At 37.7% G+C, this 251,876-nt stretch overlaps 1 pseudogene; it reads left to right on the forward strand.

Moving 5' to 3' along the window:
• Window positions 1-26,517: 26,517 nt before the first annotated feature.
• Window positions 26,518-159,106, forward strand: LOC114054429 (annotated as a pseudogene).
• The last annotated feature ends 92,770 nt before the right edge of the window (window positions 159,107-251,876 follow it).

Here is a 251,876-nt window from a genome sequence, read left to right on the forward strand (position 1 = left end):
TAATGATAGTGACTCCCTCTGTCACCCTCATTCTTCCACAGGTCTAAATGAGCCTCCCAATATGCCAAGGGAAATTAACTCTTGTAAAAATAAAGGGATACTTAAACATTCTCAAAAATGGAAATGTTCCACTCTTTTGGTTGATATAATTCATGGCAAGGATTCTGGCCATAATTATTCTAAGCAATAAAAAATCTATAAGGTAAAGAAGGCAGATTTTTAACCCAGTCATGAAGGTATTCTGATTGGTGTTCTAATTCGATGGTTCCATGATAATTATCTATGGAAAGGAAGAGATTTCAGACAAATGAAAATACTCGTCCCCTAACATCATGAGTTTATCAGTTATGTATATGCCCACTGTCGTCGATTCTAGACCAAACTTTCATAAAGCAACATCTGCCCTCAATCTTGGAGACTGGCAATGGAAATGTATTCCATGTGGTGCACAACTTGCCACAATGCAGTCCAGCTGTTTGGAAAATATGGTCTGATGAGAGCAGTAAGCCCAGGAGAATAGTAAGAAAGCAGGACCTAATTCTACAGCAAAGTTCTGGAATGATATCTGGGGATGAATGTGACACTCCAGGATTAGACTGTTGTCACATCAAAAAAGTCATCCATGAGATCACTGGCTCAGGTCACACTCATCTGATAGTTCAGCTGTCCAAGTATATTCATGGGATGTCTGAGAGAAGATTTTAAACTGGGAGTGGGTTTATTCTTATAACCATGTTCCAGGACAAGGAAAGAATGTGAATACTTCCTGTGGTTCATTGTAACAGGATTTGACCCTTCTTGCCTTGCAAGTCTCCTGGTCTGTGATAACTTCATCATGGAAAGAGTACTGTATTGGGAGACCAAGAACCTAGGTTCAAATCTAGCCTCTACTTTTACCATCTGCATGACCTTGGCCAAACTACTTGACTTGTCTGGGCTTCGTTTTCCTCATCTATAAAAGCAGGAAGGTGGACTAAATAACCTGTAAAGTACCTTCCAACTCTACAATCTTTCTTTTCCTCTAGTGAATATTCAGGTGTTTATTCAAATTACTGCAGTATAGACAGGGCACATAATAATTAATATTAATCTAGAATTTTAAGCTTCAGAGATTTCCTCAGAGTCCCCCTGTTACGAAATGGATCATTTTACAGATTAAGAAAATGAAACTAAGGCAAGCCCTGTGCATCCAGGGTCACACACCTAGTAACTGTCAGACTAGCCACAGCTAAACAAATTCAGTTATTAGGAGTTGGGGGCTAAGAAGAAGGGGCCAATGATAATAAAGAGGACAGTCTGACCAGAGGATACAGTCATGGGGAGATGGGGAGCAGCCTATGATCTAAAGAGTAGGCATGCATCTTCACAAGAGAAAGATGGCCCTTAGAAAGGGATGTCACAATGACAAGACCCTGGGGGTGGCAGCCTAGGGGCAGTCCAGGTCCTGGGTTGTGGTGCATCTAGTAGACAACTGCAAGTCAAGGTCCCTAACCCCCCCCACCAAATAGGAAAAGTCGCTAGAGAAGCACACCTTCATGTCAGCACATCTAAGGCAAAGCTATTGTTCTGTATTAGGTATAGTTATAGTGCCAGAGTCAGAATCAAGACCCAAGTTTCTCCAGACTCTATGGCTAACATATTTTCTGCTAAATCAAGATATTGTTATTCATCCTTTTTTTTTTCTTTTTTTTTTTTTTTTGGAGAGGCAATTGGGATTAAGTGTCTTGCCCAGGATCACACAGCTAGTAAGTGTCAAATGTCTGGTCTGAGACCATATTTGAACTCAGATCCTCCTGATTCCAGAGCCGGTCCTCTATCCACTGCAACACCTAGAGGCCCCCTCATCCTTCATTTTCTAAGAAGACCAATGATATCATGGGTGATGTCTTAACTTGCACATGAATTGGATTTAAGTGAGTCAGAGTTGCACAAAACCATCAGCTTCACTCTCTTCCAGAGTCATTGAAGTCCAGTGGCAAGATAAAAAAACAGGATGACTGGCAATGGCCCAAGGACTGACCTTGGTGTCTTTGAAGTCTGACCAAGTTCCAAACACTCCACAGTGCCAGCTTCAGGCCCCTTTGTGGACATTGGAACAAATTGTTCTCATCCATCCTGTCCTTTCCAACAGGGGAAGTCTTCACAAGCTTAAGGTACACATCCCCCTAATTTACTGACAGTTCGAAGCCTATCGGTGACTCAACCTGGTTAAGCCTGTCTGCCAAAACAGTTTTGCCAAGATATGATTGCTTGTCATGCTACAGCTTCTTAGAGACACAGGTAAGAACTGGGTGAGAGGTGGACAGCAAACGTGGAGAGCAGTCCTGACAAGGACTTTGCAAACCTTCACAGCAGAGGTGCTAGTTCTCCCTAAACACCCCATACAACCCATTAAGCTGTAGTGGTGCTCCTAATGCTAAGCTGTAGTGGTGCTCTTTCAAAACTTCCTGCAGTACAGCCTCAACAAGATTATGGGGCTCATTACTCAGTGATTTACTTTCCCTTTCAATAGAATGAAAATTCCTTAAAGATAGGGACTCTCCCTCATTTCCTTCCTTCCTTGCTTCTTTCTTTCTTCCTCTTCTTTACTTGTTTGCTTCTTTCCTTTTTCCTTCCTCCTTCCGTCTTTCTGTCCTTTGTTCCTTTCTTTTTTTGTCCTTGTTTTTGTATTCCCAGGCCCAGCATTGTACCCAGAACATAGCAAGTGGTGAATAAATGTTTATCTAATTGAAATAGACAAATAATAAAGTCAATGAGTAAAAATCTAAGGAAGAAATGCCTTCTAAAGTACCTGAGTCCTAAGAAACCAAGACAACCTTGGTCCCAAAAGAAAATAAAAGCCAGATTGTTAACTAGGGGAAGCAATGACGTACAAAAATCTGAATTGCAAAATGCTTGGAGAACATCACCCTCTTACCCAAGGGAAGAGAGTGTTTATTTTTATCCCTAAGCAGAAAAAGGTGAAACTGTAGTCACCAAACACTTGGGAAGGCAGTTATAAACTCTCAAAGTCATGAACATTATTTGACAAGTATTACCCTGAAGGGCCCTAAGGGAAAAAGACAAGCAAATGAGGAATACAATCACCACTGTATTTCTTCATTACATCTTTATAGGAATAATGAATATAAAGAGAATCCCTTTAAGGACAATGCATCTCATTGAGGAAAACTAATGGCAGGTTTGGCCATTGGAAAGATCAGAGATCAACTATTAGGAACTGGAGTAGACCCAAGAGGCCATTTCAGTCCAACTCCACACACAAAGAGGTTAAGTGACTTGTCCAGGGTCACACAGCTAATGAATATATGAGGATTTTAACATGAGTTTTCCTGACTCCAAGTCGAGCTCTCTATCCTCTAAGCCAGGTCTGCACAACCTGTGGACAGCAGGCACGCCAAAGGATTTCCAGCGATCATCAAAAATGAAGAGGATGTTATCTGCCCAAAATCTTTTGGCGGGCCAAAGGTTGTATAGGCCTGCTCTAAGCCTTACGACTACTAGATACAAACCTAAGAGGTGTCTTACAGATCAATCAATTCAATTATCTCATTTTACAGATAGAAAGATTGAGGCTCAGATAGAGAGTGTCCTGCCCAAACTGCTGTAGCTATTTAATGTAAAAGCTGTGACTAGAATGTCTTTGAACAGATTGAAAGTATTGATGGGGGGGTTGGGGTGCTCCTAGATGCACAGAGGCACCCCAAGATCGCAGGAGGTTTTGGGGTGCTGGGAAAAGCCCCAAATCGTGTTGTGAATCTGCCTGAAGGAATTCAACCCAAATCTTCTTCCAGCCAGAGAAATAGTTTTTTAAAGATAAAGCATATAGGCCAGACTCCCAAGGAACCCAAACATCAGTGATCTAAATGGGGGCTAGGGTGGATAGGCCAGGTGACAACCATGAGGACGAGCGGGCATGAGATTCTCAGCCTCTAGGCTTGAGAACAGCTCAGTCTCAGAATGGGGGTGGGGGCTAAGGTGGTCAGGCCAGGTGACGCTTGTAAGGAGGAATGGGCTTGTAAGGAGGAGTGGGCATGAGGCAGTCTCAGCCTTTTGGGCATGAGGAAAGCTCAGCTTCTAAATGGGGGCTGGGGGCTAAGGAGGCCAGGTGAATCCCAAGCCAGGTGACCCCCATAAAGATGGACAGGCGAGAGTCTCAACCTCTAGGGGCATGAGAAATTCCCAGCATCAGAATGGGGCAAAGGTGAATCTCAAGTACAGAAAGACTGTGGGAGGGATTTAGGAGTAGCCAAGCAGTTTGGAGTGATGGGAGGCAGGGCCTAGGGAGATCTGGATGGGAGTGGCTAGTAAGCTGGGTGAACAGAACTCCTGGGTCCTGGACCCCGTGGCCTAGCTAGGATTAAGGGTAAGAAATGACCAAGGGCCACAGGAAAGTAAAACAATGGGAAAGGCCAGTTGAAGGGGGGAGATGGTTGAGAAAAGAAGGTCCAGGTGTTTGGAAGGTCTGAGAGATTTGAACAGACAATGAGAATAGATAATGAAGGGAGCTGGAAGGGGGAAGTTTGCTTTCAAATGGAGCTAAAGAGAGACACAGAGGAGCCAGGTTCTTTTTGGGGCCAGGGAGGAAAAGTGCATTTGAATAAGCTTTCAAAGAGAGAATCTGAAAGTTTTAAGATTTTTCTGGGAATTGTAAACAAAGGAGCCAAATTCCTTTTGAAAAGGGACAAAAGGGAAAAAGGGCAAAGGTAAACCCCTTCGGTATAAGCCTACTTCCTAGACTTTAATATTTGGTAAGCTAATTTAACATAACCTTTAAGAACTGCATAATTATTTCATTCGGAGACCTTCTATAAGAAACCAACATATTAAAGGAAATTATCCCTCTCTGCCCTAAGACTTCAGTATTTTTTAATGTTTTCCCCAGAAATTGATGACAATTACAAGTGCCTGCATACTGCTGTTTCCCTGTAAGGGCCAGCCACAGCTAATACTCCTTAGAAGAGACTTTTAGACAGTGCCAAGAAGTCTTAAAACAACATAGGTCTCTCCTGTTCTCCCACTCCACGCAGTCTGTCCCAAGACCTGGGAATATATTACATTCCCAGATCCCACTTGGTAGATGCCCCTGGTCCACCTTTTTTTCTCAGCATTTTCCAAGTATGTTCTCCTCCCCTAAGTTCTATGGACCAATTCCTGTAGTAAGAGCTTGACTTACACTTAGAGAATGAACCCATTCAGCATGTGTTCCTCCCCCTCCCCACCTCCTGCCTTTCCCCTTCCCTCTACCATTCATGATCAACCTTGAGACCTTAGTCTCTCTCAGTGCTCCCTCCCTCCCCACCCCCCACATGGCAGTAGCCAGGCTATATCTGGGAAAGACCTTAATTTAAAAAAGCCAAGATCACTCGCTGCATCCTAGGCCATCACCAGTCATCTTTATTTGTGCCTTGCCACTAAACTCCTTGATGACTTTGGCTGTGAGAGTGAGGCCGACAACTTTGTACAGCTCTGCTTCATATATCCAATTCCTATGTAAGTCAAGACATCATCCTCTGGAGGTCATTGGTCCTCTTTAAGAATGAAGGACAAACAATGACAATAACATTTGTAATATCAACTACATGGAAAAGAGAAAAAGAAATCTCAAGTATATTATTTAAATACTCAAACTCTCTGGAAAACAATCATTTAATCTAGAAAAAAATAAGTGAAATATTACTATTTCAGATTGTTTTGACCTGAATCATGCAGAGACCTTCGATAAAGTGTAATCACACCTTGACTGATGGTTGGTCTCCAACTTACAAATGAGTTTCTTTAGTAAAAATTAAGCTTTCAAGTCATTAGTGTGGAATTTAGGATATTTTTTCTCATGTAAAAATAAGGTAGGTAAGTAGGTAGGTAGAGAGAGAGAGAGAAAGAAAGAGAGGCAGAGAGAGAGATACAGATGCAGATAGATACTGGTCTGAGCACACCTCTGGTTGGAAGAGACCTTAGAATTCATCTACTATAGGGATTTTTAATTTTTGTGTGTGCCTGTAATGGACCCTTTGGCAGAGTAGTGAAGCCTTAAGGTTAATGAAAATAAAGATGTATTTTTCCCCATCCAAGTTATGGACTTCAGGTAAAGAAGCCATGATTTGGTCTAATCCTCTCATTTTTTAGGTCTGCAAAGTTCTGTTTCAGAAAAGGGGACTCATGCCCTGCAGGACATTAAAGGAAGTGAAGGGAGGCGGTTTTCTCTCCCCTTTCCTGGATGAAGGACTAGCTTTTAGGGAAAAACATAAATCCCTTCCAAACTATTTTGTATATATTTGTATTAATCACTTTATGCTGTTTATTTCTCTATGCACTTGCCCTCTCCATTAGAATGTAAGCTTCTTGCAAGTAGAAATGATTTCATTCTTTGTACTTGCATCTCAGAGCCTAGCAGTGTCTGGCACAAAGCAGGTACTTAATGAATAATTGCTGATCGATCGATTTGTTTTACATAATAGGGTAACCCTTGGGGATCAGGGGAAGGAGGAAGACTTGGGACAGCCTTTTCAAAGCAGACGTCATTTCTAAGTTTGGCGCTTAAGTTGAACTGCTTCTGCAGCAAGAAATGAATATTTATTCTATTGGCTGATGATCATCAATTAACACTGGTGATCCAGAAAACCAAATTCATTTACTGATGTCAAATCATAGACACCTTTTTAGTGGAGTGCCCCCAGGAATCTGTTCTTGGCAACATGCTGTCCACTTTTTTATCAGTGACTCAGCCGATAATGTAGATTGCACGTTTATCAAATTTATAGACAAGATAAAACTGAGACAGTTAGTGAACCACACCCAATGACAGTAGGAAAGACCAAAGGTCTCAAAAAGGCCAAAGGTCTCAAGGAGTGAGATCAATTGGTCAAGCCTAACAAGAAATGCTAACAGGGATAAAATTAAAAGCCCACATGTTATATGTTTAAATTAATTTAATTGCGTGTGGTTACTAAGAACATTTTATTCATAGGGCTACAGATCTAGAGGTGTTAGGGATCTTGAAGGCCCTCTTGTTCAACCTTCTTATTTTACATACAACTAGGGAGGTTAAGTTACTTAATACAGATAAAGTGAGATTTGAACCCAGGTGCTGTGACTCCTGAGTCCATGGTCTTGCCTTTCTACCACATTGCTTCCTTGCCTAAATGTGGATTCAATAATAATAATAATCCTATTAATCAATGGTAAAAATATAAGAGGCATGGCTAGATAACAATTCATAGAAAAAGGATTAGAGGTTTTTATGACTGCAAGCTCAGTATAAGTAAACAATGGAGATGGCAGATAAAAAGACTAGCCTGATTTTAGGCAGCAAAATAGAAAGCATTTATCAGAAAGAAATTATTGCCCAGAATGAAGAAGAAAGTCCCAATATATTCTGCCATGGCCAGACCATATGTGGATGATCATTTTCATTTCTAGGTACTACATTTTCAGAAGAACATGGATAAGCAAGAGGTTGTTCAAAGGACTGTGTCCAGGATGCTTTGGAATCCATGTCAGACTAAAGTAGGTCAAAGGAATTAAGATGTATAACCCAGAGAAGAGAAGACAGTGGGTATATGAGAAGCGCCTATAAATATCTATAGATAAGAGAACTGTAATTGTTCTGTTTGATCTCAGAGGACAGGACTAGGAACAACAACTTCTCTTTAAGTTTCAGAGAGTCAAATTTAGACCTGGTGTAAAGGAAAACTTGCTAGCTACTAGAGTTATTTAAAATTAGACTGGGCTTCTTTGAGGGTAGTCAGTTCCCCCAACCATTTCAAGTGGAAGTAGAGTACCATTTGGGGAAATGTGGTTGAGAATATTCATGTTCATTGATAGGTTGAGTCTCATCTCTGAGATTCTGTGATCCTATAAAGTGCAAATGATTAATATGATTATCTTTGGCATATGAGACCATACTTCCTTTTTAGACAATCTGGTCATTTTAACTCAGTTACAATGCATCCCATGCTTATATGTTGCATCATGTTTTGCCTATTATGTCATCATTATTACCATTTTTACAACAGCAGCCTCGCTATGCCGATCGGGGGAGATATACTCTTTTCATCTCATCAGATCAAGTCCAATAGCCTTATAGCTAATGATAAGGTTTGCAAAGTGCTTTACAAAATATTATTTCATTTGATCCTTATAATAACCCTGGGAGGTAAGTGTTATCACTATACTCATTTTATAGAAGAGGAAACTGAGGCAAAGAGAGGTTAAGTAACTTTCCCAGGGTCACAAAGCTGGATTTGAGCACAGGTTTTGCTGACCCAAGATTCAGAACTCTATCCACTATGCCAACCAGAATTTATTAAGTGCCTACTATGTTCTAGGCATTTTGCAAAATGCTAGGGATTCAAGGAAAGGCAAAAAATAATTCCTTTTCTCAAGAAGTTTACAGTCTAATGGGGGAGACAAATGCAAACAAAAATGTACAAACAAGATATTTATAAGATAAATTGAGGATTGTCTCAGAGGGAAGACTCTAGCTTTTTTTGTGTGTAATGCATTTTTTAAATGTATCATTTATTTTTAACATTTTCTTTTTAAAATTTGAGTTCTAAATTCTCTCCTTCCCTCTCACCCCCTCTCCCACCACTGAGAAGACAAGTAATGCGATACCAATTACACATGTGAAATCATGCCAAACATTTACATATTAACAATATTGCAAAAGAAAGCAAGAAAAATAAAGGAAGTGAGAAAAGTATATTTCAATTTGTACCCAGAATTCATCAGTTCTCTCTCTGGAGTTGGATAACATTTTTTTCTTTATGAGTTCTTTGGAATTGTCTTAGGTCATTGTATTGATTAGGGTAGCTGAGTATTTCACAGTTGATCAAAATTACAACACTTCTATTACTATGCATGATCTCTGGATTCTCACTTTACATCAGTTCATATAGGTTTATCATATTTTTCTGAAACTACCCCCCCTTGTCATTTCTTATAACACAATAGTACTCATATGCCACAACTTGTTCAGTCATTCCCCAATTGATGAGCATTCCCTCACTTTCTAATTCTTTGCCACCACAAAAAGAGCTGTTATAAAAGTTTTTATACCTGTGGATCTTTTCTTCTTTCTCTGATCACTTTGGGGTACAGATCTAGTAGTAGTATTACTCAGTCAAAGAGTATGCATAGTTTTATTGCCCTTTGGGCATAGTTACAAATTTTTCTGCAGAATGATTGGACCAGTTCACAACTCCACCAACAGTTTATTAGTATACCTATTTTCCTTCATCCCTTCCAGCATTTGTCATTTCTGATAAATATGAGGTAGTACCTCAGAATTGTTTTAATTTGCCTTTCTCTGATGTAGAACCTTTTTCATATGACTATAGTTAGTTTTTTATTTCTTCTTCTGAAAACTGTTTATATCCTTTAACCATTTATCAGTTCATACCCTTTAACCATTTATCAGCTCTCATTTTTATGAATTTGACTGAGTTCTCTAAATATTTGAGAAATCAGGCTTTTATCAGAGAAACTTCTGTTAAAAAAATTAACAGTACTTCATTGTCTATATGGTACCTTTCAGCAAAATGTAGTTTCCCTGATTACGGCTTTTAATTAGGTCTATTTTTGCTTTTAGGGCAAGTAGGTGACGTAGTGGATAAGGTACCTGGCCTGGAGTCTGGAAGACTCATCTTCCTGAGTTCAAATCTGGCCTCAGACACTTACTAGCTGTGTGACCCTGAGCAAATCACTTTCTCCTGTTTGCCCAAGTTTCCTAATATGTAAAATGAGTTGGCAAACCACTCCAGTGACTTTGCAAAAAAAAAAAAAAAAAGGTCACAAAGAGTTGAACACAATGGGACAACAACAATAACATTTTTGCTTTTGCTTTGTCTGAGATCATGATTGCTTCCATGGGCTTTTTTACATCAACTGAAGCATATTAGATTTTGTTCCAGCCCTTTATTTTAACTCTGTTTGTGTTTCTCTGTTTCAGGTTTGTTTCTTGTAAATAACATGCTGTTGGAGTCTGGTTTCTAATCCACTTTGCTCTTCCATTTTATGGGTGAGTTCATACCATTCACGTGGAAAGGCTGTAGCTTTAAGAGGAATCAGGAAAGGCTTTTTGTTGGCAGGATTTTATCTGGGAAGTATAGCCTCTTTGCAGTGCAAGGAGGGTTGATTCAAGGAGTTATTGATCAATTTGCAAAGTCCTCCCAATCAATTTGATGAGATTCTAGGAGTTGGACCTTTGTCAAAAGGGCACCTTCCCTGGAAGTAAACATGAGGACTTAGCCCTTTGCTCTCACGACACAAAGAACTCCCATGATTGGTTCCCAGTGACTATGGTTGTCTCAAAGATGACTGACAACTGAGAGTTAAAAGGATGGACTTGGGAGGTGAATCTCCCTTTCCCTGAAGTCTATAAAAGTGATCTATGAAACCATTTGGCCATTATTTCTTTTTCCCATGCTTTATCTCCCTTGGACTTTTAGACTGATATATAAGGAAATAAGAGCAGAAAATGGTGGCTGGCAGGAGAATCACCCAGTGAGTGGTTGATGCTTTACCCAAGTAGCCTGCAAGTGGAAAGTAGAGTCCATAGACCCCGAATTTCAAGCCTGCCCTCTGTCTTTGTTTCTTGTTTCTTTTTCCTAGACATAAGTCAGAGACTAACTTTCCTGAAAATGGAGTTTCCAAGCAAGATTGAGAGTTTCAAAGACCCAAATTTGAAATTCAAGTACCAGATTCCTGGGAGGAGATTTCTCTAACAGATGGTCCTCACCAGAGAGAATTATCTTGCACCTCAAGAACTAAATCCATGCCACGTGGGAGATGGGGAGGCAACACAAGAGTTCTGAATTTATTGCCATAAATTTCTTAAAGGCAGGTACAGGTCTACAGTAAATGAGGGGTAGTTGTTCAGCAATCCACCAAAGTGTATTTAATTTCAATGGGTGGGGATCCAAAGTGCTATTTGAATTCTTTACAATTCCCCATTTTATTATGATCCTCTGTGAATCCGTTGTATTTTCTAGAGTGGGAGAAATAAAAGCTGTCCCATACCCAATACTCCTCTTGTCCATGCAGTGCCCATGTGGGCATTTGGAACCTTGCTACCAATTTGGGGGAAAATGCAGACACGTATGGCATACCAAGGATCCGGTGGTAAGAACCATCTGCCTGGGTCCAGGGAATTAGGATGTACATTGTCTGTAGAGAATTTAAAACCAATAAAATAAACTAAAAGTTGGTCTGCTTTTCATTATCACTATGACCTAAGCAATTCTAAAAGAGTGATAAATGAATTCTCTCCCCAAAAAAATCTTTTTTTTTTTTGGTCTAAATTCTCTAAGCAATTGTTGAGTGATCACAGTTGACCCCAATACACTCAGACTATATCATTAACTATATTTATATATTAACTACACCATTAACATCATCAACTTTGAGTTGAGCTCACTCTTGCACAATCCATGTCTCTAATCCTTATCATCTTCCATATTCCTATTTTTAAACAGTAGGTTCTAAATGAACAATGACAAGAGAATAATAGTAAAAATAAAGACAAAGAATTTGAGTTAGTTCAGTTCTATGTGATCACTTGGAGTTTTTCTTTGGGTTTAAAATTTGAAACAATGACACAGTATATGAACTATTTGTGTTTGCTAAGTATAAATTTGAGTTCAAGTGGAAACTATCTTACTGAATTTGAACACCTTTAAAATTGAAATTTGTTCTTTTTTAAATTGCTGGTTATTTTGAAACTAAAGAACAAATCAAGAAAATAAAACATCATATTAATGACAAAATATAGTAGCAGTCTAAATTGTACTTTGGCCAGATGTTTTGGTTTTACTAAAATTCACTTGTGAAAAAGGATTTTTATGAATCTCTACCAAACACAGCCTTATGTTTAAGGCTTTTTCTAACTATTTGCATATCTGTCGCTTCATGTGAAAGAAACTTTTCAAAATAAAAATTAATAGTGTTCTTTGATCTATTATGACTGAAATCTGACTACACTGTCTACTGAACATGAATTTGCAATTAAGATCATTGTTGGCAAAGTTATTTTCAAATTTGCAGAAGTCTAAAAAACAGAAAGAATATTATTTATTACTATAACAGACTAATAAGTATACATTTTTCCTTTTTCAAAAGAATTAATGTAGCTAAAAATTTACATTAATTTATTTAATAAAAATAAATTATTAATAACAATATTGATTAAAGTTAATTAAATTAATAAAACTTTTAAAATAAAAATTAAACTATTATTTTTCCTTTTTTGCTTTATTTTAATTATTATAAGTTTTTATTCCATACATATGTGTGTATATACTCAATAAAAGACAATTTTCACTGTTTTGTCTGGCCCTTATTAATTTCATTTCATGGTTATTGTTGAAATTAATTTTATCATACATAGGAGTGGGGAAGTAAAAATTATCTACTCTGGGTATCAAATACACTAGGTAGGCCACTGCTAAACACTCACCACACCTATGATTTATTCAGGAGTTTCCAGAATGAGGGGGGCCAGAACTGGAGCAGAGAAACATACCCATTGGGACCTACTCCCAGTCAATGTGAGCCCCTAGTCCTTGGGAGGTCCTGGGCCACAGGTGATAATTGCTACCTGCTTTTTACTTCATAGAGAAGTATTGAACTCAAGACCTCTCCATGAGAATAGCATCATCAATCATAAAGAAGCATTCAGGCCATAGTTCCAAGATCACTGGGAATTTTTCTTCATCAGAGTTTATTTTTGCTTGATGATGATATGAAGGCCCAAAGCAGAAGAGGCTCACTCATAAAGCCCAGACCTATTATAGCACAATCCCGAGTTCCACTCAACCACTCCTAAGCAAACAGAATTAACTCAGAGGCTGGATCACAAGGGAAGGGAGGGACCCAGCTCCATCCTTGCACTGTGGTACAATGGAAAGAGTTCTATACTTAGAATCAGAAGTCCTGTTTCTGACGCCAAATTGCTGCTATGTGACAATGGGCAAGTCCACACCTCTGAGCCTCAGTTTCCTCATCTCTAAATGGAGGAAATGAGACTTACACTATCTATAGACCTCACAGGAGTGTCAGGAAGAAAGCATTTTGTAAAGTATAAAGCAACATCACCTGAAATCTCATCAACATGCTGATTGACTCAGTTTTTGATACTCAGCACCTTCTCAACTCCCTCAATTGCCTCTCCCCTCTGAATGTGAAGGACTAGGGGGTGGAAGATGCAGCAGTAACTTCTTTCAAAACCTTCCTTTAGGGGCAGCGAGGTGCTGCAGTGGATACAGCACTGGCCCTGGAGTCAGGAGGACCTGAGTTCAAATCTAGCCTCAGATACTTGACACTTACTAGCTGTGTGACCCTGGGCAAGTCACTTGACCTCATTGCCTAGCCAAAAGGGGGGGGGGGGAACCTTCCCTTATAAAAGGCTCAAAACTTTCATGGTAACTTCATTCTTCAGCAGCAGTTCTACTTGGTTTTGACCCCATGGAACATCACATCCCTTCCCAACTCCCCTTTTTGCCTTCCTATGTGTATTGTCTTCCCTCATTAGATTATAAATTCCTTGAGGGCAGGAATTGTCTTTCTTATTTGTATCACCAACTCTTAGCAGAGTGCCTGGCTCATAGTAGGTATTTAATAAATGTTTATTGAATTGAATTATCTAAAAGTAAGATTATACCTATGTATTATCCCTCCTGCTCTCTCCCCCAATGTACCTAGTAGAGTGCTATGCATACAGCAGATGCCGAATGTTTATTCAAAAATTGATTTCAGGTGTGACCTCTACTTGTCCTCAGGTCATCCTGGGCATGATATTGGAAAACTGCCTAAACCAAATGGCTGTGTGTTGCATTCTACGAGTTCCCCAAGGAGAATGACTCCACCAATTCTTTGACATAGCATTTAATTATCAATAAGATTTCACTATTTCAGTCTGAGTCATCTGATCTTGATCACCAAAAACAATATTTGGCAAAAGTTTAGAATCCACTAGAATATATCTCAGGATAAACAAAATGCTTCAATCAAACATCACTAATCATAATAGCCATTTTATTTTTGGTATGTTCTGTATTCCATGCATCTAGTATTAATTAAATATGTAGTGCAAAGGAAAAAAAACACTCTTTGAAGGCAGAGACAGTATTACTTCTAAGTTTTTCTCTCCAGTGCCTGACAGAGTACCTGACATATACTGGGCACTTAGTAAGTATTTGCTGATTGATTGACTGAATTGATTGAACAAATAATAGAATAATAATGGACTGAATAAATACTATAATAAATAACAAATCCTATAATAAACTTTTACAGTGTTTTAAAGTTTACAAAGTGCTTTCATGTAACCTTCCCTATTACTGTAGAGGGCAACACCATCCTCCTAGGCCTTCAGGCTGGAAATCTAGGAATCATCCTGGACTCCTCACTGTCTCCCAGCCTCCCACATTCAATCTGTGGTCAAGGCTTGTTGATTTCACCTTTGTAACATCTCTTGAATATACCTCCCTTCTCTCCTCTGACACTGCCACCCACCTTGTGTTGGAACCTCATCACCTCCCCTCTGGACTTTTGCTGCTGGTGGTTCTGCCTGCCTCAAGTCTCTCCCCACTCTAATCCATCCTTCTTTCATCCACTAAAGTGATTTTCCTAACGAGCAGGTCCAATCATGTCACCCCACTACTCAATATACTCCACCTTCCAGAATCAAACATAAAATCACTTATTTGGCATTCAAAGTCCTTCATAACACAGCCCCTTCCTACTTTCTCTCTAGCCAAAATAGACTATTTTCTGCTCCCAAAACATAACTTACACTCTCATGCCTCCATACCTATGCTCACACAGTTCTCCATACCTGGAATATATTCCCTTTCCCTCTCCATGCATTGTTTAGAGCTCAACACAAATGTCAGCCCCACTTTCAGGCTTCCCTAATCCTCTCTTTTTCTCTTTTCTATTCTTCAGTTCCCCCTCAGATCTCACATAATAGCATAATAATAGCTAGCATTCATGTTCTGCTTTAAAGTTTGCAAAGGACTATATGACTACTATTTCATTTTACCTTTATAACATTCCTGGGAGGTTGGTGCTCTTATTGTCCCCATTTTATAAATGAGGAAACTGAGGCAGACAGTGATTGAGTGACTTACCTAGGGTCATTAATCAGTGTCTGAGGCCAGACTTAAGCTCAGGTCTCCCTGATTCCAAGTCTAGTGCTCTAGCTGCCAAAACACCTAGCTGCCCCATAGTTCTTTGACTTGAACTTCCTGAGGTGCTAATTTTTATATTATAAATGTTTATGACTTATCCTACTAAATTGTATGCTCCCTGAGAGCACAATGTAATACATATACTGTGTACCTCCCCAAATTCCCAGCACAGTATCTACAGAATAAATTTATTCATTTATTTTTTTCTTGGTTTGCTTGTTTGTTCTCCCAACAAAGCTCTGTAATAAGCACAAATTATTCTCTGCTTTTTATTAATAAGAAAATTGCAGCTCCAGAAGGCTAAAGACTAACCCAATGCCACACAGCTAGTTAGTGGCAAGTGTGGCACTCAAACCTACATCTCAAAACCAATGGCATGAACACTGGCTTGGATCGAGGAGACCTCTGACACTTATTGCCTACGTGACCACAGACAGGTCACTCATCCTCTCTTGGCTTCAGTTTCCTTATCTGTAAAATAAGAGGCTGGGCCAACTGGCTTCTGAAGTTCCTTCAGATCTATGGACTCTAAGGCCACATTCCCTCCCCATTATCCCACTGTCACTCACATTATGTGCTGAACCACTTACCATATGCAGTAGGAGGTATACAAGTGGGAATCATTACATGATTGTGTGAAAATGAGTGGTATCTGATGAATGCTATACTATTTCAAAGAAGAGAGAATGCATTCGGAAGGGGAGTAATCCGGGAAGACTTCATGGAGGGAAGTTGTGATTTCAGCAGGTACTGGGATGATAGATAGGCTTTGGAGAGTTGGAGAGGAGAGAGAACATTCCAGTCCCAGGCAGATAGAGACATTGAAATGTGAGGGATCAATGAAATGGCTTGCCTGGCCGTAGCATAGGATTGTTGATCATTGAGAGGTTTTGTTTTGTTTTAATGAAATTTTATTGCTATGTTTTGTTTACATATCACCATTTCCCACTCTATTCTCCTTCACACCTCCTGGTGGACCTATATAATCATTTTAAAATAATAAAGAAAAAAAAAAGTTCAGCAAAATTAATCAATATATTTTTTTAAATGCTGCAGTTATATGTTCCACAACCAGGGTACTTCACCTCTGTAATGAAATGAGGAGAGTTCTCTTCTCATGTCTCTTCTTTGAGGCATCTTGGTCATTTTAATTTTGCAGCATTCAGTTTCTATTGTTTTGTTGTTCATCTTCTTTACATTTAAATTGGTGTAGTCATTGCAAATATTATTTTCTTAGTTTTGTTTACTTCACTTTGCATCAGTTTGTATGTCTTCCCATGCTTCTCTGTAATCAACATGTTCATCATTTTTATAAACACGATAATATTCCATTTCATTCATGTACTACAATTGGTTTAGCCATTCCCAATTCAACAAGCATCAATTTTGTTTCTAGATTATTGCTTCTACAAAAAGTGTTGCTGTAAATATTTTATTATGCATGGGACCTTTCTTTTGATTATCTACCTCCCTGAGGAATATGCCCAGTAGAGAAATATTTGGATCAAAGAGTATAAATGTTTTAATCACTTTCTTCACAAAATCCCAAAATAAATTCTAAAATGACTGACCAATTCACAGTTCTACAAACAGAATACCTATGCCTGTCTTTCTACACCCACCAACACTGACTATTCCTACCCCAATGATTGTCATCTTTGCCAATTTACTGGGTGTGAGGTGAAACCTACAGGTTGTTTTCAGTTGTATGTATCTCATTATTATCTGGAATATTTTTCCACATGATTGTTAATAGTTGCAATTATTCTTGTGAGAATTCTGTTTTTTTATATCATTTGACCACTTACATATTGGAGAATAGATTTTGGTCATATATGTATATTAGTTGTCTCTGTATCTTGGAAATCACAACCTTATCAGAGGTATTTGAAACCAAGAATTTTTCTTACTCAATCACTTCTTTTCCTATCCTAGTCACATTTATTTTCTTTGCACAGAAGCTTTTTCAATTTTATGTAATCAATATTGTCTATTTTATCTTTTATAATTGCCCTTTCTCTCATTAAGAATTCACCCACTAGCTGTAACTGTGAAAGATTTGCTTCTCTCCTAATATTTTTTAGAATTTTAAAATCAATATTTTGTTACTGTGATTAGTTTAGATTAATCTGTTTTGATGTAACCCTATCCTACTGGCTCTCTTCCTCCCCTCACACTTCAATCTCATCTGTATAAACCTTCCCTAGCGTAACCTGGGCTTCTCTGAGCATTCCCAGTTCACCTAAGATCAAGGTATCCTTGAGGGGCCTTTGGAGCATGTCCAGTTGCCTAACACAAAGGCCTGTGCTCCCTATTACATAAGTGAAGGTAGCCTCCTTTGATTGGTTGCCTGCATATTTAAGACTGCTTTAATCCTGCCAAATATGAATTATAATTGGGTAGCTTAAGTGGTGCAGTGAACAGAGCATGGAGTCAAAATGACCTGAGTTTAAATTCGACCTCATATACTTACCATGTGACCCCAGGCAAGTCACTTAACCCTGTTTGCCTCAGTTTCCTCATCTGGAAAATGAGATGGAGAAGGAAATGGCTGTATCTGCCAAGAAAACCCCAAATGGGGTCATGAAGAGTCAGACACAACTGAACAAGAATGAATGAAGACTGAGCCCATTACTTCTTTTCAGTTGCTCTTTTTCTCCACACTTTCTGCTGCTCTTTTCAGCAACTCTTATCTTCTGTGTTCAGGGAGTGAATATAATAGTTCATCCACAAAGTGGGCAGCGTGAACTGTGAAAGGGGAATGACTTTCCCTCTTTGTTCCCTCTCTTTTATCCCTGCTACAAGAAATGTCATAGGGGTGTTTGTTTCTGTTCTGTGTTGTTTGTCCTCGGTTTCGGGTGCAGGAAGTGGTCCCCACCTGGACAAGAATCAGAAACACGGGGACTACGGAGCCAGGATTGCAAGCAGAGTGGTACAGCCAACCAGCCCAACAGGGAATCTCTGAGGAGCCAGGGTGCCTAGGACCCAAACCCTGAGAGAGAGGAATGTGGGGATCGGGATAGGGGTTAGACTTGGACCTTGGACTTCAAGCTAAGTTATGAATCTAAACTCCTTTCCCTTCTAGGACTGAGGTGGTGCAAGAGGAAGGTAGATTTTTGCCTCTCTCTCTATTTGGGAGTTTATACGTTTATGATTATACCTTCTGAAGTAAATATTTCTGTGTAAAAGCTAATCTGACCATTAGTGGCAAATGTAATCATTAGTCATTATCAGGGGGACTATATCCTTACACTTAAGGCAATAACATTGGTGGAGGACGGAGTCAATGGCAGACAGTCTAGATACCCTCAGATATCCTTAAGGTACCAGGGAATCCCGAGAGAAGAGGGGAAATGTCATACAGCTGATGATGAGACAGCAGAGACCAGGGTGTCCTATGTTATACTAGTTTAGAGGTTTAGTTCAATTATTGGTTTATTTTCCTTTCATTTATTCAATTATGTATTTCTTCTCTCTCTTTTTTTTTGGTAGGTTCTTAGATAAGCAGGATAAGCTCAGAGTGTGATGATCCTTGAATGCTAAGATGGAGCCTTTGAACTTTATATTCTATAAACCATAGGGAACCATTAAGGATTTTAGAGCAAGACTGTGATATAATGAAAGCATCTTTTTAAAAACAGCTTTAAGCACTGAAATAGATACAGTGCATACTATGAAACATTTCTAGCCGGCTGGAGTGTATAGAGAACTTTGGCCAAAATTTTATTTTAAAGAAAATTCCCTTCTCTCATGACCTGACGACACAGTCCTATCCAAATTCAACATTAATAGAGACATTTAAAGGGCCAGGAGGTCAATAATACACCTGTAAAGAAGTGGAAGAACCCATAGAAAGTAGCACCTACTTATACATAAATCAGGGGGTATAAAGTGATGTGAAGTTGGGAACTGGTGACAAAAATATCATGAAATGTTCATAAATATTCATGTCTTAGAAAGAAAACCCAAAAGTGTGAGAGCAATTAGATAAACTATTTTAAGTGACGGTGTTCACACTCGTAGGAAATGGGTAATGGTTGAAGTTCAGAGAATTCATAGCTTTGTAGAAGTGGAAAAGGCAGCTGGCTATAATGGAGAGAGAGCCCTGGACCTCAAATATAAGACTTTGCTTAAAATCCCACCGCCACCACTCACTACCTATATGACTTTGCCTAGTTCCTTAACCTCTGTGAGTTGCTCTTACTTTGTGAAAAGTATCATGTAAAATAGTTAAGTAAAACTAATAATACAGTTTCCTCATCTGAAAGTGGGTATAACATTTCACACCCCTGTAGTCCCTCACCTTTTTATTTTTTTAAAAAGTTCAATTAATCGATATTTATTATGCACCTGCTACGTGCCAGGCACCAGTGCTAAGAGAGGGAAGCAAATTTTTTAAAAATACAGTTCTTGCCCTCAAGGAGCTTGCAATCTAACAGAGGAAGATAATACACAAAAGGAAGTTGAAAAGCTGGGGGTGGGGGTGAGGGTGAGGTGGGGGAGGGACACCAGGAGGTACCCAGCCCAGGAGTATGATGTTCATATAGCTGAAACCAAGCTGGGCCACTGATGGAAAATGAATTGTTACAAGTTCCGAGCCTTCTATAATGGAAGACCTGGGAGGAGTTCACTGCTCTATACTCTAGCCCTCTAATCTAAGGGGAGAGGCAAGTGAGGGTGCAGAGTAGGTGTTGAGTATCAAAAGCTGATTCAATCTGCATGGTAATGAGATTTCAGGTGAGGGGCTTGCTCAGGGGACAGTGATTTTCATGAACTAGAATCCAAGCAGAACAGTAGATGGAAAATGAAATAACCTGGACAGTTAACCGGAACTCCTACTCTCCTTCCCACTCCACCCCACCCTTACCTTACCAGAAAACAAAGGAAAACATATTTCTGTAACAAATATGCAAAGTCAAGCAAAACAAATTCCCCCAATGACTGGACACAAAACTGTCTGCATCTCAGTCTGCCCCCTGATTCCATCACCTCTCTGCCATGGCTGACATGTTTCATCATTGGTCCTCTGGAATCATGACTGCTCAATGTATTGATCATAGTTATAGCTTTCAAAGGTGTTTGTCTTTACAATGTTATTGTTATACTTGTATAAGTTCTCTTGGTTCTGCTCATTTCATTCTTCACCAGTGTATAAAAGTCTTCAAAATTGTTCATCTCTATAACAGTATAAATAACTTCTGGCTTTGCTCACTTTTCTCTGCCTCAGTCCATATGTCTTTCCATGTCTCTTCATCTCTTTTATCTTTTTCCTCATTTCTTACAGCATAATATGTTTTCAACCATTCTTCAGTGTATGTGCATCTACTGCTATACAGAGAGGTTTAAATTGTAACACCTATTTACCAGTGTTGTAAAGCAAATGAAATAATGCATATGAAAGTACCTTGTAAATTGGAACTGATATACATGTGAGGCAGCTGTGGCATAATGGTAAGAGAGCTGACCTAAAAGGTGAGAAAAAATAATCATCAACACAACAAACATTTATTAAATGCCTACACTATGCCACACATTGTGCTAAGAGCTAGAAGATCTGAATTTAAGCCCTGTCTCTGATGCTTACTGGCTGTGTGATCCTTAGCAAGGTCACACAGCAAGATTAACCTCTTGAGGCTCAGGGCAGCTCTCTAAGATTATAACTTACAAAGTGTTAATATGCACTAGTATATACTGCCTTCTCCTTGTTGAAAAGAAAATAATGTAATTCCAAGGAGAAAAGTATGTTAAATAATGGAGATATTTTTAAGCATAATTTAATCTTAAAGTCATCTCAATGAGGCAACATGGTATAATGGATAGAGCCAAGCTGGCCCTACCACATACTGGCTATGTGAATGAACTCAGCAAGTTACTTAACTTCTCCATACTAGTCTAGAAGACAACACTAGAAGACTATAAATTATTAAAAAGGTGCCAATATGCATTGACAGAAGGAGTTTTCTCACCTGGGAGTTCCCAATACCAATACCAATAAAATCACAGGTCTAACCCCTATTCCTGTATATTTGTAAGCCATTTTTGTGATGTAAAAGAACAAAATCAACTGGCTCATTAAGAGACTAAATCTGTGATTTTGTCCTCCTGACTATATTCTCACCAATGCCATCAGTGTTTCTGGTATCTGGGGCAGCACCACTCTCCTCATATGTACCTATGCCCAACACCCAATAGAGTCTACACACATAACAGCAGCTGGAGCAAAGTTACTCACATGTATGCCTTTTTCTCAAGCTTCTGAACACCAAGTAAATCAAGAATTCTCATAAGCCCACTACTTCCTTCTTCTTTTGCTTGATATCTTAGCCATTTTTAATTACTTGAAGAAGGTCTCTGACAGCATAGCATGGCAGAAAGAGTGTTGGATTTGAACTTAGGAGGCCTGAATCCTAGGTCTGCCTCATCTACTGAGTTGGGTATTTCTGTGCAATAATAATAGGTAGCATTTACGTAGTACTTTGAGGTTACCTAAGTACTTTATACACATGAGAGTTATTTGAGCTCCAAAAACAACCTCAAGGCATAGTTATACTGGGATTGTTAACCCTAGCACAGTTTTCTGGCCCCTAGTAACCACTCAAATAATGCTTGCAGTTGGATTTATTGATTTCCCATGCCAGGTACAGTATTCATTCTGCTGCACCACCCTGGCTCTCTCCACTCCAGTTACTTCACCTTTGAAAGCATTGGAATACGTCCCCAAGGTTGCTTCAATCTCTTTTCTGATTTTTTTCACCTAACTGTACCAAGAGTAGAGATTCCCAAATCTAATTATTTATATTTGTTACAGCAGCCACCTCCATTCTAATCAGTAGCTTTTAGTCAGCCAAAAAGGCTGTGCCACTTATTAGAAATTCCTGCTGGGATATGAACTAAGGTGACTTGATTTTGTCAGCAGATGTGACATTTCTGCTCTTCACAACCTTCTCCGATTCCCTGGGGAAGAAAACTGCTAAACCAAAGACTCCAGAGAAGCTAAAACTGACCTGAAGGAAACGAGTGTGATTATCTCTCAAAGGAAAATCACCCACTATTCCACACAAATCGGCTCAGCAAACTTTCCTGCCATCATTACAGCAGCAAGGCTAATTAGGCAGACTGAATTTCCTTCTCATTCCAATATTACAATAAACTTTGTGATCTAGAGGAAGCAGAATTTAAAAATCACAACGCTGGAATGAATCTGTGGGTCCTCAAATCCAGCCTTTTGGTTCCAGGCCAGACTGTACCTATTGCATTCTATGATGATGCCAATTGGCTTTTAAGGACTCCAAGAGGAAATTGACAGCTTCATTTAGTAACCTGCCCCCAGTAGTCATCTGCTGGAAAGTTCTTTTTCACATCCAAGTTAAACCAGAACTTAAAGTTGTTTCCTCTTGTTCTGGGACTGCCCATTCATTTAAACTAACTTTAATGAAAAAAGAAAAGATACCTCCACTAAAATCAGCCATAAATAGGAGCCTGAGAGCCAAGGATCCAGTGTTTGAATCCCAACTATTCTCATCTTATTTAGAACTTGAAACCCAAAGAGATCTCACTGGAATGCAGATTCAAAATCTCTTTTCTGGTTCTCTGGAATGAGAAGGTCATTGTCTAGGATTGTCATCTTTTTCTAAGGTGAGGTTGCTGGCATAGGGGGCAAATGGTTTTGAAATCCTTTTTATGGTTGCAGGCAGTATCCAAATTATCAAGAGCAGACTTAAAATGATCTGTACATGCAAACAGCCAATAGTAAGTGATTTTCCCCTCCTCCATCCTAACTAGGGCCCCTCCCCCATGCAGCATCCCAGACCTAGCATCTCTTGACTCCCTTTATTCAGCCTTAAAGGTATCACAAATATCACAGGCTCTCCTACTTTTGTCTCTTTCACTGCTCAGGTAAATGTCTACCTCATAGGGTGGGACTCTATCAACTTAAAAGGCTCAAATGAAATAATATATTTAAAGCGTTTTTTGCAAACTTTAAAATAACAAATATGCATATATATGTACATAAATACATATATGCCTGAGTACATACATACACATATGTACATATATGCCAGCTAATATTATTAATTCCATCTTAGGAAACCTCTTTTTCACATGTACACACATTATACAAATCCTCTTTGACCCTCTTCCTCTTCCTATTCTAACTCTTGTTCTATTACCTCATCTAGATCTGTTTTTCTCCATCCCTTTTGTCTTGTCTGTATCTCTCCGTGTCTCTCTTCCTCTCTCTCCTCCCTTTCTCCTTTCCCCTCATTTCTCCTTCCTCCCCTCTCTGGTCTGTTTGTCTCTCTCTCTGTTTTTCTCTATCTCTCCTTCTTCTTTTCCCTCTCCCTTTAAGTAGTACTAGTAATACATAGATACTAAGAAAAAGAAAGCCCATAATTTGAAAGTGAAATTAATTATAATAAAGAAACAGTATCACAATGTCTAAAATCTTTGAAAATATCTAGAAGTTTCTTTCAGGGTCTCTACAGAAGTCCCCATGTACTACCTCGACTTCCACTAATAAATCTGCTTTTCCTCAAGCACCAGCATTCAAGATTAAAAATAAACTTCCTATGAATGTATTTCTGTTTCATTTAATTATTAGTATTGTAACAGTTTGATATTTTCTTATTTGTTGTTTTTCATTGCAAGTGAAATACCCCGCTGGTTAAATGGTCTTCTGTGGGTTAGCCTGGGAATGCTGTTGTCTGCCCTGCTTAGAGATGGCCATTTCCTCCAAACATATGCTGCCCAAGGGAGCAGGGAACAGTCCAGTTGAATATCATTCAGGGGAAGCAGGAAGACAAAGTCAGCCTCACAAGCCCAGACATAAAAACTGACGGGCGCCCACAGGAAACTGATGTTGCAACTATCTTAGATTATGTGTTTGGCTGCAACCCAATCTCTTTTCCCATTGCTGGGCCTTTCTGTCTGAGACTACATCTTTATACCTTCTTCCCAACATGTTAATTCTGGAAACTACTAGAACTTCTGATTTGGATGTTCACTTAAACATTATGTCTCCCAAAAATGACCCCCAGTAGAATGTAAAGTCCTTGAGGGCAAATTTTATTTTGTTTTTGTTTTTGTTTTGTTTTCTGTTCTTTTTATCCCTAGTGCCTAGCCAAGCACCTTGAATTTAGAAGTCACTTAGTATAAAGACTTGTTCAAGTAAACTCCTAACTACTTTTGAGACAGGTCTCTCTTTGATCAGGAATAGGGCTCTTCCCCACATCCCTAACTCAGAAAGTTTCAGTCCAAGTCATGGAAGACCCGTAGTCACATCCAATGCTCATTCCTACCCCCTGGCTCCAGGCATGGTAAGAAGTGACAGTACACCAGCACTACTAACCATAATAAATATTTTCCCAAGGGAAAATGTGAGGCACTGTCTGATGTTGGCAGCTACCAGGTTGGGTGCTGTGGCAAGAGTAGGGTAAGATCTGGGTATTTTGGAAGTCGAGGCAAGGGCTGTGGTAGGCAGAGTCGTGGTGAACTGGGATGGGCTGGATACGGAGAAGCCCTGAGGCAGTGGGCAGTGCTATGTGAGATAAGCTGGGTGCAAGGAAGTAGCCAGAGCTTGAGCTCCTGAGGCAAGGGGCGGTGCCACGTGGGAGTGGGACGGCAGAGGACTGAGTTCCCTTTGCTTGGTCCCCTCCCTATATGCGGCGTGATCCCCAGACGCCTCTTGTGACCTTCCTGACTTCCTGGGTCCCTTTGTGCAGCACTGACCCAGACCCCTCCTCCCAGTGTCTGAGTCTGACTTCCTAGGTCACGTACTCTGTCTATGCGCTAATCCCAGATGCCTCCTCCCTGTATCCGGTCCTAGCCTCCTACGTCACTTCCTCCCCCTTGGTGTGCTAAACTCAGACAGCCCCTTCTGGTGTCTGACCCTACAATCATTGGCTAGTAAGTGGGCTGGGGAGGAGGGGCTAGGTAGGTTTTTAGGAACAAGCGTGGTCAGATCACACGCGCTCTCTCCTTGCTCCTGCCCTGTTGCTCTGGCCTTGCTGCTTGGGCTTGCTATGATGGCTTGCTGTGATGGCCTCTGAATAAAGCTCTGGTGTTGGCGCCTCCCGATGGTTCGTCTCTGTGTGTTTATCCGGCTGAGGACCGAAGACTCGGAAGTGAGTATGACTCTGGTAGTGTTCTCCTTATAGGAGGAGAGGGTACCGGCGTGCGGCCGGCAGAAGGTCGGCGCGCGGCCAGTACAAGTGGCGCCCAACATGGGGCGGAGGAAATAGGCCAGAGGCCCCGTGGACCAGCTGGTCTGGTCGCGGGAAGAGAGACGAGACCCTTAGCCGATAGGGCGAAGGAAGGAGGATGGGACAATTGTTTGGTAAGGTCCCGGATCGGGAGGTGCAAGGGAAAGAAGTATATAAAAGAGTGAAAGAAGCAGAAATCAGTAGTGAGGAAGAGTCTAGGAGTGAGACAAACTCAGGAAGTCAGACTCAGACACTGGGAGGAGGGGTCTGGGTCAGTGCTGCACAAAGGGACCCAGGAAGTCAGGAAGGTCACAAGAGGCGTCTGGGGATCACGTTGCATATAGGGAGGGGACCAAGCAAAGGGAACTCAGTCCTCTGCCGTCCCACTCCCACGTGGCACCGCCCCTTGCCTCAGGAGCTCAAGCTCTGGCTACTTCCTTGCACCCAGCTTATCTCACATAGCACTGCCCACTGCCTCAGGGCTTCTCCGTATCCAGCCCATCCCAGTTCACCACGACTCTGCCTACCACAGCCCTTGCCTCGACTTCCAAAATACCCAGATCTTACCCTACTCTTGCCACAGCACCCAACCTGGTAGCTGCCAACATCAGACAGTCCCTCACAGGAAAATATGTTGTGAGTCCCAAACAATTCACCTGCAAAGCATTCTGAACCTACCTCGTTTGTAAGAGTGATTGCCTGATTCTGTCTCAAGGCTTGGCTATAGAGAAACCCCTTGACCTTCTATGACCCCACCTACCTAATCTGTAAAATGTGGGGAAGATCAATTTATTTCACAGTACTGATTTCTAGAGGCTTTGAGGGAATTGATTTTTTCATCAGGAGTTATTGGGTTGGTGTTTTGTTTTTTCTCTTTGGGCCGAAAATTAACTATTTATCCTTCAGATTTTATTAGAGTACAAAATATCCAATCATGCAACTGTTTGTTACTCCTTGTTCTAGAACACTCCACAGGATGCTTGCTCAGGCCTCTTTTGTCCAAGACGCCCCTGAATGCTTGTCCAATATACCTCTCAATGATGCAACACTCCTACCAAAAGAATTGGCAAAGGATGGACAGCAAGAGCTGTCCCACTGTGACTGGATGTTTCTGAAAGATTACCATGGGACAGGAGGAAGCAACAAGAGTAATTTGCAGTGGGGAAATGATGTTGGAAGTAGGGGGTAGCCAACAGGAATTCATCTCTTCAGAGGATGCCAAACCACAAGTGCTTAAAGGTACTTAAAGGCTGAGAGCCAAGGGCACACAGAAAAAGTGCTCTGGTAAGTGGCTTGCTCCCAGTTTGGGCAACCTGAGCCTGGAGAATCCTGAATCCTCTTTTCTATTCAACACTCACAGCCCCTCCTATATTCAATTTATGACTCAGTTGCCCTCTGGGCAATCCTGATTAAAAGATTGGCATCGCTTCCTGATGTTGATGGAAGTTTAAAGCCGGAGCCACTACTGGGACTAAGGGTGAGAAGAAATCCAACCTTGAACAAGAGAATAGGGTGATAAATGGGAAAGAGAGAAAGGGCAGTGACTGCAAAAGTCTGGGAAAGGAAATATTCTTAGATGGAAGGTTATATTTTCACGCTACTTTTGCTAAGTTAGCAGACTGTGGGAGGAGCATATTACCACTTCTAGTCTCTTCCCACAGACAGACTTAAATGTTAAATGATTCAATTATAATGAAGTGTAATTCCCAGTTCAATGTGAGTTGATAAATAACAACACTTCCAGCATAAGGTTATCTTGCTTCTTTGTCAGAAATTTGAATCACAGTTGCTGATTTCCCCAAATAAAAATAACTTCTAAGCCTTCCATTGGGCTTGATTTTCCAGTTAAGCTGGATGTCATGGAGAGAGTTGTGAATTTAAAGTCATAGGACCTGGATGAGACTCAGTAACTTACTAGTTGTGTGGTGTTGGCCAATCCCCTTACCGTCTCTTGACCTCAGTTTCCTCATCTGAAAAATGAAGGGGTCAGGATGCATGATCTTTAAGCTCCCTTCCACTTTTGGGCCAATGATCCCATAACCCTGCACATCCCTAAATCTTGTATAGCATGGTTTAAAGTTTTCTTGACATTCTGTCCAACCTCCTCTTGTTCCAGTTTGTCTGGGTCCTTTCTAAAATATTTTGTCCTAAATGTGACTTTAAGGCATCATCGTCATCAACAACAACAACATATCATCATCATCAAAAAGATGTGTGAGTCACATCAATCCATTCATAGAAACAGGGAATTATGGTCACAATCCAGGTTTAGGTCATTAAAACAAGGAATTATCCAAGGGTTATTCATAAGGAACCCAGACTTATTGATCATTGCAGGTTATGGAAAGATAGAAAATGCAATATGTCGATGCAGATTGCAAAAATTTAGCATCTACAAAACACATAATAAGACCCGATCTAGTAGCTAGAATTATATACCAAAAGATCATTATCTTTCTTAAATGAACAAATAAGGGAGCAGTTAGGTGGTATAGTGTATAGAGCTGTGACCTTGGAGTCAGAAGGCTCTGAATTCAAATCTGGCCTCAGTCACTTAACACTTACTAGCTGTGTGACCCTGGGCAAGTCACTTAACCCCAGATTGCCTCACCAAAAAGTAAAAAAAAATAAAAATAAATAAAATTTAAAAAATAAATGAACAGATGACAAATCTCCATATTACAAATACAGATCTCAAAATATCCTTGAAAATTAAGCAAGTTAACTACACTGGAACAGGAACATTATCATAATCACTGGGACAGAATATTAATACATAACAATTTTAAAATGACCTTTTTAATAGATGTCACCATATCAAATAGTCCCATACCCAATAGTATGAAAAATAATATGGACTTCCTATAGGGAAAGCAACAAATTGCTTTGGCTCCATCTTATTGGGTAACTTCAGTCAGGTCATTTTAACCCTCTCAGTCTTAGTTTTCTCTAAGGCAAAACTATATCAAGTACTGGCATACCTCAGAGATACTGCAGGTTAAGTTCTAGATGACCACAATAAAGCAAATAACATAATAAAGGGAATCACAGATATTTTTTGGTTCCCCAGTACATATAAAATTATATTTACATTATGGTGTAATCTATTAAATGTGCAATAGCACTATATATAAAAAAAAAACCCAATACATGTACAATGTTGCTAAAAAATGCTAACCATCATCTGAGCCTTCAGAAATTCATGGTCTTTTTCCTGGTAGGGGGTTTTGCCTCAGTGTTGTTGGCTGCTAGCTAATCAAGGCGGTGGTTGCTGAAGGTTGTGGTGACTATGGTAATTTCTTAAAATAAGACAACAATGAAGTTTGCCACATCAAGAAAACTTTCTCTGCAGCATGCAATGCAGCTTGATAGCATTTTACTCACAATAGAACTTTTTTCAAAATTGGAGTCAATCCTCTCAAACCCTGCCACTGCTTTATCAACTAAGTATACATAATATTTTTCAATTTGTTGTGTTTCAGGGAATAGAGGAGCCCAAAGAAGAAGAAAGATGGGGAAAAGGCCAGGTGGGGAGAATAGTCAGAACACACACATTTATTGATTAAGTTCATCATCTTATAAATGTGGTTCGTGGTGCAACAAAATAACAATGCATCAAAGATCACTGATCACAAATCACCATAGAAGATGTAATAATAATGAAAAAGTTTGAGATATTATGAGAATTGCCAAAACGTGACAGAGACACAATGTACTATTGAAAAAAATGGCACCAATAGACTTGCAGAGTTGCTACAAACCTTCAATTTGTTAAAAAAAAAAACCTGCAAAGTGCAATAAATAGAGGTATGCCTGTATATAGCACCTTCTAATAGAAAAGACCCATTTTATAATATTCTTTTATGTAACTTTTGGAAGTTATAGTTTGCATAAATAAATATATATGTCAAATATACGGATATAGATGTTTAAATTGATACTGGCTAAGATGTTTCATTAACTTTATCCAAAATAATCAATTTTATTATTTGATTCATATGTTAATACAGTGGAGAGACGGTGGGGTATAGTGAGTGGACATGGAGTTTGGAAGAGCTGAATCCAAATCCCATTCCATGTACTCCTACTGGGAGGCAGCCTGGTATAGCAGATAGAGTGTGGGATCTGGAGTCAGGAAGACCTGAAGAAAATCTCACCTTAGAAACTTATGTGCTCTGTGATGCTAGACAAGTCATTTTGCTTCCTTTGGCCTTTGTTTCTTCAACTATAAAATGAGGATAATAGTACCACCTATGTCACTGGTTATTGAAAGGATCAAGTGGGTCAATGTATAAAAAATACATTGCAAATCTTAAAGTGCTATATAAAAGTCAGCTCTTATTAGTATCAGCTGTGTGACTTCAGGCAAATCACTTAACTCCTCTAAGCCTCAGGGAACTCTCAAAGACCATCAGTTACGAATGCAGAATGGTCTACATAGGTTGAGGGAGCTCCCCCACCTATGAAATATGAAATCATTCAGAGTTCAAATCCTTCCCCAGACACCTACTCCCAAATGGGACAAAAAGTGTTCAAAATACAGGGAACCATTAGAAGAAATCATTAGATTATAAGCTTCTTGATGGCAGGGGCCGCCTTTCTTTTTTCATGTTTATAGTCCCAGCATTTAACCCAGTGCCTGGCACATAGTAGATAGTTAATAAATATTTATTGACTCTTACAGAAAACCAAATGGGAGGCCTGGTGTGGGGGCTTATGCTTATAGTCCTTGATACTTGGGAGACTGAGGCTGATGGTTTGCTTGAGTTTAGGAATTCTAAGCTCCAGTGGGTCTAAAGGAATTCAGGTTTCCACACCAAGTCCAGCATCAATATGGTGACATCCTTACCTCCCTACCCACAGAAGATCAAGTTAGAAACAGAACAGGTGAAAGCTTCTAGTCAATCAGCAATGGGGTCAGGCCTATTAGTAACCACTGTACTTCAGTTACTTAAACTGTACCAAAAATACTTCCAGTGAAGTTAAATAGATGGGATTACATCTCAATAATTTTATTCAATTAGAAAAACCAGTCATTTTATCCTTCCTCATTTTCTCTGGATTACTCATTTACCTTTCTTCCCTCACTCTTACCAAATGACCAGCCCATCTTCTCTCTCTAATACATAATTATTTGATGATATCTTTTATTCTTCCTCATTGGTTGTGTGTTGAAGCCGCTCATGCCCACCAAGTACTTTTCCATTGCCCTCTGTATAATATTAAATTTTAATATTTCAGAAATTATCCTATTACATGTCTCACTGCCATACAACACCAGTAAAATGCACCTCTGTTTTCATAGTAAGTTTGGGGTCATTAAAGGCATTCTGAAATTTTTGAAGTTTTGGGTTTTTATTATAAGCTTAATCATCAACAAATACACATCTCAACATACAAAAAAGGAATAAAAGATGTATAAGATTATGTATATTTTGCTTATTAAAGTATATGTTTATATGCATCTAGCTAGCTAGTTAAAAAATTTTTCCCAAAGACAATCCATCCCACTTAAATAAATGATCCTCCTATTCAACACTGGATTCAACTTGTCTGACTGTATTGTCTGTCTGAAACATGCAAACTGACGGTCCACATCTTTGACTTCATTCATGTCGTTAATTCTTCATGTCTCCTGAAAAACACTGTGGCATAATGGATAGAGGAGATGACCTCAAAACCAAGAAGACCTGGGTTCAAATCCTGCCTCTGTCATACACTTGCTGTTTGACCCTGGATATGTACCTTTACCTCTCCATGATCCCAGGTCCCCCCTCTAAGACTAAATGCTGCAAAGGGGGTGTTGATCTCCTTTGGTAAAAATTGCTCCCTCATCAGCAGCTCCTAACACCAACAAATTCACAGGTCTGATTTAAAACAACATCATTCCCTCTCTGTACCCTTGTAATGGTTTCAGAAGTTGCTGTATCCAGAAATGTCATCACCTGGTGGCCAACTTTTGGTAATGAGCTTTTCCAGATCTGTCTAGTGCAATTCTCACATCCCAGACTGCCATAATGGCCCTATAATGGAAGCCTTTCTGGCTCCCTAAAATATTCCAGATCATGAACTCCACTGGAATAACGTCAGAAAGCCCAAGGTCACCATATGCATCTCACAATGAGTCACTGGGAAAGACTTTAGTGGACAGCTTGGGTTTCATTAACTTACATCAATTCATCAAGGACCTGAATGAGTCTGCTTGGTTTCATCTCCACAGAACATGATACCCCACCGTATAAGTTGATTATCTGAAATCTCATCATCATACTATTTAACTCAGCCTTGGAAACTCAACACCTTCCCAACTCCCTCTCTCAACTCACGTCTCCTCTCCTCTCTGGAGGGCTAAGAGGTAGAGCACTAACTCTTCCCAAAGCCTTCCTTTATAGAGGACTGAGACCTGGACTTTCTAGCTCTCTCTCCACTTTCCATTTGCAGCTCTGGATTCAACTCCACAAAATATGATGCCCCTGTAGCAAGGTATCCCCTACTGGCCCTCTCCATACTCCCTTCCCAGCTTCCTTTTGTGTGTTTTCTTCCCCCATTAGATTTTAAACTCTGAGATGATTTTTTTTTCCTTATTTGTATCCTCAGGGCTGAGCACAGTGCCTGGCACATAGTAGGTGCTTAATAAATGTGTATTGCATTATATTGCGTATAGACCGTTTCCCAAATACAACTTACGGTCTTTGAACGTCGCCTGAGGCTCCGAGCAGTTTAGTGATTTGCTCAAAGACACACTGATGATGATAACAAGAGCTGACTTTTATATAACACTTTGAAAGTTTGCCAAGTATGTTTTATACATTGAGCTACTTGATCCTTGCAATAACCAGTGAAGTAGATGGCACTATAATCCATATCTTACTGTTGAAGAAACTAAGGCTGAAGGAAGTGAAATGAGTTCAGGTCCAGGGTCACAGAGCTCTTAAGTTTCTAAGGTGAGATCTGACCTCAAGTCTTCCTAACTACAGGTCCATATTCTGTCTGCTCTACCAGGCTACTTCCCAGCAGGAGCAAGTATCTGCAGCAGGATTTGAATTCAGCTCTTCCTAACTCCGTATCTACGGACTATCCTCCACTGTTTCTCCATTGTATTAACATATGAATTAAATAATGAAATTGATTAGCCATTTCAGATAAAGCTAGTGGAAAATATTGGCCAGTATCAGTTTAAACTTCTATATCAATATACCAGATTTAGATACACACATTTACACAAACTTTAACTTCCAAGAGTAACAGTTTAAGAATATTATAAAATGAGTTTTCTCTCTTAAAAGATGTACTACCTCTAATATAATTTCATCTATGAGAAAACTAAGACCCAGATGAGTAAAAATGACTTGACCAAGGTCACCCAATAAGCTGGAGACAAAGCAATTGGTTGCTTTCCCTACAAGATGTTATATCATTTTACATACTGAATATCAGGCTAAGTCTCTCTATAGACTGCTTTCCCCAACAACAAAAATGAAAAGTCAATAGGATCCTCTCTTTTCTCAGAAATTACTGTCCCAAGGTGAAATCCAAGATAGTAATCATAGGGGGGGAAAAGCAGTATAGGGTTCTTACACTATGGAATATGAGTAAACAACAGATCCCCATGTTAAAGAGTAAATAGCTCTGAAACCAAAACAGCACTGAATTATAAATATGCAAATTTACTAAAAAAAATTTTCTCTATGACTTAAAATTTTCCCTACAATTATGAAATTATAGTATGGCATAATGGATGGAACACTGAGCTTTGAGTCAGGAAGACCTGGGTTCAAGTTCTTCCTCTAACACATATCATTATCAGCTAGATAGTCCAGTGGATAGAGCATTAAGCTAGTCGAGTTTGGCTAAAAAGCAGAGACCATGAAGGGGAGTAATATGACATAAGGCAGAAAAGGCAACCAACATTTTTGTTTCCTCTTCATTTTTGAGAATTTTATTTTTTTTTAACAAACATTTATCAAGCCCCCGCCTCTGGCAAGGCTCTGCCTGACATCGGGGAGACAGAAAGATGACTAACCCACAGATCGATCCTCTCTGGAGCTTAGGATCTAGCAAGAAATCTCAGGTGTGAAACACAAACCTTGACAATATAAGGCAATGTATGCTAAATACAGAAGAGAGGTACAAAGTGCTAAAGAAGGGGGGAAAAGGCAGATTACAAGGGCTTAAGGGAGTTGTCACTGGAGCTGGACCTGGAGAATGAAAGTGGTTTGAGGGAGTAGTGAAAGCTGCCCAGTTGCCAATAATTGGGCATTCTTTGGGGAGTGACCAATCTAGGAGACAGTTAGGGACTGATTAATAGAATGTACCTTTCTTATGGGATGAAAAGATTAGGAGAGAAAAGCCCCAGAGAGAAGAAAATCCTTGATAGAGTTTGAGTTTTAAGTGACTCAAGCAATGGAAAAATTAAGGGGTGGAAGGGATACAAAATTCATCACTTACTGTATGTCCTGGTGTTTTCAATTGAGTCACAAATACTATAAATCTTTTTTTTGATATATTTTAACCGAAATCTGAAAATACACAGAAATAGATGTGGCAGCAGTCACAATGAAAAATAAAACTGAACTGAAAGCTCTCTCACACACCTTACCAGGTTAGGCCAGGGAGGGGAATAAGAAAAGGCAATGAATATTTATTAAGCACCTACTATGTGCCAGGCACTGTGCTAAGCACTTTACAAATATTTACAAGGCCAGTATCGAGAAGAAAAGGAGTTGCAGAGACAAGCGATGCCTTGTGCAAATATGCAGAGATAGGAGACAGAATGAAACCTAAAGTCCACAGAAACAGAGCAGAGTCTCTCAGAGATTAGACTCTCTTTCTCTGGAAAGTGCTCTTCCTCCAGCATGTGAACATCGAGGCTGTGAAAGATCTTATCATACCCTGAGCCAGAATAAAATCAGCACATCCAATATAGCCTCCTAATAACTAAACAAGCTAATGCCCAACTTAAAGAATGAAGTTGGTATGCCCTGAGAGCAACAGAGTTCACTCTATTTTTAAATCCACATTCTTATGTACAAGGCAATAGATTTTCCCAAAATGTTTTTCCAAACAAAAGCGCTATGACCGGCCATGAGCTAAGGAGTTTGTGGAGTAAGGTAATGATAGGACCAACACAAATCTGGTCTCATGATTTATATGAAGCATGCCATGTGTTTCCCACTACTGACATTGGCACTTACTTTCCCTAAAGAGGGAAAGATCTGGTGAGGTCTCTAAGAAATCCCTAGTCACTGGAACTGCTCAACAGTAGAATGGATTACCTTGAGAGATAGTGAGTTCCCCCTTCACTAAAAGTGGTCAAATAGATCCTAAGATAAAGAAGGCATTACTGGATGAGGTGAAAGCTAAGTAGTATAATCTTCACACTGGGGAAGGGAACAAGTCCAGAATGGAATTGACCTTTGTAGCATTGCATGGATTAAAAAGGAACCCATCTCATGTCTGGGCTTAAAAATTGAATATTGAATCTTAGAAATGGAGAGGACATTAGAGGTCATATAGATCAATCACAGTATGGTAGCATAGGTAGAGAGCTGGCCTCCAAATCTGAAAGAACTAGGTTTGAGTCAAGCCTTTGACAGACACTGGTTGTGTGACCAGAGGCACGTCATTCAATTCTGGGTACTTTGGTCAATTGCCTAAGTCTCTAGATTACAGAGAAGATGCTGACCTGCATTGGTAGAGGGAATTTCCTCACCTAAGAGTTTTTCCACAGCAGTGAAATCACATATCTAGTCCCTAGGCCTTGAGATAACAAATTAAATACTGGGAATGATGAGCTCATTCACAGCTTATTTGTTGACAGATTCCTAGATCAAGAGCAGCAGTACGATATAGAAAGTTTTTGAAAAACACCTTAGTGTAAATCCTGCCTTAGACACATTATCTGTATGGCCATGACCATGCTACCTAATCCCTCTGAACTTCAGTGTTCTCACCTGTAAATAGGGATAATAATATCAGACCTCACAGAATTGTCATGAAAATCAAGTGAAAATAGGGTTGGTAAGACAATTGACAAACCACAAAGGTCTACATAAATATCAAGTAGTAATAGTAGCAGCAGCAGCAGTAGTAGTAGAAATAGAAGTAGAAGTAGCAGTAGCAGTAGTAGCAGTAGTAGTAGTAGTTGTAGTAGTAGTAGTAGTAGTAGTTGTAGTGGTAGTAGTATAGGTATCTAGGTGGCAGGGCATGGAAGATAAGTAGATGGAAAGCTAACCTGGAAGTGACAAACACCTGAGTGTCCCTCTGATACATACTGGCTTCATGATCCTAAGCAAGGGGCCTAACTTATCTGCCCCAGATTACTCTCTAAGACAACAATTTTCTGAACATTGACTGATATGTATTGGTAGAAAGAGTTTCCTCGCCATCAGTTTCTAAATCACAAGAAAGTTGGCTCAAGTCCTCCTCCCTCTTGTTTTCCTCTGCCCATTTACCAAGGTGATGAGTCTAAAGCTCGAGTCTGATCATGTCACACACACCCCAAAGCTCCAACAGTTCCCGTTACCTCCAGGATCAAAGACAATTACCTCTGTCTTCTTGGCATTGAAAGCTCTTTACCCTTTTTACTTGTCCAACCTTTTTAAGCATCACTACACACTCCACAATCCAACTGTTTTGCCGTGCTTACAATTCCTCCAATTTAACACTCCATCTCCTGTCTTTGTGTTTTTGCTCTGGTTATTTCCCATGAATGGAATGCTCTCCCTCCACATCTCCATCCCTTAGTTTTCTCGGCTTCTTTTGAGACTCAGCTTAAATTCTACCTTCTCTGGAAACTTTCCTGGTCTCCCCCATCCTCAAATGTTAATGTCTTCTGCTTCCAGATTACCTGTATATATATTGTACATATATGCATCAATATATGTATATATACACATACATGTGATATATGTGTATATCATAATGTAATCTATGCATATAAGTGATATCTATCTACTAGATATATACATATGTATACAGGGGGCAACTAGATGGTACAGTGGATAGTGTACCAGGCCTGGAATCAAGGAGACTCATCTTTCTGAGTTCAAATCCAGCCTCAATACTTACTAGCTGTGTGATTCTGGGTAAATCATTTAACCCTGTTTGCCTCAGTTTCCTGATCTGGAAAATGAGCTGGAGAAGGAAATGGCAAACCACTCCAGTATTTTTGCAAGAAAACCCCAAATGAGATCCCAAAGAGTAGGACATGATTGAAACAACTGGACAACAAAAATATGTATATATTTGTATATTATATATTGTGTTACGTGTATTTTTATATCTTGTATTTGCCTAGATCAAGGGCGGGGAATTGGCGGCCTCAGGGCCCAAAAATCTTTGGAATTTGTTCTGTGAAGTTTGGATTCAAAGGGCCACACTTAAGGACCTAGAAGACCACGTGTGGCCTCAAGACTTAATGTTCCCCACCCCTGGCCTAGATATTTACATCTTGTCAATCCCATTGGAATGTAGACTCCCTGAAAACAGGGAGTATTTTTGGTTATTGTTTGATTTTTCTTTGTAGTCAAGTCCTGAGCACAGTGCCTGGAACAGGGTAAGCACTTAATAACTGCTTGCTGACTGATTAATTGAATAACTTTGGAGTTAGTAGAAAAGTGACATGTGGAAGTAAAAAGAAAAAAAGGTGAACAAATAATTAGACTCAAACCCTCACAACTACACAGCTAAACCCTCTAATGATACCCTCCAATATTTAGTCATTCAAAAGCTATTTTTTAAGAAGTCTAAATGAAATATATGTTAAATATTTTCTATTATATCTAGATATATTTAATACATCATTCCTGGTAAGGAAGGCAATCTCTATCCTAGCATTATTTTTATTAAACAATGCAATCCACATTACAACAATGCACTTAATAATACCATCTCTTAAAAGACACCATGGCAAAAGACAGAAACCACTCTGCAGCATATCACAGCCAGCTGACTTGATCAAGATGGGCACTCTCCCTGATTTTCTAATATTCACTTGAGGATAGATTTTAATTAAGATAACAGTTAACGTGACTGATCCCCATCTACTTGGTCACCATGTTTGTTCTGCCATACAAAGCTTTGGTATGCAAAATCCTTGCCACCAACTAATGTTTAGCAACGTTATCAACATACCCCTTGCTAGCCAAAAGGGGCTACTCACCATCGCCCACACCCCACATCCAATGGCCTGCCTCCCTGGGCGTGAAATGATGCTCCTCTTCCGCTCCACCTTTGGAATTCCTATGGCAATTCAAGGCTCAGCTTAAGCCACATTTCCTACACAACTCTAGAGCCATCTCTTACAAAAAGAGCCCTGCAATTCCTAACAATCCCGCCTCAATTACCTTGTATTTATTTTGTGTGTGTAACCCTGATTACCCTGGCTGCCACTGCCTGAAGGCCAAGTCAGCTATACTTCATTCCTCCCCCCGAGTTTTCTAGTATCTTTAACTGAATTGAGGGGTGCTTCAGCTCTCTGCAAAGGGCTCCAGCCCCCACTGATGGGGCTCCCTCCAATTTAGGGGTTTGCTCCTATGCCCTACTTCCCATTAGCCACTAATAGATTACTTCTTGCAAAAGTATAATCACAAATATATGATCTTACATCCCAAAATGTGAGGCTTAATCCTCTCCCCATACCACCTTGGTTTCTGGAAAGGCAAAAGGGATTAGGTTCACTCAGTTCTGTTCCTTTAGAGTATACTTCTATTTCCAAGTCCAAACCCTTACTGGAAGCTTTCCTGCCCGGTTGGTTAACTGCACCCCTATCCTTCGAATTTGATGACAAGGTCACCATTGTTTGAACTCCTACTTGGGTGGGGATCACTGTTGGCACCCAGAACTGAAGACAAATGACACAAAACCAAAAGAGGCCCAGGCCAAGAGAAATCTTGGAGCCAAGTTGTAAGAGGGAGAGCTGGGGAAGGAAGCAGGAAAGCAGGGTACCTCCATATCAGGTGATCTGGCAAGCAGGCAATCCTCCAATCAATCAATAAATACACACTTATTAAGCACCTAATACATTCCAGGTACTGTGCTAAGCACTGGGGATGCAAAAAAAGGCAAAAGAGAGTCCCTGCTCTCAAGGAATTAACAATCTAATGGATTGTAAGTCTCCTCATATGTGATTATGCATTTCCTTATCTGCGTGCACATTGTTCGATCCCCATCTCCATACACACAGTAGTGTGCAATCTCCTCGAGGACAGGAATAGTTTCCTTGTCTTTTTATTTCCTAGCATCTAGTACAGTGTCTGGTGCATAGTAAATACTTAACAAATGCTTGATGAATTAAATCTAAACTGCTATGTACCTCTTCTGAGCACGGCAAATATTCCAATATGTAAATGTAGCAGAAACAACTCTGCCAGACGTATCAGCAAGCATATCTCTGCATTTGTATTGTCCTGGACTGTCAAGAATGATTTATCACTCTTTAGTTCAAGGATATATAGAGCATCATTGAACCTAACTCACATGTGAGATATATATAGGTACATACGTGTTAGACTGCGTGCATTCACATACACATAAATTTCAAACTGAAAAGCTTTTAAAATCTTTGAACTTGAAAAGTCAGTCACAGATCTGAGTTCTACTATTTGCTATAAATAGCTCCCACTTCCCCTCAGCTCTTCTTTTCTAGATTTCGGAGCCTGGCTTCACCCTTTCTAAGGACAATGCTAAATTGTGTGTATTGCCTGAGCTGAAAACAGGGCCATTTCAAGAGATGGTGAACTTGGCTTCATGGGAGAATTACATAAATGCATCGTCTGTGTGCATCAGTCTATTGTACTACCATCCAGCATCAAAAGCAGATCCACACCAGCAATCTCAGGACAGGCACCACTCTGAACACACCTGAAGTCTGGCTCAGTCAGTGCATTCTAGGAAGAAGCCTTGACTCCCAGAGATCACAAAACCACAAATGACATTGTGATTGAAAGGCCAAGGCCAGAGAAATGGAATCAAAGTAAAGAGTATACAGGCTGCTCTGCCATGATGGAACTTCCTAGCATTCCAGCTAATAAAAGCTCCTTTGTCCAGCCACACTCCCTAATTCCTATATAATTATGTGCCTGGTGAACAAAAGTGAATTTTTTTTTGTTTCCCCAGAAATCACAAATGTACAAATCTCACTCTTTCTTTCCTTGGAAGGTAAACGAGAAAACATGAACACACACAGATGCATACGTCCAATGACACACGAAAGAAGGGAAATCAAGTGTGGCCCTTTGACTGAATCCAAACTCCACACAACAATTGGATTCAGTCAAAGGGCCAAACTTGAGGATCTAGAGGGCCACATGTAGCTTTGAGGCTGCAGGTTCCCTACCTGTTTAAGCCATCCTCCCATTTTACTGAAGGGCAAACTTCAATTTCTCATCCAAATCACAGGATTTTTTTTTTCTCAACAAGGCCAGGATGTGGCCATTTCTTCTACCTCCTACTCTAATCCTCTTTGCTCTACACTCCATGCTGCCTCTGCAGATTTGTGAGTTGTCATGGTCATCATGTCCATGCGACCTTCTGAAGAGAAGATGAGAGTCCCTAAGGAAGGTCTTATTGCATGAGTATTATAAATAGAGGAGAAGAAAGTGTGGCCTAGAATTGTGTGTGAGAATAGATTGTCAAAAATCTAAAAGCATTCCTACCATTTTCTTTTTCAAAAAGAGTCATGTCCAATCAATTCATGTGTCTATCCCTCTCCTACTTCCCCTAGGTATTAGTACTCTTTTCTTTAATTTTCTTGTATTGGTTTATCTGTGGACTTGTTATATTCTCTAATAGAATGAAAGCCCCACAAAGGCAGAGACAGTTTCATTTATGTCTTCGTTTCCCTAGCACCTCGCACGTAGTGCCTTGCACATTATAGGTGCTTAATAAATGTTTATTAAATCAAATTTTCCTTATTCTCCATCTATCCATCATGACATGCTGTCAACTTGCTTTGACTATACTGGAACTCATTCCTGTTGATGCATTCTGTCTCATGTTAAGCCACTGTTACGAGGTCATTTTTCATATTAATACCTCCAGAGCTTTGACCAATACCTGGCCCACCAAAGGTGATACTTAGCATATATTCATTGAATTTAATGAAGGTCTGGAAAGCATCAAAGTGGTTTGTTGCATTCAGAGGTATGCTGATAAATGTTTAACCAGTGGCTCGCAGGTAAAAATAAACATAAACACACACACACACACACACACACACACACACACACACACACACCACTTCTAAGTTAAATCTACAGTATTAACATTTTCTCTATTGCTTTCTTAATTCTAGACAATCAACAAAATAATAAACCAAGTCTTGATTTGTAGGGTTTGCTGACTTGCAAGGTATAAATGATCAGTATGAAATTTTAATAATCAGCTCTCTGAAGTTGGTTAGAGCTGACTCCATTATACCCCTTGGCCTACCAGACCAAGATCTTTTGGTTGTTGTTCAGTCATTTCAGTGGTGTCCAACTCTTCCTGACCCCATATGGGGTTTTCTTGGCAAAGATACTGGACTGATTTATCATTTCCTTCTCCAGTTCATTTTACAGATAAGGAAAGTGAGGCAAATGGTCAAATGACTTGCTTGGGGTCACACAGCTAGGAAATGTCTGAAGCCAGATTTGAACTCAGAAAGATGAGTTTTCCTGATTCCAGGCTCAGCACTCTATCCACTGAGCCACCTAGCTGCCCAACTACAACAGCAACAACCGAACAATATTCATCCATAGAGTAATGAGATCATTCATTGGGTCAGGAAAAATCCTTCCTGTAATAAGTGGGTATATTCTGTAGGGAGACCTATAGGAATCCTGCCTACCTTCTTACTTGGGCCTTTGTTTTCCCTTATCTTCACGAGTTTGCCTAAAGAACAAAGCAGTTGGAAAATACAGACTTATACCCCAAACTTACATGCAAGAAGGTGGGAAAGAGGGCAGGGGAACTTTTTCTTCCATTAAGCCACCTTCTGACCAGAAAGAAATCACCCCTAAGCTCCTGTCTGGGGTGACATTTTCCTTGACGTGGGGTTGTGTTTCTTCACCTGTCTAAACTAAGTAAAGAGGATCCAATATCCACTTCTCGCTGATCTTTTCAGCAGATACTCAAAGGATAAAGAAAGAATAATTTATTATTCTTCTGGATAATCCTGTAGAGTGGATTGTGAACTGTCTCTGCTGGCTTCCAAACAGGGAGGCTTTCTCCTGAGGAAGGAGCTGCTCAGATCGGTTTGGCACTACTCAAAATAACCAGGACAGGGGCTTGGCTTTGGCTCCAGGACACATTCCTTGCCACTCCCACCCCCACCCCCATCAGTAACTCACACACACAAATCTATGTTACCTCTTTAGAGAGGGAAAAACTGGTGAAAGTTGGACTACCACACCTACTCAAGAGTGCCAGTGACCACAGATTTGCCACTCAAATAGAATTTTCAAGGAAATTCTATTTCGATTCAATTCAACAAATTATTTTTTTAAAATTTTATTCTTAATTTTTCAAACCCCAAAAAACATTTCTGTGTATAAAGCAGAACAGAAAAAGGCTATATATAAAAACTGTGCATCTCTATTACGCGCGGCTTGCTTGTTTTCCAAAGTGTATAATAAATTCATCATGTTGCTTTCAAAATTGCCCTGTATCAACAAGCATTTATGAAGATTTTACTAGGTGCTAGGTATTGTCCCTGCCCTTGAGGAGCTGACATTCTACTGGGGGGAATATATCATGTACAAATATAACCAAAAACAAAATATATGCAAAGTATACAGAGAAAGGGGAATTCCCTAACAGCTAGTATGGGGTATCAGGAAAGGCCTTATGTAGAAGGCAGCACTTAAGAGTAGCTTTGAATGATGTTATGGATTCCAAGACACAGAGGTGAGGAGGTAGAGTATTGTAGGCATGGCGAACACTTGGTGCAAAGTCATGAAGGTAGGAAATGAGAGACAAAATATTGTGGGAGAGGGGAAGGAAGGAAGGAAGGAAGGAAGGAAGGAAGGAAGGAAGGAAGGAAGGAAGGAAGGAAGGAAGGAAGGAAGGGGCTATTTTAGAGTTTGGGGTTTTGTTTTTTTGGTTTCTTGGTTTTGGTTTGTTAGGGTTTTTTTTGGATCGTTGATATGGGGAACTCTTAGTGTGGAAAATCCCCTTCATGATACAAATCAGTAATTTATAATGAAGTCTTAGAAAGTTGTCTGAGCAACTTACCAAGATAAATTACTTGTCTATGGTTACTCAGCCAGTATATGTTCAATCACTTGAACCAAGGTCTTTCTGACTCTAGGGCCAAACTGTTAACCACTATGCTATGCTAATTATCAATTTTATTATAATTTAAAAAAAAAAGTTTTTGTCTTACAAAGGTTATAATGCCCATTTGCATCCCTATACCAGCAAAAGGTTTTTTTTTTCTTTTTTTTTTGTTTTTTTGGCTCTGAAGACATTCAAAATGGGATTACTGGGGATAATTTTTGAAGGCAACCACAGAGTTTGTTTGTTTTTTCAAGCTAAAATTAGTGCTACCCATCAATACAAATGGTCCACATACCTGAAATATATGTAGTATGCTACCCACAATACCCACATGGTGCCAGATAAGAGCATAAACTAGCAATTTGGAATTATTTCAACATGTGCCTGCCTGATTTCTTGTCTAAGGGCTTCATAGTAATTAAAGAGAACCAGGTCTCTTTAGTCATCTAGTAAGTGGTTAGTATCAAAATGGAGTTTCATAACGAGTCCTAAAATATACACACACAGAGAGTCATGTGTGTCTGTGTGTGTCTATGTATTCAGGGCCCTTAGGATGATATATTTCTTGCCTGAATCTTAGTCTAGTGCCTGGTAAGGTCGAGGGTAAGCAACATAAAAATTTTAAATTTTTTTAGTGGTTTAAAAGGAAAGAAGTTACCAATGCCATCATAAACCCTAGCTGGAAATATATGTGTACATATTATATACCTCTGTATTATTTTTGTTGATTATAAATTTACCAAAATTATAATACATACAATTTACCCAGCAGAGAGACAGCATGGGGCAGTTAAGGGAGAGTCAGCCCTAGAACGAAGATTTGTGTTCACACTCTACCTTTGGAGAGTTTGCCTGCATGACTCTAGGTAACTCATAAGTCACTTAACCTCTCAGGACTCTGGGCAATTCTCTGAGACTGTAAGTTGCAAAGACACTGAGTTGCTTTAGGAGGAATTTCCTCATCAAGGCAATTCCTTATACTGATAAGATCACAGATCCAGTCCCTACAATGTGTACAATGTGCACATTATAAGTACATAGATAAATATGTCATGCAAATAAGTGCATATTAATAAACTCACTATTGCTTCTTTGGATCAGTTTCCTTCAGCCAAAGGATTAGAGGCGAGATATACATAAAGACAGTTAGAAAGACTGAATATCCACAGTTCAGCTCCTGAGTCCAAAGGAATTCTATCAACCCTACAAAGATGTAGAACCGTTTCTGACCTATTTGTGATTGATGCATTCAGAGGTATCTAGTGTCTGATTTCCGTAGGACAGGAGTTTTTACAAAAGATTCCTGCTGCCTTTGTCTTCCTCAGTATAAAATCACAGATCCACAAAGTATCAAGGGATCTGGTGATTATTGTCTATATAGAGCTGCCATCTGAGATCTTGTACATGTATAGTAGTTTCATTTTCCTCGGTGAGACAAAGACAAAGATCGCAGTGGGTGGCTTCACAGCCAGGTGCAAATCCTTCTAAGAGTATATTCACCAACTTTATTTTGCATATTATCAATAAAATATTATAATTAGATCAATTTATATTGAGGCTCCCTCTGTGTACCTTGAAATTTCTAATTTGATTAACATAGTACCCTTATAGTTAATAAAAAGCAGAAAACCCCCAACATTCTCTCATATTGTTATTATTGTTGAGTCGTTTCAGTCATGTCTGACTCTTTATGACCCCATCTGAGGTTTTCCTGGCAAAGATATTAAAATAGTCTGCCATTTCCTTCTTCAGCTCATTTTCCAGATGAGAAAACTGAGGCAAACAGGGTTAAGTGATGTGCCGGGGCCACAAGCTAGTAAGGCCAGATTTGAACTTAGAAAAGTGAGTCTTGCTGACTCCAGGCCCAGCATTCTATCCACTGTGCCACCTAGCTGCCCTCTTTCACATATAATTGTCAACAATTGTTGCTGGATTTGATAGTGTTCCTATGGTTAGGCATCATAGGAATACCAGTGCTGACTAGAAACATTCCCCCAAAAAGTTCCTCTTTATTACAAATTTTAGATTATTTGCATACATTTTCAGACAACATAATTTCCACCAAAAACCCATGAGATGCCCAAAAAGCATGAAGTAATAACAAAAATGGGGGGGGAGGAGTAGACAGCGGAAATATAAGAAAGTTCCAAAAATAGGCCTTCTCTCCTAACTGGTGCAGGGTGTTCTAGAAGTCCTTCCTTACCCCAAGATCTGCATTTTTGATTCAGTGCTACCTTTGAACATGAATACTATATATCATGATAGCACAAACTGGTGCTGGTATTCAGGCCTACAGCTTAGAAGATTAGGTTAAGCTTAAAACGACCAGGCTACAAATAAATTAGAAATCTAAATCCTAGTTGTAGTGTTTTGCTTCAGCTAGCTACTGGTGCTCCTACAGTAATCCCTTCCTAGGCTACAGTTAGTGTGGCTGCGGAGGATTGAGAATCATTAAAAATATACTAGACTTTTCTTTTAATCTATGCAAACAGCATCTGTCCTTACATAAGGGTTAGGATCAATTAAGTCACAATCAATTAAATCACTCTACTTAAAGAATAAGATACTCTAGCTATAATAACTTTATCAGAGGAAAACATCTCCATGCAATCAATTAACCAATCAAAAGCATTAAACTAATGCACATACTGTCACACCATTTGGATCTTCAATAGAATAGCAAGCCATCAGTATCTGAGTATCTGAAAGGTTAGCAGAGAGAGCTATTCAGGAAAAGACCCTGAGAGGAAGTTGATTGATGATGGGGTAGAGGAGAAATAGACCTTCTTTTTCCTCCCCTATCCCTGAACCAGAAAAAGATTTTGTGAACTTCGAAAGTGGGAGGATATTGACTTCTCTTTGGCATGCCAACAGCATTTTCAGAACAATTGGAAGCTGATGTCTGGATCAGGAGCTGGGGACAAAGTAGATACACTGAGGAAAGCAACTTCTGATGGGTTACAATAAACCCATCAGAAAATTATATTACGCCTAAGGGGAACTTCATTAATATCCTATGAAGGGGAGAAGAGGACTTCTAAAAACCAGAAGGTGTATGTTATCTTTTTGCCACATTTGCTTTCTAAGCTCTAGCCCACTTTCCACTAAACTCTGCAAGTACTAGTAAGAGAACAGTTCTCATGCTTTTGAGATTTTTTTTTAATACCAATTGTCCTTAGTATATCTCTCAGTAAATAATTATTTCTAAAAGCTAATTAAGTCCAACTGACTAATTGATATCAACTAATTATGTAGTGAAACACATTGGTGGGAGCTCATGACATGTAGTACCAGAAAACCATCGCCCATACCTTACCGCTACCTTTAGAACCCTGAGGGGAGAATGTACCCTACCACACTCTAAAGACTTGGCCTGCCTGCTAAACCTAATGTAGGTTGGGAGCTCCAGGGCATGTGCTCTACTTACATCCCTCCCAAAAAGAAAAAAAGAAGTAATGTAATTGGTCTAACCACTACCAAAACATCCTACCTGAAGGAAAAAAGAAACTTTTGAAACATAGACTATCTCTATTAATGGGTAGTACCATGTGTTTCATAGTGAGAGACATACTTTATATACATAGGATATAAAAGGAAATAGTACCAGATTCTTGCCTTGTTGATCCCTGTGACTTTGCCCTCTAGTTCTCACCCTTCTACTCTCTCCTCCAATATGATGAGCTCCACTATGAAATGTTAACACATTTCAGAATCATAGAAGGTACAAATTGGGAAGGACCTTGAAAAGATGGAAGACACTCGACAGAAGAGACCAAATTTTGTCCATCCTAAACTTGAACAGGAATCTTCTATACACTTTCCCTGATAAGTCATCATCCAACCTCAACTTGATTTTGCCATCTCCCTCAAGAGTTCCACTTCCAAGGTTATGAGCTCTGGAATTCCCTTATCTGATCACAATCTACTGTTATTCCACGTATCCTTCTGCCTTGCATCCCTTATTCTTCTTTTTTGTCCTCACTGTGACCTCCAAGCCCTCCACCAAAGGGGGTGATTTTCTAGTGCTATATTTCATGAGCCCCCAGCAATGTTCTTTACCACATTGATTATCAGTTGACATCAATTAGTCAGCCAGACTTAATTAGTTCATTCCCAGGCCATTATCCCTACACTGGTTACCCTCTACTGCATTTCCCCTCTTGACCCCTTGGTGAGCCAGTTTAACCTTACACTGTCCTCTTTTCTCTAGTCCCTTGCCTCCTTATCCTATCACCAGTATTGCCCTACCAACCTCAGCCTTGGAGTATTTCCACCATCCATTGTCTTCCTACTCACATACTACTGAATGAAGTTGGAGAAAATTATAAAACCATGCTGACTGTAACCACTACATATTTATGTTACATAATCATAATTGGCCTTCACTGAAGCAAGGTCATTCTTTTACAACTCCCATAAGATTTATTATCCTACTCACCATGGCAGCTTTTCCAAATCTTAACATCCTTCCTTGAACTTTCCCTTGCCCTCTCTGCTTAGAACCTTGCCCTTTCACCAAAAAAAAAAAAATTGAGGTCAGGGGCAGGTGGGTGGCACAGTAGATAGAGCTCTGGCCTTGGAGTCAGGAGGACCTGAGTTCAAATCTGAGTTCAATCAAAACTTACTAGCTGTGTGACCATGGGCAAGTCACTTAACCCCAATTGCCTCACCAAAAAGAAAAAAAAATTGAGGTCATCCTCAGAAAGCTCCCTCTTCTCCCCTCCTCCTCATCTCACATCATTCAAATACTGATCACTATTATCTCCTCCTTCACTTCTGTCTCACATGAAGAAGTGGTCTTTATCCTTGCCAAGTCAAACCCCTCTACATGCAAATGATCTCATTCCATCCCATCCCAACTCTCCTTTGTGGCTTCAAGAAGCTATAGCATGTACAGCAGCCACACCTTGATAAATCCAGAGGTTGAGGATAACCAACAGGCCTCAAACCTGTCAGTAAGTTAGGGGGATGTCTACCCCGAGCATGTGAAGAGTTCATCTGGCAGAAGCCACATAGGCTGCTGAAGCAGGAACTGTGAAGTGCTTAGAGTTTGGTCAGACATTGAAGACACCAAGGTCATCCACTGCATCCTGGGCCACCATCAGTCATCTTGACTTTTGTCTTGTCACTGGACTTCAATAACTCTGGAAGAGAGAGTAAGGCTGAAGACTTTATGCAACTCTGCCTCACTTAAATCCAATTCATGCTCAAGTAAATACATCACTGTGATGTCACTGGTCCACTTCCAAAATGAAGTACAAACAACAACTACCTGCAAACATGCCGGTGTCTCCCCCATCCTCAAAAAGCCATCATTTGATCCTACCATCCCTGAAAGCAATCGGACTCTTCTCTCCTCCTTTCCATGGCTAAACTCCCTAAAAAGGTCATTATAATATATGCTTCTGCTTCCTTTCCTCTCACTCTCTTCTGAACTTTGTAGAACTCAACTGCTTTCTCCAAGTTATCATTGATATCTTAATCGTCAAATGGGCTTTTCTCAATCCTCATCCTACTTGATTTGTCTGCCTTGGCCACTGTCAGTTGATAACCCTCTTTTTTACCACCATCCCTTCACCACTCCTTCTCTCTTGGTTTTTGAGAAGCTGCTCTCTTCTACTACCTCTACTACCTGTCTAACCCACTCCTTCTGTCTCCTTCGGTGGATCTTCGTCCAGGGCTGGAGCCAGCTCAAACTGGCTCATGGAACACTTTGTAAAATTTTCATTTTGAGCACAGACATCTTGGAAATGAACAAATGTTACAAATCAGATCTTGATTTATTGTTTTGTTGACTGTTAGACTTAAGAAAGTGAAAGAGAAAATGCCAATTCAGATTAAACTTAGAAATGTGTTGAGCCACTTTTTTTCAGATACCTGAATGTTAAACATTTACCAGCATACCCTTGGTATTCTCCAAGGATATATCCTGGGCCCTCTTCTCTTCAGCCTCTAAAGTCACCTTCTTGGTGACCTCAACAGCTCCCATGGAGTCAACTATCATTTCTATGCAGATGCTTCAAATTATCTAGTCCTAACTTCTCTCCTGACTTCCAGCTTTCAATTTTCTAATGAACATCTCTAATTGGATGTTCCATAGATATCTTAAACTCAACATGTCTGAATCTTAATTTTGCCTTAGTAATATCTCTTTTATGCTCCCTTTTCTCCTCTGATACTGCCTCCACCCTCCAGTAGGTTCTCATTATCTCATGCCTGAACTATTGCCATAATGCTCTGGTTGGTCTCTCCCCACTACAATCCACCCTGCACTCAGCTGTCAAATTGATTTTCCTAAAGCACAGGTTTGACCATGTCATTTCTGCCCCATTCAATAAACTCCAGTGCTTTCTTTTACCTCCAGGATCAAATATAAAATCTTGTTTGGTGTTTAATGATTTTTGTAATTTGGCCTCTTTCTGGCTTTCCTTTCTTCTTATACCTTAGTCTCAACTACATCTTCTGATTAACTAACACTGGCATCCTTGCCATTCCTCAGAAATGGCACTCAATCTCCCAGTTCTGTGAATTTTTCACTGACTGTCCCCCACACCTGAAACTTTCTTCTTCCTCGTCTCTACTTCCTAGCTTCCCTGGATTCTTTCAAGTCTAAGCTAAAGTCCCAGCTTCAGCAAGAATCCTTTCCCAGTCTTCTTTAATGCCTTCCCTTTGAGAGTATTTCCAATTTATCCTTATTATGTATATTGTTTGCATGTAGTGATTTGCATACTGTCTCTCCCATTAGACTGTGAAATCATTGAGAACAGGGACTTGGTTTTTTGCCTTTCATTGTAACCCTAGTGCTTAATACATAAGTAGGTGCTCAAACAGCTTGTTGATTTGTCTTGATTTGAAGGCCTTCCATGATTGGGAACCCACTGCTTCCAAGAGCAGTCCATTCCACTTTAGTATAGCTCTAACTGATATAACGGTTTTGTTTTGTTTTTTTTACAACAATGCTAAATGTGTCTCTCTTCAACTTCTACCCCTTTCTCCCAATTCTATCCTCTGGGCCTAAGCAAAATAAATCTAAACACCCTTCAACTTTTTAAATAGTTGAAGACATCTGTTACGATCCTGCTAAGTTTTCTCTTTTCATAGTTTCACATCCACAGTTCTTTCAAGCAATCACCCTATGGCACAGTCTCTAGTTCTCTTACCATATTGGTTGCCCTCAACTTGACACACTCTAACTTATCAATGTACTTTCCAAAATGTAACATGCAAAATTGGATACAATTTTCCAGATGTTATATAACCAGGGTAGACCTCATTCTAGCTATCACATTCCCCATTCTAAAGGCCATGATTCGATAATTACAGAGAAATATCTTATTAATATCTTTCTACTGCCAAGTCTGACATTGTTAACACATACTGACTTTGTGATTCATTAAATGTCTCAGATTTTTATCCGCAAGAACTATTGTTCAATCATGCCTCTCCTGTCCTATATTTGTACAGTAGTTTGGTGAGTGTGTGTGTGTGTGTGTGTTAATTCAAATATAGGACTTTATATTTATGTACCCCTTAAAGGATTTTGGGTCAAAGTGAGGCTGGTGAGGAAGGGACCAAAGGACCTAAAGAAGTAAAGAAGAAAACATAGTTCTGTCATATTGTAAGTATTCTGAAATAATTTCATCAAAAAGGGAAGTCAGTTCTGTAAATTATTCAATTCAAATATCCCCCTTTCAGCTCAGTGGATTGCTAGCTATCAGTCCTCTGGAGCATGGGAAGTAGATAGCTCTATAAATCTCTCCAGTATGCATGTCATTTCAACCATTATTTGTTAAGCGTTTAGCTATGATCAGAACAATATGACATATGCTGAGGGAAACACAAATTTTAAATGAGAAATTGTCTCCATCTTCATTAAGCTTGCAGTTGAGTGGGGAAGATGTCATATACAGTAGTACCTATAATACACAATATTACTACTGCTTATACTGAGGATGAGTGCATTAGAACTATTCAAAACAGTGCTATGTGAATTCCAAAAGCGGTCCAGATTAATCCATAAGTGCTCAACCTAGCCACTTCTTTACAGCCTCCTGAGACTGATTCCAAGATTTTTGATGGGATTCACATAAATATGTGCACCTACACACAATACAATGAAGTTTCACACTTCTCAAGCAAGACTTTTCTTATTGCCTCTCTCAACTACCTCACACCTCATGTAAGACAGTGTTTTAAATATGGCATCCTCTCATCTAACATTGTTATTGGTTAGTAAACAGCCATTCTTCTCTCATACAGATTTATGAAAACCACATCCTAGAGGGAGATGCAGGACAAAGATCCCAATTTCTCTTTTGAGATGAACATCACTATATCTCTGTGAGGACACTAGGTAATCAATATAACAGAACTGGATCATAGACTCTTATCCATACCCCATCTATATTCTATGCTAAATGAAAGAATACAGGAAAGCACTGCCATTTCTATGCCAGGTGAAGGAGTTGTTATAATCTCTTCCTCACCATTTATGTTTCTTAAAAAATGAAGAAGGACATACAGGAACTTTTAGATGCTTTTAAACTAATCCATTGTTTCTATGCCCAGGAAAATCATAGATTCATAGAGTTAGGGCTGAAAGTGACCTTAGAGTTAAACCCTTCATTTTACAGATGAGGAAACTGATGATCAGAGAAGTTAAATAACGTGCCTGGGATCACAGAGCTATTAAGAGACAGTGTTTGAACCCAATTATTCTTGGCTTCAAGTCCAGTACTTTATCCATTATTCCATGCAGAAAATGAGGCTCATCAAATTCTGCCAAATCCAATATATCTCTGGCCAATTCATCTGTGCCACTTCAAGACACAAAATATTAAAAGATATGGTGAGGTCTTATGGACCTAGGATTGACTGCCACATGTTATAGCCAAAATTTACACAGAAACCTTATGCCCAAAGCTAATAAAACTCATGCCACCAAAAGCAAGGCAAAACACAATGGCATCTAGAGCAGCAGCCAGCAGATTATCAGCCTAGCCTCTTAAGCAGCAATCCTGCACCAGAGCCAGAGAAGAAGCTAGAGAGGAAACGGGCTGAGGAGCTAGCTACACAGGCCCTGGGCCCGCTCCTTACCCCTGTTGCTTCTCTTGGTATCTGGGCCCCACAAATAGGAGCACTAGCTTCAAATGTGTGTGTGTGGGTGTGTGTGTGGGTGTGTGTGTGTGTGTGTGTGAGAGAGAGAGAGAGAGAGAGAGAGAGAGAGAGAGAGAGAGAGAGAGAGAAAGACCGAGAGAGACAGAGACAGAGAGACAGAGACAGAAAGAGAGAGTGCAAAGGGCAAAATTAGAAGTCATTAGACTCATGGCAGTTTCCTTGTGCAGTAATAGCTGAGGTTAAAGAAATTTAGGATTTTTCCTTTGAAAGAGAGAAACTTCCCCAAAGAGAACCTGGAATCTGGATGCTTGCTTCCCAAAGCAATCCTGTCTCTCAGGAAGAAATGGGAGTTTGGGGAGTGGGGAGTAAAAGAACCATGATTTTACAATAACGCTAAGGGGAAGCTGACATCAGACACTTTGGGAAAATCAGGCACATTTTTTTTTTGGCTAGGCAATGGGGTTAAGTGACTTGCCCAGGGTCACACAGCTAGTCAGAAGACCCGGGTACAAATTTCACTTCTGATGCTTACAAGCTGTATGGCCCTGGGGAAATCAGTTAAGTTCCCTGGGCCTCCATTTCTTTGTCTATATAATGAGGCATTTAGACTAGAGGAACTATCAGTGAGAGACCGATGTTATTGTCTTTAAAGAGTTTGAATTTTCAATGAGTTTTGTGCTCTAAAAATCACGAATATTGGATTATAATTTAGTAGAGAGTTTTTGATGTCTTTGGAGGTCCCTTCCAGTTTTAGTTCTATGAACCTGTGAACGTTCAATTTTTTAAATGTTGACTTTTAGGCACTGGGGAAAGGGAAGGGGGCAGCTAATATCCAAATGAAGATGTCCTATGACAGAAATAGGGGCTAGAGCTAACTGTACTTTCCCAGGGGCTGCAAAGTCAGTTCTCAGAGCTAAAACCATTCTGTTTCCTGCTCCCACTGCAAAATTAGCACTGCCTCCTTGGTTGGAGACTTGAAAGAGTTTGGAAGGACATTTGACCAGAGGAGCATGAGTGGTCCTCTTACAACTATGTTGATCCACAGATGGTGGAGTAGGAAGTAATTCAAGCCTGATAAAAATCCTTGGGGCAGTGCACTGAACTTTAGGAATAGGGGGATTGCCTGGATAATCAGAGAGACAAGGGCAGAGAAGAGCTTCTAGGAAGCCACAATGTCACTTGACTCAGGGAAGTATGTGAATATGGTATGAATGGGAGATGATGCTAAGATGGAAACAGAAAAGAGGAGAGGAGGAGAGGAAAAGACAGGATAAAAGAGGATGGGAAAGGAGAGGAGGGCATGGATCATAGAAATAGCCCACAGTAGTTCCTCTGGTCTACAGCCAGGCTTCAGCTTTTAGTGCTCCTACAATGTATACTTGATAAACCCTCAAAAGTCTGGAAAAAGCAGTGATGGCAATGCCTGATGACAATGTCCCAGCCTCTGTCCTTAATTCTCCCAAATCTTCTTTCCCACACTGTACAATATTGCTTTGCCTGAGTGCTCTGTTTTGAGCTGTCTACATTGTGGAGCATGCATCAAATAGCAGGTCAGTTTTACAAAGTTACTTCACCCTAGGAGGGCCATCCAGGATTTATAAATATCTGTATTAGCAGATTTTCTGTGTATTTAATTTACCTTTTATTTTTCCTTTAAATACAGGGATATCCAATGTGAAAGTAGGCAAAAAAAAATGGACTTCACTATGTTACTGAAACATAAAGATTTAGAGTTCAACCAGGGAAGTTATGGTCCACAGAGAAGTCATAACTCAACCACATTATGGGCCTGTATTAAGCCATAAATTTAGCAAGCTATCGTTAGGCTGTAATGAAGGACCACATATCACATTTTCAGAAACAATTCAATGGGTGCAAGAGTCAGCCAAATTGACTGCCTAGCATCACTCTGGAGATTTTGCTCCTTGTGAATTTTAATTCTCCCACTTAGTGAAGCATCCACCTGGAGATTTTAGAGAATGTATTGTAGCAAAATGACCAGGCGGATAAAGAACTGTCAGTGAGGAACAGATGCTATTGTCTTTAAAGAGGTCACATTTTCAATGAGTTGTACGTGCTGACAAATCATGAATACTGCATTATATCCTAGCCCAATGTATTATTAATGTTACACAATGGAAGTAGTCATACAACTCAATCATAGGCTGGACTGTACTCCTGTCAGAAGACTGAGGGTTAACTTTTGGCTCTGACTTGCCCATTTACTCAAAGAATGCAACCTTAATTTAACTTGGGGAAATGAAATGAAAAACCCATTTTTCTAGGTCATTCCTGTATCTCTTATTTACCAGTCCCCTTAGAATCCAACATCTTGCTTCCGTAAAGATTGGAAAGGTAGACATTTGATAAAATATTTATTTTCAAAAGGTTTCCATCAGGCAGGAGCCCGTGTTTATAGCTTATACTTAAAACACAAAGAGAAATTAACTAATCCAACTAAAATCCAGAAGTCAGTTATTTACCCAAAGTCAAAAACCCATTTACAGAAGGCAAAAGAGAGCACCATAGTCAGACTGCCCAGACAAAGTATTTCAAAAAAAGGTTCAGTAGCTGGAAGAGTCTTCCACCTTCTTAGCAAGTACTCAAAACGACCAAAGAGCCACATCAGTCTTGAGTTCCACATAGCTCATAGTGACTGTGCAAACTTCCACAATCACTTGGGTGTGAGTCAGTGAGCAACTCAAGACAGCTTAGAATTCACTTCGATCCCATGCAATTTAACAAGCATTTTCTGAATGCCTACAACATACAAGGCACTATGCTAGAGGAGGGATCTGAAAAGACCTCACATAAGAGGCGACATCTAAGCAGAGCATTAAGGAAATTAGCTTTTCTGAGGGGAATGTCAAGGGTCAGAGCATTCTGCACAGAGGGAGCTGTTTTACAAAGACATAGGGGTGGATATGGACTCAAGATGGCTGAAGGGGTGAACTGGCCTCCACAAAACTCCTCCAAAGAGATCTAGAAAATGCACCAGACTAAATCCTGAGGGGAAAAATTCAGAAAAAGTCAAAGTGAATCGTTTGTCCCCCCCAGGCCTAGAGAGGGAGATAACCTAGTCTACTTATTGTAGAGAATCCACCAGGGAACATCAAAAGTCTTACCTGGTTAATCTCTAAGCCTGTTGCTGCCAGTATGTGCTCTTCTTCACAATTAGGCCAGGATCTCAGTGAGAAGGGAAATGCAGCTGCAGCTGGTGGTTCTTTATTGTTGTGGATACCAAGGGCTTTACTTAGAACCTCCCTCTCCAATAACTTGACTCCCAACCCCAAGGCCCATCGTTCATTTCCTCAAGGTAAATAAAAATCAGCTTCTTGTCAGGAAAAGTTGAGGAAACCCTGACTTAGGAATACAGATGGAGCCCCAACTAGAGAGGTTTTATATTCTCTGGGAGAGATTCAGGTAGGCCTATTGTAGACTGAAGGGTTTGGGGTGGGGGCTTGTTCTCCTGTAGATAATGAAAACAGCCTGAATGCCAGGGTTTCATGGCTGGGAAAAAGAGAGAAGCTGGAGGGAGGGCAGCAAAGGCAGAGCACATGTCCCAGGAGTTTCTGCTTGTGAACAGAGACTGCTAGAAGACATACCCAGGCCCAACTACTCAACTCTGTAGCTTCACTCACTTCTTCCTTAGGCAAAGTTTGGAGAGATGGATGGGGTTTGGCAGAATTCACTGAATCAGCCTTATCAGAGCACTAAGCACAAACAAACATTTCATAAATTTTGTTGAAAGTTACGGAGAGTGAAGCGAGGAAGGAATTACTACCAGCTGGGAGACGTATCAATACAAATTGGACTTCTTTGGTCTCTGTCATGCTTTGTATCTCTGATCTTCCTTCTTCCGGCTTCCCTCTTACGACCCTTCCATCTCCAAAAGTCATTTGCATCAGATATTAAAGCATGTGACCTAAACATACCTGCTACCCAAGGATGTGCAAAGAAAGATCTAAGAAGGTTGAAATTAGAAAGGCCCACAATTTCTCCCATAAAGAGACCCACAATCCTATCTCCTGGGTATATATATTCAAATATGTTTGAAGGTCCTGGTATGGAGCAGCAGAAGAGCTACAAAATGTGTGTATGAAGGAAATACTTGGGAAGCTACCAAACCAGCCCACACAAACCATCTGTTTGCCTCCTTGATCCACTTTACTTGGTGATGTAGACAGACAATAGCAAATGGAGGGAACAAGTGTACTTGAATATTCATTTAACAAATACATATTGAGTTCTTTGTACCTATGAGTCACTGAGCTAAGCATTGGGGTAATACAGAGAAGTAAAAGATAGGGTCCTTGCCCTCCAGGGGTTCACAGTAACCAAGTTGGAAACAAGATGTAAAATGCGTGAAACATTTAAATAACAGAACAAGATTACCTTTGATTAAGTATGCTTAGCTGGCTTCTCTTCTCTCTAAACTTTGTCTCTTGGCAAGTCATATTCATTATTACCTCTAGACTGATGACTAACAAATTGATATTCTCGGTTTTAACCTCTGTCCCAGAGCTCCAGTCCCACATTTTCACATGGAAATGCCACTAGCAACTTGTCTGAAACTAAATGAATTCTATTTTCCCCTAAGCCTGTTCCTCATTTTGACATCATTCTTTCTTCCAGTAGCATTATCATTCACCCAATCCGCCACATTGTAAGGCTTTGGCTCCTTCCTTTCCCTCTGTTCTCATTTCTAATCAGTTACCAAGTCTTGTCTTTTCAACTTCTGTGATATTTCTCACATCTGTCCCCTCCTCTCTAATCTACTGTCCACATTCTGTAGGTCAGGCCTCCATTACAACTCACCTGGACTATTGCAATATTTACCAGTCTTCCCACCTTTACTTTCTTCTATTCCAATCTGATAGTGTGATGGGACCTGGACCCTGAATTTTCCCATATATTTCAGCAACTCATTCCCTGAATTTTCCCATATATTTCAGTAGCCCAGATCACTGCTGCCTCCACCCAAGGCATCTGGCCCACCTCAGCCCACTTTAATTAGCTTACTTGATACTCCTTAATGCAATCTAGACCCTTTCACTGTTACACCTGGGACCTCCAGCCTATTTACCACTCCTTAATCCCATCCAAATCTTTTCACAGTCTTTTTGTATATAAGTATCAGTCCCATACTCACCAAATTCACAAAAATATTAGGAATCTGCCAGCCATGATGGTGTTACAATAAACCTCTCTCCTCTGACTGAAAAGAAGGCTTGAGTGGTCAAATTCTTTCAAGGTAGACCCCCTGTACCCTTGCATTTCAGGGTTCCCAGGGTTCCCCAAACCACAACACAATCCATCTTTCAGTCTGCCGCCAGTGTAATTTTCCTTTTACATCTATCTAGTTGTCACTCCTCAGCTCAAAAATCTTCGATGGCTTCTAATTGCCTAGGAAGGAAAATTCAAAATACTTTGCTTATCATTCAAAGCCCCACCCCCCATAATCCAGTTCTAAATATTTTATCTTGGAATTATATACTCTGCTCCAACCAAACTGGGTTACTTTCTGTCACCTAAACCGAATCCATACTTTACCACCTCCATACCTTTGCTCAAATTGTTCCTTAACTCTTAAATGTTCTCCTTCACATTTTTACCTTTGCAATTCCTACTCATATCTTTAAAGTCCAATTCTAACTTCCTCCAGGAAGTATTCTCTGGTTCCTCTAGTCAGCAGCAATTTCCTTTCACCTCTAAGACCTTGTAACATTGTGCCATTCTAAGAGATACCTCGTATTATTTTGCCATTAATATGTACATGTTACATATCTCTATTAGATTTTAAGATCCATAAGAAAGGAAAGCAAATCTTAGTTATTTTTTTCTATCCCAGATGTTTTCACATATTAAGCACTTCATAATGATCATTAGATTGAATTGAACTAATTTTGTTGAATAAAACATTCACATAATAATAGGAGCTAGTATATGATTAAGCATCAAAAGAAGTGGTAAGTATTATAAAAGCTCAGAGAAAGGAGAAGTTATTTTGGACTGAAATGGATGGGGAAGGCTTCAAAGAGAACGTGGGACTTGAGTATGACATCGAAGGATGGATACAATTTGTATGGGTGACAAAGAAGAGAAAGATCTTTTTTTTTTTAAAGATACCATGAGAAATGGTGCATGAGTAGGAATGATAATAGTGTTCAGGAGAGATCAAGAAGACTAATCTGCCGAGAGGTGCAGGTTAATATTTGAGAGCTATCTGAAATTGTGAGAACTATATTCAGAGAGCTAGAAGAAACCTTGTAGGTCATCTAGGCCACACCTTCATTTCATAGGGAAAGAAATTCAAACAACACAAGGTCAAACAATTCAAATCAGGAATAAAAGTGGGCCATGCCTAAAGAGACTAATGCAGCTCCAGGAGGAACTCACCAACCAAGTTAAATTTTTAAAAGACATCTATGGAAGATGGTGCAGGGGCAAGTAATAGAGAACAAACATGAATAAGTTCCATGGGTTTTATAAGAAAAATGTAAAGGGTGTAAAGCTCAGAATGAACTAAAATAAAGGAAAAATACAAAGGATTGTTTGTAAAGTTATTTTCTTTTTAGCTCTATTAGGGGCAAGAGGAATGTCAAAGAAGGGATAGGAGCCTTACAAAGAGTGTATGAATGAATGAATGATTACAAAAAGAAGGCTGAAATAACTAACTATTATTTTGCTTCTGGGTAGTTGTTATTCTTGTTTTTCCCCAGCCAAGGAGGATGGTATTTGGTTTTATTCTTCTACCTAATGTATTTTATTTTTTCCAATTACATGCCAATATAGTTTTCAAAATTCACTTTTACAAGATTTTGAGTTCCAAATTTTTTCTCCCTCCTCCCCCATCTCCATGACGGAATGCAATCTGATACAGGCTATACACTTACAATCATATTAAACATATTGTCACATTAGTCATGTTGTGAAAGAAAAATCAGAACAAAAAGGAAAAACCATGAGAAAAAAAAATAGTATGCTACAATCTGCATTAAGACTCCATAGTTCTTTCTAGGCACGTAGACAGCATTTTCTGTCATGAGTCCCTTGAAATTGTCTTAGATCATTGCATTACTAAGAAGAGCTAAGTTTGTCAAAGCTGATCATCACAATGTTATTGTTACAGTGTACAATGTTCTCCTGGTTCTGCTTATTTCACTTTATGTCAGTTCATGTAAGTCTTAAGGAGGATGACATTTGAAATGGAAAGGATAGATAAAAATGGATGATTGAATTCAAACCCCAAATAAATTAGAATTTGCACTGGTCCAACCATTATAATGATTTGGAACTTTTCAAGAAAAGTCACTAAACTATTTGAACTCTTTGATCTATCTGTCTGTCTACTACAAGGCATATAACAAAATGAGGTCAAAGAGGGATTGAGGTGAAGGAGAACCCCATGTTACTAATGGTACTTTTTGTGGAAGAAACAGGAAATTTGAGTTACTCAGAAAAATAGGGAAGATTTGTATGAACTTATGTAGAGTGAAGAAAGCAGAATCAAGAGACAGTAAGTTTCCCTCCCTGAGTTAAAACCAATAAGCCTGGACTATATCCAAGATACTGAAAAAGTCATAGATTGAAAACTGGAAGGGACTTCAGATACCATTTAGTTCAACAGCCTCATTTTGTAGGTGAGGAAACTGAGGCTTAGCAAACTAAGTGACTTGTCCAGGGTCTCACAGAGAGTAAGCATCAGAGGCAGGATTTGAACACAGGTCCTATGACTTCAGAGTCGGTGTTCTATCCATTATACCACATGTAAAGATTGTAATTGCTGAGCCACTATTAGGGATCTTTGAACAATCAAGAACAATGGAAAGGTGACACAAGACTGGAAATAGGCATATATTGTCCCAAGATGCAAGTGCCTTTCAAGTATAGATTGCTTCTTTGCACTTGTATCTCCAATTCTGGTGCAGAATAAGTGCTTTATAGATTCTTGATTAATTGATTGTTTGATTAAAAAGAGAAGAGAGAAAAATCATCAAGTTATAGGCCAGTGATCTTGACTTCAGTTCTTAGTAAAAATCTCAAATGGAATATTAAGGGAATGTTTTGTGAGCCTCTGGAAAAGGAAGCAATAATCACTGAGGACTGATAGCAGTTTATTGAGACTAGGTCATGCAAAATGACTTGTCTTGGTAGGGTTCCTAGAATATGATACATAGAGTATACCTTGATTTTGGCAAAGCATTTCATGGAGTTACTAGCAGACAAGATAGATATATGAGCTACATGATAGCACAGTTAGATAGTTTTGAACTAGTTAAATGACCAGATTTGAAGAGGAGCAATTTATGGGTCTATGTCACCTTGGAAGGAAGACAATAGTAATGTATCCCCAGAACTAACCTTAGTTATAAGTTGTTTGGCATCTTTTATCAGTGACTGGGGTAAAAGTTTAGATGGCATGCTTGTCAAATTTGAAGATGACATGAAGCTGGAAGGAACATCTTACACACTGGATTAAAATAGAATTGCATGTAAAGTTCTATACTCAGATTTTTCAAATAAACTTTACAAGTATAGGAGATGGGAGGTGACCAATTTGTGTGAAAAAGATTCATGAGATTTGATGAACCACCAAATCAAAACAAGATGACAAGTGTGATATGTCAGCCAAAAAAGCTAATACTGTCCTAGACTCTTAGAAAAAGAAGAGTGTACGAAATGAGGGAGGCTATGCTCTCATTGTACTTATCTCTGATCATGCCACATTTGCAGTCTCATCTTTAATTCTGGGCACCACATTTTAAGGACATTGACAACTGAAAGTTCATCCAGCAGAGGGCAACCATAATAGTGAGTAAATGGGAGACTATGCCATGTAGAGATAAGTTGATCTTGGGATATTTAGCCTGGAGAAGAGAACACTTGGAATTGGAAGAAGGGAAGAGGGAGAGAAAGGAGAGGAAAAGCTGTATTCAAGTATCTAAAGTGCTTTCACATGGAAAAGAGATTAAACTTCATCTGGGTCCTAGAGGGCAGAACCAAAAGGTCAGAGAGAAGTGACAAAGCAAGTAGATTTCAATTTAATGTGAAAGGGGAAAAAAACTCCCTTATAATTAGTGATACAAAAAAAATTGCACTTTTTGTGATGGTTTAGGAAGAGTTAATGCAGCAGAGTGGAAAACCATGATTGGGCAGCAGAAAAACAAGAAATATATCTGTGTCATGCTCCTGTGGCAGATTAAAACCTGCAGTTCATTCTTCCCAGAGTTAAAGGTCAAATTTAGAACATTGATGTTTTAGAATGTGTAGGTTCTTGACTGAGGATACAGGGCTGTGGGTCTATATTCATGACTTCCAAAATCTTGGTAAGAGTGGAACAAAGGCCATAGAATGGATGTCCAACCACATCAGCTATGGTTCATCTATTAACCAAAACATCCTATTCTCTGAAGTGCAGAATACCCAGGAGTTACACTGTATTTATATTCTATTATGAGTTTTATGCATTGACTTGCTAATTGTGCAGTTATGTATATAGTTATGTAAGGTTGCCCATCAATGTCCACATGGGTTTGGCTAAATGTGGCTCACAGGGAGGCATCTCTGGAATCTCACTTAGCACTCTCCAAAGGAAACTTTGATTACTACAAGGAGGGGAGCAGGAGATTGAGGCCATAAGACTAATAACTCTGCTCTCCTCAAAGAGGGGTTACAAAACTAAAATTGTATTGTCTCTTCCTCTAAATATTATTTGTCAAGGAGAAATGATTTTGGGGTACAAGTTGCTTTCTTGATTGTTGTTCCTTAAAAGAGGAGTACTCCAAGCATCATGACAAATAGTGAAGTTAATAAATCCAGTTATCCAAGCACATATAGCAAAAAGAAGCCAGAGCAGTTATTCAAATTAGACTATACTGGGCAATATACAGAGTGCATGAGCTCTCCTGCTGGGACCAAGATATCTTAGCCCAACTAAGAAAGTTTCTGACCTCATGCAAGGGGAAATTCCCTAAAGTCTCTAAAAGAGCAAGGTATTGCGTACTCAGAGAATCCTAGAGAACTAACTAAGAATCTAGTTTAAATAATTAACAACTTCAGCAAATTTTCAGAATATAAAATGAACCCACATAAGTCATCAGCATTTCTATGTATTACCAACAAAATCCAGCAGGAAGAAATAGGAAGAGAAATTTCATTTAAAATAACTGCAAACAATATAAAGTAATTGGGAGTCCACCTGCCAAGACAAATCCAGGAACCATAGGAACACAATTACAAAACACTTTTCAAACAAATAAAGTCAGATGTAAACAATTGGAGAAATATTAATTGCTCATGGGTAGACTGAATCAATGTAATAAATTCTAATTTCTAATAAATAAAATTCTACCTAAATTAACTTGCTCATAATTACCATACCAATCAAATTACTAAAAATTATTTTATAGAGTTAGAAAAAATCATAGCAAAATTCATCTTGAATATGAAGGGAATCAAATGTGGAAAAAATGTGGAGAAAGGTAGCTTAGTGGTACCACATCTCAAACATCATCAAAGCAATCTGGAACTGGCTAAGAAATAGTGGTGAACTAGTGGTATAGATTTGATATACAATACACAGAAGCTAATGACCATAGTAATCTAGAGTTTGACAAACCCAAAGATCCAAGATTTTGGGGCAATAAATCACTATTTGATAAAAATTGCCAGGAAAACTGCAAAGTAGTTTGGCAGAAAATAGGTATAGACCAACATCTCACACCATATACTGAAATAGGGTCAAAATGGGTACATAAAGGGTAATACCCTAAACAAATTAGGGGAGTATGGAATATTTTGCCTGTCAAATTTATGGATAAGGGAAGAATTTAATGCCAAAGAAGAATTATGGGATACAAAATGGATAATTTTGATGACATCAAATTAAAACAGTTTTACACAAACAAAACCAACATAGCCAAAATTAGAAGGGAAGCAGAAAATTTGGGGGAAATTTATAGCAAGTTTCTCTGATAAAGGCCTCACTTCTCAAATTTATAGAGAACTGAATCAAATGTTTGAGAATACGAGTCATTCCCCAATTGAAAAAAGGTCAAAGGATATGAACAGGCAGTTTTCAGGGGGGAAAATCCATCCATAATGATATGAAAAATGCTCTAAATCACTGTTGATTAGAGAAATGCAAATTAAAACAATTCTGAGATACTACCTCATACCTATCAGATTGACTAATATGACAGAAAAGGAAAGTGACAAATGTTGGAGTGGATGTGGAAAAATTGGGACACTAATGCACTGTTGGTGGAGTTCTGAACTGATCCAGTCATTCTGGAGAGCAACTTGGAATTATGCCCAAAGGGCTACAAAGCTGTGCATACTCTTTGACCCAGCAATACCACTTCTAAATCTGCATCCCAAAGAGATATTAAAAAAGAAAAGGAAAGGGGAAAGACCAATATGAACAAAAATATTTATAGCAGCTCTTTTTGTGGTGGCCAAGAATTGTAAATTGAGGGGATGCCCATCAATTGGGGGTATGACTGAACAAGTTGTGGTATACAATTGTGATGGAATAATATTGTGCTATAAGAAATGACTGACAGAATGCTGTCAGAAAACCTGAGACGACTTACATGAACTGATACAAACTGAAGTGAGCAGACCCAGGAGAATATTGTACACAGTAACAGCAATATTGTGTGATGATCAACTGTGGATGACTTAGCTAATCTCAGCATAACAATGATCCAAAATGATAAATGCTATCCACCTTAGAGAGAGGACTGATCGCATATGAATGCAGACTGAAGCATAATTTCTTTTTCTTTCTGTACTATTTCTGGGTTTTTGGTCAATGTTTTGTTTTGCAACATGACTAATATGGAAATATGTTTTGCATGACTACACATATATGATCTATATCAAATTGCTTGCCTTTGGGGAGAGGGGAGGGAGAGAATTTGGAGCTCAAATTTTAAAAAAGAAATGTTAAAATTTTTTGTTTACTTGTAATGGAGAAAAAATAAAAACAAGTAAAAAAAAGAGGTGAGGGAGAAATCAGGAACAAGTTGAGGCGCAGGCTCCCCATACATCTGCCACTTCTCAAAGTCTTTTTCTCTTTTTTTCTATGAGTCTCTCCCTGAAGAAAACCTGTAATGATGTTCTCCCTCAAAACTGGAAACAAGATGATCTCTCCACTGCCAAGATCTCACCAACTCCACCTTCACACAGAAACACACTATTGAGTTATCATTCTCTCCATCAATAAGGAGAGCTTTATGAAAATGCATCAGTCTTGGACTTTGTATATGCATATATACATTTGTATACATACTTATGTGAATGTATGTGTATGTGTATGTGTGTATGAAACTGTGTCAAGTAATGATTCTCTCCTCCAGTGAGGAGTCTTATGCTAATGTACCAGCTCCTCCAATAAGGAGAGTCTTTTTCACAGATATACCAGTCTTGGACCCTAGGTATGTTTAGAGAGATAGATAGATAGAGAGGTAGATAGATAGAGGATGGATGGCGAGACAAATGCATATATACGTACATATACAAACATGCACAAATATATATATATACATATAATATAAATGTATATTCATTCAACAAACATTTTTAAAATGTGGATCATGTGCAAGGTAATGTATTAGGGACTAGGGATACAGAGAGGAAAAAAATGGGTCAATTCCTGGCCCCAAGAGCTTACACCCTATTTAAATCCATTATAATAGAAGAAACAGAAAAGACTTAACCCAATGACACAGGAGGCACTTCTGAAACAACATTATTAAAAGCCTTTTCCAGTCATGAGAATCTTCCAGAGGCAGCCAGATGACAAAAAGGACAGGACACTGGGCCTGGAGTCAAGAAGAGCTTAGTTCATATCCGGCCTCAGACATTTACTAGTTATGCAACCCCGGACAAGTCACTTAACCTCTGTTTGCCTCAGTCTCCTCAAATGTAAAATGGGGATATTCTAATAATACCTATCTCCCAGAGTTGCTGTGAGGATCAAATAAGCTAATATTTGTAAAAGCACTTAGCACAGTGCCTGGTACATAGTTGTTACCTAATAAATTCTTACTCTGTTCCCTTTCATTTTCAGTCAAGAACATGCAATATCTTCTTATAACCTAATAACCATTTATTTTTCCAGAGGAAATGAAAGAAAAAAATCCTCATCAAACCTAAACCTTCTGCTAGCCTATTTCATGAAAAAATATGTGACATATTAATTATACAGATAGAGGAACACTAATGACTGGGGACTGAGGTGGGGTTCTAATCCATTAGTATTCTTCACAGAATCATCCAAATCTCATATCTGGAAGAGTCCTCTGTGATCATCTAAGCCAACCTAGACTTGAACAAGAATTTCTTCTAGAGCATTCCCAATTGGTGGTCATCCAGCCTTTGTTTAAAGAACTCTAGTCATGGGAACCCACTTGAGCCTCCTGAGGAAGCCTATTCTACTTCAAGATAGCTTCAAGAAATTTCTCCTGACATCTAAACTAAAGTTGCCTCTCTTCAACTTTCACCCATAGCTCTTGGTCCTTTCCTCTGGGGCCAAGTAAAGTAATCCAAATCCTTGTTCCACATGAAATCCCATCAAGTACTTGAAAACAGCTGTTCTGTTCCTCTTATCTTCTTTTGTTCAAGCTAAACACCCCCTAGTCTTTGAAAACCTCTCCTATCTTCTTACCATCTCTGTCACCCTCCTCTAGATACTCTCTATCAATACCTTTCCCAAAATGTAGCAAGTAGAGCTGAACATAGTATTGCAGACTGGGCTTTCTCTATAACTATTCTCAGCCCTCTGTTTTCACCACATCCCTCACATCTTTCTTCTGAGACCAATTTCCTTCTGGGCCACAGGAAGGGAAATTCATTGTAATTCAACAACCCAATTATTGAACTTCTCTCTGCAAAGCAGAGACATAGGTAGGAATCCTGACACCTGGGGGAAGTTCAGCAAGTAAAATTTAGTGTAGGTGAAACTTAGGAGACAGTCCAGTGTGCCATGAAAAGGGGCTTGTCTCTCCCCTCCCTGACCTCTACCGGTCTGCAATCCTATTCCAATGCCCTCTCAAGGACTTGCCTTCCCCATTAATCCTTACAGGAACAATAGCCATCAGAGGACTGTAAGGCACAGAGATGACAGGCACTACATGTTGGCACCTGAAAGAAAGTCCTGGTTATTCAGCCCTAATTACAGCTCTGTTGCAAAGCTCTCTACCAAAGAAATGGAGGAATACAACAGGATCTCTGCTTTCATTGAATTTTGTTAGTAGAGCAGAGAGATGGCAGTTAGGAAGATAGAGTGTCACTTGGAAAACAGTTTGTGAGTAATACTAAAAACTCACATTTGTATAACACTTTAGTTTGCAAAATCTTTCTCTATCAGGTCAGTAGTTCAAACATTATTATCTTCATTTCACAAATGAGGACATTGAGGCTTTGTGAGGCTTGATAATCTGCCCACAGTCACTAGAATGTTATAGATCTGATTTTGTTGATCTCAAGACATTGTTGATCTCAAGAAGTTAAGTGGCTTGACCATGGTGACTCCCTCTAAGGTACAGGAAGAGAGGAAGAGAGATGAAAACTTCATCAGTCAATGGTCATTGAGCCAAGATTTATTGAGCACTTACAATGTGTAAGAAACATTCTGCTCATTTCCTACAAGAGCTAAGCATGTAGTTCTAGCAATCAGTATCAGTCTGCTGACTAGATTCTATACAAAATGTACCCATTTATGACACATAGTTTACTTTTCCATTCTTTTCTCTAAATAGGTTTTATCTATAGTGCCTCACCTGTACTTAATGTTTCTGCCACTTCCTCCCCAATACCATTGTAATTGATGTTTCAAATAGTTCTGGATCACTACTATACCTTAAAATAACTCAGGAATTCCTACAGGTCACACCTCATGGCTCCAGTGGACTGATAGATGTAGATATTTATTGAAAACACTTTGTCAGTATGACTTCTACCTGATATTCAAAGGAGTTGTTTTCCCTCCATTGCTTCTTGGAATTCACGACATCTCAGTGCTCTCTGACGCAAGCATCTGGAAAAACTTTCTCAATCTTGTATTACCATCAGCATTCTTTCCTTCTGCCTATCAGCAAACTGGACCTTTCAGAATTTGCTTTCACTTTCCCACCTTCCCTCATCAGGCCACCAGAACCAATTCTCCTATCTTTGGAGAGAATTCTTTAAGAAAAAAAAAATGTACATGTTAGAGGGAGATGGAAGGGGATTTGTAAGCTCTGTCAATCACTAAAAGGCTTCTTAAGTGCTGGTAGTACACTGGTCTTCTATTTCCCCAGTAAAAGAAAATGTAGGGTCTTTGGTCAGCAAAGTGATGATTCTCCACAATGTTGTATGCTCTCTTCTAAGGAGATATTATTACTATTATTATTATTAGTGTTATTGTTATTGATGTTGCTGTTAATAATAATATAATAGCTAGCATTTACATAGTACTTTAAGGTTTACAAAGCATCAGCTCACTTTATCCTCACAACAACCTTGAAAGGCAGGTACTAACATTATTACCATTTTATAGATGAGGAAACTAAGGCAGGCAGAGATTAAATGAAATGCTGAGTGTTATACAGTGCTCAATACACTGTGGCACCTAGTTCATCAACAGTAGTATATTTCTTCTTGGAGCAGCAACAGATTTAATTAAATTAGACTTTCTGAGTAAATTCTATTGATTCATAAGCATATGTAGATTTGAAAAATCTCTGGACATAGGACTATCAATTTAGACAGGGAAAGGACCTAAGAAGTCATCTGGTCCATCCCCTTATTTTTATAGCAGCTGAGGCCCAGAGAATGTAAGAAACTTATACAAGATAGTAAATGGCAGTAAGGATTCAAACAGTCTCACTCCAAATTCAGTATTATTCCAACTGAAACATACTGTGTCTTCTTCACTAGGGAGAATATTGTGGATAATCTACCTTATATTTAAGAACTTTAGGTATTTACTACAGAGAGAAATCTTTTTTTTTTAATGTATTGCTGTCTAGCCACATCTCCCTCATCTTCTACTTGCGAAGTTGATTTTTTTAGCCCAAGTGTAAGGCAATGAGGTGGTTCAGTAGACAGAGTGCTGGATCTAGAGTTAGGAAGACCCAAGTTCAAATCCAGCTGCCACTACTTACTAGCTGTGTGAGCCTGGGCAAGTCATTTAACCTTTGTCTGCCTGGGCTTCCCCATTTGTAAAATGGGGATAATAGTACTCATCTCCTAGGGTTGTGGTGAGGATCAAATAAGATAATATTTGTAAAGTACTTTGCAAACATTAAAGCTCTATATAAATGCAAGCAACATACAACTTTAGATTAACTCCTATAAAGTTTCTTCCCATTAGGAGAATAACCTGATGGACTAGCCTAGCAAGATCAATAAAAATCCTAACTGTATTCCAATGTTGTAGCTATTCCTCTCAGCTTTGTGTCGTCTGCAAATATTTTAAACTAATCTCAAAAAGATTATTAGAAGGAAATCTTCAGTTTTTGCTATTTGTGCTATAAAGGACAGAAATTTAACCTATTTACAAAACACCTTGCCACTGTTTAAATAATGCTGATGGCCACCATTGATTATCAAGTAGAGACAATTTCACAAAGTTATACCTAAAGACAGGGGTGGAATCTTAAATTTTATAAAATCAGTCTTTAAAATCCCTCTCTCCTCTACTCAAGCAACAACAGCAATAATAACACAGACAACAACAAAATTTCTCACTGTTTGCCAAAACCCCCACTCCATTTTGATCTTAGAGCCTAAGTCTTCCCACATGGGAATCAAACTATAACATCTGATAAATGCTAGAGACAGATTTTCCATTCTTGCTCCTGTTTTTCTCCTGGCTTGTCCTTTCTTTAGGTTTTTTTTTTCTTTAGGTTTGTTGTTCATTTTATTTTGTTTTATTTCGTCACACCACACACACACACAGACACACACACTGCTACCAATAAAACTAGACCAGAACAAGCTGGGAAGTACCTTCACTGGTGCCTTAAGACCTTCCATTTCCAAACTACTATTGAAACAAGACACTAAAGATCTTTTTTTGAGCAATGAAACACATCCTTTCAAATTCTTTCCCCTGTGCTGTCCTTCCTGGGACACTCTAGCTGACCACTATAGTGCATGGATTTTTCTCAAGCCTCTTTACAAATGTCCACCCTAGCCTGAAGCCATAGCAATAACCACCTAAGAATGCCATTTGCTTAAGCACCTGCCCCTTGTAGCATAATCAAAATCAGGCAGATTTAAGAAATCGTCTGTCCATTGTTTCTCTTTTTGCTTGTCAGTTCTGTTTAGTTTCCATAAAAGCCAGTGTTTATGGGAGAACATAGACAGACCCTTGGACTGCTCAGTTAAAAGTGTTTCTTAGGTCATTAAATCAATCAGTCACAAGCATTTATGGAGCACTATGTATCAGGTACTGATACAAAATGACTGTTGGATGAAGCTTCACAAATAGTTGAAGAAAGAAGGAAAGCAAAAGGGAAAAGAGAAGGGTGAAGATATGCCCAGTTGAATATGGAATTCCAGAGAACAGCAAGGAAACATAAGGTTTTCTTAAATGAGCAGTGCAAAGAAATAGAAGAAAACAACATAATAGGAAAGACAAGAGATCTCGTCAAGAAAATTATATGTATCAAGAGAATGATTTTTCATGAAAAAAAATGGGCAAAATAAAAGAAAAAATGGTAGGGACTTAATAGAAGCAGAAGAGATAAAGAAAAGATGGCAAGAATACACAAAAGAACTATACAGGAAAGATCTTAACATCACTGATAACCATATTGGTGTGGTTACTGATCAAAAGCCAGATATCCTGAAGAATGAAGTCAAAGGGGTCTTGGGAAGCATTGCTAACAATAAGGCTAGTGGAGGTGAAGGAATCACAGCTGAGCTATTTAAACCTCTACAAGATGATGCTGTTAAAGTACTGTATTCAATATGTCAGCAAATTTGGAAAACACAACACTGGCCACTGGATTGGAAAAGGTAGATTTATGTTCCAATCCTAAAGAAGGGAAATGACAAAGAATGTTCAAATTACTGAACAATTATGCTCATTTCACATGCCAGCAAAGTTATGCTTAAGATACTGCAAACTAGACTTCAGCAATATGTGAACCAAGAATTACCAGAAGACCAGGCTGACTTTCAAAGAGGCAGAGGAATTAAAGACCAAATTGCCAACATTTGCTGGATTTACTGTTGTTTGTCCTTCAATCTTGAAGAGGACTATGACATCAGGAAGGTGATGTCATAACTTGCAAATAAATTGGATTTAAGTGAGGGAGAATTGTGCAAAGTCACCCTCACTCTCTCTTCCAGAGTGGATCCAGTGGAAAGATATAGATCAAGATGACTGGAGATGGCCCCGCATTATGGACAAAGCAAGGAAAATCCAGAAAAAATCTACTTCTACTTTGTTGAGTACACTAGAGCCTTTGACTATGTGAATCACAACAAAATGTGGCAAGTCCTCAAAGAGATGGGAGTACTAGATCATCTTAATTGTATCCTGAGGAACCTGTATGTGGCCAAGAAGCAATAGTTAGAACAAAATACAGAACAACTGGTTTAAGATTGGAAAAGGAGTGTGACAAGGCTGTATATTGTCACCTTATTTATTTAACTTATATGCAGAATACATCATGTGAAATGCCAAGCTGGATGAATCAAAAGTCAGAATTAAGGTAGGGAGGAGAAATATCAACAATCTCAGAAATGCAGATGATACCACTCCAATGGCAGAAAGTGAAGAGGAATTAAGAAGTCTCTTAATGAAGAAGAAAAAGGAGGTGTAAAAGCTGACTTGAACCTTAATATAAAAAAAAACAGATCTTGGAAACTGATCCCATCACTTCCTCACAAATAGAGGGAGAAGAAATGGAAGCAGTGTCAGATTTTACATTCTTGGGCTCAAGGATCCCTGTAGACAGTGATGGCAGCCATGAAATTAAAAGATGCCTGCTCCTTGGAAGGAAAGTTATGGAAAATCTGGACAGCATACTAAAAAGTAGAGACATCACCTTGCCAACAAACATTCATATAGTCAAAGCTACAGTTTTTCCAGGAGCAATGTATGGCTATGAGAGTTGGACTATAAGAAAAGCTGACTGCTACAGAATTGATGCTTTTGAATTGTGATGCTGGAAAAGACATTTGAGTGTCACCTGGAAAACAAGGATATCAAATCAGTTAATTCTTAAATTAATTCAATCTTTTCATTAAAGGTCAACTAAAGCTGAAGCTTAAATACTTAGGCCACCTAATGAGAAAAATGGGACTGATTGGAAAAATATTTAGAAAAGATATTTAGAAAGACTGAAGACAAAAGGAAAAGGGGACGGCAGAGGATGAAATGGATAGATAGTGTCATGGAGACAGTGAACATGAACTTGGACAACTTTGAGAGATAGTGAAAGACAGAAGTGTTTAGCATGCTATGGCCCATAGGGTCACAAACAGTTGGACATGACTGAATGACTGAATAACATTAGGCACTGACAGTAGGGATATATAGACAAAAATGAAACAGTCCTTTCCATCAAGGACTTGACATTTTATTGGAGAAGACAGTGTGTACACACATAAACCTATTTAATATATATACAAAATAAATACAAGATCATTTTGGTGGGGAGGCAAACTATAGACTCATGAGCTCAATATGAATATCTAGAAATTTTCTAGACTAGATTATTGAACTCCTATGAGTGCTTTAAAAAGGAAAACAATGAGTATTAGAATACTGGGCTCATTTAAAACAAATTAAAGATAGTGGGGCAGCTAAATGGCTCAGTGGATAGAATGCTGGGCTTGGAGTTGGGAAGATCTGATTTCAAATCAGCCCTCTGACACTTACTAGCTGTGACCCTGGGTAAGTCACTTATCCCCTGGAGAAGTAAATGGCAAACCACTCCAGTATCTCTGCCAAGAAAACCTCATGGACAGTAGGATCCATGGGGGTCATGAAGAATTGGATATGACTGAACAATTAAACAGCAACAGCAAAAGATAGAGAACATCTAGAAAATAAAGTTATAATGATCTTGGTCTCTATCAAGTCTATATCATGACAAGCTAACCACATTTCCTTTTTTTACAGGCTAGCTAGTCAGATAAATTATAGGGGATACTTTAGTTCTAATCACCCCAAGTTTTACTAGAGAGCTTGACAAAGCTTGTCATGATATTTTTTGGAAAAGATGGAGAGATATGAGCTAAAGAATTATGAAATTAGGCAGGTTCAGAATTGATTGAATAACTGGACCAAAATCATCATCAGTTATCCAATGCCATCTTATGATAGGGTCTTGAGTGAATTTGATTGTCCCAGGGATTTTTGCTTGTGACTCTACTGTTTAACATTGCTATCAATGATTTAGATAAAGGCATAGATATCATCTTGATCAAATTGTGCACATAAAACTGGGAAGGATATTTAATATGCCCCATGAATAAATCCAGGAGACAAAAAGATCATTTGATAGAGAATGCTGGGCCACACCTAATAAAGTTTAATTGAAAAGGGATAAATGTTCAATCTTTACCCTTCAAAAAAGGGTTCAAAAATCAACTTCATATTTATAAGATGGGGGAGGGATTTGCCTAGAAAGCAGTTAATCTGAAAAAAGATTTTTGTGTTACTGTAGCATAATCAAGTAAGTGTTTTACTGAACTGCAAGTTAAATAAGAGCCAATAGTCTGATATGAAAGCAAAAAATATTGCAGGTTAAGATGTATTAAAAAGTATAGTGTTCAGAGAAAAGTTAGATGACAGTTCTACTGCGTTTTACACACCTCAAACAATATGAGTTCCGTTCTAGGTAGCACATATTGGGAGAAATGTCTAAAAGAGGAAAATTTGGGTGATAAGGGGACTCAAAATGATTAAATCACAGGGAGAACTACTGACAAATCTGAGTATGTTTAGCCTTAACCTGAGGGAAAGCATGAGAGCTGTCTTCAAGTATTTGAAAGGTTGTCATAGGGACAAGGTATAGGATTGAATCTATACCTCTCTGTAGGGCAGAACCATGACCATCAGTTGGAAGTTATATGAAGGCAGACTTTGATTCACTAGAAGGAAGAGATTGGTAATAATCACCACAAGGAAGGGAGATAAAATGAAAAGAGCAGTAGAAGGGGATGGGGGTGGGGGGAGGAACAAGCACTTATTAAGTGCCTACTACATACCAGGAACTATTCCAAGTGTTTTACAAACATCATCTCATTTGAGGATCACAAAATCACAGAACTGTATAATTTTTTTTTTTGCTTTTTGGTGAGGCAGTTAGGGTTGAGTGACTTCCCCAAGGTCACACAGCTAGTATGTGTCAAGTGTCTGAGGTCGGATTTGAACTCAGGTCCTCCCGACTCCAAAGTTGGAGCTCTACCCACTGCACCACCTAGCTGCCCCAGAACCGAGTAATCTTATGGTTAGAAGAAACATCAGAGGCCATCTAGTCCCACCCACTCGGGAGTCAGAAGACCTAGGTTCAAATATCTGCTTTCCCATTTATTGGATGATCGATTTAACCTCCCTTAGCTTCATTGACCTCACTTAAAAATGGGTAATAATAGTCCTTATGCTGCCTACTTCACAAAGTTATATGGAGCAAAAGAAATTATGTATGCAAAGCATTTTATAAGCTATAAAGTACCACATAAATACGTGCTATTAATATTAACAACTAAGCTCCCCCCAAATGTTATTGCTGGCTCGTGAGTTAGAGTGTTTCCTGTCACTGAAGGTAAAAGCCAATGGCACACAGTACATGCTTAACTAATGCTTGTTGACTGATTGGCCATTTTTCATTCTGGAGAAAAAATGATAAAATCACTTTCCTTCCTCTCAACAGAGGAGTAAGGGGATAAGGGAACACAATAGTACACACCTTTGTGAGACACTGTCACTTTATCAGTTTGTTTTGTTTAACAATTTTTCTTTTTTACAAGAGAGGAGTATAGGGAATATGTTGATAAATTATTGTAGTATGAAAACAAAGGCATAAAAAACCTTTAAAAAGAAATAAATGCAAGTCAAATTTTAAAAACATGGAAATTTTTCACCATCTTTAGGTCAAACAATTATATTTCTCAGTCTTTGCTCCACACTCACTAAAAGAAAATGCTAGGTCCATTAAAACTGCTATCAAAATGATAGGCTACATAATATAGGCATGTATACATACATAGAAATTTTTTTTCTCAAGGGAAAAATGTGTTCCAGAATGATCTAGGATATCTCCTTTCCTCAGATTCTGTCTAGCTTCTTAATATGTCAGAGTTAGAAATTACACCAACATCCTAGTTTAGAATATTCTATGGAAAGGATATATTTACATAGCTGGTCATTATGCTGATAAAAAGTTCAACACAGTAGTATTTCATAACATTTATAAACTATATTTGTTCATTCGTTCCCCAATTTATGGGCACCCTTTAAGCTTCCCATTCTTGGCTACTTCAAAAATAGTTATAAATATTTCTGTGCATCATTAGAGTTTGTTTTGCTTAGAATTAATCTCTTTCTTAAACAACCTTTTTTCTATTTAACCCTTTCCTCTTCTCCCCTTTCCGTTATTTCCTTGATGAGTGAAATGTATTTCTGTAATCAATGGTGTGTGTATCTTTCTTTTTTTTTTTTATCAGATCAGATGAGAGTGAGGTTCAAGTGTCAGCTAATCTCTCCACTCCCTCCTCCTGGTTTGTATAGATGTCTACTTGTACAGTCTGATTATGTGAAATAATTTTCCCTAACCTTTCTTTCCCTTCTCCCCTCCAATATATTCCTCTTTTTCTTTCTTTCCATTCTTTTCTTAAGATGAATAAGACATAACAAAATTACTCCCAAGCCTTGTCTAATTGGACTCTATGACTTCTGATGATGACAGGCTTCCTAAGGGATACATTTATTCTCTCTATATATCTGAATGTAAGTAATGTATCCTTATTCAGCCCTTTATCATTGTTCACTCGTGTTTACCTTTTTATGTTTCTCTTCATTCCTATGTTTGAACTTCAAAGTTTCTATGCAGCTCTGATCTTTTCATCAGGAATGCTTGGAAATACTATATTTCATTAAAGGTCCCTTTCCCCCTGTAACATTATACTCAGTTTTGCAGGGCAAGTTATTCTTGGCTGTAAACTTATATCCCTTGCCTTCTGGAATATTTTATTCCTAATTCTCTCCTCCTTTATAGTGTTGGGTGCTACCTCATGTATAAGCCTGACTGTGGCTCCTCAGTACTTGAATTCTTTATTTCTGGCTGGTTGCAGCATATTTCTTTGACTGAGAAACTAGATTCTGGCTATGATGTTCCTGGAAATTTTCATTTAGGTGTTTCTTTCAGGAGGAGAATTGACAGATTCTTTCAATATGCATTTTGTCCTCTATTTCTAAGGGATCTGGGCAGTTTTCCTTTTAATATTTCTTGAAGTATGATGTCTAGGCTCTTTTGGGGGTCATGGTGTTCAGATAGTCAGGTGCTTCTTAATTTTTTTTTCTCCTCAACCTGCTTTCCAGGTCAGTTTTTTTCAGTCTTTTGTTTTAATATTTCTTGGTACATTATGAACTTATTAGCTTCTGTTTGACCTATTCTATTTTCAGGGAGTTTACTGCTTGAGCAAGGTTGTGTACCTTTTATGCCAAGCTTTTAATTCTTTTTCCAATTCTTTTTTCAGCAATTCTCATTTCTTTTCAATTTTTCCTCAACCATTCCCTCTATTTATAAAATAAAAACAATATAAACACTTTAAAAAAAAACCCTCTTCCTTCATTTCTTCCAGGCATTCTACTTGAATTTTTGCCCAAGGTGTGTTTTTCTCTGAGGTATTGCTTCTAGATGTTTTGGAGTCATTCTTTTCTTCTGTGTTTGTGTTTTGAGTTTCTCTCCCACACTAATACTTTTTTATGACAAACTTCTCTTCTTTTTATTCTTCTTCTTCTTTAATTCTTCTAGCCTGCTTCCTAACTTCAGACTTAGTGTTAGGTCTAAGCTTGGTGGCACTTCTACAGGGAAGGTTTGGGCTGGTCCTGACACTGCTTTCTTGGGGTACTGAGTATTGTTTTGATTAAAAACCTCAGGGACAGTCCAAGCTGAGGACCTGAAAGCTTTCATGCTTCCCAGGTGGTCTGAACCATGGCACAGTCTGATTGCTGCCCCTGTATAGATTTGATCTGAATTCTGCTAGTTCTTGACCTATGTTTAAGTCTACACAAGAGTGAGCTACTGCTGGTTTTAGCCTCTATCAGACAGCTAGAAAGCTCTGTTGGTTCAGAGTGGTAGAACTTCAGGTTCCTCTTTAGTCTAGGACTCCTATCTGGGTTATTCTTCCACAAGCTGTGTCTAGTTACTGGAAATGATACCCTCCTCTGAGACCGGTGACTCAGCCTCACCATTACTGCTGCTACTGCTGCTTGCTTGCTTCTGAGCTGAACTTTCTATTTACTCTGTACACAGCCTATCCTACCCCAAAACCCCACTCTAGTGTGCTGATTGATCCTATGACTTAGAATTGGGTAATAGGAACAAAGCTGCCAGTTCTCATTTGTCCTCCTTGTAGTGCTTCGGAATGGAGCTGGTGGAGATCTGCTATGAGTCTGGGACCTCTTCTTGCCTTGGTGTGCAACCTACCCCTGAGCACTGAAGTGTTCCTGGTTCTCCTCATCCCCAGTGTCTGTAGATCTCCCTGTCTGTCTCTTTATGCCATGCTGGGCTAGGCAAATGACTCACTGGGAGCTTTTTAAATGTCTCCACCAGGATCTGGTCTGGTGCATGTTCTAGATCTATTTAGAAGAGATTTGAGGAGGGGAACCTAGTCTCACCAGGTCCTCCCACTTCACCATCTTGGCTCCTGAAATACATTAAACTCAGCAGGGAAACAAGCAAAGAGTGGGGGGGAGTAAAAGGGAGGCTGATACAAGGGAGGAAATAGTCACAAGCAAAGCAAACTTCCTTATTCTGAAGAAAGGCTTAAAATTGGGAAGGGGGCTAGGAGAAGAACTGGAATCTGAAGGGGTTCCTTAGCTTGCTTCTTAGACAATTAGGGGATGGCTAAACAAAGTATCGTACATGAATGTAAAGAAATATTAAAGCACCATACGCAATAAGGCATGATTTCAAAGAATCCTAAACTGACAAAAAGTAAAGACAGCTGAACCAGGAGACAAACCTATACAAAGACTGAAACATGAAGAAAAATCAACTCTGAAAGGCTTAAGAACTCTGACCAAAGCAATCATGAACCATGTCTCCAGGGAACTGATTATGAAGCATATTACTAGCTTCCTGAAAGAGAGGTAATGGGTACAAAAACATACTTTTGGGATATGACAACTGTGTGAATTAATTTTTACTTGACTGTGCTTATCCATTATAACAAATTTTTGTTTCCTTCCTTTTGGTTAATTGGGGTTAGGGTGTTCAGTAGGGTTAGCAACAATGATAGAGAGAAAAATTCATCATGACATCATAAAAATTCATAGAAGAGAACAGAAGGAAGTTCAGAAGGAAGCACAGACAGGCAGGACAGTTTTGAAAGTTATGTATAAAATTCACTATGTATAAACTCAGGGTTTTTTAATTATTATTTTAAATGTGAAACCATGTGGAATAGAGATTCATGGCTTCACATAGAATCTTCTTTTAGTGTTATTCCAGAATATGGAAATGTTCTTTTTGGTGTTTATGTTGAGGATTTGGATTGGATTGGATTGGATTGGATGACATAACATACATATTTGCAGTTCCCAAGTACAGTCTTTATATAGTAAAAGAAAAAAAAAAAAAAGAAACTCACAGACACCTGCAAGTTAACCAATATTTGCCAAGCCATTAGTCTACCCAGAGCTCAGAGACAAAAATCCATGGTAAAGTCATCTACTCCAGACAGACCACGTTTGTAATGGACATGCCGAAAGAGCCTTGAGGTTGGTAGCCCTGGTGTGTATCTGAAACAGGAAATCTCATCATATTTCTTCAATATTTCCTTCAGTCCTTTACTCCAAAGCATACTGCATCTCAACCATATGAAAATCAAATCTGCAAAGTAGTTGGGTCTGTTTTGAATTTTGAAAATGTAATTGGAAAAATGAATTGCACCAGTTTGAAATAGATTCTTTTAGAGTTTATTCCCATTTGTTCTAACATTTTATAGCAGATATTGCATTTGGTGAACTAAAGGAGCATTGGTTTCATTCTCCCCATGGGTATATATCATTTATAATCTTCATTTGTCAAATAAAAATGATTGGTAGAGCTTGCTTTGTTTTAGTGATTGGTAATATTTAAATTCTGGCAATTCAGTTACTTCTTTAACTGGAATTAGAATAGATGGAAACCATTTAAATGTAGTTTAACACATGCTAGAATACACATTGGACATTCGTGCAGTGATTAAATGAGTAATTCCAACATTTTGCTTTCATTTGTCTGGTATATATATATCCTACTTGTGAACTTTTGGGTACTCTTTTATATACATTTTGGAGCCATTTAAGAGCCAAAAGAGCAAAAAGGAATAAAAATGCCTCTTTTGGCAATTCCACAGCTGTAAGTCATGCACATTTATTCATATATGGGTGTGTGTATGTGCACATATGTAAGAATATATATTTTTCACATATAATAAACATATATGCAAATCATTATAACAACTATGTAACTTAAACATGATCTTAAGTACATTTAACATAAGAAATTAATTTTTAAAAACCCTTTGAATCTCATTGAACCTTAAAAGGAAATAAAGGTGTTAATTTTTTGCAAGGTAGCAAAAGCTTATATGTATCACTGGAATACCTCAGTAATTCAACACATCAAGTTATGATTTGAGCAGTGTGGGAGCACATAGATCTCATAGATTTTCAGATTGAAGGGGCCTTGGACATGAGTTAGTCTAGCCACCTCATTTTACAAATGAGAAAACTAAGGCCAAGTTGGAAGTGACTTGCCCAAAGTAGTACGGAGAATACAAGAGGTAGTATTTAAACTCAGGTCTTTGGAGTCCAAATCTAGCACTCTACCTACACCTTTACAGATTATAAGGCTCACAGAGGTCCGTTGTCATACAGATAATAAGTGCCAGAGGCAGGATTTGAATCCACGTTTAGAATTTCTCTTCCCAATTCCAAGTGCAGCATTCTAACCATTACACTATGCTGCCTGCCACCTCAGTTGTAGTAGTTCACTGTAACTCAACACTTTATACCTTACAAAATACTTTCCCCACAGCAAACCTATGAGGTAAATAATGTGGCTTTCATTGCCCCCATTTTTACAGATGAAGAAACAGATCCAAACACTCGTCCAGAGTCAGACAGCTATGTGATTGTAGGGCTGAAACTTAAATTCAGACTTAAGTTCAGACTTAAACTCTGGCTTTCCAGTCCTTTGCCCTTTACCCACAGAGTTGCCATTTATGTCACTGCTATCTGAGCCCAAAAACTGAAATAAAGTAAAAAAATAATTATATGTGTTCCAAAATTATTGGTGCAGAACGAAATATGTAGCCCATTATTGAGGTTTTCGTTTGTTTGTTTTTAACAGAAGGCTCAATGTTTGGTCATAAGCCTAAGGCTGATTGAGGCATTCCTACAATTTAATACCCTTTCATCCTTGTTAGTGTCATGCTGTAAGTGTTGACAATTTTTCTTCATCCAAATCTTTTTCAAGTTGTGCTCCTAGCTCCTGGGTCATTTCAGCTACAGGGTAAAGCCTAGAAATTTTAGTAGGAAAGCTTGAGTCATTCTAATCCAGACCCTAAATGTGATAAGTAAATGATGAGAGGTGTCTTTTAATCACCAATAGTCAATTCATTTTCAATTTGCAACCTTTTCTAGTAAGAACCTAGTCTCTGCTAAACTCTGGTTATTAAAAGCACATGTGGTCACTATTGTGGTTCAGAAACAATCAGAAGTTCTTTTGTTTCCCATTTCAAAGACCCAAACAGTAGCTTACATTTTTTTATATATAACCAATTGTTGAAAAACATCTGGAGAGCTATACCTTTCTTCCTTTATAGACAAATTCTTTCTTTAAAGGAAAATGGGAAAATCTTATGAAGTCTCTTTCCTATGAATCCAAAACTTTCCACTACTGTGGTATAATTCCTTTGCCTGTATTACTCACTCTTTCCATATTATTAATCGACAGATATACATGGGTAATATAAAAATCTTAGCAAATACAAAATAGTTTCTCCTCAACTGCCATGTTTTTTAATCCCCACTCTACACTTCTATGATGACTGAGCACCACACTCACACTAGGATGGCACAGAGCATAAATCAAGTCTCCTGGAAGCAATATGGGTCTATCCATCAGCCATGTGCACTGAACATTCCTCACATTAGAAAAAAAGAAGAAGAAGAAAAAAAAAGAATGTCACACCAGACATATTTACTCTATTATGGAAAAGTGTTTCCCAGAGAGATGGCAAGACTATAACAACCTACATTTTTAAATCCACTTGAGTGCTATAAATTGTAAGACATGTTACCTATGGCTCTGCTATACCAACAGATGCAATCTTCCATAAGTTTGCTATTGATTTCCCAAGTCTCACCCTTCAATAAATGAAACTTTTTGGGGGCAACAAAGAAATGTGCTATATGACCCAAATCTAACGTAGAGATTATATTACTAGAATTTTTTTAATGTTAAGAGCTGAGAGAGATATTAGAGATCATCCCAGATAAGGAAACTAAGGAAAATTAACTTATCCTATATCATGTATCTCGGTAAGGGCAGAGCCAGAACCAAAACTGTGTCTCTTGCCTCATAGGTCAGCATTTTTATACTCTGCACTGCCATTGAATCTAAAGATGTTCTATATTGCATTATTTCTCACTTTTAAATATATTTTATTTCATTTAAAATTGTACAATTACATATAAGGATATCAACATTCATTTTTTGAAATTTTGAGTTCCAAATTCTTTGCCTCCTATCCACCCCCACCCCTTGAGAAGGTAGACAATATGATATTGATTATACATGTGAAGGCAAGCAAAACCTTTTTCCATATTAGCCATGCTGCAAATGAAAGAACACACACACACACACACACACACAGAAAAAATACATTTTTTTAAATGTATGCTTCAACCTGCAGTTCTCGGAGGTGAATAGCATTTTTCATCATGGGTCTTTTGGAATTATTGTAGATCATGTCTTGATCAAAATGGCTAAGTCTTTCACAGTTGATCGGCATTACCATATTGCTGTTACTTATTACAATGTTTTCCTAGTGCTGCTCACGTCACTTTCTATCAGTTCATGTAAGTCTTCTTGGGTTTTTCTCCAATATCTTGCTCATCATTTATAGCACAATGGTATTCTATCACAATTACATACCACAACTTGTTCAACCATTCCACAATTAATGCACATCCCCTTGATTTCCAATTCTTTGCCACCACAATAAGAGCTGCTATAAATACTTTTGTTCATATAGGTCATTTACTACTGTGTATTGTATACCTAACCTATTCCATTGATCCACCACTCTATTTCATTGTTGTTTAGTTGTTTCAGTCATGTCTGACTGTGATCCCATTTGGGGTTTTCTTGGCAAAGATACTAGAATGGTTTGCCATTTCTTTCTCCAATTCATTTTGCAGGTAAAAAAAAAACCCTGAGGTAAACAGGGTTAAGTGACTTGCCCAGGATTACAGTCAGTAAAGATCTGAGGCCATATTTGAACTCAGGTCTTCCTGACTCCGGGACTGACACTATATCCTCTGTGCCACCTAGCTACCCTACTCAATTTCTTAGCCAATACCTAATTGTTTTGATGATTACAGCTTTGTAATGTAGTTTGAGTTCTAGTACTGTTAGGTTACCTTCCTTCACATTTTTTTTTTATTGATTCCCTTGATATTCTTGACCCACATGGTTTTTCCAAATTAATTTTATTATTTTTTTCTAACTATAAAATAATTCTTTGGTAGTTTGATTAATATGGCACTGAATAAGTAAATTAATTTATATAGAAAATTGTCATTTTTATCATATTGGCTTGGCCTACCCATGAGCAATTAATATTTTTCCAATTGTTTAGATCTGTCTTTATTTGTGTGAAAAGCATTTTGTACTTATATTCTTAGATCCCTGGATTTGTCTTGGCAGGTAGACTTCCAAGTATTTTATATTGTTTGCAATTATTTTAAATAGAATTTCTCTTTTTATCTCTTGATGATGGGTTTTGTTAGTAATATATGCAAATACTGATGATTTATGTGAGTTTGTTTCATATCTTGCAATTTTGTTAAAGTTCTCAATTGTTTCAATTAGTTTTTTTATTTGATTCTCTAGTGTTCTCTACGTATACCATCATATCATTTGCTAAGTGATAGTTTTACTTCCTCATTGCCTATTTTTATTCCTTCAATTTTTTCCTTTGTTTTATTGCTATAGCTAGCATTTCTAGTACAATATTGAATAATAGTGGTGATAATGGACACCCTTGTTTCAACACTGATCTTATTGAGAAGGCTTCAAGTTTACTCCCATTATAGATGATGCTTGTTCTTGGTTTTAGATAGATATTGCTTATCATTTTAAGAAAAGCTCCATTCATTCCTATGCATTCCAGTGGTTTCAATAGGAATGGGTATTATATTTTGTCAAAAGCTTTTTTCTACATCTGACATAATCATAAGATTTTTGTTGTTTTTGTTATGGATATGGTTGGTTATGTTTCTCCTTTTCCTAATATACCTTTCCTAACCAGTCCTACATTCCTGCTATAAATCCCACCTGGTTATAGTTTATGATCTTTGTGATATAGTGCTGTAATCTCCTTGCTAGTATTTTATTTAACATTTTTTTCATTGATATTCATCACAGAAATTGGTCTATAGTTTTCTTTCTCTGTTTTTGTTTTCCCTGATTTAGGTATCAAAACCTAATTTGTGTCATAAAAGGAATTTGGTACCAACCTTTCCAAATAGTTTATATTTGGAATTAATTGTTCCTTAAATGTTTGTAGAATTCAAACAGTTTATATTTGGAATTAATTGTTCCTTAAATGTTTGACAGAATTCACTTGTAAATATACCTAATCCTGGAGATTTTTTCTTAGGGAGCTCATTTATGACTTGTTCAATTTAATTTTCTAAGACATGGTTGTTTAAATATTCTATTTCTTCTTTTTATATTCTGAGCAATCTCATTATTTCTCAACAACTAGATTTTCAAAGCAACCAATCTGCTAGCAGTGCATCCTTGGACAAGTCACTAAGCCTCAGTTTCCTCACTGAAATAATATATGCAAAGTTTTTTGCAAACCTCAAAATAGGCTATTTTTTTCTGCAGCCACATGCTTCTCTCATGACACCCTTCACACCACTTTTCCTGAGTAATTTCTCATTTGTAAATTATTGCAACCTGCATGCACTAGCCATACCAGAAGAATAATGGCTCTAAAAAGATGGGCTTGTATTTCAGGAGGAAGCTTGAGGTCATTAAAATAATTATTCATTTTCCTGAAAGCAATAAAGTCTGCTCATTACCCTCCTCCTGTTGAATGAATGAATGAAAAGAAATATTTATTAAGAGCTTACTGCATGTCAAGCGTTGTTATAACCACAGAAGATACAAATAAAAAAAGCAAGACAGACACTGTCCTTAAGGAGCTAATATTCTAAAAGAGGACGATGAGTCATAAAGGACAGTGTTTACCAAGGAGGGATTTTTTGGTCGAGGAAGTCTTGGGATTGATGAGGGAACTTACAAAGCAAAAAAAATAACATATTCTTTCCTGGAATTATAGCATTGATTCGATTTCTATTCCCTGAGCTAGAAGTGGGAAGGGATGGAGGTTGATGGGAAGGGAAATACATGACATGAAGAAAGATTGGGAGTGGTATCATGATGTGTCTGGATTAGGCTAAAAACAATAAAGTCTCACCAGGATGCAAGAAGAGAGAGGTGAAAGATTTGGAGAGGCAGGGAAGATTGGAGCCATATTGCATAGTCAAAGGTGGAAACTAAAAAGGATGGGAGCATGTCATGAAGAAGGCCAGGGAGAAGCTCATCACAAAAAGTAAAATCACCCAGCGTGTGGGGTGGAAATTGGATTAAATGAATTCTAAGTTATATTTTAGCTATAATATCTGTTTCTATGAATCTATATTAATTATAGAATTAAAATAGAGTTTTTAATGATAGAGGAAATTTTCCAGGTTCATGATCTTACAATTGTAAGCAGAATATTAGAAACAGAAAGGACTATAGAAGTTATCTATCACAATGCCTTTATGTTGCAAAACAGGAAACTGAAATGAGTCTAGTTCTCTTGGGTTCAAAGCCAGAGCAATTTCCACTGTAACACACTGTCTCTTGCCTTCACAAACCCAGTGTTATAAGCATTATATTATTCTGCAGGCTTAAAGTCCTTGGCCAGTTATCTCTCATTAACACTTCATAATTTGTTCTTTAATTAAGAGACTTTCTCCTCCCTCTCCTAATAGAGTATAATACAAAGTGTTGGGTAAACCTTAAAAGCCCTATACAAAGGTAAGCTGATATACTTTTTATTTAGCCAAGATCTTATTATTCTCAGAATATACCTTTGGTATGGGGAATTTTCTCTGTGTTTTTAGCATAGTAGAGAACCCAGTGCATTTATTTTCCAAAAATTTTTCTCTTATGATGATCCCTGTTATCATGAGGTTTCATCATCAATAGCCAATGATGCCAATGAGTATGGTCTGCCGGTATGAATGTAAGTGGGAACATCAAAAGGCAATTAAATATCTTTTCTTCACATTATATTGGCTTGGTATCTGCCTTACTACTATAGATGCTATTTTCAACAGCATGTTGTTTGTGACTTAGGTTTTTATATTCTGTAAAACAAAATCTTTTTATCTCCTTCAAATTAGAAGCCCTGGTGCAATAAGTTTTTCTTCATTTTTTCCTCCCTATTTATCAAAACTATTACTTGTTTAACATTTATTATATACTTTTCACACAGGATTTAATGGAAAACAAATGAGAAAATCTAGAAATATTCCTTTCATAAAATGTTGCACATGTCTGGTATGATTCTTATAGTAAGAAACTCATGTTTAATCCAATCCCATTAATGGAAACTTTATGGGAATAAAGACTGAATCTGTAATTTCAGTGACATAGAGAACTCTCGGATGAGGAAATTCCTTCTGCCAATGCAATTTGGCATCTTTCCTGCACCCAGAAGTAAGTGACTTGTTCAGGGTCACATAGTCATTCTTAAAAGGTGAGACTTGAACTCAAGTTATCCTGTCTCTAAGGCCAGTCATCTATCCATCATACCATGCTGCTTCTCCTTCAGGTATATGATTTAAAAATGGAAAATTATCTATAAATCCAATAGTTGTAGTATGCCTGAACAAATATTGGTATAATCTATATAATGCAATATTGTTGTTCTATTACAAATTACAAATACAAAAATATGAAGAAACAAAAAATAAATGTATTATAAAATAATGAATTGCAAGGTCATAGATTCAGAGCTGAATGGGACCTCAGAGGTCATCTATTTTAACTCTTTTCATTTTGCACACAAAAACCTGAATATTGTGTCTTGTTCAACGTCACATAGGTAGTAAATGACAAAGCCAGTATTCTAATCCAGGTCTTCCCATTTGAAGTCTAGTGCCCCTTATCCTAAAACTCTCAGTTCACTAAAATCCTTCTTCATTTCTCTGCAGCTTTCCCTCTTTTTTCGATCTCTCTTTCCATAAGTTCCATGAGACTACATACCCTTGTTTCTCTTACTTCTGCAACTGTTCCTTCTGTCTTCTTTGCCAGGTCCTTTTCTCTCCCCTAGCCCTTAAACTGTAGTCATTTTCCAAGCATCTGCCTTTAGCTCTCTTCTCTCTATGTAGTCTTTCTCTGGTAATCATATCTACTACCGTGACTTCAATTATGTATCACATTTATGTAAATTGCTCCTAAATCAATATTTCTAGTCTTGGCCTCTCTCCTGAGCTCCCAGTCTGCATTTGCAAAAGCCTTCAACTAGATTTTTCTGTAGTGCCTCAAATTCAATATGTCCAACACCAAACATCAATTTCCCAAGTCACACACACACACACACACACACACACACACACACACACACAAACACATATGTTCCTGACTTCCCATTTCTCTTAGTGGAACTGCCATTGTCCTAGTCATATAAGCTTAAATCCTCAGTTTTGGATGATTTCTACTTCTTAGCCCACATGTCTAGTTAGTTGCCACATTCTACTGACTCTTCCTCCATAATGCCCCTAGATCTTCTCTATACTTTTCACTTCTACTACCACTATAGTAATCAGGTAATCAACAAACATTTATTAAGTGCTTACTATGACTAGTGGGCAGCTAGGTGGTGCAGTGGATAGAGTATTGGTCTGGAACAGGGAAAATGAGTCTTACTGATTTCAAATCTGGCCACAGACACTAACTAGCTGTGTGACCCTGAGCAAGTCACTTAACCCTCAGTTTCCTCATCTGTAAAATGATCTGGAGAAGGAAATGGCAAACCACTCCAGTATCTTTGCCAAGAAAACCCCAAGCTGGGTCATGAACAACTGAACAATAAAAAGCAACCAGTAGTTCAGGTTTTCAGTATTTTCTGACCAGACTGTGGAAACAGCCTCCTAATTAATTTCCCTATTTCCATTCTCTTCCCAGTCTAATCTACCCGTATCTTCCTAAGCTCCACAGCTCTGATATCCAGGGTCAAACACTTTCAGTGGTCCTCCTTTGTCTACTGAATAAAAACCAAAACCAAAACTCTTTAGTTTTTAAAAGTTCACCTCAACCTTCTTTGCCAGGCTTATACTGCTTCTCTTTACATAGTCTACACTCAAGCCAAACTGGACTACTTCCCAGACCATGGCTCCTGATTTCCCATCTCCATGCCTTTGCTTCCAAGTACCCTGGTGCCCTCTCTGCCCACATTCCCATCTCTATCCATTGAAATCCTACCTCTACTTCAAAGACAAGCTAGAAGTCCAACTCTTCTATAAACTCCCCTGATGCCCCCATCTAGAAGTGATTTCTCCACTCAGAACTCTCGTAGCTCTTTGTACTTCTTATATGCATAGACTGTGCTCTATTTTGTAATGAATTATATATTTGTGCGTATGTTTTATCCCCCATTAGACCAGAAGCTCCTAGAGGCCTGGGGTCATGTCTCACTCATCTCTGCAGCCAACTCAGTACATTGTATGATTCCTTTTATGTAGGCCTTAATGATTGGGTTGCTTACTGATTGAATAAAAAAAACCTCCCAAGATTATATTTTCTAAACTGTACGTATGATAAGAAGACTATTAACTGTATGCAAGACAATTTTTAAGTAATCAATAACATGCAAAACTACTGACTTAGGATCTGCCTGAAAGGTTTCTCCTTTCACCAGCATCAATGATATGACCGAAATCAAAGTTTAGTAAGGATTGTTTGTAATGGGGATATGTATAGTAGTAGTTTGTATACTCAGCTTGATAATGAAATCATAGATTCAGAGTTGGAAAGGACCTTAGAGGTCATCTAATCCTATCCTATAATTTTATAGATTAAGAAACTGAGGCCCAGAGAAATGAAGTGACTTGCCCAAGGAGACACAGGTAGTAAATGCTAGAGGCAGTATTTGAACCCCATATTCTCTGACTTCAAATTCAGTGCTTTTTTCCATTGTATCATGTTGCCTTAATAATGTTCTTTCTCTCTCATCTGATTTTACATCTGACTTGGCTAAGTTTTAAAGACCCAAAATAATTTATTTATTCAAGGTCAGTGGTTTTGCCCTTGGGTTTCACTCTTTTGTTCCAAACAATAGATTATATTATTTTAAAAGCTAATTTCATTGATTATACCTGCAGTGAAATCTTGAGCAAGTGATTTAAAATCTCTGTGAGCCTCAGTTTCCTCATGTGTATAATGAGTTTGGATTGAATGACTTTTTAGGTCTCTTTAAATTCAATTTTTTATAAGATCTTACTACATCAATTTCTACACTAGATTAAAGAATTCCAGATCTCTAAAATCTCAAAGAATCTATGACTGATCTTGATTTCAATTGGTCAAATGTATATCATGTACCTTCTTACTTAATTTTTCTTCTCACAAGGAGAATTAAATTATCTCCACAAAGCTGGTAGACTGAATACCCACTATTCTAAACCAGCAGGTTATAGTTTCCAGGTGTTATTTTTCCTTTCTTCTTCTTTCCCTCCTCCCAGAAAATTACAGATTACTTTATAGATCACTGGGTAAATATGCAAGGTGATACTTTGATTTTTAGCCTCACGTAGGTGGGGAAGAAAATCCAAGCCAGGTAAGATCTGTCCCAAAAAATGAAAAGTTATACAGTATATGAAACTGAGTTATTTATCAAGTAAATTAAAGTCTATACTCCATAATCATAGTAATGTACCTTTAATGGGGCCATTTCCAGGAAGAGGTTGGAGACGTCATCATAGAACAGAATCCGATTTTATTAATAATCATCAAATGGGTTAATTGTGTACTGAGATTATTTCTTGATGATACACTTGACAAGAAGAACAATTTTTCATTTTGTTATGTGACACAGTACCTGCTAAATGATGTCTGGTTTGTAAGTTTTCTCAGTAAATATTACTGAATAGTGATAAACAGATGTCCCCACAGGGATGGGGAACTTATGGCCTCAGGGCCACATGTAGCCTTCTAGGTCCTTGGGTGCAGTCTTTTGACTGAGTCCAAGTTTTACAGAACAAATCTTTTTATTGAAGGGATTTGTTCTGTTAAGTTTGGATTCAGTCAAAGGGCCGCAATCCAATCTTTACTAAACCTGCTACACACACACACACACACACACACACACACACACACACACACACATTTTTTTCAAAGCAGCAAGTCTGCTCTTTTTACATTTGATTTACAAGACAGATTTGGCATGCAGTTAACTTACATGCCCTGATGTGGACTTATTGAAGACAGGTGTACACTCTAATATATATGGGCATAGGGACCCCCTTCCAGCCCATAAAATGATGCTGGGTTCTCATGTGGAATACCCTTATGATTTTAGGCATCAACCTGAAAATATGAGACATATGTACCACATTTGCATATTATCATCAGAAAAAAATATAGACTAAGCAGAAATAAAATACCTACTTCACAGTGGTACCATATTAAAGATGTATGAACCAAAACATGTCTTCTGCCCATTGATTCCATGGGATCTGAGAACAAAATACAACCTTCTGCTCAGAGTGTTTCAGTTAACATTGTATAAACAAAGGCTTATTGTGCAAAGGGGAGAAATAAATGCAATACCAAATTTCCACGTGAGTGAGAAACACACATCCCCATTGCAAGAAAATGGAGCAGCTCTGGAAAATATATCCATGCTGACATTAGGATGAACTATAAAAAAACAGCTACTGCAAGAAGGAAATCTCTTTAATGGCATAAAAAGGAATGTCATCTTTGTGACTGACCTCCAATGCACACAGATCTGGTGTAACATGACCCTGCCCACAGGCAAGGGCATCAGGTAGTCACAAGGATTTGGTAAACATGCACAAAGTAAATTCATTCTATCAAGTTCATTGAATGTGGTTTAAAGAGGAGGAGAAAGAGCAGAGACACTGAGGACTACAAAGATTTTAAAAACACATCAAAAAATAGAATCTTTGACGTGGAAGGGGCCTCAGAAATCACTGAGTCCAATACTCATATTTTACAGAGGTGGAAACAGAGACATCAAGGTAAAGTGATTTGCCACACATCACAACTAGTTGGTGGCAGAGCTGGGATAAGAATCCAGGACAAGGATCTTTTGACTATACCACACAGCCCTTGTGTGGTTTGTCCTTCATTCTTGAAGAGGACCATGACATCAGGAAGATGATACCATGACTTGCAAGTGAGTTGGATTATAGTGAAGGAGGGCTGTGCAAGGACACCAGCCTCACTTTCTCCTCCAGAGCTATCTGGGTCCAGTGGCCAGATATAGATCAGGACGACTAGAGATGGCCCAGGATGCAACGAGAGACCTTGGCCTTTTTAGCTGAGGTCTTTCTGAGTTCCCACTCTAGCTCTCAATGATCAGCCAACAATAGGTCCCTGCCCAAGTAGCACTTAATGGTTGTTTTTAGGGGGCCCTGATGGCTCAGAGTGAATGTAAATAGTAATTGTTTCTCTTTTGACCAGAAACAAACACCCCTCCCAGGTTGATTTTTTTGTTTTTAATTAAAGGAGACATGCCTTGGCTCACTTCTTAAACAGCCTTAATCACTGAATGGCTGTTGCCCAGACCACACAGCCCTAAACAGTGATTCTTTGCATAAGAGTGCAACACTCTTTTGGGGCTCAGTCACTCAATTTACCCATACAAGTTGGGATCCCCAGAGGATGATTGCTACTTACACTCAGGGTTCTATGGGTAATCCTGAGAGGCTGTATTTTTAGTACAAATGGCTCATGAGCCCACATTGTTACATTTCCACTTCACAGTCAGCCCACAAGATTTAATTAGCATTTAGAAAAGGGAGTATACTCAGATGGTATAATAAGATTAGGCAAAATATTTCCCCCCAAACCTAGGGCACACTCTCCTATTAATTCCCATGATGTCTATAGGCAGAGTAGGCTTTAACTTAAAAGTACATCAGCAGTGAAACATATGTGTAGGGAATATATATGCTGAAGAAGTAACCCAAAAACACACCTACTGGAAACTCTTTTTTCCCTCTATTTTCTCCCATAGATTACCAAAGTGGGCAATACCGCCCCCTATGGGGCACTGGAATGATGGGGTGGGGGGCGGTCGTAGCCTCGGGTGCAATTGGGGGCATTAAATAGAAATCAAGGTCTCACGGAAGCATAAGGAAAAAAAGAAAAAAAGATAAAAAAATTTTGAAAAACTGTTCATACATGTTTCATCTTATGTGTAACAGAGTTAAAGTCATAGTGATTACATCATTTTCTAAATAAACACACAAAATGCAAGTTATAACCAATCAGTGATCAAGTCTGCCAATAGGTCTTAACAAGCAAGTGTTGGCAGGCCAGCATGTTGTGCATTGTCAGGAAGTCCAACATGCATCAGCAGGAATATGTGTATGTAATGGCTTGTTTACAATATGATACTGTACAGTTACATGATGCAATATTGTGTCATCAAAATTTCAATGCAGGAAAAAAACACACATTTACAATAAATTATTAAATTTAAGATGTGTCATTTAAAAAACATTTTGTATTTTTTTAAATGATGCATTAAAAAAAACCATTAAAGGGTTAAAAAAAGTAGACTTCCAGGGGGGCACTGAATAATTTTTTTAAAAGTGAGCAGTAAGCCAAATAAGTTTGGGAACCTCTGCTTTATAGAGTCATTGTGAAATTCTTTGTAGGCATAGCTATCTTCTACACAGGCTTCTTAGGATCTATGCCTTTTCAGAAGAGTCAGCACTTCTTTCCACTGTAAGGGATTATGCTCCTGCCACCATCCTCTGGTGACTATCTTTTCATATTTCTTATACATACATCCACAGCCATTGGTGGCTACTGCTCCAAAAGACATTACTACCACCTCCAGTAGGCACTGCTACTGCTGCCCTTTAACTCTGACCTTTAATGGGACATTAGATGGGAACTTGGGATCCCCTAATAACACAAGTTTTCCTCAATATTCCCATTTCCAAATCCTTCTTTGCCTCCTTGTAGCTCCAAGGAAACAATTATATAGGGGTGGGCCACTCCTTTAGTATATCCACCCAGTTCTAGAACAACAATCCCTAAGTCATAAGGTTTTCTGACTCCACGGCCAATTAGAAGACTTATTTACTTGACACAGCACAGGTCCCTCAGTCAGACGTGACCAGAACCTGACTGTCTCCAAGTTCCCTCATGACAGTATTTACGTACTATAATAGCAAAAACTCATTATATATACATATATACACACACAGATATACACATATATATGTATGTATGCATATTCATATATATGTATGTATGCATATACATATGTGTATATATACATATATATATAGTATTCAAAATTTAAATGTAATAGTATTGTTATGAAACTAGTTTTGACCTTGCAGACCCCCCCCAGGCCATATTTTAAAAACTTTGACTTTGCTTTCAAAGCTCTGGACTTTTTTCTCTACCATGTCCATTCCTAGGTATCTTTGCTCTCTCCTCCACCCCTTTTCAATTCCTTTTTGTAAGTTTTTCCATTAGAATGCAAGCTTCTTAAGGACAAAGACTATCTTTTTGCTTACATCTGTATCACCAGTGCTTAGCATCATGCCTGACACGAAGTAAGCTCTTAATACATGCTTGCTAATTTGCTGACTGCATTTTCATGAGGAAAAGATTTATTATTAGATTCTTACATCATAAGACTAAGGTGCTCCTCTATAGTGAATCTATTGCAAAACCTACTGTTAAAATCATTTTATCCTATCCTATGAGCTTTTTTTTTCTTTTCTTTTCTTTCTTTTTTTTTTTTAAATGTGCATTAGTGCCTCTATTTTCCATCAGGCAATAAAACCTTTTGAACCAGTTTTAACAAGCTCCTAATGTGGGCTAATATTTTGTTAGGCCACAAAGCAGTACACAAACTCTCTCCAGTTTCTAGTAACTTATCCTAAAATTTGACTCCAGGACAGCGATGCTTGCAGCTACTCACAAAAACATAGAATACTGTTTTGAGCAGTCCAATGTTTCTGCAATCAGAACATCAGTCCACAGCCCACCACCATTGTCTGTGGGGCCATTTTTTTTTCAATCAGTTAAGCTACTACATCCAGGGGAATGCTGTAGCCAGCTCATACAAGCTTCAGTTGGTCGATTTTCAGTTGTGAGCATTTACTCCTCAGAAATCTACAAACACTACAAATTAGAATTTGATTGTTTTCATTATTGACTGGACATAAGAAAGTGAAGGAGAAAATGTAAATAATTCAGATTAAACTTCAAAGGTTATCATGTACATATGTATATGTAAACACATATACATATATATATACACATAAATGTATGTACATATGTGTGTATGAGAGCAGATTAACATTTACCAGCATACTCTTGATTGCATGCTTTCCTACTATTTTGATTGTTGTTCAGTCATGCCTGACTCTTCGTCACCCCATGGACCACAGCATGCCAAGCCCTTCTATCCTCCAATGTCTCTTGAAGTCTGTCCAAGCTCATGTTCATTGCTTCCATGACACTATCTATCTATCTTATCCTCTGCCATCCCCTTTTCCTTTTGCCTTCAATCTTTCCCAACTACAGGGTTTTTTCCCAGTGAGTTCTGTCTTCTCATTACGTGACCAAACTATTTAAGCTTCCACTTTAGTATTTGATCTTCCAGTGAATAGCCTGAATTAATTTCTTTAAGCATTGACTTATTTGACCTCTTTGCTGTCCAAGAGGCTCTCAAAAGTCTTTTCTAGCATGAAAACTAGAAAACATCAATTCTGTGGTGCTCAACTTTCCTTATAGTCCAGCTCTCATAACCATATATCGCTACTGGAAAAACCACAGCTTTAACTCTATGGACCTTTGTTAGCAAGGTGATAGCTCTGCTCTTTAGTATGCTGTCCAGATTTGCCAGAGCTTTCCTTTCAAGGAGCAGATGTCTTTTGATTTCATGGCTGCCATCACCATCTGCAGTGATCTTTGAGCCCAACCAAGAATATAAAATCTGACATTGCTTCCATTTCTTCTCCCTCTCTTTGTCAGTAAGTGATGGGATCAGTTGCCAAGATCTTAGTTTTTTGGATGTTAAACTTCAGGCCACATTTTACACTCTCCTCTTTCACCCTCATCTAAAGGCTTCTTAATTATTTTTCACTTTTTGCCATCAAGAGTAGTATCATCTGAATATCTGAGATTGCTGATGTTTCTCTTGGTAACCTTAATCCTGGCTTTTGATTCGTCTAGCCTGATATTTCACATGATGTACTCTGCATGTAAGTTAAATAAATAAGGTAACAATATATAGCCTTGTCATACTCCTTTTCCAATCTTAAACCAATCAGTTGTTCCATGTTTGAGTCAAACTATTGCTCCTTGGCCCATATATAGGTTTTTCAGGAGACAAGGAAGATGATCTGGTACTTTTGGTGCAGTGGACAGAGTGCAGATCCTGGAGTCAGGAGAATCTGAGTTCAAATCCAGTCTCAGACACTTACTAGTTGTGTGGTCCTGGGCAAGTCACTTAACCCTCTTCACCTCAGCTTCTCATCTGTAAAATGAGCTATAGCAAACCACTCCAGTATTTTTGCCAAGAAAACCCCAAATGGGGTCACAAAGGGTCATCCACAACTGAACAGCAACAAGTTATCCCTTCCTATACCCAAAGGTGACTACCTCAATACTAGACAATTATAATTCTAATACTAAATAATACTTCTGATATTAAATACTAACAAAATTGTTTAATGAAGAAGGGCAATCTACTGTGAATACATAGTGCCACATTTTATATTGGATTTGAGAATAACAATTCTTTTGAACATAAACACTTTTTTGGAAGTCATTCAATCTATTTTTATAGCTTTTCCCCTTTTAATATAACCATTCTGCCTCTTGAGATTTTCATTGCTTCCCTACTTTCATTACTTCCCTACTATACTGTAAGCTCTATGAGGGAAGGAACCATGCCACATTTGTGTTTAAATCTCCCCAAGCACCTAGCGTTCTACTCAGTTGATCATCCTGTTCTCCTTGATGTTTTCTTCTCTCTACATTTAGGTTCACCTCATAGCTATCAGAGTACTTCTTCTCAGTTTCTTTTGCTGAATCCTCATCCATCTTATGCCCTCTAATTGTGAGTATCCCACAGGGTTCTATGCTGGTCCTTCTCTTTTTTTCTCTATACTGTTTGGTGATTTTATCAACTCCCATGAATTTAATTATCATTTCTATACTGATGATTCTCTAATCCACCCATACTGCCTTAACCTCACTGTTGACCTCCAGTTTTGAATCTCTAATTGGCTTCTAATTACCTTAAACTCAACACATCCAAAACTGAACTTGTTATTTTTCCCTTAAACTCTCTCATTCTCCAAATTTTCCTATTAATATTGAAGATACCACCATCCTCCCAGGCTCCCAGGCTTGTAACCTAGGTATCATCCTTAATTTCTCATTATCTCTCATTCCCACCCCCCATATCCAATCTGTTATCAATTTTACCTTTTTAGCATCTCTCAAATATGGCCCCTTCTCTCCTCTGATACTGTCACTGCCCTAGCAGAGGCTCTCATCACCTCACAGTTGGACTATTGCTTATAACCTGCTGGTGGGTCTTCTTGTCTCCAGTTTCTCCCCCGTCCAATCCATCCTCCAGGTGATTTCCTAAAGCACAGATTTGACCATGTCACTTCCCTATTCAAAAACTCCAGTAGCTCTAGGATCAAAGGGAAAATACTCTGGCATTTAAAACCTTTCATAACCTCCCCACACACATACATTCATCTTATACCTTACTCCTCACTACATATTCTTTCATCTACTGACACTGGCTTTGGATACTTGGTGATTCAGGAGCAAGATTCTCCATCTCTTGGTTCTAGGCATTTTCTCTGGCTATTTCCCATTCCTGGAATGCTCTCTTTCCTCATCTTTGCCTCCTGGATTCCATGGTATTATCCTTCAAGTCCCAGCTGAAATCTCATCTTCTACAGGAAGTTTTTCCCAACTTAATTCTTAATTCTGGGACCTTTACTCTTATTAATTATTTCCTATTTATCTTGCATATAGCTTATTTGTACATATTTGTTTGCTTAGTGTCTTCCCCATTAGATTATGAATCCTTGAGAGCTATGGAGTTCAAAATTGCCCAGTCTGTAAGAAAAACCACTGAGGCAGAGCTCTGAGTCAATGGCACTTTATTAAAGGGTCCATGGCACCCTATAATGAAGTGGACTTCAGATTTTCCCCATGATCTGAAATGCCCCCTTCCTCCAGGGCTTTAATTTTATAGTGCTTGATACCCAGATAATGCAGATGAAGCAAACTAAAAATACAGAATCTCATTGGTTGATAGACCTTGCCCTTGACCCTCCAGGAGGCTTTACATGAAATATAGAATCTCATTGGTTTACTAACAAGCTAATGAACAGACTTTGACAGACCAATCTTGACCTTTTAGGATATCCTGCCAAGCCAATGAGCAGCCCCATGTACTGGGCTGATAAACAGATGTCAAAACATCTACATGGCAGGGGAGGGGGGAACGCAGCTAGGTGATGCAGTGGATAGAATACTAGGTCTGGGGTCAGGAGGACCTGAGTTCAAATCTGGCCTCAGACCAGACACTTGACACTTACTAGCTGTGTGACCCTGGGCAAGTCATTTAACCCCAATTGCCCCACCAAAAAAAAAAAAAAAACTACAGGGACTGATAGCCTAGTAGACGGGCAGGCCAGAGGCTGGCAAACATGGCCCATTGTTGGTCAAGTGCTCATGGTCCTTTCCTCATGTTGGGCAATAGAGGAATGACAAGGGAGGGAGGGGACAGCAAATATAGCTGAGGGACTTTCCATGTAATTGAGTCAACTCTGCCATACTGGGCTTGGTCAACATAATAAGGCAAAAACAAGGGTGGAGGTCCTCTAGTTAACTTCCTATGATTAAGCAAGTGAAAATATTCACCAGCCACTGTACAAAAGAGCGGGTTAGACAAAAGAAAACTTTGCTTTTACCAACAATTATATTAGAATTACACAGAGAACTCTATGGTCTTAGTACAAATCCTGACCCTTCTAAAGTGGGAAACCTCCTTTCTCTCTCTCTTCCTCTTTCTCTCTCCCTCTCTCTGTTTCCCCCTCCCTCCCCCTTTTTTTTCATCCAAACCCTTTAAACATCTAGAAAAGTTGTTTCCAGCTACCATTTAAATGCTAAGAAGGTGACCATACCCAGGATAAGGCCCCTATTCTCAATTTAGCACAAGTAAATAGCAGCTTTTTGAGTTGAAAGAACTGAATAAAGCTCATAGTTTATTATCCTGATGTAGCACTAACATTTGGAAGATGCATTCCATCTTTTTTCCCTTGTTTTTGTTTTTGTTTGTTTTGTAAAAAGTAGGTTTACTCACTGAACATGTCATTCAGTAATCTAAGAAGAAGATCTATTACTTCCAAAAGTCTGGTCTTGCAAAAATTAGGTAGGGGTAGAGTCATACTTTCTGTATACCTTACATTTTTCTTTTTTTTTTTCATCATGAAATGAGTGCTTATGCAATTTAGTCTTAAAGTCTCTCGCCAGATTTGTAGAAGGCAGTGTGGTTTACTATACTTTGAAGAACTAGTGATCTCATCAGTGAGGGAGAAAAGAGCAGCACGGACACAGCATCTATAAATTCTAGAGAATCAACTCATCATCAACTATGTGTCCTTAAACAAATAATTTTGCTTTTCTATGCCTTGGTTTCATATTATGCAAAATGTTCCAAGTCCTTGCCCCAAACAATAAGGACTATTGCAAGAGTCACCCTTCTCTTGCAACAGGTAAGTCTTGTCCATTCCATCAGGTACTACTGTTCACCACAGTGTGCTAAATTTTATTATGTAACAAATCAACATTTTGAGACACATCCTCACAACATTTCTGCCAAGACTCCAAATGGTATCTCCCACTCCAAACCTAGTCATTTCTTTTTAAAATTTTCTCATTCCTAAGACATGCTAAAGACTAGGTCCCAACCATATATAGCACTTTTATCAGGAGAATGACATTCTGATCATTCAACACCTCTAACAAATCAATCAATCAATATTTATTAAGAATTTACTATGTGATAGGTATTATGCTAAGCACTGGATCACAGAGAATCATAGAGAAGATGTGTGGTATCGTGGGTAGAAGGAGAGACAGGATTGTAGTCAGAAAGAACTGGGTTCAAGTGATGCATTCTTACAGTGTGACCATGAGCAAGTCTCTGAAGTTCTTGGTGCTCTGGGCAATTCTCTAAGATGTTATGTTACAAAAGAGTAGCCAATCTGCCTTAGTGGAAAGAATTTCCATAGTAGAAGTTCCCTACACCCGAGAAGAAGGAAGACTTTTATGAGAGAGTAGGGAAACTGCTCTCAAATCACCCTCTGAGGAACACAGAACAGTCCTGTATAACATGGAGGTCAGGGCTGACAAGAATAGTGATACTGCAACATAGGGACAATATCCTCTTACCTAATCCAGGTAAAAAACCAGACCTGACCCTGCCACATCTCCTTCACATTATGTGCTCTATTCAGGCAGCTTCAGTCCAGCAAACTAGTCACTGGAGTCCCTCCCTTAACAATTATTTTAAAAAATCATTTTCAGAATGAGATCCTGTCCATGAAGCCCTGTGCCCTTGGGTGCAGAACTGATGAACTTGTAGTTGATGAAGAAGATTCATACCCAGTGAAGACAAAACATTTTAATGAGATATTTAATGAGGAAATGGCTTAAATTGGTTTTTAAAAGTATGCACCAAGATTGTAAAACTATTAAGTAGATTACAAGTTCTTTGAGGACAAGGACTATTTGTCTCTTTCGTTCTTGTATCCCTAGCACCTAGCACCATGCTTTGCACATGGCAGGTGCTCAATAAATACTTTAAAAGGAATGGAAAATGTGAGGAAAAGGAAAAATAATTCATTTATTTCTGATTCTAAAATAACTAATTAGAAAACCAAATACAGTGAAGCAAAGGAGTCTGGCTATTGGAAGTACAAGGAATTAATCACTTGACATCAAAACTTTCAAAAATAAAGTCACAATAGGAGAAGAGGACAGATCAGAAGAATCTGATGAGAAGACACTTTACTTCTTTTTCTTTTTTCTAGCTAGCTTTTCTGTGGAGAATTCTTCTGCCTCCTATGACAGAAGTTAACAGTCCCACAGGGAATCAGAGAAACCTGAAATCTATGTGTACCTTGGTCTTATTTCAGGAATGCAATTTCTTGAAGGCACAAACCAAGCTTTTATAAATGTCCTATGTATCACCTGCAGCTTGTTATGCACCATTAGCTACTTAATGTGTTAAATAATAATATCCATGAACAAGGCAGCTTTGGACCTTCTGATATACAGATTCACAGGCACCCCTGCTGTACCTACCTTTCGTTGGTAACTACCTAAACTGAACTGGGACCTACAAGTTCTGTCCATGGTGGAGTGGTTGTGGTGCCACTCATAAACCTGGGCAAAGAATTGGACTTTTCACAAGGCAGCTTAATTGCATTTTTCAAGTCTGGAGGATTTTCAGGAATGCATCGTGAAACCACCTTCCATAAACTGTCTCTCAAGAAACAGCCATGATAATGCACAGTCAGCCTTACCAACCTTCTGGAATTCTCATTATTTCTTTTTCTCAACTGAGGCAGAAAATCTCCCCATTGTTTTGAAGTGTTATCAGCTAAATTTTCAAAAGTTCTTGGTTTCTCCTTTAAATTCCCAACCACGCTAATGATTTGAATGCTGTATAATTTTAAGCCATAAGGAGCTAGTTTTGTTAGTCTTGAGATAGAGGACCTGGCAGAGAGAAGTGTTTGCTTTGAAAAGATCTTCACCAAGCAGGCTTTCTTAGCTGTTTTCCTTTGCTATTTTATAATCAAGTGAAACTTCTTGGCATACGTAGGATTATATATTTGTGAACACTTATATATATATATATATGTATATATATACACATATATGTATATATATGTGTGTGTGTGTGTATGTATATACATGTATATGGAATTAGCCTGGGGCATTTTGTCTGTAGTATATGTATATGGGAATTTGCTAACCAGACCTTTGATTTCATTGATACAGATCACAAAGAGAAACCTCCCTCTACTCTGCATCTTGTAGTCTCAGAGAGATACTTGGGACACTGAGAGGCTGTGTCCAGGGTCATGAAGCCAGTATTCATCAGAGGCAGAACTCAATCCTAGTTCTTCCTGGCTCCAAGGCCAGTTCTATCCACTATACCACACTGCATATATCTGCATACATATATTTGATTCTGTGTATTTCAACTCCAGTCAGTTTTCTAGTTTGGGATGATTAGGGAACTAAGACCTTTTGTAACATGATACAGAAATAGAAAAATGAATAGGCTTTGCTTTAACTGATGCAGTGGAGATCCAGCAGGATTTAGAATTAGAGGACTTGAGTTCAAATTCTATTTATCCTATGTCAATCAATCAGTAAACATTTATTAAGCATCTACTGTGTACCAGGCTCTGAGCTATGTGCTGGGATAAAAAGATAAACCAAGAGTGCTTGCCCTCAAAGAGATCTAAGGTCTCAGTGTCCTCATCTGTAAAATGAAAGAGTTGGATTCAATGTCCTCTGAAGCTCCTTCCAGCTCCAAGTCTATGATCCCATGATGCTAAGCACTTAATCATTATCAATAAATTAAATGATGAAACATAGCACTATGTGTTTTGAGATCTGAACCTTACTGCTTTGTAGAAAGAACAGAACAGAACAGAAAGAACATAGAACCTGGGTTCTTCTGAACCTAGATTCAGGCAACCTAAGCTCAAATTCTGGCACTTCTATCTATTACCTAGATAACCATTTAACCTGTCTAGGCCTCAGTTCCCTCATTTGCAAAGCTGATGATCAGACTAAGATGGTCTCTAAGATCCCTTCCAGCCCTCAGTCCTGTGATCCTATGAAAGGACTCCAAAGAATGCCTATGAATCTCTGTGGCTGATGGGATGAGTGTCAATGGCCAAATACACAGTAAAACTAGTTGGGAAAAACAAAATGAAAACATTTTTAAAATCCTCCTCTATCACATGTTCTAAACACACAAGGGCTTTCAGGAGAGGAGGCACTGATTTTGAGAAATCTCAATATCTTTAAAGGTTGCATTTGTTAAAATGGAGCTTTTAGCCTGGAACATGCTGCACTTATAAACAAAACATTAAAATAAGAAGAAATCTCTTTGGCCAATATTTTTCAGTATTTGTTTTGCCATCATTGCAAAAGTGATGATGTTTCCTCTTCATGGGAGTTTCTCCCTCACAGCCTCAATGTTGCTCTCTTTTTTATTCTCTATTCTCATTTAGAGGCAGCATGGCATAACCTTTAGGCAACTGACCTTCAAACCAACAAGACTAGTACATACTGGCTAATTGACTCTGGGAAAATCACTTAGTATTTCAGTGACCTAGGTAACCCTTTAAAGTGAAAAATTGCAGAGAAGCTGTTGACCTGCATTGAAAGAGAGAGAATATCCTCATACGGAAATTTTCTGTCATTGAAATCACAATTCCAGCCCCCCAACTATACTCACAATACCACAGTCCTCTGCCATGAAATTCCGTAAGCTATCCCTAATGCTTACTTGGTGGTAGTCAATAGAACAGATGATTTATGGAGCACTCTGATTGAAACTGAAATTGGCAAGAACTAGACTTAAAAGGGAATCTCATGAAAAACCACTTAAGACCCAGTTTATGGATTCTGATTGTAGAGAAACATCACTCAGGGCCCCCTTTCACTTCATGTTATTGAGCTAAAAGCATCACATCACCAGTTTATAATAAATATTTTTCAACCTATCAACAATTTATTACTGTAGCAAACAAATATATTCATTGACTACTATAGACAAGGCATTCTGCTAGAGGAAGATGCAAAACCAAGTAGGATATAATCCCTACCTTCAAAGACCTTACAATCTAATAGTGGATTCAAGTCATGTATGAGGATTGATTTTTAAAAAAATAGAACCTGATAAATGTGAAAGAAATGTGCAAAGTCCTATGAGAATTTTGATGGACTAAAGTGTATTTCTGGCTAAAGAGAGCAGGAAAGATTTCATGGAGTGAATTGCATTTGAAGTGGATCTTGAAGGACTGGAGATATAAGGATGGAAACTGAAGAGATATTATTCCTGGAATAAGGAATGATAGGTGCAAAGGCTCAAACACAGGAAATAAGGGACATATTTTTGGAATAGTTGGCAGCCCTCTTGGGCTGGAGTACATGAAGAAGAATGGTATAAGACAAAATTAGGAAGGAAGTTTTGAGCCCAAATCTTGGAGTACCGTACCTAAAGTGCCAGGTTAAGAAGTTTGGGGTTTACTCACTAGACAGTAAGAACCCAATGGAGGTTTTTGACCAGAGAAGTATAATGATCAGACTTGTTCTTTATGAAGATTAATTTGGCAGTGACGTGAAGGATGTGAGGGATTTGAAGCTACAATTGACAGGCCTTGATGACTGATGGGATCTTCTAATAGATGATTACACCACTACAAAATGAAATAAGAAATGATTAGTTTCAAAGAGCATATTTGCATAATTTGGTTCTAAATAGAAAAGAAACTAATTTCACATTTAATCTAATCAAATGAGAAAGTCCATTCTAGTCTCCTCCTGCTGTAATACCAAATTCTGGAATGTTATTTTTCCTAGTATTTTCTCTAGGCTTAATCACTCTACATTACATTGGGGAGGGTGGTCAGGGAAGAGAAGTAAGAAACCTTTGAATAGGTGCCATATTTATGGAGACATTTATAGCTAACATAAAAATGTCAGGAAATTATTGCTCCTCTTCCTCTCAATTTTTTTCTTCCTAATGAGGTAGAACATACTTGGATCTGAATCACATGAGCTTTCATATTACCTTGCTTAGATTATCCAATCAAGTGGGAAACAAATTTGGTATCTGTTTTCTTTCATTCATTTTCCTGATTGTAATTTAAATATATTTCTCAGGTGCTTGTTCTGACAAGGTATGTGTGGCCAGCCTTTCAGTGGGTGAATGATATTAATAACGAATAATGCATTTAGGAGGCCTCTGAGCTTAATTTCACACTTATGAATTGATACAGAAAATAGCCAGCAACTACGTAGCCAGGTGTTTGCTTCTATAATATAAACTTAGAAAGCTTGAATCTCTTAGATCATGGTTTTATGAAGAAAATTTCACATCTTCAATTCTTTTGTTAACAACTCCCCACTTCACACTTAATTATCCCTATGTTCTGAAACCAGAGAGCATTTAATTATTTTTCCCCACACTTAAAACAGAGATAAGTTCCTAGAGAGAGCATTAGTGATCATTTCAAGACATTCCACATCAAACACATATTGGGTGGCCTTAAAAATTCACCTTGAATCACCTGGCTTTGAGAGTGGATTTTTAAAAATTTTTAACTACTTTCTTAGCAAACTCAGAAAATGAAGCTAATATTGAAAGGATGCCCTAGCTTAGAACTTGCAGACTAGTAAGGCCACTTTTGCCAGTCAGTCATCCAACACCCATCCAAAGTTCCCTAGGTACTTTCTAGGAGTGTAGATATCATGTGCTATGTTTTGAAGACTTGTCTGGAACATGTCTAATTTTTTTTTCTTTATAGCATCTTTCACATTTTCTCCACTCACAGACACAATTCTTGTTCAAGCCTTCATTACCTCTTCTCCGGAGTATTGCAACAGCCTTCCAATTGATCTCCCTAGCTCAAGTCTCTCCTTACTCCTATCCATCCAGCAAACAGCTGACAAAGTAATTTCGCTAAAGTGCAAGTCAGACCACATCACTCCCCTACTCAGTAAGGGACTTAAGTTGCTCCCTGCTACCTCTAGAATCAAACATAACTTCCTTTCTTTGGCATTTAAAGCTCTTCAGAACCAGATCCCTTCCTACCATTATAATCTGCTTACACTTTACTCCCTCCCCCCATACAATCTACAGTCTGGCTACACTAGCCTATTTACTGTTCTTACACACAGCATACCATCTCTCACCCCAATGCCTTTGTACTGAGTGTCCACCATCCTTGGAATGTTCTCCCTCCTCACCTCTGACTCCTGGCTTCTCTGGTTTCCTTCAAGGCTCAACTCAGATCTTACCTTCTGCAGAAAGTCTTTCCAAATCCCCTCCTCCCTAGCACCAGCTTCTAATGCTATCCCCTATAAAGTTATCTTCCACCCACCTTGTGTGTCTCTTCCTTTGGATTCACAACCATAATTGGAATTTCAGTCACTGTGGCAGAGAGGCAGTCTAAGGCATGACCATTACTATCCATGGTTGAGACTGATTGGAGACAGAGGATTATAGGACTTGAGGTAGAGGCATTGGGAGGTAACGGTACTTTAAGGGTATAAGGATTGTTGAAAGGAAGAGAAGTTGTTGTTGAGTGTTCGGTAAAAGGAAGCCTTTTGAATTCCCTCATTTATTAATTCTCGGTAGCCTGTTACTTTACATATCAATTGCCAATTTAATTACATGTTGACTCCCACATTAGAATATGTTTTTGAAGTCAGAGACAGTTCTTGATTTTTCATTATATACCCACCTTTTAACATAGTACCTAGTATATAGTAAGTGCTAAATAAATACTGATTGATTGATTGATTGATTGACTGATGATTAATTGCCCTAGGAAAAATAGTATAGCCAAATATACGATGGAGGAGGCAGAGTAGGGAAAGTATAATGGAGAAGACAAAGTCATTAGATTAATGAATCCATGTGAAGAAATTCAGATAAACTCCTTTCTCCCTACTACTTCCCACTCCTAGACCAGGGTGCCTAGAGAGAAAAAATTAAGCCCACTTAAAGTAACAATCAAAAGAAACTACCCACATCTATGAATATGATGGGACAAAATGAATGGCTGGAGGAGCCAGTGAGAGATGACCCTTTGGTTCAGTTTCGTCTGGGGAGAAGACCCTCACAAGGATCCTATTTAGTTTGATGGAAGCAAACACCAGCTGGGGGGTCAGGGGACAAGCCAGGGGCCTGACCTCAAATTCAGAGACAGTGGAATGAGGCAAAGTGTGTATTTTATTTTCTAACCTTCATTTTTATGGTTGTCTGCTGGTGGGCTGTTTTGCAAGGTTCTGGTCAATTTCAACATCCATTTCTGTGCTCTGGCTACTTTAATAAACACATTTTTTACTATACCTTGCCAAGCAGGAGTACTTATTTCTGGACTCACCCCAATAATAAGCTTGGCGGTCTCTTATATCTGATTTAGGGAACTGAGAAGTCTGCTGATCATCCCCTTCCATTTCACCTCACAGGGAGAACCCTATAATTTGCAGCACACTTCAATTCCAGGAAGAGAATAGGAGCCCCCAGCAACTTTATGAACTCTGGTAAAATGTGAGAGCTGAATATCCTGGATATGATCTGGTGGAAAAAGAATCCACTTTGCTTTTCAAAGCTTAGCACAAACCCAGCTGATTTTCCTTACAACCACATTGGTTTTTTCCCATTGCTAAATCTGTGATCTAGTATAGTAAATTTAGGAGCCATATACCACCTAGAATAGGATTAAGATAAATAAGGAGACAAAGAGCCCAGGGTAGACTATTATTTTTCAAAGAGCCAAGTTAAATAAGTAATAGCACAGCCATATAAAAAAAAAAGTTGTTGTACCAAATAGCTCCACTGGCATGTAATAGTCATTCAATAAATGTTTGTTGATTATTTGATTGATTAAGTAAATGATAACTATGAGATTCACCAGTATTGTACAATGATATTTTCCTAATGGTCTAATCATTGAGAATGCTAGCTTAAAACATAGCTGACTGTGTTTGGCTTAGCAATTGGATTTGGCTCACTCACTGATAGGGCGCTGTCTTCTTCCCTGGGTGTCATCCCTTGGCAATTAAAAATACTTGAGTCTGGGCCAGCTAGGTGGCGCAGTGGATAGAGCACTGGCCCTGGAGTCAGAAGGACCTGAGTTCAAATCTGACCTCAGACACATAACACTTACTAGCTGTGCGACCCTGAGCAAGTCATTTAACCCCATTGCCCAGCAAAAAAAAAAAAAAAAAAAAAAAAGGTGAGTCCATAGGCACACTCTGGAAAGGAGTCTAAATATTTTAGCCTGAACCTGATAGTACTTACCAATGTCCGTCACTTCCACTTTCCTGCAACAGGCAGCAACAGACTAGTATGGACAGTAAGGATGCACATGTCTGTCTTGTGTGAGGCCCCAATGGACTGATGAAGGAGATATTCAAACCCTCACTAATGTTGAGTTGGGAGATGGGAGGAGGGGAATCTCAGACTCTAGGAGTCCTTAGCACGAATATACTCACATATGTGTAGATATATGTGTATACATATACATGTATATATAAATACATGTGTGTCAATATGTATGTGTGTATGTATGTGTGTATATATACATATGTGTGTGTGTATTTTCTTGGTATCCAATATCTGGGCCTTTCCCCATTATATCAGGGCAACACCACATCTATGCCATGATATCCATTACCAACGGGACTCTAGTTTATGGTCCTAATGTAATACGAAAAGAGAAACTTTCAAATGAAATGGGAATACTTGTTAGCAAAAGCAGCAAGGGCAATACAGTGGGGCTGCAAAGAGGAGAACAAGTGGGCTACTTAATAAGTGATTGTGCCATCATGTTCAACCAACAGACAGCACTGAACTTTTAAGAAGAGAAGAGATGGTTTTTATGGCTTGTGCAAATATTAGGTTGGCTACTAATCCCTCTTTTTCTAAGGTGCAGTCACATTAGGAGCCACAGACAAACAGGCCCAGGTAAGACTTCGGTGCATAGGGAAAAGCACAATTGTCTCTGGATGATCTACGAACAGTCTGATGCTTTGGAAATGAGATGAATGAAAAATCTGAGAAACAGAGCTTCTGAGTAATTGACAATCAATTTATCAGTTAGGTTAGCCAGCAATTAATAAATTTATGGTCAATGGTTGTTCTCAGTAACCAAAGACCCCAAGGGAGGCTCTGAGATGCCTTTTAAATACCTTCTAAAAGGAAATTCCTCTGGCAAGTAAAAATCAACCTTGATTGGTGGACATTTAATGAGGAGGTGAGCTAAAAGTCTTCAGCTCTTCCCACTGAGAATATGGCTTGATCATGAGACTCAGCAGCCTCCAGCAATCTGAACAGGGGGAAGCCATCTCCATCCAGACCTCTCTGGTTAGTTTTCTCCTTCTTGAGCTGGGTCACCCTAAACTCTAATGGAGGGGAACAAGGACAAGGGTTCCTTGCCTCAGGGGAAAGGATTTTGTTTATACTCTAAACAGAAATTATGTCTCCTAGCTGGGTAGGGTCCCACCCAAGATTGACTGGCATGTTCCTTGAGAGCTAGGTGTAATCTCATTAGTCATGTCCTTCAGAGACTGACTTTAACTAGAGCTGGGCCTTAATGAGGAAATAGGAGAAAAGCCTGCATCACACATTAATAATTAGTTATTAATATAATAGTGTGATAATAATTTCTCTCAGAAAGAACACTGGGCTTGGATCCAAAAGACTTAGGTTTAAACCCCTCTTCTATCAGTTAGTAGGCAAGTGCACAAATCTGTTCCCATTGCCTTCAAGATCAAATAGAAAAGCCATTGGATGGCATTCAAAGCTCTTCATAACCTGGCCTGTTGTCTTCATGCTTTACTCTCTACCACATGCTCTGTGATCCAGTGACAATGGCCTATTTGTAGTTGATGAATATTACACTGTATCTCCCATCTCTCTGCCTTTGTACTGGCTCTCCCCCAAACCTAGAACACTCTGCCTCTTTACATTTGTCTCTCATTTTCTCTAATTTCTTTGAAAATTCAGTGAGCATTCTACCTTACCCAAGAAGCTTCCCTGGTCCTCCCAGCTACTAATGCCTTCTCCTCTCTTATTTTGTATATATCTCATAGGTACTTAGTTTTACATATTGTCTCCTTCATTAGAATATAAGCTACTTGGGGGCATGGATTATTATATACAATATGTGTGTGTATGTATGTATGTATATATGTATGTATGTGTGTATTTTAAACTTTCTTTGTAACCTCAGTATTTTGCACAATGTCTGACACATAATAAGCACTTAATAAATGCTTGTTGATTAGACTTTACTCGGTCTCTCCAGGACTCAGTTTCCTCATCTGTAAAATTAGGAGGTCAGCCAAAAAGTGTCTACTAAGCACTTGCTATGTGTCAGGAACTGTGCTAAGTGCTCTGAGAATACAAAGTAAGGCAAAAGACAGTCCCTGCCCTCCAGGAGCTCACAATCTAAGAAATTAAATGAACTTTGCTAGTCTTTCAGCTCTAAACATATGTAGGCACCATTGGCAGATGCTTGGGAAGTTAACCAGAGAGGCAATTGTAATGCCTCTCAATTGTAATGACCTCAGCAGGTCAGCAATTATGGCTTTACTTGGCTCCTGGCAAGTAAATTAAAGTTCAGCTCACCAGATGGTCAAATCTATTGTATTAAGTCCACTTTGGTTTCACTCTTCCTGAGCCAAGCTGACATATCAACCCAATCCCTCAGTTTGCTAGAAAACTCTGAGGGATTGGGGTAATGTCTCTTTTCTACTGCCACTGGCTCAACTCCTACCAGCTCCTCTCTCTTTACCACCCTTATTAAGTGCCAGTGACTGGTGACTCGGGCACATTTAACAACAATATCAAGTAGCTTTTATTAAGAGATTTTTATTTCAAATTAAAGGGTTTGCAAGCTAGAACCATAGGGTATAACACTGCAGAGGTACGGTCTCCCCTAAACCATCTCAATTTTTGTGTAGTCATTCCAAGTTCATGTTCAAAGGGAGCATCACAGCCAGATGGCTCTTGTCTCAACCACAGCTAGGCTGGGACTCCAAAGTTCACTTCCAAGGATCACTCCTTGTTCCTTGGGTCATCAGTGCAGCACTAGCTTGGTAACTCACACTTTGGAATTCCAGGAAGTCAGAATGCCCTCCTGACCTTTCAAATGCACAAGATAAGAGGCTGTAATTCCCTTTACTTAAAGGGGACTCAGAGGCCCAGGACAGAAGCGATTTCACAAGTCAATACGGCTTTAGAAGGGAGAAGGCCCCCAAACCTATCCCCTTTCAACACTGTCTCTTACCAAAGGAGTCACCTAATGATCAAAGAAGAAATGGCTGAGTCTGACAGGTACTTTTGAATGCCTCTGCAGCCAATCAACGAGCCTACCTTTCAACATATAGTTAACTGACCAAAAGCAGTTAGAGAATGTCCACACATTTTCTATAGGCTCCACAAAGCTTTCGTGTCTCCATGGCTGTTCCAGAAGTAGGCTTTCTTTATGTGAGGAAATTGCATCAGCCAGCATGTTGTTGGGGTTTACACATGCTTCGGACTCCAGATATACTGTGATGTTTCAGTACAGATTCAGCAGCAGGTAGCAATCCTGAGTATTTCCCAAGAATCCTCCCCAGACCCTCATGTGAGGTTCTTTCATCTCCTGAAAGAGCCTGAGACATTAGAATTCGAGCATTGCAAACAAAGTTAGCCATAAACCCAAACTGTGGTACATTTCTACATTTTTCTTCCATTTATCACAAACTTGGCTATAATAGATACAATCTTTGGAAATGTAAGATTACCACTGGCAGTTTCTTAAGCAACATTCTACTGAAGGATTTATTGGGATGTGGTGACCCAATAAATTGTTTGTGTTTTTTTTTTAATTACAGGATCACGGATTAAGAGCTAAAATGAACTATGGAGCTCACCTTTCCAGCCCCCTCATTTTATAGATGAGGAAACTGAGGCCAGAGAGGATGAAGTGACTTGAGCATGAAAGAAATTATTATTTCTCTCATATTAATAGCCAATTATTAAAACTGGGGAGACCCCAGTTATTTTCCCTGTTCCATTTCCTTGTCCAAACTCTCAAGGACAGGACTGATGGAAGATAAAATTGACATTCTCTTCTTTCAGGGTATTACTACTCCACCCAACTAGCTCAGGTTTGAGTAGGAGATATACATGCTTTGTCTAGATCGTCCAAGGCTGGGGGTGGTCTGGGTATGGGGAGAGTCTCTCTAAGAGTGACATGATGTCACTCTCAGCCCCTCATTAGAGTGAGCACACTTTTCTTTGTAAAGTCCTCCTCTCATTAATTGTTAACCAATCAGAGTTGATTGCCATCCTAGGAACACCCCTCTTTCAAGGGCACATGAGCCATGAACCCACCACCATGATTGACTTTGGCATCTTAGAATGCCACTGACCTTTTATTAAAAATACTGGCATTATTAACAAAATGATTAATTACCCAGAAATTATGTCTCTTGAACTTTTTAAGCATCACGAACAACATCACACAGCTTTGCCAGCCAGTGGCAAAGTTAGGCTTTGAACCCATGTTTCCTCATGCCAACATATCAATTATTCCACTCCATGCATTACCAAATTGAGACCACACTACCATGTATTTTCTTTCACCAAATATTGGCATCTCTCTCCCTGGTGAGCTCATTTGCTGTAGAAAATGGTAGAAAAACAAGATTAATGTAGACATAAGGCACATAGTTTTAGAGCAGAGGTTATTAATGTTGTATGTGAACTTTTAAAAAATATTTTGGCAACTTTCAATATAATTGACTTCCTTTATATCTTCCTAGGCATTTTATTTTATGCATTTAAAAATATTATCCTGAAAAGGGGTCTGTGAGCTTCACAAAATTACCAGAGGGATCCATGACACACACACAAAGGTTAAGAACCTTGGGTTAAGAGCCAGAAGAAAACAGAGGTCAGTTAGTCTCACTCCCTCTTTTTCATATATTAGGAAATTATGCCCAAAAGAAATTAAATGATTTGCCCAAGGTCATGTGAGCAACAAAGCCAAGATCTAAACCCAGGTCTTCTTAACCCCAAAGCCAAAAATTCTTCTCACCATTACATTACCTTTTTTTGGTTTTGCTTTATTTTTGGTGAGGCAATCAGGGTTAAATGACTTGCCCAGGGTCATGTAGCTAGTAAGTGTCAAGTGTTTGAGGTCAGATTTGAACTCAGATCCTCCTGACTCCAAGGCCAAAGCTCTGTCCACTGTACCACCTAGCTGCCCATACCATTATATACCTTTGACAGTATCAACACAAAGTATGGGCTAAGGAATTATTTGACACTTTGGAGGCATATTTCAACTGTTGACATATCAAATGCCAGTGATGCAATCTGTCTATCAATGTGTGCCAGACATGCATTAGATGTACATGAACAGAGCCTCCCAGTATGTACCAGCCCAAGCATGCATGCCAGGAAGATAGATGCACAGAAAGAAGACAAGAAGGAAGAAGCCAAAAACAAAGAGGAACAGAAACACAGACATAGAAAGGGAGAGAGATTCAAAATTCTCTTGTATTTTTTTGTTATTGTTGTTGTTGTTTTGTTTTAGGCAACTGGGGTTAAGTGACTTGCCCAGGGTCACACAGCTAGTAAGTGTCAAGTGTTTGGTCTGAGGCCGGATTTGAACTCAGGTCCTCCTGACTTCAGGGCCGGTGCTCTATCCACTGCGCCACCTTGCTGCCTCGAGATTCAAAATTCAACAAAAATTTCTTAAGCACATACTTTGCACATAGCCCGGCTCTGAGTCTTGACGTGGTCTTTGTGTTCAATCTTGAAGGGAGAGAGGGGGCAGTAATGTGAGATGTACCCAAGTTATTGTTCTGTTGCTGTTTGTCCTTTGTTTTTGCAGAGGACAAATGATATCACAGGGTATCTAGAGTTGTATGTGAATTCAATTCCAGTGGCAAGACAAAAGTCAGGACAACTGGCAATGGCCCAGATTGCAGTGGATAACCTTGGCATCATCAAGGTCTGACCAAGTTCTAAGTGCTCCACACATCTGCTTCAGCCACCTTTGTGGCCATTAGAACAAATTGTTCTCATCTGCCCATTCCACTGGAGGAAGTCTTCCCATGCCTGGGGACTCAGTGATAGGTTTGAGGCCTGTTGGTTACCCTCAACCTGGTTTAGCCTGTTTGCCACTGGCAAACAGTGGCCTGTGGCCACTGGGCATGCTACAGCTTCTTGGAGCCACAGATAAGAATGGGTGGCAAGGAGATACCCAAAGTGGATGAGCAGCCCTGAAAAAGGCGTGGCAAGCCCACAAACCAGAGGTGCTAGTCCTCCATGAATACCTCATACACCCCTGTACATAAGCAATTATGAAACAAAAGGAAATGTGAATAAGGCCGAGGAAGATCTAGATTTAGTGTTCTAAGAAAATTAGAGAAGACAAAAAATGTTTTCAGCTGGGAATTGGGGGACAGGAGAGGGAGTTCAGAAAAGGCTTCATACAGTAGGAAAATCATTTGCTGGGCCTTGAAGAAAGAGAATAATTTCAACAGGCAGAGACAAGAAATGGGCACATTTCAGGCGTGGATGAATAAGTGGGAGAAAGCAGGACTGAGACCAGGGAATAGCAAGTAGTTCAATGAGGTTGGAATATAGTGCATGTATGAAGGGTAATAATGTTAAATTAGATTCCAGTCAGACTATAAAAGGCCTTGAATGCCAAGCCAAGGAATTTGTACTTTCCTATTTCAAAAGGCAACATGCATTAATGGATAAAGAGGCAGCCTTAAAACCAATATCTAGGTTCATGTCTCACCTCTAACATCTATTGGTGATGTGACTTTAGACAAGTCACTTAACATCTTTGGGTTTTAGGCAACTCTATAAAACAATAAGTTGTCAGAGAAGGTACCAACCTGCTTTGATGGAGAATTTCCTCCCCAAATGGTTCCTATAGCAATGAAATTCCACATCAAATTCATATCCCTAACCCTATCTTGTAGGTTATAGAAAGCAAAACTTATGAGCGGGGGAATAACATGTTCCAAACTTATGCACAAAGAAACACAACATCACAATTACAACATATCCCCTGGGCACCATTTTCCTCTTAATTTTGGGAATCTACTACTGAAGCTTTATAACTCTAGACCTGGAATCAGGCAAAGAATTCTAGGAAGCTGGAGTTCTGCAACATAATGGATATTGTGTCGATGTCATTCCCCCTTCTCAGATGAGCTAATGAACTATGCTGCTCATTTTAGTTCCTCCACACCAGGTAGAAGAAAAAGAACTTTTATTACTGATAGAAGAAAAACAGGAAAGAAAAAATGACAGAACTCCAAAAGTTCAGTTCATTTCTAAGAATTTTTAATGATCCAACTTAAAAAAAAAACTTAAAAAACAGAAAACAAAATGAAAAGGTAGATCAAGTGAAAATTAACTAACAATTTGAGAGGCAGCATGGAGTGAAGAAAAAAATCACAGGAATTTTATTCAGAAGACCTGGGTTTATCTTGGTTATTCACTTCCTATGTGACAATGTGCAATTCACTCCACCCCTTTGAGCCTCAATTTCCTCTCTTGGGGAAAGAAAGGGTTATACTAGAGAATTTCTAAGACCTCCCTGACAAGTAGAATTTTTCCCCACTAAAATCCTCTCTTTTTGCCATAAAAAAAGGTCCTCTCACCTCCCTAGCTGCCATTCTTTGATTTAATTAAAGTCCCAAATAATATTTTTATTTTTCTCTAGAATAACTGTTTCTCATGGCAAAGTCAAACCCCATTCAGTGAAGTCAAAAGTAAAGAAGTTGACAAAATGAAATGTTCTAAGAAGGCCTCCTCTCAAGGTAATATTATTTTTAAATCTCCAGTATCCTCCTGAGAGATCATGGAACCACACAAGAAGAATGGAACATGGTCCTGGAGCCTGGGACACTTTTATGCTGAAATAATTCATGTGTGAGACTTCATCTTGAAACTGACCTTCTGCATAGCAGGCTGTACACATATTTTTTTCAGAGTTGGCAAATACATTTCCTAAACCCAATTGGTTCAAATGCTAATCTATGCCCAACTCTGAATTGGTTTTCCTCTAATGCTCAGAAATGTCTTCTCTGTGGAGTTGGTGTAATGTTATCTGTTTTCTGACACAATGTCAAATACGGAAATTCATGGACCATCACAAGGGACTTTCATTTGATACAGTGATTTACTTGTGCCACAAACAACCTCAAGGAAATGAGTAGGGTATATACAGGATGAGGATAAAAGTAAGTAATGTAGCCTCAAAATGAGAAGCATGCAACACTTTATCTATTCTCACATCCCCATGACAACTATAGATGACACACAGTGAAATATCAGAGCAGGAAATTCCAAAAGGAAAATGAGATACAATGAGTATCTGAGTTTAGTTTAAATTCATTTTTGTGTGAGTTTCCCTTTCAGAGAAAAAGTACTTAAACAAAACTAAACACGAGTAAAATTTGGATAAATAAGGTTAAAATGTTGGCAACAAAGATGAAATTATTATTGAAAATACCTCAGATCCAAACCTAGTCAATTATTCAATTAACATGTAATTAAAGATCATTTATGATGAGCAAGGCAATGGAACTAGCACAAGACAATTTGGGCTGTGCCTCATATGCTGCCAGCATAAGGAGCATAATTCTTCCCTCAGAGAAGTGCATGTCTTACCACTTCCCCATAGGTATCCAATTAACTTGTTCAGCTCCCATCCACTACATTGTTGTGGTCATTGGACCCATTTCCTGCGATGACTAAAGCACACATCTAACCATCTCATCTTCTACTCAGTGAACTCCAATGACTCTGGGTCTCTCAAATCCTCTATTTGGCCTCAAAATCCTTCATTATTTAGCTCCTCCATACCTTTCCAGTCTTCTTATACTTTATACTCCCTACTCCCACATACTCTGCAAGCCAATGACACTGTTCTCTTTGCTCTTCCTCTATCTTCCAACTCTGGGCATTTTCACTGACTGTTCATCATGCCTGGAATGCTCTCTCTCTCTCCTCATCTCTATCTCCTGGCTTCCCTGGTTTCCCCAGTGCTTAGCTGACTGAATTTGCTACCAGTGCCAAAATTCCTAGTAATGGATCTAAGCACTGCTAAGGCAGTACTAGATAAGTATGAAACTCTGTTTTGGTAACTTACAGTAAATGTCATAGAATCAAACAATATAACAGAATTGGAAAGTAAGTCCTAGAAAGGACCTGAAAAAAAAATCTACTCCAACCACTTCATTTTACAGGTAATAAAATGAAACTGAGACAAGAAAGATTAAGTGACCCACTGAAGATCCAACAGCCAATCAGCAGCAGAGCCACATATACTGAAGTTTTACAAATTAGTGGACAAAATTATATATTGCAGCAATTTCTAAACAACATCTTATAATTGATAATATTATTTTAAGTACAAAAGGTGATGAATATCAGTTAGTCATCTTCAGTCCTGCCAAATCTCTCCATGGCATTTCTATAAATTCAGCTTTCTTTTTTTTTAATTAATTTATTTTTTAACATTCTTTTTAAATATTGAGCTCCAAAATTTTTCCCTCTCTCCCACCCCTTTCCACACCCATCCACTGAGAAAGTAACCAATATGACATCAATTGTACATGTGATATCACACAAAACATTTCCATGTTAGACATTTTTTTAAAAAAGCAAGAAAAATTAAGAAAAATATGCTTCAGTTTGCTCTCAGAGTTCATCAGTTCTCTCTCTTTGGAGGTGGATAGCATTTTTTCATCATGAGTCCATTGGAATTGTCTTAGATCACTGTATTTATCAGAGTAGCCAAGTTTTTGACAGTTGATTGTCATTACAATGCTGCTGTTACTATGCATAATGATCTCCCAGTTCTTCTCACTTCACTTTGCTTTAGTTCATATGAGTTTTTTTCTGAAACCACCCCCTTTGTCATTTCTTGTAGTACAATAGTAGTGCTCCATCACAATCATACACCATGACTTGTTCAGCCATTCCCCAACTGATGATCATCCTGTCAATTTCCAATTCTTTTCCACCAAAAAAGAGCTGCTATAAATATTTTTGTACATATAGGTCTTTTTTCTTTTTCCTTGATATCTTTGGAATACAGACCTAGTGGTGGTATTGCTGGGCCAAAGGGTATGCATAGTTTTATAGCCCTTTGGGTGTAGTTCCAAATTACTCTTGAAAATGGCTGGACCAGTTCACTACTCATCCAGTAGCTCATTAACATACCCATTTTTTGCTAATCTCCTTCAGCAATTGTAATTTCTGATAAATGTGAAGTGCTACCTCAGAGTTGTTTTCATTTGCATTTCTCTAATCAGTAGTGATTTAGAGAATTTTTCATGTGTCCTCTACTGATAGCCTCTTCTTCTGAAAACTTCTTGTTAATATCCTTTGACCATTTATCAATTGGGAAATGGCTTTTATTTTTATAAATTTGACTCAGTTCTCTCTACATTTGATCAAGGTGGACTTTATCTGAGAAAGTTGCTATGTTTTTATATTACTTCATTGTCTATGCTACTTTTCAGCAAAATGTAGTTTCCCTGATTGTTTCTTTAAGTTGTCTATTTTTGGTTTTGCTTTGTCTGAGATCATGATTGTTACCCCTGCCTCTTTTATTTGAGCTGAAGCATATTAAATTCTACTCCAGCTCTTTATTTTAACTCTGTATGTGTCTTTCAAGCATATCTCTTGTATAAAACACATTGTTGGATCCATTCTACTATCTACCTCTTTTTATTGGTGAGTTCATCCTATTCATATTCACAGTTATGATTACTGTGTTTTTCCCTCCATCCCATTTTCCCATTTTCCTCTCTCTCTCCCTCTCTCCCTCCCTCCTCAAAAGTCTATTTTCCTTCTATCTAACCACTGCTTCCCTTAATCCACTCTCCCTTTTATCACCTTCCTCTTTCTCTTAATCTCTTCTCCACCAATTTCCCTAAGGAGTAAGTTACATTTCTATACACAGCTTAGTGTGTGTGTATATATTCTTCCCTCTTTGAGCCAATTCCAATGAAAGTGGGGTTCAACCCCTCTCCATTTCCCCTCCATCATAACATTTCTTCCCTGTGTGCCTCTTTTATGTGAGAAAAATTTCCCCATTCTTCGTCTTTCTCCTTTTCTCCTTTCTCCCTTCCTCTCTCCCAGTCCATCCTTCTTTCTCACCCCTTCATTATTTTTGGAGACTATTATAACATAATCAACTCACACCCATGCCCTCTGTCTATGTAAATTCCATTTAACTGCCCTAATAATGATAATGTTCTTAGTAGTTACATTTATCATCTTCCTATGAAGGAATATAGAAAGTTTTCAAGTCTTCTATGATTACTCTTTCATGTTTATCTTTTCATGCTCCTCTTAAGTCTTCTGTTTGGATGTCAAATTTTCTATTCAGCTCTGATCTATTCATCAGGAATGCTTGAAAGTCCTCAATTACATTAAATATCCATTTCCCCTCTGAAGGATTATACTCAGTTTTGCTAGATTGGTGATTCTGGGCTATAATCCTAACTCCTTTGCCTTCTGGAATATCATATTCCAAGCCCTCCACTCCTTTAACTTTGAAGTCACTATATCTCATGTGATCCTAACTGTGGCTTCATGATATTTGAATTTTTTCTTTTTGGCTTCCTGCAATATTTTCTCCTTGACCTGGGAGCTCTGGAATTCAGCTCTAATATTTCTGGAAGTTTTCATTTTGGGAACTCTTTCAGGAGGTGATTGGTGGATTCTTTCAATTTCTATTTTACCCTCTGGATCTAATATATCAAGTCAGTTTTCCCTGATAATTTATTGAAATATAATGACTAGGCTCTTTCTTTGGTTGTAGCTTTCAGGAAATCAAATAATTATTAAATTATCTCTCCTCAATCTGTTTTCCAGGTCAGTTGTTTTTCTGATGAATTATTTCACATTTTCTTCCATTTTTTCATTCTTTTGATTTTGTTTTATTGTTTCTTGATATCTTGTGGATTCATTAACTTCTACTTGCCCAATTCTAATTTTTAAGGAATTATTTTCTTCCGTGATACTTTGTACCTGTTTTTCCATTTGGCCAATTCTTTTTAAGGAGCATTTTTTTTCCTTCAGTGAACTTTTGTACCCATTTTCCATTCAGCCAGTTCTGCTTTTTAAGGAATTCTTCTCTTCAGTGGATTTTTGTGTCTCTTTTACCATTTGGCCAAATCTGCTTTTTAAGGTATAATTTTCTTCAGTTTGTGTGTGTGTGTATGGGTGTGTGGGTGTGGGTGTGGGTGTGTGCATGGGTGGGTGTATGTCTTTTACCAAGGTGTTAACTCTCTTTTCTTAATTATCTTGGATAACTTTCATTTCTTTTCAGAATTTTTCCTCTGCAATTCTTTTATTTTTTTTTAAACTCTTCCAGGAATCCTTGTTGAATTTGGGTGCAATTAGCATTTTTCTTTGAGGCTTTTTTACAGCTGTTTTCACATTGTTGTTTTCTGGTGAGTTTATGTCTTTGTCTTCCCTGACAACATAGTAGCTTTTTATGAACAAGTTCTTGTTGTTGTTGTTGTTGTTATTGTTGCTTCCTCATTTTTCCAGCCTATTTCTTGACTTTGAACTTTATGTTCAGCTCTGCTCATGTGGGGATGGGGAGACACTGTTCCAAGTTTCTGCTGCTTTTTTCAGAGCTATTGCCGGGGGTCTGCAAATTTTTGGCGCTTCCAAAGTGATGTGATCCTGGGAGAGGTGTGGTCACTTTCTCCTGGTTTGTGCTCTGGTCTCTACCCTGGAAGGTCCCCTGGCCTTTTGTAACAGCAAGTGCTAGCTCTCCTCTTTGCTCCTTTGTGACTGACCATTAAATTCAGAATTTTAAAAAATTTTTAAAAAAGAAAGCTAAGGTTAGTTCCTTCCAGCCATCATGAATTTGTTCTCCCTCCTGAGAGTCAAAAATGAGCAAGGAACATAGCTCTTGATTAGACCTTGAACCTACCAAATTAAGGAAGAGACAGATATGCCTTCATAACAGCCCAAAATATGATAGAAGTCAATAGTTCTAATAACTTCAAAAAGCTAAAACAAAATGAAAGGAAGTAAAAGTCTGAGGTAAGTAGCCTTCACTACCACTAATCTAAACTATTGCAGCAGCCTCCTGAAAGTCTTCCCACTTCCACTCTCTCACACCTCTAATCTACCACTCTAAGTTCTGTCTTCTTTATATAGAGGCTTCTGGACCACCCTTCATCTTTCTCAGGGGTGCCCTTTCCTCTTTCTGCCTCTGTGTCCAACAGAGCCTTGAAAGCTGCATGTGTCTCCTTCCTGGTTGCTCTAGTAACCAGAATATCTAGTTATTTCACTCCTCTACTCAAAAAAATCTTCAATGGCTCCCACTTGCCTGTCAAGGAAAGCCCAGGGGGTTTTTTTTGTCTGTTTTTCCATTTGAATCCAAGGCTTCCACAGCTTCAAGGTGTGGTGAAAAGATCTGAAGTGAGAGAATCCTGGGTGTAAAACTGAGTTTTGATACTTTTTAACTATACAACTCAAGGCAAATCAAGTCACTTTACTGGACATCAGTTTCATCATGTGTAACAACAGGAAGGAGACTAGATGATCTCTAAAGTCCTTTCCAGTTAGGGAACCAGGGTCCTAAAACTAGTCTATCACATACCACCATTTTTCTGGCCTTCTCTCAAATTATTTCACTTATTCTTGTTTGTTCTTCATTCTCGAAGAGGACCATGACATCAGGAAGGTGACACCATAACATGCAAGTGAATTGAATTTAACTGAGGAAGGATTGTGCAAAGTCACCAGCCTCACTTTCTCCTCCAGAGCCATTTGGGTACATATGCTATAGTATACTGAAACTAAAACCTTCAACCGCTGTCTAAATATACCTGTGCTTTCCCACCTTTCTGCTTCTAGCTCACATTATTCCTCATGATCTGGAATGTACAATTTCACTATCTTCACCTGTTGAATTTATGGTCATCCTTCCAATCTCAACAGCTGCCTCCATGAAGCCTTTCTTGATTCCTCAAGTCAATAATGACACCCCTCCTTGAATCTCACAGAGTAATATTTTTGCTCTGATTTATATTATAGTTGTCTGTCTTTGTATCCCTGAAGTTTATGAATAGAACTAGAGATCTAACCTGGTAGTCAGAGAGACCTGGGTTCAAGTCTTTTCTCAGATACATACTAGCCTTATGACCCTGGGCTAATCACCTAATCTTTCAGAGCCCCCAGGTAACTCTCTAAGATAATAAATTACAGATAAGTTGTTGATTCATATTAATTTTCTGCACTGGAAATTCCCTTATGGCTTAAATCTTAGGTCTGTATCCTACTACCACATCATCACTCCTCAAAAAAAGAAAATGGCCAAAATGGTGAGACTATTTTTTTTCTAATTTTACTTTTATAAAAGGATATTTGCATGAATTGACCACTCTAGGAATCTAGGCAGCATTGATTAATTACATATCATAGAGTCTCAGGACACCAATAAGCCCATGGTTCAACAATTTGGTGGCTAATAAATATTCATGTAAGGTTCTAGTTGTATTAATCATATGCATTCTCTCTCATCATAAAGAGAGTTTGGGGGATACATATGAAGTTCTGCTGTGTGGTACAAGCTACTCAAATGGGTAGATTATGCTCAAACCCAACCAGTCTTAGTAGCTTAATATTTAAAATCACTACCAAGAGCCAGCCTGAGCATTTACCTGCCCAGCTATATGTTGATTCTGAGAATAGTTATGTCTTAACCACTCACTGCATGTATTTATGTCACAATCCTTCCTATGGGCTCATGTTCTGTAAACAAAGCCCTCCCAAACTAACCCTGGGTATTTGTCAGTGGTTGGCAAACCACAGCATTTGCCAGTTAACTCTTGTCACACATATTTTATTATATTCCTCCACTGTGCCCTCTCTTCATATTTCTTATTCAGATGTTGACTGGCAAGAGATCTATGAGCAAAAAAGTTATGACTCCTAACTCAATGATATGTCTGGATTGATGGAGTTTTTTTAAATGGAAAAATAATCTTATTTTGTCTACATGTGCAAAAATGAAATGGAGTATTTAACCACCCAACAGATTCTTCAAAGAAGGAAGAAATCTGAATAAGTCAGAATAAATACAATTCTACAACCTTCCTCAGGAAAAAGGGTACAGTCAGATGTAGGGATACAAGCTTAGAGTCTCTGATACTAGGGAAGATTAGACTGTTGGATCACTTGAGTTTAGGTGTCCTGAGCTGCAGTGAGCTAGGCACATTGAGAGTCTACATTGTCTGACACCAGTGTGATGAGTCCCCAGGAATAGGGGGCCATCTCACTGCCTACAGAAGGGTGAACTATTCCAGATTGGAGATGATCAGGTCAGCCCTCCCATGTGGATTTCTAATAAGATTGTGCCTATGAATGGATACTGCATATGCAGCCTAGGTGAAATAGAGAGACCTAGTCTTTAAAAAAAAAAAATTCATAAAGGGTTGGGGAAGGTGAATCAATTCCTGAAACCTGAATCAATCTCTATGAATAATTCTGAATGAATTGAATAATGAATATGAATAATGTATCATTCTCTCTCCCCTGCCCCTCCCCAGCCCACCACCATTTTTTATCTCTGTATTCCACTTTCACTCCACAAAAACAGCCAGGGAATTATTTTCAGGCTACATAAACCTGATAAGCTCTAGATTGGGTAGAGGGCTGAAGAGCGGTATAAACTCATTCTTTCATCAATAAATGCTTAAATTATAGTTTTTCCTACAGCTTTTATAACATGAAGACTAATGGATATCCATTCTTAATTCACTTGAGCTAAAAAGTCCACAGTTTCAAAAACACAGGTCTCCAGAAAGAAACCTATCTACCTTCTAATTAATTATTACCCCTATCTCCAGTTATCTACAGAAAACTGGAAAGATTGGGGAAAACCTGAAACCTTCTAGTCAGTTATAGCTGAATAGAAATTTTAGAATCATGAAACTTTCAAGTTGGAGAGGACCATAGACTCCATCACACCATCAACTCTGATTTAACAGGTAAGGAAACTGAGGCCAAGAGAAGTTAAATGATTTGGGAAAGGGCACACAACTATTCAGTGTCAGAACCAAAGCTAGAACCAAGGTCACCTGACTACCACTACAGTAAAAACTAGACTATCTTGCAATTATCTCAGAGAAGCAGAATTGTAGTGGGGGGAAAAGGAAGCTTGGAGATGAAGAACTTGAGTTCCAATCTTAGCTCTGCCACTCACTGCCTGTGTGACTTCAAGTAAATCATCTAATCTCTGTGTATATCAGTTTCTTCATTGGCAAAGAGGCTGGGCTCTGACTTCTAAGGTCCCTTCTAGCTCTAAATCTATGAGCCTGTATGTTTGAAAGTTGCAATCTTAGTGGTTAAAATCAGTGTTAGATTATACCGATTAGTTTTTTAAAAGCTAATTGAAACATTTTGTTGTTTTTGGAGACAATCAAGGTTAAATAACTTGCCCAGGGTCACACAGCTAGTAAGTATCTGAGGTTGAATTTGAACTCAGGTCCTCCTCACTCCAGAGTCAATGCTCTATCCCCAGAATGCATTTCTTAATAAATGAAATAATGATTCAAATATAAGGTGAGGGGAGCCAGCCTCATGCCTTGTACAATAGCAAACTGGGTTCCTGAGGGAGCAACTCTAACACATTTCAAAAGCAAAGCCAGAACTTGGATTGTACAAATCAACTGTGAACATTTCAAGAATGGGTCTAATTTGGGTGGTCAAATTATGGTAGGACAGGAATTGGACTTGTCATTTCATTGGTAGAGACCTGAGTGGATGATGAGATGCACTCTACCAATACAGTTCTATACCTTCTCTATAACTTAGAACCTAAGAGAGTTGCCCAGCCTCACATAGCAAAGATGTTCCAGAGATAGGACTTGAACCCAGGTCATTGTGGTTCTGAAGTCAATTTTTAACCCACTAGACTATGAAGCCTCTAAGGTAATATAAAAATGAAAAAAAAAAGAATGTAGTAAAAATAAGTGGACTATGAAACAAAACTAAGAATATCCCAGAATTATTATAAAATGCATCCTTTCAATGAAATGAAATTCTGAAACCTCTATCATTTTTTAAATTCTAAAGATCCTCATGTGCCTCCAGGAATTGGACACACACCATTTCCAAGATCTTTCCAGATCAAAAATGTACTGGTTCCAAGCTGGTCGTATTTTAATACTCCTTACTACAGAAGGTGTCTTGTTTCTTGCCAACAATAACAACAAACATGTGTACGTGTGAACATTTAGTCTATGTCTACACATGCACAGTGGCAAACAGAGGCAACTATGCAAATGATTCAACCCCTCACCCACCCATCCCAACACTTTACACTGAAATAAGCAGCCTGATCGCAGATATTTCTGACTTAAATAACTGAGTAACTGTACTGATTCTATTTCACTTTCCATGTAGTCACAACCTCTTGACCATTCAATTTTTTTAACTTAAGCTTTTCATACATTTGAAGGGGGGAAAAAATCACCTTGGGGCTGATGTCACTAACAACTGTTTTGGCCTTGGGGCTTTTCTTTAAAGAAAATAGCTTAAGCAATTGCTAAATGACCTGAAACAGGAAATGACTTCTTAATTTTTTACTTTAATCTTTGCTATGCAAATACTATGAGAAAAGCTCTCTGTCAAAGACAGACAGGTATGGAATAAGAACCCTACTACTAAAGCCATATTCTTACAAAACAATATTTTCTCAATTGTGGAATGCTCTAGGCTTCCTCTTGGAACAGAGTCCTCAAGTATGATGTCAGTCTCCTGTTTTTAACAGTCATTTGTTTTGTTTTACAATTTTTCAATTATGCTTACAGTACTTACCTCTCAGAATTGTTTCTTCAGAAAGCATTTATTAAGTGCCCACAATGTACCAAGCACTGTGCTAAATCCTGAGTATATAATTGTCACCTCCACTCTAGCCTACCACTACTTTTTTTTTTTAACATTTCCAGTCTTCAGACATCTAGGTGACATAATGGACAAGGCACTAGACTTGCCATCAGGAAGAATGGATTCAAATCCTGACTCAACTATTTACTAAATGTGTGACCCTGGGCAAGTCATCTAACTTCTTCTACCCTGAGTTTCCCCATCAGTAAAATAAAGATAATATCAGCACTTGCCTCATAAGGTAGTTGTGAGGAACAAATGAGAAAACACGTAAAGTTCTTGAAGTCAACATGTCAAGTGGTAAGCAAATACGTGCTTAAATTTAATGAGTCAGGCAGTATGCCAAGCCCTATGCAAACCCTATATAAATTAGCTATTATTAGTAGTCATGTTCAACGAGATTATAATCTACTGGAGAGAAACACCATGTACACAGATAAATAAATATAGACTATATGAAGAATACTTCGTGGGGAAAGGCACCAGCATCTGAGGAAGATAAGGATAGGGACTGGGTAACACTTCTGCTGAGCTTAGGAGCCTGGAAGGTAGCTAGGGACTCCAAGAAGCAGACAGGAAAAACTAGTCTATGTGTCACATATATGTAAACAGAAGAGGACCATCCTGTGTAGGCAACAGCAAATAAGTGAGATTTCTGGGAACAAACAGTGTGTAAAGGGAGAAGTATGCAGTGAACTTGGAAAGATAGTCAGATCTTAATTACAAACCAAAGTTTTTATTTTATCATATTTATTTTATTATATTTCATACTTTATCATATTTATTTTTATCATATTTTGGTAACTGGAAGACACTAGAGCCTTTGGCATCAAGGAATGACAGGATCAGAGGGATGTTGTTGGGATTAAATTAGAAAATATATACAAAGCATTTTGTATGCTTTAAGTGTTATGGAAATGTCAGTCATTAATTTCAGCTCAAAAGTGATATAGATCTGTTGAAAGAAAAATTCTTTGTTCAGGCTTTCACTCTCAGTAAGGAGGCAAAACTCAGGACAAAGAGAATTAGAAGAGTGTATTAAAATATGTCAAGGTAACAAAACACTGATGGGCTAATCATTGGAGATCAGCAAGGGATTCAAGATGGAGCCAGTTTTTATTGATATCTTTCATAAGGGGATCAAGACAATTTGGACATGCCCACATTAGTAAAAGGCCATTGACCATTGTATCTCAGTCCTTCTCCAACTGCCAATATGTGCCATTCAACAGGTAGAAGTATGCACTAAAAAGGAGGTAATACAAAAGCTGCAGACTGGGTGATGCCTCCCTCAACAGAGCCTCCCCAAACACTGATTGACAAGCAGGACTAGTAACAAATGGGTTGCTGAGGTTGCATGACTTTCACTAATTCCCCCATTTGGTACTAACCATATATATGGAAATGACTGAACAACAAAACAAAATATATATGGTTCAGCACCACATTCAGTTTTATATCACTCCTTGATCCTCAACTGCATCATCTGAATGTCAGATGCTCATGTCAAATCAATTTGAGCAAGCATTAGTGGCTATAAGCTAGGGGATTTAAACATACAACAGGAAACAAGTGTACTTTGGTCATGCGTATCATAAATTTTGACACACAGAATCATAAGGTAATGTATCCCCCATGGAGACAAACCTTGTTAAATAGGATTTTTGTGTAAACTAAAGCACGTTACACATCAAGCCATTTAGAGGGCATACCACTTACTAATTGTAGAGGGGGGATTTGTATATCAGCAAAGTCACCAAGAAAACTCAGTAAACATAAGTATCATGAAATAAAAGATCAAAATAACACAATAATGATCATCAATATCAAGTAACATCAAGTCACCTTGTAACCTGGTAATCCACTCCTAATGTTCAGTTAATCATCACATTTCATCTTGACTCCCAGATATCTCATGTAGTTGTCTAATCCCTGATAACATCTTCCCTTGAACATTCTGGTATAGGCTTATTCTCAGGTAGTTCTGAAGTGATCTCTATCCAGAAGATTTCCATCTCTGGTTCCAAGTCACCCACAGAGTACTAGTTAATTTTACTAAAATCTGTCAGTAACAAGACAATACAATTTAGTATTACCTCTCAAATTTGCTTTTTCCATTAACTAGGGTATGTGGTGAAAACTAGTTCAAACCTCATGATTCTGGTTTTATTAATAATGGAGTTATAAGAAAAACATCAAATTAGGAGCAAATAATACACTTGAAAATTCAGAAAACTTCAGTTTTTACATACCACTTGCTGTTTCCATCTTGCTTCTTTACAATTATCAATGCAATTTTATATATAAAATCCTAAACCCAATTCTTAGAACTTATTATCATAACATGTTCAAATCCTGCATATTCCATTAGAATAATTTGACACATATAAACATCTCATTTTGTTGCTTCCTCAAATTTTTTTTCATTCCTGCTAACTCTCCCTTAGGAGGCAGAGATACTTCAAGGATATAATCCTATACAGGAATACATAGCTACCAGCACTCATTGTAAGTAGATGCTTGTTATCTGTAGGTTCGATGATTACCCAAATGAATTTTCTTAAAAGATGCTTGTGCTTATTCAACTCCAAATCACAAAAGACCTGGGATGGGTTGTAATCCCAAATTGTATACCAAGAACAGTTTATTCAAAACAAGTTATTATTAGCAAAATATGTTCAGTTTTTTAAGCATCCTTAAATGGAATAGAAATTACACAAAAATGGACTACTGGGACAGCTTTAAGGTAACTCTTAAGCAGGACATGCTCTATATACAAGCTTTAATCTCAGATTAAATAACAAAGCAAGTAAAATCATATTTACCACTTTTGTCTTTCCACTGGACTTCAATGACTTTAGATGAGAGAGTGAGGCTGATGACTTTGTGCAACTCTGCCTCTCTTAAATCCATTTCATGTGCAAGTCAAGACATCATTTGTGATGTCATTGGTCCTCTTCAAAAATAAAGGATAGGATCATAGATACATAAAGTTAGAGCTGGCAGAGATTGGCCTCAAGACCACACATGACCCTCTTGGTCCTCAAGTGTAGCCCTTTGACTGAATCCAAACTTTATAAACCAAATCTTTGTTCCCCACCCCTGATTCTAGTCCAACCTCCTTACTTTTTTTTATTTTTTTCCTTTTTTTTTGAGGCAATAGGATGAAGTGACTTGCCCAGGGTCACACAGCTAATAAGAGTCAAGTGTCTGAGGCCAGATTTGAACTCAGATCTTCCTGAATCCAGGGTCAGTGATCTACCAACTGTTCTATCTAACTGCCCCCGACCCCCTTATTTTTTAAAGGAGGAAACTGAGGCCTAGGAAAATGAAGTGATCTGCTCAAGAAACTGCAAGTATTAAGCAGATTCAATCCCAGGCCCTTTTAATCCAAAACCATCATTCTATGTCCATATTCATTTTTTCAGCTATAGTAACATAAAACAAACACCATTCATAGCAACACCTTGAACACAAGGATTAAGACACATGTTTAGTTTTTCTTTCAATGTAAAGAAAATATTTTTTCTTCAGCCAGAAACATAAAAAAAATACCAATCAACCCACAACTTCTCAATAATTAAAATATCAATTTACTCAGGAACACTAAAAAAGATTTGATCTTACCACAGTGACCCTTTAAAGCATCAAAAGATTACCTAGAGAAAGAAAAATAAAGTCAGGACATCCCAAGAATCATGTGATTTGTTTGGCATTTCTCTGTAAGGACAGTCTCATCCAAGAAAAGCAGGGGATAAGGGGAAGGACTATCACAAAATCAACATCATAAATATACCATGTTAGGAATACAATAAAGATTAAAAGAAAGTGAAAATAATAACTCAAAATAATCAAGTGGAGACCTCAAGTTGTCTATACTCAAAGTCATGAATCAAAAGAATTCATTGATCTATCACAATTCTGCAGTATCTGGCCATGCATAGCATCTCTGTCCTGAAATATCTATAGGCTCATCAGAAAGGCAAGTCACTGAAAGAGTTTACTTTGTTCAACTATCTCACCTTCAAAACAGCTATTTGTCTGTATCAATTGGTTTATATCCATGATAAATGCCAACATCTGGTCAACTTTGAAATTCAGAGCACCAGGTATATTTTGTGTTATGGCCATGTTTGATGAGGAAATGAAGGATGTTTTTCCACCTTGGCAAAACTTTGTGGCTGAAGTGATCTCTCTCAGGTTTTACCAAATTGTTCAAATACACTCACACACACATGATTATATACATATAAACATATACATACATACATATACAAACATACATACATACATACAGAGAGAGAGAGAGAAAGAGAGAGAGAGAGAGAGAGAGAGAGAGAGAGAGAGAGAGAGAGAGATGCATTGGCAAATATAAAAAATCCCGAGGCAAACTTAAATCCAAAAAAATCATGTGGGTATTGAACTATCTCCTGTAGAGTTTAATTCCACAGACATTTTAGAAAGTTATATTCTCATCTTATACATCCAAGTGTGGTCTTTTATATTTTATCCTATTTTGCTTTAACTTCAAATAACATGAAATTTAAAGATTGAGAAATGGTAACTACTACATAAAATTAAAAACCTTTAATGTCTTGGTCTTGGCAAACAAGACTAACCCTGATTTTTCAAATGAATGAAGCATTTTGGAGGTCACTTTACAATGAGTTTTATAATACGAGTTTTATTTCAGAGAAAATTATCCGGCCCATGTATACTCAATTTTGCTAATAGGAAATGGGTTCTAGGGTTCTAGCAATCACAAAATCTAAAAATTAAATATAATTCAAATTTTCCAGATCTTCTTGCAAGCTCTCTTTGACAGGCAGATTTTTAAAAAGTCTCTTCCAAGTAAGGAATTTTAATTAAGTGATTAGAGAATATAGTCTATGTTTGTGGGTAAGAATGAGAATTATATCTAACAGAAATTGAAATATACTTATACAAAGGGCTGGTGATGAACAAAGAAATGGCCCACCTGGAGAAAAGTGATATTGATGTAACAGACCTATATGCCCAAAATAAAGCACCTTTTGTTTCAGAAAGTATAAGCATCCCTCTCTCTCTCTGTCTCACTCTCTTACACACACACACACCCACATACACACAGTTCTGTATTTAAACAGTGTCTCAAGTGCATTCTGTAAATATTAGCTTCATTCATTGACATAAAATTAATGACATATAATCTTAGACTTATAAAATTAATGCATCCCATAGTGTATATAAGATATATATATATATAAACACATAGGATAGTTTTACTGGATGAATTTAAACAGTTTCCCCTTCTAGCTCTAAAACTTTATGATTTAATGAACTTATTAGTTATGGCAGCTTCCAAAATAATCTTGCCAGAAGTGTCAAACTCACTGGCTGAAAACTCTTCAGTGTTGCCCAAGACAAATAAAAACGTAATTAAGAAATGTTTTAAAAAAATAAATAAAAATACAATACAATGGATAATGATGATTTGTGATTTTCTAAGTCAATATGTTGTCCCACAGGTTCCTATTTGACTTTGATACCACTGGGTCTTACACCATATACTACAGATATGAAATGGATGTGCAACCAAAATAAAAGGTGGATCCATAAAAAATAAATTAGAAGAGACTAGCCAAATAGGACTTGCACTAGAGGCAAAAATATTAAACAAATGAGAGATCATATAATACAAGAGAAAATTGACTATGGAGCATGCCTACCTCTTCTCAGCAAAAAGATGGTAGATGCAAAATGAAACATAATTTTTCAGACATAGCTAATGATTTTATTTCTTTTCTTCATCAGGACTTCTTTGTCATAAGGGAAGATTTTAATGGCAGGAAGAGTAGGGCAGTATCATTGGGAAAGGATAGGAATGTCCCTAAGGCTGCTAACCCCTTTCTTTCTGAGGCTGCCTCCTTCTATCTCTCTTTGTCTTATGTATGCTAATATACACATCACATAAACACATGTGTGCTTCTATCTCATTAGAATGTAAATTCCTTGAGGAATTGATCATTTTTGTATTTGTATCCCCAGCATTTAGGAGAATACCTGACATATACTAAACCCTTACTACATGTTTGTTGATTTGTATCAATTGATGTTTGAAAAAGAAAAAAAAAATTTTAAGCAGTTTGAATACGAAAAATGTTGTTCAGTTTTTATACTGGCCTACATGTACATTAATGGTTTGTTCTGTATTACTGACCAACTTACTTCACATCTTTGCATGTGAGCACCCTGGTTTGGGCAAAATTCACTAAAATCACACAGTGAAGTACTTTGCTATACTAGGGTATCTGGTTGTCTTTGGGGTCAAATCATGCATGACAGAAAATGGTGAGCCAGCCAAATATCAAGAACGAGAGACAATATATGGAAAACTGAAACAGTAACATTGATATTCCCACAATAAAAAGAAAAGAGAGAATTACTACAGTACATTGAACTAATGTTCTATGGAAGATTTATGGGAAAGCATGGATAAAAGTTGAATAGCATGAGAAGTCATGGATGGGCTGAAATCTTCACCAGTGCAAGAGGAACCTGCACCATTGAGATCAAGGTTCCATCAAATTATCAAAGTTAGGTCAAATTGCATAAGCCACATAGTGACATACACTATATCATTTTCACTGACATGAAAGATTGACAAACCAGATGTTATTCTCATCCCCCAATACTACCATAATAGCAGGAATCTTTGGTACCTTGGAAGTGTACTGCATTTTAAACTTTGCATTATTCTAGGAATAGTAATACAAATTTCCATTCATTTTAGCAGATTACCATGTGCTTACATTTACTTACTTGCTCCAAATAGGATCAAAATTGTAAGGTCTTTACAATTAGAAAACAGCACTAATTCTTTGAGCTATGGTATTTCAAAAAATTCCACTTTGCAACACTAAAAAACATAGAAATCGTGACTTAGAAAGGACATCAGAAGCCATACACAAAGAAATCTTGACTATAACATAAAAAACATATAGTCACTCAGTCTTTGCTTGAAGACCTCCAACAAAGCTGAATCCACTGCCTCCTGAAGCAAGCCAGTCTACTTTTGGATGGCTCTAACTATTAGGAAGTTTTTCCTGGCATCAAGCCTAAATTTTTCTTTTTGCAACTGCTAGTCTTTGTTTCTGATTCTGCCCTCTGATGCCAGACAGCACTTTAACCCTTCCTCCCTTCAAATATTTGAAGACAACTGTCTTGTCTGTACTGAGACTTCTCTTCTCCGGGCTAAACATGACCAATTCCTTCTATTGACTTCATATGTAATGAACTCAAGGCTCTTCACTATCCCCAGTTGCCCTTCTCTGGATACTGTACAGCTTAGCAATGCCCCTCTTAAAATATGATGCCTGGAAGTGAACAAAATTCTCCAGATGAAGTCTGACAAGGGTAGGGTACGAGGCCATCATCAACTCTCTTTTTATAGAAGTTATGCTTCTTCTAATGCAGGATATAATTATATTAGCTTTTTTGACTACCACACTATATTCCTTACTCATGTTGACCTTACAGACATTAAAATCTTGCAGATCATTTTCACAACTACTATCTATCCATGCCTTCCTCATCATGTATTTGTGGAGTTGATTTTTTTGTAATCAAGTTCAATATGTTACATTTATTCCTATTAAGTTTCGTCTTACTAGATTCAGTCCAATGTTCTAATTTGTTAATGTCCTTTTGTATCCTGATTTTATCATCTAGTATGTTATTGCCCCTCCCATCTTCATGTCATCTGCAAATTTGATGAGAATACTATCCAAATAATTGATTTAAAATGTTAAATAGCACAAGACAAAATACAGATGCCTGGGGTATTCCACTGGAGACCTCCTGCCTTGTTGCCACTGAATCACTAGCAATTGCTCTTTGAGTCTGGCTATCCAACCAATTCTGAATTCATCTGTTTGCATTATCATCTTATCCAGATCTCTCTATCTTCCTCATTAGAAGAAACTCTAAGAATGAAGCAGAAAATACAAACTATTTTTAAATACTAATCCTTTAATTGAAAGGTTTTTTTTTATTTCATGTACTCTTTGTATGAAAATGTTTTACTGAGTCTGGACAGAGAGTTATATGGGAAACTCTGGATCAGAGAATAGGCAAAGCAGATGAAAGAATAAGGATACCAGAATATTCTGGATGGCCTGACAGCATTGTCATGTCACATTACATGATACCAAACTGATGATAGGACATGGTATTGAACCAAATTTCTTTGAATGACAATGAAAAATGTAATGATCAACTAGTGCTTTTTTTTTCAGAGCCCATTTAATATTCAGCTGTTAATGGGTGAAATAAAGAATCATAGAACATTATCAGGGAAAGGACCTAGGATACTTATTTTCCAGGCCTCTCAGATGAGTTTCCTCAGATGAAGCCTTACCAAGTTAAATGATTTCCAGGAGGTAAGACAACAAACTAATGACAAGAATATTCGGGAAGAGTTGAGTTCCAATTGTGAATAAACTTTAAGTGAAAACATCTTCCTAACTGATACAAAACAGTATTTCTTCCATGAAAGATGATTTTTTTTTAAAGTTTAGAGCACTGAAAAAAACTATGAACTTTTCAAATTCCATTCCTCACAATGAGATAGGAATGGATTTTTAGAAATTTATTACAAATACCAAAGACAGAAAGAGGTGAGCTACACATCTTAGAAGAAAGGGGGAGGGAGAAATCTGCTAAGAACAAGCTACAATCAACATGTCATTTAAGATAAATTAGTATCTTTACTCCTCAAAACACAGACAGTGCTTTTTTATTTTGTTTTGAGGTAATTCTTGATTTATAGACAGTCAAGAATTTGTTGCTTAATTCTTCTTTGGTAATAAAACCTTTGGATATTGTTCCTTTGAATTGTGTTAAACAGTCCATCAGCAAAAGTTCTCACCTTCTCTTCTAAAAGACATTTAGCCATTTCCCATTTCATGCATGTCAGAAGCAATCATCTCTGGAAGACTTTTGAACTATAAACATTGAGAGTTTTAAACCTTTAACATCAGGGGAAACATCAGTATGCAACACACCCTAAAAGATATCCATTTAAACACTCATGTGCCTTCCATAATTCTCCCTGCTACTGCCCAGCCTGGTTATCTAGGATAACTGTAGTGTTTAAACAAGGGTGTGAGGTACTGGGTCAAGGAGAGTTAGGATGGGTTAATGTTTGTAAAGCACTTTGAACCAGAGAAGCACTACACTGGTTCTATTGTACCAAGCATAAAAGGTGTTTTATTTATGAGTAGGAGGCCAAACAATGATAAATTAAATTCAAATGCTGAGTATATGTTAAGCAAGGGCGGGAGAGGGGGAGAAGAAAGAGAAGGGAAAAGGGAAGAGGGAGTTAGGAGAAAGAGCCTTGTTAATTATAATTATTTAAAAATAAAATGAATAAAAATAAAACATGCACTGAATCCTTCTGATTTTAAGAACACAGATCAGTGTCAAGGTTTCACTGATTTTCATCTTCCACCACATGGAAACAAACCATCTCTATCCCCATTATCTGGACAAAGGAATTTAGAAGAGTTAGTTTTTGGCTTACACAAAATAAGTTAGGAGAAAAAATCTAAAAAAAAAAAAAACCTTTATATTGAATTCATAAAATTCTACCTAAAAGGGGATATAGAATGTAAAATGAGTTTTGAATTAGATGATCTCAAGGTCACTTCCAACTCTACTAGCTTATCATTCTGTTTTCTATTTTATTAATTGATTTCATTCTCTAAACCTCCCTAAGAACAATGGGAATGGTAATCATTATACATATAATACCTTCCTCAAAGTGTTATTGCAAAAAAAGTGCTTTGGAAACCTTAAAACACTGTATCATATCGACGATTCATTACTATTATTATTATAATTATTCCATAATGATGAATAAGCAGACAAATCAAATCTCTATCTGGAGGAGTCAAAGAAGTAATGGGCACACAATGGGTGCCATTATGGGCACAATGGGTATAATTGAATGAACACAGTGATTTGGAATCTCAGAAATCACGAAATTACAGAAGTTTGGTGTTGGAAGAGATATCACTGACAACCCATATTCAAAAGGAATCTCCACAATGGTAGTCATTAAATTTCTACTTAAAAACCTTCAGGGAAGGGAAACCCACTATATCCCAAAGCAGTTCACACTACTTTCAAATCTCTCCTCTCATTCTCACCCAAACTCCTAGAAACGATTGTTTCTACTTGCTGCCTTCAATTCTTCCCCATTTATTCAACTTCTCAGCAATTTGTCTTCAAACTGCATTACTTAATTGAAACTGCTCTCTCCAAAGTTACCAATGATCTCTTAATTGCTAAATCAAATGGTCCTTTCTCCATACTCATTGTTCTCCATCTATCTGCTACATTGGATACTATTGACCATCAAGTCTCTTCTCTAGCTTTTCATGACACTGCTCTTTCCTGGTTCTCTTCTTACCTGTCTAACCTGCTCCTTCTCCATCTCCTTTGCTGACTTATTATCTATATCATGTCCTCTAACTATGGGTGTTTCCCAAGATTCCATATTGCAATAGATGCTGTGGAGGTAGAAATGCAAGATTTGGCCACTGAGCAGATATGAGGGGTTAACTTCAGTGTTATCCTTAATTTCTCACTTATCCTAACCCCTCATATCTATTCAGTGGTCAAATTTTGCCATTTCTACCTTCACAGCATTTATTACATTAATATCTCTCTCTACACACATAGCTACCATTTTAGTTCAGGTCTTCATTCCCTCTAACATGGACATCATAGTGGCCTGCTAATTGGCCTCCCTCCTGCAAGTCCCTCCAATTCATATACCACATAGCTACCCGAGTGATTTTTCTTAAATGCAGATCTGACCATGTTGCTTTCTCACTCTGTAAATGACAATGGCTCGCTATTACTTCCAGAATAAAATATAAATTCCTCTGTTTGGCTTTTAAAGCCTTTACAACTTAGCCTCCCTAAGAAAAAAACCCAAAACCAGATGGATTCACAAGTGAATTCTACCAAACATCTAAAGAACAATTAATTCCAATACTATATAAATTATTTGGAAAAATAGGCAAAGAGTCCTACCAAATTCCTTAAATGACACAAATATGGTGTCAATACCTAAACCAGGAAGAGTAAAACAAAGAAAGAAAACTATAGACTAATTTTAATAATGACTACTGATGCAAAAAAATTTTTTTTAAAAAATACTAGCAAGAAGATTACACCAATATATCACAAAGATCATACACTATGACCAGGTGGGATTTATAACAGCTATACAGGTCTGGTTTAATATTAGGAAAACTATCAACACAATTGATCATATCAATAACAAAACCAACAAAATCATATGATTATCATAATAAATGCAGAAAAAGCTTTTGATAAAATACAACATTCATTCATATTAAAAACATTAGAAAACAGGAATAAATGGAGCTTTCCTTAAAATGTTAAGTAGTATTTATCTAAAATCATCAGCAAGTATGATCTGCAATAGGGATATGCTGGAAGCCTTCACAATAATATCAGGGGTGAAGCAAGGTTGACCATTATCACCACTATTATTCAATATTGTACTAGAAATGCTAGCTATAATATTAAGAGAAGAAAAAGAAATTGAAGAAATTAAATAGGCAACAAGGAAGCAAAACTATCACTCTTTGTAGAGGATAGTATGATATACTTGGAGAACCTTAGAGAATCAACTAAAAAAATGTTAAAATAACTCACAACTTCAGCAAAGTAGAAGAATACAAAATAAACCCACATAAATCATCAGCATTTGTACGTATTACCAACAAAGTTTAGCAGCAAGAGATAGAAGGAGAAAATTGATTTAAAATAATTGCAGACAAAATAAAATACCTCCCAAGAGAAACTCAGAAATTATATTAACACAACCACAAAACATTCATTATATAAATAAAGTCAGATCTAAATAATTGGGAAAATATGTATTGTTCATGGGTGGATTGAGCCAATATAATAAAAATGATAGTTCTACCTAAATTAATTAATTTATTTATTCAGTACCCATGCCAATCAAAGTACCAATAAAACTAGAAAAGAGAATAAAATTAATCTGGAAGAACAAAAGATCAAGAGTATCAAAGGAATTAATGGGAAAAAACATGAAAGAAGTTGGCCTATCCATACCATATCTCAAACTGTATTACAAAGCAATAATCATCAAAACAGTCTGGTACTTACTAAGAAACAGTGGTGGACCAGCAGAACAGATTAGGTACACAATATACAGTAGTAACTAACCATAGGAATCAAGTGTTTGATAAACCCAAAGATCCAAGCTTTGGGGACAAGAATTCACTATTTGACAAAAACTGCTGGGAAAACTGGAAAGTGGTTTGGCAGAAACTACATATAAATCAACATTACACCCTATACCAAGATAAGGTCAAAATGGGTACATGATTTAGATATAAAGGGTGATACCACAAGTAAATTAACATGGGATATCTTATTTGTCAGATCTCTGGATAAGGGAAGAATTTATGACAAAACAAAAGATAGAGGGCAATATGGGAAGTAAAAAGGGTAAATTTGATTACATTAAATTGAAAACAAATTGCACAAACAAATCCAGTGCAGCCACGATTAAAAGAAAAGCAGAAACTTGAGGGGGAGGGGGAATTTACAACAAGTCTCTCTGATAAAGGCCTCATTTCTCAAATATGTAGAGAACTAAGTCAAAAATATTTTAAATGCTCTAAATCACTATTGATTAGATAAATGCAAATTAAAATGACTCTGAGGTGCCACCTCACACCTATCATATTACTAATACGATAAAAAAGGAAAATGACAAATGTCAGAGGGGATGTGGAAAAATTGGGCACTAATGCACTGTTGGTGGAATTGTAGACCGATCCAACCATTATGGAGAGCAATTTGGAACTATGTCCAAAGGGCTATAAAACTGTGCGTACCCTTTGCCCCAGCAATACCACTTCTAGGTTTGTATCTCAAAGAAATTTTTTTAAAAAGGAAAAGGACTTATATATACAAAAAATATTTATAGCAGCTCTTTTTGAGGCAGCAAAGAAAGAAATTGAGGGGGTACCCATAAATGGGGGAATGGCTAAATAAGTTGTGGTATATGGTTGTGATTGAATACTATTGTGCTATAAAAAATGATGAGCAAGATGTTTTCAGAAAAACCTGGAAAGACTTAAATGAACTGTTGCAAAGTAAAGTGAGCAGAACCAGGAGAACATTGTACACAGTAACAGCAATATTGTATGAGGATCAATTGTGAATAACTTACTTATTCTCAGCAATACAAAGATCTAGACAGTTTGAAAGAACTTATGATGAAAACTACTATCCTTTTCAAAGAAAGAACTGATGGACCCTGAATGTAGATCAAAGCACATTATTTTTTGCTCTCTTTATTTCACAAGAGCAGGGAGTTTGTCTATGATTTCTTTCACAATGTGACTAATATGGAACATGCATAACTGCACATGCATAACCCATATCAAATTGCTTGCCTTCTCAATGAGTGGAGAAGAAAGGGGAAGAAGAGAAAGAGGGAGGTAGAATTTTGGAATTCAAAATTTTAAAAATGAATGTTAAAAAATTGTTTAGATGTAATTAGAAAAAAAGAAAATATTTAATTTTTTAAAAAAAAACTTGGCCTCAATCTGTCTTTCCAGACTCATTATACATCACTCCCCTTCCCACACTCTACAATCCAGGCAAATTGTCCTTCTTTCTGTTCCTCATTCATGAAACTCCATTTTTCATCTTCTTATCTTTCTGTTGGCCATCTCCCTCCCTGGAATGTTCTCTTTCTTCACATTCACATTATAGAATCCCTCTCTTCTTTCAAGAAGCAGCTTTAGAACCATCTTTTACACTGTTTCTTTCCTGGTGCCCCCAACTGCTAGTAGAGAGAGGAATCTCCCTAAATTACCTTATATTTTCCCCCTTGCATTTATTTTGTATTTGATCTGCTTATATTTCTATATGGACATGTTGTCTCCCTCAATGGAATGTAAGCTCCTTGAGAGCTGGTTTTGTTTCATTTTTGAAAATTCTTTTTATTCATAGAATATTGCACATAGTAGGGTTTGTTCAATAAATGCTTGTTGATTCATTCATTCATTCATTCATTTCCCTGATCTAACCAGCATAACAACCCACCAGAAAAAGGACACAAGGTAGTTTAACATGACCTCCTTTTAGAAGGGGCATCTAGGTGGCACAGTGGATAGAGACGATTTTCTTTTGAACTCATTTTCCTGAGTTCAAATCCAGCCTCAGACACTTACTAACTGTGGGACCCTAGACAAATCTCTTAACCCCGTTTGCCCCAGTTTCCTCATCTATTAAATGGGCTGGAGAAAGAATGGAAAACAACTCCAATATCTCTCCAAGGAAACTTCAAATGGGGCCACAAAGAGTCAGACACGACTAAAATGACTGAACAACAACAGCTCTTAATGAAGCTAGGCTGATTCTTTGTAATGACTTCTGCCTTTCTTAAATGCTCACAAACAGTCAGAGGACATAGGCTCAAATGTTGACTCTGGTTTTCACCTATGTGGTCTCGAATAGATCGTTAAACATCTCTTGGCCAGTTTTCTCATCTATAAAATCAGGGTGATGGGCTGTGTGCTAAGGTCTCTCTCTTCTGGTTCTCAATCCAATGGTCTGTCAATAGATACATAATCTTATCAGTGTGGACAATCCCTCCCCCTGCAGATGTTGCAACACCCCATACTTTCTCATCTTTTCTTCCCCAAAAGATTCACACAACATGCTAAAGGTCTGCCTCTGGTTCTTTTCATGTTTTATAGGTACCAGAGTAGTGTTCAGGCTGTCCATGTGTTATCCCTCATTCTTGATATATGACTGGCCTACCTCCTTTCCCAGGCATACATTTTGTCTATAGTGTTTTTCATGACATACAGTTGGAAAGGCCACCCATTCAGTTGTTCATCAGTTCATATATCTGAGACAGGCACTACAGATAAACAAAGAGTTGGACCCAGAATCAAATAGGAGAGGGAGATTAGGCCACTTTGTTTTGGGTAATTGTATTTTCAATAATCCCAGAGAGCTTGTTGCCAAAAAAAAAAAAAAAGTAGTCCATCTTTGTAACACCAATATTCTCTCACTAACACTAGATGCCTACAAATCATGGAGCCAAAGAATGAAAATTGTAGGTGAGAAAATATTAAGAATGCAGATTAAACTTGAGAGTGCATTATGCATATTTTTAAGTTAGTTGTTAAATATTTACCAACACATCCCTTGGTGGAAGGATTTGAGATTACTGTGAAGGTGAAGAACAGGGTTAGGGATAGTAAGGCAGAAAGAAAGATAAACTAACGAAAGTTTTATTGGCCAAAGATTTAGATACAAAGAGACTATTTGTCTGAAAGTCACAAAATGTGATCTTTGTAGACATTGGCCACTCAAAGATCCTAGCTGTTTGTTTTTAAAGGGAGAAATTATTTTCTCCATCACTTTCTTAAGTGTGGACAATCAACAAAACAATAAATCAAGCCCTGATTTGTATCATTTGCAATTTCTGAGATACAAATGCTCACACCACAAATTTAATAATCAACTCTTGCAAGCCAGAATAAACTGACTCCAGCACACCCCTCCTTCCATTCCTCAGCCCTTTCCCAGACCATCACCTCTGCCCTGACTACACTATCCTTCTATCTCTAATTTGACCCCTTGGTGAATCAGTCCAGTTCTACACTATCCTCCCCACTCAAGGGCATACTTTGTCCCCTTGTACAGAGAGAGAGAGAGAGAGACAGAGACAGAGAGACAGAGACAAACAGAAAGAGAGCAAGAGAGAGAAAAAGAGAGAGAGGAAGATCAATCTAACTATATCTATATCAATAAATATAGGTATAGATCTATGATTCTTATCCTCTCTTATCCTTTTTCTTAGTTACCTGGGAAAGGTGGCTAGACTGTGTCATTAGTGGAGAGCCAGATTTTAGTGATTTCCAGAAGTTAGAAAGAGTGGTGGAGGAGAAGATTTAAGATAAAGGGGAATTTGTTGTCTGTATAGATATATAAACATAGATAGATATCACAGTACCTGGTATAGTAGCCACTTAATAAATGTCTATTGATTGATTGATCATCTTAATTGGGCCCTCAAGCAGCAAAACACTCCTTTTATAACTTTCTAATTGATTCACTATCCCACTTATCACAATAGATATTCCATACCTTTTTGTCTCACATGAAGCTTCCTGTGGTACTCCTATCCTCCACTTTCTCAAATAAGGACCTTGCCTCATATTCACATGAAAAAAAAAATGAAGTTATTTGCTAAGAGTACCTTCTTCCCTCTTCCTCATTTTATGTCACTCAGATGCCTTCCATTACTATCTTCTTCACCTTGTGTCCTTGACAAGGTAAACTTCTCTATGTATACCCTCAATCTCCTTCTATCTGAACTCCTCCAAAAGACTTCCCACACTATCTTCCCCAGGCTTTTACTAGTCTCTAATCTCTCCCTATATACTGGTTGCTTCCCTCTTGTCTACAAACACTCACATTGCCCCCTCCAACTTAAAAAAACTTTCATTTGATTTGATCATCCCCTCTAGCTAGCTTCATATCTCTTTTTCCTTTTATTGCTTAAAATCCTCGAGAAAGCTTGGTGCCTCTCCTTCCTCTCCTCTCTTTCTCTTCTAAACTCCATGTGGTCTGGCTTCTGACATCATTCAACTGAAAAGGCTCTCTCTAAAGTTATCAGTGTTCTCTTAATCACCAAAATCAAGTGAATGTTTCTCAATTTTTATCCTTCTTGACCTTCCTGCGCTTTTAAAACTGTCAATCACTCTTTTCCTGAATAGTCTCTCTTCTCTATATAGTCATGCCAGTGTTCTCTCCTGATTCTTCTTCTCTCTTATCCCTCCTTCTTAGTCTCCAGAGAGGGGCTGTGTCAACAGTGTGGAGCCAGGTCTTAGTGATTTCTAAAAAATGGAAAGAGTAGTGGAGAAAAAGATTTAAGATGAAGGGAAATTTGTTGCCTCTGGAGCAGGAATTTCAGAGGGCACAATGGAAAATATGGGTAGCATTTGGTGGGACTTTAAGTTGGGAGGGTTGAGGGGCTGAGAACAAAGAACTGAGTGGTGGGTGATAGGAATGGGATTTGGATGATGACATGTGGGGGTTCAAAATCACAGGAATATGTAGGATATGGCCAGGTATATATTAATCATTAAATGAAAGGTTCCTCTCCTCTTCCAGATGTGGCTGAAGATCAGGCAAAAGACATACCCAGAAAGAGATGATAGGCCCCTATTTCTCTGCTTCTCTTCCCTCCAAAGGCTAGAGATCAGGCAGGAGGCAGAAAAGCAGAAGATGGAAGTCATACCCAGGCAACTAGAGATAGAAACCTTGTTCTCTGCTCCTTTCCTTTTCATAAATACCTTTCCTTTATAAATGCAGCAGGAAATGAAAGGCAGGGTCAGATGAAAGGGCCTTACCTTTCCTTTTTGCCCTGGAGGCTGGAGATCAGGCATGCATAGCCTGAAAGTCATACCCATCAGAGAAAGAGATGAAATATTACCTCCCATTTATACTGTATATATCTTGTGTGTACTTAGCCCTTGTCTCCCCTTCCCCCGATTAGAATGCAAGCTTCTTGAAGGCAGTGACTCAGTATTTGGCCTTTCTTTGTCTCTCCAGAGCTTAGCCCAGTGCCTGATGTGTGGTAGGTACTTCATCAGTGCTTGTTATTGTTGATGATGGTGATGATAAAAATCAATCTCTAGAAACCTAAATTTGAGGAAATTAAAGGTGTTATGAGTTTATTTTTCTTTGTAATGTTGTCAAAAAACAAGTAAACTCTAATATTTATAACTTCCTGCTAACATAGTGACAGGTCTACTAACCTTCCATTGTCATGGGTGCTCTTATATAGAATGATGACACTGATTTGATATGGAAAAAATGATATACAACCACCTTATGGACTACCCCAACTTCATTAACATTGGTCCATCCATAAAATGACAGAACACTTAAGCTAGTGGTGACCTTAGAAATCATTTATTTTAACTCCTTCCTGTGACAGATTAGGAAATTGAGGCCCATGGCATCCAAGTGAATATGTCCAAGGTCATATAGATAATGAATGGCAGTGTTGGGACTAGATCCCAGCTCTCCTAATATCTGGTCCATTGGTCATTTCATTACAGCACAATGCCTTCTCCACAATGCAGATTATTTTGGTGTCTTTCACTACATTCAAATATTAACAAATAAGCACAAACTTGACATCCATAAATTATTTTGAAATGAAATTTGTCTAATGATAGAATTTTATTATCTGCTAGTACCCTTCCAGCAATTAGAATCAGCTGCTGTGCTTCTAAATGGTCCTATGATTTAGATTCTGAGGAACTGAAAGCCGGGTATTTTGGGTAAAAAAACAATCTACATATCTGGAATTCCTTGCTTTCCCTGTCCTATAAAGCCTCATAAATGGCTCCACATAAAGGAGAGCATTTATTTTTGAAGGACCCAACATGATTTGGCAGTATAAAAACCATGGTTTTGTGCTATCTGTTTTAATACGTTTGCTGTATGGATACTGTCATGGTCAATTGTTTAAAACATTTCAAATAATGATATACAACACTTTTATGAGCATAGGGTGAATTTTGACAAATTGAAGCTGAACTCTTCTCCATTCACTTCTACAAACATTAGGCACTGCTGTGTGCAGAACAATGCATTATATCTTGAGGAGAAGGGGGCAAGGGGAGAGAATGCAGTTATGTAAGACACAGTCCAAAAATAAGAATTAGTATTGACATGTTACGTGTTAGTAATGTCCTCTATTGGTATATCTTTCTAATTAAATGAATAATGTGGGGCACCAAAGTGTATGGTTATTCTTAGACGTGGTAGCTATGCAAAGGGAAGAACCAATTGTTACAGAGCTTTTATTCAAATGAAATTTAGCAGTAAGTACGTAAGTTTTTACTTTGTATCTGAAATTCTTATCATACGCGACATAGCAAAATTCCCCATTTGACTTGTGAGCATTTGTATTTACTTCTCTAAGTTTTAAATATTTTCTGGACCTAGCAAACACTCTATCTTCCCGGTGAAGGCTATTTTCATAAAGCTTGTCAGAATTTCCCTTTACACTAATTTGACTATAAAGCTATGAAAGTCTGACTCTGAAAGTGCATTTTTTTCTTGTAGAATAAAAAAAAAATCAGAGCTTTACTTCAGTGTTGGGAACTTCAGTGTTGGGATCAGAGGCTTGAAAAAAAAAGAAGCTACATTGGTCAGAAAGGTTTCATTCAAAGTGGCAATGCTATATCTAGAAAGATTTAAGGGCAAGTGAACAGGGCTTTAGATAAATGTACTCTAACATAAATTTAGCATGATAAGACAGCTTGCCCAACTATGGAGATGACATGTTGGCCTGTCAAAATGCTAGAGCCCAACTCTGGCTCTTTCTTTACTCCTTTAACTGATAGGTCTTTTGTTCCTTGTGGAATGGTTCAGAGTGCAGTAGGTGAAGAACTCACTAATACAATCAGTCAGTAAGTCAATAAATATTTATTACATGCCGACTATGTGCCAGACACTGTGTTAAGCACTAGAGTTGTAAAAAGCAGCAGATTACAGTCCTTGATCTCAAGAAGCTCACAACATAATGAGGAGTGTAGTAGTCCTGTGCTCCAGCCAGGAGTCTCTTCCCTGTCCCTTGAATACAGGATGTATATCCCTAATTCCAAGGTTTTTCTTATAATAATTCCAATTTATCCTTCTCTTACAACTCTACTTTTCCAAATCATGCCCATTCTTCACGTCTACAACATCTTTATGTTTTCATGCCTAGAATATCCTCAGGAAACACTGCTATAAGCAGTCTAATGAAGCTCCACACATATATTATCATAAATTGCATTTTTCAGGCTTGTACATGCAATTCTGAGAGCAGTTTACCCAAAGGTTGGCCATGTGGTGACAGAGAAAGACAGGGTGAGGAAATAAAAAGTATTGAACTGAATATGAGGAGGGAAGAAGAGAAAATGATGCCCTACTAGGAGAATCCGTCAGCCCCCTTCCATTTGGACATGACCCAGTTTGTGCCCTGTGAAGAAAAATCCCACCTCATACTTGTACAGTATGAAATATTAATTGCTGATTAATTATACCTGTTTAGTAAGTATCAGGTAATATGAGAAAAGTCAGGAAAGCTTGCCACAAAAAGCCTGTCTTAGAGGTCCCTACTGACAGTGTCTGTGGCACAGAAAATTGACAGGGTAAATAGACAGTTTTCCATAGTAGTTAGCAGCAACAGCTCCCAAGTATATTCAGCAATAGGTAAATGGTCAAATGAGAGAGCTTTCAAAAGAAAAATTTCAAACTATGTATTATTACAAGGAAATGTGTTCCAAATCACCAATAAAAATACAAAGTAAAGTAGTTCTGCGAATTTACCTTCTAGTCTGCAAATTGGCAAAGGTGGAAAAAAATAGGAATAATTAATGTCAGAAGGGCTATGGGAAGACAGACACACTAATACTATCGGTAGAGGTGTGAAGTGATACAACAGTTTGGGATATCAATTTGGAATTATGTAAGAAATGTGACTAAATTGTATATACATTTTGACCTAGAGAGCTCACAATTTGACATAATATCCTAGAGGAATCATGGTCCAATATATGCTGAAATATTCAGAGTAGCACTGTTGCAGCAAACAACTAGGAATGAACCAGAAGTCTACCAACTGGGTAATGGCTAAAAAGATTATGCTCTGTGAAGGTAATGAAAGATTATTGTGCAGTAAGATATTATGTGTAGTACCCCCTACATGGCTATACCTTCAACTTGTCCTTGAATTGATACATTTAGTTCCTGGGGTGGTGGTAGGGCTATTACTGCCACATTCAAAGATTCTCTTTGGTTACGCACTTTCATAGCATGAGCCCACATCAGTATTTTTATGTTTTAGAAATCAGCCTGTTGGAAAAATTAACTCAAAGCTCACTGAGACGGTACAATAAGAACAATAGCTACAAAATATTCCCCCACCCCACAAATCTGAGGTGGATTCTCTAACAAGTACATTAAGAGTCAACCAGAAAACACAAACTTAGAGTACATTGGAAGTGAGACAAGCACATATGGAATATATATTGCAAGATAATTATTGTCTCTATGATGTTTTTTTTTCATTTCTCATGATATTTTCTCTTCTCATTGTACTCGCTTGGGTGCATCATCTCTTTTGGTCGAGTTGCTCAGCTGCGCTCTTTTTGTCTGTTCCTTCCCATAGTTTGACTCCCAAATAAAAAAATTAACTTCTTTTTCCATTACTCTCTTCTTTTTCAATTAACAAAAAAATTGTTTTCTGTCCTTCCCACTCCACTCATCACCCCAACAAAGAAGAAAAGAATAAGCCCTTGTGACAAATATGTACAGTCAAGCAAAATAAATTCCTACATTACCTATGTCCAAAAACTATATGTCTCATTCTGCATCTTGAATCCATCACTTCTCTATCAAGAAGTAGGTAGCATGCTTCATCATTTGTCCTCTGGAGTTATGGCTTGTCACTGCATTGATCATAGTTCATATGGCTTTTAAGGGTTTTTTTTTTATTTTTATAGTACAGTTGTCATTGTGCAATTTGTTCTCCTGATTCTATTTACTTTAATCTGCAGATATTCACATGAGTCTTCCCAGGTTTCTCTGAAACAGTTTTATTTCTTACAAACAATAGCATTCCATTCCATTATAATTATATATGATGTATAATTATAATTATACAATTATGTACCATAATTTGTTCAGTCATTCCCCAACTGATGGGCAATCCCTTAGTTTCCAACACTTTGTCATAATAAAAAGATATATTTTAAGTTCTTTTGCACTTATAGGGCCATTTCCTCTTTCTTTGACCTCTTCAGCATCTACTAGTACATCAATTCTGTACAAAAATTTCATCCAGCAATATCACTAGTATGAAAATACTAGTAATACTGGTATGGAAATACTAGTGACACTAGTATTAGTAATACTAGTAGTATTATTGGTATTGCTGGATGAAAGGATATTCATTATTTAGTAACTTTGGAGGCATAATTTGAAATTTCTCTCCATAGGGGCAGCACTAACAGTGCATCAATGTGCCCCCCAATATTTGTCATTTTCATTTTTCATCAATTCTGTCAGTCTTATGGGTATGAGATAGAACCTCAGAGCTACTTTCAATTGTATTTCTTTAATTATTGGGGATATGGAATCTTTTTATGTCTGTAAATACTTTAGATTTCTTCCCTTGAGATCTCCCTATTCACATCCATTCACTATTTATCAATTGAAGAATGGCTGCTATTCTTTAATATTTGAATCATTTCATTGTATGTCTTAGAAACAAGACCTTTATCAGAGAAATTTGTTGTAAAGATTTTTGCCGGTTCATTTTGATAATAATAATAGTAATAATGCTAGCATTTATGTATATGTGTCAGGCACCATGCTAAGCACTTTAGAAATATTATCTTATTTGATTTTCACAACAGCCCTGAGAGATAGGTATGATTATTATTACAATTTTACAGTTGGGAAAACTGAGGCAAATAGGTTAAGTGACATATTTATACCTCATCATTCTATTATCTTCCACTTACTTTTTATGATTACGTCATTTGGGCTGGGCAGGAAATCAATTGGTTCAAGGGTCAATTTCCTTTCTCCTGCCCCCATTTCCTAGATCAGAGATGGGGAACCTGTGACCTTGAGTCCACATGTGACTTTCTAGGTCCTTGGGTGCAGCCCTTTGACTAAGTCCAAGTTTTACAGAACAAATCCTTTTACTAAGGGGATTATTAAGGGAATTTGGGTTCAGTCAGAGGGTTGCACTTTAGGACCAAAGGGCCACATATAGTCTTGAGGCCGTAGGTTCCCCACTCCTGCAAGATATATGTGAGCAATTTAGAAAAACATGGGAAGATGGATATAAATCACAATGGAAGGAAAGAAGCAAAACTTTGAACAGTATTTACAATGATGTTATAAATGTAAATTAAAAGATCATTGACAGAGAGCCAAAATCAGAATAACTGAAAAATCAGTATAGGTCCTGAGAAGCAGATAATCCCTTTCTCACCTCAGAGATGCAGAGGACTACTAAGGCAAAATGTTGCATGATCTGTTATATATAGTCATTGCATTAGAAGTTTGTTAAATTATTTTCTCTTTGTCACAAATGAAGGCTCAGTCTAGAGAGGTGGAAGAAATGATTGTTATGGAAAGAAATAAACACATCTGTAAGATGTATTTAAATTTTTTCATTATTTAAATTTTAAAAAATAAATAAAAACCATGGTGAATGGGAGAAGTGACACAAACAAAAGAATGGCTAAATATCAGTTTTCAAAAAGGATAATAAGGTAAATTTTTTAAATTATGAGACAATGAATTTGACTTATGGGTAAATTCTACAAGGCATTATTAAAATAAAATTTTAAGCACATAGAAAATGAAGCAATAATCACTATAAGAAGAAATGATGACAGATTAACTTCATTTTCTTTTTTGATAGGGCTGTAAGGCTGAGAAGACAAAGAGGATGCCAATATTACAAGGTTAGCTAGACTTTAACAGTATCTTTTTGATAGTTTCTTTTTCAAAATTCTTGTGAATAGGATGAAGAGATGTCACATGGATGATAGCATAGTTAGATGAATTATGAATTTGTAGGACAACTAGACCAAAAAAATTAATTAATGGGCTTCTGTCAAACTATCACTATCACTAAATCACAAGTAGATAGCTTGAGAACCCTATACTTGGCCCTACTTGCTTCTGTTAAAAAACAATAATAATTGACTGGAATGAATGCATAGATGTTATGTTAACCAAATTTACAGATGATACTAAGTAGAGAGGCATAGTTAATATGTTAGATAACAAAATCAGAGGATCAAAAATTATTAGTAGACAAGTTGTATATACCAAATAAAATAAAATGAAATGTAATAGGTATAAATATAAAGCACTTTATTTGGTTTTAAAATTCAACTGGAGAAATAAAGAATGGTGAAGATATGGATAAACAATATAGTTCATGTGATAATAATCTTGTGGTTTAGTGGACTAAAACCTTTTTAATATGCTTTTTAAAAAAAAAAGTATCTAAAGCCAAAATGAATATTATTAGAAATGGGGAAATACTAAAAATATTTCTCAATAAATATAGAATCAAAACAGGGATGTGCTCTTTTCTCCACTGAAATAGTCCTATAAATACTAGCAATTGCATTAAAACAAGAGAAGAAAATTAAAGACATAAACATAGGCAAAGAGAGACAAAACTATTCCTGTTTGTTAACATTAGGCTTACTTAGAAAACATTTGAAAATCAACAAAGAAACCAAATGAAACAAGTATTAGCTTCAGTAATTTAATAGGATAAACAATAAGTTCACAAATTCGACAGTATTTTTAAATAGATACATTAAAGTCTAGAAGGAGAAAAAGAAATGGAATTTCAACTGAAAATAACTATAAAATATATTAAATATGTGGGACATAACCAACCAAGACACACTTAAGACATGTATAGGTACAATTAAAAAACATTCTTTAAGGAAATTTTTTTTAAAAACTCAGCAAAACTTGAAGAATAGTCTTTATTTATAACAGGGACATGTCAATACAATAAAAATGGTGATGCCATCTACTTAATACATAGGGCTAGTACTGTGGCAATGAAACTACCAAAGAAGTCCTTTATAGCAATAGACAAAATAACAACAAATTTCATTTGGAGGGGAACAGATATAGAACACCAAAGAAAACAATGGGGTAAAATTAGGAAAGAAGGAAGAATAGTACTTCTAGAACTTGAATTATAAATTACATAAATTTATAAAGCAGTAATCATCAAGTTATTTGGCACTTATTAAAAATTAGAGAAGTAAACCAATGAAATGGACTAGATAAGGAATAATAAAAAAAATCAAACTCAATAACTCGAGAATATGACTTACTTTGGAAAGAACTCACTATTTGATGAGAACTGCTGGTAATACTGGAAAGCAGCTTAGGAATAATTGGATTTATAGTAATATCGTATACCACACACCACGATGACCTGAAAATTCTTATGCAGCCTGAATAACAAAAGTCATACCATTAAAAAAAAATATGAGAAAGAGATGAGATACCTTTAACATATATGGATAGGAGGAAAGTTCTTAACCAAACATAGAACTGAAATTATCACATCAGGCAAAATAGTTTAGGTTATATGAAGTTGAAAACTTTTGCACAAACAAAAATCAGTGTAGCTAAAATAAGAAGGAAAGCTGTCTATTTGGAAAAATCTTTCCATCAACTATATCTAAGGGTTTGATATCCAAAATATCAGTAAACTTCCACAAATACATAAGACTAAGCTATTCCCCATTAGATAAATGGCAAAAGAATGTGAACAAACCATTCTCAAAAGAATTAAAACCTTAATCAGCATATAAAAGGATGTTCCAAATCACTAATAATAAGAGAAATTCACATCAAAACAACTCTCAGGTTTCACCTCATGCACATTAATTTGGTAAAGACAACAAATGATTGAAATAGTCAATACTCAAAGGTTGTAGAATTGGTCAAATCATCCTGGAAACTAATTTTAAATTATGTTAGAAAAGTAAATAAAATATATGTGCCTTTTGATCCAGAAATGTTACTGCTACAGCCATAGCATAACAAAAACAGTAAAAGACAGTCCTAATGCCCACCAAATATTTTCATAGCAGCTAAAAAACTGGTGCAAGGGGGCTAAAATTAGGAAGCGTATTGGCTTACAATGCTAGCTGTGGAGTCAAGAAGTCTTGAATTTAAGTGCTGCTTCAGACACTCACTAACTACTTGACTCTGGGTAAGTCAATTAACTTTTCTAAACCCCAGGTTCTTCATCTATAAAGTGGTAGCAATAAGAGCACCTACTTCGTAGGGTTGTTGTGAGAAGCAAAAAAAATAATGTGAATGTAAGGCACTTTGTAAACCTTAAAGTGCTATAAAATGTTATTTATCTCTATTGTTATCAATATGGAAACATTTGAATAAATTGTGGCACATGAATTATGAAATATTACTGTGTTTTGAGAAAAATGAAGATGAAAAATTCAGAGGCACATTGGAAGGTATGTAAATTGACACAGAAGCCCCCAAAATATACACAATTACTACAGTAATGTAAATGGTAATAACAATAATAAAAAGTCTGAAGATTATGCAACTACATCATATATGCTTAGCCTTAGAAAAAAGAGAGAAAACTCTGCAGAAGAGGGTAACTGTGGAAGATCCTATATGCTGACAGACTCAGATGATACCTATTAGTTTTGCTGTACTATTGTTTTACATATTTCTTTTTTATACTTTGTCACAAAGGATGACACTGGATAGGGAAGATGAAGGGCTATATTCAGAAAAGGAGGTAATGTCAAAGCCAAAGGTATCAGTAACTTTTTTTTAAGAGGAGAAAAATATGATTGGGGGGGGGGGGGGGAACACTGACAATTAGATGTCCTGGGAAAGGCTTCCTATGGCAAATGGCAACTAAGTTGAACTTTGAAATTTGGGAAAGAGGATAACAAGCTAGAGAGTATCCAGATAAGAACAGCCAGTATGGTAAACTCTTTAATCCAAGCCATATGAAGATCATTTTACGAACTTTAGGATATCTTGCCTGAAGAAGGAAGATTCAAGGAGAACAAAGCTGTTTCCAAATATTTGAAATGTGGAGAAGGAATTAGACTTGTTCTCTTAGATCCAGAATAAAGAATCAAGGGCAGTGGGTAGAAGTTGCACAGTCAAGCATTTAGATTTAATGACAAGGAAAAACATCCTAACAATCAGGAGTCTACAAAATAGAATAGACTCCCTTGAGATGTAGTAAATTCTCCCTCATTGGAAGTCATCCAGCAGAAGATGTATGACAATTTACTGGGTCTATTGTATTGGGGGGGTATGGTTGAGACTAGGTGGACTCTGATGTTTCTTCCCACTCTCAAATTCTGTGATTCTGTAAAGAAATCTGGGGAATCTAGGAGGAGGAATGGAGAAGAGAGGCATGGCAGAGGTGGAGGAATCCTGCACAATGCAAAGAGATGAAAGAGAGAATTCCACATTCAGGCAAAAATAAGGAGATTGATTAAGTTGAAATGAAAAATGTGTATTAATGCAGAAGAAGCTATATTATTAGAAGCCTATTGTCTGGAATTAAGTCTAAGATACTCCTGATAGGAAGGGAAACAGGTAGTTGGTTAAAAAAAATCTTTGCAACAAGTTTCTCTGATAAGGGCATCATTACATATATACATATATATATACATATAAAGAGAGACAGACAGAGACAGAGAGACAGAGAGACAGAGAGAGAGACAGAGAGATGTTTATATAAGGAAATAAGGAACAAACTCAATTTTTTAAGAAAAAGAACATACAAGTAAAAGGTCAAAATAGGAACATGAATTTTTCAAAGAAAGAAATCCAAGATCATATAAAAAATGTTCCAAATCACTACTAATTAGAGAAATACAAATTAAAGCAACTCTGGCTTTTCCCCTGAAAACCATCATATTGTCAAAAATAGGCAAAAAAGAAAAAGAGCATGACAGTTGTTGGTGGTACTGTAAGAAGATAGATGTACTAATGTTCCATTGGGGAAGCTGCAAATTGGTCCATTCATTGTGGAAAGAAATTTGGAACTATGTAAAAAAAAGGTCACTGAACTCTACATATCCCATGATTCAATGATATTATTGTTAGGCCTGTATCTCAAAGGTATCAAAGAAAGAGGAAAAGAAACCCATAAGTTAAAATGTATTTATAGCACCTCTTTTTTATATAGTTAAGAACCAGTATCTAAGGAGGTATCAATAAATTTGGGAACTGATGAATAAATGATGGTATATGGATGTATTTTGGCACTATAAAAAGTGGCAAAAGGGATAGTTTCAGAGAAATTTGGGAAGACTTGTACAAAGTGATGCAAAGTTAAGTGAACAGAACTGGGAGAATTATTATAAAGTGACAACATGGTAAATGCGGAAATTTGTTTTATTTTACTATGGATATTTGTTACAAGGGTTTTGTTTTTTTTTCCCAATGGGGTGAGGGTATCTAGGGATAGGATAGCCAAAAAAAACCCATGAAAATGAAAAAAAAGGGGACCATTGGTCTTTTTTTAAAAAAATGCTCAGAAAAGAATAGAATGTAAACAAGAAGAAGTACATGCTGAATTTATTATATATTTTAAAAGAAAACATATATAATATATATAAAAGAAAATATATTTAAAAGCTATACATAGTATAGATGAACAGTTTTACTTATAATATTCCTTTTCTGTTCTATTACATACAAGAAATGTTTATTTTATTTGGTATTTATTAAGTTTAGAATTTTTTCTTTGATATAGGGAAAGTGTTTATTTATAATTTACTTCCACAATGCTTTCAGGAACATATTTGCAATTAAATTAAAATTGGTTATTTAAAATATATTTCACATTTATGTAAGCTGTTTTGTATAGATTTCTATATTTGCTATATGTTTGTTTAAACAAAAAAATTCTAGAAATTATGTAACAATTTTAGTTCTGTATGAGCTCTAAATAGACTTTGGTCTTTCAAAAAAGATTTTTATCTGTGTGCTTTAATGGGGCTCAGACTATGAGAAGCACGCTATTGCCATTTTCCAAATATCTTAGGAGGCTTTAAGGGACTGCCTAGGCAGATGGATCTGGGGTATTCACTGCCCCAAGAGTAGTCATGGGAGCAATTCAGACCATCAATTGAAACAAGAATCACAAAATGTCATCAATGGCAGTAAATTGAAGTATTAAATTTCAACCTGCACCTCAACATTTATCCAATCCATGACATTCATGAAAAGTGGTCACCTAGCCTATACTTGAAGTCTTCACTGAAAGGGACCCACTCCCTCTAAAAAGGGGTGCATTTCTTTTCTTTTTTGACAGCTTCATTATTAGAATTTTTTTTTCTTATATCAAGCTGAAATCTGTACCTTTATCTCATTACTATTAGTGTTTTTTTTTCTTCGTTTTGGAGTCAGGCAGAATAAGGCTAATTCTTCTTCCATGTGACAGCACTTCAAATAAGTGAAGAAATAAGTGAAGAATAAGTGAAAATCAGATCACTAATAAGACTTCTGTTCTCCAGGCTAACTATCGCCAGTTACTTCAACTAATCTTCCTATGTCCCAGTCTCAAGTTTCCTCACCATCATGGCTACCCTCATCAGATGATTTCCAATTTGTCGATAGCCTTCTTGAAATGTGGCAGCCAAATTCCCAAAGAGACTAGATATGGTCCAATAACACAGTACAGTGGGTGGGACTATCACCTCTCTAGGCACAGACATTGTGCTTCTCTGAATACAACTTAAGAACACACTAGCATTGTTGGCTGTTACGTTATACTTTAGATTCATGTTGAGTTGGTCACCCATTTAAACCTCTAGATCTTTTCACATAAACCTTTGATTAGTCATGCTTCCTCCATACTTTGCCTATATAACTGATTGTTTGAATTTATTTGTAGAACTTAATTTTATTCCCATTAAATTCCATAATATTATCCTTGTGTTACCTCTCTGGATCATTGACCCCACATAGATCATCTGAAAACTTCAGTAGTCATCAACCTCCCTTACAAGAACACAGGATCAAAAAAGTAAAGTTGTATTTACAATTAGGAGATACAGATAGCACTGGCATGTAAGCTGGTAGGGTAAAAATACCCCACAATGAGTGTCCTTACTGCTAAGAAACCCATACAGTCTCTGTGCCTTATAGTTGTACCCTTGGTAGAGCTACATCCAGAAGCAATTGGAGCTTATTCCTCTAGTTGTCTATTCCTTTACATAGTTCTTGCTGTGTTAAGTACCATGCTTCCTATAGCTGTCACCTTCCACTGATCAGAAGTTGTCATCAATGCTCCTTGTAGATATTCCCTATTGCTTACTCCTTCCACTGATATGCTATAACTCCCTCATTGATCAGCACATGGAATCCCTCTCATTCTCAGCACTATCCCATGAAGCACCAGTTTCCTACTATTCAATTTTCATTGTCATTCATCTGCTTCCAGATCTCCTTAATAAGTTCCATAGCTTGGCAGTTCAGCTATAGCAGATGACACTCATCATAATTCAGCCTTCAGTCTTCAATCTGTTCACTTGTCTGCAATTTGGCAGGTCATCTGTTTTCCAGTAGATGTCACTCATCACCTTTTCCAGGGGATCAGCTTTTTAACACAAACTCTATGGAGACAAATTTCCAAGAATGTTTTTACAACTCAAAAAGAAAACAAACAAACAAACAAAAACAAAAGAAAAGAAAAAATACCTTCTCCATTATTTTTAAGCTTCCTCATGCACATTCCCAACAAATCCAACATCAACATCATACAACAAATTTCTGAGGTACTAGAGGAACTCCTTGTATTACACAATCAAGTCTGTCTTCAATCCTATTAAACTTATGTTGTCATTACCATTTGCCTCTTTCTCCCAGTTAATCCAGGCATTGCATTTTCCACTTATGCCTACATTTTCTGCTGGGTCTCAAGGATCAGGAGAACAAGTCCCCTCACTTTCTAATTGCCTACATGTTTCCCAAGACATTTGGGCCAAGTTAGTCAACTTACCTAGAGCTGATTACTGGAACATCTAGGAAAGAGAAAAGTAGCTTCAGGTCATCCTGGAGTGAACATCCAGACTCTAAGGAAAGCAAATGATTTTTAATACCTGCCACATTTGATTTGGTCCTTCACTCTATCATGCCAGTAGACTGTGATTCTAGCCTTTCAAGAAATATCAAGAAATTGATGATAATAACCAATATTGATCACAAAACTCTCATGGAAACAATATATAGTAGTGATGGTAAATTTCAACTATTCTGACATCTTTCTGAAGTCTCATTCTACTAAAAGCAGCACTTCTGATAATTTTTTTTATTTGGCTTGCTAACAATTTCATCTTTTAAATCGGAGAGGAAACAACAAAGAAAAATATTTCCTTGGTAAGTACCTGTGATTTCATTGTGTAGGGATCTATCAGTGAGGCTACTTCCAATACCAGTAAAGATCTGCATGTACTCAGCAAGTCATAGTCTTAAGAGAGTTTCAAGGTACACTAAGAGATTACATGACTTCTCCAGTGTTACATAAATAGTACATATATGCAATGATCTCAAGTTAACCTGATTCTAAGGTCAGTTCTCCACTACACTGTGCTGCCTTTAGACCTAATTCTGAACAAGAAAAAGGTACTGGATACTTAAGCAGAAATGATAGAAATCTTAGGAGAAAATTGCTATGTCACCCAAGGGCTTGTGATAGCCAAGGTTAGGAATGCTTGGCATGGGCATAGGACTGTAAGATCACAGAAATTAGAACTGCAATGAACCTTCTGGATCATCTAATCCAATTCCTTCATTTTATAGCTGTGAAAAGGCAGAATTGAAATGACTTGCCTAAAGTCATACAGACAATAAGTAGCAAACTGACATTTGGACCCAAGCCTGATTGCAATGTGAAACTCTGGGACACTGGTCAGACTAGTACACTGGCTTTAAGAAGCAAGATTTCAAAAAGCTCACAGAAAAGGCAAATATGACTTCATAACCAGAAACTATAAAGGGGAAAACCATTTATAAAGTATAAGAAAGTTTCAGAAATAAAATGTTGATATGACAGTTGTGAATGATTCCAATGAAAAAGAAAAGCGAAGGCATGAGTAAAGATTTAAAAGATACATGTATCAAAAATAGAACCAGGGTAATATAACCAAGGAAGCATAAAAAGAAGAGTGATATTAATGTGTAAGAATATTTCATGATGACTAAATCTCAAAATAGATTGAGGCTTATGAAAACATCCTAAAGTAACTCTCCAAAATGACTTTTTAAAAATTATATTCAAGGAATAAGGTGAATAAGGACTAGATAGGCTCCATTCTGGGGACATACAGGGCAATGTTAGAGGATAACAGGTACAATACAAAATTATTCAACATCTATTCCGTTTCTCTCTTCTCTGTCAATAACAATGATTTCCAGACAAGTAGGATAAACTTACTGAAGATGACATTTCAGCCAGGAATAGACAAAGAGATACTGTGAACAAATGAATTCAAATTTCTAGAATGTTATGCCTCCCGTTAGCAGTATTTGTTAATAATGCTAATAATAATTCATATCTAATATAGTGCTTTACTGTTTGTTGTTGAGCTCAAAACAGCCCTTTAAAAAAGGTAATACAAGTTAACATCACTCCATTTTAAAGATGAGGAACCTGAGAATCAGTAAGTTTATTTTTCCCTCCACTGTTACACTGAACCAAGTCTCAAGCCCAAGTTTTCTGACATCAAGTCCTGGGCTCAGATCACAACTGCTTCTTCAGAGTACAGAAAGACATGATGTCTATCCTTTATTTCTGAGGAATCATTGAGAATGATTAATTCAAAAAAACTAGAGGCAGATAAAATTTTTTAAAAGGGTGGGAGTAGGTTCAACAGGTTAAATGATTTACAAATTTTTAATTTTCCCACAGATTTATAAATTAGTGGAAGGTTACATCAGTTTCTGATAAGATTCTCAGAGAGATTCTTTTTTAATTACCTGTGAGTAGCTAGAAAAGGAAGCATCAGTTACTAGGAATCAAAATGGATTCCCTAAGTATGTCATACAAGATTAACCTCATTTTCTTCTTTACTAGCTTGATAAATTAGGAGAAAACTTATAAACTTATTATATCAATATTTCATCAAGGCATTTGATGAAATCTTCCATGTGATCCTTGTGAGTAAAAGGAAGAAATGTGGGCTGGATGGTAGTCAGCTTCAAAATGAGTTGAACAATTCTGCCCAGTGTTGAATAATGAGTCTGTATCAACCAGGGCAAGGTCTCTATCCTTGGCCCTTTCCTATTCAACATTTGTAACACTGACTTGTATGAGTACATATAAGGTATACTATCAAATATACAGATCATACAATGTTGAGTTAAAATAACTACCATTGGATGAGAACCAAGATCCAAAAAGATCTGTATAGGTTGGAAAATTGGACTGGAATTGGAAAATTATGACTAAACTTAGTAGGGATGAATTGAAATTCATAGAGGGATAAATTCAATTCAATAGGGATAAATGTGCTTATAATCTAAATATCAAATGTAAAGGTTGGGGGGAGACATAGTTTGACAGTCATTCATATGAAAAGGACCTGGGGGTTTTTCATTGACTATAAGTGCAATATGAATAAACAGTGTGAAATTCTGAAAAGGAAGCAATTTAAGGCTATATTAAAAGAAGTTCAATATCAAGAACAAGAAAATTATTACCCCTACACTGAACAAATCATATATGGGCACTAGGTTAAATTCTAAGGCCCAGATTTTAAGAAAGACTTAGTCCAGAGAAAGATGACTAGAATGGAGAAGGAACTTGAATTGTTGTTAGATGTAATAAATGAAGGAACTGGGGCATTTATACTATAGATAAGTCTTGCCTGGAGAAGATATGGAAAGAACTAAAGTTATCTTCAAGTATTTAAAGAAATATCATTGGGAAAAGTAATTTAATTTGATCTCTGTAGCTCCAATTGGCAGAATTTAGGATCAGAGGTCTGAATTTACAAGGAAACACATTTTATAAAAAAAAAGAAATAGACTAATTAGCACTTAAGTATAATATATGTGTGTGTGCATATACATATATGTGTGTATATGTTCTGTGTGTATACATAAATATATGTATGTATGTACTATATCATATGAATTTGATCTATTCTCAACAGGATTATAAGCTCCTTAATGAAAGGACTTTTATGTTTCTTTTGTGCGCATACAGCACCTAGCACTGGGCTTGTAATACATTGTTAATAACTATTTTTAATTCATTTCGTCAGAGTTTATCATTCAATAGTAGCCAAAAACACTAAAGCCAAACCACATTTACCAGTTTTTTTTTAAGTTTCTTGCTCATATACTGTCTTTGAAGAAGGGGACAAGTCACTTCTACTCTCTGGATCTCAGTTTCCTCACCTGTAAAATGAGAGAGTTGGACTGGATACAAGGTCATTTCTAGATCTAAATGTATGATCCTATGATTCTGTCTCTAAGGAGGTATACCACGGGTGTCCTTGAGATTTGAGAACTTATCTTGAGAGTGAAAAAATTTGGTTTACGGATGTAAAACCTCAGGTGGTGTTTTTTTTTCCTCCACTAAATTCCTGTGGGACATTAAAGGTTTGGAGGCTGTCCAGTTTAAGCAGAGGGTAACATCTATCACATACTACCCAAGTTCACCTCCACTATCATGCTAATATAAAATGTTTCTCAGTTATCTTGGTTGATTTATATTTATTGCCACATTTAATTCAAAAGAAAACAATCAAACAGAAGAGTGCCTTTTCTTCTCTCTCAGCAGGACATTGGCATCCTTGAGATAGAGGCACTAACGATGCAGGAATCCTCCCTTAACTAAGAGAAGGGAGCTGTCCTCAGGACAGGTAGAATTTTCCAAGATTCAATTTCTTTTCAGGTATAAAGACATGATGAAACTCATAAACCCTGCATTATTTAATTATGTGGAAGGCAAACTCTGGGGCTTTTTTTCATAGCTCAATCTTCATGCTTCAGACTCAACATTTGGTCAGAAACTACCTTAGAGACAGTTCGTTGTATTATATGAATTATATATATTACATTATATTATACAGATTTCATTTAGCTGATCATTTATCAGTTATTCATGGGCAATAAAAGCTTCATTTACACTATAAAAATAATGATGATAAGCCCAACAAACTTGTATATTTTTTAAATAAAACTAAATCCACTCAAAGATAAAATTTGATGCTACGCCAAACCAGCATGACTTTCCCAATCTTTCAAGAACCCAAGTATAAAGATCATAACTAAAGTGAAGATAATTGGGCACAGTGAAGATGTCACATAAAATTCTATAGCATCAGAATTGGGCTCCTGCCATCTTTCTATTGCTCAGTCAAGTGGAGACAGAGCCACTTCTGGAAGAACCATCATGATGGTCACCCAAGTGTAGCTCAAACTTGTATTAGTTGGTGATGGAGGTATTAGAAAAATCACATTTCTAAAATGTCACTTGACTGATGAATTTAAGAAGTATGTAACCACCTTGGGTATTGAGGTCCATACTCTCATGTTCCATAATAACAGAGGTCCTATTAAATTCAATGTATGAGATACAGCTGACCAAGAGAAATCTGGTGGTCTGAGAAACAGTTATTACACCCAATTATATCAGTGTGCCATCATAATGTTTGTTGTAACATCAAGAATTACTTACAAGAATGTACCTAACCAGAGTAGAGATCTGGCATATGAATAGAGAAAAAGAGATCTGGATTATGTAAAAATAGCCCTGTGGTGTTGTGTGTCAACAAAATGGATATTAAGTACAGGAAAGTCAAGGTGAAATCAATTATCTTCCATAGGAAAAAGAATCCTCAGTATTATGAAATTTCAGCTAAAAGTTACTACAACTTTGAGAAGCCCTTCTTTTGGCTTGCTAGAAAACTTATTGGAGACCCTCACTTGGAGTTTGTGGCCATGCCTCTTACACCTCCAGAGGTTGTCATGGAACCAGCATTGGCAGCACAATATGAGCAGGATCTACAGATTGCTCAGACAACTGCTCTCTCTGTCAAACATGATGACGTGTAAGAGAATGAAGCCAGAGCCCAGCATCAGAGGTCAAGTTTTATAGGCAACTGTCCTGTGATGTCAGTGGTGTGGAGTGTTTGCCACTTTATTATCAAGCTGAGCAGAACATGTGCTTAATCTTTGGGATGCTGAAGGAGATAAATGGGCTTCAGTGAATATGGCAGTTTGAAAAATAAATAATTGGTATTTTGGACCTGCGTATTTTGCTGGTTTTGGACCACAGTTATGTCCCCATGAGTTTCAAATATAAGAGTACTGCAGTACCATCACAATATTTGGTAGTGAGATCACAATAAAGTTGTATTTCAAATATCTATTTAAAATATGCTATAACATTCCATAGTTCATGTTCTCAATTATATTTTTCTCCTCAAGAGTCTTCTGACCCTAACAATCTAGAAATCCATCAGTCACTCTTTGCATGTCATTACATATTTTCAGTCAACATGTCAAAGTGCTAGCAGTGCTTTCTAGACACCATCGATAGCAGGTGACAGTGTCCAGCTTCTTTTCTAAATCCTGACAACTATGCGACAACAAATAAAAAACATACCAATGATTTACTGATTTAATTCTACTAGGTTGGGCTTTGTGTTTCTTTAAGAAAGGTGTAAGTATAGGTGTGAGAGTCTTGAAATACTGCTGTTACCATGGCAATTATCTGTGTTTAGAGAGTGGTATGGAGTTAAGTCCCATGTAAATAAGTGACTGTAGGAGAGTGTAAGTTAACCATACTCCTTCACTGGTTAAAATCATGAATTTCACCTGTTTAGTACTCTCCCTCCCAAAAAGAAAAATCTTTTGTAAAATAATGTGAATAATTAAAATTTTTCACAGAATATTCTGAAGTACCAGAACATTTGGGGGGAGGGGTCAAGTTTTTTTTTTCCTATTGATTGTTTTCTTCCTTCTGCAAGTTAAAAAAAAAAAGACATCTCAAGGTTGAAATGGAAATGTAGTTATTCTGTCCTCTGAAAAAGAGGATTTTCTAATGAAAGGTCTTGCCCCCATACCTTATTTGGTGCCTTACATGTTTTTCTGACAAGCAATTCTTCAATTCTAGTTTAAAATCCCTTATGATAAACTTTATTTCTAAAAATAAAAAAGCACAAAAATATGGCTTCACAGGATTTTACAGTTGAAAAGATCCTCTGAAATCATCTAAATCAGGGATTCTTAAACTTTTGTATGTCCTGAACCCTTTTGGCAGTCTGGTGATGACTGAGAACCCCTTTCACAGAATTATGTTTTCAAAAAATTGAAAGAAATACTCAACTTCAGATAGACGTTAGTGAAAATAAAGATGTCAATTTTCTTATCTAAATTCAAGGATTCCCTAGTTTAATAACTCGGGAAGATCTTCTATAATATCTTTAATATCTTCAACTTATAGTTGAAAATCTTCAAAGTATATGTAACTCCTTATCGTGTGAGCAATCTATTCTACTTTGGATCTACTCTGATTGTTGAGAAATTCTGCCTGCATTCCAACCAAAATCCTCTCTTCTGTGATATTCCCAAGTTGTTATTAGTTCTGCCCTTTGAAAAGAACAATTCCATCTTTTACCGGATTACTTTTCTTATGCTTTCTTTTCTCCAGGTAAAATATTCCCAGTTCCTTCTACCATTCCTCATGGTATGGCCTCCAGTCACCTCACCATCCTGGTTAACCTCCTTGAGATAATCTCCAGACCCCTAATGTGCACCTAGACTTTTTTTTAAATCTTTATAATTTTATTTTTAATTTATGTAATGCCCGGAAATGAATAAAGTACTAGATATGGAGGCTAACCAGGGAAGCTTTTAGCATTTCTCTTACCTCCCTCATTCTAGCTACTATGGTAGGTAAATGTTGGGTAAATAATGTACCTATATGGAAATCCTTAACCAGGGGTGGAGAACCTGTGGCCTCAAGGCCACATGTGGCCTTGGGTGTGGCCTTTTGACTGAGCCCAAGTTTGACAGAACAAATCCCTTTCGTAAAAGCGATTTGTTCTGTGAAGTTTGGATTCAATCAAAGGGCTGCACTTGAGGACCTAGAGGGCCACACGTGGCCTCAAGGGCACAGGTTCCTCACACCTGCCTTAGCCCTTTCACCTGAAAAGCCAATACCCCACTAGCACCTACCATAATATCACATCCTGGTTTACACTTAGGAGATTCCCCATCCTCCAATTGTACCATTCTATGACTTCATCAATGTAGGAAACTATAGATGTGGAAGTTCCCTCCAGCAAAACAGAATGAGAACTGTCTGTAATGCTTACTCTGAAAGAGTTGCCTGGGACACTGAGGGATTAAATAACTGGCCTGCAGTCACACAACTAGTATGCTCAGAAACAGGACTTGAACTCCACATCTTCCTGAGCCCAAGGTGAGCCCTCTAGCCATAAGTCTCTCCCCACCCCAGGCTATCCTCCACTCAGCTGTCAAAATGATATTCAAGCATAGGTCTGACTATATCACCCTCACCCCCACCTACTCAATAAACTCCAGTGACTCCCTTTGAGCTAGGTGGCACAATAGATGGAGTATAGGGCCTGGAGTCAGGAAGACTCATCTTTCTGAATTCAAATCTGGTCTCAGATACTACCTATGTGACCCTGGGCAAGTCACTTAATCCTGTTTGCCTCAGTTTCCTCATGTGTAAAATGAGCTGGAGAAGAAAACGGCAAACCACTCCAGTATCTTTGTCTCAAAAAATGCAAAAGGAGTCATGAACAGTTGGATATGACAGAGACAACTGAATAAGAACAACAATTCCCTTACTCCTCCAGGATCAATCATAAAATCTTCTGTTTAGCATTCAAAGCCCTTTATAATCTTCGCACATACACACACACACTCACTCACCCTTTCCAGTTTTCTTATATTTTACATCTCCCTTCCACTTTGTGATCCAGTAACACTGGCCTCCTTGGTGTTCCTCTAAGACACTTTATCCCCTAACTCCAGGTACTTTGTCTGGGCTGTCCCCCATGCCTGCAATGTTCTCCCTCTTCAACTTGACCTATCTGACTTCCTTCATGTCTCAGCTAAAATCTCACCTTCTATAGGAAGCCTTTTCTGACCCCTCTTGATGATAGTTCCTTTCTTCTATTACTTATCTCCAATTAATCCTGTGTATATCTTGTTTGTACGTAATTGTTTACATGTCTCTGAGGGCATGAATTGTCTTTTGCCTTTCATTGTATGCCCAGCATTTAGCACTGCACCTGGTACATAGTAAGTACTTAATAAATGTTTATTGAGTGATTGACTGACCCTTTGCAGATGCTCAATAAGTATGTTTTGGGCTAACTGGATAACCTGAATTGTCTAATCACTGTTCCTAGGTTTGAGAAAGATGACCAAGCATAGAAATATCAGAACTATGGTAAAGCTTATAAGCAGATTTATTTTTTTACCTTGCACCTGAGCAGCCTGACACAATAAGAGCTGGTCTTATTGTACCCTAAGTACTATCAAACTACGGCAGCAGAAAACCTCATTCTCATTATTATTCCTCCAAGCAAAAAAACTTGATTCAATGGTATTCATCAATCAATGCTTCCAAGGCTTTTCAGACCCAATTGCCAGTTAAATCCAGGCAGTTGAAAAGAAGTAGATGCCCTGAGATAAACTGGGAACTATAATTTTTCAACTTTTTTAATCAATCCTGGTAAAATGCAATCTGTATATTGTATACCTTCATCATTTTTTTTGCATGAAGTGGCACCTATTTACACAAATGGCTTGGAGAATCTTTTATAAATTTTTTTTCTAGTTGGGACAGCAAAGATTTAATAGTCACTGAACAGTTAGTTCCCCCAAAGACAAGATGGAAAAGAATAACAACAGAAGTATGACCTCCTTCAACCCGGAAAGTAAATTCTGACTCATGTGGCAAGGGGTGAAGAGAAATCAGAGCTGACCCTAATGAGAATCAAGTGATGAACTTAAAGGAAATGGAATGTCCTTCCCTTGTGGCCGGTCCTAATGAGATACTGTGGTATGTTATGGAACTCTAAATGTTTTTATAAGAGAACAATTATGTCTTCCTAGTTTAGTAGTATGGGAAACACTGAAAGGAGGTGAGGATACCAAGGAGATGCTGGCAGATTTGAGTTGGGTCAATGCCCATTTTGCAAACCATGTGGAATTTTCCTGGGCCTAATTTGGTTTTTGAAAACATGGCAAGGCTGAACTAGTCAGATAACTCCTTATTATTAGCTTAATAATATGGATCTTTCCCTCTCACCTTATTTTGTAGGTGCCAAAAATTTTGCTATGGATTCCATACACAGACCATATTTGCATGCTTCTAGAAATGTATTTTATGTATTTACTGATTTATACCATTCACACATTCCAAGCATGTGAATTACAGGACAAGGTTCATTAACTTGGAATGCAGTTTCTGAATCACAGCTACACAATGAGGAAGACTCTGCTCTTCCCCGCCCCCCCCACCATCTACTTACTGACTACAGGCAGGTCTAGAGGAGAGCTGTACTGGATGTGATCAAAATCAACAAGTTTAACACCTGCTTTCCTATAGTTTCACTAAATAAGGGACAAATTCTTGGCTGTCTTATTGATATTCAGTTATTTCAGTTGTGTCCAACTTTTCATGACCCCATTTGGGGTTTTCTTGGCAAAGATACTGAAGTGCCTTGCCATTTCCTTCTCCGGTTCATTTTAGAGATGAGGAAACTGAAGCAAACAGGGTGAAGTGATTTGCCCAGGGTCACACAGCTAGTAAGTATCTGAAGCTGAATTTGAACTCAGGTCTTCCTGACTCCAGGCCCGGAGCTCTATCCACCATACCACCTACCTGCCCTCTCTACCTAGCTGCCCTGTCTCCATTTTACAGGTGAGGAAACTGAGGCACAGAGAGTTTAAATGATTTGCCCAGGGTCACACAGCTAGTGAGTGTCTGAAGCAAGATTTGAATTCAAGCCTTCCAAATTCCAAGTCCAATACTCTCTACAGTGCATCCACATAAAGGCAAAAATAGTTCTTGTCTTCTAGGTGTTTAGAGTCTATGAAGTCATCTATGTGATTAAAGAAATAATTAATAGAGATACTTGCTTGGCTTATACAGGCAGCAAAAAGTTCAAATCTTATCCATGACATATAATGTATTTTTCCCCAGAGGGCAACAAGTGAAGCCCCATCTTATAGAGCATGAATGAAGCCCTGAAAGAATGAATTTCCTTTAGTATTTTATTCAGTCTGACTCTATTACAGGCTAAAACTCCAACTCTTGATTGTCCATCTTTGAGAAATATGTTCTTATATATTAATCAAATATCACTTGTTGAACTTACATGCACCAAAGCTCAAGACTCTGCTATGACAGCTTTTACAAATATTTATTTTAAGGGTTAAAAAAATGTAAAAAGCTCACACTACATTTGGTAGTGGTTTTATTTCATTTACTTCAAATAGCCCTGCCAACTGGGAAGTCATCATGGTGCTTTTGTTGTGTTGCTATCTTATAGCATTTCAGAATTAAAGTAGACACATCCATGTAAAGATGAAGGTTGTCTGGTAAATACAGTCTCATTGGAATCAAAGCATATGTGAGGCTCAGCCTGAATTAAAGAGAAAGACAGTTTTCAAAAGTAAAGAAATCGTCTTCCTGTTTTCATCCTGGTGAAAGAATAAGATAGCAACATATGGTACATAGTGGGTGGCTGTGTTAAACAGAATGTGTATGCATTCAACCTAGAATGTTTTATTGATTCCTTTATGTGAGCTATGAGACCAAGAGTTAAAAAACAATGGATGGCTTCCTTCTCCATCAGTAGACAATAAAAGATGAGAGGAAAAAATTCTAGCACCTTTGCTCCAAACAAATGTTTCCAAAAGATCCAAATCCTATTTCTTTAACCCCTAGTCTTCTCCAATACTGCCCCCATACAGTATTTTCTTATGACAAAGAAGAAGCCTAAATTCACTGCCTTCATGGTGAATTTAGAGCATAAACTCCTTGAGGACAGGGACCATATTTTTGCCTTTCTTTTCATCCTTACTACTTAATAGTGTCTGGCACATAGTGTGTGTTGATTAATTGATTGATTGATGCAGCAGAAAGAGCCAAATCTGGGGACCTGGTCTCAAACTCCAGTTCCTCCTCCTACTACCTATGTGCAAATTATTTAACCTTTGTGGTCCTTAGTTTCTTTATCTATGAAATAAAGGGAGAGGGAGGGGGAAGATGCAAACTTCTAAAGTAGTTTGCAAGTTCTAAATCCTGAGAAAACATGGCCCATGACTAGATAGAACTTCAATTTCCCCCATTCCATTAAGCAGCATATGGGTTCTATGTGAGTCAGATGTACACAATGTATATAGGACAAGTCATGAGTCAGATGGTCCAGATGTTTCTGTTTTCAGCAGTATGAAGTTAGGTATTTTAGGAGGTATACTAATCCTTTTAGATCACGAGAGTAGCATTTAGTGTCCTGTGACTATGATGTGCTAACTAGTGCCTTAATCCCCTGAATGAGTTAGCCCATCAATCAATTGATCAATAAGACCTTCTTAAGCATAAATGCAGAAATGAGATGGGTCCTGTCCTCAGAAAGCTTACATTCTTGGTCCATTTACTGGGCCATGAACAATGATCTTCTGTACTGCTGAGGAAAAATTAAATCCACTTTGCATCCACACAGAAAAGAGGAAAGACATAAAGATCAAAAGTTGGTTCAGCAACCTTTAGATTCTGCTAAGATTCTGCATCATAATGGGAAATGGTAGGAGATTTTTGAGCAATAGATTTGCATTTTAAAATCAATCAACATCCTGACTTCTTGCACTTGAGATATATAAGTAAACTTAGATTAAAATGCACTGAATCCTGTTTTTAGCTAGAAAGAAAAAAAATCATTGTTAAGAATGTTCTGTGTCAATTATATTCCCAGATGTTTAATATGGACACAAATGAGTAATCAGGACAGCCACAAGTACATCTGTAGTACAAAAATCTGAAGAAACAGTCTCAAGTTTGATCAAACTATGTGGAGACAGGTGGTGTCAGGCTTTGGAGGCAAACTATTGCTTCCCAAATAGAGATTTTTCTACAATCAGCCAGACCATAGGATTATAGCAGGAAGCAACCTTAAGGGCCATCAAATCCAACTTTTTAATTTTACAGATTAGGAAATTGAGACACACAGAGGTTAAGTGACTTGCCCAGGGTCACACACCTTGTTAGTCTCTAAAATGGAATTTGAACTCCAGTCTTCTTGACTCCCAGTTCAATGCCCTATCCATTATGTCATACTGTCATTTGTGTGCATCAAAATATAGTAGCTAAAGGCAAAAGAAGTATCACTACAATACACATTTGTCAGAGTGCATCTGAGCCTCTGGATTCCATTCTGCCTATCACATCTTAAGAAGAATATTGACAAGCTAGATTATATATAGATAGGGGCCAAGAAGTATGGTGAAGAGTCTCTAAACCAGATGACATTATAACTAATAGAAAGAAATGGGGATATTTAGATATTTAGATAAGGCTTAGTAGGACCATGGATAGGCACTTTCAAATATCTGAAATGCTATTACCAGGAAGAGAGACTAGATTTTTCTCCATAGCTTCAAAGAGCAGAAGTAAGACCAAATGCTAGAAGTTGTAGGAACAAGATTCCACATCATTCAAGCGAGAACTTTCTAAAAACTCAATCTGAAAAGAAATGAGTGCATCTTGTGAGCAGAGCTGGGACAAGACTTCTGAATGCCTCATATCAGGCTTGAAAATAGTGCCCATCTTCCACCATTGTTTACCAGAGAATCTGAAACTTTGATATAACACATTTCAAGTCAACACACGCTTATTAAGTGCCTTTTAAGTACCAGTAACTGTGCTAAATGCTAGAGATACAGATATAAGCAAAAAGAAAGATAGTTCCTGCTTTCAAGGAACTTATACTCTAATGGGGGTAAACAATACATAAAAGAAAGAGGGAGATGACTTGCAATTTGTTTTCTCACAAAATAAATATCTATGTACCATGAAGAGAAGAAATTTATGATATTCAAATATATGAATGTATTTTTTTGCAATATATTAAAGTGCCTAATCCTGCTCCCAGCTCTTCCTGCATGGTAATGAGTTCCCCATCACTGCTTTCAAGCACAATCTGGATAATCATGGGTTATAGGTATCATAAAGACAGTTCTTGCACTGTGTGCAAACCAGATGATTCATAAGGTTCCTTTAAATTTAAGTGTCTATGATTTGGTTATACCCAGGCTAATGTCTAGATGTTTCTTCCTCACATAGGTTTTATTGTAAGACGAAGAACCACATGATTTAGCTAGTTGGGATGTGTACATTTTCCCAACACTGTTTTGGCAGCACAATGTTAGCTGGTAGATATGATACAAACAAAAAATTCACCATTCAAAAAGATTTATATATTTTTAAACTGCAAACACAAATTAATTTGAGAGTATAAAAATACTACAGTGATGTAGGTATCCTATTCTAATGGGCTTGAATCAAAGGACCACTGGAAAGTGTGTATTTAACTTTAACTGTTTATTGAGGAGGTTTTTTTTATTATTGTTTGAATAAATGACATCTGGCACATGAAAACTATGGTGTTTTCCTACTTACAAAACTACAGGTCTATAAGTGACTTCAGTCCATCATCTCCTATGCCCATCCTCTAATTACTAGAGTTCAATCATTCAAATGGCAAGCTTGTGATTGACCTATTGCAAATGAAACAGGATTATTGCTTTCAATTTTTAAGAAAAAATTGTTTCCTACTTGAAGACTCTAGTTATGACATTACCTTGAACCACAAGTCAAAGATAAGGTTTCTATTCATTCCCCCAGAACACACCCTCTTCTTAGGACATGTTAAGCCTGAGGAAGAATACCATAGTAAACATGATTTTCTGTTTAAACATGTTCCAAGTCTTTTTTTTAAACAATTGTTTTGGGGGATTTTTGTTATTATGAACGTGAACAGGAAGGTCTCAAACTGTCAAATTACCTCTTTCTCAGTGTGTTTGGAGAATTTCCGATCTCCTATGGGTGGTCCGGTATAATGCCACAGATTAATAATTTGAACCAGGAAACATGGGTAATATCCAGATAAAGAGAGGGACCAAAGCACAAGAGTGAGCCCATGTGTGAAGTGGCAAGGATGTCACACCCAATTTCACAGAAAAATTGCAATGTCTCTTTCATAACTTTCCTCCATCCTCTGTGTTCATTTCAACTTCAATAAATAATCATTAAGTGCCTCCAAAGTGTAAAGTACTGTGCTAGGCAGTGTTAAACCTAGGAATTTGTGTGCCTGAGGCAAAAACCACAAACCACACCCTGCTCAAGTGGCAAGGAGTATAGCCTCAGTTGAGTGGAGTGGAAGAGAACATTTCCCCAGTTGAATGGAGTAGCAGGGATCATGCTCCCGGTTGAGTGGAATCTTGATTCCACCTAAGGAGTCAAGAGTAGGAGGGGAAAAGGAAGGGAGAATAGAGGCACATGGGGAGGTGGGTGGAGTGGGGCAGGGAAGTTCATCCTAGCCCACCAGCTGGTAGCTCTACATTTTAACAAGTTGTTCTTACTGCTTCGGTGCTATTCACTCCTCGTTCTACTTTCCAGAAAGAATAGAAAAGCTGTTAGCACCCTCCAAATTTATCCCTGGTTGCCCACTTAAGTTAGAGCTCTGGTTCGAGATGATGGATGAGATACAAAAATTAAGTTAAGAGCTAGATACTCTTCTTTTGGTGCTTAAAATTTCCTGGAAACCTAGCCATTTTGGATGTGTAAAATCTAATCCAGTTCAATCTTCTTTTCCAAGATTCATTCAACAACTCTAGGACTTAGCATGGAAAATATTTAAGAGCCTATAGGTCTGACTCTAGCCATTGCTTCATTCCCTGTCCAGTGAGATTGCCCAAAGAAAGTGTTCAGGTCTCAGACCCTGTGAGAGCAACCTTGAATGCAGGCTTCAGTGTATGAAAAGAGCAAGACTTGGGTACAACTGTTAAATGTTGTGATTGACAAAAATGTGGAGATTTTATGCTGAAGTAGAATTAATAAATGTTCTTCCTTATATTTACATACTCCAAAGCATCTACTGCTTTCCTGTTTTTAAACAGGAACTCTTAAGAAAGTTTGAGGGTTTTGCCTAATTTTACAAAATAGATAGCTTTTTTGGTTTTGCAGTTGTCAACTAAGAGATATAGCTAGGGAAACTACTATAGGGATGATGCATGTAATGGATTTGCTTCAAGTAAAACAGACCTCTATGAAATGGTCCAAGGTCCAAGTCCTAAGATTCTACTGAGGTGCTGAGCAGATATCACAAGGACCCTGAAAAACCTCCTTATTCCAGGCTAACTCTTATCCTGCCACTTAGAACCATTTGATACAAATGGTACAGATCATTCTTCCATCTTTTCCTCTTTATTTCTAGCTCTAATATTGGTTTCCAAAGACTACCATTTTGAGGAGGCTTACCACCAAAGACAGTCAAGATGGAAATTGGGGGTTTCTCTACGATCCATACCTACCTACCCATAAATGTACAACTTTGTAAATGGAAGCACAATGGATTTGCACATGGTATTTCCTGAGCCAAAGTCACCTCTGCAGTTGCTGGATGCCCTCTGGGCTATACAAACACAAAAGTCACATGTCAGATTCCTGCTCCTGGACCTCAGAGCAAAGGGAGAGCCAAATTCATCATTCCATCTTCGAGGCCCAATAGTCACCAAGTGTTCAAGCAAGCCTCCCTGAGGCAGTCAAAGTCAGACGGAGGGAACTGGCCAAGGACATAGCAGGGAGGTCTCTGGGAGGTTAATTAGCCCACTGAGCCACATGTCTATTGTTCACATTCAGGAGTAAGAACATGATGCAACTGTGAGCCCACTCGGCAAAGCACATACATTCCAAAATTCTGGGCTCTCTGCCAAAGACACCCAGCCTGAAGTCTCTCCACCCATTGAAACTCAAACCATGGGACCATTAGCCAGAGAGTCTGACTGATTTCAGCTGCCTTTTTAATATGCAAGAAGTCCATTCCATTCAAGTCAATACAACATTCATTTATGAAACACTTACTATATTTAAAACATGGTGCTAGGTATTAGGGATACAAAGACAAAAGTGAAATAGTTCCTACCCTCAAGGAGCTTATATTCTACTGGAGGGAATATAACATTTACATAGATGAGTAAATAGTCTTTTGAGAAGAGTGAGAATCCTACATAGGTGGAGTGAAGGGAGCTTTAATCGGTTGAGTCTTGAAAGAAATTAAGAGGCTAGAGTGAAGAGAGCAAGTATTTCAGGCATGGGGGATAGATAACCTATCCAAAGGCATAGAGAAAGGAGATAGAATGTTCAATTCAAATAAGAACTTTTAGGCCACTTTGGCTAGGACATAGAATATGAGGAGCGTAATTCAAAACAAATCAAGAAGAGTGTTGGAGCCATATTATTGAGGGTCTTAAAAGTCAGTCTGTGTTCATAGGTGATAGTGAGCTACTGAAGATTCTTGGTCAGGAATGTAGCATGGTCAGACCAGTGTCATAGAACCATTCATTTAACACTTGCATGAAGTACAGGTTTGGGAGGAAAGAAATTGAAAGCAGGAAGAAAAAAATAGAATATTATTGTAATGGTACAGATAAGAGGTGATGATGTCCTAATTAGGGTAGTGGATGTATACAAGGGGGTGTTAGTAAATGTTTAATAATTAGGGAAAATTTCTAGGGGAAAAATGGATGCACACACACTTTGAAGGTTAATAGGCATCAACATTTTCTTAGTCCTACACAATCAACAAAACAATAAATCAACTGCTGATTTGTAGGGCTTGTCAATTTGTAAAGCATAATGTCTCACAATGAAAGTTTAACGATCAGTTCTAACATCCTGCCTGTATGTAATGAGAAAGGAGAAAAATAAAAATTATGTAGTGCAAGTAGAATTGAAAAGTCTTGATAAATGATTATGAGGTATAAGACATGAGTCAGGAAGACCCGAGTCCAAATCCAATCTCAGACACTCATTAGCTATGTGACCATGGGAAAGTCACTAACTCCTCTTTGCCTCAATTTCTTCATCTGTAAAATAAGCTGGAGAAGGAAATGGCAAACCACTCCAGTATCTTTGCCAAGAGAACCCAAATAGGGTCATGAAGAATTGGACACAATTGAATCAACCAAACAACAACAACAATAAGACACAAGGTTGATGCTGTTGTAAACCCAGGGACTATAAATGAAATGCCGCCCTCACTAGAAATAAGGAAATTTGGAGAAGGAATAGCATGGAAGGTTAAAAGAAAAATGAATTTTGGATATGTGAATTTGAGGTGCCAGTGGAACATCTGGTTAGAAACATCCAGCCAACAGCTGGTGATGTGAGACTAGAATTCAAGACAGGCATTAGATATGAATACATACATTTGGGAACCATCTGCACAGGAAAGAGGGAAAAAGAGATAAAAGAAGAAAGTCTAGGACAGAACTTCAAGTGATAGCTATACTTCATGGGTAGAAGGTAAATAATGACGTATCAAAGGAGATTTGGAAGTACTCAGACAAGTAGAGGAAAACCAGCAGAGAGTAATGTCACAGAGAATACAAGAGGGGAGAGAGAAAACAGGAGAGAATGATCAACAGTATTAAAAGCTTCAGTGATGTCAAGTAAAAGGACTGAGAAAAAGCTGTTGGATTTAGCAGTTAAGAGAACACTGTTAATTTTGGAGAAAATAATATCATTTAATTTGGAGGAAGGAAGACAAAATCTAGACTGCAAATGGTTTGGAGGTGAGTGGGAAGTAAGAAAAATGAGGTAATGAGCATAAGCTGACTTTCTAAGAGTCTGTCTGTGAACAGGTAAAAAGATGTAGAATGATAGTTTGAGGGCGTGGTTTGGTCAAGTGATGTTTTGGGGATCTGTTTAAATTATTTTAATAATTGAAGACACTTGTGATTTTGTAGACATAAAGGAGGGTGCCAAGAAAGAAAGAAAATAGAGAAGTTGAAAGAGAAAGAGGGAAGATTAGATGAGGTAAATTCCTGTTAGGGGAAAGTACAAGATCAAAGACACAAGAAGAAGGATTAGCCTTGGGAAGAAGGGCCAGCTCTTCCTCTGAGACTATAGCAAAGGAGGCATCATCACCCTCCTGGACCTGCAGGCCCATGATCTAGATGGCATCCTTGACTCTTCAATCTCTCTCTCATCCCTCATGTCCAAACTGTAAGCAAGACCTATAGATTTTACCTTTGAAACATCTATAGAATACTTCACCTTATCTCTTCTGATGACACCACCACTACTCTTCTTGGAATTCAAAGTCTTTCACAACCAGATGCCCTCTCATCTTTTCAGTCTTCTTACCCTCCCAAAGTACTCTTCTACAAAAAAGATGTTCTGTCTTTGGTCTCTGGATATTTTCTCTGGCTGTCCTCCATGCCTAGAATGCTATCTCTACTCGTTTCTGCCTCCTGGATCTCCCAGCTTCCTTCAATTCCCAGCTAAAATCCTAACTTTGACAGGAAGCCTTTCCCAATCCTTTTTAATTCTGGCACCTTCTCTCTGCTAATTACTTCCTATTTATCCTCTATATAGCTTGTTTATTCATATTTATCTGCTTGTTGTCTCCCTCATTAGATTGTGAGCTCTTTGAAGGCCAGGTCCGTCTTTTGCTTTTCTTTGTATCCATGGCATTTAGCACAGTACTGAGTGTATAGTAGTGCTTGAAAATGAATGCTTATTGACTGACTGACTGACTGAAAAGACAGAATGTAAAACAACCTAGAGTTTTGAGGTGTTGAGTTAGAAAGGAGAGGGAACTCATGGAAGATGGCCTCTATTTTTTCAGTATAGTAGGTTGAGAGGAGAGGTGTTGAAGAGGTAGTGCAGGGAACTTGAGGAGAGAAGACAAGGTCTGGAATAGCCACTAAGAGGAGTGAGCAGGCGGTCAATCAAGGAAGAACAAAAGGAATGCAATGCATCAGTGGGATACAAGCTGAGATTAGATTACATATATTTGTAGTGGACCCAATATAGCACTTTTATAGGACTTTCTCTGGAAACATCTAACTATGTGAGAAGGATAAAAGATTGAAAATGGTAAGGGTAGCTCAGGGTTGGGCTTAACAAGGCATGAGAATGATAAAACAAAGGATATCATATAGTTGAAATGGTCAACTAAAGGGAAAATAATGTGAAGGAAGAAAAGTGACACCAGAGCAGTTGTCATAAATTAGAAGCACAGGGAGATTGGAAGTGATAGTGAGAATGATTAATTTGTGAGGAGTTTATGAGGTGTGTATAAAGGGTATATGAGGTATTAAGGGAAGACTAGCACCTCTGGTGTGAGGGCTTTCCTAGCCCTTTTCAGAGCTGCTCATCCACATTTGATGGTCAACCAGTCATCCAACTCTCAACTGTGGCTCCAAGAAGCTGTACTGTGCATAGCAGCCAAACCCAAGTAAACCATCTCAACAGATGGACTAAGCCAGGTTGAAGGTAACCAACAGGTCTCAAGCACATTAGTGAGTAAGGCAGATATCTGCCCCAAGCATGTGAAAGGATGGAATGGGCATGCAGAATGGGCAAATGAGAACAATTTTGCCAGTGGCCATTAAGGTGGCTGAAGCAGACACCATGGAGTGCTTAAAGCTTAGTCAGACATCAAAGATGCCAAGGTCATCCACTGCATCCCAGGCCATCACCAGTCATCCTAACTTGTCTTGCCACTGGACTTCAATGACCTTGTGAAATTCCACCTCCCTTAAATCCAATTCATGAATGAGTTAAGACATCACCCTGTAATGTCATTGGTCCTCTTGGAAGGACAAACAACATGAGGAATGAGGAAGAAAAAGATATGAAAACATAAGAGACTACAGTCAGATAAAGGAATTCAAACTTTGAGATTATGGAGGCAAAACAGCACTGTAGGATAGGGTTGGTATTATCATTTGGATTGTGGGTTAGGAGAAGAAAGAAGAAGAAAGATGCAGATCCTGGGGGCCTGATCAGGTTGATCACCTGAGCAGCCAGGGTGTCTAAGCAAATATCAGTTGAAGTCCCTCCCTGAATATGAATGCATGCAATGAGGTAGAGAATACATCAAGCTAGGTCAGGGGTAGGGAACTTGCAGCCTCGAGGCCACATGTGGCCCTCTAGGTCCTCAAATGCAGCCCTTTGACCTGACCTAAGCTTCACAGAACAAATTCCTTTAACAAAAGGATTTGTTCTGTAAAGCTTGGACTCAACCAAAAGGCTGCCCCCAAGAAAGGCCACATGTGGCTTCGAGGTCTCAGGTGCCCTACCCCTGAGCTAGGTAATGAATTCCTTGAAGGGAGAGAAAGAATAACTTGAGGCCATGGATGACTTCAAGGAAGATCTAGCCAGGTGATGTGGACAGATGGAGTGAACCTCAAAGGAGGAGACATTGCTAAGTCACAGTGGCAAAGGGATAGTCAAGAAGGAGCAGTAAAAAGGAAGAAGTACACTGATTCCTCTTCCTGCCCCTGTGTGTTGAGAGGAATGAGAGAAGGAATGGAAAAAAATAATCAGTGGTGAAGTATCTTCCAAAGGAAGGCAGTTTTCTGTAAATGCATGTGTATGCATCTGTAAATGTATGTGTATGTGTGTGTTCATGTGTATGTGTGCATGTATGTGTGTGTGTATGTGTGTGTAGGGGGGGAGAAACATAGGATGAAGAGTTTATTAATGGTAGAACAGGGATTCCAAGTGTATGATAAAAGGGGAATCTAGAGTAGGACAGAGAATAAGGAGAAGCAAAGATAAAGGCAAATGAGAATGAAAAAAAGACAATGAATAGTAGGGAGAGGGGGTTTTAATTCAGAAACTAGTAATCCTGAATCATGGAGCTTAGGGGAAGAGGAGGCTTGAGTAGACTAGCCATCAGATGGGGAAAGTATCAGTTCACTAAAGTCCCTGCCCTCCAGGGTCCTCTGAAGACTGGAATCTCTCAAACACAAAGGAAGGAGGGTTTGAGCCAGCAATGAGATCAGGTTAGGAATCTAGGTCAGTAAATATCTTGTAATTGGTATCCACAAGCACTTGACTGAACTGATGCTAGAGGCCTTTGTCTCACTGAAAGATGACAAGAGTTGTTGCAAGCCCAAGGATGGCCTGAATATAGAATAGACATTTGGTTTCTAATTATGGTTGTGTCTGAGACACCTGTCCTCTTGGCAAGACACTCGATGTCTGGGCACTTGATGGTTAGAGAGGAGTGAGGCAATGTTGTTTATCTCTGGTGATTTGGTAAAGAAAAGCAGGATTACATTTTCACATGTGGCAATGAGTTACAGGGTGAGACTTATAAATCTATTCCTTGAAATTTCAGTGATCACTGAGGGTTAAAGTGTTATTTTCTCAAGTAGTCCAATAATCCTCAGCAGAATTTATATTTGCCCCACAATTGTCAACATTTTCCAGAAAAAAAAAACTTCTAAATCTAGCATTTCAGAGAAGTCAAGCCTGGGGCCTCAAGCTCCCCAGTTAATATTAACAATTATTAATTAATAATGACAAAAGTAGGAGATCTTTGGTGCTATGGCTTTCTCTTCTTTTGAATTCTTTGGTGATGAAAGGCTAATGGGTCAAGGGTGGGAGATTCTGGGGCAGAAACCTACATATTGGTGGCAGCCTCTTCTTAACATGAGCACTTAAGGGTGGTGAAGGAAGAAACCTAATCACTCAGGTTACCCTGATTTGGTAAATCAAAAATAATAACTTGAATAAGAATTTAATCCCAGAGAGGTATAGTATCCACACCTGCTGCAAATAGCTATCTGCCTTGCATATACATTTAGAGAATATATCTCCCCCAAGATAGCCCATCTGCTTTTCAAACTCAGCATTTCCAAAATGAAATCCATCATCTTTTCTATTTGTATTGATGGTGTCACCATCCTTCCAGTCACCCAGCTTCAGCATCTCATAGTTATCTTTAATGATTCCCTCTTGCCATCCCACATCAATTCAATCAGTTAAGCAATTCATTCCAGTTGGGAATTTAAGTCCTGTTGATTTCTCCCCACCCCATTAAAAAAAAAACCCTCACATCTATTTCTGTAGCTCCATTCTCACTACCGTTATAATATAAACTAAATTACTCCATACCTGAACTATTATAATTAATAACCCCTTAATTAGTCTTTTTGCCTCCACTCCTAGTACTATCTACAAACCTATAGCAAGATGTTGTCCTCCATTCAGCTTCCAAAACAGTCTTTCTAAGGCAAAATTCTGCCCACATCACTCCTCTCTTGAAAAACCTTCAGTAATTCCCCATTGCTTCTGGAGCAAAATATAAATGTCTCAGCCTGGCCTTAAAGTCTCTCTACAATCTAATTGTAAACAACTTTTGCAGGCCTATCTCTTTTTATTACTTCCCATTGCATATCATAAGTTGAAGTTAAACCAAACTAGAACTATTCTACAAACCCTGCCCTCTGCATTCACACAAGATACTCTCATGTCTGAAATTCATTACCTCCTCATCTGCTCCTTTCAGAATCCTTATCTTCTTTCAAGACTCAGCTCAGGTTTTACCTCTTCTATGAAACGTTTCCCAATCCTCCCAGTGGTTAGTGCTTTCTCCCTTCTCAAATTACCTTGTATTCACTTATTTGTGTACATATTCTATCTCCAGAGCCCTTCACCTGTAGATGATAACATCCTTCTGGGCATTTTTTTCTTTGTGTCCCTAATGCCTAAGAAACAGCATAATATAGATGATAGATGGCAAACCTTCCAGTTGGGAAAATAAATATCATCTCCCTACCACATACTGTCTGTGTGACCATGGACAAGTTACCTAAGTGCTACATACAAATTGCTCATCTGCTTCAGTGGAGGGGGTTTCCATCACAGGAATTACTCATGCCAATGAAATAACAGGTATAGACCCCCCCAATTCCCCCAAGCCAAACATGAAGCTTTGCACAGAGTGGGTACTTAATAAGTGACTGCAAAATAGAATGAAATGGAAAGAAATGGAAACGTAATCTTGAAATTCAAAAGGACTTTAGAGGTCATCTAGTCCAACCTTACATCTAGAATCCATTCCACAATATCCCTGACAGATATTATATAGCCTCTGCTTAAATACTTCCAATGATGTGGAGAACATTATTTTCGTAAGGCAACTAATTTTTTGTTTGGATAGCTCTAATAGCAATTAGTTAATACTAATAATTGCTCATATAATTTAAATAGTACTTTAAGGTTTGCAAAGTGATATGTGTTGTGTCTTTATACACACACACACACACATACATACACAAAAACACACATACACACATACATACACAAACACACACATACACACATATGCCTGATTTGAGATAACAACCCTGAAGAAGGTGCTATTATTATCCTCATTTTATAGGTAAAGAAAACGAGTCTGCAAGAGGGTAAGTAACTGGCCCATGGTCACATAGCTGGGAAATGTCTGAGAGACAGGACCCAAACTCAGGTGGTCCTGTTCTCAAATCTAACATGTTATCCTCTATGCAACCTGACTTGCCTCCCTATAATCAACAGCTATTGGTCTTAGTTATTTTATCTTAAGCACTGAATTAAACTATTCCATCTTCCATGTGTCTGAATTTCAGATACTTGAAAGCAGGTTAACATGAACAATGTATTTTTCTCCAGATTAAATATTCCCAATTGTCTCAGTAGATATTCATACAATTTAGCTTCCAGGCTCTTCACCATCCTCATTATCTTCCTCTGGTTTCACTCTACTTGCCAATGTCAAATGTTAATGTTAAAACATGTCATCTAGACCAGAATATTCTATTCCATATGTGCTCTAATCAGGTCAGAGCGCAGTGGGACCATTAATTCCTTGATCTTTCTGCTACACCTCTTAATGCAGTCTAAGAATGCATTAGCTTTTTTTTTTTTTTAGCAACTATATTTCACTTCATCCATTTAGCCTCCGAGGTCTTTTTTTGGGTGAACCATTGTTGATACAAGTCTACCTTATCCTGTACTTATTTAACTAGTTTTCTGAATTTCAATTCTGAATTTTTCATTTATCCAGGTTTCATTTCAACTTGTTGGTTTTGTCTTGAGAACATTGATTACGATTTTAGTTTTGCCATCCTTATTTATCTTATCTGATTTGATAATCATCAGGGGGAATGCATAGCACCAGACCGTGAGCACTCACTCTGGAGTTATACAGCCTGAATTCAAATCCTATCTCTGGTACTTACTACCTATGTGACATTGGGCAAGATATTTCATTTCCCTGGACCTCAGTTTCCTTAACTGTAATCTGAGGGGATTGGACTACGTGGACTTTGAGTTGCCTTCCAGATCTAGACCTATGATTATATACTATTTCTATGTCTTTACCAAACTGTTGATGAAAATAAATAACAGGCAGGATATCCTTTTAAATATCTCTTTGATTTTCTATCCAGTTCCTCCTGCCATCATCCCAATTTGGGCCCTTGTGACTACGCACCTGGATTATTGCATTATAAGTCACCTAGCTAGCTTCCAGTCTCTCTGCCCTCTAGCCCATCCTGTAAACAATCACCAGAATCCCATTAAAAAGTACACAAATATTTATACCCCACCCCACCTCAAATTCATTACATAATATATTTGCCTAAGAATTTGCTCAGGAATTTTCCTGGTCCAAATCCCACATCTAAATCCAAATCATTAATGAAGTTTCAGGAAAACAAACTCACTTTTAAGACCCTGGAGGTCTTGCTTTGGTGTTATTGTTTAAACAGCTAAAAAGTCCCTTTTGCATTATTAGATGCAAAAAGTATCCGACCACCATAGTCAGACTCTTTGGAGAGGAAAGAAGGTCATTCAGCTTCCACTTACCAACTAGGTTCATACTGGCATTATTTCTCTGGATACAGTTCCAGTTCACAGGCCTGAACTATGTATAACCTTCACCCCTACTATGGCTACTTCTACAGCTTGGTAATTTAAGATTGAGAAGAAAGAGGATAAAAAGACCAGGAACGCAATTAGACCCTTAACGGTTTCAAAAACACTATGCCCTTCCCTATGTCTCTCATCAGACTTCTTTTCTGTTCACTTTGGCTTCCTTGGATCCCAATGAGTCACCACCTTAACACAGCAGTCAGGTTTGTGTCTAGCAGAAAACACTGTGTGCTGTAGTTTTAGTGCTGATTAGGAACCATGGAAGCCAATAAGGGTGTGCTCTTTACCACAGCGACTTCTATGCTCCATGTTAATTCTAGAGAGCTAACCAGTAACATTCTATTCTTTTCACTGCATTGTGGAGATTGTGGATTAACTAGATGTCTGAGGAAAGCCAAGGTGGGGTGACCCTCTTTAGCCACCTCACTCTTGGTCAGAACCCTGAGAAGCAGGTAGACTGGTGTTGTAGAAGGAGTACTAGACCTAGAATCTTAGAGTCATAAGGGAAGGGAAAGGAAGAGAACACATTTTTATTAAGCACCTACTATTTTTTTAATTTATGGAATAAAACAAGCATTTTCATATCATGCATTGTGCTAAGCACTTAACAAATGTCAGAGCTACAAGGGACCTTATAGATTACCTAGTCCAGTTCTCTGACTTTAAGATGAAGAAATGGAATCTCAAAGAAATTAAATCACACAGCTACATAGCAGCAGGGCTGGCACAGGAACCCAGGGCTTACAATTTCTGGTAGCAAGTCAATCAATCAACAAGCATTTAAGTATTTACTCTGTGTCAAACACAGTGCCAAGCGTTGGGAATAAGAGTACAAGAAAAAGAGAGTCCCTGCCCTCAAGGAGCTTATATTCTAATGAAGGAAAACAATACTTTTTTTTTAAAATAAGCTGAAAAGAGGCAGCTAGATGATGCGGTAGATAGAGCTCCAGCCTTGGAGTCAGGAGGACCTGAGTTCAAATCTGCCCTCAGACACTTGATACTTACTAGCTATGTGACCCTGGGCAAGTTACTTAAACCCGATTGCTTCACCAAAAAGAAAAAAAAAGCAGAAAAGAGGAAGGAGGAGAGAAGGAATCTGCCTGGGAGTGGGTGGAACAAAGGAGAATTCCAGAGGAGTGAAGCCTGATGGGAAATGAAGACATGGCTGATCTAGGTTCTCTCCTTAAATAGAGGTTCTTAGAGAAGCCGCTACGCTCCAATCAGAGGGAGGATCCACAAGGGCAGAGGGCACTTCTGAGATGTGAGTTCCAGGGATGTGGTGGAGAATTCCAGAACAGAACAACCTGGTGAGAGAGAGAGAGAAACTAGTACAGAGCTATTTTCACATTAGACATTAGCTATGTTAACACTAATATGTTTTTCTGTCAAATTTTGCATTATAATCAACTATGTGATGGCATTAATGGAGAAATACTGGGGAGAGCATGAGAAAATTAGCATTTTATTACTTACAGATATTAAAGTAAAAGATGATGATGAAATAAGTTTTGTATATTAGTATGGTCAAGGGAGTCCCACCTGCTCTGTGACTTCATGGAATCAGGTTTAAATAAAGGTGATTTTAATGGTCATTTACCTATCTAGATTACTATATTCACACCCAGTTAGGAAAGTGAGAATTTTAGAAATTAACTTGGGTCTAGGTGTATAGTATTTCTCCATGCAAAAAGACACAGGCAAGAGTTAGCATTGAAACAATGAGTTTAATAGCGGCCTAACTGAAGAGTAAAACAAAAGAAAATACAATTAGCTGCATTCCTGAAGAAGATCAGTCTAATCGTTGCCCCCAGAGCAGTGTAGGAAATGAACTCCTCCAATATCCACAACTCTGATAAGGGAGGCATGCATACATTTTCTCTCTGTAGCCAAGGTTAGCAAATTGGAGATTTCAATGAAAACAGCTCCTACTGGTATCAGGATTTACAGCCCATGTCTTTTGCTCCAAACTGCCATATTGCTCTCAGTTTGACATGCCTCAGGCACTAATTGTCACTTCAAGGAATAGTTGCCCCCAAACTGCCCCAAGTTTTCTCCCCTCATCCCTGTGGTTATGAACTCTAAAGGAGACTTCTGCCACTTTTTTCATCTTCCCAGAAGCCTCCTTGCCACAATCCTCAGTTATGCCATGGGCACATGGCTTCATGGGAGAGGGACTCTTTCTTTTTATCCAATGAGTATGCATGCTCTGAGCCTACACAGATGACTAAAACCGCTTGAGAACCATTTAACAGTCCACAAGCATTAATTAAACACCTTCTCTATGCCAGGTACTATACTAAACACTAGGGATACAAGGAAAGTCAAAAGACAGTCCCTACTCCCAAGGTGACAGTTTTACTCACCTGGTCCATGACCATATGCAAATCAACTTCTTGGGATATTATTTTCCTTAAAAATAAGAGATGGTAAACATACTTGCATATTACCTGACCTTCTTTGTCATGAGGAAAACACTTTGTAACCCTTAAAGTATTATATATATTTATATTATTCTTATTAGTTTCATGATACTTTTACTGGAGTTCAAACTGACACAGTCTTGGGATAAAGGACTATACTGAGTTATTATTTTATATTTAATATTCTGTGGGCTAAATGTCACAGATGGGCAAAATTACTGCTTTTTTATAAATGAGTTGAATTATTATCTTATTCTTCTCATCATTCTCATTATCACTACTCAATCCTTAATTTTTAATAAGTTCTATTCAACCTATATGACAGGACTGCTGTCCAAAAAGGAATGCACTAAAGTTAACTTATTTCACAAATACCATTACTCCACAATCGCTGGCAATGGCATTTAAGCACCATGATTACAAAAATAAAAGTGACTGGTTAAAGCTCTCTTTCAAGAGAATTCCAGAGAGATACACATGGAAATTGGTGGGGTCAAATATAACCATTTTCCATTAGACTAGGTCTATGTTCCAAAAAAATGGCAGTGTTAATCCAAGTGTCCTAGAAAAGAGCTTACTCCCACTCACATAACTTGTCCTTGCCAGGCTTTGTGAAATAGATGTTTTTGGAATCCATTTCCATTCCATTGTGCTAGTTGACTGAGCCACCAGTGTAGGATATCATTACTCTAATACCAACACCAAAGTGTACCTCAATCCCAAAACCAGAAACTGAGCATCCCTTCTTTGGACAGGCCAACACAACCTTGTAAAGTAGAGGTATCAAGCACAAAGCCAGTGGGCTTCCCACAGCACTCCCCTACTGAAACCAAATGAAAATGTAAGGAAATATTTAACAAAATAATAAAAATACAATAAAACATAGATAATATTACATTTTAACACTAAGTCAATATGCTGCCTGCAGGGATCGTTATGTACAGTTTAGTGCCCCCATTTCTATTTGATTTTGATAGCACAGTTGTAAAGTCTCCCATTATCCCTACTTCCTACCCTATAAGTCACCCAGCCTTCACCTCCAAAATGCACATGCCATCTGAACCCATCCCATTTATATTGCTTCATGAATCAAGGTGGGGAAAATTGCATTTCCATTCTCAAGTTACAGTTCATATTGCTAACTATTTTGTAACCTCTGGGAGGCTGGCTCTTGTAATGAAAATACAATGTTGTATACTTAAAAGTGCAGGACCTGGAGTTAGGAGAGACTTCTTTTTGAATACAGGCGTACCTCAGAGATACTGTGGATTTGGTTCCAGACCACTGCAATAAAGCGAATATTGCAATAAAGCAAGTCACACAGATTTTTTGGTTTCCCAGTGCATATAAAAATTATGTTTACACTATACTGTAGTCTATTAAGTGCAATAGTATTATGTCTAAAAACACAATGTACATACCTTAATTAAAAATACTTTATTGCTAAAAAATGTTAACCATCATGAGGTCCTTCAGCAAGTCATAATCTTTCTGCATGTGGAGAGTGTTGCCTCAATGTTGATGGCTGCTGACTAATCATGGTGGTGGTTGTTGAAGGTTGGGGTGGCTGTGGGAATTTCTTAAAATAAGACAACAATGAAGTCTGTTTGACTCAAATGCTTGACATCATTTGACTCTTCCTCATATCAAAGATTTCTTTGTAGCATGTGGTGGTATTTGATAGCATTTTACCTACAATTGAACTTCTTTTAAAATTGGAGTCAGTCCTCTGAAATCTTGCTGCTGCTTTATCAACTAAATTTGTGGAATATTCTTTAATATTGCTGTGCCCCAGGGAAAAAGGAGGCTCAGGGAGGGGGAGAGAGACAAGGAAATGACCAGTTGGAGGACAGTCATAACACACAATATTTATCGATTAAGTTTGCTGTCTTGATATGGTTAGTGGCACCCCAAAACAATTAGAAGAATAACATCAAAGATGACTGATCACAAATCACCATAACAGATATAATAATAATGAAAAAGTTTGAAATATTGTCAGAATTACCAAAATGTAACACAGAGACACAATGTGAGTATGTGCTGTTGGAAAATGGCGCCAATAGGCTTGTTCAACTCATGGTTGCACAAACCTTCAATTTGTAAAAAATGCAATATCTGCAAAGTGCAATAAAGTGAAGCACAATAAAATAAGGTATACCTGTGCCAGTCACTTATTAACCTTGTCACCCTGGACAATTTGATTAATCTCTTTGAGCCTCCAGTGCTCTTCTGTGGAAATGAACAGAAAAATACTTGTAGAGGCAGCTAGATGATGTGGTGAATAGAGCACAGGACCTGTAGTTACGAAGGCCTGAGTTCAAATCCAGGCTCCAACATTTACTAGCTACATGACCCTTGGCAAGTCATTTATCTTCTGTCTGTCTCAGTTTCTTCAACTGCAAAATGAGGATAATAATAAGACCTACCTCACAGGGTTTTTGTGAGGATTAAGTAAGTTAATATTCGTAAAGTTCTTAGCACAGCGACTGGTACATAGTAGCATTTAATAAATATTTGTTCCCATCCCCTCATTTCATAGGGCTATAATATAGGTTGTAAACAACAAATCATTTTATAAATTCCAGCTGTTAATACTCTCCAATGTGGTGAAAATTCCTTGTTCTAATGAACTAGTAAGACTGTAAACATTATATAAACAGACCACTTAGCCAATGTGTGACTAAATTTTTCAAGGCTCAGAACATCAGATATAATAATTTAGACGGATAAGATATATGATCAGTTTAAGACAATAAGCCTGAGGCTTCCACCAAAAAAAACAAGTACTACCTTTCTTCCCTCTAAAAAAAAATCTTTCTCTGTGGTTTAGAGCAATGGTGTCAAACTCAAATAGAAATGGATCCCTTTGGGCTACATGTTGACTTAGAAAACTACAAATTAATATCATCTAGGTTGTATTGAATTTATTTTGCCAAACATTTCCCAATTACATTTTAATTTGGTTCTGGACACAATTAGAAGTTTTGGGGGCCACTTATGGCCAGTGGGTCGTAAGTTTGACACCTCTGGTGAAAAACATTGGACTTAGAAATGAAAGTCCCAAGCTGTGTGATTATGGAAAAGTCATTTTCTTTATCTGTAGAATGGGGATACCTAACTCACAACTTTGTGGTGAAAAGGAAAGAAAGTTAGGTGTGCCCATCAAGTTGTTAAAAAGTAAGAAAAGTCTATAAAGGCCTTCAGAGGCATTTAGGAAGTGAGGTGTAAACATCCAAGTGTAGTTAAAAGAATAAAACTGAGAACCTCAATCAATATGGAAAGCATAAAGAATTTTGCTGCAACTTGAATTTAGGGTTAAAGACATTTGTATTTATGCCAGAACTAAATGAATTCTTTCTACTTTCCAAGTGCTGAGTAGCCTCCACCTAGAAAAGAAGGTGAAAGGACTCAAAGAAGACTTCTCCGTACTCCAGACTACTAAGACAATGAAGTGTTCCTTCAAAGGGGAAGGTAGTGGGATTTGCAAGGGGGAAAAATATATCTGAAGTGACAGAATAGAAACATGCATTTTGTTAGGAGATTGAAGAGTGAAAGAATGTCACACAGAGAAAAAGAACTTTTTGCTTGGAACTTAGAAAAGAAAAAGAAAAGAAAAATGAAATGCTTCCTGGAGAAGAGGTAGCTAGGTACACTGAGAAGGAAGCATTTTTATGTCTTCCAAGGAACACTAAAGTACATCCAGAGCAACTTTCACATGAGAGAACATCCAGGAAATATAAGAGGAAGATAAGAAATAATTCACTGACCACCTACTAAGAGATATTGAGGCAGATATTTGTCAACCCGAAAACCATACAGAGGTCTGTTGTCTTCCCAGAGTACATATCCAAGATATAACAGAAAAGCTCCCAGACCTAGTCAAAACAAATGACAATTGTCTACTTCTGGTAATATATATGGGTATAAATAACGTTGAAGAAAAAAATAGAAAATACTTCCTAGAAAGTATTTCTAAAGATTATGAAGTCTTGCTTGGGCAAGAAAGTGAAGACCATAGTGGTTAAGCTTATGTTGTCCTCCCTGCTGCCCATTGAAGGTAATGGATACAGGAGAGAAAACTGTATTTGTAAGTGAACAGCTGACTAAGATGATATCTAAAATAGGATTTGGCTGGACAGCAGTTTAAAATATAGGAACTAAAAGTTCCTGGCCAGGTGTGAAGTGTACCTAATGAACACTGGTACAAATACATTCACCTAAAATCTCACAACTCCAAGGACTTTAAAATAAAAAGGTTAGTTAAAAATAAACAAAAAGGAGGTAAAAACTGCTTATGTGTATCCAACAAGAGAGTTACAGTAATGCAGAAAGAATAGCAATTAAGATCCAGAATGAACTTTGGGACAAAATCAAAAAAAAGGATCCAATAGTAAAATCCAGTAATAAAATGCCTTTAAATGTCAATACACAAATCTCAAGTTTAGGCAAAAATCAAGTTGAATGAAAAGCACTGTTGTTATTAATTTATTCAGTCATGTCTGACTCCTCATTACCCCATTGACAATAGCATACCAGGCTCTTCTAAACTCTACTATCTCCTGAAGCCTGTCCAAGCTCATGTTCATTACTTCCATGACACTGTCTATCTATCTAATCCTCTGCTATTTCTTTCTCCTTTTGCCTTCAATGTTTCTCAATATCAGGGTCTTTTCCAATAAGTCCCATCTCCTCATTATGTGGCCAAAGTATTTAAACTTCAGCTTCAGTATTTGGCCTCCCAATAAGTAGTCTGAATTGATTTCTTTAAGTTTAACTGATTTGATCTCCTTGCTGTACAAGGAACTCTCAAAAGTCTTCTCCAGCACCAAAATTCAAAAACATCCGTTCTGGGGCACTCTGCTTTCTTTGTAGCCCAATTCTCATAGCCTACATTACTTTAACATCATCATCTTTAAGGGTTTTAAATAGCTTAGCTGGAATTCCATCGCCTCTACTAGCTTTATTGTTAGCTTCCTAAGTCCTACTTGACTTCATTCTCCAAGATGTCTGGCACTAGATCAGTAACTACACAATCATGGTTATCAGTGATATTAAGATCTTTCCTGTATAGTTCTTTTGTGTATTCTTGCCACCTCTTCTTTATCTCTTCTGTTTCTATTAAGTCCCTACTATTTTTTGTCTATTATGCCCATTTTTTGCATGAAAAATTCCCTTGATATTTATAATTTTCTTGAAGAGATCTCTTGTCTTTCCCATTCTAATTTTTTTTCTATTTCTTTGCATTGCTCATTTAAGAAAATCTTATCTCCCCTTGCTATTCTCTGGAACTCTGCACTGTTGCAAGGAGGCAGACCTGACCTCATAAGCATCACTGACCTATGCTTGGAATACAGCCCTGGATGGATATTTCTTATCCAAAGGAAACAGGATAAATAAAGGGGATGTGGGGTATTAGTATATATTAAGTAGTTACACTCATGTGAAGAAATTCAGAAGCCACAGTATAGAAGAATAATAGGGGGCATGAGAGATTACCTGTTGAATAGGAAGGAGGCATAGTATAATGGGAAAACTCAGAATTTGGGGGAAAGCATAGGGAGGAAATTATAGAAGTTGGAAGACAGCAGAGCCAGAATTTAGAAGTTGGAAGAAAGCCAGAGAAGAGAGTGGCCTTTGCCATAAGCTTAAGAGAAGCCAGAGATTCTAGGGGGGAAGTCAAAACATGGTGCCTTATCAAGGCTGCTTTTCCTAAGCTCTCAGCTGTCCTGACAATAATGCTGATTTGTGTTGAGAGAAATTGGTACTCTAAAGCTGAAACTACACTAAGAGACTAAATTTATTTGATGTTATTTTTTCCACTCTAAGAAAAGCTTCTCCTAGAATCCCCTCACTATATTAGAAAGGTTAGCTGTAACAATAACTGATATTGAGGGGCAGAGACAAGGTGGCAGAGTAAAAGCAGTGACTTGCTTGAGCTCTCCCCCAAACCCCTCCAAATATCTATAAAAAAATGACTCTAAACAAATGCTAAAGCAGCAGAACCGACAAAAAGACAAAGTGAAACAAATTTACAGCCCAAGACAACCTGGATGGTTGATCGGACAGGTATATCATGCCGGGCTGGGAGAGAAGAACAGTTCAGCATGGGCGCGAAGACCTGGAGCAGTCCTCAGAGGACTGAAACACTGGCAGCTGTGACAGTTTCCAGACTTCTTAACCCATGAAGGCCAAAGACAACTTAGAAGGTCGGTGGGAAAAGTCTGTTTCTGTGGTGCTGAAAGAGAAGCGCGGGGTCCCAGCCCCATTTCCTGATCTCGGCCCTGGGGTGGCGGCTGCCTCCTGAGCTTCCAGGCCACAAACTGAGGGGGAATCAAGTTGTTGATCAGAGGGGATTTGCAGGGATCTCTCTGCTGGTGCAGGATTATCTTGTTTTGCCCATGCTTGGATCTGGGTCACAGCTCTGGATGGTGGTCCTGGGGTGAGGAGGAGTGCTAGCATGGTGAAGCCTGCAGTGGTGATGGAAAGGGAATCCTCCTCACAGTTCCAAAGCAGAAAAGATGGCTTGTGGTCACTCATAGGCCAGAGCACAGGCCAGGAAAGGAATAAATACTTCATGCCTTATCACACCACGTTGGAAGAAATGAAAATTTACAGGTCCCTAGAAGTATCTCTGAAAACAGCTACACAAAACCCCTGAAGCTTGGGATGGTACATTCTCCACACTGGAAACAGACCCCTACCTTAACAAAGAGTTTATAACTCAAGTAATTGGCCAAGATCATGAGCAAGCAGCACAAAAAGAGTCAGACTATATTATCTTACTTTGGTGACAAAGAAGATCAAAATATACAACCAGAAGAAGACAATGAAGCCAAAGCTGTTACATCCAAAGCTTCCAAGAAAAATATGAATTGGTCTCAAGCCATGGAAGAGCTCAAAAAAGATTTTGAGAAGCAAGTAAAAGAAGTAGAGGAAAAATTGAGAGTGATGCTAAAGGAGACCCAAAAAAAATACTGAAGAAAATAACACCTCAAAAAATAGCCTAACCCAAATGGCAAAGGAGGTCCAAAAAGCCAATGAGGAGAAGAATGCCCTAAAAAGCAAAATTCACCAAATGGAAAAGGAAGTCCAAAAGCTTACTGAAGAAAACATTTCCTTAAAAATTGGAATGGAGCAATTGGAAGCTAGGAACAATTTGAGAAATCAAGGCACTGTAAAACTAATTCAAAAGAATTAAAAAATAGAAGAGAATGTGAAATATCTCATTGGAAAAACAACTGACCTGGAAAATAGATCCAGGAGAGAGAACTTAAAAATTATTGGACTATCTGAAAGTCATGATCAAAAAAAGAGCCTAGACATCATCTTTCAAGAAATTATCAAGGAAAACTGCCCTGATATTTTAGAACCAGAGGGCAAAATAGAAATTGAAAGAATCCATCGATCACCTCCTGAAAGAGATCCCCAAAGGAAAACTCCTAGGAATATTGTAGCCAAATTCCAGAATTCCCAGGTCAAGGAGAAGATATTGCAGGCAGCCAGAAAGAAACAATTCAAGTATTATGGAAACACAATCAGGATAACACAAGATTTCACAGCTTCTACATTAAGGGTCCAGAGGGCATGGAGTATGATATTCCAGAGGGCAAAGGAGATAGGATTACAACCAAGAATCACCTACCCAGCAAAACTGAGTATAATCCTTCAGGGTAAAAAGTGGTCATTCAAAGAAATAGGGGACTTTCAAGCATTACTGAGGAAAAGACCAGTGCTGAATAGACAATTTGACTTTCAAATACAATACCCAAGGAGCAGCTAGGTGGTGCAGTGAATAGAGCTCTGGCCTTGGAGTCAGCAGGACCTGAGTTCAAATCCAGCCTCAGACACTTAACACTTATTAGCTGTGTGACCCTGGGCAAGTCACTTAACCCCGATTGCCTCACCTTAAAGCAAAAAAAAAAAAAATACAAGACTCAAATGAAACATGGAAGAGGTAAACAGGAAAGAGAAATCATAAGAGACTTATTAAGGTTGAACTGTTTACATTCCTGCATGGAAAGATGATATTTGTAACTCATGAGACCTTTGTCAGTATTAGGGTAGTAGGAGGGAAAAAAATTATATGTATGTATAGATAGATAGATAGATAGATAGATAGACAGACAGACAGATAGAGGGTGCAGGGTGAGTTGAAGATGAATGGGGTGATATCTGGAAAATAAAATTAAGGGGTGAGAGAGGATTATACTAGGAGAAGGAGAAAGGGAGAGGTAGAATGGGGTAAATTATCTCACATAAAACAGACAAGAAAAGGCTTTTACAATGGAGGGGAAATGGGGGAAGATGAGAGGGAATGAGTGAATCCTATTCTCATAGGATCTGGTTTAAGGAGAGAATAACATACACAATGGGGTATGGAAATCTATCTTACCCTACAGGAAAATAAGGGGGGAAGGGGACAAGAGAGCAGGGGGTTGATAGAGGGGAGGACAGATTAGGGGAGGGGATAATCAGAAGCAAACACTCCTGAGGAGGGACAGGGTCAAAACAGAGCATAGAATAAATGAGGGGTAGGAGAGGATGAAGGGAAATATACTTGGTTTTTCACAATGGGACTACTATGGAAGTGTTTTACATGAATACACATCTATAACCTGTATTGAGATGCCTGCCTGGGGGTGGGTGGGGAGGGAGGAAGGGAGAAAATTTGTAACCCAAAGTTTTAAAAACATGTTAAAATTTAAAAAAAATTAAAATAAAAAAAAATAACTGATACTCATGTAGCACTTCAAAGTTTGCCAAGTTCTTCACATATAGCATCTGATCTGAGCCTCAGAAGAACCTAGTGATGTTGCTATGACTACCCTCTTTTTACAAATGAGGAAACTGAGCCTCAGAGAGATTAAGTGACTTGCATGGCTAATACATGCACTTAGAAGTTTTGCCTGAGGCTCAGGTAAATGACTTGCCCCTAGTCAGACAGCTAGTGTTAATGATAGGATTTGAACCCAGGTCTTTATGTATCCAGGTCTATTATTGTATCCACTATATCACATGCCTTTTCAATTGATCCCTGTGCATATAAGTGTGTGTGTGTGTGTGTGTGTGTTAGACTACATAAGAAAGTAGTAATTATCAAAATAATTTGGTACTGGTTAAGAAATAAAAAGTTTGATCGTTAGAAGAGATTAAGTATGAAATGTACACAAGCAAACAAGCACAGTAACACAGTATTTGATAAATTCAAAGACCCCAGCTACTAAGGTAAGAGCTCACTATTCATCAAAAATTTCTGGGAAAACTGGAAAGAAGTCTGACAGAAACTAGGTATAGACCAATAGCTCATACTATATGCCAAGATAAGTTCCAAATTGATACATAACTTAGACATTATAAAAAAATAAGAACAAGGAAGAAAATACCTTTAATATCTATGAACAGAGAAATAATCTCTAACCAAAGAATAAAGAGAATCAGAGAAGATAAAATTATTTTGATCATATAAAATTTAAAAGTTTTGACAAAAGCAAAATCAATACAGATGAAATTAGAAAGGAAGCAGATAACTGGGGGAAATGTTTGAAGCAAGTTTCTATGATAAAGCTTCATTTCCAAGTAATATAGGGAACAGATTCAAATTTGTAAGAATAAGGACCATTTTCCAATTGACAATTAGTCAAAGGATATGAGCCAGCAATTTTCAAAAGAAGAAATCCAAGCTATGGATAACCATATAAAAATGTTCCAAATCACTAATAATTAGAAGAATGCGAATTAAAGCAACTCTATCTCAAATCCATCAGATTGGTAACATTGGCAAAAGAGGAAAATGACAAATGTTGGAGGAACTATGGGAAAAGGAGTACATCAATGGATTGTGAATTGGTCCAGCCATTCTGGAAAGCATTTTAAACTATGCCCCAAAAGTTACGAAAATGATCATATCCTCTGACCCAGTGATAACACTACTAGACTTCATCTAGAAGGTAAACAATCTGTCCTTAACGAGGCCCTTCTAATTAGTCTTTGGTGTGTACCTTATTTTCCTGTTGGCTCTGGTCTGTCAAATCTTCTATTAAGTTCAGGTTTTGTTTTGTTTTTTAATAAAATCCTGAAAGTCTGACAATTCATTAAATATCCATTTTTTTCATTCATGGTTATGCTTAGCTTTACTGGATATTATATTTTTGGCCAAAACCTCAGTTCTTTTGCTTTTTGATATATAGTGTTCCAAGACCTGCAGACTTTTAGTGTCACTGCTGCTAGGTCTTGCATGATTCTGAATGTGGCACTTCCATATTTAAATTGCTTTTTCTTGTTGCTTGTAATAGTTTATCTGGGGATTTTGGAAATTGATATAATATTTCTGTGGGATTTCCTTGTAGGATCTCTTTCAGGTGGTGATCAGTGGACCTTTTCTATTTCTACTTTCCCCTCTTGTTCTAATGCTTCAAAACAATTTTCTTTAATTATTTCTTGTATTATCGCATCAGGATTCTTTTTTTGATCATAGCTTTCAGGTCATCTAATTATTCTTATGTTTTCTCTTCTTGATTTGTTCTCCAGATCAGTTGTTTTTCTTGAAATGTTTCATATTTTCTTCTATTTTTTTCATTAGTTATATTTTGTTTTATTACTTCTTGATATCTTTATAATTTTGCTAGCTTTCCCTTGCTCAATTCTGATTTTTAAGGAGTCATTTTCTTCCTTAAGATTCTGTATCTCCTTTTCTATTTGGTTGACTTTCTTTTCATAATCTTGTTTTTCTTGTATTGTTCTTTTTTTTGTTTGTTTTTCCTCAATCTCTCTCATTTGATTTTTAAGGTCTTTTTTAAGTTCTTCTATGAATTCTTTTTAGGCAAGCGACCGTTTGACATTACTCTTTGGGGTAGAAGAGGGTTTCTTTGCTTCAGTATCTTCCTCTGAAGATGAACTCTGGTCTTCTCTATTCCCATGGTAATTCTCTATGGTTGGATTCTTTCTCCTTTTCCTGTTCATTTTTTATTTGCAGCAGCTTAGTTTTTGTAATCACTTTTAGCCCTCAGATATGGGGAGGGGGGACTGCCTCTGGCTTTAGATCCTCCTTTAGTTCTCCCCTCTGGCCTGGAACCAAAACCAAGATCTCCAGTGTCCTGTAAGTGCCCACAGCCCCACAGTATCCCCACCTCACTGCTTCTGCACTCACTGGGCACATGCTGGTTCCTTCTCACCCCTGGGCTGTGTCTCCACAGCACAGCTAAGTCTAGTGTTCCTTGTCAATAGAGGTTCCCTCTATCTTTCCCATCTCAGTTGCCCAACTCACCTCGCTATCCAGGGGTAAAAGTTCCTGTGGCTAGGGCCAAGGCAGCCTCCCAACCTAGCAAACCCCAGGGCTTGCCGTTTGTTGTTTAAGTGGACCTAGCCTGAAGGTGTTTACTCTTTAACAAGGACCAAACCTTTTCCCAGGATTTTTCTTCAGATCTTCTCCAACTGTCCCAGGAGGATCCCTGTTCTGCCCCTACTCTTATTTATTTTTACCACTCTGTGTTCATCCTGAGGTGTTATTATTATCTCATTTGTGGGGGAAATCTGGAGAGCTTGGAATCTTCCCAGAATCCTCTCTGATTTAAATTTTGAAATGATTTGGGAAATGAATTACCTGCCTAAATACACTTGTACAAAATTCTTGGTCTAATATGTTATAGTGATATTATGAGATCTTATTATACGTTGAGTAGTATGCCAGACTTGGCATCAAGAATACCTGGATTCCAATCCCACCTGTGACACTAACCATATGACTCTGAGCAAGTCACTTACCATCTCTGAATCTCAGATAAACTTCTAAGACCATAAGTTATAGACAGACTGCAAGCTATCAGCAGAGGGCATTTCCATACAAACTAAATCATAGGGAACAGGGTTAAGTTAGTACAAAGTAACTAACAAAAACATGGTATTTTCCTCCCAGCTCTTCTTCTGCCTCTCTAGACTTTGCCACCATGGGTGAGTTGCCTTCTGACATTGGAATATCCCTCCACCAAACCAGCCTCCCTCTCCCAGTGGTGAGTTTCTTCTGGGTACTCCATTCTGGGGGTGGGATCAGACCAGCCATGCTATGCTTCATTCTCCTCCCAAATGTGCTTCTCACTCTCCAAATCTTAGCATTGTCTCCCTATGCAGGTACCTTCTCCCCTAATACTTTTCTACTCTCTTTTATGTATTGTCTCCCCCCATTAAACTGTAAGCTTCTGATGGGAAAAGACTTTCTGATTATGTCTCTCTCTGTTGCTTTAACACAGTACTTGACACATAGTAAGTGCTTCATAAATGTTTGTTGTCTATCTGTGAACTATTGTTTATAATCAAAATGAATAACAAAGTATCCCTAAAATGCTGATTCTTATATTAAATTGTCGTGTGTTTCTAAAGAGTACATTATCATAGTCTCAATAGTCTCAGCCAACAAATGCTTATCTAAAAACAAGGTCCAGTCTAGTTGTTCCAAACCCAGCATGGTTGGGCGTCTGGTCCATCACCACATCTTCTAGCGGGTTGTCAGAGATGTCAAACCAACATATAGGGGAGCTGGGAATGAAAGCAATATGACCATTGTTTCTGGAGTTCACACAGACCTTTGATAGACAACAGCCTCTACTTCTGAGGAGGTCTTGTAGAGAAAGCCATATGATTCCACTGTCCCATGAACCATAAGCATGCTGTAAAAAAAAAATATACCATTCCATGCAAACTCGCCTGGACAGGAGGAAGCTAATTGCCCACAGGAGGACTGGCCACGTGGAATTTGTCTGCACAGCTTGCATTTTATTACTCCCTCAAAGAAAGGTCCAAATAATAACAGATGGGCCCTGTATCCATCATTCCCCTCCTCCCTCCAATGTAAACTTTCGCCACCTTTTTTAATTAGAAAAATGTTTATTTAATACAGTGGAAGGATATTTTATAGTTTGTTGTGCAAAAAAAATGTGATTATTGAATAAACAGGGGAAAATATTTCCATTAAAAAAAAACAGAGAGATGACCGTGAAAATAAAGTCCAGCCCAGGAGCAGCTGGCCTTTCTGTAAAGGAAGGTATTGTTTTAGCAGAGAGAACACACACAGAGCCCCACCCCCACTCCTTTGTTAGAGGTCATAGATTTAGAGCTGAAAGGGACCTTAGAGGTCATCTTTTCCAACCCCTTCATTATACAGAAAAGGAAACTAAGATGAAGAAAGGTTAAGTGACTTACCCAAAGTCACATGGAGTAAGTGAAAGAGGCAGAATTCAAATGCAGGTTTTGAATCCAGATCGTCTAGCTCCAAAGCCAGTGTTCTTTCCTATGTACCACACTGCCTCCATGGTACTGGCAACCTCAAATTAATAACAAGAAGAAAATGTCTATCATTAAAACCACACACACACACACACACACACACACACACCCCATGGCTAAGTAGAACTGAAGTGAGAAAGAGTCTGTTTCTTTCCTTTGCTGAAAAAACTGATTGAGGAGGAAAGATGAAGGGGAACAAGAGAAAGAGAGAAGGGGAAGAGAATTCATGCCAGCTCTTAAGGCAGGTCTTTAGGATGAGAAGGCAGCAACTCCAGTTTTAGCTGATTCATTTTTGATGTGCACATCCCTTTTAGACACTTTGTTTAAAGCCCACATTGATATGTACAGAAAAGAGATTGACAACCACAAAAGCAATTGAATTTCCTTGAAAGGGGAATTTTCCATCTTTTTGAATGATTTCTATAGAAACACGATTTGCAAAGTATAAATAGTATTCACTGTTTCAAGGAATCCACTTTTCTAAGTCTTTGTTTCTCTATAAAAGCTAAAAATATTCACATTAAAAGAAAGTGAGCAAAGACCAGTTTTAGCTACCTTTCAAAAGCCCATTTGAGACATTTTTACTTTCTGTGACTTGATGAATACAGTAAAATCCCATTTATTTTAAATTAAAAGAACTAAAACACTGACTTTTGAATTAAATGGGTTTGAATTATCCAGGCTTTGATAAGCTCCATGTAGCTAGGAACCACCTATTCAGTTTCTTTGTGCCTTCAATAGTACCTACCTAACACAATACTCATAATAAATATTAACCAAAACTCCCTGAGATCAGAAACTGTTTTTGTCTTTAATCTCCTAGCTCCTAGCATAGTGGCTTGCACATAGTAGGTGCCTAATGGCTGTTTGTTGAATTGAATTTAACTGAATTAAGCACTATATCACTGGATAGCTAGGAAAAGGTAGTTGTTTCTAATTATACCTTACTGGTTTAGCTATATGTAGCAAATTCAATGTGAAGTTGACTTTTCCCTTATGACGCAAATTTCCCTTAGTTTTATTATATGTCCTTCAATGACTCTATATCACCTACAGGACAAAATCCATATTCTTCACAATCTGACCTCACCTGTCCCATTCACCTTGCTAACTCATTCCTAACACAAACCCAAATCAAAGTGGTATCTTCACTGTCCCTGAAACACTGGGCACTGAAGGCACACCATGTTTTGTCCTAACATCTTGCCCTTCCTCGTATGATTCTACCCAATTGAAATTCCATCCCTTTTCTTTCTATCCATCCTTCAAATTCAAACTCAAGAACCCAAAGCCCTCTGTGGCCCACTATAATCTTTCCCTCTTTCGAACAGTACATATGATTTCTCTTGTCATAGAATCATATAATGACTTAAATTTGACTGCTTCAAATATATGTTTCATGTCATTTTTTTTATTCTTTACTGTGCCTAATAACAATAAGAAGTCATATTTTTATAGTTCTTTTTTTATAGTTCTTAAAGGTTTAAAAAGTACTTTGTTTTTCAATTCGACAAATGGAACACATACCAAATGCTTAGAACTTGAAAGGCAATGCTGTATTGAAATAAAGAAGGCCCAGAGTTTGAATCCTGCCTCTGCCATTTACTATCTCTATGACCATGAGCAAGGCATTTAACCTTTGTGAGCCTCAGTTTCTTTGGGTATATTAGCTATAGCAACATTACAGGATTGTTTTGAGGGTCAGATGAGATTATAGGATCATAAATTTGGAGATGGAAGAGATTGTGGAGGTCATCTAGGACAAACCCCTTGTTATTCACTCAGCTAGTCTTGAAAACTTTTCTTTTAGCCAGGTGTTTTGGTGCACACCTATAATCACACTACCTAGGAGGCTGAAGCTGATAGATCTCGTGAGCTGGGGAGTGCTGAGCTATAGTGGGCTAGGCCAATAAGGATCTACACTATGTTTGGCTCTAAAATGACCCCTGGAAATGAGGAACCACAAGGTTGCCTGAGAACAAGCAAACTAGCTCAGATTAGAAATGGAACAGATCAAAGTTTCCTTGACAATCACCAGTAGATTTGTCCTAGAGCTAACTCCTGCATTTCTAGCCTAAATGAGATACGGAGATCCAGTCTCTAAAACACACAAAAAAAGAAACTTATCTTCCATACTTACCTTCACAGTCTATATCACAGTCTCCTAAATATCTTCAATAGTGGCAAATGCTTGCCTTTGAGGATGGATTTGACTTTGGAAAATAGCCCAAAGACATTCACAACAAAGTTTACTGAATATGGATCAAACTGGGTCATAAAATTTGCTATCATCTCTCTTTTCAAGTCTGAAAAGACAGGGTAGTGGGGTGGGAGTATATGATGGCTGACTTCAAGTATCTGAAAGGCTGTTTATATAGACAAAGGATTAGTCTTGTTCAGCTTAGCTCCATAAGGCAGAGCTATGAGCAAATTTTGACTTGTTATGAGGGAAAACTTCTTAACAATGAGAGCTATACAAAATTGGAAAAGACTGCCCCAGGCAGTAGTAGATGTCTTCTAACTAGACATTTTAAGCAGAGGCTGGATGGATCACCACTTATTGCATATGATGGAGAGGAGATTCTCATTTAGATACTGGCTGAACCAGATGGCCTTTGAGGTCCTTTCCAACTCTGATATCTGTGGATTTAAACCAATATGTTGGCAAAGTACTGAGACAGAATTTTGTGGAACGTCAAAATGTTAGGAATAAACAAAATTCTAGAGGTCATTAAGGCTAGCCTCATCATTCAACAATTGAAGAAACCAGTACTTTTGGAACAACTTATTTCTCAAAGAAATTGAACAAGAGGAGATCCAACAACATTTTGAGCAATGGTAACTTAATTATCCAAAAGCATAATTGCCAATAGAAATGTAGTTAATGTAGTTAACTGAGTCTGTTCTGGGGATGGTGACAGACAGGTTCATAGGATCCAAGTGTCACTATGTCAAAACTTTGTCAAGGTAAATGGGGTGAATAGGCCCAGCAACCAATGAGATTTGCCTTGTAGTAAAACATTGTTCCCCTTAGTATGAATGAGTGAATAGATGAATGAAAAAACATCTATTAAGTACTTACTGTATACAAAGCACCAGGGATACAAATAGAAAAGTACAATCCCTTCTCTGAAGAAGTTCCCATTCCAATGGTGGGAGACAACAGGAAGTTTCAGCTGTAAGTCAGAAACAAAAATAGGATGGTTCCATGATCTTTAGGGTATAGAAGTAAAGAAGATGTCTTCTTCACATCGTTTCTACTGATAAACCTATGCCCATTTCTGATGTTGAATCAATTCACAATGCCAAGGTCTTCGGAAGTTAAGAACTTTCTTTTCTAAGTCTTCAACAGATGTGGTTTCTGAGGAGAAAGGAAGTGTACTAACCAAAGCCATATCTTCATAGGGGTCGCTTCCTGGGATGATGGCTTCAGGATGGAAGCAAGACTTGGAGTCTGGTGAGTGCTGTCAGTTCTGAGATTTTTGGAATCACTTCCCCAGCAGTGGTAGTTTATCATTGGGTGGTGGTGGTGATGATGGTGGTGGTGATGGTGGTGGTGGTGATGGTGGTGGTGGTGCTGGTGGTGGTGGTGGTGGTGGTGGTGGTGGTGGTAGTAGTGGTGGTAGCAGTGAGGAAAGTAGGCCTTTCTTCTCAGTGATTGCTCCCCTCAATGATGGCTACAGAGGCTGAAGTAAAAGAGGGAAACAGAGGTATGGCTATTCCCAGTGCTCTGGCATGTTTCCTCAGGGTATCTTGCTGGTTCTACTATGGAAAGCAACATACATACATACATACATACATACATACATATACATATACCCCTTTGTGTCTTTTGGTTCCACTTTTATATTTATTATTTAGCCCTGACCCATAATTTTTATCAGAATAGGAGAACTTCTAGCTTGAAAACTCTTTCCATAGGTGCATATTAGTAAAAATCTCCGTAATTTATAGTCTTAGAGTGTTACCTGGGGAACTGAGAAGTGCAATGACTTCCCTATTGTCATGCAGTCAGAAGCAGGACCTGAACCCAATTTCATTTCTCAGTCAGTCAATAAACATTTTTAGGCACCTATTATGTGCCAGGAACTGTGCTAAACACTGGGACAATGTTCTAAGTGCTTTTGACTCCAAGGATGGCCCTCTATCCACTACATCATGCTACCTTTCCAATTGTTTATACTAGTATTTATGGGAATCTAAAGGGGAGATGAGAGTCTTTACTGAAAAAATTCTTTATTAAAAAAAGTTCAGAACATCCACCATGGAGAACATGACAAGTAGTTAACAAGAGGTTGATGAGTAAGGAAAATGGTTTAGCTGAGGTCAGATAGTCAGCATGGTTTCGTGACTTTCTCCAGCAGTCTGACAGCCCCAGATCAGGAATGGAGGAAACAGATGGCAGAGGCTATACAGTATTGGAAATCATCATGACAGAATGTCAAGTATTCCAGGGAACCTAGAATACTAATGACTCTGAATGGCTGACCAAGGAGTCCAGGCTGGGAAAGAAGACAGGTGGTGAAAGAAATCAGGCGAAGAATTTAGATACTAGGAAGGAGCTAAGAGCCCAAAGGTCACAATAAAGGCAAAGAACAGGTTCAAAAGGAAGGTGAGATTTGAGGCGGTGAAAATTCAGGAAATTATGGTTATGGAGAAAGCCCAAAATTCAAAATCAAAAGAAATAAGGCATTTCCAAGTGACATTGATGTCCAAGGTGTGTTTACAACAATCAGTTACTGATATGGAATAGATATTAATGTCACTTATAGATGAGAAGCAAGGAAATCTGTGAAGCCAAGGTTTTAGATGGGTCATCAGTATGAATACCAAATAAGAGAAGACAGAATAGAGTAAACTTAGAAGTTCTTTGGATTCTCAGCAACAGATTCACTTCTTAATCTAACCTTGCTTATGTCCTCGACTGAAATAGAAATGACTTGTCTTGCATTTTTTAAATTTCAAATCAAAATTTCATCCATATTCAAACTAGTCCCAGTCAGTTTTCCAGTAAAAAAAACCTTGCAAATTGTGTCCCTTCAGCCTTTGATTTTTCTATTAAGAGAACTATATTTGCTTACCAACAATGGATCCCTGAATGTCCCAATTTACCTTTCCAAATTCCCTGTTCTCGTCTTCTGCTTTTTATTTGTGGGTAAACAGGGAGTTTACCAAGTAGCACAATTGTCCTATGATCATCTTCCCCAGTCTCAAAGGAGTAAATTTTCTTGTTTCTTAAACATGGCTTTTTGCCCTTTGTATCTATAGTTTGTATCATTTCTAAGGTATAGATAATAGTCCCTTAGCAACCATCACACTCCCAGGATTCCATCTGAAACAAGGCTAGTACAGACTTCCTTTTTCAAAAAGTGCTTGGAATTACAATAACTTCACCTATACTAGAATACAGCTTTCAAAAATATATTTAAGGAGAGCATAGAAAAGTTTCAAAACATAGATAAAAAGAGATAAAAAATATACACACATATGTGTGTGTATGTTTCTCCACAGTCCCATTCACATGTACATAAATTCACTGTATGCAGGTTACTCTAGAACAGAGACCAAAGTTGGAATATAGAAGAAAAAGAAAGAGGCTGAGCTGGAGATCAGCTAAACAGTCATTTTTTCAGGGCAAGTTCTTGGCTTTTTTGGGCCTCTCTTGCTTTCCTGATACTCACAAAGCACATATGAGAGTTAGTCCTACCAATGGCTACGTCTGAGAAACTAGCTGCCCAGACCCTGGAACAAAGTAAACAGACTAAAGATGCCAAATGGAAGAAGAAACATTACCAGGCACAAGCAGCTAGCCACTGTCCTTTCTATCTGTAATCAACTTCCACCCATGAGGCTGAATTGTGGTGCTTCTTCTATCCTGCTTGACTCTGACCTCTCATGCTTCTGACTTTCATTTAGCAACCTCTTCCACTACCAATTTCTATTTTGTGTGTTATACTTTTTTCACTTCAGATACTCATTTTTCTGCCTCCTAGTAACTTGACTCTAACTCCAACTTCTAATTGCTACCTTAGCAAAAAGCTATTGATATTGATTAAAAAGAGAAAAGTACATCAGTGGAATAGACTCTATCCATAAGCAAGGCTTAGAAGCAAACTATAGCCTAATGTCTGGCTAATCTCACAACACAAATTAATGGAGAAGGGGTGAAAAGTGGTGGGAAAGAGGTGCTTTTTATTTGACAAGAACTACCAGGGGAACTGGAAAGCAGCTTGGCAGGAGATAGGTTTATGTCAACCTCTTACACTATATTCCACAATAAATTCTAAATAAATAAGCAATCTTAATATAAAAGGTCATCTTTTAAAAATAGAGGAAAATCAACTCTTGTTAGGGGGAAAAATCATAACCAAACAAAAGGTAGAGTTTATACAAGAAAACAGATAATTTTGATTATATAATGTAAACAAAATCAGTACAGTTAGATCATTTTGCATGAATAAAATCAGTGCATCTAGAATAAGAAGAAAATAATTAGATTGGGGAAAATCATTACAATCAACAAATCAAATCAAAAATCATTTACTAAGCGCTTACTCTGTACCCGGCACTGTACCCTAATTATTCAGGCATTTGACTTCCTTATCTTTATGTCTGGAAAAGATCTGAATCATCTAAGCCAACCTTGTCATTTTATAGATGAGAGAACTGAAGCTTGGGGAAATTAAATGATTTGCCTGAAATCAAAACATCACCTGGTAGTAGAGACATAACTAGAACCCAGGTCCCCTTGCTCCTATCTCAGCATTCCACTGCTTCTTATAAAATCTTGTTTCAGTTCTTCCCCCCCCCCCAACTTCAGCGAAATACACATGTTATAGCTTCAGTAAGGAATTTCCTCGCATACAGTAAAATCCAGTGTTATACTGAGTGTGAACCAGGCCTCTGAGATGTAAGTGGGTGAACATTTTACAGCAAAACCCATCTCAATATGAATCAAGAAACCCCATGCCGTTTTCCCTTGGGAGCTATGAAAGCACTAACTTAATAGAGGCCCCTTTAAGCACTTTTACAGGTAAAACTTTGCCCAATGGAGACATTGTTATTCTGAGATTTCTCTGAACTTGTAGATTCTTATTTGTTTTATATTAAACTACTCTGCCCTCCCCCTCTTTAAGTCTCACTGACTACCACAATATACAGACAACTCCATTAACCTAGTTGCTCTCATTCAAAATAATCCTCCTTTGGGGGAAAGTTTAAGATCTAATTTCCTTTTTGTCTGGCTCTATCTTTTGCTCTCATTATTACTGGAAAGCATGGTGTAGGAGACACAGTGCTGGACTTGGAGTCAGGAATAATAATATAAAAATAACAATAACAATAATAGCAGCTAGCATTTACATAGCACTTTAAGGTTTAAAGAACATTTTATTTATTATCTTATTTGATTCTCACAAAACCCTAAAGGGTAGGTGCTATTGGTATTTCCATTTTACAAATGAGGAAATCAAGAATGAGAGAGATTAAATGACTTGCCCAGGGTCACAGTTAGCAAGTGTCCAAGGTAAGATTTGTTGGTCAGTCAATAAACATTTATTAAACACCTCCAATGTGCCAAGAACTGTGCTGAGAACTGGGGATTCTGAGTGGGGCAAAAGATAGTCCCTGCCCTCAAGAAGCTCACAATCTAATGGGGGAGATAACAAACAAAGAAATATGCAAAAACAAGCTACATACAAAATAAATAGGAAATAATCTACAGAAGGAAGACCCTAGAATTAAGAGAGATTGGAAAACACTTCTTGTAGAAGATGGGATTTTAGCTGTGACTTGAAGAAAGCCCAGAGGATCAAGGAGGTGGAGATGTGGAAGGAGACCATTCCAGGCATGGAGGGGGAGGGAGAGTCAGAGAAAATTCCCAGGGCTGAAAGATGGAGTGTCTTGTTCATAAAACAGCAAGGAGACCAGTGTCACTGGATTGAAGAGTGAGGGGTTGGGGGTAGGAGAGGATAAGATGTTGTTCTTTGTCCTTTATTTAGAAGAGGACCAATGACATCCCAGGATGACATCTTGACTTGAGCATAAATTGGATTTAGGTGAGGCAGAGTTGTACAAAGTCATCAGCCTCACTCTCTTCTGGAATTATCTAAGTATAGTGGGAAGACAAAAGTCAGGATAACTGGCAATGGCCCAGGATACAGTGGATGACCTTGGTGTCTTTGATTTCTGAAGAAGCTCTAAGCACTCCACAATGCCTGCTTCAGCTGCTTTCATGACCATTGGAATAAATTGTTCTCATCTTCCCTTTCCACCTAAGGAAGTCTTCATATGCTAGAGGTAGACATCCTCCTTACTCACTGATGGGTTTGAGGCCCCTTGGTTACCTTCATCCTGGTTTAGCCCATCTGCTGAGATGGTTTTACCAGGCTGTGGCCACTATACATGCTATACCTTCTTGGAGCCATAAGTGAGAGTTGGGTGAAGATAGACACCAGTCCTTAAAAGGGCTCACAAGTCCTAAAAACAGAGGTACCAGTGCTCCCTGAACACTCCATACACCCCAAGGGTAAGATATAAGAATAATGGAAAGGTAGGAAAAGGAGGTAATAAAGGGTTTTGAACACCTAATGACCTCAAGTCTTCATGAGTCCCATTCTAGCATACTATATCCCCTAACTACATATCAGGAAAATCTCAGTTTTAATTCTACCTCAGATACTCACTAATTAAGTGTGGGTAGACAATTGACTTAAGCTCTCTGTGGCTCATTTTCCTCACCTGCAAAATGGGGATAATGATAACACCTTATCATAGCTAAGCCTTACCCTACTCAAAAGGACTCTTGTAAGGCTCAAATGACATAATATATGTAAAACAACTTGCAGATGTTAAAGAATTGCATAAATGTGAGCTATTGTTATTGTACTTACTTGTATCTATGTTGTCCAGGTTACTTCTACCACCCCAAAAAGAATGTATGCTTCTTGAGGGCAAGGACTATGTTAGTTTTTTATAATTGTTTCTCCAGGAATTTTATTGAATTTAATTGCTGCCAAATTGATCTTATAGATGAGAAAATTGCATCCCATAGAGGGCAGGTTATTCATCCTAAGATGCATAGTCATGTGGAATGTTCACGCCAACACCAAGATTAGAACCCTGGTCTCCTGACTTCCAATATATTGTTCTTTTCATCACACCAAGATTTCCGATTATTTTCCATTCTGTGATAAATACAGTCAAAATTGTTCCTAACTTATTCCTCATGTCCAGCAACACTCTTCTCCCGACATGCCAAATGAAACTACAACTCACTGAGACCCCAGCCACCTTCCTCAAGGTGGATTAGTTGCCACAGCCAAAGCTAGCCACTATAGCCATCCTTGCTAATTATTACACTCAAGCTAAGATTCTTTTTCTAGGGCCTACACTGAGTCATGTGCTGAAATTCTTTTTGGAAACTCCACTGGTCTCTAAGAGCTCCAACATTCAGCATATTAAACAGAATTTGTCCATTCAATAAACATTTAGTAAACACCTACTGTATGCACTAATAGCTCACTTTTCTATAGTTCTTTAAGGTTTATATTGTACTTTCATTACAATAACCCAGTGAGGTAGGAAGTATTGTAGAAAGATTATTGGTCTTGGAGTCAGAAGACCTGAGTTCATGTTCCAACTTTGATGCTAATACCATTTGACAATGAGCAAACCATTCTTCCTCTTTAGGCCCCAGTGTCCTCATCTATAAAATAAAGGAATTGAACTAGGCCAGAGGTTCTTATCTTGGGCTCTGTGAATTTAAAAAAAAATATTCTTATAACTACATTTCAATATAATAGATTTCCTTTGTAATCTTATATATTTTATTTTATGCATTTAAAAACATTATTCTGAGAAAGAAACAATATACATTCTTGCCAAAGGGGTCAATGACATAAAAAAGGTTAAGAGACTCTGGGGGGTGGGGGGAAAGAATCTGCTCTAGACTATATGATCTCTACATCCCTTCTACTGCTCTAAATCCTATGATTAAATCCATTCTATAGATAAAGAGACTTTAAGTGGTTTGCTTAAGATCACACGAGTGTGTAACTAGTGACTAGCAAGCATCAAAGTCAGGACTTGAACCTCATGCCTTCTAACTCTTAAGTTAGAACTCAAGGCCAAGCAGAAGGATGGGAATGGGGGGTGGGGTGGGGAGAGGAGGTAAAAAGCTGGAGATATGGTCCCTACTCTCATGGAGATTCATTCCATCAGAGAAAAGAAGATGTGGACATCAATAATATAAGATAGAATAGCACAAATGGATAAATGCCATACTAGGGTAACAAATACAGCTCTATGGGAATTTTGAGGAAGGAGAAATCATTTTAGTTGTTAGAGAAAACTTCACAGAGATCTCTTCACAGCCTAAAATAACACCTTTCCAAGGCACCTAGTTTACAAACGTGGAGAAACATTTAAAGACACTAAAGTAATTATTCAGTCTATAAAGTCAGATAAGATTCTTTGTAATTTAGTCTGAGCACCCATCAAATATACCTTTGAATGCTACAATGACACAGTGGAGGAAAAGACACTTCCACAGTTGGGTTCTCCTAGAACAGAACAGAGTCTGCTGAAATACAGGCAAAGAAAATTGGTCACGATGGAACAGATGAAAGGTACAAGGCTGCCAAGCTGACAAAGGATGTGAATGCCTTCCAGAAATTGTTGGTTTTGTTTCTCTTGCCATTGCTTGTTGGAGCAGGTACAGAAGGTCCAGGTTTAAATTTAGCCTTTGGAAATGAGTCTGAATAAGAGAATGAGTTCCTTTAATGCTCTTTTTCCTATAAAACCCTGTAACATTTAGTTAAAAATTAAAATAATGGACAAAGTCAGTCCTGAGAATCCAATCCACACATCAAACAAATGACCAAAGAAAACCCCATACACCAAAACGTTAACATAAATATATGAGTATGTATATATGCATATACACACATATATGTATGTATATAAAATAGTTGTGTGTTTATATGTATAAACATAGATGCTTAAATATATGTATATATTTACATATGTATTTATGTATATATGTTATGAGATATAGATAGAGATATCAAGATGGACATTTTTGGTGTTAGAACTATCATATAATTTGAGTGTACTACAGAAAACGTACAGCAAAAAGTATTTTTAAAAACCATTTTTTTCATGAGTAGTTTGCATGTTATGCTAAGACAAAATGGGAAACTAGCATGCACTGATGATAGCACTATTAAATGCACCCATTTAACAAATAGGCTACTTTGGGTAATCCTATCACTGGCGGGGGAAATGAGACACATACACCAGAAGCCTATTGCAATAGTCCAGGCATGAGGCAATGAGGTCTTGTACCAGAATAGTGGCAATGTCAAAGAGAGAAGGGGATGTATTGGAGAGATTTTGCAAGGTGAAAATGATAAGTCTTGACAACAGATTGGATATGTGGGTTGAGAGATAGTGAGGAGTCAAAGATGACATACCTAGATTGGAATACAACTCATTGCAGTGACCAATCACAACCTGAGAAGACTGATGATGAAGCATGCTGCCTGTCTTTTGGCAAAGATAGTGGACTAGAGGTATAGAATGAGACATTAATTTTTAGATGTGGCCAATGTGGCCATTTAGTTTCCTTAACTGTATGTATCTGTTACAATGGAGGGTTTCTAGGTGATGGGAGAGGTGAGTTAGTGAGTAGTGCTAGAAATAAGAGAGAGAAAGAGAGAGACAGAGAGAAGAAAAACATTAAAAATACAAAGAAGAAAATAAAAAAATGTTCAGAGGGGACTCAAACAAATAGTCATTTTGGTACTAACTTTTTAAAGATAATATAATTTTAAAAAAAAAATTTGCTAACAGAAATTCACAATTCCATATAAATCCTTTTATTTTTGAAATATGTGTTTGTTGGTGATTTTAAGTTCATAACAAAAATAAAATGTAATTATTTATTTTAAAAGGAAGGAAGGAAAGAAAGAAGGAAAGAAGGAAGGAAAACAGAACAGGGCCCTGCTCCATCTTGCTCCCTCCTCCCCCACAAAATAAAATTCCTGTGACCAAAGCAGATCAGCAACTCATTTGTTATTTGTTGTCTAGTAGTGTTGCCTATGGGCACTGAAAAGCTAAGAAACTTCACACTTTTACACAATATATGTCAGAGGTAGGATTTGAACCCAAGTTTTCTTGACTCTTGACAGCAGCTTTTCATTTGCAAATAATTGATACAATTGTATATCATCATTATCTATTCATTAAAACAGATTGATTAAGGACCTTTACTAAGTGTAAAAAGGGCCTCCCTCCTGTGTGCAGAGCTCTACACTAAGCTTTGAGGCACAAAGATGAAAATTTTCACAGCCCCTGCTTTCCAGGGGTTTACAATAGAAAACAATGTTTTATTGGCCTAAGAAGGATATTAGTATATGCCGTTAACCATAATAAAATTTCACTTCTTTACAAAACAAAGCAAAAATAAGTTATGTAATATAAACTACTCAATAATTTAGTCTTTTCCCCAACTGGTATCAATCAAGGGGTCAAGGAAAAACAGCCACTTACTGGCCTTTTAAGGTACAGGTAAAACAAAAATGGCATTAGTATCATTATTTAATAAAAAACACATAATTCTTTGCACGCTATACACAAGTCCAAGTTTGTATGTTACCTTCCCCCATCCTTGACCCACTTGTGCAACCAGATTATCTCCTTCAATTGTTTATCCACGATGAGTTTTGCCATGCATTTTTCTGCTAGACAAAACCCTTTGTAATTTATGGGAAGCTGAAATCATGTGTTTCTGATTATTTTATACTTTAGGGCATCAAAATACTATTTTGTAAGAGTTATTTCAGTGTCCAAACCATTTTTCAAAGCTTTTTTTTCCTTTCTTAGAAACGGAGGTCATCTTTTGCCCAGGGAAAATGAACCCAGGTTTGGCTCAGCGTCCAAGATCGTTCGTTTGGAGGAGGCACTCAATTCAACAAAGTAGATGTCATACAGATGTCATACCCACCACAAAATCCCAAAATTCTGATCAGTGTGACTTAGTGGGAAAAACTGCCATTTCCTTTAGAGCCTGCCACAAAGGATTTCAGTTTACTCCTTTTGGACTTACTGTATATTTTGGAAAGTACTTGTATAAGTCAAAATAAATCTTTTCAAGGGAAGTCCATTGGCTCCTGAGACCAACCACCAAGGGTTAGTTTTTCCATTCAAACACAGCATCTTTTGAGTGATGCCAAAAGATGCAATTGAAGAGATGCCCATTCTGTTTTTAAATTTTAAACCAGGCTGCATAAATTCTTTTGTTCAGGATTCTTTTCAGGCAATTTACCACATAAACATGTGTGTTGTAGGCTTGTCCTGAAACAAGAAGAAATCTGAAAGAAAATTATCTACATCAACGCTTATTAGCAACATCAGTTACAGTCGGCAAAGGTTTATGAAGTACCTACAATCTGAATCTCATGCCACCCCTGATCTTTTGCTCCCTGAACTGTCTCCCTCTCATTCTATTCCTTCTTGCTATATGCACAATAATATCAACTTTATGTTTCTGGCTCCAACATCTAAGTCTCCTTTAGCTGAAACTAGAGCCATATAAGGATCACTCCCTTCTTCTTTTTTTATTGTACTTGTATCCCCAGATCTTAGCACAATTCCTAAACATTATTGCCCACTAGAAAAGAGCACGCATTAAATAAATACTGGCTTACTGATTATGTGATAAGAGCTCTGCTCCAATTTAGCAATAAAAGAATATTGTATATAGATTATGATTGATCTGTTTTGCTACATGTTGGGTTGGTTTATGTAATGTGGACTGGAGTAATTTGGGCCCAAATCTGAAGACATTTATTCCATAGGCAAGACATTAAGAGGACAACACATGTTAATATTGAGTATGACTTGCCTTTTTTCCGTTTTTCTAAGGTAAGGCTTTCACAAGTCAACTACTGCTCTTCCTTACTAAGGAAATGCAATAGATTTGACTAATAAAGCAATGTAACAACTTTCTTAATAAACACATTAGATATTAGGGCATTAGATAAAGGGGCATTAAAGCAGTTAAGGTGGAAAGCCATACACTTATTCTAACAGTAATACTATTGTTCAAAACATTTTGGAGAATCTCATTTTGGAATCAATCCAAATAATCAATCAATCAATAAACAGATATTAAGCATCTACTAAGTGCCAGACACTATGCTAAGAACTAGGAATATAAAAAGAAGCAAAAGACAGTCCCTGTCTTCAAGGAGCTTTCAGTCTAATGAGGGAGAAAACATGTAAGTAGGCTGTATGCAAGATAAATAGGAAATAATTAACAGAGGGAAGGCACTAGAAGTAAGAGATGTTAGGAAAGACTTCCAGAAATCCCAAAAGACTGCAGGGCTCTGAACCTCATTTGTTATTGAGAAACCTGAGGTTGGGGAGAAACCTGAAACCTGTCAAAATTCCTTAAGGAGAAAGTTATAATATTAAATGCTTTTCTTAAGAGAGAATGTATATTGAGAAATAATTTCCTTAACAAGAAAAATGAAGACTAGAACTATAAATTGGGCAAACCAGAAACAAATAAAACAGAGAAGGAAGACTAGAGAACAAAATTTCTAGTAAATTTTGAAACAAAAATATCAACTAAATTATTTAGCAAAAAGTTTATAGCAACACATTAATAAAATTATTGCACAGTAATGATATTGTATTTATCCTTCAAAGGGAAACTATAAACATAATGGACTATATTAATGGACCAAAACAAAATCACATGGTTTGACATAATAAAAATTCATTTGTTAGAAAAAAATTTAAACACTAAAAATCATGGGAATACAAGAACTTTTCCTTAATACGGTAAATACTGTCTACCTACACCAAGAGCAAGTATCATGCATAAGGTAAAAACATTAGAAGCCTTTCAAATAAAATCAGTGGTAAAGAAAGAATGTCCATATTATTTAATTGTTTTTGATCAGGTCATGACAATACAGTTTAAATGACAATACTACTTAAATTGATTTACTTACTCATTTCCATAGTATTCAAACTATCTAAGGGTTATTTTATAAATAGAAAAAAAAACAAAATTCATCTGAAAGAATAAAAGGTCAAGAATTTCAAGGAAACAATGAAGAAAAATAGGAATAAAGAGGTCTAAAACTACTAGAACTCACAATACTACAAAGTTGTAATCCTCAAAACTATTTAATTAACAAGTATTTAATACTTGTTAAAATTAGCTGATCAATAGTACAATTTAGGTAGGTAATATACAGAAGAGAATAAATGTAATAGTTCATAGTCATGTCTCATAAACCCATGGACCCCAACCATGGTCACTCTTTGACCAAAAGAAAAAAAGTCAGGGAAACTGGAAAGCAGTATGGCAGAAATTAAGTTTCTATTATCATCTCACACTAATATACCACAATAATTCTACACAAAAAGATAATTTTAATTATATAAAATTGAAAACATTATGAACAAACAAAATAAGAAAAGAAACAGTTAACTTGTTGGGGGAGAAAGTTCTTTGCAACAGGTTTCTCTGATAAAGATCTTTGAGACACAATATAGAGAGAACTGATTAAAATATATTACAGCCATTTCCCAAAGTAATTGGTCAGCGAATATAAAGAGACAATTCTCAATAGAAAAAAAGCAAACTGTCAATAACTGTGTGAAAAAATGCTCCACAAGACTACTTATAAGAGAAATACAAATTATGGCAACTTTAAAGTACTACTTCATACCCATCAGATTGGCAAAGATGACAGAAAAGGAAAATGGCAATTGTTAGGGCAGCCATGAAAGGACAGAAATAATAATGCCCTGTTAGTGGAGCTATGAATTAGTTGGTCCAGTCATTCTGAAAAGCAATTTAAAACTATATTGCAAAAGTCAATAAACTGTATATCTCATTAAGCCAGTGGTGCCACAACTAGAACTATACTTCAAAGAGATCAAAGAAAGAGGAAACAATATATAAAAACAATTTTATATCAGCACCTTTTATTACAGCAAAGAACTAGAAACTGAGAGGGTATTCATCAATTGTGGAATAACCAGAAAAATTATGATATATGAATATAATTGAATATTATTACTCCATAAGGAATGATGAAAGAGGTAGATTCCAAGAAAGATGTGGAAAAATTGTATGAACTGATGCAGAACCAAGAAAACAAACTATGTAGTTTGTCCCTAAAGTCTTAGTGCAGTTTTCATCTATTAAAGCTGAAATACACAGAAGCTTTCATAGCTGAAAAAAATGCACTAAGACTTTTGGGACACCCTGCATAATGATTATAACACAGTAAAAAAAAAACTTTGAAAAAGTTGACGAACCAACTTTACCCCAGAAGAAAAATGATTGCACATACTCCTCTTCCTAACAGAGAGGTAATGGACTAGAGAACACAAAATGAAACATACATTTTTGGAAATGGTTAATGTGTGGATTTTTTTTTGCTTGAGCTTGGAAGATTTTTTTTAATAGGGTGGATTAGAAGAGCGGGTAATGATATGAAAAAAGAAAAGCATTTTTAATGAGGAGAAAATAAGGAAATTTTGATGGAGCACAAACAACTAGGGCAATTTTGAAATGAATGTGTTGAATTACATACTTTTAAAATTTTAAACAGTACTTTATAGAGATTCATGGTTTCATATGCAATCTACTTTTTCTGTTTGCATATGGAAATGTTCATTTGGTTCAAGTTAAGAATAACAAAAAATAATTTTTTAAAAGAATGGTTTCTATTTTGAAAGCAGTCAAAAGGCATTTCACAAGATCATAGACCCTCAGAAATGAAGGCAATAGAATAGGTATAGCCTAACCCACATCTAAATAAGAATACTCTCTACTATATATGCCCAACAAATGATTGTCCAGTCTCTGCTTGAAGACCTCTAATAGAGGGGCAGAGAGAGATCTCACTACCTCAAATGGCTATCATTTTGGATAGCTCTAACACTTAGGAAGTTCTTCCTTACATCACACCTAAATTTGTCTCATACAGCTTTCATTTACTTTTTCTGACTTTATCTTCTGGGACCACGCAGAATAAGGCTAATACCTCTTCTATGTGATATCCCTGCAAATACTTGAGGCCATCTATTGCATATTCCCCTAAATCTTCAAGCTAAATATCTACAGTTCTATCAGCTGATTTGAACCCAAGACTGGTGAATAAGGTCAATTACTGAACTGAGTAATATTCTGTTTGGTTAAAAGTAAGGTGTGATTTTAAATTAATGAAAAGTATTTTCTCACTTGACTATTAAAATTATTCCAAAGGACATTCTAAAAGCTGGCCTCCAAAACTGAAATAAAAGTAGTAGTGCTCAAATCAATTTACTGCCTCCCAAGGGAGTCACTTTGATAGGAGCAACACTAATTTGAATGAATAAGTTCCTGGTCAAAAATGGGTTAGTCTAGATGGCCCCAAATTCTGTGAAACTCCCATTCCCTATTTGAATTTTTATACATATCAAAAACTGAGTCATCAATACAAGTCTCAGGAAGAATGAGGGGAAAAAACAAGATAACAAGAGCAGCATTTGGTGGCCACTTATTCATAAATAATTCCCATCCTAGATGCTAAATAACTTCTCAATACCCCTCACTCACTAGATGTGAAAGCTGCTAAATGGCACAGTGGTTAGAGTATTAGATTTGGAATCAAGAAGACCTGAGTTCAAATCCTGATTCAAACACTAGCTATGTGACCTTACATAAGTCACTTAATCTCTTTCATCCTCAGTTTCCTTATCTGTAAAGTGGTATGATAATAATATCTATCTTAGAGGGTTGTTTTGAGGATCATCTACTTTTAACTTTGGCTTCCCAAAATTCATCAATTAATCACCAGACTAAATCATGTTAACTATTCAATATATTACCTTTAAGAAGAAAATGTTATCATTTTCCCTTCCCTCTGTTAATCGATTTTGTACATACCTATCACAAAGAATGTATACAAGTTTTCTCCAAAGTCATCCTCTGATTTCACACTCACCATATTGAGAGGTGACCCTGGATTCTCAAAGGTTATGGTTAATGGGAGGCAAAAATCTGTTAGCTCCTACCAACATACAAGGGCCTTGAAGATGGACATAGCAATAAGCACTACATCTATTAACTGAGAGCCAGCCTAGCAAAGTTTATGATCAAGTTGGCTGCAGGGTGTTGAATTTTTCAGCCACAGAATTCCTAGAAGATCATCTACCGAAATGTAAAGGGGTTACAGACTATGTTGGTGGCCTGAGTTTTCACACTGACGAAGTCACAGAACCTTGAAGTATACACAAGTGTAATTAAATGCATCACAAAGTATTATCAAGCAATTGTCAGTACCAGGGACAGCTTCAGTAAATACAAAAACTCAGAAAACTGGTTTGCAACGAGACATGGCCAGGAAGAGAGTTTTCCATACACCCCTTTCAATGGGCAACCACTCTGCCCGCCAGTTAACCTAGCAAGAAGTGAGAAAGTCCAGCCAGAAGTTGAAGGTACCTTTCAGTCAAACAACTAAAATCACAACTACATGGGAAGGAAATGAACCAGACCTGTGATTTCATTGATATAGGGAACTCTCCATGCAGACGCTCCCTCTAAAAATAGAGACTGGCATGAGGTCAATAACTAACAACCACAGAGAGCAATTTGGGACACTAAATGGCTTGCCCAGAGCCATGTAACAAGGATGAATCAGAGACAAAACTCGAACCCCAAATTTCTTGACTCCAAGGCCAGCTTTTTATACACTACTCTGTGCTATCTTTCATAAGGCTAGTCACAAGGATAGCCTTACTAATTTGTACATTTCCCTCTCATAAATGCACCCATATCCAATTTTAAATGGTAATATTTTCAGAGTAGATGGAAGTCTCCATGGTGACCATGCATGCTGTCTCCATGGTGACTCTTACAAATGATAGAGACCCTCAAATTTAATTTTATTTGATATTCCAAGGGATTTTTATTTTTAAGTATCAGCCTAGAATAAAGCATTTTCTAGATGTAACAATATCTGTCACTTTTTTGGCTTCCTCTGAAGCAAAGGAGGAGAACAGAAAAGACCAAAGAAAGAAAATATGTACAACTTCAAAATAGTTTCAATGTGAATATTTTTCCTTCCTGAGGAATAAATGGTACTTGATGATTTTCAGGCATTTGAACCTCCTCTGCACTTCCACACTACACTCCATACACATACATATCCCTACTGACTCACTCCACCCAATCTAGGACACCTGCTGAAGACATTTCAGATGCTCCAAGGAAGTAGATGGCATGAGCCAATACTATGTTCATTCAACTTAATGGTGACTGGGGGTGCTTAGAGATGGGAAAAAAACTAAAGATTTTGCTTTTGATCTCTTTGCTCCATGTTAGAGGCAGGGAAAGAGGGAGGGAAGGAGGGACGGAGACAGAGATTCCGTAATCAATATAATCATTCAGTACATCTAAGCAAATGAGTGGGTGTTTTGAAAAGAGTAACAAAACTGAGAGATTGCAAAGAAAAACTATAGACTGGACTACAGAGATAACTAAAAGGTGGCATAACAATAAAGTATAAATGCTAAAAGCAGAGAATTAGTTTGAAGTGGCACCATATAGAATAAGTGCATTTCAGCAAAATTATACAGTGCACTTCTGGAAAAGAAACAATGTTTTCCATTGCCTTTCATTTAAAAAAAATTAGGATTCTATTACCATAGGAAAAAAATTCTCAAGAGACTAAGTTGAAAATTATTGATGGGGCAACTGGCCAGGCCTGTAGCAGCTGGTAATTTGGAAATACTGAGTGTTTTGACAGTACTCTCAATCAATACCAAGATTCCTGCCTTTCTCCCTGCCCACCACCCATCCCCACAACAACCCATCTTTTTTCCTTCCTCAAACCAAAGGAATTTCTCTAATGTCTGGGAATTCCTCAATTTTACATGTATGGTTCCCATCCCTTTGTTTCTCACCTTTTCTTTTTATTAGATTTTTGCAAACTCTAATCAAGCTAGGGTACACTGTAATATCCTATGACTTGGTAATAACAAACATAAGGACTCCTCATAATGAAGTCAAGCTTAAGTCTTCCACTGTCATAGAATGGAACTAGTGTCCTAATTCGCCAATTCTGAAAACTTGAAATTCCATAAAGGTTAGGCTCCTTATATGACTAAAATCCATAATTTTTAAACTTTATTCCTCAAAGCATTCACCTTCTTTAGTCAATAAATTCAAGCATCAAGTAAATAGCAACAATCCTCCCTACACAGGCGTAAGATAGCCAGTTTTCTCATCCATGCTGCAAAGTTGAGATATACTGAAAAGGAAGAAGAAAGATTATAGATGGCCAGACCCAGGCTGGGAATGGATTCAGTGAGGAAAGGCTTTGCCCTTGCCATGATTTGGTTAAAGGCCATTATCAATCACATAGATATCATGCCTGGTAAAGTTGCAAATGGGAAAAAGTTGAGAGGAAGAGCTAATATTAACACATTGACAGATACTGCAGGTGGTTGGTAAACTGGTCTCAGAATTAATAGAATAGAAGACAGCAGGTTGGATTGCATTTGAGAAATTGTGCAGCACTTTTCCTGACCCTGAACTTCCACCTGAAACACAATCCTGTTTTTTTCAACAGTAATATTTCTCCAGTGATGCTATATAGCTATGAATCCTGGAATACTATCATCTCTGAGAGATCAAAATTGCAATAGAGAAATACATGATGAGTGTGAATAGATTGTAGCCTATTGCTGTGTACTGTGTGCAAAATATGGTATAAAAATAATGTAGCAGGGGTATTATGGGTTGACTGCACTTATTTATAGCCTAGGTAAGGTTGTCACTACTCAGCCTGCTTCTTGATTCCTTACTATATTTAGTCCAGTTATTCAGACTCCTAAGGTAATCAAGAGTTGTTTGGATATTTCTTTATTAATTACTAAAATGTCAAGTTCTTATTCATTCATTAATCAGTGCACTGAAGCCCCACAATGGTTTGTTAAATCCTATTTATTTTATGAACTAGTGAGATCTCTTCTCCCATTGAAATAGATATAGTTATATAAAGAGATTAAAAGCCCTAACTTTTCAACTGAAATAAACATCAGACTTATTGGCTTTACAATTTATTGATAGGAGAAGAAATAATAACCCAAATACATAGATAATTGTTTGTAATATTTTAACTGTGAAAAAGAACAAACCCAAAATAACCTCTAGCCATCATATTTATTCATAAATTCCCCTCACTTCTGAAATACAGTCCTATCATTTAGCTTCTCTGGATGAAAATTAAAATCTTTTCTCAAGAATTATCTTATTTGTTTGTTTTGGGGGAATTAGTTCATTCTCTCTGTTTTAAGTCCATCTTCAACCATAACAGGAAAATAGTTTCTTCATAGATGATTAAAATGTAATCTCTTTATAACTTATGGCTAATAGTTTCCATCTCCCAAAAGAATTCTCAGAGGTCATAGTTAAAAGTCATTTTCTTCCCCACTTATTACTTAATGAATGTCAGTTCAACTATCACTGTCAAAGATTCCAAAGCCATCTTAAAGACAAAAATATTTCTATAGTGTCTATAGGAGAGATTATATATACTTGTGGTAAAATATAAAAGAGATATATGATAGGGGCAGCTAAGTGTCATAGTGGATAGAATATCAAACCTGGAGTTCAAAAATCAAATAAAAGACCTGAGTTCAAAACTGACCTCAGATACTTACCAGCTACGTGACTCTGAAAGTCACTTAGCTTCTGTTTGTCTCAGTTTCTTCATCCATAAAATGGAGATAATAATAGCAGCTACATCCCAGTGTCGTTGTCAGAATTAAATAAGATAACAACTATAAAGTGCTTAACACAGTGCCTGGCACATAGTAAGTTATTATCATTACTATTGTTATTATGGCCACAAATGGAAATAGGCCAGTCCTGTCAAGAGAACAGGATAACAATTGGATAACCCATATACAACACTAGAACCCACATAATATCAAGAGATCTTGAGGACCCTTAGAATACTGGATGGAATACTTGGAAAGAATTTATGGGAAATCAGAGACTAGAATAATATAGAATGAGGTATAGATATGTTTCAGTTTGCAATACTGGAGGGAATATCCCTACCAATGGGTTCACACATATATTGAAATATTGAAGTGTAGTCTATTCAGTTCTTGCCACATTTAAGAAAGTATATTGACAATCTGGAATAGGTCTTTTTGAGGATGATTTTGAGTAGTGTTTACTGAGGTCCCTTCCAACTCTCAAATTCTCTGATTCTGTGAGTTCAGAAGAATGTAAATAGGATGATGAAAGGTCTTGAAAATGTGATACATAAAGATCAGTTGAAGAAATTGGGAATATTTCATTTAGAAAAGAAGAAATAAAGGAATATGATAGATGGCATGAGGCATTTGAAGGGTCATCATGGGAATTAAGTTCATTTTGATTAACCCAAGAGGGCAAAACTAGGAGCAATGGTGGAAGTTGCAGAAAAACAGATTTAGGCTAAATGCAAAGAAAATCTTCCTGATAATTGGGACTATCCAGAAGCTGGTCTGCCTTGGGAAGATGTGGGTTAGTTTTAACTAGAGGTCTTCAGGTTAAAAATGACTACTACTCATCTGAAACAGTAGAAAGGAGATTCGATACTCATTTATGACTTTTGAGGAACCCTTCAACCCTGGGATTCTGTGGCTCTAATGTATCTAATAAATTTAGGTACTAAAGTTAAGCAACCTTGACAATCAGTATTTTTTAACCTGGACTACTTCAATTATCTGGATAATCTAAGCAACAGAAGGATGCCTTTCCATATATTCCATGATTATGACTATACAAAATATTATATATCTGAACTTTTAAATGATGTCTAATTATCATCAACACCATAACGATGGATGAGCAACCTGTGCTTTTCCCCACGTAACTGATACCCAGGGGAATACTTCTTTCCTCTGGTGATCCTGAGACTGTATCCATGTCTTATGGTCCTCTCTTCTGGCCTATGTTATGCGGCATGACACTGCTCTATTGTCCATCCTCAGGCCACCACCCTTGGTATCTTGTCACCGAGATGTCCTCTCCCAGGAGACATTTTTCCACACCAACCCCTTCTGGAGCAGAGACTCAACTCTGAAGGGTACAGTGCCCCTTTTTCAGAATGATGACACCTGCACCAGCATGGGCTGTCCTCTGTGCTGCCATTGCCACTCTTAAAACCAACTGCTACTCAATTATTTTTGTCCCAGATTAAAGAATTTCAAGTTGTGGCTCTGGCTATCATACAAGATATTATAAAAGATATCATCAGTGTTCTATATTCACTTACATTCTAGTCTCCCTTCTCTTTTTTTCTTAGAATTTGTACCAAGTTGACCTTCACTGAACTTAAGCCTACCCCAGACTTTTTCTCTTTCATATTCTATCACCTTTTATTTTGCTGTGGGTTTCTCTTATTTTCCACAATCATCATCACCACCATCATCTTCATCTTCATCATTATCATAGTCATCATCAATCACATTTATTTAGCACTTTAAGATTCATAAGTACTTTCTTCAAAACAACCTTGTGATATAGTAGTAGTAGTGGTAGTAGTAGCAGTAGAAGTAGTAGTAGTAGTAATAGCTAGCATTTATATAGTGTCTTCTATATGCCAGGCACTGTGCTAAGTGCTTTACAAATATTATCTCATTAGATCCTCACAGTAACACTATGAGGTAAGTGTTAAATTAAGGAAACTGAGGCAAACAGAGATTAAGTGATTTGCCCAAGGTCACACAGCTAGTAAGCATCTGAGGCTGTATTTGAACTCAGGTCTCCCTGACTCTAAACCTACTCTATCTACTGTGTCACCTAGCTGCCATTTAGAGAATGTGTTGGTGCCCCCATTTTGTAGAAAGCCTTAAAGATTATTTATTGCAATACCTACTTACCCTTGAAGAAACTAATATTTAAACAGAGGAGGTAACATTCCTAAGATCACATAATAAGACAGTTATAATTACAGCACAAATACTCTGACACACATCCCCCCCAGTTGAATGCATCTTCCATTAAACTACACTGAATCAGATTCAGCTATTTTCCCTATTTCAAATTCTTCATGAACATTTTTCTTTTGCCCCTTCTCTGTGTAGTCCTCTCTTTTTTAATTTTAATCCTAGTTAATACCAGTAACATCTTCCAAAGTCTGACCCTAATGGCATGGCAACAATGTTGGGTTCTCAAAAATTATGCCAGCAGAGCACAAATCCTGGTTAGTTTTACCAAGTTGGAAAGGCTTCAACCATGGGTCAAGTGGAAGAATTGGGTATTTGTCATCTTAGTACTAACCTCCATAAGTTCAAAGACACTTATCCCTAGAAAGTTACCTCCCGTGTAATGATTTTTTTAATGCTACAACATTCTATTAAGAGTTAGAGGGATTGTGATCTATGTTACTGGTAGGAATTCCCACATCAACAAAATCATGTATCTTTGATGGTTAAACTACTACAGAGAATAGCACTACAGTAAACTGAGGGATCAATTTTGTATGAAAGAATTCATACTGGGATGTACTGTGTACTATATACTCTGGTAAACGGATGGATGAGCGGTCCAGAACCACAAAAAGGCCTTTCTTCATTTTTAATTGTGTGGGAAACTTTCATTCAGCTTAAGCAAATTTAAATAGAAACAACATACATATGTATATTCCTAAAAAGAACAGATGTATTGGAGTGAGAATGACTTTAACAGCTTAAATTAGCTGCAAAGAGCCCTTTAGAGACTTGACAGGAGAGAAATGACATTTCTTAAAGCATTGCAGGGGGAAAAACACGAGAAAAAGAATATACACACAATACATTTTAGTTTCATAACACATCCACACAATCTCTTAATACCCAGCAATTACAACAGATGATAACAATGAAAAAATATAGTACAGCTGTAGCAGGAAGTTAAAATGGAAGACTGGGGGGAATCTCTGCAACCATAAAAAAGGAATCCTATTAAGAAGCTGTTTGGAATACCAAATTACCCAGGATACCAGAGCATGAACTAATGTCATTTGAATTAGATGCAATCCAATTTGGAAATCCATCCACATTGCACAATTTAGCCTGGACCTAGAGCACATATTAGCCCTTTGTTTGAAGCAGATATAAATTCTTCCCTCAATGGGATACTCTAGCTTGCTCTGCAGATGAACAGTGCAAGAGTAAAAAAGAGAATAGGGATCTATCCTATATACATTCATCTTTATCTACCTCACACTAATCATGACAAATGCTCACCTTATATAAGGCTGAAGGACCTCCTTTACCAAGAGCTAACCATTTTTAGTTTGATTCAAAAAATCTGTAAAATAATCTTAAGCTATGTCTACCTACTATTATCTACCTTTTCTAAAACAATTTATTCCATGATGAGAGATATGTGAAGATTTCTGAAGCCCTTGTGCATGTAGAAGCCCCAGAATGCAGCAAGAATCACTCAGCCCCAGTTAACACAAAGAATCATGAGTTCCCACAGTGCATAGGTCCAGTGGGCTCCCAAGGGCTTGGCATGGGAACTTCCTTTTGCTATGCAAGGATTTCTTTTAGTCCACATTGTCCTTCCCAAATGGCTGAGCAGCATTTTTCTTCTTCATCCCCCTGGAAAGCCCACCAAGTCTCAATAGCCCAAGCTCATGGGATTAAGGGGGGAAAGTCTTTAAAAAAAAAAAAAGACTTGGACAACTCAAACCATATATGGCACTCTAGAAACTGCTATAACTAGAGAGTGAGTAGAAACATGATGCCACATTCTTACCCACTCATACCTCTGAATCCTGGCCCCATCCATCCCCTCCCTGCCTAGGCTCCCATGAGCATATGACTAGAGTTTCCTGGGCCACTAGAGGGCCTCTGGCACTTGATCATTGGCAAGGGGACAGGTGAGAGGTACATTTTTTAAAATTATCATCAGAACCGGGGGAGGTAATGATGAGTACATTCAGTCTTTAGTCATTCACTTTAAGGAAAAAGAATGATGGGACCTATGAGCCAAAAGAGAATCCCCAAATCTGTTACATGCAAGTTTGAACACAATTATGTGCCAAAAGTTACTTACAGGTATTTCTGTACCATGGAGAGAGTCCTTGGACCATCACACTCCCATAGTTTTATGTATCTGTGTTATCACCAATATAGGTATCCCCTGTAATGATGCAGAAGGCAAACAAACCATGTCTTTTCATCCCATGTGATTCTTGTTTATATTCTCTCATAAATCTTCCAAAGGGTATATACCCATGATGGTAAAGGCCTTTTCCTTTGACTTATAATATTTTATGAGTACCAGAATACTTGGGAGCTATCTGTGGTTTATCTCTTGAACTTCCTACATAACCAGCACACCTTCTTTTCTGATCATGTATTTCCTAGATATCTTTTATATCACTTCTGATGCTAAAGTTATAACTGTAATATTCTAATGCCTGTTTATTCCCATCATGTATCTCTCCATTTCTCTCTGGGTCAAATGAAATTTTGGCTTTTTTAGAAGTAATGGTATACCAAGATTCACAGCTATTAACATTCCATTTTTGTAGCATCAATGAATGTTGGAATTAAAAAGATGAGTTTAGTTTCAGGGAACAGCTTGTAATCATTGTAAACATGACACATTTTCCCAAATGCTTGCTCCTTTCAATTCAGAGTTTAGCTAATTTTCCATCTCAAGTGCCAAGTGAATGTATTGATAAACTAATTCAATGGACTGGCTGTCCAACCTCATTCTATAGGCTGAATGACAGCCATTTGGCTTCTCTGCTGTGGATCATTAGGCATCTGGTTTTGTTTTTGTTTCTTGGTTGTTTTTTTTTTCAGTATCCATAGACCTCATTGAGAAATATTCTATAGGATTTTGAGGTTTGATGCAACTAACATAAAGTTGTCTGGAAACTGCAGCATCTGAAGAGTTCTCAACATCAAAGACTTTGGATTCTACACAGGACAATATTTCAGAGGCAAGCACCTTCAGTGATCCCTCTGGTATGCTGGATGGCATAATAGTTAGACTGCTAAACTTAGAATAGAACTAAATTCAAATCCTTCCTCAGATACTTAATAACTGTATGGGCAAGTCACTTAACCTCTCTCAGACTATTTCCTCATCTGTAAAATGGAGAAAGTAACAGCACCTATATCACAGGATTGTTGTAAGGATCAAATAAAATAATATGTTAAAGGGCTTTGCAAACTTTAAAGCTTTGCATAAATGCTAGATTATATATCTTTAGCTGATGCCTAGCCCAATATGGATAATCAGAACATTGGTAAACAAAGTTATCTTTGTATTTGCATCTCCCAAAGAATTATGTGTGATCTTAGTATATGGTTGGGAGCTATCTTCTTGTAAGAGAGCCTTTGAGACTTTTGTTTTAGCAAGTCATTTTTTCCATAATCCACAAAAAAATAAATATAGTAGGACAAGGTCTTTTCTCACTTTTTAGTCAATTATGTTACTGTAAAGATTCTATCCAGCCAGGGTATCCTAGTTTGATAACATTTACAGGGAATGTTTAGCAACATCTCCAAAGTATCTTAGATACTTCATAGATGATAATGTAAGCATGTCAGCCATTAACAATGTCCTCTGAATCCCTTTTTTTTATATAATTATATCATCTATCATTCCAATCAATTGGAATCTTCCACATCAAACAAAATATGTATCTATTATGTCCTAGTCACTACTTTAGGAGCTAGGGACACAAAAGAGTTCCTATCTTCAAAGAGTTTAATATTCTATTGTAAAATACTTGAAAGAAATTGTCAAGCTTTCACAAACAGTATTTTACAGCAGATCATATCTTCATGTACTCACACAATTGTACACGCATACTTTTGACTGAAAGTTGAAGAAAACATGATTCCTCTGTATTTATTTGTTGATTATAAAACCAATTCATCAATAAAGATTCTTTCTAGCAAAATGCAACCTTACAATGGCTTTCATCCAACCAGGTGAATATGTTAAATTATGTGAGATTATTTAACAAATGAAATATAGAGTTTACATTATTTAATGATACTCTAATCATTAGTATTAAAGAAGGCATGAAACAGTGAAGACATGGCCACCAGATGTGTTTGCTACTGTTATGGATTCCCTTATTTTGTAATGATGTGGTCAAGGTCACGTATATAGTTAGTGGCAGAATGATTACTGTCTGGCCCAACATACTTGTGACTTTGGATAGGTCATGTTATAATTCTGGGCTTCAGCTTTCCCACCTGGAAAATGGAGGTGGTTCCAAAAAGACAATCTTGAAATCCCTTCTAACTCAGACATCCTCTGATTCTCCGATTCTTTCTGTGATTCCATACTTCCTCCCACATAGGTATTTTTCAGTTTCGTCCCTACATGAAGATAAGTGACATATGGAATGTCTTCTTCTTACTAACCAATGTGTATTTGCAGGCAATACTTGAAGGCTTCCAAGTTTGCTAATTTAATTTGAGGAAGACTGGTGGTTTTTGCTTTAATTTTATTCAATGAATCATTGAATCTCAGAGTTGGAAGAGACCTTGGACCTTAGGTAATCCAGTTTATGAATTCCCTCTGTAACATCCTAACAAGAGGTCACTCAACCTCTGCTTGAATACCTCCACTGACAGCTTTAATTGTTAGAAAGGTCTTCCTTCTATTTAGCCTCAACTTGCTTCCTGTAACTTCCAACTCTTGGTGTTCATTCTCCCCTCTGGGGCCAAAGAGAACAAGCCTAATCCCTCTACCACATAACAGCTCTTCAAATCCATGAAGACAGCTATTATGTTCCCCCTAAATTGTCTCTCCTCCAGGCTAAACAACATTAGTCCTTCAATCCTTTTAAGTCTTTAAGGTAATTTAAGTCCTTATGGATGTGCATTCTATTGCTTTTCAATAACATTGCCACTTAACTCTTTGATTACTAGTCTTTTCACTACAGGTGTCCTAAAGATTCTGAATTATCATCAACTCCTGATTATGCAGAAAAACTTGTTGTTTATTTGAGACAGTTGGGATCAATGAGGCTTGAAAGAGAGATAAAGCAGTTGAGCATCATTTTAATATCCTTTGTTGAAATTATCCTTTTTTATTTATTCCTACATATGTATGCATACACATTTATGTAGGTTTATTTGCATATATATACCTTAGTGTATACATACATGCACACACACACACACACACACACACACACACACACATAGTGGCAAAAGAAAGTCCCTGACCTCAAGGAGCATCTAATGGTGGAAACAACACATTAAAAAAGCTAAAAAGAATATAATAAAAATGACAATTCTACCTAAATTACTTATTCAGCACCATACTACTCAAACTACCAAAAATTGTTTTATATATCTAGAAAAAATAATAACAAATTTCATCTGGAAAAACAAAAAGTCCAGAATATCAAGGGAACTAATGAAAAGAAATGCAAGGGAAGGTGGTCTAGCTGTACCAAATCTTAAGTTGTATTATAAAGCAGCAATCATCAAAAACTACTTGTTACTAGCTAAGAAATAGAGTGGTGAATCATTGGAATAAGGTAGGTATGCAAGACATAACAGTCAATAACCATGCAAATCCACTATTTGATAAATCCAAAGACTCCAGCTTCTGGGATAAGAAATCATTATTTAACAAAAACTGCCAGGAAAACTGTAAAAATGTATCACAGAAACTGAGCATAGACCAACAGCTTACCCCCTATCCCAAGATGAAGCCAAAACAGGTACAGGGTTTAGATATAAAGACTGATACTATAAGCAAACTAGAAGAGCAAGGAATAGTTTATCTTTCAGATCTATGGAGAAGGGAAGAATATATGACCAAACAAGAGATAGAAAACATTATAAAATGCAAAATGGATAATTTTGATTACATTAAATTGAAAAGTTTTTGCACAAAGCCAATGCATCCAAGATTAGGAGGGAAGGAGGAAGCTGAGAAAGAACTTTTACATCCAATGTCTCTGATAAAGGCCTCATTTCTAAAACATATAGAGAACTGAGTCAAAATTTTAAGAATACAAGTAATTCCCCAATTGATAAAAGGTCAAAGGATATGAACAGGCAGTTTTCAGAGGAAGAAACTAAAACTATCTATAGTCATATGAAAAAAATGTTCTAAATCACTATTGATTAGAGAAATGCAAATCAAAATGACTCTAAGGTACCATATCACATTTATCAGATTGGCTAACATGACAAAAAAGGACAATGATGAATGTTGGAGAAGATGTGGAAAAATTGGAATACTAATGCGTTGTTGGTGAAGTTGTGAACTGATCCAACCATTCTGGAGAACAATTTGGAATTATGCCCAAAGGGCTATAAAACTGTGCATTTTGACTCAGCAATACCACTTCTAGGTCTATATCCCAAAGAGATCATAAAAATGGGAAAAGGACCCACATGTACAAAAATATTTATAGCAGCTCTTTCTGTAGTGGCAAAGAATTGGAAATTGAGGGGATGCCCATCAATTGGGGAATGATTGAACAAGTTGTGGTATATGAATGTAATGGAATACTATTGTACTATGAGAAATGATGAGCAGGTAGACTTCAGAAAAACCTGGAAAGATTTATATGAACTGATGCAGAGTGAAATGAGCAGAATCAGGGAAACATTGTACACAGTAACAGCCACATTGTGTGATGACGGACTTTGATATAATTTGGCTCTTCACAGCAATACAAAAATCTAAGGCAATTCCAAAAGACTCATGATGGAAATTGCTATTCACATCCAGAGAAAGAACTATGGAGTCTGAATGCAGATGGAAGTATACTATTTGCTCGCCTTTTCCTTTGTTGTTTTGTTTCATTGCTTCATTCTTGTGGTTACTCCCATTAGTTCTAATTGTTCTTTACATCATCACTAATGGGAAAATATGCTTAATATGAAGGTATAAATGGAGCCTCTATCAGATTGCACACTGTCTTGGGGCAGGGGAAGAGAAGTGGAGGGGAAGGAAATTTAAAACTCAAAATCTTATGGAAGTAAATGTTGAAAACTAAAAATAAATAAATTATTAATTAAAAAGTTGAAAAGTGGGAGGGTAGAGAGGTTACTCTATGAAGGGCATGATGAAGTCATGCAGTGATGCACCCAGGGTGGAAAATTATCTGAGGAGGCATGAATTTCAGAGTTGATTTTATTTTACAGAATGATGAATTTTTGGAGATGATGAAGTCCAAAAAAGTAGTCTACTTATCAGTTTCAATGTTGTATCCCTCCTTCCTCAGGAAAACAGGAGTTCCTTGAGGGAGGGGACTCTTGAGTAGTCTGGTTTTGTCTTTCTATCTCCAGCACATAACACAGCTAAACTGAATGAACACCCTTTGCCCCTTTTCTTTCACACCACCATCCACCACTACTGAAGAAGTAGATGGGAGCTACACAGAGCTGGGGACCATTTTGTATTTTTCTCTGTTTCTGTGGCCAAAGAATTCATCACCTAGTGGCCAGCCTAAGACCAATGAGTTTCTTAGTACTTAGCTAGACAGGTCCTGAGAAAGGAGACATAGTTTATTGCCAAGACTCTACTCAAAGCCTTTCCAGCCTGGGGGAAGCTGCCAGAGCTTGTAGTCCTCTGGCATAGCCTTCAAGAACCCAGGGTCACCTCCATGGCACAATAATGGATCACAGTAGAATTTTTGTAAAGGAGGTTTCTACATAAAATGAATAAAAATTATTTTGGGACAAGAAATAAATCAGATACAAATTTTCACTCTAATAAATATCAGGTCAAATAAACACTTATCAAACTCTATGCCTAAGAATTGTCAATGTGAAAATGTGTGGCCAGTTCTTAGCGATGAAGTTTTGTCTCCACTAAAAATGCCTTTCAGAAGCCAGCTGGCTGATTATGGTTCACTCATTTAAGATTCTTACTTTTTGTTGCTGTATGGCAAGTTATAAAGCTTTTCAATCCAGAAAGCTTACATATAAAGACACTGAGGAGGTGTGAAGGATGAAACATTTTTTTCATAGCAGCAGTTGGGACCCTGAAAGCTTTAAGAATTCAGAATCTGGAACCTTTTGTTATTTTTCCCAGAAGCAATGGGGTTGCTTTGAATAATCAAATCATGGCTAATCGTAACTGGAGCTCCCAGCAATACAAAACCCTCTATTACCAAATCATTCAAGAGCCATTAATCTGATAGCAAAGGCATTTAACTAGGACATCAAAACAATGCAAATAACAAATAGAAATCAAGGAAGTCTTCATGGTTGGTTGCAAATAGTTTTGGAGTAAGAAGACCTAGGCTTAAATCTCAGTTCTACTGCCTGTATGACTATGGGAAAGTCATTTAACCTACATCAGCCTAAGATTCTTCATCTATAAAATGAGGAAGTTGAACCCTGCCATCACTTCAGCTATAAATCTGAGATCTAATGATCCTAAGCCATAGAATGATTTTGACACTCTACACAGATGGATTCAACTCCCTTAGAGTCTCTAGAGGGATCATACTTTAATCCCCACTCCCCCCCACTGTCTACCCCCAGCCCTTACCCCCAAAAAATGCATGGAAAGGGACACAATTGATTCAGAACACATGGCCTCATCTTAAGTGTGAAGGTTTCAGTGCTGGGGCCATCTCCAGTCATCCTGACCTATGTCTTACCACTGGACTCCAGTGACTCTGGAGGAGAGAGTAGGGCTGATGACTTTGCATAGCTCTACCTCACTTCAATCCAATTCACTTGCAAATGAAGACATCACCGTTTTGATGGCATTGGTCCTCTTTGAGAACAAAGGACAAATAACAACAACAACAAGGTTACAGAGCTAAATGGTGGTGAGTTTTTCTGATTTTAGCTAGGACATTGGTCAAGCTATCTGTTGCCAGGTCCAGACTCAAAGGATTTCCAGATAGGCAAGATCCTGAAAAACTTATTCCCCAACTGCTCCAAGCCTTCAAGAACCTAGTGTCCCCTCCAGAATGACCCTTTAGAGAAAGGAAATATGTACATAAATAAAAAGAAGAACAATGAAATAATAAAAAAAATTAGCAAAACGCCATGGGAGAATACAAGAGGAAAAAATAGCCTTCAAAAGATCTTCTTTAGGAACATTAATTGTCTGGCATGAGAAAAGTGAAAATAACCACTTTAATATCAACTAATCTATCAATAAGCATTTATTTAGCACCTATTATATAACCAGTGTTATGTTAGGTAGTAGGTACACAACCACAGAAGTGAGATAGCCCTTGTCCTCAAATAGCCTACATTCTACTATAAATAAATAATAAAGTATGGGCACTGAGTAAAAGATAAATGAGCACTGTCCTGGTCATTTTATTAATTTAGCTTACTTTATATTTTGCTATCACTTGCAGTATTTATCCCTAATTCTTATAAAAGTACAAAAATGGGCTTTTGCTGTAATTATTGTTCAATTCTATGTTCTAAAAGAGTATAGCTGAAAAAACAGTATAACTTCAGCTTAAGTAAATTAAATATACAATATGAGGCATCAACACACTAATCTCTATAATCATTTCTATGGATCATGAAGCTAGCCTCAGCCTTCAGGGACTGTCATTATAGATTTGTCTTCATCAGTAATGATTAGCATGCTCTGCTCAATTTTAGCCCTTTAACCACTCATAAACATGAGATAAATTCATATTTATTTTCTAGGTGGAATCATGAAACCCGTATTGCTTAAAGTTACTCTATCTATGTGTATCACTATCCTGCTCAAAGAAGTCCAATAGATCCCTATTACCTTTGTGATAAAATATAAAATCCTCTGTTTGGAATTTAAAGTCCTTCGCAACCTAGTTTCAGTTTACCTTTCCAAGTTTATTACTCTCCCTCTGACACACTCCATTCCAATCCAACTGGCCTGCTTGTTATTCCTTACGTACAACTTGTACCTCTTACCTCCTTTTCTTTTGCACAGGATATCCCCAGTGCCTGGAAAGTACTTTCTTCAAAGCTCAGCTCATATATAATCTTATATGTAAATTATTCTCTGATATTCCCAGTTGCTTGTGTTCTCCCCCACTGAAATTATTTTTAATTTCCTTTATATATTTTAAATTTTACTTTGTTTATGTTGCCTACCCATAGAATGTAAGCTCCTTGAGAGAGCATACAGATTTTTTTATTTTTCTCTGTATCCCCAGCACCTAGCAGTATCAGGCACAAAATGGGCACTCAATAAATGTTTTTTGAGGATGGAGCCAAGATGGCAGAGTAAAGGCAATGACTTGCTTGAGCTCTCCCCCAAACCCCTCCAAATACCTGTAAAAATGGCTCTAAACAAACTCTAAAGCAGCAGAACCCACAAAAAGACAAAGTGAAACAAATTTCCAGCCCAAGACAACCTGGGTGGTTGATCAGAAAGGTATATCATACAAAGAAGGGAGAGGAGCAGTTTGGCATGGGCGCACAGTCGAAACAGGCCTCAGCAAACCTGGAGCAGGACTCAGAGGACTGAATCATGGGCAGCTGTGGTAGTTTCCAGACTTCTCAACCCATGAATTCCAAAGACAACTTAGAAGGTCAGTGGCAAAAGTCTCTGACTGCGGTAAGAGAGAAGCGTAGTCTCAGCCTCAGTCCCCAGACATGGCCCTGGGGTGGTGGTTGCTTCCTGAGCCTCTGGCCCACAGACTGAGGAAGAATCAAGTGGCTGATCAGAGTGGGATGGCAAAGATCTTTTGCTGGTACTGAGGCAGGATTCTCTTGATTTGCCCATGCTTGGATCTGGGTCACAGTTCTGGGTGGTGGTCCTGGGGCAAGGAGGAGTGCTGGTGTGGTGGAGCCTGTGGTGGTGGTGGAGAGGGAATCTCCTCACAGTTCCAAGGCAGAAAAGAGGGCTTGTGGTCACTCATAGACCAGAGCACAGGGCAGGAAAGGAATAAATACCGCGTCCCTTATCATACCACCTTGGAAGAAATGAAAATTTACAGGTCCCTAGAAGTATCTCTGAAAACAGCTGCACAAAACCTCTGAAGCTTGGGACAGTACATTCTCCACACTAGAAGCAGACACCTACCTTAACAAAGAGTTTAAAACTCAAGTAATTGGCTGGGATCATGAGCAAACAAAGGTGCAAAAGAGTCAGACCATAGAATCTTTCATTGGTAACCAAGAAAATTAAAACATACAATAAGAAGAAGACAACAAAGTCAAAGCTCCAACATCCAAAGCCTCCAAGAAAAATATGGATCAGTTCCACGCCATGGAAGAGCTCAAAAAGAATTTTGAGAAACAAGTAAGAGAAGTAGAGGAAAAATTAGGAAGAGAAATGAGAGTGATGGAAGAAAGTCATGAAAAACAAGTCAACAGCTTGCTAAAGGAGACCCCAAAAAATACTGAAGAAAAAAATACCTTAAAAAATAGCCTAACCCAAATGGCAAAAGAGGATCAAAAAGCCAATGAGGAGAAGAATGCCCTAAAAAACAAAATTGGCTAAATGGAAAAGGAAATCCAAAAGCTTACTGAAGAAAAGACTTCCTTAAAAATTAGAATGGAGTAATTGGAAGCTAGTGACTTTATGAGAAATCAAGACTCTGTAAAATAAATCCAAAAGAATGAGAAAATAGAAAACAATGTGAAATACCTCATTGGAAAAACAACTGACCTGGAAAATAGATTCAGGAGAGAGAATTTAAAAATTATTGGATTATCTGAAAGCTATGATCAAAAAAAGAGCTTAGATATCAACTTTTAAGAAATTATCAAGGAAAACTGCCCTGATGTTTTAGAACCAGAGGGCAAAATAGAAATTGAAAGAAGCCACCAATCGATTGCCTCCTGAAAAAGATCTTCAAAGGAAAACTCCTAGGAATATTGTAGCCAAATTCCAGAATTCCCAGGTCAAGGAGAAAATATTGCAAGCAGCCAGAAAGAAATAATTCAAGTATTGTGGAAACACAATCATGATAACACAAGATTTAGCAGCTTCTACATTAAGGGACTGCAGGGCATGGAATATAATATTCTGGAGGGCAAAGGAGATAGGATTACAACAAAGAATCACCTATCCAGCAAAACTGAGTATAATCTTTGATGGAAAAAAGTGGACATTCAATGAAATAGGGGACTTTCAAGCATTCTTGATGAAAAGACCAGAGCTGAATAGAAAATTTGACTTTCAAATACAAGACTCAAGAGAAACATGAAGAGGTAAACAGGAAAGAGAAATCACAAGAGAGTTATTAGGGTTGAACTGTTTACATTCCTGCAGGGAAAAATATTTGTAACTATGAGACCTTTGTCAGTATTAGGGTAGTTGGAGGGAAAAATTATATGTATGTGTATATAGATAGATAGATAGATAGATAGATAGATAGATAGATAGATAGATAGATAGATAGAGGGCACAGGATGAGTTGAATATGAAGGGATGATATCTAAAAAATAAAATTAAGGGGTGAGAGAGGATTATACTGGGAGAGGGAGAAAGTGAGAGGTAAAATGGGGTAAATTATCTCACATAAAATAGATAAGAAAAGGCTTTTACAGTGGAGGGGAAATGGGGGAAGGTGAGAGGGAATGATTGAATCTTATTCTCATAGGATTTGGCTTAAGGAGGTAATAACATACCCACTCAACTGGGTATGGAAATCTATCTTACCCTACAGGAAAATAGGGAAGGAAGAGGACAAGAGAGCAGGAGGATGATAGAGGGGAGGGCAGATTGGGGGAGGGGGTAATCAGAAGCAAACACTTCTGAGGAGGGTCAGGGTCAAAAGAGAGAATAGAATAAATGGGGGTGGGATAGGATGAAGAGAAATATAGTTAGTTTTTCACAACATGACTATTATGAAAGTGTTTTGTATGACTACACATGTATATAACCTGTATTGAGTTGCTTGCCTTTTCAATGAGGGTGGATGGGGAGGGAGGAAGGGAGAAAATTTGGAATCCAAAGTTTTAAAAACACATGTTAAAAAAATTGTTTTCACATGCAACTGGGAAATAAGAAATACAGGAAATGGGGTACAGAAATCTATCCTGCCCTACAGGAAAATAGAAGGGGAAGGGGATAAGAGAAGGGGGGAGAGATAGAAGGAAGGGAAAATTAGGGGAAGGGGTAAGAATATATGCCATCTTGGGGTGAGGGGAGGGATGAGATGGGGAGAAAATTTGGAACTCAAAATCTTGTGGAAGTGAATGTTGAAAACTAAAAATAAATAAATTTTTAAAATAAAAATATATATTATTACATATATAATATATATTTATATTTTATATAATATATATTTTAATATAAATAATTATATATTTCAATTCTAATATAAATAATTTGTTGTTTATATATTATTTAATATATAAATATATTTTATATATTTAATACTTAATTTATATTATTATATAATATATTGTATATTAATATAAATTTTAAAATAAATATAATTTTAAAAATAAATGTTTTTTGAATGAAAGAACTTGACAGCTCTTTAAATGATGGCAAAGAATTGGAAAATTAGGGAATGCCCATTATTTGAAGAATGGCTAAACAAGTTGTGATATATGATTGTGATGTAATACTCTCAGGTTATTAAAAAAAACTGGGGGACAGGTGGGAGAGGGATTTTTAGATGGGTTGTGGATTGGGGTTTGGGAGGGTGGGCGAGAGAACGGGAAGATTTTTGGATGGCTATGTGGATTGAGGTTGGGGATAGGGAGGTAATGGGGTGGAGCTCTTTGAGGGTGAGTGAAGTAGGGAGTGAGAGGGTGGAGGGAGATGATAAGGTGACAGGGATAGCGTAAAAAGAGGCTGAGAAAGAAAATAGTGAGTAAAAATTAGATGGAAGGAAATTCACAAATAGTAATTATAACTTTGAATGTGAATGAGATGTCTATAACAGCTCTCTGTGGTGGCAAAGAACTGGAAATTGGTGGGATCCTTATCAATTGGGGAATGGCTAAACAAGATATGATGTATTGTGATGGAATACTACTTGTTATAAGAAATGATAAGCTCATTGATCTTAGAAAGGCATGGAAAGACTTGCACAAAATGATGAAGAGTGAAGTGAGCAAAGTGAAGAGAATATTGCATAAGTAACAGCAATATTGTTTTTTAAATTTTTGTTTTGTTTTGTTTTTTAGGCAATTGGGCTTAAGTGACTTGCCCAGGGTCACACAGCTAGTAAGTGTCAAGTGTTTGGTCTGAGACTGGATTTGAACTCAAGTCCTCCTGACTTCAGGGCCGGTGCTCTATCCACTGTGCCACCTAGCTGCCCCAGCAATATTGTTTTAAGAATGATTTTGAGTGACTAAGTCATTTTAACTATTATAAATACACAAATTAAAATTAAAGGACATATGAAGAAAAATGTTATCTACATCCAGAGAAAGAACTGATAAATAGTAGTACGTATAGATTAATTTTACATATATATGTATGTATTGTGTATATATATATATATATATATGTATGTATGTATCTATTTGTATCTAATGGTAGTTATCTCAAGGGGTAGGAAGAAAAAAAGGAAAAAGAAATTTACATTATAATTGTTGTATATTTGAAGGGAATAGCAAGTTACATGGTAGACTTGAAGTTTCACATGCAATCATTTTTTTTATTGTACTGTGTTAGGCGAAAACCTTGGTTTGTTCCATGAATTGAAAATGAAAGAAATTTTTTAAAAAATTATGAGAAAGATGGTTTCAGAAAAATCTAGGAAAACTTATATGAACTGATGCAAAGCGAAGTGAGTAGAATTAAGAGAACATTGTATATAGTGACAGCAATATTGTAACAATGATTAACTCTGAAAGACTTAGCTATTCTGATCAGTACAATAATCCAAGACAATTCCAAAGGACTCATGATGAAAAATGCTATCCACCTCCAGATAGAAAACTAATGGGCTCTGAATGTAGATTGAAGCATATTGTTTTTCACTTTGGTTTTTCTTGCTTTTTTGCAACATAGCTAAAACAGAAATATGTTTTGTATGACTTCAGATGAATAATAAGTATCATATTGCTTCCCTTCTCAATGGGTAGGGGAAGGGAGAAAGACATGGACAAAGAGAATTTGGAACTCAAAATTTTAAAAAATAAATGTAAAAAAAAGGAGCTTGTTCTGGGTCTTAGAGAGCTCTGGCTACTATTTAATACTCTTCTTGGATTTTCCGAATAGCCTCTGCGTAATCTGACACTATTTGTAGCAATGCTGAGACAGCCCATTATGGTCCAAAAAGCAAAGATCTTAAAATGAAAAACTCCTATTGGAATTCCATTACTTGAGCAAATGTCCGAGAGCAAGTTACTTGACCTCTGAAAGCCTCAGTTTGCTCATCTTTAATAGGGAGATAATAATACACTACCTACCTCACAGATTTGCTGTGAGGAAAGAGTTTTATAAACTGCAAAGGGCGATAAATGTTAGATGAGACAACATCAAGGGTCCCTTGAGGCTCCAATATCCTATGAGTCCATGTGGACTATTATTAAATAGAGTTAGAACTATGATAAGAATGCACATGATAGGGATTAAGGAATAGTCATTTTAAAAGATGCCACCTTCAGCAATTACAACAGCACTGTACTAATTATCCCAGGGCCACATGAATTTTGAAGAGTAACTTTAACAAAAATGACAAGATAGTAATGATAATACACTGTGACTTTTTTAAAGCATCTGAAACATATGTGTAAACTATTTGATTTATGTAATGTCAAAGAACAAAGTTATCTGATTTATCGAAGAACTCAAATACGCAGATACTTAACATACATGACACAATTTCTGCCCTTTAGAAGTCACTGATACGATCAATCATGCAGATTCTGCCATGCTCAAGGCAACATGGAGAAACAAAAATTCACAAAAGGAATTCATCAGAAAAGAGCTTATAAGGAGATGAAGAAACTGGGAAAACAATTTTACGGCAACTTTCTTTGATAAAGGCCTCATTTCCCAAATATATAGGGAACCAAGTCACATTTATAAAAATACAAGCAATTCCCCAAGGATGAGCAGGAGCTTTTCAGGAAAAGAAATCAAAGCTATCTATAGTCATATGAAAAAAATGCTTTAAATCACAATTGATTAGAGAAAGGCAAATCAAAACACTGAGATACAGTCGCCCTATCAGATTGGCTAATATGACAGAAAGAGAAAATGACAAATGCTGGAGGGTATGTGGGAAAATGGGGACATGAATGCACTGTGGGTGGAGTTATGAACTGATGCAGCCATTCCAGAGAGCAATTTGGTACTCTGCCCAAAGGGCTATAAAATTGTACATACCTTTGACCCATCAATACCACTTTTAGATCTGTATCCCAAAGACATTTTTTTAAAAAGGAAAGGAAAAGGAAAAGGATCTTTATGAACAAAAATATTTATGGAGCTCTTTTTGTGGTGGCAAAGAATTGAAAATTGAGGGGATGCCCATCAGTTAGGGAATGGCTGAACAAGTTGTGGTATATGATTGTGAGGGGATACTATTGTGCTATAAGAAATGATGAGCAGAATTTCAGAAAAACCTGGGAAGATTTATATGAACTGATGCAAAGTGAAGTGAGTAAAATCAAGAGAGTATTGTACATAGTAACAGCGATATTGTGATAGTGATCAACTGTGAATGACAGTTATTCTGATCAATACGATGATCGAAGACAATTCCAAAGGACTTGTGATGAAAATTGCTCTCCACCTCCAGAGAGAGAACTGATGAACTCAGACGGCAGATTAAAACACAATCTTTTTTCATTTTCTTTTATTTCCTGCTTTTGTTGCAACATGGCTAACATGGAAATATGTTTTGTGTGATTTCACATATATAATTGATATCACATTTCTTGCCTTTTCCACGGGTAGAGAGGTGGGGAGGAGACAAGGAGAGAATTCAGAACTCAAAAAAAAATTTTAATAAATGTTAAAAAACAAATAAATAATAATTTTTAAAAATCCTTCCCAAAGGAAACAGATCATTAATTTTTCAGACATGTTTTGTAGATTGTTCCACTTCTACCTTTAACACTCAAGTAAGCTTGTCCTCCTTATGGTGGCATGTATTGAAATGCAGGTTCTTACTGAAGAAAAGTTTAAGAAAGTAACCCCTTCCTCCTTGTTACCTCAAAAATAGAAAAAAGATATGATGCCAGGGGAGAGAGAACTGAATCTAGCAGAGACAGAGATGGCAAGGTTTTGACCATTGTTCAGACTATAGTTTGCTCTCTTTTATCACTTCTATTTTTCCTACACAGTTTAGAACTACATGAGGACTTAACTCTGAAAAAGCTGAAAAAATTATATTCAGCAAGTGGTTTATTGATACCAATTATAGGTTTTTACTAAAGTAGCCATCACACATTAATATTGTGTTTCAAGGAGACTTGGAGATTTCTGCTAATTTTGTAAACACGAACTGAACTATTAATTTGTTAGACAATGAGTAGAGGTCACTTTGAAGTCTCAAGTCAGAGTTATTGCTTGAGTAGAAGACACATCTTTGCTATCATATAAAAGAAATTTTAATCGCTTCTAAAGAGCAATGAAAAGATCTACATAAGCCCACTTTGTATGGAGGGTTCATCAAAGGAAAAAGCAGACACAGAATTCCTAATAGCCCTTTTATAATTCAATTAAACTTACCCCTGAAATGGTCTATGAAAATACATGGACTTAGAAATAATGGAGTTCACAATCCATGGCTAAAATTTTTCAGTCATTACTTATGTAGCTCTATCCTCCAGAAGTTTGACTGAGGGAGAGCCCTTGTGATAGTGCATACATGTAGGGAAACGTCCTGATTGGTTGAGAAATTTGTGGGAGAGGAGCAGAAAGAAAAGAGAAAGACAGAGCAAAAGGAAAATCCAAAGACTTTGAATGGGGAACAGGAGGCCCCCAGAGCTCATAGGCATGAGGGGAAGAGCTGGAATACCAGTGTGACCATTGATTCTCAGTGCCTACAACCCCTAGACTTCTAAGAGTGTACTCATATGGTAAGATTATTTTCTCTCCAGTTGAGCTAAGATTTCATTTCACTTCCAGATTTTAGACCTCTGTCTCTTGTGTGATCTATCACCTAAACTGATAGTATGGTTTCCCTGAACTGTTTTGCTACTTACTTTGAGAGATGTGCTTGCTCACTATCTGTAATTATCTTTTGTGAAAGAAGCATTTGGTGGGAGAAGAGTGACATTAGATGAAATTAAGCTTTTACCTTCTAGGTATGTGGAAAGGGGAAATCTTTTCCCCTAGAATGACCAAAGAAATTGCCTTTTAACCAAACCTCAAAAAAGAATTAGAACTTTAAAATTTAAATATATCCTCTTGAAGACAGGAGAAAGGGAGGTAGGCATCCTCAGCCATCCCCTCAACGGGGGAATCCTGAAATGTGGAGTAAGGCATTCCAGAGTTATCTAAGTATCCCTGTTACACACAGACAACCTGGTCCATGTACATGCCATGGGTATTTGTTACACAATATCTGTTCTATTTAACTATAGTATTTTAATTAAATACCTCAGTACCAGCAATAGACACAATAAGGAGACCAAAAAAGTCTAAACAGCCTCAACCAAACAATATTTGAGCTTAACGGAGAGACATGGCAGTCAAGGCCAATGGCAACATATGGAATTTAAACTCATTTGTAAAACCTTAAAGAGAATGGAGGCATATCATGAGCATAGGCACCTCATAAAACAGTATAGATGGTTATTGTCCTTTGTGCTCAAAGAGGACCAAAATGACATCCTTATGTAGGGGTCAAGGTACAGTGTGTCCAACTGTGGCTGATCAGACCAATACAAGCACGGAAGACTCTATTACAGGTTAGGCACAAATAGTCCATGTGAACATTTAGAGAGGAAATATCTCTAAATTTGCTTATCTCATGCTTCTTTTGAGCTACTGTGATTTTGCTTTGCTCATAGAGCATCTTTGATGCAGGTGCACCATGCTGGGTGGTCCTGTGCCAGTGTCTCCCATGTCTCACAATCAATACCAAAGTTCTTTAGAGAGACCCCAAGAGTGTCCTTGTATTGCTTCTTTTGACCTCTTTGTAAGCACTTGCTTTGCATGAGTTTTCTGTAAAACAGTCTTAGTCAAACATACATTTATCATTTGAACAATGTGACCAGCCCATTGGAGTTGCGCTCTCTGCAACAGAATTTGAGTGCCTAGCAGTTCAGCTCAAGAAAGGAACTCAGTGCCCAATACCTTATCTTGCCAGATCTTTAGAATCTTCCTAAGACAATTCAAATGGAAGCAATTCAGTTTCATGGCATGACACCAGTACATTGTCCAGGTTTCATAGACATACAACATTGTGGTCGAGAGAATGGCTCTGTAGACCTTCAGTTTGGTAAGCAATTAATACCTCCTCTCTTCCACACTTTCCTTCAGAGCCTACCAGAGACTGAGCTAGTTCTGGCAATGCATATGTCAACCTCATCATCTATATGTACATCCCTGGAAAGTATTACTACCAAGTTAAGTGAACTTATCCACAGCATTCAAAATCTCTCCATTTGCTGTAACCAATAGTTCCATGGATGGATAGTATGGTGTTGGCTGATGGAGAACCTCTGTTTTCTTGGTGTTAATTTTCAGGCCAAAATTAGCACAAGAGGCAGAGAATCAATCCATACTTTGTTGCGTCTCAGCCTCAGAGGCTGCACTAAGTGCATAATCATCTGTAAACAAAAAGTCAAGTACTAACTCTCCCTTCAAATTAATCTTGGGCTGTAGCCTTATCAAATTAAATAACATTAGCATGGTAGCTGACCTTGATACCATTTTCATCCTTATTGAAGGCATCCAACAAAAATTGCTGAAAACATCATGCTAAAAAGCATGGGAGCAAGCACACAGCCCTACTTCACTCCATTGGTGACTGGGAAAGCACAAGAGCATCATCCATTTTCCATGACCTGTGTAAGCATGATGTCATGAAACTGACATACAGTACTGATGAACTCTAGGCAACCAAATTTTGCAATAATCTTCCATAAGCCTTCATAATTGACAGTATCAAAGGCATTGGTCAAATCAATGAATCTTGTGCACAGACTTCTGTTCTGCTCCTGGTATATCTCCTGAAGTTATCAGGCAGCAAATACTCTTTCAGCTGTTGTTTGGCCCTTTCAGAAGCTACACTGGTTCTCAGGTAGATGACCATCTTCCAGGTGAAGGTAAAAAGAAGAACCACTTTGTCAGCATTTCTATAACAAAGTATTTTCATTGATGTCAGTGGCACCAGTACATTTTAATTTTAATATCACTGCTTTCAAAGGGCTAGATAATGAAATAAGGGTTCCTACAAAAGGAAGTCACTTATGAAGATAAATACAAGAAAAGTAGCTGGATCAGTTTGAATATGCACAGAAAGATTCCATATTGGAGATAATATAATTTTAAGGACATTGAGGAATCAACTCTCAAGATAAATGAAAGAGGGGAAGATACTAAATAATTAGAAAAAAAATCACAGCTAGTAATACTACCCCAAAAATGAGATCAAGATAACATCAATAACAACTGACCATATACCTATCCATCTTCATAAAATATTATATGAATTATCAATACATATGTTCAGAGTATCCTTAATGAAAATATGAGAAAGGAAGATATTGGCTTTTTTAAACCCCATTCCTCAGCATAATTAATCTTAACATTCCCAAGTTCCCTGAAAGGTATAGAGAATATAAAATCCCACTGTGCTTATTGTTTGATTATAATAAGAAAATATTAGACTCCGTCTTGCAAAATAAAACTTCAAAGACCTTTTTATACATAGTATTTCTCATGTATATACATATATACACATTAAGATCATTCAAAATTCCTTGATAAATGCAATTACAGAGATAACTTTATATGACTATCCTCTGATAATCAACATTCATTGATGATATCTCACTGAACTGAAGAATAACAGATTTGGAAAGAACCTAAAAGTCCCTCTAGTCTAACCTATCCCTGAACAGAAATGCCTTCTACAACATACCTGACCAATGAAATAATGTACATAAAAGCTTTGCAAAAGCCCTGTGTAAATATTAGCTATTATTATTGCTTCCCAAGACAAATCATTCCACTCTGAGACAGCTTTAATTATTGGAAGTTTTTCTTGACATCAAGCCTAAATTTTCATCTTTGCAACTTCCACCCATGGCTTCTAATTCTGCTTTTTTAATCCAAACAGAACAAGTGTAATTGCTTCTCATAAGCCATTCCAATGCTTGAAGATAACCATCATATTTCTCCTGAGTCTTTTCTTCTCCAAAATTAGCATCCTCGATTCCTTCAATATAGCCTCATATGGGAGTCCAATGAGTAGCTTTGTAAGAGCACAGATCTAAAGCTAGCAAGGACCTCACGGGTCATCCAGTGCAACCTCTCCATGTTATACATGAGGAATCTGAAGCCCAGGGAGGTTAAGACACTTGTCCAAGGCCATCAAGGCAATAAGCTTCAGGGTCAGGATTTTAGCCTGAGTCTTCTGACCACGAAGTCAGTGTGCCCTTTTCACTATAACAAGCTCAAAAGAGTGCTTTGTGAAGGCCATCTTTTATTGGGTAAAAATAATCTCATTAGTAAGTACAAGGTAAAGAAGAAAGATTCAGCATGTGACGAAAGTAGGTGTGTTGTTTAGTGGGTTCAATCATGTCCAACTCTTCATGACATCATTGGGGTTTTCTTGTCAAAGATACTGGAGTGGTTTACCATTTCCTTCTCCAGCTCATCTTGCAGATGAGAAATTGAGGCAAACAGGGTGAAGTGATTTGCCTCAAATCACATAGCTAGTAATGTCTGAGGTCAAATTTGAACTCAGGTTTTCCAGACTCTCAGCCTGGCACTTTATCCACTGTGCCATGTACTTGCCCCTCAAAAGTAGATGACCAGTGCTTTGTCCAATGTAATATTGATTAATGGAATTCTCTTCATGAATAGACTTTGCCTATGAAACCAACCAGTTTCTTCTGTTTTAACTTTTAAGTTAAAAGTGCTTGCTGGTTTTTTTTTAATCTCCTTCATTTCAACCTAGTAACACAGTTTAATTCCAAAATATACTTTCATTGGCTGCACCTCGTCACATAAACCTAAATGTTTGGTTATATATTATTTTAGCATAGTGTAGTAAAATTAATTGGGGGGGGAAATAAATGACATAAGCCAAACCCCATGGGCCTAGATTATTGATACTCTTTGCCAGCACCATTGCTGCAAACTGTACAATTAGTCCAATTTTCAGCAGCTGTGTGGCATGAAACAAAATAAAAACAAAGTAAAATATTTATTCTCAGTAGTAAAATTTTTTAAGCATCATAAAAATCATTCTTGAACAAATTGTATCTTGTGCCACCTTGGTTTTTAAAAATCCATCTCCCTAATTTAAAGCAGCAGGTTATATTTCAGAGATGTTTCTATAGGAAATAGGAAATAATAATAAACAATAATAACTCACATTTACATAGCACTTACTATGTACTAGGCACTGTACTAAGTGCTTTACTATTTTTATCTCATTTGATCCTCACAATAATCTTGGGAGTAGGTGGTATTATTATCCCTATTTTATAGATGAGGAAATTGAGGTTAAGTGACTTGTCCGAAGTCATACAGCTAGCATGTGTCCGAGGCTAGATTTGAACTTAGGTCTTCCTGCCTCCAGTCCGCAGTGCTCTATCCACTGCACCACTAGGTGGCTCAAGAGATGGGGTAGAAGGAAATTGCTGGCTTGAATAAATGTCAATGAAAATGCCCAGAGTCAGAAACAAGTTCTCTTGTTCAACCACAACTCTCTTGGAGCAAAGAGATTTTCAAAGGCATACAGAGCTGTTCTTTTATGATTTCACTACCTAGAAATTTTCCCTGAATCGTACATGAGAGGTACTCAGTTATCTATCTCTCCCTAAAAGAGGCAGCAAGTTAATTATCTGGTGCTCTCTCTTCTGGGCCTGTACAATGATATGGCCATCAATAATACAGTTCTATTTGATTAAGTTGTCATGCTATGTCTCCAACTTTATCTCCCATTCCTTTCCTATGTGAATTCTACATACCAACCAGACTCAGTGTTTTCTAAAGACATTATGGACATTATTGCCTAGGCACTTCTTTTGTTCATGACTTTCCTTCTACCTGGCTCATTGTTTGCATTTTGATGGCTCAGAAAGAGTGTAAATAGCAATTGTTTCTGTTCTGGCCAGAAATTCTAAGTGTCTTCCCCTCCCAGACTGATTCTTTTATAAAGGCAAGCTAGGCCATCTTTTGCCTCCATTCTTACCTAGCCTTTAATTGCTGAATGGGTATTGCCTCAGACAAACTGAGACCTGGGAAAGATCTGACTTTAAAAAGCCAAGGTCTTCCACTGAATCTGGGCCATCACCAGTCATCCTAACCTATGTCTTGCCATTAGACTCCAGTGGAGGAGAAAGTGAGGCTGATGACTTTGTAAACCTCTGCCTCACTCAAATTCAAATGACTTACAAGTCAAGACATCATCCTCCTAATGTCATTGGTCCTCTTCCAGAACAAAGGATGAACAACAATCCTTCTACATGGAATTATTTTCCTTTTATAGCTAAGGTCTATTCTCCTCCAAGAGGAAGAGGTCCAGCTAGGTGGCACAATATATAGAGTTCTGAACCTGGAGTTAGGAAAACCTGAGTTAAAATCCCACCCCTAGCTAAGTAACACTAGGCAAGTCACAGGGTCTGTGCCTCAGTTTCTTCAATGGCAAAATGAGGATAATAATATCACCTACTCCCAGGGTTGTTGAGAGGGTCAAATAGGATAATACTTGTAAAGTGCTTAGCACAATGCCTGGCACATACTAGGAGTTTAATAAATGCTTATTTCCATCTTCCTTCTTCCATGACACTTAAACTAGTCTCTACAGCCCTTAATGATCTTTCCAAACACCAATCTCAGAAAATTTTAAATCTGTAACACTCATTGTGGACTTTAATCATATCCTTCCTTGTCACTTCTCTTATCCTTCTGCCTTGTGTTAGCATTTAGCTCTTTTATCAAAACAACTTTTTCATTGATGTATGTCTTATCTACTCCAAAGCCTCATCATGGTATGGAAGTGAGCTTGAGTTCTGAAGAATTATGCTGACAGAACAAAAACTCCAGAAGATTCAACTATGGTAGAAAGACTTCAAGTATTTTCCTACCAATGGATTCTGCCTGCTTTCTAAATATCAATAGTCAAGGCAATAAACATTTATTAAGCACCTACTATGTGCCAGGTACTGTGTTAATCTCTGGGGACATGAATATGAAAAAAGAAAAACAGTCTGCCTTCAAGGAACTTAGAGGCTGATGAGGAAAAGAAACACACACAAAAAAAGTGAAAAGAGTAGGGGAGGGTTAGGGAGAAAAATAAGGAAGGAATCTGATGCAGGGGCATCATGCACCAGAAGGAAAATGAGGAAATGTCCCATCCCTGTCCTGTGCCCCCTCCTGAAATGTAGATTGAGTAGTTCATGGTTTTGCACTCCAGTCAGAGGAGCAAGGAGTATTGAAAAGGTGTAAGTACAAGGCTGGTTGAATCAGCCTAAGTCCAGAAAGGTTTGTCACTAAGCTGGTCACCAAGAGTGAAAATATGGGGCAGCTAGGTGGTGCAGTGGATAGAGCATCAGCCCTGGAGTCAGGAGGACCTGAGTTCAAATGTGGCCTCAGACACGTAACACTCACTAGCTATGTGACCCTGGGCAAGTCACTTAACCCCATTGCCTAGCCAAAAAAAACAAACAAAAAAAAGAGTAAAAATATGCTTGAACAAATTGTATCTTGTGCCACTTTGGTTTTTAAAAATCCATCTCCCTAATTTAAAGTAACAGGCTGTATTTCAGAGATGTTTCTATAGGAAATGATAATAAATAATAATAACTAACATTTACATAGTGCTTACTATGTACCGGGCACTGTGCTAAGTGTTTAATAATTTTTGTCTCATTTGATCCTCACAATAACCTTGAGAGGTAGGTAGATAATAGAGAATAGATCAATAAATACAAACACATAAGCAAAATCTTTGAGAATAATTTACAGATGAATTAGTATCATCTTAGCTAGGAATAAGAAAACTAATATAAAGTTTTTGCAATTGTCACGAAGCTAAGCAAATCCTCACAATCACACAACTGACTTAAAGGTTCAGATAATACAAGGTCTCACTGTGCTTATTTTGTTTAATAATTTGAATATAAAAAGTTTCTCCATATTTGAATATAATATACATTCAGTGATGTTACTTGGTCATGATTCATCTAATGTCCCAGCCTTAAAGAAATCAAAACTGCAGGTCACCTAAAGGTAAAAAAAAGAAATGCATATGACCGAGATGAATAGGCTATAACATACATATATATTTTGGGGGTATCCCAAAATTCTTAGTGCAATTTTATACTATTAAAGCTTATTTAAGCTATTAAAGCTTAAGATTTTTGAGAAATCTAATAACAAATCCCAAGCAAGATGCATTCTAAACAATTTCAACAAAAAATATGACTGGGATAGGAAGCATGCCAGACAGAGTGGGAATGAGGGATAAGACAGGGACAACACATTGTAATTGTCCAGGGATTTTGTGGGGAAGTTCCCAGTTTTTAGGTAGACCCTGTAAAAGAGGGATATCTATAATGAAGTATCACAGTACTATGCCCAGAACAAGACATCCCACATCACTTTCTAATGATTAGAATCTATCTAGAATACGATATTTGATTTGTGTGTTGTTCCACATTCTAAGAGGGAATGGAAGTGAGTCAAGAAGAGGGTTATCAGCAAGATGAGGGGGCTGGAAACCATGTCATCTAAGGAACAGTTAAAAATGTTTAGCCTGAAGAAGGGTAGGTTTAAGGGGAATATCACACATTTCAAGGGCTGTTGTCTGGAAGAGGGATTAGATTCATCTATTGTAGCTCAAGGACAGAACTTAGAACCATGAGTAGAAGTTACAAGAAATTCAGATTTGGCTCAAGATAAAGAAGAAGTTTCTGTTCAGAATTGTCCAAAATAACAAAGTCCTCCCTTTTATAGTAGTGAGTTAACAGACCCTCAGAGTACTCATGCAGAAGCTGAATGACAGCCTGCCAAGGATATAGAGAGGATTTCTCCATGGCGTAAAAGGTTAGACTAGATGCCAACAAGCAATTATGATTAGATGCCTTTAAGATTTCTTCCTACTGCAAGAATTTATGAAAATTGCTTGTGAATGGGGCCACTGTGCTTTGGCTGCCTTCTCAGCCTGGAATTACCACCAGCTTTTGTGTAGTTTCCCCTTCCGTCCCACTCCTCTGAATTTTCAGCTTGGTTTTAATATGTCATCCTATCCTATTAGAATGTAAGTTCCTTGAGAGTAGGAACTTTTTGCTTGTATTTATATCCCTAGCACTTAACCTATTGCCCGGAATAAAATCGGTACTTAATAAATGCTTGTTGACTTGCTTGTTTACCATTATCTCTCCCAGGCAGGGAAACTCGGGAGCCTAAAGCTTTCCTGATTTCTGTATTTTAGAGGAGGCTTTGAGAGATGATGATTTTCCCTGTCCTAAATAAACGCTTAAGATGTCACTTTATGACCTGAGGTTTCTATGACCTACTACTCTTCACTTTCTCCTAATGGATGGGTTGGGAAACTACACCCTCCTTAAGATAAGCTGGGCCAGGTACACATTTTGGGATACATTATACAAGGATCAGCTAAGACACAGAAAGAACCTGCCCCTTTTTCTAACAATAAGCCAGCCTTTAAAATTAATCAGCTGCCTGCTATTATAGTCTTTCATGCTTGGGCCCAAGCTGTGGCTTTGAGAACCTGCAAAGCAAACAGCTATAGCACGTTATAATGAAATCGCACTAAACATACCAGCAAGTAAGTTTCTAATATTGTTGTCTTCTAGCAGACTTCAAGGTCTTTGAGGGCAGGTTCCTTGGTTGGCTCAGCACCTCGTAAACACTAAGTGCTTAACAAATGTTTGCTGAATTGAATTTGCTGTTGAATGAATTAAGTAAGTAATGAATAGATGACTACAAATGAATGAATTTTTAGGTGATAGTGCGGTAATCGTGTCTCAGCAAAGAGAAGCATACTGTATTCTGAGAAGGCATCCATAGGCTTCCCCAGACTACCTTTGCAAATGCCAAGGTAAGAATTTGTCAACCGTGAGGTTTCATTAGGAATTGTCTCTTTGATTCCCCTATTCTTCCCAATAAAAACAGAAACCTTTAAAGAGAATGAAATTATGATAATAGTTTACATCTGTTTAGAGGGTTGCACTTATGAAGTAATGACTAGAAATATGTTTATCCCCATTTCACAGAAGGGAAAACTGAGGCTTAGAGATGGCTTGATCAAACTATAGTTTTAAAAGTGGCAGAATCAGGCTTGGGGCCTTAACAACAAGGCTTTCTCCATGCTATCCCACTGCTTAATATAAACCTATTTTTTATTATTCTTTGCTAAACATCTCTGGAAGCTCCGGTTCCCCCTATGGTTTTCTTATAATACCCCCAAAATTTGGCAGCGTCAAGTAGTAGATATTGGTCTTAGAATCAAGAAGACCTGGGCTCAAATCCTGCCTTTAACAATAACTACTTGTGTGTATATGCTTCATCCTTCCCCCCAACTCAAAAGGTCATTTGAATATAATTGCACTGCCTGAAATTATATCTACCATGTATATAATGCCTGCTATGTGTCAGACATTATGCTAAGCACTTTACAAATATTATTTCATTCAATCCTCACAACAACTCTGGGAAGCAGATGATATTATTATCCTTATTTTACAGATGAGGAAACTGAGGCAAACAACTGCTCAACATTTATTAAGCACTTACTATGTACCAGGCACTGTGCTAAGTATTGGGGATACAAAAAGAGGCAAAAGATAGTTCCTGCCCTCAAGGAGCTTACAGTTTAATGGGTGAGACAATAAGCAAGAAAATATATACAAACAAACCATACACAGCATAAGGTTAACTGACTTACAGAGGGACACACAGCTAGTAAATAACTGAAACAGGATTTGAACCTAGGTCTTCTTGACTCTGGGTCTAGTACTTTATCCACTGTGCCCTGCAGCTGCCTCAGCCATTTCCCTTAAACTCATCTGGTATTAGGTTTTTCAGGTGTGCTCTCACAAGCAATGTTTCTCACACCAGGTGTTATCTCCACTAAGGAAATCACAGACTCTTCATATGTGGAACATGGCATATAATGTCAGACTTTTTTTCAACGTATTGATTTTGCCAAACTTTTTCTATTTTGTTTATTCTTTGTAATAAGAAATGACTATGAAGAGAGGAAAGAGGAAGGATACATTTGGAACTATAGATGATAGCAAAAACAAAAGATATCAATAAATATATATTCCACCAAAATGCCATCTCATTGTACAAGGCTGAATTGTATCCCGCCAGAAAAGCTTATATGGCAAAAGGAGCACCAGATTTTAAAAAAGAAGATCTGAGTTCAAATTCTGGATCTGATGCTTACCACTTCTGAGACCTTAGGCACGTTATCTACCCTTTTCTAAGGATTAGTTTCCCCATTTATGTAAAAAAGAAATGGTTAGACCAGCTCAGGGGTTTTTATAATACCCCTTGATCCAGGCATAGATTTGAGGGGGTTTGTGTTCTTGGATGAGAAAAAAACTACATCTTTTGGCCTCCTTTGTAATCTGTTGTATTTTATGCATTTAAAATATGCAATATGGAGTCCATAGGCTCCATTAGACTGCCAGGGAGGTCCATTGACAAACAAAAACATTTAAGAATCCCTGGGCTAGATGATTTCTAAGGTCCCTTCCATCTCTAAACCCTATGATCATTCTATGAACCCATATATCAGGCTTCTAGGTAGGTATGGCTTATCTACCTACCCTCTTCAAGGGCAGGATCCTATATTACAGCAAAGCCACCCATGATTCACAATAGTAGCCATTACCTTTGTTCTTCATAGATCTCTGGAAATAATCCATTCATCACACTTAAAACCCACAACAGCAGGGCTGGACTGAGATAAAGCTGTGAAGACAGTTAAATTATTCTTCACTATCCACTTACCTCCAACCTTCTCTTCCAAAGCCTTCTTCTCCATTTTTGTTGCCTCTTTCTTCACACTAATCCCACCATTCAAATATTGACTTTTGACTGTCTCAGGACCAGAAACTAGAGCACTGAACCTAAGTCAATCTTTTCCCTCAAGTTGGCCACTCCATAGCCTTAACTCTTGCTCTATCTTTCTATTTGCTCTCTAGCCTCATCATTCCCCTTGAGTGGATATAATTCCCTCTGGTCCCTGATCTCTTCCTTTTTTTATTGGAATGAGTGCATGCTATTAAAAACTAGATAAAAATAGGCTAATGATCTGTACTTCTTTAGTATTTCCATTTTAAAGGAACCCCAGTCATCAATGATTCAACCCAAAGATGTTTGGTTGACCAGTTTCCCCAGCATCATTCTTTAGGAAGAGGAAACCTAGAAACAACACACTCAGGACAATTCAGATAGGCAGTGATGGATGGGTTCTTACCATTGTTATCATTATTATTTGCTTCCCTGATTCTTATGTATAATTAGTGTGAGGTAGCAAGAACCTCAGAAACGGACAAACATAGGTGCCTATAAAGGCACAGATTCAATACCAAGTCATCAAAAGTTGCCAATACACCTTGCCTCTCAACCTCTGCTAATCTCTCCTCATACCAAGTATTTTATCATCACCATGTTCTCTCACTACCAAACGGAGGCTGGTCTCTATATCCACTAAACTACTTATGTGTCAACTCAATTGGACAAAATGATCTTCAGGATTTTTTCCACCTCTATATTCTATGATCCTATCATCCTTCCTATAAGACCTATAAATCCATGAGAGCAACAAAGTTGTCTTATCTAAACTTTGAAATTCTTCCAGTGCTTAGCAGAGAACACAGTAGGAGCTTGTTGAATGAATGAATGAAGCCAGGGCCCTTAAATATATCAGTAGAAATGTCACAATCAACTGCTTCTCCCATTTTATGAATAAACAGACTCAGAGAGGTTAAAGGATTTGTCAAAGGTGGCATATCTAGCTAGTCATAAAACTGGGTCTTGAACTCAAGTCTTCAGACTCCAGACCAAGTGTTTCTCCTACTCTACTATAGGCTGCCTCCCCACTGTCGCAGAAACTTCTATAAAAACTACCATGTTGAGCAGTTTAAGTTTCCCCTTAACAGTTTTATCAAACTCCAAGCCAACTGTTAATAAAGGTCACTATATGAGCAGGGGACTACTCCAGCTACCCAATAAAGAAGGCTTTCTGAAAAAGTGTTCTTGGATAAATAAGTACTTGAGCCCTTGTAAACACTCTGCCCTCTGTGGAGGTAAATATTCTCAAGGTGTGTTGAAGAAACTGAAATACTTCCAGTTCAGCTTGTTATTAATAGCATTTAATTATGCTCTCCCAGGTTCTTAGTGCTCCTCTTACTGACTAGAATGGAAATGTGATAGGGGGGTGGGGGGAACTCTGTTTACTTTCATAGCAAGAGTTACTGCTTAACCAAGCCGTGCTCAGCATGTTTGATAAGAGACCAGCATGTAAGAAAAAGGTATATTTCTTCCTTGGAAGTTAGCAATTAACTTATAAAAAGGCATTGAAATGTGTCAGACAGATCTGAAATTAGAGGGTCCTAGGATGGGACAATCACCTGCTGCTCCCCCAATAGCACAAAGTTGCTACTTTTTTAAGGAGAATTTTTATCATTGGTTAGGACCTGTAATTTCTTTGCTGTAGGAAATTGCAGCTGAGGAAAACCCCTCTACAAATGCAGATCAGCAACTGCTCTGCAATTTACAGTCTGAGAGAGTGTCAAGCAACCAGCATGTGTCAAAAACGGAACTTGAATCCAAATCTTCTGTACCTTAGAACCAGCACTATATCCACAAACCATAAATTTTTAATCTGGGATCCATGAACTTTTTTTTATTATTATTGAGATGAGTGAGGGAGGAGGTAAAGGGAGGGCAAGAATTTGGAAATAAAAACAAAAAAAAGTTTTTAAATGTTTTAAAATTTTTTTAATATTTTGATAATTTGCACTTGATAACTTGTTTTTCTTTATAATCCTCATAACCTAACCCCTTCCTACCTTTCAACCTTCTTACACTTTACCCCCAGTATATACTCATCAATCCAGGGACACTGGGCCTCCTGGCTGTTCCATGACCAAGACACTCCATATTTCAGTTCCTGGTATTCTCTCTGACTATCCCCCATGCCTGGAAGGCTCTTCCTTCTCTACTCTGACTACTGACCTCACTGGCTTTTTTTATGTTCCAGCTAAAATCCCAGTTTGTACAGGAAGCCTTCTCCAACCCCTTTTCATTCCAGTGCCTTCCCTTTGTCAATTATTTCCTATTTATCCTATATATCATTTGCTTTGCATGTATTTGTTTGCATGTTGTGTCCTCAAATAGATGATAAACTCCTTCAGGGCAGGGACTGTCTTTTCCCTCTTTTTGTGTCCCCAGCACTTAGCATAGTGCCTGGCACATAATATACCTTTAATAAATATTGATTGACCAATTGACTGAGAAAAGTACCATAGGCATCATCAGTCAACCAAAGGGATCCATGACACAAGAAAAAGATTTAAGAACCCATTAAATGTGCCATGGTGCTCTTCATGCTAACCTCCCCCCAAAAAAATCCTGATCACATTAATTTAGAGATTGTTTGCCCAGAATGGCTCCTTCTCTGCCCATCCACCCAAGCTTACCAACCTTGATATGCTATCATATCATCCTTTGCCTTGGCATAGTGGAACTAGAATTACAAATCATAAAATTTGGGAGTTGGAAAGGACCTTAGCAACTGCCTCCTTTAGCCCATACTAAACAGAAACCCCTACCCTGACATACCTGAGCCAGCCTCTGCTTGGACCACAAGAGGAGTTGGGTCCTCTTACTAGTTGAATAAATTTGGGATATTTCACTTAACTAATCTCTACTCATAGCTTCCTATGATAGATACTCCATCATGATGTTGAGGTGCTCTGAGCCCTCAAAGGTTGTATTGGTAGAACACAAGCTCTAGCAGGCACCAAGGTTTGAGTACAGGCCTAGTAATAGACTCTACTTTTGTCATCTAGGAATCAGCCTAGGATTAGGATTAGGGTTGGCAAATAGGGTTCAGAGTTGCTCATAATAATGTTGGCCAAAGGGTCATGAACTCTTCAACCATAACACTAATAAAGACCATCCTTTAAGGCATGGAGGACCTGTGAACATGAAAGGAATACCCACACAAAAAGAAATGAAATCACAGATCATTGAAATACTGAAACAAATTCTCTGAACATCAGTTTCCTCACCTGTAAACTGGAGCTAATAACATACACATTATATCATTAAATTGTTATAAGGCTCAATGAGATAATGTATATGAAAGCACTTTCTTCCTATATAGGGTGCTATATAAATGGGCATTATTAATAACTTTTGTCATTGTCTCGGTGTAGAAAGATACTTCAATATTTAATTTTTATATAAATATACACAGCTGGTTAATAGCTAAATTGAGTTGCAGAAGGAAGTAGAGGTAGGAAAAACTCAATCTGATAGTCAAGATTTCCTGTTTTTCATATGAAAAATTTAGGAGCCCACCCCAAGGATGTTAGACCCAACCTGTTACTTCTCAGATAAGCACTTCTTTTGAAAAGAGGGACAAGGGACTGTGTTTTATTTCCTGATGAGTTAATTAGTGAGCTACTGGGAAAGCCTAAACTTGTCCATAGTCTTTCAGAGCCCCTGTAACATGGACCTAAAGATACTATGGTGGCAGGTTTCATAAAGATTTTTTAAAAGGTTAAATTTGAGAAATCAAAGCCTGAAGAGGTCTTGGAAATCATCTGATAAAACCTCAATTTATAGATGAAGAAACTGAAATCTCTAGAGTTGAAGTAACTTGGCAAGGTCACACAGTAAGCTGAGGGTAAAACCTTGAAGTCTGAGACAAAGTTTGCTCTACCACACATTGCTGATAGAAGATAGCATTCATCCGATGGATAGTAGAGTGGTATATGACAGACACATAGATAGATGGTAGATAGATAGATAGATAGATAGATAGATAGATAGATAGATAGATAG

Source organism: Vombatus ursinus, unplaced genomic scaffold (assembly GCF_900497805.2).
Source record: "Vombatus ursinus unplaced genomic scaffold, bare-nosed wombat genome assembly UNPS02014813.1, whole genome shotgun sequence".
Taxonomy (NCBI): Eukaryota; Metazoa; Chordata; class Mammalia; order Diprotodontia; family Vombatidae; genus Vombatus; species Vombatus ursinus.